This window comes from Lethenteron reissneri, chromosome 43 (assembly GCF_015708825.2).
Source record: "Lethenteron reissneri isolate LAM-NWPU_2019-01 chromosome 43, ASM1570882v1, whole genome shotgun sequence".
NCBI classification, from domain to species: domain Eukaryota; kingdom Metazoa; phylum Chordata; class Hyperoartia; order Petromyzontiformes; family Petromyzontidae; genus Lethenteron; species Lethenteron reissneri.
This window is the reverse complement of record NC_083821.1, coordinates 1,968,065-2,254,217: the sequence shown is the minus strand read 5'-3', so window position 1 is coordinate 2,254,217 and position 286,153 is coordinate 1,968,065. Positions and strand designations below refer to the sequence as shown.

The 286,153-nt window shown below is 52.5% G+C and overlaps 4 protein-coding genes, 1 long non-coding RNA gene and 1 pseudogene across 9 annotated transcripts; 3 read left to right on the top strand and 3 right to left on the bottom strand.

Annotated features, from left to right (window-relative positions):
* Positions 1–12,301: 12,301 nt before the first annotated feature.
* LOC133353204 (syndecan-2-B-like) lies at positions 12,302–49,289 on the top strand. Of its 2 annotated transcripts, none has more exons than XM_061569260.1 (5): positions 12,302–12,702; positions 42,664–42,775; positions 43,256–43,293; positions 43,806–43,959; positions 44,948–49,289. In XM_061569260.1, exons 1-5 carry the CDS (start codon positions 12,634–12,636, stop codon positions 45,109–45,111), a joined length of 537 nt encoding a protein of 178 aa, XP_061425244.1. In that variant the 5' UTR covers positions 12,302–12,633; the 3' UTR covers positions 45,112–49,289. The 2 variants fall into 2 exon arrangements, with proteins under 2 accessions (XP_061425244.1, XP_061425243.1); XM_061569259.1 differs by having other exon boundaries at positions 12,303–12,702; positions 42,664–42,790.
* A 26,827-nt stretch (positions 49,290–76,116) lies between these two features.
* On the bottom strand, positions 76,117–82,632 carry LOC133353312 (transmembrane protein 256 homolog; annotated as a pseudogene).
* Positions 82,633–83,632: 1,000 nt separating this feature from the next.
* Positions 83,633–99,010, top strand: LOC133353189 (uncharacterized). Of its 3 annotated transcripts, none has more exons than XM_061569231.1 (12): positions 83,633–83,696; positions 86,548–86,609; positions 87,738–87,935; positions 88,939–90,660; positions 91,143–91,233; positions 92,433–92,502; positions 93,140–93,368; positions 93,894–94,025; positions 94,895–94,984; positions 95,808–95,951; positions 96,472–96,917; positions 97,280–99,010. In XM_061569231.1, the coding sequence occupies exons 4-12, from the start codon at positions 89,365–89,367 to the stop codon at positions 97,410–97,412; spliced, it is 2,631 nt and encodes an 876-aa protein (XP_061425215.1). In that variant the 5' UTR covers positions 83,633–83,696; positions 86,548–86,609; positions 87,738–87,935; positions 88,939–89,364; the 3' UTR covers positions 97,413–99,010. The 3 variants fall into 3 exon arrangements, with proteins under 3 accessions (XP_061425215.1, XP_061425216.1, XP_061425217.1); XM_061569232.1 differs by lacking the exon at positions 83,633–83,696 and adding an exon at positions 83,709–83,858; XM_061569233.1 differs by lacking the exon at positions 83,633–83,696 and adding an exon at positions 83,917–83,939.
* A 1,922-nt stretch (positions 99,011–100,932) lies between these two features.
* Positions 100,933–165,845, top strand: LOC133353186 (rho-associated protein kinase 2-like). Its single transcript, XM_061569227.1, has 34 exons — positions 100,933–101,478; positions 121,485–121,566; positions 125,660–125,760; positions 126,261–126,398; positions 126,928–127,103; positions 127,621–127,705; positions 128,307–128,451; positions 129,677–129,815; positions 133,153–133,244; positions 133,690–133,852; positions 134,486–134,564; positions 135,633–135,644; positions 136,196–136,284; positions 136,467–136,515; positions 136,873–137,008; positions 138,204–138,295; positions 138,577–138,823; positions 141,081–141,187; positions 141,839–141,989; positions 142,647–142,807; positions 143,127–143,311; positions 143,804–143,873; positions 144,299–144,402; positions 145,940–146,126; positions 147,225–147,318; positions 147,985–148,079; positions 148,798–148,986; positions 150,524–150,695; positions 156,722–156,792; positions 157,068–157,156; positions 158,615–158,693; positions 159,380–159,650; positions 160,057–160,291; positions 161,513–165,845. The coding sequence occupies exons 1-34, from the start codon at positions 101,404–101,406 to the stop codon at positions 161,514–161,516; spliced, it is 4,164 nt and encodes a 1,387-aa protein (XP_061425211.1). The 5' UTR covers positions 100,933–101,403; the 3' UTR covers positions 161,517–165,845.
* Positions 165,846–167,505: 1,660 nt separating this feature from the next.
* Positions 167,506–211,025, bottom strand: LOC133353294 (uncharacterized). Of its 2 annotated transcripts, XM_061569415.1 has the most exons (17): positions 210,973–211,025; positions 207,405–207,456; positions 198,844–199,264; positions 198,441–198,483; positions 193,927–194,010; positions 193,590–193,702; positions 192,743–192,818; positions 192,278–192,486; positions 180,913–181,025; positions 178,773–179,168; positions 178,243–178,381; positions 177,551–177,648; positions 177,127–177,199; positions 176,785–176,836; positions 176,078–176,138; positions 175,538–175,640; positions 167,506–172,668 (listed from the first exon to the last, which is right to left on the bottom strand). In XM_061569415.1, exons 1-17 carry the CDS (start codon positions 211,008–211,010, stop codon positions 172,520–172,522), a joined length of 2,220 nt encoding a protein of 739 aa, XP_061425399.1. In that variant the 5' UTR covers positions 211,011–211,025; the 3' UTR covers positions 167,506–172,519. The 2 variants fall into 2 exon arrangements, with proteins under 2 accessions (XP_061425399.1, XP_061425398.1); XM_061569414.1 differs by lacking the exon at positions 210,973–211,025 and having other exon boundaries at positions 207,405–207,697.
* A 46,126-nt stretch (positions 211,026–257,151) lies between these two features.
* On the bottom strand, positions 257,152–281,610 carry LOC133353314 (uncharacterized). Its single transcript, XR_009756357.1, has 3 exons — positions 281,232–281,610; positions 265,916–266,003; positions 257,152–262,333 (listed from the first exon to the last, which is right to left on the bottom strand). It is a non-coding gene; the product is annotated as an uncharacterized LOC133353314 (long non-coding RNA).
* Positions 281,611–286,153: the final 4,543 nt, after the last annotated feature.

Sequence of the window (286,153 nt, the reverse complement as noted above, 5' to 3'; positions counted from 1 at the left end):
CTGTCTCTGTCTGTCACTCTATCTCTCTCTGTCTCTCTCTCTGTGTCTCTCTGTCTCTGTCTGTCACTCTATCTCTATCTGTCTCTCTCTCTGTGTCTCTCTGTCTCTGTCTGTCTCTCTCTGTCTCTGTCTGTCTCTGTCTCACTCGCTGTGTCTCTCTCTCTCTGTGTATCTCTGTCTCTCTCGCTGTGTCTCTCTGTCTCTCTCTGTCTCTCTCGCTGTGTGTGTCTCTCGCTGTGTCTCTCTGTCTCTATCTGTCCACTCTGTCTCTCTCTGTCTCTGTGTCTCTCTCTGTCTCTCTCGCTGTGTCTATACCGCAACGAGATGCCGCTCTTCACTTAATTTACAGCGATTTGTTTTGCTGTTGATGGAATTTCCAGCAGATCGGAACGATGCCACGCACACGTCTGCAGCAGGATGCTGTGTTTTTTTCGTCTCAATAATTTGCAAATTTTACATCCAATTATCTCTCTAATTGTACATATAGCTCTCTCTCTCGAAATCCCTCTAATCAGCTCTCTACCCCCTCTGATGATCTACGCGAGAGAGAGAAGCTGTTTTCACGAAACGCGAACGAATTATTCGGAGCTGCGCCACTTGTCGATGGCTGATCGTCTCGGCTTCCTCTCCTCCGCTACCTCCTCTGAGCTGCTCGACAAACACACAACTCTTCTGGCTCTCTCCTTTTCTCTGCGCCCCCCACCCCCAACCTCTGCCCCCCCCCCCCTCCTCCCCCCCCCTGCCCCCCTCTCACCCCCCAGACCACCCCTGGCAACTTGTAAGTGGCGCCCTCGTCCGTGCCCAGTGTTGTGAGTTGTTACCGCGGCGATCGTGGAGAGAGGAGGCGGCGGGTGTGTGTGGGTGAGTATGTGTGAGTGTGTATGTGTGTGCGTGAGTGTGTATGTGTGAGTGTGTATGTGTGTGAGTGTGTATGTGTGTGGGTGTGTGGGTGTGAGTGTGTGGGGGTGTGTGTGGGCGTGTGTAAGTCTGGGTGTGTGTGGGTGTGTGGGTGTGTGTGTGTGTGTGGGTATGTGTGAGTGGGTGTGTGTGTGTGGGTGTGTGTGTGGGTGAGTATGTGTGTGGGGGTGTGTGGGTGTGGGTGTGAGTGTGTGTGGGGAGCGGTAGTGTAGCGGTTAGCGCGCTGCGCTATGAACCTGGCGACCCGGGTTCGATTCCCGCTCATGGCTAACACCAGTGACGATTATCTGAACCGGTCCTGGGCCTCCCCTAGGTCAACTCAGCCTTAAATGAGTACCTGGTGCGGTGTGTAAACATCGCCACGAGGGAGACAAAGGCGGTCGGGCGTGGTGCTGGCCACCCACCCCCTCGTGTACCGTTCCGGCCTTCATAGGTGCTCGCTAACAGCACTCGCCCCTACAGTCTGTTCAGGCTATACGGGGGATATTTGTCTTTTTTGTGGGTGTGTGTGGATATGTGTGTGTGAGTGTGTGTATGTGTGTGTGTGAGTGGGTGTGTGTGTGGGTGGGTGTGTGTGAGGGTGTGTGTGGGTGGGTGTGTATGTGTGGGTGTGTGTGTGGGTGTGTATATGAGTGTGTAGGTGTGTGTGGGTGTATGTGTGGGTGTGTGGGTGTGTGTGGGTGTGTGTGTGAGTGTGTGGGTATGTGTGGGTGTGTGGGTGAGTGTGTGGGTGTGTGGGTGTGTGTGTGGGTGAGTGTGTGGGTGTGTATAGGTTGGTGTGTGTGAGTGTGTGTGTATGTGTGGGTGTGTATGTGTGGGTGTGTATGGATGTGTACGTGTGGGTGTGTGTGGGTATGTGTGAGTGTGTGTGCGTGTGGGTGGGTGTGTGTGTGTGTACGTATGGGTGGGTGTCTGTGGGTGTGTGTGTATGTGTGGGTGTGTGTACGTGTGGGTGTGTACGTGTGTGGGTGTGTTTACGTGTGGGCGTGTGTGAGTGTGTACGCGTGTGTGAGTGTATATGTATAGGTGTGTGTAGGTGTGGGTGTGTGTGTGGAGGTGGAAGGAGGTTCAGGGTTAGGGATGTGTGCGACGGTGCGACGTGGAGATGGGGGAGAGTGCACGGAGAAGGATAAGGGAGCAAGGGAGAGGGGAGAGAGAGGGTGAGGGAGTGTGTCAGAGCGAGAAACGCCACGCTTTCACGCGTCATGTTTCACACAGCCTAGCGACGTCGAGTTTGCTGGCCCGGTTTGCTGTTGGTCCTGTGACCTGGAGCGGCTGATTGATTAATTGGACCCCTTGCAAGAACGCATGACATCGAGACACAGAAAGAGGAGCAGCCGCAGCAGTAGCACGCGACTCAGAGTTTTGGAGTGAGCGTGAGTTTTGGTGTACCTGTGTGTAGGTGTGTACATTCTCTCTAAACTATTAACTTTTATTTTACCAGGTAAGCGCCCACTGAGCTGCTTAGCTCTTTTTCAGAAGCGACCCTGGCCACAAGTGATAACCCAGCCAAGTGGCTTATCAAGTGGAAATGTACAGCAGCCAATGACTCTAAACGCGTGTTGCTGATTCTAAATGTGGAGGGGGGAAAAACTGGGGGACCCGGAGAAAAATCCACGCGACCACAGGGAGAGAGACACCGCAAACTTCGAATATACAGCAGGCGTCATGGTCGCGATCGAATCCATGACCTCCTTGACACCGCCCGAGGTAGGTAGCACCTCGCCACCGCAGCGCCCATGGTCCCTGGGTCTATCACGTGACCTCCTGCCAGCAGCGAGACTTCAACACTCCACGTGGCTTCAAGATGCACCCAGCCTGGCACAATCGTCGTGGTGACGTCACCCGTGCTTGGTTGCGAACGGCGGTTGTACATTTTGGTGTCGGTTTTGGTGTGCGTGTGTGTGAGTTTTTGTGTGTGTGAGTTTTGTGTGTGCGTTTTGGTGTGTGTGAGGGTGTGAGTTTTGGTGTAAGTGTGAGTTTTGGTGTGTGTGTGAGTTTGGTGTAAGTGTGAGTTTTGGTGAGTGTGAGTTTTGGTGTGTGTGTGAGTTTGGTGTGAGTGTGAGTTTTGGTGTGTATGAGTTTTGGTGTGTGTGTGAGTTTTGGTGTATGAGTTTTGGTGTGTGTGTGTGTGAGTTTGGGTTGAGTATGTGAGTTTGGTGTGTGTGTGTGTGAGTTTGGTGTGTGTGAGTTTGGTGTGTGTGAGTTTGGTGTGTGTGTGAGTGTGTGAGTTTTGGTGTGTGTAATCTTAATTTTAGAACTTTCGTGACTGCAGGAATTATTATTTGGTTCTTTCGGTTAAGTCACGTCTAAAGATAAAATAATACATTAAATTAAATAATAGAATACGACGTTTCGATTGCAACACAAGCAATCATCATCAGGTACAATGAAATAGCGACATAAATTCTAACCAGAAAACTATAGACAGACATATTAGCAGACAGATATCACCAAGATACATAGCGAGAGCAACACAGGTAACAGAGAGGGGTGATCGTCTCTGTGGGGTGGCCTTGGTGTGTGTGTGTGAGTTTTGTGCGTGTGTGAGTTTGGTGTGTGTGTGAGAGTTTGGTGTGTGTGTGTGAGTATGGTGTGTGTGTGAGTTTTGGTGTATGTGAGTTTTGTGTGTGTGTGAGTTTTGGTATAAGTGTGAAAATGTGAGTGTCGTGAGTTGCTTCAGTGCCTCCTAGAAGATATATCCTCAGTCGCGCCCCTGGCATCCTTTCACTCACCACTCATGGTAATCGGAGGCAGGAATCAACCCCAATTGACGCCGAGTTAACAGCGCGAGTGCGCTAATCACTGCGCCACCGCTCCTCCCCCCGTATATCTCCCCCCCACCCCGCGCGTCGTCTCTACAGCAGACGCCGAGACCTCGGTGGTGAGGTCACAGTTCTCCTGCCCCCAAATGCTATCGCTAAAGTTTAATTGGTGGCCCAAATTGGATGGGTCCGTTTGAGCAAACAAGGCGAACTGTGCCAAGGGGGAATAAAAAAAACTCCGCGGAAACAGCAACAGCAGCAACAGTAGCAGCAACAGCAGCAACAACAGCAGCAACAGCAACAGTAGCAGCAACAGCAGCAACAGCAACAGTAGCAGCAACAGCAGCAGCAAGCAGCATCAAGCAGCATCAACAGCAGCAACAGTAGCAGCAACAGCAGCAGCAAGCAGCATCAACAGCAGCAACAGCATGAACAGCAGCAGTAGCAACAGCAGCAGCAACAGCGGGCCGGGGGTTCGGTGCGAAGGGTCGAGGCCTGGGATCGACATCCCCGCCTGGGTGCGAGTCACGAGAGGGGGACGTGCAGGCGGTTTTTATAGTGGTAGGAACCTCCTGGTTACACCAGCCCACAGGGGATTATTGTGTCCGTCCGTCCGTCGTGCATCCAAAAATGGGAGGGGTGGGGCTGGGTGGAGAGGGGAGGGGCTGGGTGTGGAGGGTGGGGCTGGGTGGGGGGTGGGAGGGGTGGGGCTGGGTGAGGAGTGGAGGGGCTGGTCACCCCGTGATGACCTTATACAACTCAACGTTTAACCTACTCACGCCGGCTTGTGCCCGCCCTCACAGTCGGGCATATTTGCGGAATACACCACGCCGCCGATGACCTACAAATTCACACGCAGAACCACTCACACAGAGACCCATCGACTCACATAGAGATCCATAGAGTTACGCTGAGACCCATAGACTCACACAGACCTTCAGATTCACATGCAGAACCACTCACACAGAGACCCATCGATTCACATAGAGATCTATAGATGCACACACAGAACCACACATTCACAAATATACCCACAGCGCCCTCTATATGACGGAGGCATCATCATCATCACAGCGATTCACCACTCCCGCTACTCCAGACGCGATCGTCTGGCTCATCCATCTCGATGTATAATTGTAGTTCAACATCAATGTTGCACCGTGGCCACGAGATGTCGCAAGCTACCCACAATTTAGCTCAGGCCTGCCCAGCACCAATTTATGCAATCAGTGGCGCTGTCCAGAGCATTGTTTTTTTTACAAGATCGCGAAAATGTGTCGTTAATCCCGCCACCACCCGACACAGACAATTAGTAAGGTTTGTCACGTAAACAGAACGTGGCCAATTCGTCACTAGTACAACAACACCGGTGTGTTGGAGAACAAATCCACCGCATTTACAATCCGAGTACGACGTTTCGCCAGTAATTACAACTAGCATCATCAGGCGACAGCCAGACTTGTCTGCACTGCAGCTACAACTGGTGACGGTTGACACAACGGGGCACGCCCCTCAACCCCCCCCCCCCCCCCCGAGCCGGTCCCCAGCCGCAGTTGGTCGTACGGCAGGCCGCCGCGTGCGGTGGGGTCAAATGTGGGAGTTCCAACCTCCCTCTTCCACGACGCCTCGACCAAACGTGGAAGAATATGACCAAGAATCGGAATCGTTGTTTTTAGACTCGAGGAATCCGATGAGTAGTGAAGCTCTTCGGCTTCCTCCTCGACGGGATTTCTAGAGGCCCTTCCGCAAGCAGTGGCGTGAGCATGCACTTGCAGGGCTGCGCTTTAACCTTTCACCACGCATCAAGTTGCCCGCTACGGTAGGGGTCAGAAGCAAGGAGGCGATGGCGAGGTCAGGTGACACCAACGGCTTCGGGGAGACCTTATTCAGCAGCGGATCGATCGTGGCTGATGATGAATGTGTTGGATGAAAACTGCGATTCCAACATTCAGTTCGAGTTGGTGACCAAAATTACTACAACAGTGAGCTCACCTGTGTGCATTAGTTTTCAGAGGAAAGTGTTAATGAGTCTCAAGAGAATGGGTGGTGGGGTTTTTTTTTGTTTCAGGAACTTGTTGCTGCACTGGGATGGATTCCACCACCGAATGTTTTGTACTTCACGTGGCAGGATAGCGGAGAACGCGGAGAAAGCCCCAGCACACACGAGGGGGTATCCCACGCCATGCATTCGTAAACCCCAGCTGAACAAACACTCCGTGATCATGGAATTGGCCCAAGCATCTCAAACGCAGGACCGTCCGGGGAAGATTTACCGGATAAATAAAAGTTGACGAATCCACCGTTGGACGAGGGCTTCGTTCATGGGGCTTGTTTGACCATACTTCACCGAACTGGTCAGTGCGAGTTTGGTGAACAGTGGGAAGGGGGGGAGGGGATTTGGACCGGTTCAGATTACCACCGCTCGCCACTGATGTTAGCCGCGTTCGGGAATCGAACTCAGTCGAGGAGAACGCGCGACACAGCCACGAACCACCGCGGCAAAGCCTTACCCCGAGTACACCGATGCGTCATTCATCATCGTCAGCCACGATCTCTCCGCTGCTAGATGAAGGCAGGGGACTCGATGAGCCAGAGGGATTCCTGTTGCAGTTTCACACTTCACTGCCCCGTATGAATTCCCCGACTGCTGGTAGAGTTGCCACCTTTTGCCAAATTTCAAAAAAATTCTAATTGACAATTACCCCGCAAATAACTCAACGGGGACGACTTTATACACAGCAATCACCCCCTCCTCCCCTACTGACAGACTCATGCCCCAGGTCACTCTTGCAAATGAGGACTTTATCCTGGTCTCTTTAGACTTCTCACCTGGTTCAACAACAATACGCTTGCAACTTGAGAAACCTGTCCCGGTTTTCCCGGGACGTCCCCTTTGTTAATTGAGCTGTTCTGTGGGGGGGGGGGGCGGGGGGGCGATAATCTTCGCGTCTTGCCGGGACATGACACGTCAACATTACGTCACTCGGGACAATGCGGTCACGTGCGGCGACTGCGAGAGACCGCAGTCAAACGACCAGCAACAAACCGCGCGAGCAACGTTGTTTGATAGCCAGCAGCGGTTCTTCACCTTCACCGCAGCCTTGCACCCCTCGGGTTTCTCAACCGTTAACAAAACAAGTGTACAACGTTATTAAATACACAGGGGCTTGATGAAACAAAGTGCTTTATTTGTGTTTCCGATTATGTAACCATCGACAACAACAACAAAAATCTGGCCACGTCTCGCATCCCTCCCCCGCACTCCAGGTCAAGAAGAAAAGCCGCTGGTCGTAGTCGAACTCGAACCGTGCGTGTGTCCTGTGTGAGCTGAGCGGGCATGAGCGCCACCTTGCACGCTGGCCCCCCCAAATGCAGTCGGACATTCCTCTATAGGTGCAGCACGTGCTCACGGAGCTATGAATAGAGACGTCGTATTTTGGGACAGGTGTTTAAGTACACGCTGCCATGCTGCACATGTTATAGCGCGTGTGGTCTGTCTCGCTGGACGTTGACGCGGCTGTTGACCAGAGAGATGTTTAAGTACAAAGAACTTCTTGCATGCATGCATGCATAACGGAGAGAGATAGATACACATATGGAGAGAGATGGAGACACACGGAGAGGGATACGGACAGACACTGACAATTACAGAGGGACACAGCGAGACAAAGACAAAGATCCCCCTTATAGGCTTATACTATTGGGGCAAGTGCTGTTCGCGAGCACCTATGAAGGCCGGCATAGCACGTCCGCGGGTGGGTGACCGGCACCACGCCCGGCCGCCTTTGTCTCCCCGGTGGCGACGTTTACACACCGCACCAGGTACTCATTTAAGGCTGAGTTTACCTAGGGGAGGCCCAGGACCGGTTCAGATAATCGTCAATGGTGTTGGCCGTGAGCGAGAATCGAACCCGGGTCGCCAGGTGCATAGCCCAGCGCGCTAACAGCTACACCAGCAACATACACACAGCCACACACACCACCATACACACACAATCCCAGACACATACAGGGGACAGACACAGAGCCGTACACTGACGTACACACACACACGCGCGCGCGCACAGACCCAGACACCGAGACACAAAGAGAGAGAGAGACATAGCCCTACACTCGATGGAATGTGACAAATGGGAACGCGGCTCTCGTAAGCTACAGTCATGTTAATGATTAACACACGCGCGCGTTTGCATCGTAACAAATTACACATTTGCTCCCAACATTAAATCTGTTCATATATCCTGGCGCTTGCATTACAAGTGACCTGGAAACGTATGAACGCACCCCGCGCGCGCGTGCCTGTGTGTATGTCAACAGAGGAATTGTCATTGCAACTTTCAGATCGAGACACGCACGCACACACACGAAGCGAATCGAAGAAGGACAACATTTGTTGGTACGGAGCGGTGGCGCTGCGGTTAGCGCTCCGCGCGATCTACCCCGGCCCCGGTTCGTGGCTCGGATCGTCGGCAAAGATCGTCCTCGGGTCCTTCGCCAGAGGATGATGAAGTGTGGTCAGACACTCACAGTGACCGACACGGGGCGGCGATGCCTTCGTCCAGCAGTGGATTGAGATTGGCTGCAATTTATTTACGTATTAATGTGATGCATTCTCCGGAATTACAAGACGCACTTTAGCCCCTGTATTTTAAAACAAACGTTTTGAGGTGCGTCTTATAATCTGGTAGCCGTGTGTATGTGTGTGAACACGTTTGTATAACTTTATTGACACCATGCATAAGTACACTACGAGACCTCCTTTACCAGTGGCAAAATATAGTAATACGTGTTTACCCTTTCAACTGGTATAAAAACTGACACCTTTATACAAGGCATCATGTTTGCAATAACTACAACACAAGCAGTCAAAATGCAAACAAAGAGTTTTTCTTTTGGTTGTTGTTTATTTTTGTTTGCATTTTGACTGCTTGTGTTGTGGTTATTGCAAACATGATGCCTTGTATAAAGGTGTCAGTTTTTGTACCAGTTGAAAGGGTAAAAACCCTATTACCGTGCACAAGTGTTATGTGCGTCTTACTTTCCGGAGTGGCTTTTTAAATCAATCATATTCGGTATTTATGATCGTATCTTTGAAGGTCCTTGCTTCTGACTCGGGACTATCATCGTTTAATAACTGATCGGAAGCCGTTTCAGAGTCTATACCAGTTTAATGGCATCAGATTTTTGTTAGTAATATAAACATACAAGAGACGTGCCTACAGAGGTCGTAATAAAAGCAATGAAGTTTGATTACAATGTCATTAACGTGTCATAAAAAACCCACAATAAACCCATCGCTTTACAGGGACAATCGAGAAAGGCATGAATCCCAAGATGTCATGACGCTCTCCTGTACACGTTGTTTAGAGATTCGTGTGAGTTCCACTGCTGCACGCAGGCCAGCTGCCAACGCCTTTGCCTCGTCTCAATCTAACAAAGACAAAGAAGCCCCTACTACAGTGTAGCCTTAACCGACTGTTGGGGCAAGTGCTGTCAAGCGAGTAAGTGGCAACCTGTAATGGGCGTGCAGGCACGGTGGCACACGAGGGGTGGGTGGGCAGCGTCACGGCCGGGCCGCCTTTGTCTCTCCCCAGTACTGATGTTTTTACACTATGAGACATCTCCTTTACCAGTGGCAAAATATAGTAATAGGTTTTTACCCTTTCAACTGGTACAAAAACTAAACAAAAACAACTGGTACAAAAAAAGGAGGTCTCATAGTGTAAATGCTTACCCCGTGCTCTCAATACTCTGATAGTGCGCTGTTTTTGAGTTGTACGCCTTTTGGCGTCATCTGGTCCAACACCAATGGAGACTAGGCTCTAAGAAAGCTGTCTCAGGTGTGGACGAATCAACTTCAAGGACAGTTTCATATCATTATCATCATCAGAGTTGTGTCTTTTTGTTTGCATTTTGACTGCTTGTGTTGTGGTTATTGGAAACATGATGCCTTGTATAAAGGTGTCAGTTTTTGTACCAGTTGAAAGGGTAAAAACCTATTACTACTGATGTTTTTCTTTAACAACATCGCACCATTCGGGTACAGTCATCATTTATGACTGAGTCGACCCCATGGGAGGGAAGGCCGGGCACCGGTTCAGATATTCGTCCCTGACGGCGGCCGGGAGTGGGACTCGGAACTCGGGCTTGAGGACAATCAGGGAAATCTACTGCGGTTGGAACGCTCCGTTCAGCACGTGTCCACGAGCAGATTTCATCTCCCCGTCTCCTCTGTGAGTCAAGGGCGCGCTTGCTCCGTGTACTCTGGACAAATGTGAACACTGTCACCAGCTACAGACGGCGTAGTCGGCAGCCCGTGAAGTCGGCCGTCTGAGTTCGATTCTGCGCCACGGCTATGGGGCCGTCCATAAATGACGTCACGCGATTTTGGACGATTTTTGACCCCCCCCCCTTCGTCACACGGCGTCACAAAAAGTTAGACCCCCCTCAAATATGATGTCACAAAGCTTTGCCCCCCCCCCCCCGCAATTAAACATGCCTCAAATCGCTTTAAACTATTGTCATTGTAGTGCGTATTTAATGTGACGCTGCACTCTGATGTTGTAGGAGAAAACATTTATTTAAAAAGTCTATTTAATTAAGTAGAATGTGTTGTCTATATTTATTTAAAGTTGCGCATTTTGATGTGATGTCACGTTTCCCAACCCCCCCCTCGTCACACATCGTCACAAATGTCTGACCCCTCCCCCCCCTCTAGGTGCGTGACGTCATTTATGGACGGCCCATCGGACCCCAGTAGAGAATTAGTATCTAAACCACTTCACAAACCTACACTGGCCAGAGTGGTGAAGTATGGTCAAACAAACCAACCATGATCTACATGGCTTTGGGGAGGGGGGGGGGCGTTGATCCATCAGTGGATTGTAAATATTTGTTTTCCAAATAATGATTTAGACAGAAACTTGTTCAACAGTTACCGTCTTTATTCTAGGTTTTGAACTACAATGTAGCGTTAAAGAGGAACGTCGATTGGATAACGTGTTTACAGATGCGAGAAGTTAGATTTCAGTGGGAGATGTTGTGATGAAGAGAAGGGCTGCTGATGATGGCTCGTGGTAGAGGCTGTTGAAGGAGTCACAGCCAAAGAACGGAACGGGTTCGAGGGGACAGCTGTGGAGGAGATGGAGCGATGAATTCAGCTCGCGCAGAGGGTGGCTCCGTTGATCGGCACATCGCAGAGCCATCCACCCAGCAGCGGATTGACCATGGCTGATAATGATGATCATAATTCTCGAACCGATAATCGCGAGGGTAATCGATGACATTGACGATTATCACGACGATAAAGTCCTGCTTCAGTGCCCTACGTTACATTATTTGTTTTTCTTGTGTCAAAATCAGAAAACTTTTTACCCCGGAGGAATCCGATGAGCTATAAAGCTTTTTTCTCCACAGACGTTCAAATGTCAATTAAGTGACCCAGGCCACCCCTTGCAATTGGGAATCGATGATCACCTGGTCTCTGGAGTTCTCAACCTCAAACAAACTCAACTCGACACCCGAACTAAACTGCGTCAATATCGGTGACTGCTGCTGCTGCTGCGTTGTCAGTCACGCACAAACTCAGTACGATTAACAACAAATCTCAAACTCTTAGGTTTTTTCGGTAAAGTCACGTAGGTAAAAAATAAATAATAAAAATAATAGAAATAATAATAGAAATTAAAAAATTATAATTATTTAGCGATTTATTATTTTATTTATATGATTTTTTTTATTATTATTTATTTTTTACATACGTGACTTTACCGAAAAAACCTAAGAGTATGAATCCTTGCAGTCACGAAAGCTTCACATCTAGAACAAATCTCAACGCATTCGTCAATGAAACACCGTGGCTTTAAAATTATTATTTTTAAATATACGCAACAGACGACGTTTCGGGCAATGGCCCTTCTTTATCACCGCGTAAACAGAGAGGCTCAGAGCGATGGGAGGCAATGCGGGGTTGGAGACTGCATGGAGGAGGCTGTTGCTGCTGCTGCTGCTTGACCGTGCCGAGTGGCAGGGAGGGTGACACATCTCTGTCTGCTTCATCTTCTGTGTCGTACGCCGGCTGATGATGTCCACGCAGAGCAAAGTCGACAATGTCGCATTGAGGCGGTTAGCAAGCCAGCAGATCACCGCGTTACGAGTAGCAGAGTGGTGCCTCTTCATCATCATCGTCGCCGCGATGTCTCCATCGTATAGTTGTGCATCGTGTCATTGGCATCGTTCCGACGTTGTTACGGCCTCTGTCCTGGATGACCACACGGTCGCACCACCACCGCCTACTACCGGATACGTGTTGATGTATTCCTAATTTCCCATTATGCGCACCATCAGCCATCGCCCGCGTCTCCCGCTGTCCACGGCTTTGCGCAGCGGGTCGCGGTTGCAACTTGCAAGGGATGAACCGCGAGCTGCGGTGGAAGATCGCGAATCTACGGGGGATCTTCTGCGTTGAGTCGGCAGGGGGGAGGAGGAGGTGGGGTGGGGAGACGCTGCCTCTCGGCGACTCGGGGCGCTGCTGAGCAACTTATTTATGTGTCGCACCGAGTTTGTAGAGTGGTGGGGGGGGGTTAAAGTTCTTTAATTATTTTCTTTCTTTCGCAGTCTTTCTTTTGAGCAGCAGCAGCAGGAAGCACCCAACACCCGGATCTGGTAGAACCGGATCCAACACGAGCGATCGAAGCAGCAGCAGCTTCAGCCGCAGCAGCAGCAGTAGCGAAATAATCATCAGCAGCATCATCATCATCAGCAGCAGAAGTCGCCAGCGAGGAGAGAGGAGAGAGTTGTGGTGAATTTCGCGCGACTCCACGAGTCTCGACTTGAGTAGAGATCGTCCGTACGGACCTCTCCTCCTCGTACTTGGTCATCGACATCATCATCGGCAGCAGCAGCAGAAAGGAGACATCGTCGTAGCGTGAAAGCAGCAGCAGCAGCAACCATGAGGACCTCATCATCTTCACGTAGATTGACGTTCGCTATTGTCGCCTTCTCTCTGCTCTTCCAATCGGTAAGTGTGTGTGTGTCACAGCTGTGTGTGTGTGTGTGTCACGTGTGTGTGTCACACTTTGTGTGTGTCACCTGTATGTGTGTGTCACACTTTGTGTGTGTCACACCTGTGTGTGTGTCACGTGTGTGTGTCACACTTTGTGTGTGTCACACCTGTGTGTGTGTCACGTGTGTGTGTCACACCGGTGTGTGTGTCACACTTTGTGTGTGTGTCAGATCTATGTGTGTGTCACGTGTGTGTGTGTGTCACGTGTGTGTGTGTGTCACAGCTGTGTGTGTGTCACACTTTGTGTGTGTGTCACAGCTGTGTGTGTGTCACGTGTGTGTGTGTCACGTGTGTGTGTGTCACGTGTGTGTGTCACACTTTGTGTGTGTCACCTGTTTGTGTGTGTGTCACCTGTTTGTGTGTGTCACACCTGTGTGTGTGTCACGTGTGTGTGTCACACCGGTGTGTGTGTCACACTTTGTGTGTGTGTCAGATCTATGTGTGTGTCACGTGTGTGTGTGTGTCACAGCTGTGTGTGTGTCACGTGTGTGTGTGACACGTGTGTGTGTGTCACACTTGTGTCTGTGTGTCACACTTGTGTGTGTGTGTCACCTGTGTGTGTGTGTCACAGCTGTGTGTGTGTGCGTCACACTTGTGTGTGTGCGTCACAGCTGTGTGTGTGTCACAGCTGTGTGTGTGTCACACGTGTGTCACACGTGTGTGTGTCACACGTGTGTGTGTGTCACGTGTGTGTGTGTCACCTGTGTGTGTGTCACCTGTGTGTGTGTCACAGCTGTGTGTGTGTGTGTGTCACACCTGTGTGTGGTCATGGTGTGTGTGTCACACTTGTGTGTGATGGTGGTGGTGTATGATGGAGCGTGTGGTGGTGGTGGTGTGTGATGGTGGTGTGTGTGGTGATGGTGTGTATGGTGGTGTGTGTGGTGATGGTGTGTATGGTGGTGTGTATGGTGGTGATGGTGTGTGTGATGGTATGTGTGATAGTGGTGGTGTGTGATGGTGTGTGTGATGGTGTGTGTGTGTGTGGTGGTGATGGTGTATGTGATGGTGTATGCGATGGTGATGATGTGTGTGATGGTGTGTGTGTGTTGGTGTTGGTGGTGTGTGTGGTGGTGTGTGTGATCGTGGTGATGTGTGTGATGGTGGTGGTGTGTGTGATAGTGATGATGTGTGTGATGGTGTGTAAGTGATGGTGGTGTGTGTAAATGATGGTGGTGGTGTATGTGATGGTGTGTGATGATGGTGGTGTGTGTGTCTCTCAAGTATGGCTTCACGTTGTTGTCTTGAGTTGCATTGCGCTGACGCTGAGCGCTGTGGACGGGATTGCTCGGAGCAGTAACACGCTGCTAGACCAGCGGCATTTGTTCAGTGTTGTTGATAAGGTAGTGCCACTGCTGATGATCACCAAGTAGCGCGAAACATCATCAGCATCACCGGCAGCTTCGCCACAATCACCACCACTACTACTACCATCATCACCACGATCGCCACTTTCAAGACAGAATCATACGAATTCCCACAACCGCCCCTATCATTATCCTCATCATTACCACACCACTACCATCACATACCACCACCATCAATCTTCATCATCACTGCCTTCACTGGCGTCATCATCATCATAATCAACTTCACTGTCATCACTACAACTACCATCACCATCACCCCAAACTTGATTTAAACACACTCTGCGTGTTTGTCTTGAGTCGGCGAGACAAATTGGCCTTACGTTCGTTAGCGTGACATGTCTGTTTTGTATTCACAACATGAGATCGAGAACGGAGCGGTGGGCCAGTGGTTAGCGCGCTGTACTGCCTAAAGTTTGCATGTTTGTGTTGTGAAAGGCAGCAGAGGTAGACTTGTTGGCATCGTCAACATTCTGTGTGCGTCTCATGTGGTCACGAAGAAGCGGCGCGAACAGTTTACACATTTATAGAAAGGTGGCAGCTGTTGTTACATTACTGGGATTTCAATTTCGTATTTAGAAGGGACTTTTGGCAATTGTGTATATATATATATAGCTTTGTAGCTAGAGCATGACGTGCATCATCATCATCATATTCAGCTTCATCTCTAGCAGCATCCATATCAGAGCGGCGAACAATCGATGACATCATCATGGTTATAAATCAGCATCACCATCGTCGTCATCTTCACCGCGACATGCATACACATCGGCATCACCACCAGCTTCGCCACAATCACTACTATCATCATCACCATCACCAGCACTTTCAAGACAGGATAATATTAATTTTCACCATCATCTCTCATCATCATTACCACCATCATCAATCTTCATCATCACTACCTTCACTGTCATCATCATAATCAACTTCACTCTGTCACCACCACAACTATGATGATCATCATCATCACTACCTCTCACCATCATCATAATCACCGCAAACCATCACTCCGTACACACTTGCAAGAGTCGGCAAATGGAGTTGAATGGAGACAGTGTTGGTTGGTGGAGGGGTGGTGGGGGGGTAGAGTCGGGTGGGGGTGAGAGGGGTGGGATGAGAGGGGAGGGAGGAGGTAGTTGAGAAGAGAAAAGAGAAAAAAACGCCACAAATTCTTGTTCGTGGGGGAAAAAAGGAGCGCGACCCTGCACCCCACCCCCCTCCCCTCCCCCCTCCCCTCCCCCCTCCCCTCCTCTTCTCTCGCACAAAAAAGCCCTCGGCTGCCACAGGCGCCAGTGGTACAATGGCCCATCGCCGGCCGCGTTCTGCGTTCTGCTCTCGTCTATAGAAGCCGCCGCCTCCTCCTCCTGCTGCTGCTGCTGTGGCTGTGGCGGCCTCACGCACCCCGAGAGAGAGAGAGAGGGAGGGAGGCAGGGCGAGGGAGGAATGTGTTTAGAAGTCTGTGCGAAAATGAGGGTTGGAATGTGACGCTTGGCGGCACTCGAAACGCGTGGCCTTCTTTAACTCGCTGCCTTCATCCCCATGTCGCCATCCAACGCCGTTACCAAGATACACCCAAGCCGCATGGACGTTACCTCTTAAGCCTCGTACTCTTTGGTTATTTTGCTAAAGTCACGTGGGTGGAAAAATAACATAAAACAAAAAAGAAAATGTCACGACGTTTCGATCGCAACACGAGCGGTCGTCCTCGGGTGGAAAAAAATCATCCAGCAGTGGAACTGCTGAGCCAGAGAGAGAGCTGCCGCAACAAGAGGTTATTTACGTGGCGATGTGCAAGCCTCGTTTCAACGTCATCACCATCAATATGATTTTGTTTATTTACACGAAAGGCGCGTTCCACGATTGTCTCAAGGCGCCTTGTAAGAATAAGGATAAGGCCAAGAGAGACAAAGACGCCAAATTTAATGAACTGACTTGAGAAGATGTAGTTTGCAGATGAGACTTAATTGTATCCGCATTCTCGGTTAAACGAGTATCCGACGGTAGGAAAATCCACAACCCAATAAATGTTTCTCACCTTTAACCTAATTCCATCATCACAATTATCAACATCGCCCACGACTTTGGCTTTATCTTGAACCAAACGTCAACGTCATCATTGACATCAACTTCATCATTCACATCAACTTCATAATTAACATCAACTTTATAATTAACATCAACTTCATCATTCACATCAACTTCATCATTGACTCAAATCCCGGCCGTACCTCTAACCCAGTTTCAAACACGTGGTCACAAGCTCTGTGTGGAGTGGTAATATCAGCGACAATAATAGTGACATTGCTAACATCATCAACCCTCCCGACTGACGTGAAAGATCAGCCCTGACAAACCTACAGTGTTGTAACAGGAGCTGTCTCTCGCAATAACAATAATATCGAACTTATTGCCGCTACCATGAATGTCATGGCCACCCTCATCCTATTGCCAACATCCACATCGTAATTTTCATTACCGCCATAATCACCACCGTCGCCATCATAAGTATCCCATTTCTTCACCACCACTATCATCTTCATCGCCAAGATCATCTTCATCGCCATTACTATCACCACATTCAGCACCATCAACAACTGCCATTCACCCCTAACCGACGGTGACGTTACAACGGCGCTTGTGCCAGGCTAGGTGCACACTGAGACCCACGCATCTCTGCCACCGCTATAATACTTACTGGTCCAAACATCATGAGTCCTCCTTTGCTCGTACCAAAATGTACTAATAGGGGTTTTCCCCTTTTTTCTGGCAACAAAACTGACACCTTTTGCAAGGAATCATGTTTACATTAACCACAATACTTGCAGTCAAATGCAAACAAAAAACAAAAACACTGATAATTTATGCATTGTCCTTGAAACTGATTGGTCCACACCAGAGACAGCTTTTCTTAGAGCCTAGTCTCATATGGTACTCGACCAGATGACGCCAAAAGGCTTTGTTGCCAGAAAAAAGGGGGAAAACCCTATTAGTAGTCCTAACATCATAACACTAACCCCAATCACAGCAGTAAATCTGACACTCGCCATATATCGATCACTAACAATATCTCCAACACAACCCACTTTGTACGAACCCTACTCATAAGAATATTCACCTTTACAACCGTAACATTTGCGCCACACACAACCCTGATTCAATTAAGTTAAGAGTCAATATTCCATTCCCGTATGAAACATAACCTGTTCTTATTTCACCAGCTAAGGGCCACTGAAGTTTGTAACTATTTTTCAAATGCGACCTTGCCACAAATGAGAAACATGCAAACTCAAAATATACAGCAGCAGGCGTCAGGGTCGGGATCGAATCCACGACCTTCTGCGTACCAGGCGAGGGAGTTAACATCTCTCTACCCTGGCGTCGTAGATTTGTTTTGCTTAATGACCAAATCACCTGGAATTCATCCCATCTCATTAGATGTTAGAAGCTCAACAATAATATGAGCCTGGATAGCACTTAGAATGGTGGACTGGCAATCACAAACAGGTTGTTACAGTACTGTGCTGTATCGAACTTTGCGGGGCTATAATCTGGACAGCACAGCAAATTTTAATTTGTTGTCCTGTACTTCTATGCTTCTGCGCCTGTGCTCCGCGCTTTCGCTAACCCGCACTGACCGGCACGGTGAAGTATGATCAAATAACCCTCGCGACCGTACGTGTGTGTGGGGGAAGCCTTCATCCAGCAGTGGATCGGTAACACGGCTCTGCATGTGTGTCGCGTGATTGTGTTGTGGGGAGCGGTGATGTAGCGGTTAGCGCGCTGCACCACGAACCTGGCGAGCCGAGTTCGATTCCCGCTCACGGCCAATACCGGTGACGATTATCTCCACCGGCCCTGGGCCTCCCCCAGGTCATCAGCTTCAAATGAGCACCTGGTGCAGTGTGTAAGCATCGCCACTGGGGAGACAAAGGCGGCCGGGCGTGGTGCTGGCCACCCACCGCCTCGTGCCCCACAGTGCCGGCCTTCATAGGCGCTGATACTCGCTCACAGCTTTTGCCCCCAACAGTCTGTGAAGGCTACACGGGGGACCTTTGGCTTTGTGTTGGTTCGTAAGCTTCCTGTGTAAGCTGGTCGTTTTCTTGGTTCTTTCGGTAAAGTCACGTAGAATAGAAATAATAAATAATAAAAATAAAACATAATAAAATAACACATAATAAAATAATTATTTTAGTATGTTTTATTTTTATTAATTTATTATTTCCATTCTACGTGACTTTACCGAAAGAACCAAGAAGATGAATCCCTGCAGTCACGAAAGCTTTAAATCGAAATTTAAGCTGGTCGTTGTTACTCTGACGAACGGGGGGGGGGAGGGGGGGCACGTGCTACTTATTAACAACACCGCGTGCCTTCAAATCAACTGCGGGGGGTGATTCCTCCCACCCGAGTTCGAATCCCGGCCACGGCTAACCTCAGTGGCGCGTGCGATATCCCTACCGGAGCCATGCCTCTCACCCCCACACCACCCACCGCATACCTCTCCAACAACTTTCACTGACCGTTGTGGTGAAGTATGGTCAGGCGACACCCTCGGTCAACAGTGGGTTGACCCGAGGGCAGTGAATCAATCCGACTACGAACCACCGCCACCACAACAACGGGTGGTACGTGTTGGTGTTGTTGTTATTCGCTTGCAGGTCTGTTCACATTCACGGTGTGCGCCTGCGGTCAATAGGAATGCGAGCATATTCAAATGACCATGGGCGTCTGGTAGAAGCCCCATTTGTTACTTGATTTGAATAGAATGCGTCTCAAGAGTTGTTGTTGTTGGGATTGATGGCTCAGGTGACAAGGCCCCCCCCCCCCCCCCCCCACTGAGCTATGGAGCTATTTTTCAGAAGCGGCCTGGCCTATCAGCACGTGGATATGTATAGCAGCCAAATACTCGTAAACGCGCGATCTCGATGCTTCATGTGGAGGGAAAAACCGGAGGACCCTGGAGGAAAAAAATCCACGCGACCACGAGGAGAGAGACACCGCAAACTCCAAATATGCAGGTTTACACGTAGCAGGCTTCTGCGATCAATAGCCATAAGAGTTTTTTGTTAGGTTAGATTGCGTAAATATAAAAGTGTCGTTAAACCCGCGACCACCCGACACAGCCAATTAGTAAGGTTTGCCACGGGAACAAAACAGGCATCAAAATATACAGCAGGCGTCGGGGTCTGGATCGATCCCACGACCTCCTGTATACCAGGCGAGGTAGTCAACATCTCCTAGCCACCGTGATGATGATGAGAGAGACGCAGACTCCAAATATACAGCAGCAGGCGTCAGGGTCGGGATCGAACCCAAGACCTCCTGCACACCAGGCGAGGAAGTTAACGTTTCGCCACCTGGCACCATGAGCTGACTACAGCTGAGATCCTGGATTGAAAACGTGATTCAGCCTCCCCCATGATTAAACCAGGGTCTCAAGGAGCAGAAGGCAGGACAGCAAGTGGGCTGATCGCCATCTGTTTCTATTTGTATGGGGATAGAGCGTTTCCACCTTACACTCGTGGTTTTTTTTTTCTTCAGCTGCGTGACATGTGGTTTCCTCTGATCCTCTCCCACTTGTATAATAATGACTCATTGTAGAGTGGCTGAAAACATCTTAAAATCATTACCCAGTTGCAGGACCCTCCTGAAAAAAGAGTTATGCTGGTTCACTGTGGCTCTCGTGGACAATACAATTTATTATATTTAAGTTTAAAATACTGAATATAGAACTGCTTTTGTGTTTAGTTTATTGTCCTTCCCCTGCACCTCCGATTAGCACGGTTGGCTACGTGCGCTGTGGAAGAAGTTCTCCATACACGCGCACATAGGTCTGGTTCTCACCCTGATGGCCAGTGACTTGCGTTGAGAAGATCCCCCAGGGTCAGGTGGAGACCCGCAGGTCGAGTTCACGGTGTTAATGAGGCCTCTGTCGGAGTGCCACCTGGTCCTCCACGACTCGACAAAGATTTCCATCTTTAGCAAATTTGGGTAAATACCGGCTCTGAGAGTGAACATTACACTGGTCAACACACTTCTTCTGGCATAAGGTATTCCAACGGTTTTAAGGTAATTTAAAATCTGAAATCAGTTTTTGTTTATCACATCAGGTTTTTGAGATGTCAAATATTGCATTTTCAATAAAAATTGCAGAAGAAAAATATTAAATAAATGTGGATATCTACATAAAATGATATTATAAACACACTATCCTAAAAATACAGCACCATATTTAACACTAAATCAGTCACTGACTCGCAACAACTTGCAATCATAAGTGACAGAGTTAATTTCTGGTAAAATCTATGAAAATGGGGTATGCCGATAGCATACAAATGAGATGTGATAGAGCAAATCTGAGATCAGATTTGGAATCGGCACCCTGAAATTAGTCTAAAACAGCTGCAAAAGTGCAGGCCAGAAAAAAAAAGTATTTTTTGTTGACCAGTGTAATCAGTTCGATTCATCGCATGAATTTATTTCTGCTCGTGATTAACGGTGTTAACGCCGCATCGAAACCGAGATCCGTATTTTTGTTTACCACGTTGCTGGATGGACTCGCCACCCTCACAACGCGAATGTGGAATTTCCACAGCTAGCTTCTGCAGGGGCTCTTAATGCCTCGGATGCTCAACTTGAGCAGCAGGACATTTCTTATTTTAGACTTTTTTTTGTTGCCCTTAAGAGTGAGCAGGGTGAGGATTAAACATCGAGTAATAATTAACAATGCTACTAATTGACAACTGTTGGTCAAGACACTGCTGGATAATGGCCTACCCACCCCGTCTGTGTTTGATGAATTTAGTTTGGTGAGATCCAAAGGTGAAAACCAGATGGAATGATCCGTCGCTGCTGCTGGGTTTAGCCGTGACCGGGAATCACACTTGTGTCTCGCCAGGTTCGTGGTGCCATAAGAGCGAACCATCGCATCAAACTCAGCACCCCCCCACCAAACCATTTCAACAAAAATAAAACCTCAGAGAGAGAGAGCGAGAGAGTTTGTTGAAACTTGACAACACGCATAACCGCACTGTACTGTGTATATTTTTGCACTTTTGGGCACAACTGCCGCGTACAGCGCACTTAAAAGTTGTGTAAACGCGATGTGTAAACTTGCACGCTGGCCAGCCAGCCGGCCAGTGAACTTGTAAAAATAATAAATGCAATTTGTGCCCGTGTGGGTTCCTCCGCGTTTACATGAAGCGACTTTGAAGTCCAAGGCTGGTGGTGGTGGTGACGATGAGAGTGCTAGTGGTGATGGTGATGATGGTAGTGATCATGAGAACGATACCAGTGGCGATGATAAGAATTATGTTTTTTTTTTGTGGTGGCGGTGATGATGATGATGGTAGCGTTGATGGTGATGGTGGTGGCTGATGCTGCTGCTGATGATGAAGTAACTGGCAGTGAAGATGGTGTAAAAGTTGAGGGCAGTGGTAATGTGATGAGGTTGTTGGCTGACGGAGGTGGAGGAGGTGCTGATGACGATGGAGCTGTTGCTCATGATGACGGCGATAATGAATGACGGTGTTTGTGGTGGCAGTGATGATTAATTATACAGCTTCTACGAATGATAATGCAATGATGGTGGTGATAATGTTGATATTGTCGGCAAGGATGGCGATGATGGCGGTGACGATGCTAGTACGCAGTGTTTTAGAAGCCACTAGCTTCCTTCAAAATGCCATATCATGCGGACAATCTGTGGTGGCAGATTACATGGCAGTGCTTACAAAATTAGTGACTAATTATCTAACAGCTTAATTATTTCCTAGATTCTTTACTTTTTTGTTTTTACGCACAAAGACTTGCGCGAGGGGGGAGGGGGAGGGTGCTCCAGTAGCTGCTGGCATGCGTGCCTTCTTCTCGGGGCAAACACGACAACAATCACCCTGTCTCCTCGGCCATGCCAAAGAGACCCCTGCCGGAGGGGCAAAGCCCGAGGAAACTGCGGTCCTCCCGTCGTCACGACAACCACGGGGAGGCAGTGATGGTTCCACAGTGCTGCACACTGATGATGCTCAATCACGATGAAACTCGGCGTTTAATCGTCCTCATGATGCTGATGATGCTGCTGCAGCTGCCTGAAACGAATCTGGCCAAAGTGTCGACTACTCAATTTTGTTCATAATCAACGTTTTTGGGTTTAGATCGCGTTATTTATAAATGTGTCGTAACCCTCCACCACCCGACACGGCCAATCAGTAAAAAAGTGTCACGTTGACAAAAGACAAATAGTTCACTGCTTTAGCCCACCGGTGTGTTGAAGCGTGAAACCACAACATTTACAATTTGAGTACGACGTTTCGCTGGTAATTGCATCCAGCATCATCGGGCAATTCGCCTACGTGTTAAACTGACTACTCAATTTTGGTCTAAAACACGCGGTCGGCTCTGCTGCACTGATGAGCCCTAACAATGATGAAACGGGTGTTACACTGTTACTCGCACAGTCGTCGTTTCGTCGTCGTGCTGATGGCGCAGCTGGTGGTGAGATGTTATCTGCCTCGCCTGGTATGCAGAAGATCGCGTGTGGGTTTCAAGCCAGACCGTGGGGGTGTCTGTATACAGTATTTTGAGTTTGCATCTCTTCTCCCCCCCCCCCCCCCCCGTGGTCACGTGGACTTTTCTCCGGGTCCTCCGGTTTTTCCCTTCACGTTCAGAGCCGACATCGCCGTGCGTTTAGAGTTATTTGGCTGCTGTCATGCATTTCCACGCGATGATGACGATGATGATAAGCCACTTCGTTGAGCTGTCATTCGTGATGGCCAGGGGACTTCTGAAAAAACACCTGCCTAGCTCAGTGGGGCCTTACCTGGATAAATAAAATAAAACATGGGACAAAAATAGAGTTGCAATTTTTGTCATAGTTTTTGATGTTGTGGTTTCTGTGACACAGGTCACTCTCGCGAACGAGACTCATCCTGTCCCTCGTCGAGTTCTCTCTCCTTGGTTCCACAAAAGCAACTTGAATCCAAAAAAAACTGCGTTTTTGCATCAATCACGCGGTGTGTGGTGAGGTTACGTGACCACGCCAGGCGGCGTTATGGGGGCAGCATCCCACGATCGCAACCGTGTGGGCTATTACTTTGTAATTCTATTCGGAGGCAGGAGTCGGAATCACAAATCCATTCAGCAGTAGACGATTGTTATTATTTTAACACGAAGGCTTTTGCGACCAATACCATCCGTAATACAGGTTTTTTTTTTGGGTTAGATCGCGTAAATATATAAAAGTGTCATTAAACCCGCCACCACCCGACACAGCCAACTAGTAAGGTTTGTCACGTAAACAGAATATGCCAATTCGTCACTAGTACCGCACACCGGTGTGTTGGAGAGTAAACCCACAACATTTACAATCTGAGTACGACGTTTTTGCCAGTAATCACAACCGGCTTCATCAGGCAACGGCCAGATTTGTGGAGAAATCCTCCTGTAAGTAGAGGGAGAGATGTGATGACGTCACTTGTGTGCCCTTCTTGCGCGAATTATTAATTATTAATCACACTGTGGGTGAATGCAGCGGCCTCTAGTGGCTGGAGGTGTCACATGAACCTGTTACGTGAAGCGCATATGCAGAGAAAATAAGCGATTCTTCCACAACGCGATGCGAGCCCATGTATCATGGTCTCAAAAATCAATGTTTTTCTTAATTCTTTGCGCAGCAGCAGACAGCCAAGTTGATAGCAACATGGTTTACCAGGTTGGGAGCCTGGGTTCAGTCCTGGGTTAGAATGTTTTAGAGTATTTGGCTGCAATACTTTTACATTTCTTGGCCAGATCACTTCTGAAAAAGATCTATATCGTTCAGTGGGCCTTACCTGGGAAAATAAAATCAAACGTAGTTTAGTAGTTAGTTCCGGTTACTAATGAAGAGGCAAAGAGACCCAGAGAACTACATCGAGACCCAGATATTTACATCGGGACCAAACGGCTTACATTGAAAGCCACGGAGTGACATCGGCTGGATTGTGATGAAATAGGATCTCAAGCATAGCGAGTTTGTGTTCCAGCCCAGTCACCAAAACATTAAGATATCGTTCACCACTGATGTCAATCACACTTGGATCGCTGGGCTCACCACCGTGCTAACCACTGCTCACTGCGCCACCTCTCCCCCCCACCTCCTACCTCTGCTCCCACTTAAATCGCAAATCAATAAAAGGTGATGACATCTCAGGAATTCTCTCATCCACAGGTGGTAAAGAGCCACCTGTGCTCGATGTACCGCGTCACCCATGGGGGGCCCCGTGCGGTCGCTGGGGGGGGGGGAGACGGGGGGAGATATTTAGGAGCTGAAGAGAGAGAGAGAGAGGGAGGGAGGTTGTGTTGGGAGGTTGTGTTGAGGGGTTGCGTTGTTTCCATGAGCAGTGGAAACTGGGGCCCTGCCGGCACAGGGAACGGCCTGGTGCCACCGCCCACTCACAGCCAAGGGTGGGCATCCCAGAAGTGAGATTAATATTAAGTTGTCGTGAGTTAACTCATTGCCAAATCTCTGGGGGGGCGGGAGATGACCGCGTGTTAAGCGCCCCTCCCCGAAACGCCCCGGCTAATGGAGTTTGCGGTCAACGATGATGGAACACGCACAACGATGATCGTCGCTCATCGCCCGACTCCGTTCCTGTACTCACGGCGCAGGTCTTGAACAAACTCTTAGGAACGTGCGAGACAGACGCAGCAAGGGACGAGACGGTGCAAGCCGACTCCCGAGTAAATTTCGATTTCCCATAAATATGCAAAATTCCTCTTGATATGCAAATTATTTTGTCAAGGCGCTCTTCGCCCCCTCCATCCCAGCTTAAATAGTCGCTCCAAACCTGGGGCTTGTCATTCAGACTCTTGTCTTCTCGACAGACCTGTTCTCCACCTGAGGACGGCTACTTGCGTTGTGGCCGAAACGTCGTGAGAATTATTTTATTATGTTTTATTTTTATTATTTTATTATTTCCATTCTACGTGACTTTACCGAAAGAACCAAGAAGATGACTCCCGAGTAGTTGACCCCGCGACGTTCTGTGACGAGGAACTGTGTGGACTTTTCTCCGGGTCCTCCGGTTTTTCCCTCCACGTTTAAAAATCAACCAATATTTTGCTGCCGTAAATCTCCGCACGACTCTAGGCCACTTCGTTGAGCTATCATTTGTGATTGCCAGGTCGCTGCTGAAAAAGAGCTATAGTGTGGCTCAGTGGGCCTTACCTGGTAAAATAAAAACATAGTTTAGTTTATTTTTACCGTACGATGATCGTACCAGCGACCGACGCCACTTCAATTCGTCTTCCCAATCTCCCCCTGGGGGGCACCGGGGCTAGGGGCAGTGTTGGGGGGGGGGGCGGCACTGCGCTGTCCACTCGTCGATTTTGTCGCCAGATCATCCGGCGACTCCGTGCGACGCAAGTCAAAGTGACAAATCTCGCGATTTTTTCCCGAGACGCAGATTTAGAAGCGATTCCAAGCGGCGTGCATTATGGATCCGCGTATCAGTTCACGATGGGTAAGACTGGGTACATGTCTCGGGACATCACGATTCCAGGTGTGTTTTAGGTGGTCATGTTATCGGTTCACTTTGCACGACACTTGGTACATTTCACTCCGGTGTGTCCTCGGTTTGTACTTTTGCGTTGTTCGGCACGACGTCCGGCGTTTGCCCCCCCCCCCCCCCCCACGTGCCGGGAGCTTCTTGAGAAGCCGAATTGAGTCCCTGGCACGGTGGGGCGGAACGTCGGACATCGTTCCCAGCGACACGAGGCACGGCCCGACAAACGCACATTGGGGGCGCGTACAACAGCAGCAACCGCGAAAAAACGCTGTGGCGTCATTGGGTGGACATTTTCCACCCTAGCCATGTGGCGGCTGCGGCGACTTTAAAAAAGGGTCTTCTCTTGGGACCCACAGTGAGTTTTTGAACGTCTGTTTGGAGACTTTCGGTGCGGCGATGTGACTCTAAAACTTTTTTTTTGATAAGAAATGAATTTAATTTTACCAGGTAAAGCCCCACTGAGCTGTGTAGCTCTTTTTCAGACGCGGCCCTGGCTTAGCGCAAATGATGGCTCAACGAGGTGGGCTTATCATCATGGGGTGGAAAGTTATAGCAACCAAATACCCTAAACGCGTGACGTTGATTCTTGAATATGGGGGGAAAAATGGAGGACCCGGAGAAAAATCCACACGACCACCATGGGGAGCGAGAGAGAGACGCAAACTCCAAATATACAGCAGCATCAGGCGTCAGGGTTGGGATCGAACCCACGACCTCCTGCACACCAGGCGAGGTAGTTAACATCTCCTAGCCACCGCGATGATGATGAGAGGGACACGCAAACTCCAAATTTACAGCAGCAGCAGACGTCAGGGTCGGGATCGAACCCACGACCTCCTGTATACCAGGCGAGGTAATTAACATCTCCTAGCCACCGCGATGATGATGAGAGAGAGACACGCAAACTCCAAATTTACAGCAGCAGCAGACGTCAGGGTCGGGATCGAACCCACGACTTCCTATACACCAGGCGAGGTAGTTAACATCTCCTAGCCACCGCGATGATGATGAGAGAGAGACGCAAACTCCAAATTTACAGCAGCAGCAGACGTCAGGGTCGGGATCGAACCCACGACCTCCTGTATACCAGGCGAGGTAATTAACATCTCCTCGCCACCGCGGTGATGATGAGAGAGAGACGCGCAAACTCCAAATATACAGCAGCAGGCATCAGGGTCGGGATCGAATCCACGACCTCCTGTATACCAGGCGAGGTAGTTAACATCTCCTCGCCACCGCAGCACAGCGGGTGGATCGGCACTACCGATCACCCGCCACCTCCTCCCCTCTCCTCCCTCCTCCGCCTCCCAACGCCACTCGTGAAACCACAGAGTCATTGTCCCGGATTCCGACCCGGTCAGTCTGGTCTGAACAAAACAAAAAAGTGAAATGGCCCAGCGCACCCCCCCCCTCCCATGCCTCCACCCCCACCCCTCGCCCCCCATCTCCCCACGTCGCCCTCACTGGACGTGAGAGAGGTTTTTTGCCGTGAGACCCCAGGAGTTTATTTTGTCGGCGCAGGCCACCCCGATAAATAATAGCAAATTAATTCCATGTCGGTTGTGGGGGTGGGACGTATGGTCAAGTATGCTTGACCATACTCCGCTCCGTCTGTCGCACTGCGTCACTTTGATGGAATTTGCTCCCCCCCCCCACCTCCGACAGCAACAATAACGTCGCTCAATTCAAGAAACGCGTTACGCTCTTGTCGAGTCCAACAGTGCTGTTTGTTGCTGGCCCCTCGACGTGTTTGGGACTTTGGGGGGCGGGGGGCGGGTGGGGGAGCGGTTGTTGTTGCTGCCCACTGATGTTTGCCGTGGCCGGGAATCGTACTTCAGTCAACCGGGTCCATCGCGCAGTGTGCTAACCGCTGCGCCACCGTTCCCCCCCCCCCCCTTCTATCAATTGGCTCATTAAAAATGTAAATTAAGTGACGCTCGGGGATTCCTTCCTCCCCAGCAGTGGATAGATCACAGCTGCTGTGTCTGCTGCTGCTGCTGCCGACGATGATGGTCGTGGTGACGATGTGTGGGACGCAGTGTGCGTGCCACGGTGCGGCCTTGTGCGGTCGTCTCGCGCTCGGCGTCTCAGTCGGCACCGCTCGGAGGGATTGTCGTCCTCTTGACCGTCGGGGGAGCAACCACCACCGCCACCGCCACCACCGCCACCACTACCACGCTGCGTCGCCAAGGAAACGGGGATCGCTCCGTGCACTCGGAGAGCGTCGAGTGACGGGCAGCCAATCGTGGAATCGGGTGGTGGCCATCGTCGCGAAGCGTGAAGTTCCACCGTGGCGGTGCGGGGGGGGCGTCGCGTGCGTGACGCAAGGCAGAGGGTCGCTTCGGTCGTACGTTTGTGTGTGTGTGTGCGTGTTGAACTTCTTTCACGCCGTACGTAGCCAACCGTGCTAATCGGAGATGCCCGGTGGGGGGGGGGGGGGGGGAAGACAACAAACTAAAACTGGTTCTCAAGAAATGAGATTGTCAGTGTAGACGATTTAAAAGTGCATAGCTCCAGTGGCTTCCTAATATCGGAAGGAAGAGCGTTCCAGACGGCCGCAGAAGCGCACCCGAAAGCGTCGCCTTTGTTCGTCGGTGAGCAGCCAACATCTGCTGCTGCCGCGATGATGACCACCGGAGTTCTAGTGATGATGGTTTCTGCTGCTTGGCAAGATCAGCAAGGTGTGGTGCTGCGGTTCATTTGTGGCGAGCACGTCATGTGCGACGCGTGCCCTGACGACATAACTACGTGTTCGTTCGGCAGCCTGGTGGTGGGGGGGTCCCCACCACTTGGTTCGTGTTGTTTGGCTCCCAGCGTTTTCTGCCTCGGAGTGGGGGGGTGGGGGGGGGGTGCGTGGGTGGCGGAGGTGGGGGGCTTAGCGGCAGTGAAAGAAACGAAACATAAATCCTTTGACCGTTTTTCACTTTATTTTGCAATGTTGGAAGCAAAAAACAAACCCCTCTCTTCCCTGCGCATCACTAAACCAACATCGCACGGCAGAGATGGAAGCCGGAGCCCCCCACCGCAGCCGCCGTCCGCAGCGAGCCTCCGGCGGTATTTACGTGGCCCTAGTGGAGGGTTCCGGGGACCAGCGCCGCTGCGTCGTCCAGCTGTGCGAGGCTGCTGTTGCTGCTGCTGCAGCTGTGTGAAGTTGTTGCTGCCGTATGTTTTTCTTCCGCGGTTGCCCAAGTCTTGAGTGCCGGGCACGCGCGCGACGGGGTGGCGTGGGGGCTCCTCTTTCGGGATCTTCGGGCCCCCCCCCCCGACCCTCGCTCGCTTCTCTGTTCCGAGGCTTTTTTTTCCCATGCGGCTCGGCTGATGTCCGCCAAGAGAAACTCCGCAAAGTCGGTCCGTCCGTCGCGGGGCGAGCGTGAGCGCCGACGGTCGTACGCGGTCGAGCGAGAGAGGGCTCTTGTTCTGACCGAAAGAAATCGCGGCATTGACGGTGAGCTGTGTACGGACCTACGACATTTAACGTACGTCCCAACAACAACAACAAAAAACGTGACCGCGCACCGGCATTTGCGCGTCGATCTCGCTCTACGTTCGATGGCGTGGCTTGCTAAATCTTCGACGCTGAACGACGCCTGCCCGCAAAAACGTGCCGGCCAGAGAGGGTCACGTCGCCCGGAGGCTGCTACGTGGTGGAAGTCGAGCCGGGGGCGAGCGGGCGGGCCGCCAGCCGCCCTCCCGTCACAACCGGACGACGGGGTTCATCACGATGATGCTCGCGATGAACCCCATGTCCACCCCTCACCCGTGTCCACCTGGGAAAGTAAACGCGGCGCTGCTGCCAGCCCAAGCGGAGGTTTCGCGACGGTGGCGAGCAGCGCGCCGCTGCGATGTTGACTCGTCGGATCAGCAGCGCAGGTGGCCGACCGACGGTTTGACTCGAACGCACCGAGTCGGGCAGTCGGCGGCACGTGGTGGTGCCCCCCGCCTCCGCCCCGCGCTCCCCCAGTCTGATTCCCCGTTCGCCATCGGCGGCGTTCCATGACGCAAAGAATCCCTTGGGGAAACTCGCGGACGTTGCGACTTTCCCCCCTACCCCCTCGCTCCTCCATCGCCCCGAGCCCGAGATTTTGACGGATCGTGCGGTGTAGCTCCTGAACAATTCTTCAGGTGGTGATTTTGTCGCTGCGCGACGTGGGGTGCACATTCCGTGGCCGTCTGTCCGAGTCTTGCGTGTCTCCCTCTACGTAAGTCCGCGGACTCTCCACGTGAGTCTGCGGGTTTCTCTGCCGGCCTGCCAGTCTCTGCGTAAGCAATCGGCGATTGGCCTGAGACAACCAACTCGACCACGCCGACAAAGCCGGTCTGAGCGCATTGGTGGCGGCTGAGACCCGGCATTGAACCCGGGACCTCAACAGCTCCGGCTCGGCGCTCTGACCTCCCAGCCACCGGCCCACTTCCACTTTCTTACTTTTCTAGCATCAACCGTATTTCCTTGACGTGGACAGTCACGGAAGACTTTTATTGGCCCTATTTGACTACGTGAGGTGGGCAGGCGAGGGAGGTGCTTTCCCACGGCTGGCCAATGGCATTGTGGGCAGGGTGCCCTTTGACCCCTCGTTATTGGAGCGCCGTGGCGGTGGTATCGGTCGCGGAGCGATCGCGAAACGACCGCGCCTGCTCTCTCTCTCTGTGCAGAGGTTGGCGGTTCGAACCTGGCAGTGTGCCCCGGTAAATACCGCGATCGTAATAACCATGAAGACGTGCGGCGTCGGCTTCACAGTGGATGTAATTGTCCACCCATTTTTTTGCGTTTAGTTGTCCTCCCCCACACCCGATCATCACGGTTGGAGGAGGGCGCTCGCTCACATCGGTGAACTTAAAACAAATTTCGATTAATTTCTTCGACGTGGAATCATCGTCATTGTCAACGGCCTAGGTGAAGCCTTCATCCAGCAGTGGATTAACCATGGCTTATGATGATGATGGTGGTGACGACGACGATGATGGTGGTGGCGGGCAGAGTTATCGAACTTCCCCCACCCATCGCTCGCAACAAACGCTCGCGATCGGCGCCTGCCGCGTGCTCTGGAAGTGTTCTGGAACTGCTGCCTGGCTGCGGTTTAGCACGGCTAATTTAGGCTCCCCTTGAATTTCATTGCCATACTGAGAACGCGGGAGAGCGTGCGGGAGAGCGCGCGGAAGAGCGCGCGGGAGAGCGCGCGGGAGAGCACGTCACGTGCAACCTTTGGCAAAGGTGCGAGCGACGATGATGCTCGCGATGAACCCCGTGTCCACCCCTCACCCGTGTCCACCCCCGATTGTGTAAACCGACAAAGCGCTGGTAATTATTCTAAGGAAACCATCAATGCTCATTATGTTGTTGCTCGCTAAGTGAAACTTCCGCAGGCTGCGTCGTCCGTGAAACACAGCGCCGCATATTTAGAATTTACCCGATTTACCAAATTAATATTTTATTATTACGAGAAAAATTCCAACCGCCCTTCCCAAAGGTCAGCCGCTGCCGCCGCTGCCACCGCTGCGTTGGCACAGTCACCTGCACGGAGCCGATTGGCTTCGTTGATCAGCGCCGTGCGATTACATTCCTGCCCACCCACCGCTCGGATCTAATCGGCGTTGCTCTCTTCCTGCCACGTCCACCGGGGGTGTACCGGCCGCTCCGTGGCGGCAAGCGGTGACCAGAGGTCGCAAACGGGTTTTGATTCATTACCCGTACCCATACCCGGCCGCACCAGGGTCGCAAACGGGTACCCGTACCCGGGTATCGGGTAGGGTACGGGTATCGGGTACCCGGTTGCGACCTCTGGCGATGACGAGGGCGCCCTCCACCCGCCCTCCCCCGTGACTTCTCGGGCCGTACCGCCCCGCGTCCGACGTTTTGCTGCGCGTGCCTCGAGCTCCGTCTCCACGCCGGGGAGCTACGGGCTTCCAGCGCGAACGTTTGATTTGCTTCCTCGGGAAGTGGCTGGCCCTGCCCGTGGCGTCCGTCTCTTTCGGAAGAGATATCGAGCTGGGAGAAGGTTTCATTATCGCCGTGCGTTATACATCGGCAAACTCTGACGCCAATTTATTGGGGCTTATTGTAGACTGGGTACGTGAAGGCTTCAGGATAAGCCAAACGTTAGAGTCCCAGTAAAACGTGGAACGTTGCGCCAAAAGTTGGTCCAGAATTTCCAACCGCACGCCAAAGTTGGGGCCACCTTTGCCATGTTTCTGCGACTTCCGTTTTTTGTAATTTCATTCGCAAAACCTTTGAACCCTCTCTCATATGTAGTAGTAGTAGTCATTATTATTCTTCACGCCCGTTTTTACAAAAGTGATCCCAGCTGCTCTCAGCTCAGTACAACGGTGGCTTATGCGTGTAAATTATTACTATATTGTTGTTATGATTATTATCAACCACCTGTAACACGTAGCAGGCTTTTGCGACCAATATCATGTTTCGTAATTAATGTTTTAAAAGTATGATCGCGCGAGTAAAATGCGTGTCGTAAACCCTCCTCCGCCCGACGCAGGAATTTAATAAAGTTGTTAAATGTGCGAATTCATCTCCGACAACACTTATTGGTGGCAGTGCTGCCGAAGCAGTCTTACTTTGGCACATTTCTCTCGCGTCGGGTGGTGGAGGGTTTACGACACACATTTACTCGCACGACCTGACTCAAAAACGGATTTATGAATCGTATTGTTAACCTCTCTACGTCACCGCTTTGATCCCGGTCCACCTTCGATAACCGGGCCTGGCTACTCAACGCGTACTCCGGTGCGTTCGTACGGCACGACGTCCGAGGTTTCGCACCGCGTGACGTCGCACCGACGTTCCTGCCGCACGTGCCGAGGAGGTGGAGGGGGGGGGGGTGGGAGCCGTTTCAGCTCCTCCCGGCACATGTCGTGAAACGTCGAACACGGTGGCGGACAACGAGCGGCGGCCAAACCCCCGACCGGAGTTTCCTGTCTCTCGTCCGTCCGTTTGGCCGGTGGGCCGCTCTGGCATCTGTGTATTTTCCTTCTCTCCTCGTGCGTGCCCCCTCCCCCCATCACCCCACTCCCCATCGCCGCTGCCCCCCCCCCTCTGTCCGCCCCACGCCGAGGCCTGTCTGTGGCCTCCTGAGGCGGGGGGGGGGGGGGGTGGATCGGGGGGCGGGGGTGCGGAATGTACAGCTCGAGAATATTTACCCGCGACATCCTGAAATTGATCGAGCGAACGTCCTGAAGCGAGGGCGTTTGTTTGGGCGATTGGCTGCGCGATCGCCGCCCACCCCAACGCGTTGGAATATTTGCGTGGGCGTCTCTCTCGCCCCCCTCCCTCCCTCTCTCTCTCATTCTCTCGCTCTCTGTGGGTGTTTGTGGTTATGTTCTTTTTTACGTAACGCGTTTCCCAACCGCGTTGCCCCCCCCCCCCCCCCGGCGGCTCCGGTGTTTTCGGGTTCGCGCCGCGGGCGTTCCCTTCGGCACGATGCCCCGACGTTTCGCCCCCCCCCCCGCACGCTGGGAGGCTTCTTCATGGGGGGGGGGGGGGGGGAACGGGAGCTGCCGCTGCGTGGGAGTCGTTGATTCCGCTCCTCCGAGCTGCCCTCGTCAGCCAGCCACCTCTTCGTGCCGTCTTAGCTGTCCCGGTCCGCCTTCGATAAACTGTCCTGTACACTCGTCGAGATGACGAGTGCTGTTGGGCGTTAGGGAACACGCGGATCAAAAACACGGATGGCGACGATGAGCTGCCAGCGAGCGGTATCATCATCATCATCATCGTCGTCACTAGAAGAGACGATGCCCAGCAGCCAAGACTAACGACAGAGTAGCAGCCAAAGGAGACAAAATCTCGCAGCTGATGGCGGTGACGATGAAGATCCCGCGTTGGATCTGACGCGAGAGGTTTTTCCGCCAACTGCATCGGAAGTGGCCGCGCGTTCGACCGCAAGCGCTCTGCCGCTGAGGTCGGTGTGGGGAGCGATGGCGCACGCGAGATTAGTGGCCTCTCGGGGGGGGGGGGGGGGAAGGCGGGTGGCGGCGTTGGCACGTGGTCGACGCCAACGCTGGGGGGGGGGGGCACTCCGCTTGCTCCGTCACCACCGGCGACGAGAGGACTGTCGGTCGGACCGACAAACTTGATGATAGACAGACGGAAGGACGGAGCGACAAATAGATGGACAGATGAATGGATAAATAGGAGGACGGGAGCGCGGATGGGCCAATGGATCTATGGATGGGTGGACTTGCGGATGGGCAGACAATTGTACCGTCAAGACAAACGGATGAACAGATAGACCGACAGACACGTGGACAAATAGACTCTCGAACGGATTTATCTGATACAGAATCTTTATTTATACAGGAGAAATACAATGAGACATGAAGCTCTTTTTCCTAGAAATGGATGGACGAAAAAAATAGCTGAATAGACAGACGGACGGACAAATGGGTGGACGGACAAATGGGTGGACGGACTGACTGTGGCCGTACTCGACCAGGCGGTGGTCACCCAAGCAGGTGGCACGGGGTCATCGGCGCTGTTTGCCCACACGACCTCACCACGGCGCTTGCGCTCCGTGGTGAGGTCGTTTGGGCCGCCCACCCCCCCCCCGATTCGTTGATAAACGATGACGATGACGAGGGTGGTGGTGCAACATCGAGCTTACGTAGCTCCTACTTGGGGCAAGGCTCCACGCTTTACTATTTCAAAGAAACGTCCGGGTCAGATTTTATTTTTTTGCAAAGGCACAACGGAAAGAAGGTTCCGGAGAATTCCGCTGGAAATTTTTCGATCCGGAAGGCACAGAGGGCCTCTGTGGTTCATGGAAATAGTTTGGCGTGGAGTTTGAAATGAACCCTTTGCCAGCGCCGCCTGATCTGTCTCATCTCCTTCCGGCTGCCGCTCCATCGTCGGTGTTGACCACCAGCCCACCGTTCCTGCGAGCCAGAACCCCTCCCGTCCGGGGCTTCTGGGACCAGTCATGTTCCTTGATGGATCTTCCCACCCCGCCGACGTCCGACGTTTCGCTCCGCGCGCCGTGAGCTGCGACGAGGAGCCGAGGAGAGCTGTGTGCATGCCTCGTGTCAATGCACTGCTGGATGAGGGCGCCATCCTGTGCGGGTCGTGGGGATTCACTTGTAACCGTAACTCCACCACGCCGCGCCGGTCTGGCAGTGTGGGCTGCTCCGGCTGTCGGTCACCCCGTGCGCCACCACTATCAAGTCAAATATTCTTCCACCCCCCTCCGCCCCAAGTGCCACGTGTCAAAACGAGGCAGCCACCTTCGTTTCCAAACGTTTTCGCCTTGTGGCCGGGCCGGTCGCCACGGCAACCAGCGTAGAGATGGGCCCGAGATTAGACGCTTCCGCCACACCGGGCATGGCCAACATTTTTTTATTTTTTTTATTTTTCCCCCCGAGGGAAGGGAAAGACAGGTGACAGGTGACACGCGGGCAACTTGAGCGGCGGAACAAAAACCGGCGCTGTGAATAACGCCGCGGCGGCGGCAGCGGTGACGGTGGCACGGACGTCATTGGCAGCGCCGAGGTCGAAATATCTTTTGTGGCGACGGGAGAGGCGACCGTCGCTCACGGCCGGTGGGACAGGGCTCCCCACCCCCCTCCACCCCTCCCTCGCATGCGCACGCCGGGAATAAACAAAGCGCCCGGCCGGCAGAGGCCCGACCGGGTTGCGGCCCAGATGCTCCCAATGTGTCGCCGGCAGTTGGGGTGCGGTGGTCTCATCACGACCGCTGCAAACCCGAACCTCGTATACCGTCGTCTTCGTGTTCATCGTCATCATCATCGTCGTTGTGATCGCCAGCCATACGTGATTTATCCGCAAGCCGTCATCTCATGGTCTCGCGAACCACGAGCGCGTTTCCCGATTTCGTTGATCCCATCTGTGCAGCGCTTGTGTCCTCCGACGACTGCCGTGGCTCGCCCCGCCCGAGGCAGTCGACGCGACGTCTCTTAACGCGCGTCTAGATCCCGAACACGATCCTTGTTTTGTGTATGTGTACGTACGTTGAACTTCTTCCGCACCATATGTGGCCAACCGCTCTGATCAGAGATGCGTGGGAAGGACAAACTAAACACAGAAAGTAGTTCTGAAGAAATGAGTTTGTCAACCTAGATGATGATTTAAAAGTGCATAGCTCCAGTGGCTTCCTAATATAGGAAGGAAGAGCGTTCCAGACGGCCGCAGAAGCGCATCCGAAAGCGCGCGATGCGGTGACCGTCTTTGTTCGAGGGCTAGTCAAAAGCCGCTGCTGTGAGGGTGGCCAGAGTTTGTGTGATGGTTTAGACTCCTTGAGATCAGCAAAGTGGTATCTTGGTTCATTTGTGTACAGAACTTTGCGTGCGATGAAAACGACCTTATAATTGCTCCGTATCGGCAGCAGCCATCCTCTCGGGCACGCTCCCTCCTCTAACCATCGTCCCAAGCCCACGAGGTCAACGTGAGCAGGTGGGTGAAGTGCGCTGCTGTTGGCGCTCACGCACACGCAGTCTGATTGATAAGCAAAGTGCCTAAACGATTGAAGGGGTAGGGGGGGGGGTTGAATTAATTTAAAACAATTGGAATGAATGAAACAGGAGGGATTATTAATGAGGTTTGAATGAATGAGATGTAATGGCTGAGAAAAGATTAGATGGAACTTTTATGAGCATGAATGTATATATGAATGAGGCTTATTAGGCTGAGAGTGAATGACTCCTAGAATATTAATTATTGAAAAGGAAATGACCGAAGGAGATGAGTTAATGAGAGTAATATAGAAATGAGGATCCGTGAGTGATTGCTGAGCACAGGGCCCAAAGACCCAAGACTCCCAGGGGCCAGCAACAGACAGCACCAGTGAAAAAGGTGCAATGGTGGACAAGATTTGTCGACACGTTTCTTCAAGTGGAGCGGTGTGAGAAGGAGCTGGCAGGGAATGAGGGACGATGGGGGGAGGGGGGGCGGCTGGCATTCCAGAGCCGAGAAAGAAAAAGTGGGGGAACGACACCGAATGAATGGGCGAGCGCGAATGAATGAACGCATGAATAAATTAGCCGTGCGCAGAGCGCTGCGATCGGACGGTGACGGACGGACGGACGGAGTCGCGCGCGGGACAACGGCGGGGGAGAGAGCGCGGCCGCCGTGGATTCCGCTCCCAACTCCCGCGGCCGCCTCGGCGACTGATGTCGCCACCCCCCAGCTCCCCCCAGCCCCCCAGCACCCCCCCTCTCCCCCCCCCACCATCGCCCCCCTTCACCCGGCCCTCGTCCCCTGATTAATGCTAACGAGCCCGCGGTGAATAGGCGACAGGCCGGCCAACGATTGTGGAGGCCTCGGTGAATCACGGAGGAGGGCGGCCACTTCCCCCCTCCCCCCACGGCCCCCACCCCCCCGCGGCCCCCACCACCCCCCCTTCGCACGAGGCATCAGCTGTCGACGGGCCCCGTGGTAACGTCCACGCGTCGCTCGACACGTGGGGTGGGCACAGGGTGAGCGTGGCGGTGCAGCGGTGGATGCTCCCGGCACTGCCCCACCGTGCCGACACCATAGCCTCACCGCAGGCTGTCCCCGCATCGACGCAACCGGCCCGCTCTTGTCGATCCGCTGCTGGATGGGGGGCCGCTCCGCGCCATCCTTGCCGGCTGCGGCGGTGCAGGGGGAGGGTGCTCACTTGGCCGTACTTCCCCACGATTGCCAGCGTGTGCGGGTTGGTGATGGCGGGGGGGGGGGGCGTAGAAGTACGGTACCATCTCGTCTGTGTCTGTTGTTCTTAAACTGCCGCCACTGGCGACGCTCTTGGGCCATGGTCCCTTGGTCTCTGTGGGTCTCTGTGTAACTCTGTGGGACTCTGTGTAACTCTGTGGGACTCTGTGTAACTCTATGATTCTCTATGTAACTCTATGGCTCTCTGTGTAACTCTGTGGGTCTCTATGTAACTCTGTGGGTCTCTATGTAACTCTATGGGTCTCTGTGTAACTGCAATGGTCCTGTAACTGCCCCTACTGCCGATGCTGTCGGTCCGTGGCCATCCCCGTAACAGAGCCGCTTCACTCAATGGGGGCCTCGCCAGCTGAAATAATAAAGTGTGAGTCTACGAGCCTCCACTACAGATCTCCATGTAACCCTGTGAATCTCTATCCCTTCTCGAACATCACGAGAGTTCACGTCAATCAATCACGAGAGTTCACATCGGCAAATCGCGAGAGATCACGTCTGTCAATTACGATCATCTGTAGCAAAGCAAAACAAAAACGAAACTATTCTATTCTTGCGTATGATGGCAGTGTGGTTCTGGCGCTCGATGCCAATGTCGAGGTCTGCAGCTGCTAGCCACGACGAGAGGGCATCGGCAGAGAGAGAGAGTTCGTGTCGTGTCGCTGTTCCTCCTCCTGCGTTGAAGGATCGCATACCACAGCGGGTTTGCTGTGGGGTCCGCCGAGTGGGAGACGCTCGCCCCTGAGCGCGGTGGCCCCACCTGCCGCGTGTTGTCACGTCAATTTAGACGCGACCGTCAGTGGCCTCCGCGGTGGCTAGGAGATGTTAACTCCCTCGCCTGGTGTACAGAAGGTCGTGGGTTCGATCTCGACTCTGGCGCCTGTATATCTGGAGGTTGCACGTTCTCCCCGTGGTTGCGTGGATTTTTCTCCGGGTCCTCCGGTTTTTCCCTCCATGCATTTCGAGTATTTGATTGCTGTACATTTCCACATGACAACCAGCCACTTGGTTGAGCTATCATTTGTGGCTTCTGAAAAAGAGCTACAAAGCTCAGTTGGCCTTACGTGGTAAATAAAAAAAAGTGAATGGTAAATAGTTACCGTCATCTGCGCCAAACGGACGCCCTTAATTTGAGCGAAGTAAAATTACTCCGTCAGATCTGTCGTCTCCACCGGACGCGGCAGCTTTGGCAACGAAGACCCCTTGCAAGCCCGGCCCCACTGCTTCTCCGTTGGCTTTTGTCGACAGAGCCGTGAAATTAAGAAGAGGAGAGACGAACACAAATACAGAGATCTAATAAATACAAAGATCCCCCGTATAGCCTTAACAGACTGTAGGGGCAAGTGCTGTTAGCGAGCACCTAATAAATACACACACCCACCCACATAGCCAAGCACGTTCTAAATGACTCCGGCGAAACAAAATTGAGACTGATGGAGATGTTGCGGCGGTGGCGGTGGCGGTGGCGGGCGCTGTCCGCGGTGACAGCTCGCTGGACGTCGCCGTCTGTGATCGATGCGTCCCCGCTGTGCCACTGACGACTGACGACGGAGCGTCCGTCCCCCCCCCACCCCCCGCTCGCTGTGGTCGCCGTCCGACCGGTGACCGACCGCGGTTTTTTATTTTTCTTCACGTCCCTCTCGTCCAAGGCTGGCGTTCGGTTTTTTTTCTGCTGGAGGTTTTTGTTGGTAAGGGGGGGGGGGTCTGCCCACGGAGATCCTCACTAAGTATTCAGGGTCGAACCGCCGTGTTCTTCTGGCCTGGGTCTCGTTGCAAATAAGTTGTCGTTGTCTTTGCTCCTGCTAGTTTGCACATTCCCTCCACCCTGCCATGTCCTGTAACTGCCGCCACTGCCGACACTTCCCGGGCTGTAGTCCGAGTCTCTTTAAAACTCTGTGGCTCTGTAACTCTACGGGTCCCTCTGTAACCCTCTGGTTCTCGATGTAACTCTACGGGTCCCCATTTAACCCCAACGTCCTGTAACTGCCGCCACTGCCGACAATCCCTGGGCTGTGGATGTCCCTGTAAAAGAGCTGCTTAGCTCAATTGGGCCTTACCCAGCTGAGAGTATCTAAACCGTACAGATATCTATATCACCCTGGGAATCTCTACGTGACATGGCGGATATTTCTTTAACACTGTGAACCTCTGTACAACTGCAGATATCTATGCAGGCCGATGAATCTCCATCTCACCGTGTAGATCTCTGCGTAGCACTGCGGCTCTCTGCGTAACTCTGTTGGGTCTCGGTGTAACTGCTCCACTGCCCTGTGACTGCCACCACTGCCCACGCTCTCGGGCTGTGTTCGCTGCCGTCGTCGTCATTGCGACGGGGCTGCCCGGCCGAGACGAACCCCGGCGTCGTCTTCGCTCCGCGCCGCTGGGAGGATCCGTCGCCGTGGCGAGACGGAGGACGGCAACGACTCGCACTGCGACCGCCGTGGGCTCGCACTGCGACGCGTGTTCATGTCACAGGAACGGGCGGTGGGGGGCGAGGGGGTGGGGGGCGAGGGGGTGGGGGGCCCTGAATGGAAAAACCGCTCCGCTTCGGAACTGCGGTAACGGCATTCCGAGCGGAGAGAGCGATCGGTCGAAGCGTGCTCGCAACGCCCCGGCAGTCCCGCCCCGAGGTCCTTTACGACACCAACTTTACGTTTCCTAAAGCACATAAACGTGTTTTCGTTTGCGCTGTTGACAAGAGTTCAAGAGTGCCTTGCTGCCATTGTGTGTACCGTAGATTCTTACCGCGTGTACCGTACGCACTCACCGCGTGTACCGTGCGTACTGACCTCGTGTACCGTGCGTTCTCATCTCGTGTACCGTGCGTATTCACCACGTGTACCGTGCGTTCTCACCGCGTGTACCGTGCGTTCTCACCGCGTGTACCGTAGATTCTCACCACGTGTACCGTGCGTACTCACCACGTGTACCGTAGATTCTCGCCACGTGTACAGTGCGTACTCACCTCGTGTACCGTACGTTCTCACCACGTGTACCGTACGTTCTCAGCGAGCGCCCCTTATTATTTTTTGAGGGGTAGGCGGGGGGGGGGGCGTGGGGGGGGACTTTGTCCGGCCCAAGCAGCCGGACAGGAAGGGGTTAACGGGGGCCACGGGGAAGGCTCGTTAGACATCTGGCACCAATTTAGGGCGGAAATCAAGTTAGCAGTTGCCTGGGCGACTCTGCCTCGTGTGAGGAGCCAGTCCTGACCACTCTGTGGCCCCCTTCTTCCCAGTCGCCCCCCCCCCCAATTCCTCCTTGCCCTTCCTTCCGATCTTCAATCTTCTGTCCGAAAAAAAGGGGAAAAATAATGAAACAAAGGTCACTAAAATCCCATTGCCCCCCCAGTAGTGGCGGCACGTTTCCACGGACGGTGGGAACCGGGTAGCTCGGCGGTCCAGGAAGGACCCCGGGAAAGGCCACTTGGGGCCCCTGCGTTCTCAGACTCCGCGAGATGCGAGGCCTCCCGTGGGGGCCGCCGTGACGGCCCCCGTGAAGGAAGGCCTCGTGAACTCGTTGGTGCTTCCCACCCCTCACGCTGTGGTGGGTCGTGTGGCGCTTCTCGTTCGTCGCGTTGGGTTTTCGCGCCGTGCGTAGCCAGCCGTGCTAATATCGGAGGTCCGGCAGAGGTTGGAACTTGGCGGCCGCCCCGGTTATTGCTGCGAGCGTGCTAACCCCAGCGATGCAACGCGTCCTCTGCTTCACGGCGCACGTTGGGGACCCCGTGATGTCGTTCTGCGAGAGTCACGGCCCAAACTTGCCAAACTTGAAAATATTTCGCCGCATATTACTCACCGTGATCGCACACCAGCAGGCATCACCGCCCACCGTGACAACTTGGCAGGGAGGCTTTTCCCGGGCAAAACAAGCGGTGGAGGAATTATGATTTGGCTCTTCTGCCCACTCATTTCCCTTGACCTCTGTGGACATTGGGGGACTCGTATATGTATGTAGTAGTAGGCTTTCGCGACCAATATTATCGAGAATAGAGATTTCGTTTGGGGGGTTAGATCGCGTAAATATATAAGTGTCGTTAAACCCGCCACCACCCGGCACAGCCAATTATTAAGGTTTGTCACGTAAACGGAACGTGCCAATTCGTTACTAGTTGAGCTCACCGGCGTGTTGGAGAGTAAAACCCACAACATGTACAATTCGAGTACCGTAACGTTTCGCCAGTAATTACAACGAGCCTCATGTTTTTTTTTTGGTTTGTAATTCCCACGGCCCAATCCTGAAACTCCCGCAGGAGCTGCGCCGCCGACCTCCCGAGTCCGACAAAGGCCCACGGGGAAGTGGATGCCGATCTCAGCGCAAGTGGGGGGGCGGTGGGGGGGGGGGGTCTGTTAGTGGCCGAGCAGGCCCCCCTCGGAGCGTGTTCCTCCTGATCCCCCCCACGGCCTCGGCTGGGCGATGGCTGCGATTGTTTTTTTTATTTCTCCGTCGTGCGCAAAGTAGTTTTTTTTTGCGTCTCTCTCTCTCTCTGTTGTTGTCGTTGTCCTAGTTGTTGTTGTTGTTGAAGAAGAATGAATGAATAAATAACCCGGAAAGAGGAAAGCGCGCGCCACGAGCGCTCGATTGTCGATCGCTCGCGGCTCGATGGGAGCCCCGCGGCCCGCACCCGGAGTCGTGTTTGTTGTGAAACATTTTGTTCATTTGGTGACGCAGGAACGCGAACGAGGCTGAGCGCCAGGCCAAGCGCTTGGTGCCGCTGCTCCAGCCAATTGCGCACGAGGCTCTCGCAACCCCCAGTTGTTGTTGGGTTTTTTTCAGTCACCGGGTGGATCGATTTGCTCCAACCTCTCCCGCGATTCAATTCCTCCACGAACCCAGTCACCCACCCAGCCACCCACCCAGCCACCAAACTAGCAAGTCAGCCACCCACCCAGTCACCCATCCAGTCATCCACCCAGTCACCCACCCAGTCACCCACCCACCCAGCCACCTACCCAGCAAGTCAGCCACCCACCCAGCCACCCACCCAGTCACCTACCTAGCCACTCAGCCAGCCACCCAGCTAGTCACCCAGCCAGCCACCCACCCACCGAGCCACCCAGCCACCCACCCAGTCACCCACCCAGTCACCTACCTAGCCACTCAGCCAGTCACCCACCAAGCCACCTAGTCACCCAGCAAGCTACCCAGCCACCCAGCGACCCGGGCACCAAGCCACCCACCCCCCAGCCACCCATCCACACACCCAGCCATGTGGTGAAGACAGCAAGGATAGATGCGGGTGCATCGTACAGTACAACCATTCGATTTTCCTGCACTGACCACCGTTTTTCTATGTCCCTGGCTCTCTGTCCGTCTCCCCCTGTCCGCGTGTGTGTATCCCGGTACGTCGCAGGTGCTGCCGGCGGAAGATGACGTCTTTCTAGAACCCCAGCAGGAGGGCTCCGGCAACTTCTTGGACGACGAAAACTCCTTCGACGACGACGACACGGAGGGCTCCGCGTCTGGTGAGCAGCGCAACGGTAGGAACAAACGGGGGGTGGGGGGGGGGGTAGAGATAGGGTGCGGTTGGGGTGTGAGGTAGACGAAGGGGTAGAGACGGGGGTAGGGATAGGGGTAGGGACGGGGGTAGGGACGGGGGTAGAGACGGGGGTAGAGACGGGGGTAGGGATAGGGGTAGAGACGGGGTAGGGATAGGGGTAGAGACGATTATCTGTACCGGTCCTGCACCTCCCCTAGGTCGACTCAGCCTCAAATGAGTATCTGGTGTAGTGTGTGAACATCACCTCTAGAGAGACAAGGTTAGACGGGCGTGGTGCTGGCCACCCACCTCCTAGTGTGCCGTGCCAGCCTTCATAGCTGCTACTCGCTAACAGCACTTTCCCCACCAGCCTATCAAGGCTATTCAGGGGATCTTTGCCTTTGTGCGACGTGGACTATCGTGTGAGACCGTGTGTCGTGTAACGTGTGCCGCATGTCACCCGCAGGCTCCATTTCCGTGGTGAGCAAACGTCCAGTGACAGAGGTACGCACCGACACGCACGCACCGACACGCACGCACCGACACGCACGCACACAACGCGTCTGTTTGTTGAAGTTAGTGTTCAAACGCGCCGCACGTTTGTGCGGCATGTGTGCGTGTGTGCGTAAACAAACCCAGCTGCCTTGCTGCGTTTTTTTTCAGTAGTGTCGTGAGCTCATTGGTGGACTGTGCCTGTGTGTGAATCCGTCGGAGCGGTAGTGTAGCGGTTAGCGCACGCTGCGCTACGAACCCGGCGACCCGAGTTCGATTCCCGCCAACACCGGTGACGATTATCTGAACCGCTGCCCCTAGGTCGACTCGGCCTCAAATGAGTACCCGGTGCGGCGTGTAGTTGTAAACATCGCCACTGGGGAGACAAAGGCGGCCGGGCACGGTGCTGGCCACCTTACCCCCCCTTGGCGTGCTGCGTCGGCCTTCGCGAAACCATCGCCTGCCCCGAAGGTCGTCAGCGAAGGCTACACGGGGGACCTTTGTCTCGTGCGATGGTTGCGTAGGCCCCGTCGCGCGTGCGCCTGGACAACAACCTCGGGTACGGCCGCAACGCGGTGGAGATCGCGACGAGCGCCCCGCCCCCGTCCTTGAGCAGCAACATCGAGAAGTCCAACAGCCAGGGCCAAGGCTTCTTCGACAAGACGGAGGTCTTGGCGGGTGAGTGGCCGACGTCCCCCGCCCTGCTGTTCGCGTGCTGTGCGTGGGGAGAGGGGGAGAGAGAGGGAATGGAAAGAAATCTCGCTTAGCCGCGTGGAGTCTGCGACGCTTTCCAACTTGGCGTCGAGGATTCGATACAAGACGTTCGGCCAGCCCGATTGGAAAATCCCAAAGGCGAGCCCCGGAGACCAGGTCACGCGTGACCCTGACGCCCGTAACGCCGGGCCGGCGTGCTTCGTGCAGGAATGTACGACGCGTCGAGAATGCGAATTAAGATGGTCGACAATTAGCGGTGGGAATAATAATAATAATCAGCGTGCTAAGATTAACGTTGTGTTTCAAGCCGCACGATGAGACTCCTCCGCAGGACAATGTCGCGTGCCGTCACGTCACCTGCAAAGGGAAGTTCGTACAGGCGTGTGTGCCTGTGTGCGTGCGTAAGTGCGTGCACTATTTTTCTTTTCAGCGCTGTTTTCACGTCCAGGTTTAGGGCAAAACCCTTCCACGCATTTGGCCGGATTTCATTCGTGGTGTCTTCCTCACGGCAATGCAGGTTTATGCTGCAAGTCTCCTTGTAGTTGGATCGTATTACAATCGTCTCTGCGTGACGTTTTTGCGGTGGTTTCACCTTCCTCATATATTGTGGAATTGCTCCGAAGGCTGCGTGCGTGTGGCACTCGCGTGCACAGATGCGCGTGTGCGTCTGCGTTGTCACGTGCGTGTGTTCGCGGGCGTGACCGGGCACGGTGTTGGCAACCCCCCCCCCCCCTCCCATTCGTGCGCCATGCTTGCACCTTCATAGGAGTTCGCTGACAGCTCTTGCCTCAACAGTCTCTTAAGGCTACGCGGGGGACCTTTGTCTTCGTGTGTCGCTTGTGCGTGTGTCGCTTGTGCATCTGCCTGCAAGCCGTGTTTGCGTGCGCCAATGCGGACGTCCATTTACGCGTCTCACCTCCTCCCTTCCCCTGCTCCCCCCCCCCCCCCACAGCGGTGATTGCCGGCGGCGCGGTCGGCATCTTGCTGGCGGTGCTGCTCGTGGTGCTGCTCGTCCACCGCCTCAAGAAGAAGGACGCCGGCAGCTACGCGCTGGAGCAGAACAAGTCCTACCAGGCCGGATATCAGAAGGCGCCGCCGCAAGAGATCTACGCCTAGGCTCGAGCCTCCCGCACTCCGCGCTCACGCAGCACTCACTCGCACCTCACTCACCAGACTTTCACGTCACTTTCACGTCACTCGCACCTCACTCTCACCTCACTCGCACCTTACTCACACCTCACTCGCATTAGTATCCCACCTGAGGGGAACGGCCCCAGCAGCCTTGGTCTCTAGGCCCAGGCCCTGCGTTCTGAGTACTGCTGTAGAGGCACAGAACTCGCTCATTGTCCGGTCACGTAAAATTCACCTCGTCTATTCACTGCTGGATGAAGGTATCCTCAAACCGTTGTCACGGTCACACGATGCACCATAGCCGATTCCATCGCCCCCATCTCTGCGTGGATGCCCTCTCTGGCCCGTTCCCTCTTTTACCTGCAATTCCTTCTTCCTAGCCCCCGCCGCCGGCCGTCATCCCTTCTCGAGACGCTGCGGTGTCCTTCTCGAGACGTGTCAGGCCACGAGGTTAATAACCTGCGGCAGGGGGATGCGCAATCCGCCGCAACATTATTTTACGCCGCGTCAAATTTGGCTTCAATCGCTGCTCAGTGTTCCCAGTCGGTCGGCGTGCCGCCTTAATCTGTAACGAAGCCAGATTCGTCGCCGTGTCTTTACCTGCACGCCGTGGAGTTGCAATTCAAAGAGGGCCCCCCCCCTACCCTGTTTCACGCGAGAGGCCGCTGGTCCCTCAGAAAGCCGTTGGCTACTCGGCCTCAGCCTCTAAGCATCAGCGAACAGACCTTGGCCTTCGCAATCGGACCTCAGCCTAAGGAACCTTACCCTGGCCGCGGTCTAGCCAGCGACCCGGGCTTTTGACGAGAGAATCGAACGACGCGAGTTTGGTCGGCCGTCACAATCGGACGTCTGGCAATTCCCGTGCACCCTTCCGAAAAGCGTCAGCTCTGGTCGGGGAGGGATCGTACGTCGGCGTGGACGCAGGGAGGAATGGAGGTGGGGGGGGGAAGCTTGTGCCTTCTTTCGTTCTACGCTTGTAAATGCCATCCGCGTCGTATAACTGCTTGGTGTTCGTTCAAAGTCACTAGATGTTCGGTTTGTCCGTGTTCCTCTCTTTCCTGCCTCTCCCCAAGTCGTTATTGGCTACCTTGGCCTCCCTCGTTCGGGGGTCCTGATTAACCAGTCGGCGTCGCTGTCTTCACACCTCCCTAATCCACCTCTCCCGAACTTTAAAGCTACCAAATGTCTGGGAGGCTCAACCAGGACGCACGGTGGGCTGAGAGCCAGGCCCCTCCCTCTGCCAGCAGCCCCGTCCCCCCCTCCTCAGGTAGCCCCGCCCCTTAGCCTGCTGCATTGTGGGTCGCGCGTGAGGCCAGTGTTAAAACCGGCGACTGAATCCCAACTTTCCCCAACGTTGTAGGGGGGACACCAGTAGCACCAGGACTGACCCGGGCAAACCTGGACATTTGGTAGCTTTACTCGGCACACCTTCCTAACTTACCTCGCCACCCTAACTTCCCTAACTAGCCACACCACCCTACCTCACCTCACCTCACTCACCTCGCCTCCCTCACCTCGCCTCCCTAACTCACCACGCCCTCCCCACTGCTTCACCTCAGCCGCTGGTGTTCGGAGGTGCGACGCCGCTCGTACACAAACCGGCCGCCATGGGAGAGCAAAACACTGCTCGCGTCACCGCGACGTTGTCACCGCAATGTCGTTATCGCGTCATCGTTGTAGGCACGACGTCGTCACTGCGATGTCACGGTGACGTCACAGCGACGTCACCGCGTCGTCACGGCGACGTCACCGACGTCACGAGCGGCAGTCGTGCAGCTATGCAAGGAAAAGGGGGAGAGATATACAGTGTGTGTGCGCGCGCGTGTGTTGTTGTGTGTGTGTGTGTGGTTTTAACTCTTGAGGTACACGATCGTGATTAACACGGACAAACAAAGGTACGCTTTCGCCGGACAACTCGAGGTACGAGCGGACGGCCGGGCCCCGTGACGCGTCGTCGCAGTCGTGTCTCCTCCGTCTGCCGCTCTCCGCTCGCCCCTCCTCACCGCGTCGTGTCGCCGGTCCGCTCTGCTGGCCGTGACAACGGCGTGCCGGTCGGTAATCTCCCGGTGTTCGTACGCGGGGTCCGGGCGGTGGGCGATGGGTGGTGGGCGGTGGGCGGTGGGATGGGGAGGGAAAAGATTTCCGCGGAATAATTTCGCCGGCCCGGCTTGGCACTGTGCGCGTACGCACACCGTTCAAACGTCTTACCATCGAAGAGTTCCGGAAAGATTCCGTGCGCGTTGTTCTTCCTTTCGGAAGCCTGCCGACCCGGCGGATGTTTTTTTGGAAATCCAGGTGTTGGGGGTTGTCTCGAAGGCTCACTTTTACTGCCCTCTTTCCATCGCCTCTCCCGACGTTCTTTGCACCGCCCCTGGCAAACTTCCAAGCGGTACGGTTAAAGGGGGTGGACTCTCTTAATCATAGTTAACTCTAGCTGCAATAAGAATATTTTAAGCCGGCAACTATTAAAGAAAGTGGTTAAACGTACGTTTTATTTTTTAATTCATTTACTTAAGCAACAAGATTGATTGTAATTGTATTATTATTGTTTATTATTATTAATCTCGAGGCAAATGTCTCATCTCAACTTCATGGTGTAAAATTCCTGATGATAATAATCTGTAACATTCTGACGATAGCTCTAAGTGTCAGCTCTACATAGGATGATTGTAAAACATTATTTTTGGTGTTTATTTTGTCGATCCCGTTGCATTACATTTTATCGCTCTCTCTCTCTCTCGCGCGTGTCGTCTGGTGCACCACGTACTGTAGTCCCACTCGGTTCCCTCTTCTGATTCTTTTCCACCGGACAATTGCGAGCCGTGCCCGGGCCTAGCTCAGGAGGCCCCCCCTGGGGTTGTTTTTCCACTGCGGGAACCCGAGCTGATGCCACTAACGTGTCACACGCTACGCTTGTCGAATAATTAACCCTGCCCCCTGGCCCTGCTTGGCCCCTCACCGAGCAAAAATTCAGAGTTTTTAAGTTGAGGAGACAGGGGGGTGGTCCCACCTTCGGCAATGCTTAACCACAGATTTCCCTCGCCGTAGTTTTAGGTTGAGTATACATTTGTCACAGGGGTGATCCATTTGCCCAGCTATTTTAACAAGGGAGCAACAGAAACAATATTCTCTTTTTAAAAAAAATGTATTAGAAAAACACGCGAGCCCGACCACACCGCGCCGAAAGGCATGGGGGAACACACAAACAAACAAATCTTCTTGTGAGGCCAGTGTGCCAAGGCTTGGGTTCTGGCTCGGCTCGGAAAAAAAAATCAGCCGCAACCGTGGAGTTGCCTGCGTGTGTAGGTGTGCCGGTGGGAAAATAAATAAAACGGTTGTGAGTGTGACCGCACCCCCCCCCCTGCCCCCCGCAGTACGTGCCCCCCCCCCTCCCACCACTTTGCGGTTGGGACGCAATCATCGCGTCAAGCATGAAGTAACCTTTGACTCTACGTTCTCCCTTTGTTCTTCCTCTTAAGTACGAGGCGGGGAGTAGGAAGTGGTCGCCAGCACATTGATACTCGGCAACGTGGTTCTGGGCGGCACGACCGTTCCAGCCCTTCCTCGAATGTGGGTGGCAGATTTTTAAAATTAATAAATAAACAATTGGCTGTCACAAGACCTCGCACACGAACTGGGCTCTGGCTCATGTTTTAATTCGCCAAAATGCCAGCGGCGGCGAGTTCTGCGTTTTTAATAATTCACGCGGCTCTCGAACCGGTTGAGGAGTCCATGGCCTTGGCGGTCGCGTGCGCAGGCGGTGCAACTGCGCAGGATGGGTTGGTGGTGGTTGTGGGGGCCCAACAGATGCCAGTCTACAAAGAGGAGGCAATTTGAAAGAGGGTGGTGGGGGGGCTCATTTCATTCCTTGTACCAGGGCCCATGCCAACCTCTCGCCTTGTCACGGGTTGGACCGCCACCCCAAGGGACTTGTTGCTACGGGCGCTTTGCCTGCGACGCGCGGGGAAATATTCGCGTGTGGGACGACTCTGGCAGCTGTGTGACGAAGCGTGGTTGGCCAAGAGTTGAACATCGGTACAAGCCTCGTCGCGTTCAACATTTAACAATGGAAATTGTCGACATTAACGCCTTTCATCGTTAAGATGTTGATTAATATCGTTCTTCCCAGTAAATGCATTTTCCTTTTTTTGGTACTATGTATACTTTTGTGGTCTTCCCGACTCCTTTTTTTCTGTGTGAATGTGAAGCGAGTAGCGACTACTAATCGATATCTACGTCGTGAACGCAGCTACCGGCTTCAGAGGATAATGAGGACCCGTGGACAGCGCTCGCATGAGTTCGCATTGAAGTCCATAGACTCGCACACAGAGATCCATCGACTCACACAGAGACTCGTATACTTACACACACATACCTAAAGACTCGCACAGAGAGATCCACAAACTAACGCAGAGACGCATAGACTCACAGAGACCCAAAGACTCGCACAACCCATGTCAGGCAGCTCATGAAATGATTTAGAACTTTTTTTTTACGATTGCAGGTGTAATCTTTGAACATTCATCTATAACGTTTTGTCTCGATTCATTCCGGGTTCTCTTGGTGTAGTTTTGTAAACGATAGATTTGAGGTGACCCCCACTGGAAGAAGAAGACACATCGATATGAATATTGATAATGGCTAAAATATTATCTAAAAGAATAAACACTATGTTAATGCAAGCGTTGAAATAAATTAATGACCGTATGTCTCCTCACTTTGTGGCCACCCTATTGAGCAGTGTTCTTCATTGCATGCCCGCGGGCCCCTGGTGACCTTTATTGCGGCTTTCCGACGATGCACAAATGGTGACCCGCCTCGCTTATCGTGCTGCTGTCAAATCCTCAATGGTTTCAAGTGCGTGGCGGCCCTCACACTGACAATGTTCTATCGGCGAAAGCGGCCCACCCTCTGAAGATTGGCGAAGACCACCGGGCTAGATGGTGGCATCTGGCGTGGAGAGAGGCCTCTTGAAGTGGATTCGGCGTCACTCTCTGCCCACCACGACAAGAGGTCCAGGTGGACATGTCCTCGTCGCAACACACCGTGGCTCCGAAAGCAAAAGTTGGAAGACAACTTGGAGAAACAAAAAATACGGTAAAAAAACATTTAAAACCGAAGGTCAACTGACATCACATTTTTCAGAGCCGGTTTTTAACCTATAGGATAATCAGGCCTCACATTTTGTAGGCCCTCCTCCGTCAGACCCTCCATTCCATAGTTGAGCATTTTTTGGTTTTGAATTACGATGATGCCGTGCTTGACTTTGCCACAACTTGATCTAGGAAAGATTAATTTTGTTTGAAAAAAAAATTAGTGGAGGGAGTGATTTACGTTTGATGAATCTACCTCTAGTCGAATACATTTGTTAATTTTACAAAGGTGAATAAATACATGTTTGAGGACTTAATGTTTTGTTGCAATCATGTAATTCATACTTCAGCCTTCCTTGCTATTAGCCTTAGCCCCCTCGTAACATGAATGCGGCCCTGTCCACCGTGATCGTGAAGAACCCTCCCCTGTGTCATCTCGTGGAACCTGGGGAGACAAAGGCGGCCGAGCGTGATTGTGACCACACCACCCCCTCGTGTACTGTCCCGTAACTTCATGGGTGCTAGTCGCTAACAGCACTCGCCCCGACAGTCTCTGTAGGCGATACGGGGGATCGTGGTGTTGTGTGTTTTTGTGTAAGCCTTGGCTGGTGGTGTCCCTTTTGATCGCCAATATCAATACACAGCACCAACCCGCGTCACGGTCTGTGTATGTGTGTCTGTCGAGTTTGACACGGTCAACATCAGTGGCGAACCTCTGAACCGGTCCTAGGCCTCCCCAAGATCAACTCCGCCTAAGACGAGCACCTGGCGTGGTGTGTAAACATCGCCACGAGGGAGACAAAGGCGGCCGGGCGTGGTTGCTGGCCAACCCACCCCGTCGTGCCGGCCTTCATAGGTGCTGCTATTCGCTAACAGCACTTGCCCCTACAGTCTTTTACAGGCTATACGGGGGTCTTTGTCCTTTGTGTGTATATGTGTGTGTGTGTTGGAAACTCTGTGGCTTTAGATGTGGTATGTGACACTCTGGTATTTGGACCTTTTAATATAAATAAATATATAATGCGCCTCTCCCGTGCGCGTTTCGGCTCTCGCCTCCCTTCACGCGGCCCCTCCGAGATGTGAAGAGGCGATTACGCAGACGGGGTATTCTTCTTCGTTGGCTGTAGATTGCTTATCTTATCCGAGTCGGATCCAGGACCAGCATAAACCAGTCGCCCGGGCGCAGTCTGTTGAGTGTACTTTGCCTGACGAACAGCAGAACAACGAACACGCTCAATTGGCCCCGAAACGTTGACAGAATAAAACATCATCCGCTTTGGGCCACGGCGGCGTTGACGAGAACGCGTTTTTGCGTGTTTGTTATTTGTCTCCGAAGCGCCACTGCCGACGCAGTGTCGCAAACAGAATTAGAAACGCGCACGGGGAGTTGTTGTTGTTGTTGTGGTTGTTGTTGTTGTTGAAGCAAGTCAGTGGCCTGACCGCCTCTTGGGCCACGAGAGACCCAGCGAACTGTGGAATGTGCAGTCCCCCCGCGCCGCGCTCTGAGCGCGACTTTCTCATCACCGAGCCCGGCGCTCGCAAGAGGCCCAGGGACTTGGGACACTGGCCGCAGGAAATAATTGTGCCAACACGTAAGAGGCTGTCACGACCAATATCATCCATACTACAGGTTTTGTTTGGGCGGGTTAGATCGCGTAAATCTATCAATGTGTCGTTAAACCCGCCACCACCCGACGCAGCCAATTGGTAAGGTTTTGACACGGAAGCAGAACGCACCGATTCGTTACTAGTACGGCACGCCGGTTGTGTGTTGTTAAGGCTAAACGGTGGCTCTTTGTCTTTGTTTGGGGGGGGGGGGGTCTGTCCTCTAACCGTGTGGACCACGTTGCACTCCTCGATGGGATAATACTAATAATAATCATTTAAACTCAATAGGCGCATTTTTACGATGTTTCAAAGCGCCGTGCGTGAAAAAGATAAAATATAATCATTTCCAATAATAGCCAGAGAGGAATGTAGCCGATTGGAAGAAATCTGTTGTTAACAAAGAATGGATGGGTTTATTTTAAAAGTGAGAACTTAAAGTTAAAATTTCGATTTAAAGCTTTCGTGACTGCAAGGATTCATCTTCTTGGTTCTTTCGGTAAAGTCAAGTAGAAGGGAAATAATAAAATAATAATACATGTTTTATTTAATTGTTTCCCTTCTACGTGACTTTACCGAAAGAACCAAGAAGATTAAAGTCAGACCTTTAAAAAAAAAATCGACATTGTCCGAGAGGCTGATTTTAACGCGAGCGAGTTCTCCAACCTGGGGTGGCGGGGTTCCAATCGAAAGTTCCACACCTGGGGCACCACCACCACCACCAGCAACTCCGATCGATCACCCCGAGATCTCATAAAGTGAACGCATTATTTGGATGCCTTTGCTGCGTTGGCAGTAGTTGTGCAACAATCACAGATAACAGACAAAACCCGCAACACTTTCGTCAATAACACCGCGTGACCTTCAAAGCGATATAATATCGACATCATAGGGCGATGTGTGCAAAGGCCCTTCTTCATTGGACATGCATCTCATGAGTAGTTCTGCGATGTCCACTTCCGCGGACAGTTCTCGCTCCGCCGCTGCGCGAGATTTCGCGCGACGCCGATATCACAATCGGGTTTAAACCCTGGAGGTTGTACATTATTATTTTGGCTTTAACGCAGAAAACGCCGGGCGTTGTTCGGTTTTGTTTCGCACGCTACCTCGGCTCACCTGGATGGCTGTGAGCTCACGCGGCAGAGCGGTTCCCTAGGAGTAACGGCGAATCTGTGGCGACCGCCCCGGGCCCCGAGCTTTGGGGGATGGGGGGAGGGCACTCTGCGACGTCACAGTTGTATATGTGATACTCCCGGTTTAGTTTGAAGGTGTTGGGGGGGGGGGGCATACAGAGTGGGTTGCCCCGGGCCCCGCAGCCCCCCTTCCCACCCCCCACCCGCTGTGAACGTCCCTGCTCACTGAAACGTGTCGTAGTAGCACGCCTGTCTGGATAAACCCACGTGTGGCAGTGCGCGTGTCTCTAGCGCGGTGTGTTTTGTGTTGCTGCGTTTACAACGACGAAAAATCCCAACAAAATCGGCTGCAGGCTCAAATGTCACACGTCTCACGCGGGCGAACCGATATTTCCCGGCTACAACAGGTGGCTTGGGTTTAGATGAGGGCTATTTATATTGTCCCATTCTACGTTCCATATTGCATCATTATTATTAGGGATTTCTACCAAGCACAGTGCTGCTGCTGGTGGTGGTGGTGGAGCGAGAATGGCGAGCAGGCGCACTGGCCTTGCAGTCCAGAGGTCGCCGGTTCGATTCGACCAAGGCCGTAGCCATGGAGTCAATATTGGGGGGGGGGGGGGACCCAAATCTTCCAGGGGGTCGTGGGGTCCCCCCCCCCCCCAAAAAATCTAAATTTGATAACGAATTTCCTGCCTAAAAGATTAGAAAATTCACTAACGCATGGGATTGACTTTTTATTTCCTTTTAACAATAATATCTAATAGTGTATTGTATTACATAGCTCTGTTTCTTCTTTTTGACCTTTTCTTGTTTCATTGCATGTAATGGCAGAGATTAGGGATTTCTAAAGTACAACCATAACCACAATCATATAAACAGAAATCTATTTTATAGCAATATATTGGGGGGAACATTTTGAGCATATTCGAATATTATATTTGAATATTATAATTACGGCCTTGGATTCGATTATCTCCCGGCACCGCAGTTGAAACAATGGGGAACAGTTTCTTAAATCCGCTGCCCGCCTCTGTTCCACTGAGCGGTAAGAATTGCTTCACTACGCCAGTCGACCGGCAGGGTCGCGTGCGGTGAAGTTAAAGTTCATCTTCTTGGTTCTTTCGGTAAAGTCACGTAGAAGGGAAGTAATAAAATAATAAAAATAAAACATAATAAAATAATTCTCACGACGTTTCGGCCACAACGCAAGCAGCCGTTGTGGCCGAAACGTCGTGAGAAGAATTGTATTATGTTTTATTTTTATTATTTTATTACTTCCCTTCTACGTGACTTTACCGAAAGAACCAAGAAGATGAATCCCTGCAGTCACGAAAGCTTTAAATCGAAATGAAGCTGAAGTTGTTGGGTGCGCTCACCTCTCCCATGGTGTTCGGCCACTGTGGAAGAGTAGGCCAAATACCCTCTCCCACTAGATGAGCTCTGGCTTGAGTTGGTTAGGGGGGCCTTGCGCCAGCAGTGGCGTGAGTGAAAAGCTGCAGGGCTGCGAATTTAGCTCAAATCTACATTCGCTCATTTTGACAGCGTCAATGTTCTGATCGCGTCACGTGGAGCTTGTTTAATAATCATCGGGCGCGCGCAGCGTGAAACGAACCCAGTGGCGACGTTTCCACATAGCACCAGATACTCATTTGCGGCTGAGTCGACCTAGGGGATGCCCAGGACCGGTTCAGATAATCGTCACCGGTGTTGGCCGTGAGCGGTAACCAAACTCAGATCAACGGGTTCGTAGCGCAGCGCGCTAACCGCTACACTGCCGCTCCCCGCTCCACAAAGACTTGCACACACACCACCATGTACAGATGGTCAGCAAAATGTACACGTGGCTTCATCTCCATCCACATGCAGTGGGAGTGAGTGCACGTGTGGGTGTTCACTCTGGTCTCCCCACACGTGTATTTGCGTGTCTGTGTGCCGTTCCGGCCTTCATAGGTGCTCGCAAACAGCACTTACCCCACCAGCCTGTTAAGGCTATATGGGGGATCTTTGTTTTTGTACAGGAGGGGATGGGGCACAGACAGGCCAAAGCGAATGACTGAGCAACGGAATGCCCGTAGGCCAACATTAAGAAAACCAATGTCCATAGAACATAATGTGGAAAACAGAATGGCCGTCGGCTAACGTTGAGAAGCAAATGCCAATAGGGTTACATGGGCAAAACGGAATGTGTTTTGGCGTCGTCGGAACCAATATAAGTGAAGGGAATAAAAAGTGAACGGGGAGACCTGGCAGAAGGCCGGGGTGAGCGGTAGGGGACAGGGTGAGTCGGGGAAGAGTGATCGTAACTTTTGAATCGTCACACTGTTGGTTCAGGGTAGAGTCTCTCTGCACGTACACACATCTGGTCGAGTAGGGGTTGCGCTAGATCTCATCGCTGGTGTGATACAGTTAGTCATGGCTAAGGGTAGAGAGTTAGTAGTGGCTCACTATGATTAGTGCTAGCAAGAAGTATGGATGTTCTGGTTAGGGGTAGAGCTAATACTCGTCGCTGGTTGGCTAGTTTCCTGTGGCTAGCTAACGGCGTGTTGGTTATTTGTTTGGAGCTGGAGTGCAGTGCGCGTTGCGCTACGAAGTTCGATTCCTGGCCACAACTAACATCAATGGCACGTGATACCTGAAATGGTCTGAGGAACTCACACCCTCCCCGCTTTCACCACCTCGCTATGACCAACGTAGTGAAGTATGGACAAACAATCCCCCCCACCCCGCTGAACACGTGGTTTGGTATGCAGTGAAACACGTGGTTTGATATGCAGTGAAACACGTGGTTTGCTACGCAGTGAAACACGTGGTTTGATATGCAGTGAAACACGTGGTTTGATATGCAGTGAAACACGTGGTTTGATATGCAGTGAAACACGTGGTTTGATATGCAGTGAAACACGTGGTTTGATATGCAGTGAAACACGTGGTTTGATATGCAGTGAAACACGTGGTTTGATATGCAGTGAAACACGTGGTTTGATATGCAGTGAAACACGTGGTTTGCTACACAGTGAAACACGTGGTTTGCTACGCAGGGAACACGTGGTTTGCTATGTAGTGAAACACGTGGTTTGCTACGTAGTGAAACACGTGGTTTGATATGCAGTGAAACACGTGGTTTGCTACGCAGTGAAACACGTGGTTTGATATGCAGTGAAACACGTGGTTTGCTACGCAGTGAAACACGTGGTTTGATATGCAGTGAAACACATGGTTTGATATGCAGTGAAACACATGGTTTGATATGCAGTGAAACACATGGTTTGATATGCAGTGAAACACATGGTTTGATATGCAGTGAAACACGTGGTTTGCTATGCAGTGAAACACGTGGTTTGCTACGTAGGGGAACACGTGGTTTGCTACGCAGGGGAACACGTGGTTTGCTATGTAGTGAAACACGTGGTTTGCTACGCAGGGGAACACATGGTTTGCTATGTAGTGAAACACGTGGTTTGCTACGCAGGGGAACACATGGTTTGCTACACAGGGGAACACGTGGTTTGCTATGTAGTGAAACACGTGGTTTGCTATGTAGTGAAACACGTGGTTTGCTACACAGGGGGACACGTGGTTTGCTACGCAGTGAAACACGTGGTTTGCTACGCAGAGAAACACGTGGTTTGATATGCAGTGAAACACGTGGTTTGATATGCAGTGAAACACGTGGTTTGATATGCAGTGAAACACGCGGTTTGCTACGCAGGGGAACACGTGGGTTGCTACGCAGGGGAACACGTGGTTTGATATGCAGTGAAACACGTGGTTTGCTACATAATGAAACACGTGATTTGCTATGCAGTGAAACACGTGGTTTGCTACATAATGAAACACGTGGTTTGCTACACAGGGGAACACGTGGTTTGCTACATAATGAAACACGTGGTTTGCTACGCAGTGAAACACGTGGTTTGCTACGCAGTGAAACACGTGGTTTGCTACGCAGTGAAACACGTGGTTTGCTACGCAGTGAAACACGTGGTTTGAACACGTGGTTTGCGGGCAGCTGTAGTGGCACACGCTGCAGGTGGGACCTGTGGCAGTCACTGGCGCGCGATGATAGAGGTCGCGCTCTGTACGCGACGCGATAAGAACCCGGGTGCCGTGCGGTGTGCGCGGCGAGGGCGGCCTGGGGGGGGGGGGGGGTCACGTGCAAACCATTCCCGGTCACACGCGCGCCGCACAGCAGGAAGAACCTGGGGGGTTCGACTTCCGACTCGGGCGACTTTCTGTATGGTGGATTTTTCCGTAGTTTACGGAATTGAATGTCGGTGTGTAGTTGACATGTTTGTATGGATGTGCTCCCCGTGTTCTGCAGCATGTGAGAGTTCGTCGAGCTGGTATATGGCGAGTGGAAGTGTAGCGGTTATAGCGCTGCGCTACGAAACCGGCAACCCGAGTTCGATTCCCGCTCACGGCCAACACCGGTGACGTATATATGAACCGGTCCTGGGCCTCCCCTAGGTCGACTCAGCCTCAAATGAGTACTGTACCTGATGCAAGGTGCTGCTCGCTAACAGCACTTGCCCCAACATTCAGTTACAGGCTACACGGGGGATCTTTGTCTTGGGTGTTGGCATGTTCTCGCCCAGTTCTGAATGGGTTCCCTCCGGTTTCTCAGATGTCATCCCTACCACAAGCAAACAACCCACAATACTGGTAAGTTACCGACAATTTACCGCAGCAACAGCAGCAGCATTGCCCCCTTGACCGCGAACACGTGGCAGAGATCCTCCTGAAGGTAGTCTCGAGACTCGGTGTGGCTCTGCATGGGTAAACAAGCGAAATAAACACATTCCTGCGGTGGGAGCTGGTAGGAACGTTGGGTTGCTCGGTCAATGGCCAGGGTCAACGGCGGCGTGGTGTATTCCGCAAATATGGCCGACTGTGAGGGCGGGCACAAGCCGGTGTGAGTAGGTTAAACGTTGAGTTTTATAAGGGCACCACGGTGTGACCAGCCCCTCCCCACCCAGCTCCACCCCTCCTACCCCCCACCCAGCCCCACCCTCCCCACCCAGCCCCTCCCCACCCTCCCCTCTCCACCCAGCTCCACCCCTCCCATTTTTGGATGCACCGCGGACGGACGGACACAATAATCCCCTGTGGGCTGGTGTAACCAGGAGGTTCCTACCAGTATAATTCCTGTTCCAGCTCTTCACCACCACCACCACGGTGATGATGTTTAGGCTGCTGCTGCTGTACTTAGACGACGGTGATGTTGCTCATGACGACAACGACGACAACGATGATGATGGTGGTGGTGGTTATTCCAGTCACAACAATGTTGTTGCTGCTGTGCTGCCGGGAATGATGACGACGACGTTTCTCACGACGTTGCCTTTATCGAGGACGGTGACGCATGCAGCAGCTGCTGCTGCTGCTGAGTCTCGTGATTAATATGGCGTGGAGTTGTGGTTATTACTACCGATGATGCAGCAGCAGCAGCTGATGCTAGTGAGGGTTACATCCGTTCCTGTGGGTTATGACGGTGATGCAGCTGCCGACGATGTAGCTGATGCCGCGAACGATGGGAATATTTATTTATTACTGGAGCAATCCGATGAGCTGCAAAGCTCTTTTTCACAGGTGTACAATAGGGACATGGGGGGATCAGAACGTTCCAACAACAAACGAATACAACGACTCGATGGGAGTGCAGAGTAGAGGAAAGGAAAATTAATCGCTGAAACAAAACATGCGAATACAACGAAACTGTTTTCTTTTTGTATCTTACCAGGCAAACCCCACCGAGCCATTGGCCTCTGATTCATAAGTCACCTGGCCACACAATTGACAACCGCTCAACCGTGGTGGCCTGCGTCGTCACGTGGATATTAGCAGCAGCAGTAGCCCCAGCAGCAGCAGTAGTAGCAGCTGCCCCAGCAGCAGCAGCAACAACAGCAGCAGCAACAGCAGCAGCAGCAGCTGCAGCAGCAGCAGCCCCAGCAGCAGCAACAGCAGCAGCAGCAACAACAGCAGCAGCAACAGCAGCAGCAGCAGCAGCAACAGCAGCAGCAACAGCAGCAGCTGCAGCAACAGCAACAACAGCAGCAACAGCAGCAGCTGCAGCAACAGCTGCAGCAGCAGCAACAGCAGCAGCAGCCCCAGCAGCAGCAGCAACAGCAGCAGCAGCCCCAGCAGCAGCAGCAGCCGTGGGGTTACGTCGACGTCAGCCTGAAGGAGCGAGGTACGCCCGCGTCACTGGTTGTTGCGCAATCGTGAGTGACGAACGTCACGGATAACGCGAAACCATAGCCCCCCCCCCGTCACAAGACATCTGGACCACCATGTCCAGGCTGATCCAGTTGTAGATACCCCGCTGATTGCCGTGGTGTCAGGAATAATCTCAGCACATTTGACATTGGGACTTGCGAGCCTAAAGGTCGTCGGTTCGATGCAACCTCCCGGCGCGGCAAGTAGAAGCAACGTTGCATAGGTTGTTTAACCCCCTTCCCCACACTTGACCGCCTTTGTCTCACCCAAGAGTATAAATGGGTTCACCACAGCCAGTCCGATGGTCAGATCGCGTGTGTGGTGGTGGGGTAACGCGTGGGTTGCTTCCACCTTTCCCAAGGCGTCTATCCAGCGTGGAAGAGTAGGCCAAAACACGCTCTCGACGGGTCCCTTCAGAGCTGCCTCGAGTGAAGGCCCCTTCTAGCAGCAGTGGCGTGAGCGAGCAGTTGCGGAGCTGGTGACAGAGAGGCCCCCAACTCGAGGGTGACGTTGGACCATTTCCACGCTGGTTCAGTGCGACTTTGGGGACCATAGACGTGAGAGCAGAGTGCAGTACAACAGTATATTTCGTCGCACTGCTCTCAGCTGCTCGCAACGCAGCCCGTTTGTGCAATGGTGGCCTCCTCATCCGAGGGCTGTGGAGGGTTCAACCCCCTGTTGAGTTCCCTGGACTTGATGAGATCAACGTGCTGGCATACAGAGCGGGTGCGATGCGGGTTAAAAATATGAATTTGTTGAGTCTCAATAGCGGTTTTTTTTTGGGTTAGATCGCGTAAATATATAAATGTGTCGTTGAACTCGTCACTATCCGACACAGCCAACTAGCAGTTTCAGTTTTTTTCAGTTTCATTTATTAGGTATAGCCCTGTGAGCCATTCGGCTCTTGAATCGGGTGCAACCGCAACAAACAAAAACATGAACAAGAAACATCTTAAAGTGACGACGCGCCAACGGAAAAATCCAGGAAAAAACAGCAAAGTCTTCTGGAAAAAGCACCGTCTATCAACGCTGTGTGCAAAAAAATCCCAGTGGGTAACGCGTCTCTCCCACTAGTAAAGTTTGTCACGTCAACAGAACGTGGCCAATTCGTCGCTAGTACAGCGCACCGGTGCGTTGGAGAGCCAAGCCACAACATTTACAATCGATCACTTCCCTGAAGCAGCTTCTCTCCTCTTGGTTTCTCATCCTTGGCCCTCTGGTTAAAATTTTTTTCATTTTCTAACGAATAGCACATTGAGTTCTCAAATGGCGGCCTGGTAAATGTAATATATCATAATCATAATGTATTATGTTTCTGTTATTCGGTTTCAAAACCAGAAGCAACTAGGACATCACAGTTCCTGCATGCCATCATACAACTACCATGCTAATTAATGGCCCTCGAGGTCGACAGACTGACTTCAATTGTACAACATTTTTGTCAATTCAATACTGGATGAAGGCCTCTCTCCCCTGCCACGTTTATCGCGGGGGTTGTTTGACCATACATCACCCCGCCGGTCAGCACAGCTTTAGTGAAATGGTTCGCCCAGGGACCAGTGGCGTAGATAGGATATTTTGCGCCCGGGGACGAACTATAAAATTGGCGCCCCCCCCCCCCCCCGTTTAATCACATACCAAAATGTAATTACATGACATGTAGGCTGTGTGTGGTGGGATATATAAACTTTTAGGTTGAGGTGTAGATTTGTGCAGTAGTTTCAGGCTGCTGCGCCCGCCGCAATAAGTTATAATGTGACGTTGTAAGCCTCATTTTGGCGCCCCTTTACCTTGGCGCCCGGGGACATATGTACCCCCTGCCCCCCCCCCCCTAGCTGCCAGGGACTGCGTTCAAGACATCACTCGCCACTGACGTTCGCCACCGCCCGGAATCGAATTCCAGGCGTCCCCAGTTTGACTGCGGTAACGCGCTACCCGTTACACTGCCACTCCCCGCAGAAGCTGGAGCAAGACGGAGCGTACGAAGGAGCGAACGACAGAGAAGGGACGCACAAAGGAAACGAACAAAGTGTTGATAAAGCTGTGACCATGACTCACCACAACCCATTGAGTCGCGGCGCGGGGTGATTCATACCATGCGTCATATTTCCAATCCATCCGCCACAGTGTGAGCTGTGGATGCCCCGAGTTGTGAGCCGAGTTAAATAACTCATTGTTCCTTTGTTGCCAAGTATGACTTGTCAGATGGCCTGGGTCCCGATGGGGCGACTTCGTGTTGTCTAACCGCACACACGACGACTGCCGGGAAATCAAAAACAGACTTGCCTCTCTGCTCATTACGAGAGCTACAAATGTGGAATTTGTGACCACATGTTCCCATCCCACTCTCTGGCCAAATAATAATGTCAACTTTGTACCGCGGCGCGCCACCGCACTGCGTTCGCTCGCTCTCACACACAGCGAGAGAGAGAGAGACAGCATGACTCGGAGGGTCGAGGAGGAGGAACCACAAACAAGCGGGAAAGGGCAGCTTGTGCAAGAACGGATCAAAACGTGTGGTGCTTGCTGTGCAATCCGTCAAATAAAAATAATAATCAAAGGCACGAGCGCAATTGTGACTGAGCGACTGGCTGATCCGATGGCGTTGATGTGATGATGTCCACGAAGCGCTCGAGAGCAGAGCATTTGTCACAGGCAAAGTGGATTTGTATGGACGTGTGTTGTACTTCTTTCGCACCGTACGTAGCCAACCGTGCTAATCGGAGGTGCGGGGGAAGGACCAGCCAACCAAACGCAGTGCAGGTGAAGCCTGAAGTCTTTCGTTGTGTCACTTCTTGCCTTTAGTATTCGTAAATACGCCGTCGTCGGCGGACCAAGTAATTCGCCTCTCACGGGAGGCTGTGACGCTATATGCAAGAGTTTGCAAGCCCCATGTTTTTTTGGGGGGGGGGGGGCGAGCAGGAGAATGAGGACGCACTTTGAAACACTAAAGGAGACGCTGCGCGCACCCTCGAAATGATGCGCGTGGCGCTGCGTCGGCAGTGCCGCACAAAGGACAACAGCATTCCATAATTTCGTCAATAGCACCGTGGCCCTAAACGGTTTTCGTTTTTTCTTAATAAAACAGACGACGTTTCAAGTCATGTCCCTTCTTCGTAGGCAGAGAGAGGTGAATGCTCTCTCACCTTCGTTGACCGGTCTGCTATGTCTACTGGGCATCTGTGAAAAAGAGCTTTATTGCTCATTGGATTCCTCCAGTATAAATACATATTCTGATTCTGCTGAAGAAAGGGCTTTGACCGAAAGGTCACCGATATGCACTCTGTGGTCTTGACCTTCCAGGGCACGGGTTGAGTTTTAGTGCGCTTACTCTCACGCCGGGAACAATGCACCTGAGCAGATGTATCCACCCTCTTCCTGTCGAGTTTTTAGTGAAGTTGAAAAACTCGTCTGGCACGGAAGGTAGTGAACAATTGCAGGTCACGTGTCGACGTGGACAGGGCTGTCATCATTCACAGCACCTTTGTTACTCCACAATGCCGCGTGTGTGTGGGCCGTAGGGGGGTTATTTTACCATACCTCATAATAATACTTTGCTCATTAATCAAGGAAATCCACACGGAGTCGTACATGGCTCTTTTGCAGCAGGGTCCTGCCGCTACATTGTGTTTTTACTTAACGAAGACGTTTTCAGCCAATGAATGACGCGTGTCTTGTTACGCAAGTGGGGAGGAGAGCAGGAGCACCCGCAGAGAAAAGCCAAGCGCGCGAGGAAGGCAACACTCCGTACCCCGAACAGATGGACACGGGATGGCGATTAGTCCACTCGCTGTACCGCCCTCTGCCGGCGAGCCAGGGTACGGCGCCGCGACTCTCACGGGAGTTTTGGGTGAAGGCCTCCCCCGAGCCGTCACCGTACTCTCACGGTCCTGCGAACCGACCTATCGAGAGCCGGCACGCGAGAGCTGATTTCATCGCTCCATCTCTGCGGTGGACGTACTCTCCTGGCTGCCGCTCCGTCATTGTTATTGCTACTCCTGCGGGGTTTCTCCCCCCGCGCGCGATGCGCCAGTTGTAGTAGATGCGTTCCTAAAACAAGACGAAACCGAACGAGGAGACAGCTGGCTGCCTCGTAGCGCACACCGTACCCACACACAGTACGCACAATGCACACGGTACATATACATTACACACACGCAGTATACACAGTACACATAGGACACACACACCGTACACAAACGACTCATTTCTTTGGAACTACTATTTGTGTTTAGTTTGTTGTCGTTCACCGCGCGCACCTCCAAAGAGCGCCGTTGGCCAACGTACGGTGCGAAAGAAGTTTGACGCACTTGACGTCCCACGTCCGACCGCATGGCCACGCGCGAGCGAATTCGATCCGCGTGTGGCGGTGTTTGTCGCCGCATACGTGCGGACCCGCACAGGATTGCGATTTACGCTTCTCAGAAACTTCGAGAGTCACTCGCTGGGCCCCCCCCCCTCTTCGCCATGCAGAGGAAGTGAAGCTGCCCCCGGTGCCGTACTCTCGAGCGCACGGTACGCACAGACGCACAGGCGAGCCTCCTTCCTCTTCACCACCGCTTCGCCCCAACTCGGATCCAAAAATAATAATTCCACAATTCAAAGGGATAAAAAAAACCCCACTCCTCGTGTGCCGCGTGACCCGAAAGGTGCGTGCCGCTGTGCCTGGGGACCCCTTGCGGCGTCACCCTCTTGAGTTACCAAGCCCAGCCGCTCGACGAGTTACAAGGCCCCTGGAAGGTGATCGTGCAGTGGAACTTGTGCGTCTCCGTTTGTGTGAGCGGTGGTGCAGCGGTTAGCGCGCTGCGCTATGAACCTGTCTACCCTGGGTTCGATTCCCGCTCAAGGCTAACAGCAGTGACTGGTTATCTGAACCGGTCCCGGGTCTCCCCTAGGTCGACTCAGCCTCATATGAGTATTTAGGTGTGGTGTGTAAATATCGCCACTGGGGAGACAAAGGCGGTCGAGCGTGGTGCTGGCCCACCCACCCCCTCGTGTACCGTTGCGGCCTTCATAGGTGCTCGCAAACAGCACTTACCACTACAGTCTGTTAAGCTATACGGGGGATCTTTGCCTTTTTTGTGTACACGTCTCGGTCAACCCATGGCAGCTGCTGGGTCTGCCCCGTGGCCTCCTGCCAGCGAGGCCTTCCTGACACTTCGCGTGCGTCTCAACGTGCACCTAGCCTGGCACAAGTACCGTGGTGGCGCCACCGCCAACTTCGTGGTGAACGGCGGTTGTTGTTGGCTTCTGCTGGTGATGCCACGCGGTCCGGCAGAGCAGTCAATCCGTAAAGGCCCCAATAAGTGGTAGCGCGTTATACAGCCTCGGTGACAACGCGGGGGGTAATTAACCTGCGACCAACGCAGGGAGAGTGAATGGTTATACATTAACCCTAAAGTAGGCGATTGTGGGGAGCGGTGGCGCGGTGGTTAGCAACTCATACCGTGTCAACTCATACGGGTCACTCCCGTGTTCTTGTACAGGGGAATTGAGTTTTCAGGTCCATACGGCGTATAGGCGTTTTAATTTTAATACGGGCACAAAAATGTGTCTATTTGTTTGCGTTTCACCTTTGTGATGGGACTTTGTGGGATGAACGTTGAGATTTGTAAGAGGCACGTGGTGACCAATAAGGTCCGAATGGGTCTGTAATAAGGTAGGGCACTGATAAGGGGTTTACAGCTGTGACAACCCTGCGCTACGAACCCAGCCAACCTGTTCGAATTCCCGCTCAGGGCCAACATCGGTGACGAAGATCTGAGGCTTTGTCTAAATATCAACGTGGGGGGTGGGGGGGGCAGAGGCGGCGAGGCGTGGAGTTAGCCACTCTGCATCGTCCCTCGTGCGATGTAGGCGCCCTTTATAGGCGCAAGCCGACAGCGGCACTCACTCCCAGCAGTCTATTAAAGTCTATTTTGGGGGGCATCTCTTGTCTTTGTTTAGTGTAACGCGTCCCACGCACGATGGAAGGGGGGGGGGTCATGCGCTCAGACGCGACTCGAGCACCCACCCGGCCCCGACTCACCCAAAAGAGAACACCAAGTAACTAAACAACAACGATTCCGAGTCAGTGGGCTAAGAGTCACATAGGTGAGCGACCATAATTCCATCGCGGTGAGCGATGCCGCTCCTGAAGGGCGTAATTGTTTAATGATCGACCCCCCCCAACCACTCCACTGGTCTCTCTCTCTCTGTCTGATGACAGCCAACGAGGCGGACGCCCGTGACTGCAGAGTTCATAATGACTCACCGTCGTCAATAAGTGAGCGTGATGTCCCGGCTCGCACGAGCAACAAGGTGGTGCTTGTCTGCTGCTTACAGCCCTGTGCTTCAGCTCGTTGTCTTCCCCCCGCGGCTCCCATTAGCGCGGCAGGCTACGTACGATGGGAAATAAGTTCAACTAATACATATGTCTCGATTTAAAGCTTTCGTGACTGCAGGGATTCATCTTCTTGGTTCTATCGGCAAAGTCACGTAGAAGGGAAATAATAAAGTAATAAAATAAAACATAATAAAAAAATTATTGTTTTATTTTTATTATTGTATTAAAAAATAATACAATTTTTATTATGTTGAATTTTTATTATTTTATTAATTCCCTTTTATGTGACTTTACCGAAAGAACCAAGAAGATATACATACGTCGGTGGTGGAAATTCCATATTCCCACGATGGGGGTGCGTGTCTACCTGTAGGTTAGCGGCTGTAGACTAATTTATCCAGGGAAGCCTCAAGGCGTCTGATGACTTCCTCTTTCTCCAGGAGGCTCCGACACTGGGATGTTTGCCCACGAATGCTGAGTGTACACTCTTCTGTGAATCCACAGCTTGGACGATGACCTGCAAACGGTTACCACTCACCACTGATCTTAGCCGTGGCCCGGTTTGTAATTCGGGGTCACTGGGTCCAAAATACAGTGTGCTAACGACTGCGCCACCGCTCCAACTCGCTCACACACACACGGGTATTCAGGAAATTATATTACTGATAGGACCTCCTGGTTACACCAGCCCACAGGGGATTCATTGTACCCGTCCGTCGTGCAGGGAGGGGCTGGGTGGGGAGGGTGGGGCTGGGTGGGGGGTGGGAGGGGTGGGTGGGGCTGGGTGGGGAGGGGCTGGTCACCCCGTGGTGCCCTTATAAAACTCAACGTTTAACCTACTCACGCCGGCTAGTGCCCGCCCTCACAGTCGGGCATATTTGCGGAATACACCACGCCGCCGTTGACCCTGGCCACTGACCGAGCAACCCAACGTTCCTACCAGCTCCCTCCGCAGCACAATGTGTTAAATATAACTCCCTCGCATAGTCTATTTTCCCAAAGCTCTTATACAATAATAACATTGCTCAATTCAATAAAGGTGTTATACTCAACACACGTGTTACGTCTATTACAGCTCTCAGTGCTGTTTGTTCCTGGCCGCTTGACAATTTGTGCCGTTGGTGTTAATTAGTTTTTTTTTCAAATAGATACCCCGCAGATTTGTAACGACCGCGTTACTTTCTCAAGAGCTGATTGAATACTAAACTAAACTATAAAACTACACTTTTTATTTTACCATGTAAGGCTCGCTTAGCTATATAGCTCTTTTTCAAAGGTATCTGGCCACAAACGACAGCTCAAATGTATTACAGCCAAATACTCTAAACGCGTGTTTCTAAACGTGGAGGGAAAACCCGGAGGACCCGGAGACAAAAATCCACGTCTTCCACAGGGAGAGAGACACGCAGACTCCAAAGAGACAGCAGCAGGCGTCAGGGTCGGGATCGAACCCACGACCTCCTGTATACCAGGCGAGGTAGCTACTGAGAGAGCGATGGCTCCATGTCTTCCAGAAGAGAGCGTTCCAAGACGCAATAGTGCTATGGCATCGGTGCATGGGAGACGTGTAGAGGCTTGGAGATTTAAAAACAAATCTAGGTTTTTCTTTACATCAATAATACATCATCGTTATTGTGCTTGTTGACCCAGCAAAGACTGCGTCTCACGACATGTTTTTCCAGGAGAATCCTTCCAAGTTTTCGCAGCCCGGTGGTCGACGCTGCTCCGTGTTCCCATTTGAAAACCCATTTCTTTCGAACTGCAGTTTGCGTGTTTGCGCCTGTTGTTCTTCCCCGACCGCACCTCCGAATTAGCACGGCCGTTCACGTACGGTGCGAAAGAAGTTCGACACGTACACACATACATTTATAAGTTTTGAAATTGGACCTTGACGTCGGCACACAGCGGGCTGACTCTTGCGAATGTCGTCACGGGATCTTTAACACCCCCCCCTCCCGTGAAGCAGACCGCTCGTAATATAAGAAGTTATCTTCGTTACTGTGGTGTTTGCAAATGGGTCACCATTACTGTATATCCAGCGAGCCTACGAACAGCTCTGACGAAAGGTCACGCACGCTTGTATACAAAGTACTGTATACGGTAGATATGTTAAACAGTAACACTGATAACCTACCCCTCTGTAAAGGTTATCACGCCCGAATTAACTTTTATTGGCCGCAAAAAGAAATGCGAACCATTAACGTGGTACCAATGTTGTTGTTGTTGTACCTCTGTGGCCAAGGAACTATTAATCACACAGCGTGTTAGTTCGGTATACCGGCCACTGCTCTCTGCCTCTGAGCAAATCGCCGGGAGTGTGTCAAGCCATCTGATATTTGGCCTACTCTTGCACACTGGCCAGATTGAAACTAAACTATGAAAAACAATATGGGTCTACCCCTTTCCAGGCAATAAAACAGGTGTTAAGATGTTCAAACACCTTTTTCAAGGAATCAAGTCTGCATTAACCACAAGTACATGTGATGAACATGCAAACAAACATGCTCTGGTAATATATTTTCTTGCAAAAGGTATTTATTTGGTGTTTGAACATCTTAACACTATAGTTTTATTGCCAGAAAGAGTCAAACGTATTCTTATTTTTCATACTTTGATACTGGCAAAAAAGTCCTATTATAAAACTAAACTACGTTGTATTTTACGGGGTAAGGCCCAATGGGCTATGTAGCCCTTTTTCAGAAGCGACCTAGCCACAAACGACAGCTCAACGATGTGGCTTATCATGTGAACATTTATAGCAGCCGAATACCTAAGCGCATGCTCATTCTAAATATGGAGAGAAAAATCGTAGGACCCGGAGAAAAATCCACACGACCACGGAGAGAGAGAGAGACACACACACAAAACATCCAAATATGCGGGCGTCAGGGTCGTGATCGAACCGACGACCTCCTGTACACCAGGCGAGGTAGTGAATCTTGATTTGAAGCTTTCGTGACTGCAGGAATCCATACTCTTTGGTTCTTTCGGTAAAGTCACGTAGGTAGAAAAATAATAGATCACGACGTTTGGATCGCAACACAAGCCATCGTCATCAGGTGGGACAACCACAGCAAGAAAAAACTGCAGTCCCACCTGATGACGATTGCTTGTGTTGCGATCGAAACGTCGTGATCTATTCTTTTTCTACCTACGTGACTTTTCCGAAAGAACCAAAGAGTATGAAGCAGTTAATCTTTGTAAGAGGTGTGAGCACTCATCCTTTAACTCCTCTAACACTGTGTGGTGTTACCCATTTATATTGCCTGGGTGAACAGAGGCGGCGAAGATAGCATTTAATAAATGTGCCCCCATTGTTTCAGCTGCCGCGCGGGGAGAACGAATCGAGCCGTCGTCCTCATGATTTCAATCTCGGCGTGCTGATTAACCATCACACCGCGTCAGCATATCCCAATACAGTCGTACACAATGGTGTGGTCAACAGACGGAAGAGATTCGACAAAGCCCGCAGCAGACAGAGACTCCACGTGGCATTTACTTCGTCACGATTTCTGCTGATTATTGCCAGCCGGGTGCTATTGGAAGCTTGCGAGTTCATATCCTATAGAATTGAAGCTTTCGTGACCGCAGAAATTACAATACTCATTGGCTTTTTCCACCGGATGATGATGTGTTGCGTTCGAAACGTCGTGATTTATTTAAATTAAATTTTATTTTATTTCTACATACGTGACTTTACCGAAAAAAACAATGAGTATACTTCATATCTTGTTCCGGGGGTCGACTCAGCCCATCATCTCTCCGGGGACGATACAATAAGCACCACTTTGTAGGGAAATCAACAGCTGTGTTATCCTGTGGAGTGATCGATCCGTGCCACGAGAACGTGGAATTTCCACCCATCGGCTCAGGGCTGTAAACGGGAGTTGACCAACCGCATCGATGCTCCATCATGTGAGCAAGAAATCACTTTGATGGCGATTTTTATTTTTTATTTTACTTGGCGGTGAAGAGTTGTGGCGCAATGCGACCTGGGCACACGGTAAACTGACATCGTCTCCCTCCACGTGGCTTGTGTTCTCTGCGCACACCATGCGCCCACAAATAGCTGAGGCAGCTTTGATTTGGCAGATTGCGCTGTTTGTAAGGATGGCAGCCGATAAGCAGAGCCTATTTGATTGCGTTTTTACGTAAGAAGTTGGTACAGAGGGAAAGCAAACAAAACAGCTGACATCCGTAGTGGCGTTTGTTCAAATGCGTTCACGCACGACACAAAACAATCATGCGCGGCCATGTGGATAATATAAGTAACAGAACTGACAAGCAGGCAAATGTGTCTGTCTCTCCACGTAAAATATAAATGCCCTTTTTCTACACAATCCAAAAATAAAAAAGCTATTTTTGTACGCGGAGAGAAGATTGATATATGTTGACAAACGATTTCTCAATCTTTGTGTTATTGACACAAACGTGTGTAGACAACACAGGGTTGCCACCTGTTCTAGTTTTCCCAGGGTCATCCTCTTTGTGTGCTAACAGTTCTGGGAAACGCGTAAGCCTTCCCACACCACGTCGCAGGACGCGCTGTTCTCACCGCTTCTGGCAATGCGAGATATTTTTCGATTTAAAGCTTTCGTGACTGCAGGGATTCATATTCTTGGTTCTTTCGGTAAAGTCACGTAGAAGGGAAATAATAAAAATAAAACATAATAACGTCGTGATAATTTTTGTATGTTTTATTATTTTATTATTTCCTTCTACGTGACTTTACCGAAAGAACCAAGAATACGCGAGATATTCTTCTGACATTTTTATTCTCTCGACGCGTCCCTGGGTTTCCACTGCAACTCAAGAGGCGCCAACCGGAACGAACACACACAGACACCACACTCACGTGTGCGGAGCAAGAGATTTTGCTGAACTGCACCAAGTGGTGATGCAGCGGGAAAGAAAACCCCCTATAACCTATGACAACAACAACAACCTGTTGTGCATAGTGGTCGCCTATCCAAGCGCCGTCGCCGCTCGAATCTGCTGAGCTTCCGAGATCCAACGAGGGCGGGCGAGAGCATTCCGGACGATGTCGTTCACCGGCCCTCCACGCTTCATATCCTACGGCATTTGCTGTGCCTGCGTTTGGTTTTCGACTCTCTTGTCTTCCTCATAAGGGTGTATTTTAGACATATTTTGACACTTAATTTTCTTGTTGAGAAAATAGATTTGTTTTCTCATTTTGCCCCGCGTCCCCTTTTTTTTGACCCGGATCTCCTCCCAATGCATTTTCACACCGTTTGGAAAATAAATGATTAATTGTCCGCCAACGTGTATAGCATAAACGCACATTACTGCCATTGTTACTCTCACAATCACTTGAATACGTATACTGTACGTAGATTGTTTTCGAACGGAAAAAAGACAACGACACAACAAAGCCACGTGGTGGGATTGTATCGGCCGTCTCGCAGCGCCGTGTCTCGTGTTAAACTGATAATTATCTGTGTGTTAGTGTAAAATGTGTAGCGCACCTACAAACTACAGGACCTGATACTGGTAGGAACCTCCTGGTTACACCAGCCCACAGGGGATTGTTGTGTCCGTCGTGCAGGGAGGGGCTGGGTGGGGAGGAAGGGGCTGGGTGGGGAGGGTGGGGCTGGGTGGGGGGTGGGAGGGGTGGGGCTGGGTGGGGAGGGGCTGGTCACCCCGTGGTGCCCTTATAAAACTCAACGTTTAACCTACTCACGCCGGCTTGTGCCCGCCCTCACAGTCGGGCATATTTGCGGAATGCACCACGCCGCCGTTGACCCTGGCCATTGACCGAGCAACCCAACGTTCCTACCAGCTCCCTCCGCAGGAATGTGTTTTATTGTCTGTGAATATCTGTGTTAGTGTAAAATATGTCGCGCAACTACAAACTACAGAACCCCTCTTATCTGCAACTCTCTTGCTCGCAACTCTTTATTATTTTTGTTATCCGCGAAAGCTGCAGAGGCGGTGGAAAGGCCATGCAGTCAGTTATCTGCGCTCCTATACTTACCGATAATACTGCGTCCGATTATTCGCATTTTCTCCTCTCCCGCAGGAGCAACATCCTGTTATCCGCAACATTCCCTCGGATAAATGAAGTTCAATCGATACATTAAAAAAAATATTTTTGTTGATAAGTGGGGTACATTTAATTACAACATCGCAGATATTATCTGCGATGTTTGTACCCCCACCCATACCTCCCGTTTAGCGAAAGTGGCACGGCCCATTCACGAGTGACAGATTCAGCAACCAAACATCTCCCCCCCCCGACAACACAAAGTGGCACATCCCACACATAATAGTCAACACGTGGGTGCCCTTATAGGGCCGGCTGTCTAGGAGGCGTGTGCAAGCGATTAAGGGCGGCTAGGTTTTATCGGGGAGTGTGTTTTAACTTATGGAACAGCCACCCAGATTTGCTCTCGCATAATTGGACAATTACCTTTGCCACGTCCACCTCCCCTCCAGCTGGCTCCACTCACGGGGCTGTGCCGAGGCTCACCCGACCGAGACGCGTAACGCTCGCACATTGTCTGCGGTCCTTCTCGCCGCGGTGAACGTTCAAACAGAAACGTGTTGTTACCAGGTCGAACGGCCTCGAGAGGGGTGGTGGGGGGGTAGGAACGAGCGCTGAGAACAAAAGCGTCGACCAAAACCTGGGTTCCAATCGCCGCGTTCGCCTTCCCCCGACGACGATACAAGCCAGGTCTCGTCAGTGTTACTTGGCGTGCCGACGAACATTTCTCCCGAGCAGAGCGTGTTGGAAAGCACGCTGCCCCCCCCGTGACGTGCACAACAACAAAGGCTACTTCTCTGGTGTCACGGCAGTCATTCGACGAAACATCCTTCCACGGCCCATTCTGCGACACCTGTGATTTTCTCACGACGCAACGCCGGTGTTGGCACAATCGATTTTAGTTTTTTTTACAAACCTCATTCTCCCTCCTCCTCCCCACTTCCACCCCCACCCCACTACCGACTTCCTCCACAAAAACATTCGATCCGCAAACTCCTTGTTAGGTGTTGATCACTTCATTGAAAACGCGTGTCGTCCGCACCTCCTCCACCCGTGGGACGGAGCCAGCGCGAGACGCGTGATTGCGTCGGGGTCCGACGCGGCTTCGTTCTCGTGTGCCGCACAGTTTCTCGCTCCAACCATCTGTGCGGTGGCATTTGATTTCTTTGGCAGGGTTTGTGCCACAGTGGGGAGGACGTTACAAGAATGTGTTGCTCTGCCGGCTCCCACTTGGTGGTCCCCCCCCCCTCGCCCGTTCCTCAAGTGTTGATATCCTGCCAGCCCTAATAAACCTTTGATATACAAACTCCGGCGTTTTCAAGTGAGACACATCACCCGTGATTACATTCCCACATTCATGACTTTGGGGTGGAACTGTGGCGGGTGGTTCGCACATATCGCGATGAAACCTTCGTTTGAATCCTCATCACGTGCTTGTGTGCAGACAATGGGACACTGAAGACACCAATGATCAATATCAACTTTCAGGACAGTTTGGAAACTTACTTTGTAATTATTTTATTTCTTAAATGTTTTGATTCCCTCCCCCCCATAGTTTTATCCTGATTGTGCTATCGGCGTCGTCACAAGACTCAATATCAGTTGGGATCTTGTGCAGAATCATGCAACACTTCTTGTTAGAGAACAGCCCATAGAAGAAGATATCACAAAGCTAACTCTGACAACCCTTCAAGCCACTCGATCCACACAATAAGGGGGATAACTTTTTTCTCCTCGCCCTACACATGGAAGTAGTTTGTGGCATGACAACCCAATATGTTTTTCTCAGAGCTGGAATGTAGCCGAACGTGCAAAACCACATCTAATGACGAGATTACGCATTAATGTGACCGGCGCTAAGACCATCGAACTCATGACACTTGAGAGCCCAAGCTTTATCACAAACAGCTGCATGGATTCGAACCCAGGTTCTCAGGGATGCTGGCTCCGTGCTCTGACCCACCTGCTACTCTTTGGAAAACTTGACGTCCCATGCTGGTAGTTTCTCTAGCCAAGTCTGGCTTTTAAGATTTCAGCTTGCTGCTGCTGCTGTTGTTGTTTTAGCGTTCCACTGGCAGGTGCGGCCTTATAAGAATGGCTTAAGGAATGATTTATGGGTTTTTTTCTTTTCCCATTTCGCTTGCATCATTATCTCGCTCCAACTCAGTTGCGCTCTGCGTAAGAACAGGAGGCAATCGCCATCGCATGTGGGTGAACATGGACGTCACACTTGCCAACGCCACTGATCTTAGAGATAGGCTTGCCAATGTGGAACCTTTCTAACCGCGCACCAATGTTCGAAGCAAAAAGAGCGTTGTAAATAGTTTTGAATATCGATAACTTCCGCATAAAGCGGTTGTGTTCACAAGCACGATAGTATACGCAATGCATAAGTTCGTGTGTGGCTTATGATTGATATTCGAGGGCAGTACTGCAGGTGTCAGGTTGCATATTCATAAGGCTAAGTCGGTGTACATCACTGGTATAATGAATGCATGAATGCATACACACGTGTGTGTAAATGTGTAAGGCTATATGGGGATACTTTCTTTCCTTTCTAAGCGTGAAATGAAATACATGCGTCGGTACATTCATGACTGTACAGAGCGAGTTTGTGTAATTGTATGGGAAGCGGTGCTACAACACATGACGACGTGAGTTTGAGTCCCTGTCATTATCAGTGGCGAGTAGTAACGAAACTGGGCATGGGCCTCACCTAGATCGACTCAGTCTTAAATGAGTATACATCGTGCAGCGTGAAAACATGAACATTGGACAAAGGCGGACAGGCATTGTGTCGGTCACACCACGCCCTCATTCACCAACTCTCAAAGCAATTCAATGGGCACATCACTTCCATCAAACAATGGAATGCTTGCTCTTCAGCCACCAAATATGAGATATTAATCTACTGCCGGATGTCCTCGTCCAAGCCACCTCCAACTCTTACGATCCTGCGATGCAACAATCCATCAATCACCTGCACGTGAGCTAATGTTTATAGCGAGTCTTACGTACGAGTGGAAAGTATGGGTGCGGTTGGATTGGAGGTTGTTGATAAAGCGCTGAGCTTATGAGCTCCCTCCTCTAAAGCGACCGTGATCAATGCTGCTCGACAGAGCGGAAGAGATGACATAATTCCGAGTGAAGTGCTACGAGTGCACAGAATTCTAAAGCATGAGGTGTCCAGGTGACTCAGGGGATCAGCAGAGGGGCAGGGCACCGAGCCGTTGTCTACGGATTGGGGTCCTAGGATGGAAAGCGCATTATAAATTAGTATTATACTGGTAGGAACCACCTGGATCCACCAGCCCACAGGGGATTATTGTGTCCGTCCGTCCGTCGTGCAGAGAGGTGCTGGGTCGGGAGGGTCGGGCTGGGTGGGGAGGGTGGGGCGAGTGGGGAGGGGCTGGTCACCCCGTGGTGCCCTTATAAAACTCAACGTTTAACCTACTCACGCCGGCTTGTGCCCGCCCTCACAGTCGGGCATATTTGCGGAATACACCACGCCGCCGTTGACCCTGGCCATTGACCGAGCAACCCAACGTTCCTTACCAGCTCCCTCCGCAGGACAATGTGTTCACTCTTTTCTCCGAATATTTGCTCTCCCGGGTAATAAATACGATCTCCCCACAGCAACAAATGATCCTGACTATTCATGGCGATTGGTTCCCCTTACATATTTTTTGCACCCCCTTATTTTGGTGTAACAAAGTGGTGTTTTGTTGTTGCACGTCAGTCTATAACCAAGTATTTTCCAAACATTTGTGAAACAGCTGCTCGGTTATCTTTCAGGATAGTTTAAAGTTTCTCATACAATGTTGGGGCCAAACGCCAGTCCTCGATAATCTCGCCCTGGACCTCTAATCCTCATCCCGGGGTACAAATAAGTCGGGAGGCTAAATGTTTGCCGAATATTGGAATCTGTATTTCAGCCGCCAGTTATCACTCCAGGTTCTCAAATTGTAGCCAGCTGACGGTCCTGGCACGATCGCCAATGACTACAAACTAAATAAAACCTCCACATACATTTTGGTTTATCACGTAGTTTGGCAAATTTTTAGCTGTGAAATGAAATAAAAAAACCCATTTAGTTTGCCTGCCACGCAATAGCAAATCTCAGTAGTAGCAGGGCATGTGGGGGTACATCCCCCAGAGTGTGAATAGCTTTTAAAAAAATCTAATATTCATTTCAAAAATTCCTTTCCACTTTTGGAATATTCCAGCATCTCCCTCATTACTCTGTATCAGAACATAAGGGAGATGCACCACCTAGTGTAGACGAAAGGCAATGTCACCCTTCAGAGCTTATTTTGTGTAAAACTTGTAAATAGTAATTCCGGTTGGCCCTCCGATGAGTTGTAAAGTTTTACCGTGTGTTGTTCGGCACGAAGACTACACATGCTGGGAGCTTCCTGAGGAATTGAACATTAGAAAGTAAACATTTTCAGATCCTTTTTTTTTCAGATCCTGAGCAAGCTCCCAGCACGTGCAGAAAAACATCGGACATCACACCGAACAACACACAGCAGAACCCCAATAACATATCGTAGAAATACAGCACAAGCGCGAATATCTACACAGTGAAAATTCATGTCTCATGACTTCAGATTTCAATTCAGATACAATTTTATAAAATATTATTATAAAGGTATACAGGAAGCAAATAATGAGCAGATTGTCTGACTTTATTGTAATGAGTTGTGTGGCGTATCTAGTAGGCATGTAACAATTCACCAACTCAGCGATTTTATTTTCACGATTCAGGATAGCAATTCGAATTTTATTGTCGGAGTTTTAACACCTCTTTTGTATTCCTCATTTCTTAATATCCAATTTGTACAATTTAGTCTGCTCCATTAGCCTAAATGTAACAGCGTATACATTGGTATGGTGTGGTTGGCATGGGCCCTGACAAAACAGGGCCGGATGTCTGCCTTTTTGGCAAGATCGGTGCCGAGGTGAGATGTTAACTACCTCACCTGGTATACAGGTCGTGGATTCCATCCCGACCCTGACACCTGGATATTTGGAGTTTGGATGTTCTCCCCGTGGTCGCGTAGATATTTCTCCGGGCCCTCCGGTTTTATCCTTCTACATTTAGAAACATGCGTTGAAGAGTATTTGGCTGCTATAAATTTCCACACGATAGGCCACTTCGTTGAGCTATCATTTGTGGCCAGTTCGCTTCTGAAAAAGAGCTACATAGCTCAGTGGGTCTTACCTGGTAAATAAAAAAAAATAAGTTAATTTTTCGATTTAAAGCTTTTGTGACTGCAGGGATTCATCTTCTTGGTTCTTTCGGTAAAGTCACGTAGAAGGGAAATAATAAAAATAAAATATTAAATAAAAATTCTCACGAGGTTTCGGCCACAACACAAGCCCTCGTGAGGACGGCTGCTTGTGTTGTGGCCTAAACGTCGTGATAATTTTTATTTTATTATGTTTTATTATTTATTATTTCCATTCTACGTGACTTTACCGAAAGAACCAAGAAGAAGTTTATTTTTTATTTTTGTAGCCCTGTGTCTGGGCTCCTCCAGCCCGTGGTTCCCAGTGCAGTCGCACCAGTTTGCACACTCGAAAGCTATGCAACCTTACTTAGAATACTCGCTGCATAAATCATAAACACATTTAATCACCTCTAAGCGAAATTTATGTGGCAAAGAGGATGAAATTCCCATCAATTCCAGATTACTCTGTTTTCCGCGCAAATGCTCGAATAACAGAATCAAGTAAAAAATAAGTTTGTGCACCTAATCGATTCAGGGTCACATATAGCGGAAACAATGAATAACAGACACGAGGATAAGACGGATTTCACCAGTTACATCTTCTCACACGCAACTTAACGCGTGGATCATGAGGGCAATCGAGCAGTGGTGAGCAGTCGAGTGTGCAGGCAGTCCAACTGCATCAGGGCCCACAGGCCAGAGAGCATCAGTTGCCGGGCTACGAAGGCATCTGTGAAATAAAGCTTCACAGCTCATCGGATTCCTCCAGTCTAAATAAAGATGCTGAACTAATTAAACCACGCTACGCTCCCCCTCCCCCGCCCCGCTTGCGAGAGAATACATTTTAATCACTAGATGGACACATCGTTACATTCCCAGTTTTCACAGCGTAGCAGAGTATTGTTGTGCGTCACCCCGTAGCACCGGTCCCAGTGCAGGCTACAGCGCCATGGCGAGCCACGCAGGCCATGAGGCACAGGCCTCCGAAGGGCGTGACCCGGCCCAAGCGAGCGATGGCCCGTCAGGCTGAGCAGATAGCATGACCCGGAGAAGAGCAACATCCCGGCGGTCATCAGCGACCCCGCCTGTGAGGTCGGCAGAGATGGGTAGGGACACACACGTGGCGAGCGGGTGGGCACACACACAGTTGCTCGGTGAGCAAAGGGCATGCACACTCAGTAATATTACATCATGCCTTAGTAGGCATGGCTCAGCCGTAGATAGTGCGGCTCGCATTGGGAAGGTTGCGAGTTCAAAAGTTGGTTGAGGATTGAGTCAGCCCATCATCACTCCAGGAACGATGCAATAAGTACCACTTTGTGAGGAAATAAACAGTGGCTGTCCGAAGCTGCGATTAACTCCTTCCATTAAAATGTTTAATTTCTACCACTCGCTCGGAAAGGTTTGCGCCTGTCAATTTCTCATTTCAGTATGGAGAAGTTTTTTTGTTGGAGGACCACTCCAACCCTGCCGTACAATACAATACAAAGTGCCAAACCTCTAGACATCATTCACCTACCATCCTTGTCAATGAACCCAAGTGATGTATTCATAAACAGGGGCACACAACGTATCTCGAACAACAGTGCTTAAAATGTATTAAAAGTAGTAAAAGGGTAAGTTTTAAAGGCCGGACCACAAAACGAAAGTCAGAGGGGTGAAATGCAAGATCCAATTGCATTGTACAATACTTGGGTATGTTGAAATAAAAGGGTTTGGTTCCACCATCAAGTGATGTTGCTGTAGGCCTAATTATTCACAATACACATTTTCCCAATTCTTAAACATATATCCCATGCAATGGTTGCCAAATAAGGTCTAGGGCAGACAATACGCCGTGTGCATCAAGATTAATGTCAGTTATTATTAACCTTGGCAAAGTCTATTCTATTTCTGCACGATACTTATTTATACAGGGCTATTAAATACATATCATCTATTAATAAAAACACTAATAATTCACATTGCTGACTAATAATAATAATGCTAACATTACTTTCGTATCACTAAGCATGGGAATTGATCCTCAGACGCACAACCCCATTGAGCAATCGTGGGTTTATTTTCAAGTACAAACAACGGGCATGGTCAAATCAACATCGGTCATTGTCTATCCACTGCTAGATGAAGGCCCCCAAATTCCACCAGCACCCATTAAATCCCGTAATGCCAGCATCCATCTCTCTCCATCTCCGTGGTGCTCCATCCTCTCAAGAACATTTTCTTCTTTGGCTGACATTCCTTCGCCATTCTCGTCCATAAACCAAAATGTATCCTTGTCATGTGGTATCCGGACAAATGCCACACACTCCTCTTACATCTATGTATGCGATCACCCCACTGCTGGATCAGGGGTTCGCCATGCCATGCGGGTTGTGGGAGTTTTAACCATACTTCACCATGCTGGTCAGTGTGGGTTGAGGATTGTGATGGATTGTGCTGCAGTGCCCTCTACTTATCGCTGGAGCCTATAACAACCTGATGTGCATGGTGGTCACCCATTGAAGCACTGTCCAGGCTACAAAATCCCGCTTTTGCTTCCTGATATATGACACAATGAGATGCATTCCGGGTGCATGGCGATTTGGTCACGTTTCCCCGTTACGGTAAATTATCATTCCACTCGGCCTCACGCAACGCTTGAGCACCACGCAGACATTTGTAGACTCACCAGCAAGGGCCGACTGGCCTGCGGGACAGCCAGCATCGCCAGCGTGTGTATGAAGTGGTACCGGTTCGCCGTCTCGAACACCTGCACACGGGCACAGCACATGCGTCGGTGGCCGGGTGGCTCAGACGTCAAATCATTGAGCTGCAAATGAACGAAATCCTGGGTTTGAAACCAGGCAGGTGCCTGTGATTGAACAGGGTTCCCTGGTATGGTTAAGTTATGGTCTCATGCTGGTCAGTAAAGACCGTACAAAAAAACCCCCAGAATTTGTTTCTTGGATAAATTTAGTCTCCAAGAATGAAACATCTGAGTTGTTTCTGTCGAGCGACGGAACGTTGTTACTCCTGGTGGCAGAGTAGGCAAGTGCTGCACCCTAACGTGTTGACGCACCCATCAGGGGGCAGCAAGCACGCATTGAGAGACAGGAAAAAGGAACATGTGGATTGAAGAACGTGCACCACCCATTTCTGTCAACCCATACGGTTTATCCGTATTCTTGTACAGGAAAATTGAGTTTTCAAGTCCATATGGCGTACAGCCGTTTCAATAATGGCAAAAAAATGTGTCTAATTTGTTTGTGTTTCTCCCTTGTGATGGGACTTTGTAGGATGAACGGTGATATTTATAAGGGTCACGGGGTGACCAATAAGGTCTGAATTCGTCTGTAATAAGGTAGGGCACTGATAAGGAGTTGACAGGTATGGTATAGTGTAATGTATAATGTAGTGTATAATGTAGTGTATAATGTAGTGTAGAGGATGAACGGTGAGATTTATAATGGGCACGGGGTGACCAATAAGTTGTGAATTGGTCTGTAATAAGGTAGGGCACTGATAAGAGGTTGACAGGTATGGTATAGTGTAGCGTATAATGTAGTGCATAGTGTAGTGTATAATGTAGTGTATAATGTAGTGTAGAGGATGAACGTTGATATTTATAAGGGGCACGGGGTTGTCCAGTAAGGTCTGAATTGGTCTGTAATAAGGTAGGGCACTGATAATGGGTTGACAGGTTTGTGCACCAGTTTATGGAGTCATCATCACCATGTCGACTGTTAAAAGACACGTTGAGTGGGACTTGGTCAGGACATTTGGCTGAAGGAGGTTTATGGCCGGAGGTGGAAACTTCACGATTCATACGGCCAAGAGGGAACTCACTCTGCATGAGCAACAACATCAACCCACGTGCATTAGATAGAAGTTCAATGGGCTTGTTGGGTAGCAAGACCACGTGATCCGGCGACAGGCGAGGCCTTTATCCAGCAGTGAATAGATTCCGGCTATTGATTGTAAACAATCGCACGACCCCCAGTGATATGGTCTGTGTGTGCGTGTGTAGGAGGTACATACACTTTTGAGGTAAGCATCTGAAGTCGCAGGCTTGAACTCTACACAGGAGAGACAATGTATATTGCATGCATTGATCACGTGGACTAAAACACACACAAAGGTGAGTTTAATGCTGGTGGTTCTACACACTGTGACACAGCACACATAGGCTGAGGCTACTTGGTAAAAATTGAACTTTGGACCAATATAAGCCCGACTTTTGCACGCTGACTGGATGAATGAGCAAATACTGCAGTGTCTACCTTATTCATACCCGTCAACCCCTTATCACCTTATCACAGACCAATTCAGATCTTATTGGTCACCCCGTGCCCTTATAAATCTCAAAGTTCATCCTATCACAAGGGAGAAACACAAACAAATAGACTAAAATCTAAATGCCCCTGTACAAGAATACCGATGAACCGTATGGGTTGACAGCTATGGGTGAAGTATGGTCGAATCGCCACCTGGTCCGCAGGGGATGCCCTCATCCAGCAGTGGATCAACATATATACTGTTTGTGTAAAACCAAACATTAAGAACCGTTACCTCAATGTCTGGATTTCACAAAGAGGGTATTAATTCTAGATGTGAAGCTTTCGTGACTGCAAGGATTCATATTCTTAGGTTTTTTCGGTAAAGTCACGTAGATAAAAAATTAAAATTAATAAAAGTAAAATAAAATATTTCACAAAGAGGTTCCCTCCCCGACTTTAATTGCTTAAGACGATAGCAGCGAGTCAGAGCGCGTCTTATAGAATCTGTCTCAAGAGAGCAAGGAGGAGACGTCTCCTAATGTGGCAACACGTCTGCTGACAGGCGTGCAACTTGGACAGACATCTCGGTTCATGGTGACTGGTAAGTGTATGGGTAAGATGGTAAGTGTATGGTAAGATGGTAAGAGTATGGTAAGTGGTAAGATGGTAGTGTGTGGGAAAGACGTAAGATGGTAAGAGTATGGTAAGTGGTAAGATGGTAGTGTGTGGGTAAGACGTAAGATGGTAAGTGTATGGGTAAGATGGTAAGAGGTAAGTGTATAGTAAGAGTATAGTAAGTAGTAAGATATTAAGAGGTAAGTGTGTGGTAAGAGTATAGTAAGAGTATAGTAAGTAGTAAGATGGTAAGTAGTAAGATGTAAAGAAGTAAGTGTATGGTAAGAGGCAAGTGTGTAGTAAGAGTATAGTAAGTAGTAAGGTATTCTTGGGTTTTTTCGGTAAAGTCACGTAGGTACAAAATTAAAATCACGACGTTTCGGAGGCAACACAAGCCTCTGTCTTCAGGTGGATCATACTTGATCAAGTAACCAAAGCAACTGCTGTGACGGTTCCACCTGAAGACGGAGGCTTGTGTTGCCTACGAAACGTCGTGATTTTTATTTTATTTTTAATTTTTTTACCTACGTGACTTTACCGAAAAAACCCAAGAATATGAATCCTTGCAGTCACGAAAGCTTCAAATCTAGAAGTAGTAAGATGTTAAGAAGTAAGCGTATGGTAAGTAGTAAGATGTTAAGATGTAAGTGTATGGTAAGAGGTAAGTAGTAAGATGTAAAGTAGTACGTGTGTGGTAAGTGTTAAGAAGTGTATAGTAAGTAGTAAGGTGTTAAGAAGTGTGTGTGTGTGCGTAGCCTTCGTGCTGCACTGCACTGTACGCACTGTGCGCTCCGTACGCGCCGAGACCGACCGCCAAGAACCCCGAGATCCCGGCCACCGTCAGGAACACTTTCTCCGCCATCGAGTCCCGATAATCGATTATCGATGTAATGCTTTGAAGTAAAAAGAAGCTAGTTTACTCGGCTCGGGCAGCGACGAGTAGGAAACGTTGCGGCCTATGGGGCCTGCGTCGATTGCGTAACCTAAGCAACGGCAGCTCGCTGTTGCAATAACATAGAGCGGATAGGGCCGGTGCATGCTTGTCCAGTGTAACAAATATAATGCGGAAGTCGGATTTCACCTTGCCACATCAGAGGGTTTTCCTCCAGGTGAAGGCGCAAGCCTCTGCAGTCGCGAAGCGGCCAAATCCAACGTCGCGTTCGCACGCGCTGCTGATGTTTCAACGCTCCGTCTCCGCGGCGGATGTTCCTCTCGCTGTGCAAACACCCCCACCCCCCCACCCCCAAAAATATGCTTTTTCTGGAAGATCTTGCTGTTTTTCCTGGATTTTTTCTGTTTGCGCATTTCTTGTTCGTGTTTTTTTTGTTTGTTGCGGTTGCACCCGATTCAAGAGCCGAATGGCTCACAGGACTATATATATGAAAGGCAAAGTTGTGATCATGTGTGTCTGTTCAAAATGTTTAGCGTACTTCCCGACATGCAACAAACTTGAAATTTGCCATGTGGGTACTTTCCAGACTGTACACCATGCACAAATTATAAAAATACACTTTAAGTTTTTTTTTTGGAGGGGGGCGGGGGAGCTCAATAATGCATCCATTTTATGCACGGCAAGTGAGCTGTGACGTCACATCTGTCACGTGACCCGCGCACGTGGAAGCGTCACGCGTTGTGGTGTAGTGGTCAGCGCGCCGCGCTACGAACCCGGCGACCCGAGTTCGATTCCCGCTCACGGCCACCACCGGTGACGATTATTTCAACCGCTCCTGGGCCTCCCCTAGGTCGACTCAGCCTCAAACAAGTAACTGCTGTGGTGTGTGAACATCACCACTGGGGAGACAAAGGCGGCCGGGCGTGCTATTGCCACCCACCCCCTCGTACCAAATAAATGAAAACAAACTGAAAAAGTTTCCCGCCAAAACTACTAAATTTCCACAGCGCGCGCTCGCTCGCCCGCCCATTGGCTGAGAGCACCGCCTTCATCGCCGTTGCCTCGCAGCCATTGGCCGAAGGGGTTGACGACGCTGGCCAATCAGGTGCGGCGCCCCCCACCCCCCACCCCCACCGCGCGCGCTGTCGAGAATCAGCAGTGGAAGGTTGGCGGAGGCGACTTCTCTGAGCGGTGAGGGTCGTCGTCGTTGGCGGCGTCGTTGGCGGCGTCGTTATCGGCGTCTTTCGCCTTCATTCTTTCGGCGGGGGGATTTGACCTCAACGCCTCCTCTCGAGATACGTTCCCGCCGGCGATTTTGAGGGGAATTCTCCGCTGTCGTTTGGCTCGCCTCAGGTTCGCGAGCGGCGGCGGGCTCCGTTCGCTCAAAATGGCGGCACCTGCTGGCCTCGCTTGGCGTCAAATCGCTGCTGAGAAGTGACTCGTTTTACAATTAAATTGCCGCTGTTTGCAATCGCCGACATGAATTAAGTTGTGTTAATTGGTCTGCGGTTGCGAGCGTGCATTGTTGGGACTGTGTGTGTGTGTGTGTGCGCTGTGGGGTTCGTCGGTGGGGCGAGATGGGTCCATGTGAAGGCCCTCTGTTTGGACCCAGGCCCCTTGAATTCACAACATTTCACTTTATACTTTAAATACTATTACAATAGTATCTAGAATTAACACAAACAGTTGTTGTTGTTGCTGCAATATTGCTTGTGCATTTATTTGATTTATACGTAGCCCACTGAAATAGTTGTTAAATTGTAGATGCGTATGGTTTGTTCCGGGCTTGTCTGACGTGAGTTTATATTCTGCAATAAATAGGGAATAACACTTTAATATTGCGGTCAATAATGTTGTAATGTAATTCTAGCAATGTTTAAAACCACGCTTCGTGCTGTTGTAGCACTGAAATAAGCAGATACACGCCTCCATAGAATTGTTCCCTCTAAAAAAAGATGCAAGTTGCCACTAATTATATTTTCCAGAACGATGCTGATTGCTGTGTTAAGATGTATAATATAGTTTTATATCGAACTAGGACCCATAACTTCGATAAGGGATATGCATATAAACACGTGGACATCTGGCAGTTCACCAGCCTGGCTGCTGATGAGGCACTGAATGTCAAAACCGACGCAAGAGTTGTACTTGTGTTGAACCATTGCTGTTGCTAATGAAATGCGTGAAACCTTGATTTTTCTGTGTGTGCGTAGGGACGTGTGTGACGGAGACGTGTGTGTGTGTGCTTGTTTATTTCATTACATTCTCCACGACCCTGATTACGATGCACAATGCAGTATTATTGGCGTTATATAATCGTGTTTGTCGCCGCGCCAATACGTGATGTTGTTACTCAACGTGTCGTCGGCGAATATCATCTCACTTGTGTCTGAGCAATATTACATGTTTATTTGGGTTGTGTCTTTACGTAACGTGGTCATTCACGAAAAGTACGGAACAAAGACTGAAAAGTGCACGGAGAAGCATGGAGAGATGTTTGAAAGTTACATTGAGACACAGAAAACATGCAGGTTAATGGCATAAACCAAACTTAAGAACAGTCAATTGGTTTGTACATAAGTAATGGTTTAAGATAAAGATGATGAAGAATGGTCAAGAATTAAGACGGAGTGACAGCCAAGAAAAGGTGTTATAGGGGCCGTCCATAAATGACGTCACGCGATATTGGACGATTTTTGACCCCCCCCCCCCTCGTCACACGGCGTCACAAAAAGTCAGACCCCCCCTCAAATATGACGTAACAAAGCTCTGCCCCCCCCCCCAAAAATGCTTCAAATCGCTTTAAACTATTGTCATTGTAGTGCGTATTTAATGTGGCGCTGCAATCTGATGTTGTAGGAGAAACATTTATTGAAAAGTCAATTTAATTAAGTAGAACGTGTTGTCTATATTTAATTAAAGTTGTGAATGTTGATGTGACGTCACATTTCTCAAACCCCTCCTCCCCTCGTTACACATCGTCACAAATGTCTGACCTCCCCCCCTAGGTGCGTGACGTCATTTATGGACGGCCACTTAGTACATTGCAGTATTGTGAGAGGTGGCGGCTGATGGGTTCGACCTTCATCCACTGGTGGCTGGTCGATGATCTTGAATGAAAGTGTATGGTCATGGTTAATTTGATGTTGTGCCACAATGGTAGTTGACATTTTGTCTGTAGATGAGTGACCCTTAGCAATGCGATCTTTGGTCGTGCTGACTTGAGTGCAGTTTGCACTGATCATTATTATTTATGTATCAATTGTTACATTATTACTACACTGATAATCATGACCAATTCCTATGATCTACTGCTTTGGGGAGGCCTTCTAGCAGTGGATTGACAAAACCCTGCAAATTATACAATTTTGGAATATTAAAGTGCTGCCACTGCCTTAATAGCAGTTGCTATTTGTTGACCGAAAGATTGCTTTCTTTTTGTATGTCACTGTGTTGGACTTAGTTCCGCTGTATGCAGTTGTTTTGAGCTGCTTAATTAGCCTGAAGTCATACTAGCTTTTACATTTATTAAATTACTTGCTTGGCTTTTTACAAATCAGATTTCCCTTTTAAGAATTGCCACATTGATTTTTTGATAGCGCCCTGTACGCTGGGGTGTCTCGAGCGCTTTACGTTACATCTCATCTCAAACATTTGAAAGGGCACCCCCCCCCCCCCACTGGCAGCATCTGGCCTGCATAGACATTAATCGGCCATTAGGGGGCGGTGGTTGCTATGCATAATTCCAATTGGAGTTTTTTGCCTCAGCAGATTTCAGTATTGAGAATGCCATTTGAACATAGAAATCAACTTTATACACGTGGTGTGAAAAGTGCGGTGTTTTCTAGAATTGTATGTGATCATACTCCGAAATGTGAAATTATTATGAAATTGCATGTGAGCCCCGGATTGGTTGTAACTTAGCAGTGTAGTTGTGTTAAATGATTATTTCACAATTGGTATAAAACCAATGATTCACTCACCGCATTTCATAACTTGTTTTTATCCTTAACTCATTGTTTTTTTTGTGTTTATTATTTAGGTTTGCGTAATGCACACCAGAAACTTACAGACAGCAGAGCCTAAAGAGCTGGCTGGACACGCGTAAGATTTGCTTGTTTCATGTTTCCCTTGCATGCATATTTTAGACATTTAAATGACACCTCATTTGGGTCATCTATAACAGAACTTGTCTTTACAATGAAATAGTTATATTTGGAAACTGTATCAGTCCAGTGTTGGATGAAGGCCTCGCCACGCTGTCTCGATGAAGAGAGTAGTTGATTTATCAAATCTCATAATTGTAGTCATTGCAGGTTGGTGAACTTGGGAGACCCAGCACCAGTTCATATATCGCTCACCACTGATGTTAGCCGTAGTCAAAAATATAACTGGTTGCCGGATTCAGAGCATAGAACCTGTGTTAGATGTTAGATAATACAGCCGTTTGTCAATCCATGGCTGGATGAGGGCCTTCCAACTGCATGTAGATGAAATCTACATATGGGTGTACATTTTTCATGAATGTAAAATGAGGGATAATTTTATAATTTGCATTTAAGACACCATTGCAATATACAACATTGTTTATTATGTACTACGTTTAATCAAAAGCATTATTAGCTTTGTTATTTTTTCATGCTTTGGTCAAGTATATATGAAGGCTGAACAGGCCAATTAAAAATAACCATTCTCAAATAAATTATTTGAGAGAGTTCATGATCATTTGAGGAGAGATCAGCCACTTTCAAATTTTCTGAGGAACAGTTCTTAAAAAGCATGTCTCGCCAGTGACCGCTGCTTTGACATTAAAACGTCTTAAAACAATGTTCTTTAACTTAATTTTCTGGCAGACCACAAAATAGCATTGTGTTTGCACAGGGCGACTTGATGTCTTGTGTCAGGAGTAGGGATTTTATGCCAGTACAGACGTTCCATATGTACTTGTGACCACAGTTCTGTTTAACTAATTTTCATCTCGCTAATATTCATTGTTCACAATTCTCTCACCACTATCTCCTGTTTATCTCTTTCATCACTCATCTATATGGCAAGCCGTGTCACCCAGTGGATCGTAGCTCGGCGGGTCACTTGCAAGAGCCTTAGCGGGCCACATCTGGCCCATGGCTCACGAGTTTTTAATAACCTTGTCTTAAAGTACAAACCAACAGAATATGTTCTTAAGTGTGGTCTTAAGCGCGCTGTGCAATTGGATGTAAATATTCCCGCTAGATCCGTGAAAGCGGTGGACTTGCAGGCCTAGCAGTCCACACTCGCCCGCCACCAAGAAGCGATGCGCACACGGGGGGACCCCGAACCTCATCGGCCGCGCCTCCCTTGCGGCAGCGTCCCGAGTCTCCGCGGAGCGCGGAGCCGCGCACACCCGCCACTCGCTCGCCGGACAAGCCGCGCTCCCCCGCCAAGCACGGGGTGCGGTTCCCTTCTTCCCATCTTTAAGGCAGGACTCTGCAGAGAGCTCTGAGTTTTGGGGGCGGGGGGACCTGTCTGGATAAATAAAGGACTTACGCAGGCGGATATATCGTGTCAAAACCCAAGAGTCGGGAGAAAAATCTAAATTGCACTCCAGAAATAATGAAAAGCCTGCAAGGAAATGCTGACTATAGCTGCGTCTTCACACTGTGCAGAAACGTCACGTACCAGGCAGTCCTCGGCTAGTACTGCCATGTAATTACTTTTGCATTGGATTGTGCGATTCAGAATTTACTTGGAGATTTTCAGTAGTTTGAATGGAATTTATTTTTTTCCTCTTGTATTTTTATGAACTAAGAAACTGTGTCAACAACGTTACATGTTGTAAATATGTTAAATGGGTGTTGATAGAAATAAAGGTGTTTTTTGAGGAAAGGCATGTATGCCCCAAAATTAGCCTGGTATTTCAAGAACATGCTGGGATTCGATCAGTTTTTATGATTTCCAATAATTTAGTTGACTGATTATTTTATCTAATTTGTAGTCTAGTTTGCATTATTTCTGCTGCAGTCTCCTTTATTATGACCCATTTAATTTGCCTCAAGTTAACATTTCAACATCATTTGTGTGAAATGTAAATAATTCTAATGTTCATTGCATGTACTGTTAGTGTAATAAAATCAATGTAGGCTTTTTATTGGTATTGCATTAAAGATAGAGGCACATTAATACAGGCTTCTCATGAAATAGAAGGGATTACCGCATGCTGTTCTCCCCTTTGCAATGAACAGAAGTTGCATTTAGAAAGTTTCCTATTCGTTTTATTGAATATAGTTATTAATAAAAAAAATGTTCCTGTTTGGCATATGTTGAAGAAAATTGTACTTGAACAAGGACTATCATGTAATGTAAATGCAAGCAATTTAGTTCTGTCTTTCATGAATGACCAGTGCTGTATTAATTGAACTAATGATTTGCATGTCAATTCGCTTCACACTTTTAGAGTCCGACGCAGAAGGTGGCACAGCCTCGCCGTTCGACCAGAGGTAGCAGTGCTTCACCGGCCACGGTTTCAGCCAAACGCACACCGCAAAAATCTCCCGCGCCGAGGACGAGCAAGCAACCATCTGGGCCGGCCTCGATCAAAACTCCCAACTCGTTTGCGGTTTCCTCGCGTCACTCCACCCAGGGGAAGAACTCTACTCTCAGCCGCTCGCCAAAACAGCCACAGTCGCCCGCACTTTCTTCATCCAGAAAACTAACCAAGGTTGTCAGGGTTCCGGTATTGCCTGTGGAATTGGGGCATGCTGTGACACAGAGGTCGCCCGTCACCAGGACGAGGAGGACGCTGCCAGTTCCGTCTTCGTTGCCCAGCTCGAGCCGCCTCTTGCATGCTTTGGAGCGTAACAATCTGTCGCCCACAAAGTGTATGCCTATCGTGAGGCTCACGCCCTTAAAGAAGCTTGAAACAACTTGCGTAAAATTGTCTCCCAGCAGCGTGAAGAACGACAAGGAGATAGAGAGCTCTGTGAGTGGTATGCGGATGCTGAGATCGCAGCGTAAGGGAATTTCTCTTTCCACAACACTCAGTAAAGTTGTGAAGAGTCTCTCCAGCGAACTGCTGACAGTAGACTCCTCAACGAAAGACAAAAAAACCTGCAGCCCTGAGCGAGAGTCTCCACAAAGCTCCCAAAATTCACCGCTTGAAGATACATCTCAAAATAAGCTGACAATAAAGTCATTTTACGGAACTATATTGGACAAAAGTGGAAAAGCTTGTTACAAGACACCACTGGACAGGAAGGCAAGGCGACTCAAAGAGGAGGAGGAGGAGGTACACAAACAAGCAAAGATTGTTTGCGAAAAAATCTCTCATTCTGGAGACATCTCAAAGACAGAAGTAATACAGGTCCAGAGTAAGGCAGCCACAACAGCGGAAGTGAAACCGTCCTCTTCGAAGGGTGAAGGGCATCTCGTAAGCAAGGTCGGTAGTGGTAGTGCTGACAGGAGTCCGACCAGCCCCATGAACCAGCTCTCCGACCTGAGAAAACGATTCGCGGAATTGGGGGAGGAGGCGGAGGAGGAGCTCAAGGAGGCAAAGAGGAAAAAGTGTGAAGCTGAGAATGACGAGACCAGCAATGGTGAACACGTATTTGACGAGGTGCCAGCCGATGAGACTGACGAAGAGGCGGAGAAAAGCGCAGCGAACGACGTTGCTTTAGTGGCAGAGGAGCCCTGGAAGAAGATCTGGAAGAAGACAGAGTCGGACGCAGCCAAACAGAAGCCACGGATTTACGTGGGAGCTGCGTTCTTCAGCCCTAAGCTAATTCGGCCAGGAAAAATGCGCAGTAACGTGGCACGGGTAGGCAATGCGAGCAATGGCATCAGAAAGCTGGCGATTGGGACAGCCTCACCAGCCACCGGCACTAGCAGAGGGACCAGACTCTTTGCTGAGAGCCACGAGTCAAAGATGCTGATTCCCTCTACATCCTTTGTGTATGAAGCATCGGCCGCCGATTGCAAACCCCGAGTGGTTGCACCAGTTGCTGGCGCCGACAGGATCAGTCATTATGACGATGCAGATGATGGCACTGCGGCAGTGGCAGCGGTGGATGAGGGTGGTGAATGTGGGAGTGGACAATCGAGAGGGATGAATTTCAGCGTGAAGAGCTTATGTGAGGACTGGGAGGAGATTGCGGCTGAGAGTGGTACAGCTTTGTCCAAGGTGCTTATCTAACCCCCCCCCCCCCCCCCCACTAATCCATGAGCCTCCACATGTCCCTGGGTGGTGGTCTTACAAATGGTATGGCTTATTATGATGAAAATATTCAATTGTCTATTGTCACATTCATTGCATATCCTGATTTAATGATGGCATAAAAAATTATACTGTACTTTTAATTTGTCTTAAAAAGCCTCACCGAGTACCGAAGTCTATTTTAGGAAGAACCTGCATTGAAGCATTTTTGAAAATTTCTTGTAAATTGCTTAGTGTTCATTCCACTATTTAATGAGTGCATAACATGTGGAATTAGATCGGAGAAAACTCACACTTTGAGGGGATTAATACTTAATTAATTAATACTCTAAAAGTTTGGATATTCTGCTCCCCAAACCGTCTCCCGTCCAGCTCAGCCGATTTCCGCGGTTTCACAAATCTTCACGGCTGCTGATGTAAGCGTGTAATATCCACTTGCTTCATTTCAGGACGCAGAGCTGGCGCCATCGGAGGATGCAGTGTCACTATCGTCATGTAAAAAACATGCCTGCAAAGCAGGGGACGACAGGGAGAGCAATGGTAACACTTGCTGCGACGTCTGTCACAATCACAAGCAGTTTTAATGTTTATATATGTACGAGTACATCGATAGAGCCACAGCTCATGGTTTTGTTCATGCTTTACAACTAAGGTTGAAAATGTTTGGTGCATTAATTGGCTATCCATTCGTAATGGCACACTATAACTTTCAGAAAGATGATCCATTGTGAAAGAACCTGTAGCGTAGAGTGTTGATACTATCGGGGACTTCCTGTATGGAAATGGGCCAAATTGATCAACGTTGGCCAAAACCTAGATGCACAAACTTTCTGAATGAAATAATAATCCATGTATATGCATGATGTTTCCAAACTTGTTACCTTCCATTTACCACTCAGCTGGAAGCACAAATATATTTTCCAGTTTATTGTGTACATTGCAAATGTTGTCCAGGCTGTGTAATCTCATGAATTGCAATTTTTGCTGCTCATGTAGTAGAAACCTTTTGGTGACATTGCATAACCATATTCTGATTGTGATATACTTGTAAATACAATATCTACACGCAGGAAATTTCATTCAACCTCAAAATATAATAGCTCTTGTGCATCATGGAGTGTCTGAAATGACTTTAAAGTTTTATTATTGATAAAATAGACTTTAAAATCATGGGCAGGTGTGTCCATGGCATGGATGACTGTGATGTCACTCCCATATATTTTATTATATCAGTGCTGTGGTTTTACAATAGCACGGCTTAGTCTAGTGCTTGTCTACTACATATCGACATGCCTCAAAAGAACCCTAAGTACGTTTTTTATGCATTCAAGATTATCGAGTGGGGTTTTCTCTCTTCACAAACATTCTTAATATAACCCCTTCACACCAACTGGTTGCTGGTAATTAAGTATTTCATTCGGTATTCAGAGGTGTGTTCATATTTGCTCTTATCCAGTCAAACAGGTTTGTTATGTATCAATTGTGAGTGTCCTCAGCTTAGGCAAGACAAAAGATAATAGCAATCCCACTGTATGCTAAAATATAGAACGTTTTATCACATGATACAACTTTAAATATGCGCCTCCGATTAGCACGTGTTTGGCTTCTGGGCTATTACCCAGTGCTGCGAGGTAAAGCCTCGGCCTGGGTGTTACCGTGTTTATTGCATATCAAATCGCGAACACAATTGTCAGGCATTGACATGTGCTGTAATCGTGGTTGTTTTGTGCTGTGTTCAGAGTCTCCGGTGACGAAAGCCGTGTACCCGATATTCGGCACGGCAGGCCGCCCTGGACCACCTTGTGGGAGGTCAGTCGGGGGTACCTCGCACCAGGCGACATCGGCGTCGAAACGTTTTGGCCCTTTTGTCAGTCCACTGCGGGATGATGAGAGCCTTCCCCCACGCCGTATTGGTTGTGGGCTGGTTTTTTGACCACGTTTCACGCTGGTTAGTACAGGTGGGCTGTGGTCATCCAGACTGGTCATCCAAAGCAGACCGTACAGCGTATAACGACGCAATGCCCGATCCACAAATACAAAAGGAGACAACACAGCGATACACTCCGCGGATGTTCTTGACCCGGTTGTCTGGCTTAATCCACCTGAAAGTGAAATGATTGTAGTTGTTGCTCTGCATTTACATCATCAGCCGTACGAAAGAAGAAGACGTACAGGAAGGTGAAAGCTTGGGAGAGTAGATGGGGGTAAAAATAAGTGCAGTGCAACAATTGATCCTGATGTACTGCTGACACGTAGCATGGCCCTGGAGCTACTTACAATCTGATCTGCAAGCTCAACCCTGGTTTGCATCTGAGATATAAAAGGAGAGTTGGCACCTTCCAGGTTATTTGGTCATAAACATCATTGGATACATTGAACTCTTGATCTATATTGACTTTTTTCAGATGCATGCATCTCTCAAGGCCATTTTGACGTGATTCTGCAGGTTAAAGGGGGGCAAGCATCCACTTTCACCACGGCAGGGCACGCCGGTGCCCCCCACCACACCCGTGCTGCCCCCTCCGTCGCCACCATGTTCCCCGGAAAATGCTGTGGACGTCGCCTCGTCGTCGCCACCACCCGCTGTTACTCCTGCCGTCAAACCGGACCCCGTGTCCACCCACAAACTCCGGAGGCCTCGCAAGCAGACGGATGACGACGAACAGCTCATCATTGTGAGTGTCGAGTGGCAGCGCCGTTCAGCATGTGCCCGTAAATAAAATTGGCGGGTAGATCATCTACATATAATGGGAGTTTTAAAGGAAGATGCATCACAAAAAACAAACAGATCTTTCTTGTTGAAAACCACCGAAAGCTTTGTGTCCTGGGCTCTGGCATGAGTTTGAGGCTTTTAGTAAGAATTTAAGCTTTTAAAATTAACTTTATCTAGTTTTGGTGCCCTCGCAGCATTCAAGTGATATCACTGCAGTGAAAAATAAAAAAATGAAATGGTCACATCAGTGGCAGCACTTGGATATGCCTGAAAATCACTTTAAAAGTCCTCTTTTTTTCATTAAGTTTTAATACTCATTTTGTACAGCCCATAGTAATGGCATTAGACGATTAATGTAGTCTCTACATCTTTCTTGCTTTGTGGGCATGCCATCCAGCAATGGATTGACAAAAGGGTCTGTTGGGTGGAGCAGGCGCTGTGAGAGCCACCACGTGCCGCAGTGTGTGACGGTGCTGTGCGTTGGCAGGATGCGGGGCAGACGCGGGTGGGCGTGCAGACTTGTGACACGTGCGGGATGATGTACTCGGCTGCCAGCCCCGAGGATGAGGCCCAGCACCTGCAATTCCACAAGCGCTTCATCAGCACCATCCGCTTCGTGGTGAGGTGCACGCTCCCGCCTGCCCGCCTGCCTGTTCTTAACTTCACATTTACAGTCATCGTGTCACCATCAATGTTTTTATTAACTTGTATTCCGTCATCCTTGGCGCTTTCATACTTTGTCAGTTTTGTTATTCGTGTAATGAAGTGTTTTTTGGCAAAAAAACACCCCACGACATGTAGCAATTAAAAATGTGGTAATTTGTCAACGTACATTAACGTCTGTCTTTCCTATTCCGAAGAAGGGACATTTCTCAATACTTAGCCTATTGTACAGGGTGCTTCAAAAAAATGTTAGCACTTGTATGGGACTATCGTTTTTAATGGAAAAAGAATGGATAATACACTAACATGATAACATATGTATGTGAATAGCTTCAAAAAGTCAGTCTCCACTTTGTCAACACATGCCTGGAATCTTCTCCAGGTGGACTGCAGAGTGCGGAGGCACACATTTTGTTGTATTATTGCAAATTCTCAGAAGTGTGAACAGTTTTTTGAAGCACCCTGTATGTGTTTGTGTCAGTGTAATGAAGTATATGGTGGGCATAGTTGTTAAAAGAATAAAGACTGGAGTGCATATGAGGGGTTATGTAAGTAGGTATAATGGCAGCTTATGCCAGACAGTGTGACAACTAACATTTAATTATATTGATCTCATTAATATAAGTTGTAATCCATCCTTCAAAGAAGTGGTTTTAGAGTGAGCACAGGTTAGTGTTTAATATGGAAAGTAGAACAAGAATATTGTTGGCAGGTACAGAGGAACATGATGTGCTTTTCCTAGTTGCCAGCATTTATTTCCAAGGGCTGTTGTAAACCGTTGTGCAAGCACTGGCTCTCCTAACACGTGGTGTGTAACGTGTACAGGGCTGGAAGAAAGAGAGGGTGATTGGGGAGTTTCCTGACGGAAAGATCATCCTAGTACTTCCCGGGGACCCCAAATACGCTCTGAAAAAGGTGCTCTAGCGCAAACATTCACACTCCCAATATTGCCTTCTGTGTAAAAAGTTGTGTTTTTAATAGTTTTTTATTAGATGAGGCTGTCAATATCTGAGGGCTCAAGTCTGTTATTTGCATGTAGGTAGTTTATTGTTGTGATATGTGACAGTGAAATATGCATAATTGTCTGCACAGTGTACAATGTGTCCCTAACATGGGGCAAAATACAATTAAAGATATTATGACTTTCATGAGTTTTTCGTCAAAATGATTAATCAGCTATGGATGGGAATTGTTGGGAGGAATAGGTCTTCACCGTTACAATATCAGCACTTTTCAGCATTTTTTGGCAGATATAGAATACGCTTGTGTTGCGCTTGCATGATGAATCGTAACTAATGGCTTTGCCTGTTAAAATAAGTATTTGCTCCTTTTATAGGGAATTTTTGGGTGGATTATGGGTTCGATGTTAAACACTCAACACTGTTCAATGTCAGGTGTGTATTAGTGTGGCACAAAAAAACCCACAAAACATACTACACTCACTGTTCTTTACAAAACTGATGCGTATGAGTTTGCACTTCTCGGCATGTGGTTTGGCATAATGGCATTTTTATTGCATGGGCGGGATGTGTGCGTGAGTGGGCATGTGGTTAGCATGATAGGTGCAATTTGAGATCCGTTAAAGTTTAAGCCACCCAGCGCAATGCGTGTTGTGAGCATCTCTCCTGCACTTTCCTTAGTTGCTGTGTACCTCACTGACTCACGTGCCTTGGTGATATTACCGCCAATTAGTTTGTGAATGACTGTTGTTTTTATTTCTTGGTTTTCATGTTGCCAGGTGGAGGAGGTGCGGGAGCTGGTGGACGCAGATCTCGGCTTCCACGTGACGGGCTTGCGCAATCCATCCCGCACCAAGACTCTACTCTTTGTGTCCAACGACAAAAAGGTGGTGGGCTGTCTCATCGCCGAGCACATCACCAAGGTAAGATGTCCATCCTGTTGATGATTTCACTCATTGCTGTTTGCTCATTGGAACTTCCAAACGTGTGTTGTATATTTAAAGCAGCTGCTGGGAAAGTCGATGGTTTGCTGTTTTTTTTTATTTTGAAGTTTTGTGAGTTCTGCATTCATCTCGAACCATAATGGATGGTTTATTATTGAATGCTGCTAATGAATATTGGCAGTTACATATGATAGCCATTTAATTATTTAATCATTATACATGTTGGCCCTGCCTGTTAATTGCAGTGTGTGTTGGTTTGTCATTTTCCCACCATAGATTTGCTCACTCTTAATGACATTTTATTGATTGTTTATCATCAGCTTTTGGAAGGTTGCGAGCCTTAAATCATAATTAATTAATCATGTCAGGTTATGGTTTTTAGGCTGTGTCTGGCTATTAATGCATAGTCAAACTCCATCTCTCGATCCTTCACCAGGTCCTGGAGACTCATCCAGTTTCTTCCCCCTTTTAATCCATGCTGCAATTATTTACGCTGCAGGGTTACCGAGTTTTGCCAGATAAGCAGCCAAAGCCAGACCAGGATGCCGCCGCCTCGCCACAGACGGCCAGCGCTGGCGACGACACGAAACCCGGAGCGGCTCCACTGCTGGATGGCGAGCCGGCTGACATCAACGGGGCAACCAGATCCCCGCAGCCCACGGCGGCGACGACCAAAGTTGAGGCGTCACCGGAGCAGAGCAGCAGACCCCCCGAGGAAGGGGCCGGGCGAGGAGAGGGTGATGGAGTGGCAGTGGCCGTGGCGGCGGTGCCGGTAGCGGCAGCAGCGCAGGGTCTCGGCGAGCCGCTCGAAGCGCTTCTGGAGAGGCAGCAGGCGTGGTGCTGCTCCTCCGTGGCAGAGCCGGCCATCTGTGGCGTGAGCCGCATCTGGGTGTTCAGCCTCATGCGCCGGCGTGGCATCGCCACTCGCATGGTGGACTGTCTGCGGTGAGCGACGGTTTGTCCTTATGTTTAGGTAACCAGAGGACGATGGCACTAGGTGGTTCACACAGACCAAATCATCTCATTGAATTACAGCAGAAATATATATTCGGTTACGATTGAGTGTTATTTGGAATATGCCTACTGTAAGGCACTTAAGTGGCTTTTTAATGCAAAGTGAAGGATTTTGTAAGGTTTTGGGTAATGGATCTGCAGAAGAGAGATGGAAGCCAGATACATTTTCGGTACTCTGTTTATGAGACCACATTTTACAATGTGTTTAAGTCCCTAACGCAAAGCTTTGACTGCGCTTTATGTCCACACGATGCCCATTCTTACCACTTACTCCTGCTGCATGGGTGTCACAGGAGGAACTTCTCGTACGGAGTGTACCTGAGCAAGAACGAGCTGGCTTTCTCGGACCCCACTCCGGACGGCAAGCTGTTCGCCATGCGCTACTGCCAGACTCCACGCTTCCTCGTCTACAACTTCATCAACTGACGAGACCCGCCCGGGACGGACGGGTCGTGCTGTGAAACCTCCCGACTGCTGCAGCCAAAGATCGATGTCTGGTGTTTGCGGCAAGGATTAATTCAGGATGTTGAGATGATGGTGGAGCCTTGCTGATTACAGGTCGATTTTTCTACATTGGCCACTAGAGAGTGCTATCAAGTGGGTTCCACTGTAAGCGTTGGTTTCCATTTCGTTTTAAATGCCTTCAAAGTTTACCTGTGCTGCGGTTTGTGCGCCGCGCGTGACCTCGGGAGCCCGCAGAGAGCTTTAACTTTGTCTCTTCCACCCGCTCTCGTCCGTGCACCATCAAGCCTGTGCCTCTGCAGCAGCCACATCCATGCTCAATGGCATAGCGTGGTTGCCATGAGCTCTGGTGCAAGGCGTGAAATTGGGGCCCCTGTCAAAAATGTTCCACTCCTTCGTAGCCCGACGCTGGGGCCCATCCAACCTATGGGCCCTGGTGCAGTTTTAACTGCACACTTGATAGCTACGCCACTGCACACTTGTGGCTGCACGACCCTGCCGATTAATCTGTGCTGCAGATCCAACCCTTGTGGGCATTTTCAAGTTAATACACGCCAAGAGTCAGATTTACATCTAAACCAAGTGGCCAACACTCTTTGCTTGCGCAATTTTCGCCATTGTTAGTAAAGAAGACATCGTCACACTTTTGGCCAGAAATGGTACAGAGGGAGAAAATTCTCAAAACACGTGAATCGGAGACCCTGTCAGCGCGTTTGCCGAGACCTGAAAGCTGGCTTGCAAGTTGCCGTAAATATGAATGTACAGTACTAGAGTGGTGGGTGGATTGTGCCCAGATATCCTCACTTTGGGAGAATGTGGCTGTTAAGAGCTGCAGGCCACTACCATGTTGGGCTTTTTACGGAAACTGTTAGCCACGGGTTTGCCCTGATAGCGATCAGAAAATACCCTTTTTGGGATAAATTTGAGCCCGTATCCTAGCAGCTCGTGTAAAAGCCCTTTCCTAGGATGAATGACTAATGGTGCCCATTGCCGTGTGCCCTTCAGTATAAAATAACAATAATGTTCAGCCCCTTGTCAATCCACTGCTGGATGAAGGTCACCACACGCTCTGTTGGTCATGAGGGTTTTTTGGCCATATTTTATGATACTGGTCAGTGCCCTTTCAGTATGGCACAGAGCTGGTATTTAACCAAACCTTTCACGGGGGGGATCTGGAAAGCCCACTGCACTGCATAAGCATTTCCACTCGGACCTTTGCTACCTTGCGTGCCTTCCTGGTATGTGTGGCCATCAGCTGCCCCCCCACCCCCTCCATTCGTCTTGCCCCTGCATCTGTTGATGGCAGGGAGTGTTGAAGTTTTCACAAGTTCAAGACCAAGTGCCAACACTCGACAGTGTTGCTTAATCAAAGTGCGTTTGAGAGTCCGTTTTGCTTTTAATGCCTACGGTAGCAGTTGGGGCATTGGAGTATTTCATCCTGTTCATGAGCGTTGCAGCATTGAGACATTTATTTTGGGATGAAGTTAGTATATGTTGTGATCATTTTTTTAAAACAAAAAGCGTTATTTGAACCTTTAAAAAGGAATAAAACATTGATTGTATTTCCTTGTGCTTTGTTTTTGATGGTCGTGCGTGCTGGTGCTAACAACCGTCTTACAAGCCACGCACACATTTTCTGCAAAGAGGATCTGCAATCAACTTAGAAAATATTCTTTTGGCTAAAAAAATAACCATGTTGTTTGGCTAAAATATTTGAATTTGGACAGCATGGCTAAATCTAGAATACCATACAAGGCAATGTAAAGTCTGCAAAGTACATGTTTGCAGAGTCAGAGTATAATAGTATTTGTGAAGTGAAACCTTTGTCCACTGAGCGTGCCTATACGTAGTCTGCTGCTTGAATTCAAGGCTCAGTGCAATGGAACCCACAGGCCGCAGGGGGCCCAAGGCGCTTGACAATAAAGAGGAAAAGGGATGTACATTTGACGGTGGAGGGAGGCACCGAGGGGGGATACATTTGACGTGGGGGGTGCCCAGGGAGATACATTTGACGGGGGAGTGGGGGCAAGCTTCTGGTTTGTGGGATCGGATGTTGAAGCTGAAGCCTGCGGAACGGATATGGCCAGGAGGTGGCAGTACAGTTGAAATTAGATGTCTCGGTCCAGTTTCCGCCCAAACAAATGTAGCTTAGTATGATGGAAACACGTGAATGGCAGGACGCGCGTGAAAAAATAACTTGAGCTTTAGTGAGGATTTTCACAATTAAAAAAAAATTAACCCGTAAAAACAAAGTTTTTCACTCTAAATCCTTTATATGCGTGGCGGCTAGAGTCCTCTCGTCCTCTGGCTTGAAATGGCTGCCACCTATGGGTCAGATGATTGTCTGCCAGCATTAAGCAATTGGTAATTAAATATTTGTAAAAAATCCCTAAACAGTGTAACATTTTGGAAATGTTTTTTTCACGAAAATTAATTGTCACGCACAACGAGTCTGTGTGGAAAATGTCAGCTCGATTGGATCACAGGAAGTTGGTTAAAAAACGACCGAAAGATTTGCACGATCGTAAGCAAGCAAGCGAACTTAATATAAAGGATTTAAAAACCCCACGCAATAACAGGACGAACTTCAGCACAATTACTGAGCACGTGCCTGAAACGTCAGCAAAAACAACGCGATCACGGTTGTAATAGAAAAGAGCGCTTCTTGAATTAACCACGGTTATAGGAGTTTGGGGAAAACAGACAGTGGAAGGGAATTCCAAGCCGAGCAATGTGAGAGGGAAGAAAGGGAAAGTCGTGTTACGTGGTGACTGAACAGTGAATGAGACGAGACTCTGTGGTACACCCAGCCAACATCGGTCGAGGAATCGATGAGTGAAGTCCATGGGAACACGTCACATTGGTCGTAGCGATAGAAGATCGATAAGGAGGCAACAGGCTTCGATGCCCCGTTGCTACCCCATATCTTACAGCGTTATAATACCACCTATCTGTTTTTACTCTCGAAATATATTTGACAGCATCAACCACAACCTGATTTAAATCTATTCGGTGCGTTCCCCGTTTCACACCGAGAGAAGATTCACACACAAACAGACCACCCCACTACTGCCACCACCACCTCCATCTTAACACACACACAGACCAACTCCACGACTGCCACCATCACCTTCATCTCCCCAACACACACACATACCAACAACCCCACTACTGCCACCACCACCTCCATCTTAACACACACACAGACCAACTCCACGACTGCCACCATCACCTTCATCTCCCCAACACACACACATACCAACAACCCCACTACTGCCACCATCACCTCCATCTCCCCAACACACACACAGCCCACCCCACCACCACCACCTCCTCCTCCCCCGTCTCCCCAAAGTTTGTTTTTACGGACAAATCGCATTGGCTGACAGCGCCGGCTAATCGGAAGGAGTGGAACTCTTCGGCCGAGCCAGGCTCCAACCACGCCTACGTGGCCATGCCGAACCGGTAGGGGGGGGAGGAGAATCATCAGCAGGCAGGCACCACACCACACAGACACAGCAGCAGCAAGTCACGGAGTGGCAAATCAGTTTTTAAGAGCTTCCACGACCACCAATTTGCCGGCCGGTTCGATGTGCTGTGACGAACGCCTTTAGCAGGCAGCGTGAAAGTCCTTTCATAAGCCACGGGGCTGGTTTGAGAAGCTTCGCGTCGCTCGAAACGTCTGAGCGGTCTTCCCACCCTCCTCCCTCCTCCCTCCCCGTGTTTTGGAGGAGAGGTGCAAAAGCTGTTGTCTTTTTTTATATCTCACGAAAGGATTTAGAATTTTTGGAGAGGCTCTTTATGCAAACAGCCCCCCCCCCCGAGGAGGAGGGGGGGCTGCCCCCCACCCCCACCTTAAGTTAGTTTTAAATCGAATTGATTGACGCGAGTGATAGTTTTAGTGTTTGGATCGGCAGCCGCCCGAAGCGGCTGGCTCCATTGCCCCGAGTCCGCGATGGAGGAGCGAATGAAGATTCTGGACAAGTTGGTCCGGGACTGCCACTCGCGTGTGAGCGCCGGGACTCTGCTGGTAAGGAATGGGGTGTGTGTGGTGTGTGTGGTGTGTGGGGTGTGTGGTGTGTGATGTGTGTGTTGTTTGTGGTGTGTGTGGGGCGTAGGTGGTGCTGTGCTGTGAGTGGTGTGTGGTGTGGACGATGTAGTGTGTGTGTGTAGTGTGTGTGTGTGGGTGTGTAGTGTGTGGGTGTGTAGTGTGTGGGTGTGTAGTGTGTGGGTGTGTAGTGTGTGAGTGTGTGGTGTTCTGGGTGTGTGTGGGGGGGGAGCGGTGGTGCAGTGATCAGCGCACAACGCTCCAACCTCGGTGAACAGAGTTCGATTCCCGCTCGGGGTCAACAGCTCCATTGCGGGTGTTTAGTTGTCTGTGAGCGTAATCCGAGCCGGTCCCGGGTCTCGCCTAGGTCGACTCGGCATTGAAATTAAACGTCGGCGCTTGTGTGGGCAAAGGCGGGCGAGCGTGGTGATTTCCACCCGCCCCCTCGTGTGTGCCGACCCTTCATAGGTGCTACTCGCCCATAGCACTTGTCCCAATCGTCTCTTTGAAGCTATATGGGGACCTTTGTTTGGGAGAGGAGCGGTGGGCGCATCGGTTAGCGCACCGCGCTACGAACCTGGTGAACAGAGTTCGAGTCCCCGCCACGGTAAACATGACCGTGTGAGTGGTCTAAACTATATCGTTTCTGGGCATCGCCTAGGTCTACTCAGCCGTAAACGAGTTTGGTGTGTTTAAAACATCAAAGGCGTCCGGGCGTGGTGCCGTTTCGCATGTCCATGTCCTCGTGCACGTGCCTGCCTTAATAGGTGCTCGCTAACAACAGCCTGTGTAAGACTGTAGGGAGAGTCTTTGAGTTTTTGTTGTTGCTGTTGTTGTGTCTAACGGCACGGAGAACCCACCTGGCTTCGATTCCCACCACCGGGTGACCGATTCCGTGCGTGCGAAGGTTTTCGAATGCGTGTTTGAGTGTATTCGTTGGGTGAACGAAACGTTGCTTCTTTGTGCGTGTCCCCTGGGTCACATGCAGAAAGGGGAAGTCGCTCCAAAGATTGGGACATGGGCACACTGTACGCCCCTTGCTTGGATGTCTTGAGGTTGTTTGCAGGGCAGTCCGTGCTGTCGGCTTGGCGAGAGGGCATTGCCAAAGTTCGAACCAATGTCACTCGGCAGAAGTTATCAAAGAGGGCTTCGCTCCACTCCTGACGCTTGGAGAGCTGATTTGGGAGACCGAAAGAACTCACGGGACGGACAGCTCGTTGTGAAATACCCAATGCATGAAGATCTTCCTGGGTTTAGATCTTCCCCCCGATGGCCGTGGTCCACCCTAAAACCGCATCCGCTGCGGCGGCGTTCATCCAGAGCAGACACCGTGACAACGTAAAGCGACGCAATGCCCCGATCCACAAATGCGAAGGAGCCCTCACACGAATGATGATGATGGTGACAGACCACTCCGCTGCTCCTTACGCGGTTATCAGGGCTTGGCCACCTAAAGTTTCAAGTTTCATTTATTAGGTATAGCCCTGTGAGCCATTCGGCTCTTGAATCGGGTGCAACCGCAACAAACAAAAAACAAAAAACATGAACAAGAAAACATCTTAAAGTGACTACGTGCAAACAGAAAATCCAAGAAAAGACAGCAAAATATTGCAGTACGTGAATGCGACATTGTAGAAGTTGCTCTCCATCGACATCGTCGGTCTTACGACGACGGCGGCAAGACGACGAAGACGACGATTCCACTCCTCCTGGCGGAAGGGCTGCCACTGTGGAGCTCCAGGGGGGCTCCAGAGAGCCGAATCTTCCCGACAAGTTGAGGTGTGGTGGGGGTGTTGGTCTCTGGCCCTCCATCACAAAGAGATAGCGAATCTCAGCCGAGTGAGAGGACTGATAAGACGGAGAGAGAGGGCGACCATCACGATTGGTGGCTGTTTCATAATGGCACAGATACAGATCGCCAATTTTGCATTCCGATGCCTGCTTGCGAGAACCTCTCGCGCAGTTTGAGGTTGGAATCGGGTGGCGTGTGACCAGAAACCACGACGCGGCCGCCTTTGTCTCCCTTGGTGCCTCTTCTTTCGTATAGATTAATAGCAGCAGATTAAAGATGCAATTTTAGATGTCATCCGACTCAATTGTCTGTTCAGAGGCGGAGTGGATCTCGTCCCGTTCCTCCTTCAAAGGGATGAAGGTGGCAGCAGCAGCAGCAGCGGCGGCGGCGGAGTGTTTACGATGCGCGAGCCGACGACGATTTGGGATCTGTGGCCGCACCACTCGCAGGCCACCGAGTCTTCGATGGCGCCATCTGTGGCATCGTCGGGTGGCCGCTTCGAGCCACGTGGCCTCGGCTCCCTGATTCGGTTGACGGGTCGACCGCTGGCGGCGTGGAAGGTTGCAACCGGGGAGGTTCGCTGGTCGGGTCTCCGTGCGAGACGTTGGACGTTGACGTGGGCCACGGTCCACACTCGCTTCCGTCTCTCGCCCTCCTTGGTATTTGTCGCGTGGAGTGAGGCTGCAGCTGCTGCTGTGATCCCCAGTGGCGATGTTTGCACACCGACCTTGGCATCTCATTTGAGGATGAAGTTGGCGGACCACTACCTGCAATGGCCACTGCGGTGCGTGGGGTCGGCCTTCATCCGGCAGTGGATTGACCAAAGAGCATGTTCATAACTCGAAGAAGGACCAGGATAGCTTCTTATACCGCAAGACACTGATTTTATTCGTGGGCTCTGCAATACAAATGAATTTGCAAACGTTGATTTGTAATACGTATTGCCATCCCTACAACCACCGTTGTAATTAGCTTGTGGTCATTTTACGTATATGCTGGGCCCCACCAGAGGAATGTGGAATTTCCACCACGGGCTCAGGGACTACGCCCATCGGGCGTGTGAGCACGGAGACACTGTTGACTGACACACGTGAAAGTAACCAAAACAACGACGCTTGATTCATGCAGCGGTGTCGTGATGTAAACAGCCATTATTAAATCCAGCGGTGTGGTTCGGAGTAAGTGGAGTTGAAGTGACCAGTTCACGTGGAATGCGCCCTATCTCATCAGATCTCAGAATTTAAGCAATGCGGAGCGTGGACAGTGCCTCGAAGGGTGACCGCAGTGCGTAACAAGTGCTATAGGCTCTGGGGATGCCTGGTGGATAGAGGGCAGGGCCGAACAAAAATCCATTGTTATACTGTACTTCTATAGCCCCACGCCACATCTGTGCTCTCCACCAACCTGCGCAGACGAGGGTGGTGAAGTATGGTCGACGGAAACCCCATGATCTGCACGGTGTGGAGAGGCCACTCATCCATCAGTGGGTTGACATGTACAGTACAGGCAGTATTTAAACACCTTGGTTCACATGATCAGGGGAAAAATGCGTCCTCTGTTTATCCGGGGAATATTTACTTGTGGAGTGTCAAGACTGCTATTCAAGAGGAGCCATGCTCTTTGGAATGTTTGGCCAGATCCGTTAATGAGTGTTTTAACGGAACACGTGGAGCAGTGAACATACGCATGCTAAGAGACCCCATCCGCCACGGAGATGGAGCGATGAAATCGGATTGTGGGCATGCGCTCGGTGACATCGCAGGGCCGTGAGACAGAATCAGAATCAGAAAGGGTTTTATTCACCATGGAAGTTTGCACAGACAAGGAATTTACTTGGGCCGGAAGGTGCATACAATATAACCATTAGGAATCTTAAATAAGTGGTTTACAAGTCTAACTATACTAAAGGTACAAGTCTAACTAATACTAAGGAGCTAAAGTATGTAAAAATTGAATAAAATAAAATCTAAAATCTACAATAGCTATAAGATACAATATAAAATTACAAAAATGCAAATAGGGTAACATAGTGCAAATATGGTAGGGTGTCATTGTGCAGATATTGTGTTAAAGTCAGTTTGAGCGTTAAATGGCTTTGGGGAGGCCTTCATCCAGCAGTGGAGTGTTGTTATTGGCTTGTGACGACGACGACGATGATGATAATGGATGGGTGTGACTGGTCATCTGCACATAATGTTTAAAACCGAGATGGCACATTGAGTGCAGATGGTGGGAAATGAGTAGTGGACTTAAGAGTTAAATTCTAGATTTGAAGCTTTCGTGACTGCAAGGATTCATACTCTTATTTTTTTCGGTAAAGTTACGTAGTTAAAAAAATGAAATAAAAAATAATTTATTATTTTATTTTATTAATTTTAATTTCATTTTTTTTACTTCAGAGTTAAACTCCGTCGCAACGTATTTGAAGCATCCTCGCTGTGCTTTCATCTTTCCTCCTGCAAAACGTTCCTGTGCACGAGTTGCCTAATTTTTCAACATTTTACCAGCTAAGGCCCCACCACTGAGCTGCGTAGTTCTTTTTCGGAAGCGTCTTGGCCACAAATGATAGCTCAACGAACATGGCTTATCACGTGGACATTTATTAGCAGCCAAACATTCTCAACTGACGTGAGATGTTCACTCTCGTTGTGATTCATTGCCCTCTTGTTTAAGTCTTTTGTGTGGGTGCTAAATGGCCACCATTCCTGTCGTCCAGAGACTTTAAGGATTAAGTAATGTAATATATTGCTGTTTATGTTACTCAGGAAGAGCCTCACTGAGTCTCAAGACTCTCTTTTTAAAGGGGGTCCTGCTGCTTTGGGACGTTTGGCCAATTCCGTGATTGAGAGTTTCTCTTCGCGTTGGGAGGAAACGGCAGAGCCTGAGGAAAATCCACCACGCATACTCGGGTGGGGAGGTGACGCTCAATACTCCGCACAGATAGATTCAGTTAACAGACCGACCCAATACATTCGTTATGTGTTTGCCCACTGGACATGAGTGATGATATCGGTTCATGCGCAGGAGTGAGACGGATTGTAGCACCGTGCAGCAGTGGATAGACAATGGCCGATTAAAATGTGAATTGAAGGCCACTGCCTTACCTGGCCACCTTGCAGCCCGTTGCCTCACTCCTATTGCACCTGGAATGCACTGGCGGTCACCCCAGGCTCAAACCAGCTCAGCTTCCGACTTCAAACGAGGTCGGGAGCATTCCTAGTTCATTTGGTAACTGTATCAAAAATGTACTTTACATAAAATAATGAAATAAAAAGCCTACATCAGTTGGCCTTTGTAGCTAGAATTGGTCCTGGTTTCCATTGTGTGAGATAATGGACCTCGCCGATCAGATAAAAGCGTGGTGGCTTGTCGTCCGTGATGATCCATTCGTGCATATGTTTGCAAGTCTAATGCTACATTTGAACAGAGGGGCCCCGTGACAATTCTAACCATCAGCGATCCTACGATCTGTCACAAGTCAGCGCCGTCCTCATGGTGAAGAGACCTTGTCATGGGGATGGGCGCTGCGGTGGCGAGATGTTAACTGCCTCGCCCGGTATACAGCAGGTCGAGGGTTCGATCCTGACCCTTGACGCCTGCTGCTGTATATTTGGAGTTTTCATGTCTCTCTCCCTGTGGACTCGTGGATTTTTCACCCGGGTCCTCCGGTTTTCCCCTCCACGTTTAGAATAGACGTGCGTTTAGAGGACTTGCCTGCTATAAGTTACCACGTGATAAGCCATTTCGTTGAGCTATCATTTGTGGTTAGGTCACTTCTGAAAAAGAGCTATGTAGCTCAGTGTGGACCTTTACTGGTAAAATAAAATAAAAACTTAGATACAAAAATGTTCAACCCAGTTGTGGGTTCCCTGCACTCACAAATCTCATGGAACTGAAACACCGTTGTTTTGGTTTTGCTTTCAATAAGTCACGCTGGAGAGCGTTTAAACAAATTCTGCTGGGTAACGTAACGCCTCGAAGGCCCATGGGCCGTCATCATCCATGACTTGGCGACTCGCCCGCGAATTTTTATTTCATTCCAATAACTAATCGCCGCAATGACCCCAGAGCATCAAATCAATCCAAGCGGGGTGCTCACACAGGCCTGGCTCTGAGTGAATCCCACATGTATGCATGGGAAGTCACGGCCGTGCGAAAGCAATAGGCGCGTTCCGCCGGGCCGCACTGGACAAGAGTAGGAAACGAAACAAAATCGCGCAGCGATTATCCGCGTCGCTCGCCAAACAGGCCCCGCGTCGAGCGGGAAGTGCGTGCCACCAGGGTCGGTGTTTGTGGCCGGGCAGGAAGCCACCCTCTAGCGATTGGCAATCCCAGGCGTGATGTGTTGCGCGCGCTGCTGATGGTCCTGCTGCGGCTTCTCCTGCTGTGGCTGCTCCTGCTGCTGCTCCTGCTGCTGCTGCTGCTCCTGCTCCTGCTGCTGCTCCTGCTGCGGCTGCTCATGTTGCTGCTGCTACTGCTGCTTTTCCTGATAATACTGCTGTTGCTGCTGCTACTCCTACTGACACTGCTGCTACCGTTCCTGTTATACCAGTTTTCTCTCGGATAACTTCAGTGTCCTTTAAATAGTACTGTAATAATTACTTGATTCAAATTATGTTTAATGTATATATGTTGAACTTCCTCCGCACCGTATGTAGCCAACCGCGCTGATCGGTGGTGCGGGGGAAGGTCAACAAACTAAACACAAAAAGCAGTTCTAAAGAAAGTACTTTTCAATCCAGATTTAAAAGTGCATAGCTACAGTGGCTTGCACTCATCATCAGTAGCCGTGATCTGTCCGCTGCTGAATGAAGTCTTCCAAAAATTGTTAGCCATGTCTCGCTTGCAAACCAACTTGAGTTTGTTGCTTCTCTGCGATGGACCTCCTCTGGGCGCGTGTTCCCTCCTTGGCCTGTGACTCCTTCGTGAGTCACCACGACCACCGACCATCATCCCTTGCGAGCTACGTGGCCTGTCCACTCTCCTTAACAGTTTGAGTGAAGTTTCCCAACTTGCACCTGTTTTCTAATCCACGTGTTCCTCCGTAATTCCAAGCACGCATCTCTGCGGGCACTCCGCACGCACCGCGCGGGCGAAAGACATTCGATTCTTGCAATTGACTAGTGACAAATCGACCCGTGCGTACAATCTGCTGGGCAGTACGTGAGTGGGCGATGGAAGAGAAATCTTCCCTGAACTTTGCATTCGACCCGGCGCTGGTTGTGCGCGTGGCAAACACCGTGGAGGCGAGGGTTGGTGGATCGCACAGATTCGTGAAACGCATCAAGGTCACCGTCTCCCTGGGCTTGCCAGGCCGTTCGAGTTTCACATTTATTTTGTTTAACAAGGTGATGAACCGTGGGACCAGGATGAGTTTCATTTGCAAGAGCCACTGGGCCGATTTGTCTTGTCGGCTGGGGGCGATGATTGCTGCTGTGCATGTAGAATCCCAATTGAGTCATTTGCGATGTCATTTTTGAATTGAGCAAATTTCAACCCCATTCATTATTATTATGATTGTTGCCGATGTTGAATGTGAGGCCGTTCGAGCCACTTGGGGACGGTTATTAGTTTTTATAACGGCCACGTGTTGTACCGTAGTGATGATCTAGAGGTGTAGTACAGCATTTAAGGCTTGGAATTGCAATTAGTAAAAATATATCTACGGTCAATAAAGCATAGTCTCCCAACTTGATTAAAAGGTTATTGATTCATGTGCGTCATGGTTAAACTATTAAACCATAAATACTATTTTTTATTTTAACAGGTCATGCCTACTGAGCTATAGTACAGCTCTTTTTCAGAAGCGACCTGGTCGCAAATGATAGCCCAATGAAGTGGCTTATCACGTCGAAATTTATAGCAGCCAAAAACGCGTAATGTTGATTCGAAATGTGGAGGGAAAAACCGGAGGACCTGGAAAAAATCCACTCGACCACTTGAGAGAACACGCACACTCCAAATATACAGCGGGCCTCAGGGTCGGGATCGAACCCACGACATCCTGTATAGCAGGCGAGGAAGTTAACATCTCGCCACCCATGGCGAACTAAACCCATTGAGACGCATGGCGTGGCAGTGCCTGTCTCGCGAGGGGCGATCTTCGATCCCATCGCCCGGTGGTGTTGCTGCAGGGAGGAGTGGGAATTGCATTGCTCCTTGCGAAACTCTACTTGGCAGAACGGACGGAGGTTCAGGCCTCACGCTATAAAAATAATCGCACTGATTGTGCCAGATGTCCGCGGCTTGAAGTGAACGCGCTATTCCGTCACGGGCAGGCCGGAGCCCCCCCCCCCCCGCAGCTCAAAATACAAACTGGAGCTGCACGAGTGCTGCTTGGTGATGCCTTCATCCAGCAGATACATTGACATCGTCATCATTGTCGTCGTGAGCCATGCTTAATCCACTGCTGAATTAAAGTGTCCCCAAGACACTGCCACCTCTCGCGATCCTGCGATGCAATAATCAACTTGGCCGGTGAGCATGCCGACGCTGGGCCAACGCTGGGCCAACGCTGGGCCAACACTGGGACAATGCTGGGCCAACGCTGGGCCAACGCTGGGCCAACGCTGGGCCAACGCTGGGCCAACGCTGGGCCAACGCTAGGCCAATGCTGGGCCAACGCTGGGCCAACGCTGGGCCAACGCTGGGCCAACGCTGGCACGTGGTTGTACCGACCTTGGCCCAACCACGTTCCACGCTCGCCAGGCGGCACCCGCTGATTTCATCGCTCCATCTCTCCCCCACCCCCCTGACGGACACGTTGCATCCCAAAGGCCGGATCGACATAAAAGGGCCACGATAAAATTCACAAACGTGTTGAGAGCTGCCGTATGCTGCCAGCCAGCCGAGGGGGCACGGTCAGAAACGACCGCAGTCAATTAACATAGCGCACCCACCGACGTGTAAACAAGCGCGCAGCCACAACGGAGATGGGCCGTTGAGAGCCAGGATTCAAACTCGGAGAGAGAAAATAAACAATCGCACTGTACGAGCAGCGCGGGCGGGATGAGAGCAGTGGTGCTTCCCCCCTCCAACCCCCCCCTCTTGCAGATCGTCATCTTGTTACGCTCAGCCGCCTGTCGTCGAACGGAACGGCGGCTGACTGACGGACCGAAATGGCGAGCGGAGTGGCTCTTGTGCGGCGGAGTTGCACGCGACCGATTCCGCTTGTGCGTGGTCGTCCTCTGCAACTAGTTGCTCGTAGTAGAGACAACAGTAAGCATGGAACGTTAAGCATTGGCCCATAAGTTGGAGGATGACTGCCTCCAACTGGCCAGTAGCACTCTTCACGATAATACAGGTTTTTGTTGGGTTAGATCGCGTAAATATATAAATGTGTCGTTGAACCCGTCACCACCCGACACAGCCAAATAGTAAGGGTTATCACGTAAACAGAACGTGGCCAATTCATTACTAGTCCAGCACACCGGTGTGTTGGAGAGCAAAGCCACGACGTTTACAATCTGAAGTACGACGTTTCGCCAGTAATTACAACTAGCTTCATCAGGCGACAGCTAGATTTTGTGGAGAAATCCTCCTGTTTCGTTTCCTAAATAGGCGGGTAGATGTGATGACGTCACTTGTGAGCCCTTCTTGAGCGAAGTTGTTGGGGGGGTGGCGATCAGTGAATGAATATAAATGGAAAAAAGGGAATCCATTGCCGGTTGGGTTCCTTCACGAGCCTCCTCCATCGAGGTCCGATCTTGACGCCGCTGGTACCAGTCTTTGGCAAGTCCACTCAACTCCACATTCTCCTGCACCGCATCGGCCCATCTCTCTCTATAGCTCACGCCATCTGTGCCACCAAACGCAAGCTGCTTGGGCATGCGGTGGCGAGGCATGCGAGCTACGTGACTCAGTCAACGCAGGCCTCGCCTGTCGGAGGAGCAACACACATTTACCCACATACGCACACTCATTCGCACAGTGATTGACATGTACATATTGTCTCACACATACACACTTACACTTATACACATAAGCAGTGCTGCTAGTCAGTACACGCAGAGCCTGTTTAGAGTATCGCACGTGCAGCGCAGCATTTCTCTTCATGAACTCAATAGCAATTACGTCGCAAGGCAAATATTGAGAAAGTCAGGATTGAGAGATGAGTTTGTGAGTTTGCGAGCGAGCGTGTTGCCCTCACTCCACTTTGACAAAGGTGTAGAGGTTAACGGACGGCGATGATAACGACGTTCGTTGTTGTGCCACTGACCCTCCACCACCCGACGAAGAGGTTGCCGCGTCAACGTGCGAAGATGCTGCGGCAGTGTTTGCAATAAGTGTCGGCGGATCGATCGCCCTGTGACCGCTCAAGCTGCAGCTCATCGACGGCGGCAGTGGAACTTCGTGAATATTCAGTGGTTCCCCCCCCACTTTGCTCTCTTCACGTTCAACACAATGGCTGCCTGTGAGACCCCTCGAGCTGTTTATGACAATGGAGTGATTACACTATGGGGACCTCATTTGCCAGTAAAAATATGATAATTGGTTCTTTACCCTTCTATTGGTGCGCCTTTTGGCGTCATCTGGTCCAACCCATATGAGACTAGGCTCGAAGGAAAGCTGTCTCGGGTGTGGACCAATCAACTTCAAGGACAGTGCACATTATCAGAGTTATGTCTTTTGTTTGTATTTAATGACTGCAGGTATTGCGGTCTATGCAAACATGACTCCTTGCAAAAAGATGTCAGTTTTGTTGCCAGATAGAAGGGTAAAGAACCAATTATCAATGGAGTGATTGTTTAGAATTGCGCCCCGTGCAGAAGAGCACTCTCATTGAAGTGGGACCCTCTGCGACACTCCTCCTGCGGCGCGCTGGAGGGGAAGGTGCCCCCCTACAACTCCAGCGGTTCACAGTCCAGCATCTCTCGTAGCACCCACTTATGCCCCCCCCCCCGTTGCCCCGTTCCGTTTCCCCCCAAAAAAGTGCACGCAGAAGCGTGGGGAGGGAGGGAGGGGTGCGTGGTGCCTGTTTTCGAGTGGACATCTGTGAGAAAAGAGCTTTATAGCTCGCCTGGTTCCTCCAATATAAATGAACATTCTGATTTGATTCTGGAATTGCATTGAGGTGGAAGAGGAGCGCGCGGACGAGAGCGCACGCACGCACGCGGCGCGATGACAGAATGTGGACCCTGGTATGGAAAGCAGCGCAGAAAGCACGCAACTCGCGCGTCGCCACCACCGCGCCGGAAGAGAGGTGCACGCTCGTCGACGGGGCAGGACGCGTCACGGCCCGCGGCCAGAGGAGGCGACGTCGCCGAGGGCACGTCGGCTGTGGAGATGGAGCAGCGGGATCGTCTCGTGTGTCCCGCATGCCACCGCAATGTCGTGAGGGATGGCGATGGATTTTGGGAGGCCATTCGTCCTGGGGTGGGATAGGTCGCGTCTGATGGTGATGAAGGATGCCCCAGTCCGTATTTTGGTAAATGTGTCCGGATTGTTTGATGGCAGGAGCCCACCTCCTCCTCCTCCTCCCTCTCCACCATCCCTGCCCTCCCCGCCACCCACCCCCTATCACCTCCTCCATCACGACAATGCCGGACCACCCACGCTGGCCTCACAACATTGTTGCATAATTCGGGTGGACTTTCCACGTTACACATCAGATCTGCTGTGGCACCCTTACATTTCTGTCCATGCGGTCCCCTTTTTGAAAGGGCGTCCCCCTGCACCCGGCTTGTACGGGACGCTGCCTGCGTTTGGTTATGGGCGTCGCTGACGGATCTGCACCGGTGATGGAATGCTGGCAACCGGTGCCGCGTTGGCACAAGGCCTTTGTCTTGAATTGTCATCTTAATAAAGGGGGGGGGGGGGGGGTGGCATTCCCTCCGAGGCTCGAAGCTCCTCTCCGCTGTCGCCAACCCGACAAGCGGCACGATGTGTGGGAGGCCCTCATCCAGCAGTGGATTGACAAAAGAGCTGTGCATGTGCTCAGACTTTTGTCTGTTGCTGACCCCGTGACCCCGTGACCCCGTGACCCGTCGCTGCGATCCATGAGGGAGAGAGTCCGGCTCTCCCTCGTGTTTTCGGGCCGTGCGGCACGATGTCCGACGTTTCGCTCTGACATGCCGGGAGCCTCTTCAGGAACTGCGTAGAGCAGCTGAGTTTGTGTCCAATTTAGTCCCTGCGGCGGCAGCCCCCAGCACGTCGAGACAGAATGCCGAGGTGGTAGCGGGCACGCCTGTAGTCCAGCACTTTGGATGTGGGGGTTGATGGATCACACTCGTGTTGTGAATCTCCCTTCCCGTGGTCATCGAGGTGCCATACCCTGGTTCGCCGGCAGAAAGCAACACAGCAAATGTTGGACCTCGAAAGTGTTCCGTCTCTATGGGATAGAGCGTTGCCCCCTCGCACACACCCGTGGGTTTTCTCCGCTCCCTCCGATTTATTGCCACATGCAAACACTCATTAATTTAGTTAATCCTCTTCATCCCCTATATGGGACATAAAGGCCGCAATGAGTTTCCCTCCACCTCTTCCTGTCCTTAGCAACATGTTGAGCCTCGCCCCAAGAGAGGTCGATCGCTGCCACCAGCTCGTCCTTCACGGTCTCGCGCCACGTTGTTCTCGGCTCTCCCGGGTCTCCTTTTGCCCGGCGGTGTCCATCTGTGGGCAATTTTTGGAATATGTCCCTGGTCCATTGTGAGAACGTGTCCGAGCCATCCGAGTCGCCGTCTCATTCATGACTTGGCTGAAAAGGACTTAATATATAGAGGACCACAGAGCTTGGACATTTGTTGTTGCCAGCTCACCGCCTGGCTGCTGCTGACTTCCCGCTCCTCTGCGGTGCCTCCTCGCGCCTCCCAGTTGTCCTCTCTCTCTGTGTCTCTCTTGACGAGAGCGACGAGCGAATACCGTGCGGCGGCGGCGGTGGCGGCGCAGCGAGTCGAAATCATTGTTACATCGGAGAGCTACACGGGTCAACCGCGAAAAGTTTGCCGTCGTGCAAACCGCTCCGATGCGCTCTCGGGGTCACGCGGCGGTGGCGTCTTGCGACGCGGTCACGGCCACGCGCTCTTCCACTCTGAGTCGTTGTGTCGCTGTAGCCGCTTGGTTCGGGGATTCAAGTGGGGCCAAGTTTGCGATGGCTCCAGACGCGGCCTTGCTTGGCAAGCGTGGCCCGGTGCAGCCCCTGCCAGTGGCCTTGGAGCGGAGTCTGTAGAATCGAGGTGTGTGTGCGTGTGTACGTGTGTGTAGCGGTTAGGGCACTGCGCTACGAACCTGGCGACCCGAGTTCGATTCCCTCTCACGGCCAACACCGGTGGCGATTATCTGAACCGGTCCTATGCCTCCCCTAAGTCGACTCAGCCTCATATGAGTACCTGGTGCGATGTGTGAGCATTGCCACTCGGGAGACAAAGGCGGCTGGGCGTGGCGTTGGCCAGCCCACCCCCTCGTGTGCCGTGCCGGCCTTCATAGGTGCTCACTAACAGCACTTGCCCCTACAGTCTGTTAAGGCTATACGGGGGATCTTTGTATGCACGTTGTACATGTGTAAGTCTGTTGAACTTCTTTCGTACCGTACTGTAGGACAAACGACACGTCGATACACCGAGAGTAAAAACGCCCATTCCTAATGCTCGCAAAAGCAACAATATGGGCGTTAAATTGTGTCCAATGACAAATGAATGTTACACGGCCCAGCCATAGTGCGTTCGTTTCTTGCAGCTTGTCGCGGTGATTTTCGTGGTTCGAATTGGACAGGCAGCCTTGGCTAATGCTGCCGGGTGTATTAACCGCAAAATACGCAGCCTTTTCGCAGCGAGCGTTTGAAGATTCTAGGAGGAGTTGCCCATTGTGTTGCTGGCGCCACAGTCCCAGTTTGATAAATTTTTTAAGTTAACTCGCAAGCGGTGAGCACGCGGTTAAACAGCCCCCTTTCGCCCACAGGGGAAGGGTCGGTGGGGCAGCATGCAGCAGCAGGCGGAGCCATGGCAGAACCGCCCAACAGTTGCCGGTCTTGGCGCTGATTGGAAAAACAAAACACAACGTCCCGCACGTTCAGAGCACGGCTCTGAACTTAATTTGCTTCCTTTTTTTAGCTGCGGTATTTGGCATGTATATATTTTTTTAACAGCGTAGATATTTTTAAACTTTGCCATTAAAAGGCAGTTTATCACAAGATGTGGCTTTTAAATCGGCCTCAACTCCGCCTCTCCGCCAAAAATCTGCCAGGCTCGTTCCTCGCACACAAATTTGGTGTTGCAACGATCCCCGTGGTTTTCTTTTTGTCCTGGGCGAGGGGAGGGGGGTGGGCAGGCTGGGGTTTTTTTTCTTGGGACCGGCAGTGACCCCAAAAGGATCCGCGGTCCGCCAAGGCGAGCACCACGATTCCCGTCGTCTGCTGTCGGCACTTCTGCTGCTCCTCGTCGCCGATTCGGGCTGCCCCCTGCGTGCTGCGCTGAGGATGGGCAAGAGTTTGGAGTTTTTGTGGGAAAAAAATATTTAATTGCATTTCTTAATAAACAAAAATTGGGGGGCTCGTTCCCCCGCGCTGCCCACTTAATTATCGCGGTCACCACACCGCGAGCCCGTGGGTGGTCACGTGGGTGGTCACGTGGGTGGTTAACATGGGAGTTCTAGCCTCTTCTCGCCCACGATGGCAGCAGCGATGCGGTTCGGGAGCTCGATGCCGATGCCGAGGTCCGCTACTGCAGGCCACGAAGCGAGGGCGTCACGGGGAGACAGTTGGTGTGGTTGGAGACGGTGTCCTCGTGTTGATCGCCGCCCCCCTCCCCCACGCGTTGTGAACGCAGCCAACGCCGTCGAGTGGGCACAATGGAATCCTGCGCGACGATCACTTTGGTTGCTGGAGGAGGAGAAGAAGCTGCTGCCGGCGTGTGGTGCGAAACGTCGGGCATCGTGCCCGGCCGACGGCTCTCCCGGCGGTGGTCGCGTTCTCTCCCTGTCCTTCTGGAATGCTCTTCCTAGATTAGGAAGCTGCTGGGACCTATGCACTTTGAAATCATCTAGATCGAAAACGAATTTCTTTGGAACTGATTTTTGCGGTTAGTTTGTTTGTCCTTCACGCACACCTCCGATTAGCACGGTTGGCTTCTTACGGCGCGAAAGAAGTTCAACATGCACGCATACGTAGGCTCACGCAGAGACCCGTAGACTCGCGTAGACCCGTATGCCCGCACAGAGACCCGTAGACTCATGGTTGGCTACGTAGGCAGCGCTCGCTGCCTTTGAGGTGGGGGGAGTCGACCCGACGCGAACATTCTTCTGAAATGAAAACAGCAGAGAGCGAAGAAAAAAACACAAATTCCCCAAAACATTTTTCACAGCTCTCGGTTTGCTTTTTAAATTCCTTGTTTTTTGTCGCGTAAATCTCGCAGCGGCCGGTTTCGGGAATAGTTTAGCCCTCCGCATGCTATCGCGGCCAAGATATTTAATAATTCATTGCTGCTTCATCCCCAAACCCAAAATAGCTTTTCGGTGTCTTAAAAAAACAAACGGCGAGGCGCTTTTGGGTTCCCTGATAATCTTTTTGCAGCAGCAGAAGAAAAAAAAACCTGCAAAGGATTAAAACTGCTTCCTGTTGCTCCACCGGCTTACGGGGTGTCATGAAATATTTACCGAAGGGGAACTCTCAGTTCTTGCCAACGATTATCACCAGTACTTGAAAGGAAAAAAAAACGAAACCCAAAATTTCCACTACCCCCCCCCCACCCCCCCGCGTAACGTTCAGTCGAGTTCTACACCACGCGAGGGTCCCTACTGGACACCTGTGAAAAAGAGCTTCATAGCTTATCGGATTTCTCAGGGCTCGCTCATGAAAACGAGCTCTCACCCGGCTAAAAAAAATGAAAAATCGACTTGAAACTTGAACACACGGCTGGGAGTGCTGCCATCGATTCATCGACTGGAATCGATTCTCACACTCGTGACGCAAGACGCCGGCTCCTGTGTCGTGCGCGTTCGCCCCCTCGTATGCCGTGGGAGATTTCCCCTGCGTTTTCCCGTTGTCTTCCCCGTGAAGATAAACGTCAATGGAATTCGCCCAGCATCACCAATGGAGCAGCACGCTCCCGATAAAGGAATCTCTGAAGTCTCCGAGTAGTGGCTTTCATGGATGATTGACTAGAGGCGCTGTCCTTCGTACGATTAGCACGGCTGGCTACGTACGCTGCAAAAGAAGTTCAGCACGCGTACATGCGTTCCAGGACTTGTGTATGAATGTCTGACTCTTCCGTCGGGTACGTGGGCCGCGTGACCGACCAGTCGACGTGTGGAAGGTGTTTTCTGGTTCAAAGACTGCATCCTCGTTTCTGTTGCCGATCGCGCCATCGCGCGTGGTCACTTGACTCTAGGAATTTGCTGTCCGTGTAGGGTCGGTGAGGTCTTGCAGTCGTTTTAGTGAAATTTTCTGTCCCGCTCCGCAATGTTTATCGCGATTGCGCCGTCAGCGGTCGCGTGGGCACGAGACGAAGAATCCTTTTGGAAATGTCGCGACCCTTCGTGTTCGGAGAGCAACCCATAGACGAGGGTATCGCAGACCTACCTCTGAGGTCTCTTCCAGCGACCTTTGGTCCACAGAGTCAAGGGCGGCACTCTGCCAAGTGCCCTGCTTCAAAGAGCAATGTTCGTCGCGCGACCGTCAAACTTTTATTTTTAAAGCTCCGAGCTGGTATTTGGCTGAATTAAGTGCAGAGCTAATTTTTTTTTTAACATTCGTTGGTGACCTGAATTTAAACCCAGGATCTCACCGCAGCATGATGACCTCTGAGCCGTCCAGCCACTCCCGCCTCTTTGTAAGGCTATGGTTGTCTTTGTAAGGCCATTGGGTCTCTTTGTAAGGATGTGGGTCTCTGTGTGAGTCTGTGGGTCTCTACATGAGCCTGTGTCTTTCTGTGAGTATGTGGGTCTCTGTGAGTCTGTGGGTCTCTCTGAGCCTGTGGCTCTCTGTGTGAGCCTGTGGGTCTGCGCTCTGTGTTCGCTGTGCTTATTTAAACAAAATTTCTCGCCTGTTCATGAAAGTCTTCCCCGTCCGTTTGACTCAACATCGACTTGTACAGAAGAGGAATGCTTTGTTTGGAATCATCACGCGGTGAATGTACAGTCCCACTGCTGGATGGAGGCCTCCCCACGTCCGATTTGTCACAGGGGGTTGTTTGACCATACTTCACCACGCTGGTCAGTGGGGATTGGTGAAGGGGGTGGGGGAGGCATAGCACCGGTTCAGGTGCTGGGTCCGGAACACAGTTATTGCAACAACAACAATATTCTCTTCTTGGTTCTTTCGGTAAAGTCACGTAGAAGGGAAATAATAAAATAAAACATAATAAAAGAAATGTTTTATTTTTATTATTTTCCTTCTACGTGACTTTACCGAAAGAACCAAGAAGATGAATCCCTGCAGCCACGAAAGCTTTAAATCGAAATTTAACAACAACAACAATAATGAAAGAACGAACGAACGATGCCGTCGCTTGCTTCGCCACCGTCTGAGACCCCCCCCTCGCTCCCCCAGCCCCGGCTCGTGTCCCCAACGCCCCTCGACCATCAACGCCAAACATGGAGCTGCCTCTGGGCTTTTGGTCGGCGGGACTCGGTTTCTGACGTCAGTCACTGGGGCGGGGGGGGGGTGAAAGGAGTGGGGGGGGGGGAAGGAGTGGGGGGGGGAAAGGAGTGGGGGGGGGGAAGGAGTGGGGGTGTTGGAAGGAGTTGGGGGGGGGGTGAAGGGAGTGGGGGGGGGGGTTGGAAGGAGTGGGGGGAAGGGAGTGGGGGGGGCCTTGTGGTTGAGCTTCTCTCGTTGGGGCCGGGCCACTGGACCTGTGGGTAGAGATGGGATGGGGAGGGTCAGAGGCGAGAGGGGGAGGGAAGAGGAAAGGATAGAGGAGGAGGAGAGGGGAGTTGTGTATGTGTTTGTTTGTATGTATGTTTGTCTGTGTGTCTGTCTGTATATGTGTGTCTATCTGTTTGTCTGCATGTCTGTGTGTGTGTGTTTGTGGGGAGCGGTGGTGTAGCGGTTAGCGCGCTGCGCTACGAACTTGGCGACCCGGGTTCGATTCCCGCTCACGGCCAACACCAGTGACGATTATCTGAACTGATCCTGGGCCTTCCCTAGGTCGACTCAGCCTCAAATGAGTACCTGGTGTGATGTGTAAACATCGCCACTGGGGAGACAAAGGCGGCCGGGCGTGGTGATGTCCACCCACCCCCTCGTGTGCCATGCTGGCCTTCATAGGTGCTCGCTAGCAGCACTTGCCCCTACAGTCTGTTAAGGCTATATGGGGGATCTTTGATCTTTGTATGTTTGTTTGTGCAAGAATGAGCACTTGGCTAGCAATAAGTAGACTACAAGTCCATATGTCTTGCCGTCATTGTATTCATCATCGGCATTGATTAAACCAACACTGACTTCATTGCCAGTATTTTAGTATCATTGTTATTCCCTTAATTTTTATTGGTAATATCTGGTTATCATCGTAAGCCCCACTTTTGTTATCATCATCATCATCGAGCTTCCGGGATGCAATTTCCGAATTGTTAAAATCTCCAACTTTTGGGATCTTTCCACCCACAACCCCCCACTCGGCAGTTTGCGGGACACGTTCCCTCTCTCCTCCACCACCCCGCGTGCTATCGGGGGCGCGCTGCCCCCCTTCCCCGGGCCAGAGGTTCGCTTTCGTAACGGACCCCAGGAATTCTCATCCGCTTGTGCCACTCCATCTCCCCAGCGGCTGAACGAGACGCCCACCCGGCCCACCCGCCCGCCAGCGTTCAAGCGTCGCCCGCGTTCTGTGTTTTCGGGGCGCCCGTGTTTATCTGCCTTGCTCAGCGCTCGCCCGCGCGCCTCTCCCTTGGCCAAGAGGAAGCGATGACGCGGCGGCTCGCGCATCCTGCCCCCCTCGCCTCCAGGATGCGCCGTTACAGGAGCGCGCCTTCACTGGCCGCTTACTTTATTGACCAAACGCTCGCACTCGGCACTGTACGTGTGTGTCGAGCTTCTTCCGCACCGCAAGTAAACAACCGTGCTCAACACAAAAAGCCGTTTTGAAGAAATGGCTTTTGAAATCTAGATTTAAAAGTGCATAGCTCCAGTGGTTTCCTAATATCGGAAGGAAGTGCGTTCCAGACGGCGACAGAAGCACAACACGAAGTTCTTTACCGCCGCGGGGCCGGCGTTCATTCTGCCCGTGGGAAATGAGCGTCCAGAAATATTTGCCGGCTCTCTCTGAGCCGAGAGTTACGCGTTGATGCGTGGCGTCGGCAGCTCGGAGGAGTTTCTGCCTCCCACGTGCTTCCATTCCGCCGCGCCTCTTCTCTGGGTCACATCGGAATCTCCGTAATTGTGACTGGAGAAATCCGATGAGCTATGAAGCTCTTTTTCAGAGATGTGCGGTTGGGGCAGGTCAGACCGTTACAACAACAAACAGTACGCAAACACGAGTCGCTTAAAAATATACCAATTAAACTATTTTTAAAAATCTTTGCAGGTAAAGGCCCCCCCACTGAGGTTATGAACTTATTTTCCAGAAGCGACCTGGCAACAAATGATGCCCTTGCATGGAGATCCACACACTTGCGTACTCTTACATGGTCCACAGACTTGCGTACAGACCCACAGAGTTGTGTACTCCTACACGATCCATTTCCACGCGATGCCGCGCAGAGGGCAGAGTGCGCAAAGAAGCGTCGGAGAGACGCACACTTGGAATGTACACCGGGAGACACGAAGAGGAGCACTGAGGAGAGTGAGTGGACATAGACAGGGACTCGTCACAAGAAGAGTGAGTGGGCATTGACAGGGACTCGTCACAAGAAGAGTGAGTGGGCATTGACAGGGACTCGTCACAAGAAGAGTGAGTGGGCATTGACAGGGACTCGTCACAAGGAGAGTGAGTGGGCATTGACAGGGACTCGTCACAAGAAGAATGAGTGGGCATTAACAGGAACTCGTCACAAGAACGATCTCATGGCCAGAGACCAAGTCCCGGGCCTTAGTGGCATCACGAGGGCGAAACTACGGCCTGGATCACGCTCGCCGCGGAGACGGAACCGCGAAAAACCGGCTCCGTGAGCGGGCGCTGGGCGGATGCTCTTGTCGTGAGACCGTGAGGGGTGGTGCCAGCTTGGGGAAGCCTTCGTCCAGGAGTGGACAGATCACGTCTGTTCGTGGTGAATAATTGTGATTAGTTTTTAATGACGATTAACAGTGATACGTTTCCTGTCTCTCCCTCAGGACGGCTTTGAGGCCTTGGTGCAGGACCTGGACTTCCCGGCGTTGCGCAAGAACAAGAACATCGAAAGCTTCCTCAACAGATGTAAGTCTCGGGATGCCGGCGCTCCAGAGCTTGACCGCTCACGGCTTGGGAAGGCCTTCATCCAGCAGCGGATTGACCGTGGCTGATTCTGATGGTTGATAACCAACAGACCCTGTGCTCGTTGTTGTCGGTGCTGGCTCGTTGCCTCCGACGTTGCCGTCACGAACCCACCGAGCCCCCTACATCCCACGTGACATTTTCTAGAATGAGTCCGGGTGGCGGTGGCTACGCTGCTGCTGCTGCACGTGGCTGCCCGTAATCCAGCACCGTGGAGACAGCGGCGAGGGTTGGTGGACCACATACGGATGTTGCGAAACTCCCTTCCCGTGGGCGTCGAGGAGGAAGCCCGTACCCTGGCTCGCCGGTAGAAGACAGTACAGCAAATGTGGACTCGTGTCATCCGTGTCTTCTGCGTGGGATAGCTTTGGCCCCCTCGCACGTGTGAGTTTTCTCTGGTTTCCTCCCGCATGTAGTAATCGCTCACGAATTGGCTGGTAACACCTTGATGTATAGAGGACGGCAGAGCTTGGCTCCTCGGAGCTGGGAGTCGTTCTCTTCCTGCGCGGGCGAGTACTGCCAGGGCAGGCGGGGGAGTACCACGGGGAGGGGGCGGGCGGGCTGGCGGCCGAGTACCACGGGGGGGGGGGGGGGCGTGCAAATGAGTACCGCCAGGGCAGGCGTGCGAGTATCGTGCAGTGGCGCCGTGTTACAAGCTGACGTCGCGTGCGCAGCGTCAGCAGTAAAACTCAACGACACTTCCCGTCGCCGCGTCGTCGTTACGACGACGACGCGGCGACGGCTACCACCGCCCCCCCGCTCCCCCCCCCCCCCCCCCAAGGCAACATTTCCTTATACACCGACGCATCCAGGCTGACGCGCGTCACGTGTTTATTGACGCGCTTGGAATATTTAATGATAACCCATGCGAGTAAATAAATGATTAATAAATTGTTGAATTGACAGCCCCCTTTTGCCGTTCCGCCGTTGGACGAAGGGCTCCCCCACGCGGCAGCGCGCCCCGTTCGGTTGTAAGGGTCGTTGGGCCACATCTCGTCGCTGGCCTTCATCCAGCAGTGGATGGGCCATGGCTCAGTCCGGCGTTGAACCCAGTCCCTCGCGAGGTTACGCTGAAAGTCCTCCGCTGGCCGTTGTCCACCCTGGCCAACGTGCGATGACTGCTGCCGCAGTACCGTGCCTGGGATATGACCGCATGCGTGCAGCCCTTTTTACAATCTACTGCTGGATGAGGGCCTCGCCGCGCCGCGTGGGGTTGTGAGGGGGCTATTTGACCGTACTTCACCACGTTCGTCCGTGCCGGTTTGGTGAAAGGCAGGGAGCATCGTTGCTGGAGCGTAGAAATGCAGTACAACAATGGACGTTGCGGGACTGCCCTCTGGTGACAACGTAGCCTGCAACACGCCGCTTTTTAAGCCTGGTGGTGCCACAAATCCAAGCGCTATCCAGGCTCAACCCAGCTTAGCTTCCGAGATCCGATGATTTCGGGCGCATTACGGGTAATGTGATCACATGTGCACGTAGAATACTTGAATTGCGTGTGTGCGTGTGCCGCTGCGAATTCGACAATGCGATCGTCTGCCTGGGCCGACTTTAGTTCGCTTAGATTCATGTCTGTGCAGTAGCCTTGGTAGCTCATGCGGACGCGGTGGTTTCCCCTCCGGTTTATAATCGCAAAATGTTGGTGTACCCTTCATTGTTATTCTTCTTCTTATTATTATTTATTTGTTTTGTCATCGCTTTCATCGCGACCCACGTCAGTCACTCTCGCACACAAAACGAGACTCATCCTGGTTCCCCCGGAGTTGTCGTCAGCTGGCCACGTGACAACATCAACTTGACACTTGACCCGAGTGCTGTTGGAAATCACTTGGTGGGGGTGGGGGGGGGGGAGATGCTAGCGTTGTCGTGGATGTGACGAGCCCCCCCCCCCCCCCTCACCGACACACCGCTGCTTGAATAATTGACGTTGCTCTTCATCGGCGGGGAGCAGCCCTTGAGGTTCCGTCTTGCATCCCGGGAGGTCCCGGCGAGGTGGCAGATTCGTAATGAATGCCACTCGAGACGTACGAACAAGAGCGGCAAGATGAAGAATTACAATCACTGGGCAGTAACACCGCCGCTAAGCGAGGGAGCAAACAGACTTGGCCGTTGCAGCACCGATGCTCTGGGACAACCTCGTTTCCTCTCTTGACATCGTCAGGTCTGCCTTCATAACCAAATATCCTGAGGCAGAAGATTGTTGCCGGATACGGCCCACATTTTGCAAATGTGATTTGTGACTTTATCGATAGTTCAGTGTTAATGTAATTGAGGGACTGTTTGTTTTTGTCTTGGTGTGGTCTGGGTTTATTGTTGTTGTTGTTGTTTTGGTGTGGTTAATAACTTGTTGTCTTGGTGTGATCTGGGAGTTGTTGTTGGTGTCTTGGTGTGGTCTGGGATTGTTGTTGTTGTTGTTGTTGTCTCGATGTGGTCTCGGACTGTTGTTGTTATTGTTGTTTTTCTGCCTTGCCCAAGCTTGCATTTGGTGCTGCTAAATCGGCAAGGATGTATGTACTTGTGCAATTTGCACTACTATGTTTAATTTAAATGTCTTTATTTATTTTGAGTGATTTGCTTACCTTTTCCCCATCTTGCTCTCATATTTATTTATTCATCGTTGTAACTTGCTGAGCCACCCCTACTGGACATCTGTGAAAAAGATTCCTCCAGGATAAATAAACGTTCTGATTCTGATAAAGTCTATGAGAGGAGACATTCCAGGGTGGCTAGGAGATGGTAACTACCTCGCCTGGTATACAGGAGGTCGCGGGTTCGATCCCGACCCTGACACCAGTATATTTGGAGTTTGCGTGTCTCTCTCTCCGTGGTCGCGTGGATTTTCCTTTGTCGTCCTCCGGTATTTCCCTCCACAGTCAGAAATATTCGTTTAGAGTATTTGGCTGCTATACATTTCCACGTTATAAGCCACTTCGTTGAGCTATCATTTGTGGCAGGGTCGCTTTTGAAAGAGAGCTACGCAGCTCGGTGGGCCTTACCTGGTAAAATTAAATATTGTTTTAGTTTATAGTTGAAGTAAGGAGTCCGAGACAGTGATCCGTGACCCATGGGGCTTGTTGCCCTGAACGTTGCCTATCGCATGCGTTGTCCTTCGGGGCGTCGTTAGTGGTGAATCATCGAGTTGTCTTCATTGTGTCTCCTTGTGCAACACTGCCGGTGAAGTGTCACCCACTCGTTGTTGCGTACGAGCAAAATCGGGACCCATAATCCACTCTTAAATGTGCACTCAAGGTATATATGTGATTTCTACACATCTCAAATGCTTTCTTTTTGTTACAGCCATTTGTCAATTAACAGCTGAGTGAAGGCCTCCCTCCCCGCACGATGTTGTCCGTGCCGGACAGCGCTGTGGCACAGGACTAGTTCGGATTTCACTCGCCACTGATGTTAGCCGTGTATCGGAATCGCACTCGGGTTGCCAAATTTATAGCGCAACGCACCCACTGCAACACTACCGCTCCGTAAACACACACACACACGTGCACTCTCGCGGTCTGTCGCTATTCAAATGCCACGGAGAAGACTCGAAGTGCGTGAGTGTAATCCTCCGCTGCTGCCTCCTGCATTATTAATCGCGGGTTGACAGCGCAATAAAGGTTGTCATGGATGGGCATTAACACATTTCTTGCATTGTGCAATGTTATTCATATTATTGTAAGAGCTTGGGGAAAACAGACGGTGAAGATGATGATGGGAGGAGGAGGAGGAGGGGGAATTCCAAGATGGAGCAGTGTGAGGGAAGAAGCTGAACTATAAGCGTTGTGAGGTGTTGTGTGGTGAGCGGGTCGGCGGACGAGCGGGCGGGTGAGCATGCGAGCGGGTGAGTGAGTGAGTGAACGAGCGAGCGGGTGAGTGAGTGAACGAGCGAGTGTAAGTGTGCGCGAGCGAGCGAGTCGTTGTCGACACTGCGGTCGGTGAGGTGAAGCGGGTCGGTGTCTGGTCGACCTTGGTTGAGCGAAATCGAGTTGAAGCGTGCGCTTTGGCCAACGGGACACCGCCCGCGTGTGTCACCGCACAGATGAGAAGGCGGTGGGCAAGGTGCGCGACCTGCGCATGAACGTCCACGACTTCGAGCTCCTCAAGGTCATCGGCAGAGGAGCCTTCGGTGTGGTACAGCTGGTGAGTTTGGTCGCTGTGCCATCCAAAGTCGCTCTTTGATGCAAATTTGTGGATTCTTTACCTTTGATTATGACGATGACGATGATGATGGTCATGGGTCAGAAACCGGAATAACAAGAAGAGATTTTTTTCGAATTCCGTAAAAAAACCTCAATATTTCAATAGCCGCAGTTGCATGTGAAATACAAAACGGTGGCTCCTTAATAAATAACGTCACAAATCAGTCCTTACAGAGCCCCGTTTCGGCTCCGGAGCCACAGGTTGGCGACCCCTGAGCACGATGATATGACGTGCCTCATTATGATGATGATCGTGATGATGATCACGATGATATGACGTGCCTCATTATGATGATGATCGTGATAATGTGACATGCCTCATCATGATGATGATCGTGACGATGATCACAATAATGTGACGTGCCTCATTATGATGATGATGATGACGATCACGATGATGTGCCAGCGCCTCATATCCCGGTGCCCCTTGGCGCGACGCAGGTGCGGCACAAGCAGACGCGGCGCGTCCACGCGATGAAGCGGCTCAACAAGGGCGAGATGCTCAAGCGCTCCGACTCGGCCTTCTTCTGGGAGGAGAGGGACATCATGGCCTTCGCCAACAGCTCCTGGATCATCCAGGTTCGACTCCCGTCTCGTGCCGCCCCCACCGCCACCGCGTGGCCGCCGGTGATCGTGGTGATAATCGCCGTGAGTGGTGGGTGGTGCAGCGGTTAGGCACGCCGCGGTACGATGCCGGCCCCCCTGGGTTCGACTCCCAGTCACGGGTAGCGTCGCTCGCCGCCAGGGGTGGCACCTCTAAGGCACAACATGCCAGGAAACTGTCGTCGTGGGAAGAAAGAATATTTAAGAATACGGGAAGTGCGGTGGGAGTAACAGTGTTTAGTTCTGCATGGAAAGAGAGGAAGAGCTAACAGAGAATGGGTTGACGACGGCATTAAGAGATTGGTGCTAGGAAGATGTGGCCACTACTTGACCCATATTGACACAAGACAGAGAAGAAAGCCGAAACAAATGACGGAATGTGCAGTGGACACCTCCGGGGCGATCTGCCCATGGATCGTGATGATGAATTTTACATCGCGTCGTTCACGAAAATTGCATCTCACAATGGAGCCCACCCCCTCTCCCCCCCACGCTCTTTGCCCAGCTGTTCTCAGCGTTCCAGGATGAGCGCTACCTCTACATGGTGATGGAGTACATGCCGGGGGGCGACCTCGTCAGCCTCATGAGCAACTACGATGTCCCCGAGAAGTGGGCACGCTTCTACACGGCCGAGGTGGTGCTGGCCCTCGACGCCATTCACTCCATGGGCTTCATCCACCGGTGGGCGCCCGCCACGGCCATGGTGCCACCAGGATTGACCCGTAGGCCAATGAGGCCTTAGGCCCTCATATTGTGTAGGCCCTCCGTTCCCTGTTGAAGTAACAGCGGAGTGACGGCAGTGCGGCTAGTCGTTAAAAAAACAAAAAAGCGTCTTCGTTGACGGCGTTCGTGACTTTGCGACCGCTGAAGCTTGGAGAGAGTGAGTGAGTGATGCGTGTGGCACAGTTCGGTGCCAGCTATTGTAGGGTGCGGTCGTGTCGTTACAGTTCTCTGGGGTGAGTACAACAACTTTAAAAACAATGGCGCCGCTACGCCTCTCTAAATACAATTAACCCTGGACCGCTTGCACGTTATGAGATTCGGGGGCGAACGGGACACCACCCACCCTGCAAATTTGCGGACGTCATCGGGACGGGAAAGGGTTAATGGGTGCACGCTAACAGTAAATGCCCCAACGGTGTCCGTTAAAGGCTATGCAGTGGACCTCTTTGTGTGGGCACGTGTGTCTTCGGTGCAGGGACATCAAGCCGGACAACATGCTGCTGGACAAGCTCGGCCACCTCAAGCTCGCCGACTTCGGCACCTGCATGAAGATGGACGCCGTGAGTGACCCGCTTAACCGCCCACCCCCACCCTCACCCCCCACTTGGCCTTCGCCGGCTCGCCTGGCCACCTTTGTCTCCCCAAGTGGTGATCAGGTTTGCTGCTTCGCGTGTAACCAGGGGTGAGGAACTCAGCGGGAGGGCAGGACGAGTCTCGTTCGCAAGAGTGGCGAATCGAATGAAGTACAGCGGTGCAACAATTAGAAATTGGCACGAAAATAAATGTCCCATGCGAACAGCACTTGCCTCAACAGTCTGGTCAGGCTATTGGGGCATCTTTAGCTTTGTTACAAATATGCATGCGTGGATGTTTAAGTGTGCGGGTGCATATTTGTCCATGTGTACCTCTGCGCGTGCCCGTGTATAAGTACACTTACCCGTGCGTCAACGCACTCGCGCACATAAACGTGCACGCGGTCGACTCGGCCTTCAATGAGGACCCGGTGCGGCGCGTCAACATCGCCACTGGGGAGACAACGGAGGCGGCCGGACACGTGACGCTGGCCGCCCCCACCCCCTCGTGTGCCACTCGCTGTGACGGCACTCGCCCCAACGCCCCCCGTTAAAGGCTCCGTGGGGGGGGGCACCTTTGTCTGCGCAGGAGGGCATGGTGCGCTCTAACACGGCGGTGGGCACGCCGGACTACATCTCCCCCGAGGTTCTCAAGTCGCAGGGCGGGGACGGCTACTACGGCCGCGAGTGCGACTGGTGGTCCGTGGGCGTCTTCCTCTTCGAGATGCTCGTCGGTGAGCCGTACGCGACGACGGCCGAGCGACCTTCCCACACCCCCCCCTCCCCCCCACGCCCCCCCCCCACGGGGCTCGCGTCCAGAGGCGGCGGGAAACGCGGCTAGAATTGGCGCCGAAAAAAATCGCCCGAGGCTCTGTGGTCCTTCTGTGGTCCTTCTGTGGTCCTGTTTGGCTACGACGAGCCGCGACCACGTGGCGGCCGTCGGGCTAGGTCAGTGCGGCCGCCCTGGGTTGCGCGATCGATCTCTGGGTCACGTCGTCCACCGACTCGGGTCATGTGATCGCGCCCCCCTTCCCCCCCCCCCCCACGTCACACTACTGCACCGCACCGTACACATGACCACCCCGTGTCGCAAGACTGCTCCATGTTACATGTGACACGGGGAGTGTTGTTGGCGTGGCCGAACCGATACCACCAACACGTTCAGTGACACACATTGGTTACCAAGATGTGTATGTGTGTATGTACGTTGAACTTCTTTCACACCGTAGGAGCCAACCGCACTAATCGGAAGTGCGGACGAAGGACAACAAACTAAACACAAAAATCAGCTCCTAAAGAAATCCGTTTTCAACCTATATTTGAAAGTCCTTAGCTCCAGTTGCTTCCTGACATCGTAAGGAACGTCCCAGATGCTCTTCCACTGTTGTGCAGTTTGTTTGACACGGTCTTCACGAGCCCCCCGAGATAGGGAAAGAGACATGCACAGCCCCAGGGCTTGGACCCAGGATCTTAGCAGTACTGGCTCACTGCACGTGGCCATTATAATCCCCCCTCCCCCCCCCCCCTCTTAGACCAGGGAGTGAATCGGCCCCAGGGATAGCTCCCAAAATCTCAGAATTGCTGGTTACCGCCCAGGCAACCACCAAGTTGCTGATATACACGCACACAAAGTCAAAGATACCCTGTGTAACCTACACAGGCTGTCTTGGCCAAGTGCTGTGTTAGCAAGCATCTGTGAAGGTCAGCACGGCACACGAGGGGGTTGTGTGGCTGGCTCTCATGCCTGGCCGCCTTTGTCTCCCAAGTGCTGATATTTACTCGGTGCACAAAGCCGAGTATACGTAGGGGAGGGCACAGCCCCGGTTCCGACATTCGATGCCGGTGTTGGGCATGAGCGGGAATCGGACTCGGGTCGCCTCGTTCGTAGCGCAGTGCTCTTAACCGCTGTGCCACCGCTGCCTTGCGTGCACGCACGCACACACGCACACACGCACGCAGGCGACACCCCGTTCTACGCGGAGTCGCTCGTGGGGACGTACAGCAAGATCATGGACCACCGCAACTCGCTCTGCTTCCCGGACGATGCCAGCGTCTCCAAGGAGGCGCGCAGCCTCATCTGCGGCTTCCTCACCGACAGGTGCGAGACAGTTGTGGAGCCACGGGGGTTTGAATATATATATACACACGTTGGCCCCAAACAATACGAATAACCCATCCCCTTTTTCGATTTAAAGCTTTTATGACTGCAGGGATTTCTCTTCTTGGTTCTTTCGGTAAAGTCACGTAGAAGGGAAATAAAATAATAAAAATTAAATAATTCAGACGCTGTCTTTCCGACAGACCTGTTCTTCACCTGAGGACGGCTGCTTGCGTTGTGGCCGAAACGTCATAAGAATTGTATTTTATTATGTTTTATTTTTATTATTTTATTATTTTCCTTCTACGTGACTTTACCGAAAGAACCAAGAAGATGAACCCATCCCCTCCCAATGTGCAGCTGTGCAAGGGCGCCCCCATCGTTGGTCACGTCCGCCATCTAGTGGCGACAAAAAAAACATGTTACGCACGAATAGCAAGGTCGCTCGCGCCGTTCGAGATTTACAACGAAATTGTGGCCACGTGCAGCCCTGTTGTTTGTCTAGGCCACTGCTGGATGATGAGCCCTCTCCCCCCGTGCTGTGGGCAGTGGGAGCGTGGCATCGCTGTGCAGCGGTGGATTTGCTGCCACCGGCTTCTGTTGACCACCGCGTGGCTCCACAGCAGCCTGTGGCCTACTTCTCTAATGCGTGGAAGTTGCCCATCAAAGCCGATGAGCAAATCGACTCGGAATTGTGCCCGATCTCATCGATCTCATCGGGTGCATTCCTAATTGACCTTGGTCAATCAAAAACGATGCAGGGCTCTACCCTGCGCCCACACGTGTGGACTTGTATCATCGAGTGCAGGGTAGATTCCTGGATCGTTTTTGGTTTTAATTTCCCTAAATTATGTTCCAGCACGCCGGCACGGCGATTATTTTTGTTGTTGCTGCTGTGGATTACACCTGCAAACCAGCACCGTGGAGGCAGCGACGGATGGTAGATCACAGAAACGTTGCTAAACTCCCTTCCCGTGGGCATCGAGGTGCCATACCCTGGCTCGTCAGAAGGCAGTACAGCAAATGTGGACTCCTAACATATGTCTCTTTGTATGGGATAGCGTTGGCCCCTTTCACACCTGTGGGTTTTTTTTCCGAATTGTCTGAAAACATCTTAATATATAGAGGACCACAGAGCGTGGGTAATTGTTGGTAGCGTCTCGGCTTGTGCGCCACGTCCGCTGCACGTGACTGCGTCTCCGCCCCAGCACGTTGTTGAGGACTCTCCGTTACGGTGGCCAGAATTGGAGTTAGAAGGCTCGAGTAGGAAGCCATCAATCTGGTCGAGTGACTCGGATATTGGCCATCGATGGCAAACTCCGGAAGACGGAAGGAGAGGACCTTGTCGCGACTGCCCTCTGGTGGCGGTGGCGTGAATATTTGTTTTCACTCGGGCCGTGTTTTTGTTTACGTGGGTCAAAGTTCGTAGGTTGTGCGTGGCTCATCATGGTAGATCATGGTACCTGGTCGGCTCTTGCCATGCGAGGATCGTCCCGGTCTCAACGGCGTCAACACATTTCAGACGCTGTCTCCCCGACGGAACTGGTCTTCACCTGATGACGGCTGCTTGCGTTATGGCCGAAATGTCGCGTGAATTATTTTATTATGTTTTATTTTATTATTTTTATTGTTTCCATTCTACGTGACTTTACCGAAAGAACCAAGAAGAAAAAACACAAACCACTTTGAACCTGACGGACGAATGAGCTTCCTTCTCGGACAGACGCACACGGAAGTGTTGGGATACCGCGCTGGCAGTGATGCACCAGCACGGATATCGAATAACACGACACGATCGTGAACACCACCGTGGCCCGAATGAGGAAACGTTGTACAAGGGGTGGCATTTTGCGTCGCGAGGATTTGGGCGGCCTGTGACCGCCTTGTTCTAGTTCCTGCCGAGGGCTTCTCGACACTTCGCGCCTCTCCCGTCGCCCCCACTGATGTCCTCTTCTTCCCCCCCCCACTCCCCCAAAGTGCGCAGACACTACTGACTCGACCGCATGTAGGGCAGAGGTCGCAAACGGGTTTTGATTCCTTACCCATACCCGTACCCGGCCGCACCAGGGTCGCAAATGGGTACCCGTACCCGGCCGGGTACAGGTACCCGTTCCCTACCCGTACCCGTACCCTACCCGAAATGAGTGACAAACGGTTACTCACCAGTGACTCACGGCCTACCCGTACCCGTACCTGGCCGCACCAGGGTCGCAAACGGTATCGGGTAGGGTACGGGTATCGGGTACACGGTTGCGACCTCTGATGTAGGGTGTGTAGGCGCTTCCAGAAGTAATGTATTTTTTATTGGAGGGGGGTGAGGGGGGAGTGAAACTTTTTTTGTGAGGAGGTCGACAATTGTTGTCAACCTGTTGGATCAACTTTTTACACCCACATCTGGTGGGGGGGGGTCCACTTTGTTTAACTTTTAGATTCAGGCCTTCTGAAAGGCTCTCGTCATTTAGTTGACGGACAAACGGAACGCCGGGCTTTCACAACAGATGGTTCTTCTTCGTAACAGAAAGATCTGCCTTGTTGAAGGGCCATTGCTCACGACGTTGCTCAATACATTTTCCTTTCCTCTTCTGGGCGGTCTTATTGATGAACGTTTTGATTTGTCCACGAACACGCGGGTGAAATGTGACTCGTATCGTACTACATTATAAAAAACTGTTTTGCTGGTTAGTGTGCTGGTTAGTGTGCGAGCAGGCGGGCGGGCGGTGTCATCGCCACGTGGATCTACTTGATGGAGTCACTCGCATCCCCACAGCGTCGAACACGCGTTCCCGTGCGTCGCTCTGACGTCACGCTCCCCCGCCCACCACCACTGCCCCTCCCCCGCTGTCCGTAGTTCTTGTGCAAGTGCGTGGCCAGTGCTCGGCTATATACACACGGCTTGTGTTCCCGATGTCGTGTTGTGCGATACAAACAGAGTTTACAGGGACTCCTCTACTTATGAACATTCCACTTACAAACTTTCAGAGATACGAACAAACCTGTCCCGTATCTTTGTTTGGACCGAGAGTTGTAAGGTCAACCCCTGCGCAATAGACGGCGGTGGTGGCATCTGCAGAAAATGAGAAACCAGTGGCAGCTACATCTACAGGAGAGAGCACATGCCGTGCAATATGTTTGGAATCGACAGAAGTGAAGTTGGACTTACGAACAAATTCGACATACGAACAGGCCCCCGGAACCTAACTCATTCCTAAGTAGGCGAGTACCTGTGTAACTCGCAGCGAGCAGTGCACCACCTTGTGTGCTTGACGCTGTGTTGGGTCCCGTGGACTAGCAGCGACCCGCTCGTGTTATTTATTTATTGTTTGTTTGTTTATTCCAGGGAGGTTCGCCTAGGGCGGACCGGCGTGGATGAGATCAAGAGGCACCCGTTTTTCCGCAACGACCAGTGGACGTGGCAGAACATCAGAGAGAGTGCGTGCGCTCGTCGCTGTCGTTTCCCGTTTCTGTGGTCTTCCGCCCGTGTCTCCGTCTGTCCTCGTCGGTTTGTGCCTCTCGCCACGTTCCTTAGCGTGTCCTGATTAGTCGGCGTTCCCATCCATCTGTATCTCTCTTCGTCTACACCTGTCCGTCTTACCATCTGTCCATGTTTCTGCGTCTCTTTCTCCATGTCGCCATCCCCCCATGTCTTCGTGTCCCAATCTGTCCACGTCTCCGTGGTCTTTTGTTCCCGTGTCCCCGTGTCCCCGTGTCTCCGTGCTCACACGTCTCAATGTCCCCGTCTCTCCATGCGCCCAGCTCTCCGTGTCTCCGAGTCGCTTTGACCCTCCACGTCTCCATGTCCCTACATTTCCATAACTCTCTCCGTCTTCCCGTGCCGCCCCTTGTCCCCGTGGTGTCCCCGTGTCTCCCCGCGTAGCCGTGGCCCCCGTGGTGCCCGAGCTGGCGAGCGATGCGGACGCCAGCTGCTTCGACGACATCTCCGAGCAGGAGAAGGCCGAGGAGGAGGCCTTCTCCGTGCCCAAGGCCTTCCTGGGCAACCAGCTTCCCTTCATCGGCTTCACGTACCACAGCACCTACCGGTACGCCGACCGCTTTCTACCGCTCGTCATCACCACCAGCCGTGGTCTATCCGCTGCTAGATGATGGCCTCCCCCAAGCCTCACGATCCTGCGATGTAACAATCCACCCAGCGCCAGACGATATTCGTCGCTCCGTCTCGTCGAAAGTTTGTCTGTTTTTTAAGTCTCCCACTTAAATAGGAAATTCTAGAGCATTCGGGGTAAATATTGGCACGAAGACTTGGGCCGGATAAGACAAAATTGGGGATGATGTAAAACTCGCGTCCGTGAGGATGTAGACCACACGTGAGTTTATCGAGACCGAGCCGGGGCGTAGACGCTGAGTACGCCGTCGGTTTTTATTGCGAGTCAAAGTAATCGGATTGTTTTGTTAAAGTAATCAGATGTTTTATGAAAGTGATCAGATTATTTGTGGTCTTTTGTGGGCGCCGAGTCCGCCGACCCTAGGTGAGGAGCAGCTGATAGTTAAAGCGGCGCGCCTGTGAAGTTACTTTTACCGTTTAGTGCGCAACCCGGATCATCGAGGCTTAAACGAGCATGAGCCAACAGCGGTCGTGTCGCCGGTCGTGTCGGCGGTCGTGTCGTCGAAAGTGTCGGTGGACTTGTCGTTGGTCGTGTCGGCGACGACTGCAGGCTGCTGGAAACTGACGAGGTGGACACGCCGTGTGGACGAGGAGGTGGCACAACGACTCGAGGAGGAGGAGACAACCAGGCGAGTGCTCTGCCCTTGTGCCACCCTGTGCTGATGATTGCTGCCTCGCACGATCCCAATTGAGTAAATTGCAGTGTCATTTATCAGTATGGAGATGTTTTAGCCAATATTAGTTCCGTTGCATGTGTGCTTTTGTTTATCTTTTGGAGGAAACCATGCAGAACAGGGGGGAGAACGTATCAGCTCCACACTCTCACACGCACACACTAACACCTACCAAGATTTGCACGATTTGCTACATACGGTGTGAAAGAAGTTCAACACGTACGTACAAACTGCACTCGCTCACATTGCAGGATAGAGGCAGGTCATACAAACCCTCATGCAACGAAAGTGCCCGAGCCAGAAATCGATCCCAGGCCCAAAATGTGGGGCATGGCACGGTACAACCCGGACTCTCGTGGGAGATCTGTCCGGTGTTGTCGTCGTCGTTGAGCCGGAGTTGGAATGGGGGGACGGCCTTCGCTTCCGTTGACGGGAACGCCGAGCGAAGAGGACGTGATTTCAACAGCGGCGGCGTCGAAACGGACGGGGGTCTGTCCGGGTCGGCCACCCGCAAAAAATATTTCCCTACACGGCCCACCACGTCCAGTATACCGCCCGCTGCGCTGCGGACCCGGTGGCCCGAGTTCGATTCCCGCTCACGGTCAACACCAGTGACCGTTATCTGATCCACGGCTGCTCCTCCCCTAGGTCGACTCGGCCTCAATTGAGTGCCTGGTGCGGTGTGTAAACGTCGCCATTGGGGAGATAAAGGCGGCCGGGCGCGGTGCAGACCACCCACTCCCTCGTGCGCCGTACCGGCCTGCGTAGGTGCTCGCTTAACAGCACTTGGCCCTGCCTCCTGCGCCGCTGACCTTTGCTTGGCATCCGAGATGTGTCGAGGTTGGGCGCGTTCCACGTGATTTGGTCACGGGCCCATGACCGACCCACCCGATTGTGACCGACTCGCGACTCGTCACCACCACCACCACCTCCGTGCTTCCGTGCCATCTAATTATTCTTTCTCCCTGCGTTTGTGTTCCGACGCTGCCGACCCCGTCGCCGCCGCCGTCACGTCGCGCGCAGACCACGGAGAAGGTGAGGGCGGTGCCGTGGCTTTCGTGCCGTCGCAGCGGCAGCGGCAGCAGCAACCACCTTGAATCGCCGAGTCACAACCAGAATGTTGATTTTATTTCTTTACGCTGGAGGGGCCGATGAGCTATACAGCTCTTTTTCACACGTGTCCAGTAGGGGCTGGTCACAAAGTTACAACAACAAACGGTACAAAAACACGATAGGAGTGCAAAGTATAGGAAAGGTAAACACATCACTTGCAAAAAAATATACAAAGAAAACTAAACTACTTATCTTACCAGCTAAAGCCCACTGAGCTGTTTACTTATTTTTCAAAAGAGACCTGGCCACGAATGATAGCTCACCGAAGTGGCTTATCATGTGGACATTTACTGCAGCAAAATACTGAAGAAATTATTTTATTTATTTAGCTAATTTTGCTGAAACACCCACCCTGTGTCTCCTCAACTTGGAGGCGCGATCTACCCCTGTCCTCTTCCCCTCCCTCCCTCCCCTCCCTCCCCTCCCCTCCCTCCCCTCCCTCCCCCCACCATCGTCCATCCTGCACCCACCAGGTGAAGACCCTGGGGCAGGAAGTTCTCCAGCTGAAGGAGCAGCTGCAGGCGGAGGTGCAGGCCAAGGATGAGATGGAGCAGAAATTCAGGTGGGGGGGGGGGGGGGGGGCGCCTGCTACCAGTGTCTGAGAGTGGTTTGATCGCCCGCGAACATTTGTCCAGGATGAATGAGGTGTTTGTTCCCCCGGCAGAACCAATGGTACTGAACTCTGCCGCCGTCGCTGCTGTGCGAGCGACTATCTCTGCCGCTGCTCTGTGCGCCCGTGTGCAGGTCGACCAACGTGCGCCTGGAGAAACTCATCACCGAGTGGGACACGGAGGTGAGGGGTGGGTGCGTTCGTGTGCACGTGTGTGCGTGTAGCGGTTTGCGCGGCGTGCGACGAATCCAGCGACCCGAGTCCGATTCATCGCCAACACCGGGTGACCATTATATGAACCAGTCCTGGGACTCTCCTAGGTCGACTCGGCCTCAAATGAGTACCCGGTGCGATGCGTATAAAACATTGCCACGAGGGTGACGAAGGCTGGCCATGCCTCCCCCCCCCCCCCCTCGTGTACCGCACCGGCCTCCGTAGGTGCTACTCGCCTTCATACGCGCGACACTTTCCCCAACAGCGTGCTAAGGCTGCACGGGGGGGGGGGGGGGGCGGTGGTGGGGGATCTCCGTCTTTGCGCAGGTGGAGGGACGCAAGGCCCTGGAGGCAGCTCTGCGCCAGCTGGAGCGGGACAGGGCGCTGCTGCAGCACCGGGCGGCGGACGGGCAGCGCCGTGCGGAGCAGGAGTCGGAGAGGAGGCGCGCCCAGGAGGCTGAAGGTCCGCGAGCGCCACCTCCACCGCCACGCCCCACCGCCACCACCACGCCCCACCGCCACCACCACGCCCCACCGCCACGCCCCACCACCACGCCCCACCGCCACCGCCACGCCCCACTGTCACGCGCCACGGTGGCACCGCCGCACTTAGGCGGTCACAGTTGACCTTGACGTTGACCCCAGGAGAAACGGACCAGCGGATGGGCGAGCTGACGGGAGACGCGTGAGAGTCGTGCATTCCGGGCCTAGCAATGAGCGACCCACGAGATAAAATAATAAACATGCAATCTACCCATAATAAAGGTTTTTTTTTGGGTTATATTAGCACGGTTGGCTACGTACGGCGCGAAATAAGTTCTACATACATACATAGATCGCGTCAATATAAACCCGTCACCACCCGACGCAGCCAATTAGTAGGGTTTGTCACGTAAACAAAACGTGACAATTACTTTCTACTTCAGCACAACGGTGTGTTGGAGAGTAAACCCACAACATCCACAAGTCGAGTACGACGTACTTATTCTCTCTAACCCAAGAAAAGAAACAAAACTTCATTATGGATAACGTTGGTCGCGAAAGGCCTACGCAATCTACGTTTCGTTTCTTCAACTTCGTATTTGCCATCAAAAATGTACTCGGTGCTCCTCCAGAGGAGTTTGTTCATCGTCTTTCTCGTTTTGGTTCTGATCGCACTGCTGGCGTCGCGTTACGTGACTAAGAATCCCAGTCGGAAATCTCAACGGTTTGGTGCGCGACGCTGCATGCCACACACACCGGCTGCTTGTGCTCGTCCCTGTGTGTGTCTCTGTCTGCCTGTGTTCAGCTCTGTGTGCATCTGTGTGTTTGTCTGTATTTTTGTCTGTCTGTGTGTGTGTGTTCGTCTGTGTGTGACAGGCAGACGCACCACCTGTGCCTCCCTACTGTGCTAACTTGCTGCATTTTAGCCGCCCGGCGCGCCACTCGTTGTTGTGAGCCGGCCATCTCGGTCGGTCAACCTACGGCACTTGGCTCTATCCCGTGACCACCTGCCAGCGAGCCTTACACAATTCACGTGGCCTAAAGCGCACCTAGCCTGGCACAAGGACCGCGGTGACGTCACTGCCACTTAATGGGGAACGGCGGCTGCTGTTTTTTTTCGTCCGTCCGCGGTTGAAGTTTATGACGCTGCTGCTGCTGCTGTGCCGTCCTTGCAGTGTTGACGCTCAAGGAGCAGCTGGAGGAGACTCGCAAGCGGAACCAGAGCTCGCAGGCGTCCAGCGAGAGGGTCGTCCAGCTGCAGAAGCAGGTGGGGTGCTCGTCCTCGCTCACTCTCCCCCCCCTCATCTCCTCTTGTGACCCCTTGACCTCTCTTGCCCGCCCACCGCTGAAGGAGAGAGGTCTTGTCGCTGCTCAGGGCGGGGGTGGAGAGGTCTGCGTGTCTCCGCGTCCCCGCATGTCCCCATGTAGCTGGAGGAGATGTCGTCCCTGCTCAAGCCGGAGGTTGGAGGGGTTAGCTCGTCTCGGTGTCTCCGTGCAATCGTGTCTCCGTGTCCCCGCATCCCCGCGTCCCCGCACGTCTCCCCGCAGCTGGAGGAGGTGACGTCCCTGCTCAAGGCGGAGGGGGAGGGCTCGGCGCGGCACCGCAAGGCGCAGGCCGACTCAGCGCGCTCGCTCGCCGCCCTGGAGGCCGCGCACTCGGAGCTGCAGGAGAAGGCCCGAGGCTTGGAGGGCATCAAGCTGGCGCTGGAGAAGGAGCGCATCTCGCTGCAGTCGGCGCTGGAGGCCGAGCGGAGGGACCGCACCACCGGGCACGAGGCGTTCACAGAGGCACAAGGTGCGGACGGGCGGCGCCAGCCACTCAACCACCCAGCCTCTCAACCACTCAGCCACTCAACCACCCAGCCACTCAACCACCCAGCCAATCAACCACCTATCCACTCAACCACTTAGCCACTCAACCACCCAGCCACGCAAACGCCCAGCCAGTCAACCACTCAACCACTCAGCCACGCAAACGCCCAGCCACTCAACCACTCAGCCACTCAACCGCCCAGCCACTCAACCACTCAGCCACGCAAACGCCCAGCCACTCAAACGCCCAGCCAATCAACCACTCAGCCACTCAACCGCCCAGCCACGCAAACGCCCAGCCACTCAACCACTCAGCCACTCAACCGCCCAGCCACTCAACCACTCAGCCACGCAAACGCCCAGCCACTCAAACGCCCAGCCAATCAACCACTCAGCCACTCAACCGCCCAGCCACGCAAACGCCCAGCCACTCAACCACTCAGCCACGCAAACGCCCAGCCACTCAAACGCCCAGCCACTCAACCACTCAGCCACTCAACCGCCCAGCCACGCAAACGCCCAGCCACTCAACCACTCAGCCACGCAAACGCCCAGCCACTCAAGCGCCCAGCCACTCAGCCACTCAACCACTCAGCCACTCAACTGCCCAGCCACTCAACCACTCAGCCACGCAAACGCCCAGCCACTCAAACGCCCAGCCAATCAACCACTCAGCCACTCAACCACTCAGCCACGCAAACGCCCAGCCACTCAACCACTCAGCCACGCAAACGCCCAGCCACTCAAACGCCCAGCCACTCAACCACTCAGCCACTCAACCGCCTAGCCACGCAAACGCCCAGCCACTCAACCACTCAGCCACGCAAACGCCCAGCCACTCAAACGCCCAGCCACTCAACCACTCAGCCACTCAACCGCCCAGCCACTCAACCACTCAGCCACGCAAACGCCCAGCCACTCAAACGCCCAGCCAATCAACCACTCAGCCACTCAACCGCCCAGCCACGCAAACGCCCAGCCACTCAACCACTCAGCCACGCAAACGCCCAGCCACTCAACCACTCAGCCACGCAAACGCCCAGCCACTCAAACGCCCAGCCAATCAACCACTCAGCCACTCAACCACTCAGCCACGCAAACGCCCAGCCACTCAACCACTCAGCCACGCAAACGCCCAGCCACTCAAACGCCCAGCCACTCAACCACTCAGCCACTCAACCGCCCAGCCACGCAAACGCCCAGCCACTCAACCACTCAGCCACGCAAACGCCCAGCCACTCAAACGCCCAGCCACTCAACCACTCAGCCACTCAACCGCCCAGCCACTCAACCACTCAGCCACGCAAACGCCCAGCCACTCAAACGCCCAGCCAATCAACCACTCAGCCACTCAACCGCCCAGCCACGCAAACGCCCAGCCACTCAACCACTCAGCCACGCAAACGCCCAGCCACTCAAACGCCCAGCCACTCAACCGCCCAGCCACGCAAACGCCCAGCCACTCAACCACTCAGCCACGCAAACGCCCAGCCACTCAAACGCCCAGCCACTCAACCACTCAGCCACTCAACCGCCCAGCCACTCAACCACTCAGCCACGCAAACGCCCAGCCACTCAAACGCCCAGCCAATCAACCACTCAGCCACCCAACCGCCCAGCCACGCAAACGCCCAGCCACTCAACCACTCAGCCACGCAAACGCCCAGCCACTCAAACGCCCAGCCACTCAACCACTCAGCCACTCAACCGCCCAGCCACGCAAACGCCCAGCCACTCAACCACTCAGCCACGCAAACGCCCAGCCACTCAAACGCCCAGCCAATCAACCACTCAGCCACGCAAACGCCCAACCACCCAGCCCTCAACTGCCCAGCCACTGAACCACCCAGCCACGCAAACGCCCAACCACTCAACCACCCAGCCACTCAACCGCTCAACCCACCCAATCACCAAATCACTCAACCACCCAATCACTCAACCGGTCAACCACCCAACAAAACCACTCAATAACCAACGACGGCTCCCATCTCTCTTTGCTTTCAAGTCTCCCCTAAATACCATGCTGCTCAACCATGTGCCTTCAATGCCTTCAGTGCTTCATTTATCTTTTGTGTGAGTGAGTGGGTGGGTGAGTGGTTGGGTGGGTGGGTGGGTGAGTGGGTGGGTGGGTCCATGGACAAGTGAATGCCCCAAGAGTTTGTTGTAGGATATTCGGGGAATTTTTCTATCTGTGTACATGCGTGTGGACATGCGTTTGTGTGTCCGTGTGGTGTCCCCAGGTCGCGTGTCCGCACTGGAGGAGGAGGCTCGGGGCCTGAAGCTCAGCCTGACAAAGGCCGAGACGGAGAGCCGGCATCTCCAGGAGCGACTCATCGACCTGGAGAAGGTCAGCGCACTCCCCGACCTCTCTTAACCCGAGCCGTGCCAGCGCGGGGGCCCTCACGGGGCACGGGTGGTTTTCCACCGGCCGTTACCCGTGCCGAGCCGGAACCAGGCCGTGATGCACCGCTTGCCTTGCAAGACGTCTGTAATCTGGTTCGGGGCCAAGCCAGGGCCAGGGGGCGACACTAATAATGCGTTGACCGCGCGCGTGACGTCTGCGAAGGCGTCGTCACGGCGATCATCATCTGCATGCATCTCTCGCCGCCTGCCGTTGCGCGCGACGTCAGCAGCACGGCTCGGATGTGCAGTGGAAAAAAATAGATATTTCTGTCGGCCCTCTCCATCTATATCGGCTGTATCTTTGGGGGAATGAGGTGCCCGGGTTGTTCTGGGGGTCGGAGTGCTGAACCAGCTCCACCGACTTGAGACCTGGGTTCAAATCTGGAATTCAGCTCGCTCCACATTAGAACGCGGTTTCATCACGCCGCGCTTAACTCGCGAATTGCAACGTTGCAAGCTCAGCCGTCGCGAACTTCCGCCCCCTGAAGCCGGCCAGCCAAATCTGAACGGGGGGGGAGGGGGCGACGAGAGACATGGGGTGAGGGGGCCGCTCTGTAACAACTCGGTGACGCCGTGACCCCTCCCCCCACCGCAGGAGAAGAACGGTGCGGAGATCGAGCTGAGCTACAAGCTGCGCGCCGCCCAGCAGAGCCTGGAGCACGAGGTGGCGGCGCACCGAGCCACGATGGCGCGGCTCGACGACAAGCACACCTCCATCGAGGGTGCCAAGTCACAAGCCGTGCGCGGTGAGTGGCGGCGCTCAGTGAGCAGTGGTGAGTGGTGAGTGTCTGGGGAGTGGTGAGTGGTGAGTGTCTGGTGAGTGGTGAGTGGTGAGTGTCTGGTGAGTGGTGAGTGGTTAGTGGTGAGTGTCTGGGGAGTGGTGAGTGGTGAGTGTCTGGGGAGTGGTGAGTGGTGGTGTCTGGTGAGTGGTGAGTGTCTGGGGAGTGGTGAGTGGTGAGTGTCTGGGGAGTGGTGAGTGGTGAGTGTCTGGTGAGTGGTGGTGTCTGGTGAGTGGTGAGCAGTGAGTGTCTGGGGAGTGGTGAGTGGTGAGTGTCTGGGGAGTGGTGATTGGTGAGTGGTGGTGAGTGTCTGGGGAGTGGTGAGTGTCTGGGGAGTGGTGAGTGTCTGGTGAGTGGTGAGTGTCTGGTGATTGGTGAGTGTCTGGGGAGTGGTGAGTGTCTGGTGAGTGGTGAGTGTCTGGTGATTGGTGAGTGTCTTGGAGTGGTGAGTGTCTGGGGAGTGGTGAGTGGTGAGTGTCTGGGGAGTGGTGAGTGCTGGTGTTTGGCGAGCGGCACGTGCGGCATGAACGCACACGAGGGGCCGGGCTGGAACCGTGACGCCCCACGTTGACGGCAACCCCCGTTGGGCCGCGTCACCGCCCTGCGTGCGCTCGTCGCGAGCAGAGACGGAGAAGATGGTGGCGGAGGAGCGGTCGTGGCGCCAGCGCGCCGAGGCGCACGCCGTGGCGCTGGAGAGGCGCCTGCACGAGGCCGAGTGCGACGTACGGCAGGCACGGCACAAAGCGACGCAGCTCGGCCTCAGCCGCGAGGCGCTGGAGGAGCAGGTGAGCCCCCTCCCCAGCCGGGCCACCCTCCCACTGACCCACCGACCTAACCACTTGCGCAACCAGCCACGCACCGACCCACCAGGTCACAGACCTAGCCACCCACCCACCGACGCACCGACCGACCTACCTACCAGTCCACCCACCCACCGACCCAACCACCCACCCACCGACCCACCCACCCACCCAACCACCCACCCACCCACCCACCCACCGACTCACCCACCCACCGACCCAACCACCCACCGAACCACTGACCCACCCACCCACTGACCCCCCCCCCCCGTCTCTCCCCCCTCACCCCCTGCCGCCCCCCCAGGTGAAGACGCTGTCGCTGAAGGTGGAGCAGGAGGCGCAGCGGAGGCAGCTGACGCAGGGCGACCTGAAGCAGCAGGCGCAGCAGGCGACGGCGCTGCGCACGAGCGAGAAGCAGCTGAAGCAGGAGATGAACGCGCTGCAGGAAGCGCGCATCGCTCTGGAGAAGCAGCTCGCTCACATGCGCAGGTGCATCACTCACGCACGAGCGTGGCGATGGTGACAGTGATGATGATTTGATGATGACAACGATGATAATGTGATGATGATGGTGATGATGACGATGATGTGATGATGACGACGATGATGATGTGATGATGTTGATGACGACGATGATTTGATGATGATGACAACGATGATGATGGTGATGATGATGACGATGATGTGATGATGACGACGATGATAATGTGATGATGGTGATGATGATGACGACGATGTTATGATGACAACGAGGATGATCTGATGATGGTGATGACGACGACGCTGATGTGATGATGACAACGATGATGATGTGATGATGGTGATGATGATGACGCTGATGTGATGATGACAACGATGATGATGATGGTGATAACGACGACGATATGATGACGACGATAATGTGCTGATTTGACGATTGTGCCGCTGATGTGATGATGACGACGCAGCGATGACTGTGTGTCCGTCCGTGCGCGTGCGCAGGGAGAAGCAGGACAACGAGGGGCAGATGCGTGAGCTGCAGGAGCAGCTGGAGGCTGAACACTACTTCTCCGTGAGTCGTCGCCGCCGCCGCCGCCACAGACCTCTAATGTCCGGGTTCGACTCCCTTTCGGGTTGATTTTTTGTTGTTGTTGTATTATCAGTGGTGTTGAGCACAGGGCCCAGCAACAAGTAGCACCTTTGAAATTGCAGTAGAGAAGCGTTTCTTGAATTGAGCTGGGTTGTTGTTGTTGTTGTTGTGAGACCTCGGGGGGTGGCGGGGCGTGTGCAAAGAGACGATGGTGGGAGGGAGTTCCACGATCTATTAGCCCGCTTGAACTTGAACCCCCCTCCCCCCCCCCCGGGTGACCTCCGGTTATTCCGCAAATGAACTCGCCCACCATCACCCCGTTCGCCGCGAGCGCCGTCGAGGGTCCGTCCGGCCGCTGTCCGTCCGGCCGCTGTCCGTCCGCTCTCCGCCCTCCTGTGGGCACGCAGACGCTGTACAAGACGCAGGTGCGGGAGCTGAAGGAGGATGCCGAGGAGAGGCTGAGGGCGTGCAAGGAGCTCCAGACGCAGGAGCAGGAGCTGCGCGACGAGCGGTGAGGCTCGAACTTCACCGTGACCCTCACCGTGAAACTCACCGTCACCGCGAACCTCACCGTGAAACTCACCGTCACCGTGAAACTCACTGTCACCGTGAACCTCACTGTAAACCTCACCGTGAAACTCACCGTCACCGCGAACCTCACCGTGGAACTCACCGTCACTGCGAACCTCACCGTGAACCTCACCGTGAACCTCACCATCACCGTGAACCTCACCGTCACCGTGAACCTCACCGTGAAACTCACCGTCACCGTGAACCTCACCGTGAAACTCACCGTCACCGTGAACCTCACCGTGAAACTCACCGTCACCGTGAACCTCACCCCGGGGATCCGTTCCTCTCTGAAGTATTCTCTCCGGTTTTGCTGGGCGAGTCCGGAGCAAGGGTGGCATGTGACACATGACTCGTAGCCAGCCACAGCGAGAGAGGTGTGTGCTGGACGTGGTGTGCCGGGGTGCGCGGGAATATTTCCCGGGTCGCCTGACACCAGACAGACCCGGCCAGAGTTTGAGCGCTTTGCCGTTACGTCCGCAAGCACGTTGCTCGCACTGCAACGTCGCCATCAACACCGTCACTCGCACCATTTCACCACCATCGCCATTCCTCACTTCACGCCAACAGTTTTAGTTTTTGTGTTAATTGGAGGCTCTCTTTGTAGACTGGCTGGACAGCTTGTTTTTGTACAACTTTGCTACTTTTTGTATTGTTGTTATTCATAATTAACCTTAACTTTCGATTTAAAGCTTTCGTGACTGCAGGGATTCATCTTCTTGGTTCTTTCGGTAAAGTCACGTAGAAGGGAAATGATACAATAATAAAAATTAAACATAATAAAATCATTCTCACCTTAACTTTGCAGTTCGATACGCGACTTGTCGCTTGAAACTGCATTTAAGCATCGTCAGGTCAGGACCCAGAAAGTCGGAACCACCGCGTCACCTGACCCAGCTTCTTTAAGTCGGTGTCATGACCTCCCAGGAACAAGCACTCAGATTGAATCATGATGTTAACCGTTGGAATGAAATGTATGACGATGTTATTCTAGTTCTATGTATGTATGTAGGTTGAACTTCTTTCGCACCGTACGTAGCCCACCGCGCTAATTTGAGGTGCGGGGGAAGGCCAACAAAATGAAACACAAAAATTAACCCGTAAAAAACAAAGTTTTTCACTATAAATCCTTTATATGCGTGGCATCGGTTTTATTTTATTATTCATTTCAGTTTTTCTTGAGTAAGAGTTTCATTTTTATCACATTGGTATTTAAAATGAAATATGATTTTTTTTCCTAAAAAGTGGAAAATTTTGGAAAAAAATTTTCACGAAAATAAATTGTCACGCACAACGAGTCTGTGTGCAAAATGTCAGCTCGATTGGATCACGGGAAGTGGGTTAAAAAACGACCGAAAGATTTGCACGGTCGTAAGCGCGCAAGCAAGCAAGCAAGTGAACTTAATATAAAGGATTTTAAAAAACATTTTTGTGTTGATTGTTGCTGTTTGTCGTTTTGTCGGTGGCGGCGGTGGCAGGGACTCTCTGGCGGCTCAGCTGGAGCTGACGCTGACCAAGGCGGACTCGGAGCAGCTGGCGCGCTCCATCGCGGAGGAGCAGTACTCGGACCTGGAGAAGGAGAAGACCATGAAGGAGCTGGAGATGAAGGAGCTGGTGACGCGGCACCGCACCGACACTGGGGAACTTGAGGCACAGCGTTCCGCCGTGAGTCGAACGCACGCACGGTGACACACACGCACGGTGATACACATGCACGCACAGTGACACGCACGGTGACACACGGTGACACACGCACGGTGATACACAGACACGCACGGATACACACACGCACACACAGTGACACACGGTGACACACGCACGGTGATACACACGCACGGTGATACACACGCACGGTGATACACATGCACGCTACTACACACACACGCACAGTGACACACGGTGATACACACGCACGGTGATACACACGCACGGTGATACACACGCACGGTGATACACACGCACGCTACTACACACGCACGCACAGTGACACACGGTGATACACGCACGGTGATACACACACACGCACAGTGACAAGCACGGTGACACACGGTGATACACACGCACGCTACTACACACGCACGCACAGTGACACACGGTGATACACACACGGTGATACACACGCACGCACAGTGACAAGCACGGTGACACACGGTGATACACACGCACGGTGATACACATGCACGGTGATACACACATGCTACTACACACGCACGCACAGTGACACGCACGGTGACACGTACGCACGGTGACACACCCACGCACACACATGCGATTCCCGCTCACAATTGGCACCAGTGACAATTATCTGAATCGGTCCTGGGCCTGCCCTAGGTCTACTCAGCCTCAAATGAGTACCTGGTGCGGTGTGTAAACATCGCCAACCGGGAAGACAAAGGCGGCCGGGCGTGGTGCTGGCCACCCACCCCCTCGTGTGCTGTGTCAGCCTTCTTAGGAGCCCGCTAACAGCACTTGCCCCAACAGTCTGTTAAGGCTACACGGGAGATCTTTGTGTACAAAAACACACGTTGATGGAGTTGGCCCGACATTTCAATATCGGACCGCAGAACTTGGGTAATTATTGGTGACGATTCTGGGATGGCTGCCACTAGGAAGGTGCCCTTCAAATTATTGAAGACGAGATGCGGTGCAAGGCACTTTGAGTTGTCGATGCGTTTAAGCAAACGCCGTATAAATGAAGAAGATGATTATTAATTAGTCTTAATGTTATAAGCGATATCGATGACCCCTGTGGCTGCTCTGTAGCTCGCAGAGGCCAACAAGAAGCTGACGGACGACATCGCTGCTCTGACGGCCGAGAAGGAGGAACTGACGCAGAAGTTCACCGTGATGCAAGAAGGTGGGGACGTCACCGCAGACAAAACTTTGCTTGCACGCACGCTCGCACGCACACACGCTCGCACGCACACACGCTCGCACGCACGCACGCACACACGCTCACACGCACGCACACACACGTGACCCTTAGCCGGCCTGCGATGGTGGCAACCACGCTGCACATGACTGCTGCGATCCAGCGCTGTGGAGACAGCAGCGAGGGGCTGGCGGATCGCCGCACACACACACACACGGGTGTTCTGAAACTCCCCTTCTTTCAGTGGGAGTCGAGGAGGAGTCCATTACCCTGGCTCGCCAGGAGAAGGCGGTACAGCAACAATATGGACTCCATCTTTTCCGTCTGTATGGGATAGGGTGTTGCCCCCTCGCATGAGTGGGGTTTTCTCTGGGTGCTCTGGTTAAAAATTCTCATGAATTCACCGATAACACCTTAATATGTAGAGGACCGCAGCGCTTGGGCATTTGTTGGCGCCGGCTCAGCGCGTGGCTGTCGTATGTGTACCATGTGCGTCATGTGTGTGTCATGCATGTGTTGGTATGCGCCATGTTGGCACCTCCGATTCGCACGGTTGGCTACTTACGGCGCGAAAAAAGTTCAACATACATTCATACGTACACGTGTATCATTGCGCGTCATGCATGTGTCACCTATGTGTGTGGCAAGCAGAGCTCGACAGCCTGAAGAAGGAGCATGCGACTCTGTCCATCGTCAAGGCTCAGGTGGAGAAGCAGCTGCAGGTGGAGAAAACGCTCAAGACTCAGGTGCGCTGACGTGCGTGTGCGCGCGCGTCCGTGTGTTCATGCGTGTGCGTGTTTGCGTGTCCATGCGTGTGCGTGTTTGTGCACTGACTCGCATAGTTCCCCGTAGACTTACGTAGAAACTTATGGACGTGCACAGGGACCCGTAGACTCTCATAGGTAGGCCTCGGCAAGGTAAGGTAAAAGTGTAAAAACGAGCCTACCTTTACCCTACCTTTTACCTTACCACAATACAATCACTCTACCCTACCTTTTACCCTTTAGCAGGTAAGGTAAAAGGTAAAAAGCAACGAGCCTACCTTTACCCTACCTTTTACCCTACCTTTTACCCTACCTTTTACCCTACCTTTACCCTACCTTTACCCTACCTTTACCCTACCTTTACCCTACCTTTACCCTACCCTTTACCCTACCTTTTACCCTACCTTTTACCCTACCTTTACCCTACCTTTACCCTACCTTTACCCTACCTTTACCCTACCTTTACCCTACCTTTTACCCTACCCTTTACCCTACCTTTTACCCTACCTTTTACCCTACCTTTACCCTACCCTTTACCCTACCCTTTACCCTTACCCCTTGGCATGTCGACACCTTTACCCTTTTACCCGGTAAAAAGGGTAAATTACCTTACCTTGCCGAGGTCTACTCATAGGGACCTACGGACTGACGTTGGGCCCTGTCGTGCCGTTGGATGCGTGCGTGCGGGCACGCCCGGCAGGCCGTGAACAAGCTGGCGGAGGTGATGAACCGCAAGGACATGAAGATGGACCGACGGCAGGCGAGCGCCACCGACCTGAAGCGCAAGGAGAAGGAGAACCGCAAGCTGCAGCTGGAGCTGAACCAGGAGCGCGACAAGTACGGGCAGATGGAGGCCAAGTACCAGCGCGAGGTCAACGACATGCAGAACGTGGGTCTCTCTCCTCACCGCCTCCGCCTGCCTGCGTGTGTGTGGTGTGTGTGTGGTGTGTGTGTGGTGGGTGTGTGTGCGTGTGTGTGGTGTGTGTGTGTGGTGTGTGTGGCGTGTGTGTGGTGTGTGTGTGGTGTGTGTGTGTGTGTGGTGTGTGTGTGGTGTGTGTGTGGTGTGTGGTGTGTGTGTGGTGTGTGTGCGTGTGGTGTGTGTGTGGTGTGTGTGTGGTTGGTGTGTGTGTGGTGTGTGTGTGTGGTGTGTGTGCGTGTGGTGTGTGTGTGGTGTGTGGTGTGTGGGTAGTGTGGGTAGTGTGTGTGTGTGGTGTGTGTGTGTGTGTGGTGTGTGTGCGTGTGTGCGTGTGGTGTGTGGTGGTGTGTGTGTGGAGTGTGTGTGTGTGGTGTGTGTGTGGTGTGTGGGCGTGTGTGTGCGTGGTGTGTGTGTGGTGTGTGTGTGGTTGGTGTGTGTGTGGTGTGTGTGTGTGGTGTGTGTGTGGTGTGTGTGTGTGGTGTGTGTGTGGTTGGTGTGTGTGTGGTTGGTGTGTGTGTGGTGTGTGTGTGTGGTGTGTGTGTGGTTGGTGTGTGTGTGCTGTGTGTGTGTGGTGTGTGTGCGTGTGCCGGTCGTCGTCGCTGCGGTGGCTTGATGGCAAATTTGTGGGAGGCTCGGACGTTTTGGAACCCCTTCCCACCTCCACCACCTCCACCACCTCCACCACCGGATTCCTCCTGCAGTATAAATAGAGATTCTGATTGTGATCATGCCCTAATGTTGGCCGAGTCTCTCTCGCTGTCGCCTTGAAAGCAGCAATGTTTTTTTTCTATGTTTCCCCAATTCTATGCCGATCGAAGTCGCATGGTCACGATGTCGAGGAATCACATTCGGAACGCTCACAGAGCAGCGCCAACTTTGGTGTTCGAGAACGGTCCGCGGAGGCGGATATCACAGAGCTCCATCCGAGAACCCTGCAAGCCACCTCCGGTCAATGCGGTAGAGGGCAGCACTAAGCCGCCCTGCCACAGGGAGTCACTTCCATGGCATTTGAGTCAAACCGAGATTTCGAATTCTCAGCGCTGGAATTGAAGCCGGTACGGTGAGTAAACATCGCCGCTCGGCAAAGGCGGCTGCTGGCCACGCCCACTGCCTCGTGCGCCGTTCCGACCTTCGTAAGTGTTCGCTGACAGCACTTGCCCCAACCGTCTGTTAAGGTTTGCAGGGGGATCTTTGATGTGGAAGTCTGTGAGTCTCTCTGCAATGCCTGCGGATGTCAAGCATTAAGGGCCAGGGAGAGACCGTCAACCCCACTACCCTTGAGTACCCCGTTTAATAATCCCAGGCCCGTGGCTGGATTCGAACCCAGGATCTCAGTGGTAACCAGCTCAACCATCTGACCTCTGAGCCACCCGGCCGCAGTGAGCTATCAGTTGACCTCACGACGGCGATGATAGCGATGATGGCGATGCGCGATTCGTGATGTTTGACCGGTGCCCCCCCCCACTCCCCACGTGCCCCCCCCCCTCCCACGGCATGCTGCCCTGCACAGCAAATGCTGGAGGAGAGCCAGAAGGTGCTGGAGCTGCAGATGGCTCTGGACAGCCGCGACAGCGACATGGAGCAGCTGCGCGCCGCCCAGCAGAGCGCCGGCACAGACGCCACCGGCGCGCTGGTGCCGCACGCCGACCCCGCGTGGACGCTCGTGCACGGCCTCGCCGACGGTGAGGGGCCTTGGGGGGGTCGCTTGTGCCACCACGCGTCATCGTCGTCATCGTCGTCGTCGTCAACGTCATCGTCGTCGTCAACGTCGTCATCGTCGTCAACGTCGCCCTCCATCATCCTGCTCATCTCTCCTCCTTTAGCTCCCCCTCGCCATCCTCCTTCTCCCTGCTCATCCTCCACCATCGAATCCTCCTTCTCATCATCATCATCGCCCTCCCCCTGGCCGGGGTGGGGGGCGGGGTGCGGGAGGGGGGGTCGGGGCGTTGGGGTTCATCGTTCTGCATCGCTTGCAATATCATCACGAACTCGATTCTGCACCAACTCCACCTGGGCTTCTCAACTCCAGTCCCTCGTCGCGACTCGTCGTGATTTACGATCGTACGTAGGCACGCGCCAATCAGGCCGCAGTGCTGTGGGCTAGAGGCAGGCACGTGCAGCGTAGTCACCGCCGCTCGACTGCACGCAGCTGACGGGCGCTGGTCGTGGGACGCCGTGCGGTCGAGAGGGCCGAAGCTGAGCATATAACAATAATCGTAATTCTAGATTTGAAGCTTTCGTGACTGCAAGGAGTCACGTGGGTGAAAAATAAAATAAATGAAAACAACTAAATTAAATCTTCAGGTGGAAGACGTAAGCTTGTGTTGCCTCCGAAACGTCGTGATTAAATTTAGTTGTTTTCATTTATTTTATTTTATTTTTTACCTACGTGACTTTACCGAAAAAACCAAAGAGTAATAATCATCATTTTCAGACCTGCACCTCCAATCAGTACGGTCGCGAAGGAAGTTCAACAAACATACATGACCAGTTTCGGCTTCATGGATTCTCATCGGCATTGTCTCAGGCCTGTTAAACAAACATCGCTGGATTTTTCGGTATTCGTTTGACAAAGCCAGAGGGCTTCCATGAACACTTTCCCCCGGAAACTGAAGCCGCCCTAGATTTTCTCGTTTGCCCACTTTTATTTCATTCCTAATTTTTCTGCTCGTTTAACAACCAAATGGACTCCTGCTGCTGCAGCTGCTGCTGTCTCGCTGTCTTCAGCTGCCATTTAAGACTAAACATTTCTATCCCCGTGACCCTGTGTGTGTGTGCTGGGAATAGATCACACACAGAGACACGCACAGTTGATCTCTAGATTATGCAAAATAACCACTTGAGCTGAATGTGTACACCCTTCTTTCACACGTGGATATGAGGCCTATATGTAAATATAACATTGTTCAGCCCTCGCTCGCTCCACCGCTGCATGAAAAGCCTCCCCACGTCGTCTTGGTCTTGGGTGGTTGTTTGACCATACTTCACCACCTGTGCGGGCGGGTGAATAACAAGAAGACTACGGGGACCGGTTTCAAACATCACTCGCCACCGATGTTAGCCGTGACCAGGAGTAAATACTGGAGGTGTCGGCTGGGTTCATGGCGCAGTGCGCTAACCACTGCACCACCACCACTCTACCCGCAGCTAGCCGCTAACGGTATTCCGCATTGACCCACACGTTGCGTGCAGGGGGAAAATCCCGCCGCCGGCTTCTGGCTAACTCCGGCATTATCTGGTCCCTTATCTCCTCTGCCTCTTCCTCCTCCTTATCATCTCAACCACCCAGTTACCCCCCACACCGCCCTTCCTCCCTCTCACCTTCACCACTCGCCCAGTGGCTGGGAAAGCTTTGGGCAATGTTTGTTTGGTGGAGTCGGAGACGACTCGGGTCCAGTGCCGCCACCACCACCACTGTTGCCTTGCAGAGAGAGAGAGCCCTCTTGAAATATTTACTGAAGGATTTGAAAAGGCCCTGCCGTCTGATAAGCGATAACATTGTGCTTCCTCGTCTGCCTGTTCTTCTCTCTTAAGTGGCGTTTATTGACACAGGCTTTTCACAAAACCTCGGCACGTTGACATAATTTCTAATAACAATAAATTATAGTCCTTTGTCAATCAACTGCTGGATGAAGGCCCCCCCCCCGTGCCATGTCAGTAGTAGGGTTGTGGGTTGTTCGACCACAACCACATAGGCCTGGGGTTAGTACTCTGATGGCCACCCATTCAAGTACGAACCAGGCTCTCAAGCCCGCTTAGCTTTTTGCTATCTGATGAGATCGGAGACCTTCTGAGTGCAACTTTGTTCTGCTCTGTGATGGCCTAGTGCAGGCTGAGTGCTGCGAGATACCAGCAGTGGAAAGCGGGCATCGCAGAACCACTTCTGAAATCTCTTCGAGTGACCTCTCGTTCACCGAGAGTGACGTTTGTCGCTATGGCGGTCGGTCCGATCATTCTCAAGAGTTTGAATTTAGCAACATTGGGGTGCAGCCTGCGGCGACTGGGCTGAGACCATCAACTCGCTGCACTTGAGAATCCGCTTTAACCACGGGCAGCGGCTGACACCGGCGATCCGAACCGAGGATCTGAGTGGTGGGAGAGCGGCGCACTGAACCCTTAGAGCCACTCGGGTCTGTCAGAAGCAGGAGTACGTACGTGGGTGCGTGCGCACGAACGTCGTCGTGTGTGTATGTACAGCCGTCTGTCCGTGATGCTATTGCCAGCAGCAACAGCACTTGCAACTGAGACCGAGTCACACGAGTCGTCAAAAAGACAAAAAAGACAAAGCTCCCCCGTATAGCCTCAGCAGACTGTTGGGGCAAGTGCTGTTAGCGAGCACCTATGAAGGCCGGCACGGCACACGAGGGGGCGGGTGCCCAACACCACGCCCGGCCGCCTTTGTCCTCCTAGCGGCAATGTTTACACATTGCACCAGGTACTCATTTGAGGCTGAGTCGACCTAGGGGAGGCCCGGGACCGGTTCAAATAATCGTCACTGGTGTTGGCCGTGAGCGGGAATCGAACCCGGGTCTTCAGGTTCGTTGCGCAGCGTAGCGTTAACCGCTACACCACCGCTGCCCACAAGACATCACACACACACACACGTGCACGCGCGTGCACGTGTGTAAATATACACCCCTTCAGTGTTTAAAAAGACACGTGGCGCAAAGAGGACAAATATTTAGGCCTTGGTGCACAATGGGGAAAACTGTTGGTCCCGCACAAAGCAAGAAGCGTGGCGGGTCGTCTATCCACTGTCATCATCTACCAGCCATGATCAGTCCGCTGCTGGATGACATCCTTCCCAGGCCATCAACGTCCTTCACAATCCTGCAATGCAGCGATCCACCTGGCACCGGCACACGACCCCCATTTCATCGCTCCATCTCTCGGGTGGACGTACCTTTCCTCTCGGGCAAGTAGCCTCCTAGGGCTGCCATTCCGTCGTTTAGTCTCGGCCACTGGTCATCGTCGGCCGTCTCGCGACCCACCGGCCTTCTCGCGACACGCACTGCCCAAGGCCGCTTAACTTTTCTTAGCAGTCGAATGTGCCGTCCCCTGGCCTGCGTGCGTTCTCCCATGCACGTGCTCCTGTCTCCGTGTCATTCCCAGCATGCACCTCTCCGTGCTGATTTGCATGGAGAGGTGAACGCTTCGGTGGCAGCTTTTGTGTTCACCTCGCGAAGGTCGGCGCTTCCGATCCACACGACTTCCAGCGGACGGTATCCACCGACCCTATTGTTCCATGGATACAGCTGCTGAACCTGAGCTATAAACGTTCCGATACTCCTATTGTCTTTGTGCTGTTCGCCTCTTGGCGTTCTCTGGTCTGACACAGGTGAGGCAAGGCCATAAAGAAGGCTGCTGTCTCTGGTGTAGGCCAATCATTTTCAGAGACAACGCAAATATTACCAGAGCCACGTGTTTACATGCATGCTCACCACAAGTATGTGTGGTTAATGCAGACTTGAGTCTTTGCTAAAAGGTTTCTGTATGGTGTTTGAACATCTTAACACAACTCCTGTTTCATCGCCAGATAGGGTAGAGACTGTTCATATTTTTCATACTACCCACTCGTGTTGCCACATCACATCCTGTGTCTGCGGCCGTCAGAACCCTCCCTGCATCGCTGCTGCAACTCGTTCTCCGCTTGATCTGGTCTGCTGATCGGTTGACCCGCCCGCTCGCCCACTCGCTCGATTCGTTTGAGATGCTTTGTGACGCATAATGCAGCTGCATGTTCTTCACTCTTTATACGTCGGCTCAATCAACCGATATTACGATTCATAATTAATGTGTTTTTGGTCATCTCATCGTGTGGGTGTAATGCCATTTTTGTTTGATACTTTAACCCTAAACCACCCAAAACACGGCCAATGTTGAAGAGCAAGCAACAATTTTTGCACTTTCATCATAAAATTATTCCGAAGTATCGGATTTTATTGTAAGTCCAAGAGTCCGATAAACTGAATTAATATAATTATTTTATGAACAATTACCGCGTAGACTCGCAGGGCGTCCGAATGCGGGTGCGTCTCAGGACGGCGGACGGAGCCAGTGGGACATACCCGTTGATCTGGAACAGAGGTCGATAATTTGATTCCGAGCGACCTTATCGTCTTTTTGTGTTTAATATTCCTTTCAAAAATACGGGTTTCTACGCTTCACGCCAATACCCCCCCCCCCCAAGTGTTCCACTCTTCAAACAAGTTGCCAAACTCGTACTCCTGGATGCACGCTGCCTCCCAGACTCGCTCTCACGCTGCGTTCACAATGGCCAGCGTTGTCCTCGTGATTTATTAGCCAGGTAGGGCGGCCGGCTGCCACAGGACAGGATCGTGGCAGGGGTGGCGGGCGCGCTGGTGGCGGGCGACCCGCTGGAATTTGCCGTGCGTGGGAGTAGCGTGGCGGCGGCGGCTGTGCGCTGTTGACTCTATGGCTGCCTGTGGCCTCTGTGGTTTTTTTGCAGATGACCTCTCCCACACATGTCTATCCAGCAACACACCTACCCGCCTAGCCAAGCTATCCACCCACCTATACACGTAGCCACCTACCCACCCAGCAAACTACCCACCTACCTGCCCAGACAACTACCCACGTGCCCACCTACCCATCCAGCAAACTACCCACCTACCTGCCCAGAAAACTACCCACCTACCCACCCAGCAAACTACTCACCTACCTGCCCAGAAAACTACCCACGTACCCAACTACCCCCCCAGCAAACTACCCACCTACCTGCCCAGAAAACTACCTACGTACCCACCTACCCACCCAGCAAACTACCCACCTACCTGCCCAGAAAACTACCCACCTATTCACCCAGCAAACTACCCACCTACCTGCCCAGAAAACTACCCACGTACCCAACTACCCCCCCAGCAAACTATCCACCTACCTGCCCAGAAAACTACCCACGTACCCACGTACCCACCCAGCAAACTACCCACCAATCCACCCAGAAATTTGCGTACAGTGCTGCTGCGCCCCTTCTTTGTGTGCGGTTAAATCCATCTCTGCATCGTAACCAAATTATTTTCTTTCGCTCTATCTGTACTTGTTATTTTGTTTTCTGTAGAAATGCATTCGCCCCCCCCCCTCCCCGATTCCTGTGTATACATGGGCACGTTTGTCGGTGAGACGCTCTATAACATTTAAAGTTGTTGTGCTTGTAAGCCGATGGAAGTTTACCAGAGCTAGAGAGAAAGATCTGCGTTGAACGCAGTCGATACGAGGCCACGGGGTCGGTGAACGAGGACGTTGGATGGAAGGACGGAGGGGGAAGGGGACGAGTGGTAGGCGGAGGATCGGGATGCTGGAGGAGCTGAAGTGGGGCAGAGGGGGCGTTTGTGGAAAACGCAGAGGAGGATGGAGACGGTGGCAGCCAGAGACCCGTCCGTTAAGACGGAGCGCCAGAGTCGACGCTCTTGCGACTCCGTAAACAAACACGCGGTTTCGTTGTGAATCCCCCCCCCACCCCCCCCAAAATAACGTTGCCTTCATCACCCTCTGGGCTTTCCTCATCCGATGTCTTCCTTATCGTTGTGGTCAGCAGCAGGACAATGATGCGTCTGTACGACGGTGCCCCGGTTTCACCTTCGTTCGAAATCGTCAGCACAGTCGAGCCGTTATTGCCACCCCTGACTCTCCGTGCCGTCTTGCACCCTCCCCCCCGTGTCCCCAACCCATGACGACCTCTGCCCTCCAGACTCGCGCCTCGAAGGGTGGCTCTCGCTGCCAAACAAGAGCAACATCAAGCGCTACGGTTGGAAGAAGCAGGTGACCGCCGTTTACGCCACGCGCCGCTCACACGGCACGCAACCCCAGTGACGGTGGAGGCGACTGCCATTATCTCCCTTGTGATGACCACGTCCGCGTGTCTGCGAGCGATATCCGCGCGTCAGAATCCTTGCGTCTGCACGCGCATTTTGTGCTTCTGCGCAAACGTTTGGGCCTCTGCGCCCGTGTGTGCGGCCGTGTGTGCGTGTCGCCGTGCGTCCCCCCCCGACCCCCGACCCCGCCGCGCGTCACACCACCGTTTGTCTCCGCCGCAGTTTGTGGTGGTCAGCAGCAAGAAGATCCTCTTCTACAACGACGAGCAGGACCGAGTCCACGCCAGTCCCAGCATGGTGATCGACCTCGAGTGAGTCGCTCGCAGACATCCATCTTCCCTCCCTCGCTCGGCAACGCCGCTCCGATAATAAACACAAGCACGAGTTCCGGCTTTGATCGCGAGCGCGCCTTCACAACACATTTGAAAGGGGGCACCCCCAGTGGCAGCTGTCCCTGTGCGGCGCGAGGTGGACTCGGCACCTGAAGCGGGATCTGAACTCGCTCGACCGCCGGGCCACGGGACACGTTTGCGTAATTCCCATTGTGCATTGCTGGTGGTGAGCGCTGAGTGCCGATCGGGCATTGCGTGCGTTCGCGTGATCGTGTCTGTGCGTGCGTTCGTGTGATCGTGTCTGTGCGTGCGTTCGTGTGATGGTGTCTGTGCGTGCGTTCGCGTGATCGTGTCTGTGCGTGCGTTCGCGTGATCGTGTCTGTGCGCGCGTTCGCGTGATCGTGTCTGTGCGTGCGTTCGCGTGATCGTGTCTGTGCGTGCGTTCGCGTGATCGTGTCTGTGCGTGCGTTCGCGTGATCGTGTCTGTGCGTGCGTTCGCGTGATCGTGTCTGTGCGTGCGTTCACGTGATCGTGTCTGTGCGTGCGTTCACGTGATCGTGTCTGTGCGTGTGTTCACGTGATCGTGTCTGTGCGTGCGTTCACGTGATCGTGTCTGTGCGTGCGTTCGCGTGATCGTGTCTGTGCGTGCGTTCGCGTGATCGTGTCTGTGCGTGCGTTCGCGTGTCTGTGCGTGTGTTCACGTGATCGTGTCTGTGCGTGCGTTCACGTGATCGTGTCTGTGCGTGCGTTCGCGTGATCGTGTCTGTGCGTGCGTTCGCGTGATCGTGTCTGTGCGCGCGTTCGCGTGATCGTGTCTGTGCGTGCGTTCGCGTGATCGTGTCTGTGCGTGCGTTCGCGTGATCATGTCTGTGCGTGCGTTCGCGTGATCGTGTCTGTGCGTGCGTTCGCGTGATCGTGTCTGTGCGTGCGTTCGCGTGATCGTGTCTGTGCGTGCGTTCGCGTGATCGTGTCTGTGCGTGCGTTCGCGTGATCGTGTCTGTGCGTGCGTTCGCGTGATCGTGTCTGTGCGTGCGTTCGCGTGATCGTGTCTGTGCGTGCGTTCGCGTGATCGTGTCTGTGCGTGCGTTCGCGTGATCGTGTTTGTGCGTGTGTTCGCGTGATTCTGTCTGTGCGTGCGTTCGCGTGATCGTGTCTGTGCGTGCGTTCGCGTGATCGTGTCTGTGCGTGCGTTCGCGTGATCGTGTCTGTGCGTGCGTTCGCGTGATCGTGTCTGTGCGCGCGTTCGCGTGGTCGTGTCTGTGCGTGCGTTCGCGTGATCGTGTCTGTGCGTGCGTTCGCGTGATCGTGTCTGTGCGTGCGATCGCGTGATCGTGTCTGTGCGTGCGTTCACGTGATCGTGTCTGTGCGTGCGTTCGCGTGATCGTGTCTGTGCGTGCGTTCGCGTGATCGTGTCTGTGCGTGCGTGTGCATTCACAGCAAACTGTTCCATGTGAGGGCGGTCACGCAAGGAGACGTCTACAGGGCTGACGCCAAGGACATCCCGCAGATATTTCAGGTGGTGGTCGTGATGCTGTTGCGCTTTGCCTCTTCGTAAACATTTTGCTCCACCACGTCTTTGGAAAAACCCACGTGCCTCATCGTCATCATAATCAGTCATCCTCAATCCACTGCTGGATGAAGGCCCTCCTATTGCCAGTTCCGGCGATCACAGAGTGGTACGTTGCAGGTTGTGCTTCAACACCGCCGAGAGAGGCAACACCAACACGGTCGATATCACCACCACGCTCTCCCCTCGCTCTCCCCCCATTCGCTCTCCCCTCCCTCTCCCCTCGCTCTCCCCTCCCTCTCCCCCCCTTCGCTCTCCCCTCCCTCTCCCCTCGCTCTCCCCTCGCTCTCCCCTCGCTCTCCCCTCGCTCTCCCCTCGCTCTCCCCTCGCTCTCCCCTCCCTCTCCCCCCCTTCGCTCTCCCCTCCCTCTCCCCTCTCACCTCCCCCTCCCTCTCCCCTCCCTCTCCCCTCGCTCTCCCCTCCCTCTCCCCTCCCTCTCCCCCCCTCTCCCCTCCCTCTCTCCTCGCTCTCCCCTCCCTCTCCCCCCCCTCTCCCCTCCCTCTCCCCCCCCTCTCCCCCTCCCTCTCCCCTCCCCCTCCCTCTCCCCTCGCTCTCCCCTCCCTCTCCCCCCCCTCTCCCCCCCCTCTCCCCTCCCCCTCCCTCTCCCCTCGCTCTCCCCTCGCTCCTGTCCCCAGATCCTGTACGCGAACGAGGGCGAGAGCCGCAAGGACCAGGACCCCGAGTCGACGGGCGCCCCAACGCCGCCGCCGGCGACAGCCTGCCTGCCGCACCGCGGCCACGAGTTCATCCCCACGCTCTACCACTTCCCCACGGGCTGCGAGGCGTGCGCCAAGCCACTGTGGAACGTCTTCAAGCCGCCCGCCGCGCTCGAGTGCCAGCGCTGCCACTTCCGCTGCCACCGCGACCACATGGAGCGCGGCGAGGAGGTCGTGCCGCTCTGCAAGGGTGAGTCTCGGCGCGCGCCCCACCCACGGGGCCGTTCTCCCGGTGATCGCGTACGCCGGTGAATCCCGCTCACCTGGTGATCCCGATCACCGATCATCTCAATCACCGGTCATCCCATTCACCAGCCAATCTTGCTCGCAAGAGGTCTGATTCATGGGGGGGTCCTTTCAAATGTGTGAGATGCGATGTTACGCGACTCGCTTATCGCACGCAAGGCGATCCGAGACGCCCCGGGGTGGTGGTGACCTTGCAGCACTGCATGGCGCACGTTTGGCAGACGGACAGAGCTGGCGCATCGACGCTTTCAACCTTAGCGTTTCAATATCACCACGGACGCGTCTCTCCCCTGTCTCTCTCTCTCCCCACCCGTCCCCCTCCCCACTGTCCGCTCCCTCCCACACCGCAGTGACCTTCGACATGACCAGCGCCAAGGTGCTGCTGCTGCTGGCGTCCACGCCGGACGAGCAGAAGCAGTGGGTGTCCCGTCTGCTCAAGCGTGTGCCCAAGAAGCCGCCGGGCCTCGCCGACCAATTCCTGCGCGGCTCTCCCCGCGCCTCTGGCCGGGCCCAGGCCACCAAGGACTCGTTCCGGCGCCAGGCCCGCCCGCCGCCGCCCAATGCCGCCGCCGCCGCCAAGACCAGGTCAGCATCGCTGGAGCGCGGCGCCTCCGCCATGGCGGCCGCCGCCGCGGCGTGGACCGGATCGGCGGGGGAGCTGGCGTCGGCGTGCACGTACGGTTCGGTGTCGGCGCTGGAGTGCTGGGCCGGGCGCGAGTCCGAGACGGATTCCGGCTCGGACTTGGGGACCCCGTGCACGCCGGCCGGGGAGGCCCGACCCTCGGATCCGGCCGTGGCCGAGCCGGATCCCGAGCCGAATCCCGAGCCGGATCCCGAGCCGGAAGGCGCGACGGCCGCTTCCGTTCCGGCCGCGTCGACGTCTCCGGAACCGCCGTCGTCGCTCTCGGCGACGACGGTTCCGGAGCCGCCGTTGTCGGCGTGGCCGCAGCAGTCGCTTCCGGCCATGTTTGCCGGGCCGGGCTCCGTGCTGGCGTCCGTGCTGGCCTCGTCGGGGTTTGCGACGGGCCAGCCGGCGCCGCACGGCTCCGGGTCGGCCTCCGCGCTCGCCTCCGTGCTGGCATCGGTTTTCTCGTCGGCGATGGTCGCCCGGTCCGCCGTCCCCGCTCATGTCCCGGCACGTGCCGGAACATCGACCGAACCCCTCGCCGGGGCCTCCCCGGAAACGGTCGATGGCGAAGAGGAAAGCGAGTAACGCCGACGGTTCGCGCCGTGCTCGGAGCGGCCCGGGTCTCGACCTATGGCACAAGGGGCCGGGCCTGCGTCCCTCCTCGTGCCGTGAGCCACGAGGTCTCGCCCTCGCGCAGTGCCGCTATTCTCACGAACCGCACGGGATCGGTTCGGTTAGGGGACCGGCTTGCCGTGGGGACGAGGGCTCGTTTTGCGTAGCCTGGTTGTGGCGCTGAGCCGGCGTGCGTGGGTAGCGGGGCATCGGACTGGCCGGCCGTCCGTCGGATAGAAAAGCTGCTCGCTCACAGCTCGAGTTGGGTGCAGGAACGCCAGAGGCTCCAACCGCCACTCCCATCTGTCGTTCTCTGCCAGTCATTCCGTTCTCCACCGTTGTCATTGTCTCTTATTTCACCCCGTGTCCCTCGCACTTTTAAATTGTTTCATTTTTGAGCACACACGCATATTATTTTTTAACTTGAACTTTTACATGTTTTTTGTCTGCACGCCATCTCCTTTCCATTGTCGATTTTGTCCGTTTTAGTTTTGCTGCGATTTATTTTTAACGTTCATTTGATTTGTGTCGTGTGCTACCCCCCTGTCGTCCCCCGTGCCTTTTAGTTAATGTCGGCCATTGTGAAGATCCACCCCGCTGTGTCCCGCCATCATCCCCCCACGCTGTCCCGCTCATTCCCCCGAGACGGAACGCTCGGCGCGACGTTTACCTGGCGTTGAAAACACGAAGACTCTACTTAAAAAAAAAAACGTCCTTCCCCCCCCCCTCGCCATGAAGAATCGCTGCTCGGATCGTTGGGTGCCATCTCGGCCGAGCCGTGCGAACACTGCCACCGGAAAGGAATTACACGTCGGGCACATCTTAAACGCGACGCTGTTTTAATGCCTCCGTTGCTTGTGATGATTGTAATTATGGTTCGTATAATTGTGTTGATGACGGTCTGTGGCCCAGCCTGTCTGTCCCCAGGGAGTTGTGGGCAACGCTGCGGGGAGCCGAGGACACGACGGTGGCGGTGATGATCGCTGTCGTTCTGAGGTCCTTGCCGTCTTACGTTGAAGGCGTCAAGGCAGGATTTTCTGTCGAGCCGGTGGTTGAGGAACCTTTTCCTTGCCTCAAATCGAGTTTTCAGATACCTCCCTTCGAGAGGTCCCTTGAAGTGATGGAAGTGGTCGAGGTGAGCTCAAGTTTTGAACACGGTGGCGTCCCGTTGCCAGGTCCACAATATTCCCCACGCTCGATTGGTGCGGCTTCGACGCTTGCGGCGATGGGGGTAAAGTTTGTTTTGTAGTGGTAGGTCATGATGAAGTTAATTTGTGGGCCGCATCTGGCTCCTTGGACCAAATAAGTTCCCCACCCCCCCCCCCCCCCCAGCTGTCGAGAATACCCCAGCCGGCAGGTATGCGGGTGCGTACGTATACGTGTGTGTGTGCGTGTGCTCAGTATAAACACATGTGTGGGAAGCGGAGGTGCAGTGGCGAGCGCGTTGTGTAATCGAACCCGAGTTGGATTACCGACCAATGCTAGAATTGGTGGCGAGTGGTATGTGAACCGGTTCTGGGCCTCTCCTAGGTCAACTCGGCCTTAAAAACGGTACATTGTGTAAATATTAAGCATTGGGAAGAGAGAGAGGTCGCCTGGAATGTGGTGCTGACGGCACCGCCCGTTAATCAGGTGCTCGCTAAGAGTCGATACGGCGATGTGCGGGGGGGGGGGGGGTTGGATCTGCATCTAGAATAAAAAAACGAATTTCGGCAGTAATACCGCACACGTGAACAAAGACATCGCCGCTTTCGCCATTGCCGCCGCCTTACAATAGAAACGAACAACCTGACGTTTCGGGCAGTGGCCCAGAGCAGAGAGATAGAGAGAGAGAGAGAAGTCGTCTAACCCGAGTCCTACCTAGTCGTAGTCGTCGCTAAAGCTATCCATCGTCGGGCCGTTTGGAATATTTCCTCCAGGTTCCCGCGATCCCATCAATCCCCCAGGGCTTCATGTCCACATGAAGCCCTGGGGGACAACTTTCAGCGGGGAGATTGGCGGCGCAGTGGTTGGCACGCGGCGTGGTAAGACCAAAAACCGCGGTTCCATTTCCAAGCCGCGGGCAACGTGATTGGCGAGCGATATCTCAACCGGTCCTGCGCCGCCCGTTCCCCTTCGCCAGCCCCGCTGTCGCCATTGCGGTGAAGTATGGTGAAGGAACCCCGAAAGCGGACACGGCACACGGAGGGAGGCATTCCTCCAGCAGCGGAATTGACAAAGTCCCGCACCGCCGGTTAGCACGGTTGGCTACGTACGGTGGGAAATAAGTTGAGCATGTACACAAACGAAGGAAGTATTAATGCCGAATGTTGTTTTTGATGTGCTTCTTGTTTACAGGTCACCATATAAAGTGGTCCAGATGTCTTGTGGCCACCCCCCTCCCCTCAATTGACCCCTGACATTTTTTTTTACCTTTGCATATTCATTTATGTTTTAAATAACCCTTTAAGAAAAGATTATGTTTTACAGAATTCAATGGGGGAAAGTCACAAGACATCTGGACCACCCCGTATTTAAATGTACTCGTCTATGTGTGAGTCGGCTCATAACCCGTCACTGTGATTGTGACATGAGTGGAGCAACTCTGGTACACGCATAAACACTGCTGTGAAGATGAATTTGCATGCTGCAGGATGTGCGTGGGAAGAAGGATTGAGAAAACACGAAAGCGGGTTCAAGCCAAGAAGTTGAAAATTCACATTTTTACAAAGTGTCTTTTGTATCGAACGCTGCGGTGTTCTTTGTGATACGCGCACATATCCGAGGTATGTGGTGCCGATTTTCAGATGAACCAAACAAAGATATCTGAAAATCGGGCCGATGTAGAAACGACATTTCGGTTGATCAAGGGAAAAAAAAGGAAAAAGTTCGATTTCCGATTGATCCGAAACTTCTGACGTCACAGGACACGATGTCACTTGTGTCTCGTCGCTTCCAAAGCAACTCCTCCCACCCGAGGTGACGTCACGCTGTTCCCTTGAATTCCCACCACGTCCGCCTCGGCCTTCGTGGTCCCCGTGGTTTCAGTCGCGTTGCCAACCACTCCCGGATTGGCCGGGAGTCTCTCCCGGAATTTGCAACGATCTCCCGGTGACTATTGAGAGCAATCCGGAAGATTTTAAGAGGATATTTTTGTAAAATAAATGGATACTAATTAACATTTGTGCATAATACAGGGGTTTTTTTGGGTTAGATTGCGTAAATATAAATGTGTCGTTAAACCCGCCACCACCCGACACAGCCAACTAGTAAGGGTTGTCACGTAAACAGAACGTGGCCAATTCGTCACTAGTACAGCACTAGTGTAGTGTATAGTGTAGTATACTAGTACAGCACACCGGTGTGTTGGAAAGCCAAGCCACAACATTTACAATCTGAGTACGACGTTTCGCCAGTAATTAAAACTAGTTTCATCAGGCGACAACCAAATCTGGCGAAACGTCGAACTCAGATTGTAAATGTTGTGGCTTTGCTCTGCAACACACCGGCGTTGCTGGACTAGTAACGAATTGGCATGTTGTGTTTACGTGACAACCCTGACTACTGTAATTGGCTGTGTCGGGTGGTGGCGGGTTTAACGACACATTTATATATTTACACGATCTAACAAAAAAAAACCTGTATTATGGATGACATTGGTCGCAAAAGCATACGTGTTAAACCGCATTTTATCCGTAGATCCCAATGACCATGATTTATACAGAAGTTCATTTTTTTTATCAATGACAATCCTTACACCCACGCGATAAGATGGTGGCTCGACATTGATTTTGTCAACGGGGTTGAACAGTACAACATTGCATCATGTTGTAAAAAAATAATAAAAATCCTCCCGGATTAGCTTCAGTCAAGAGTTGGCCACCCACCGTGTGTAACAATGATAGCGGATTGTTGCGGATTGGCGTTCACTGCCTCGCGCCAATAAAAACCCCAGCCGACGAGCACAATTTGCCCTCTTGTGCAAGAACACAAACATAATTTGCCTCTGACGCCTTTCCAAGCTAAATAACAGCTGCCTGTACCAAGCCAAAGTCGCGGTCACGTTGAAGAAAAACAAAAGCACATTCCCAACGTTTCTACTTTACAATTGTCGCTATTACTTTTATGGCCATGGGGAGGGAAAGTCACGTGGTGGTCGATATCCACCAGCACTCGGGCAGACGAATCTTCGTAGAGTGTTCATCAGAGGTCGCAACCGGGTACCCGATACCCGTACCCTACCCGATACCCGGCTACCCGTACCCGGCCGGGTACGGGTACCCGTTTGCGACCCTGGTGCGGCCGGGTACGGGTAGACCGTGAGTCACTGGTGAGTCACCGTTTGTCACTCATTTCCCAACGTCTTGTCTCTTCTCACAATTCAAGTTCCTAGAATCAACCCACCCGCGCCTGCAACATGGCTTCATCCCAGAGGTCGCAATCAGGCACCCGATACCCGTACCTTACCCGGCCGGGTAGGGTACGGGTACGGCCGGATGCGGGTATGGGTACCCGTTTGCGACCCTGGTGCGGCCGGGTACGGGTAAGGAATCAAAACCCGTTTGTGACCTCTGGTGTTTAGAAATTCGTGCTTCTGTTGGGGGGGCGGGGGGGCGGAATAAACCGGCCATGCCCTGCTTCCATGGGCCAGCGCGTTGCAACAATCCGCTGTGTTGCGGGGGGGGGGGGGGGCTCCCAAGTGTCATCGTCATTTTTTTCGCTTCCAATTTCAGTCGGTGACGAGTTCGGTTGAGCGTCTGGGGCGTACGATCTCGACTGTGAAGGGGGCGGAGTTTACTATCGTTTTATTTATAAGGCACGGTAAATATTTTTTATATATATATATAAAAATCTATACGGTATATGTATCGTTACAAGTCGGTCCTGCACGCAATATATAAAACGATGGTCACCTATGAATGTGTGTGTATATGCGTATATGTCTCTGTAGGTGCACCAAGCCTGGCACAGGCGCCGTGGTGACATCGCCACTTAGTGGCGAATGGTGGTTGTGTGGGGGGGAGCAGTGGTGCAGTGGTGGTTAGCGCGCTGCGCCAATAACCCAAAGACCACCCGAGTTCGAGTCCCGCTCACGACCTATAAGCAGTGCCGGATTGTCCCAGTAGCACAAGTTGCTACAGGCCCCGCACTTTCAAGCTGTCAATTCCGGTTCAGTGATTCTGCACTTGCTCTATTACTACAGTACTATACTGCCTTCAATTTTTATGAACGATTGGGTGTTTAAGGTTAGCGATTTTTCGTATTATCTGGCTGTATAGCAAATGAAAAAAATACAATTATTTTACTATGCAAGTACATTTTAAAATATTTGAGTTTATTTATTTATTTAGCGCCCCTTTATAATATATGCTACAAGCCCCGCACTAGCTTCATCCGACACTGCCAAGAAGTGATGCATATTTGAACTGCTCCTGGTCCTCCACTAGGTCGACTCGGCCTCAAATGAGTATCTGCTGTGGTGTGTAAACATCAGTACTGGGGAGACAAAGGCGGCCGGGCGTGGTGTTGGACACCCACCCCCTCGTGTACCGTGCCGGCCTTCGTAGGTGCTAGCAAGCAGCACTTGCCCCAAGTCTGTTACAGGCTACACGGGGGATCTTTGTGTATGAGCTTGACCTTTTCTTGGTAATTTTTTTTTATGTTTTGGTTTAATGTGATTAAGGAGTCACCCCCATCACTGCCACCAACACCAATATAGTGAAACTGCTGTGTGTGATTGTAAAGCCATCGTCTGTATAAATCAAATCAGGTCTGCACGATGCATGAGTGTTACATTTTGAACGTTGTTGTGTCTTCGAACCCTTACCAGGGCCTTCTCGGCTGCCCTAACTGAATCTGGCTCCGTTTCTGACGGCGATGTGAGTCTCCGATCCGGAGAAACCGATGCACGATGCAATCCGGGGGTTTCGCACAGACTTGTGTGCACGGGCTGGGCTCTGACATCGAGTACAACATCCGCGCTTGGGATGTTTGTGAAGCCCCAGGCGGAACGCTTGCAGTCTTTCTGGACCGGAGTCTGGACTTGCACTGCGCCGAGGTATTTGTGACGTGGGCTCATCGTCAATTGCCAACCTGGGACATTGTTTTGGGATTCCTGCGTTTGGCTTTGCGCGCATTTATATTTTGGCTGTCGGCGTGATGTCGGTAAAGGGAAATGGTTGGGCTTCAAAGGTGGCCAGAGAATAGCAGGTCAACAGTGCATCGTTGAATCCCATCCGTGCAGAGATTAGCATGGGTGGTGGTGGTGGGTGTACTCTGGGAACTTTCGTTTCCCACGCACACGAAGCCAAACACTCTTTCGTGGAATTGGGCCAAAACATCGTGGCTCGCGGACTTAAGCATTGGCATTTCAAGCTCCCGAACGCATCGCTGCCACCGTAGCAAGAACAGAATGTAGTCAGGGCTCTCGTGAAAAAAGTCTTAACACTCGGCGAGAGCTTTTCTACATACAAATAAATGGGACAACTGTGACGTCACACGACTGTGACGTCACCACGCATCATCAGTCGAGTTGTAATTTCAACGTAATCTTTATTTCAATATTTTCCGAAACGTGACGATCGAACGAAAATAGGAGTGCGACAGAGATTCAATTTCCCCCGCCCCAACACCCCCCCTCTCCGAGCTAGTTTTACAAATAAAAATAAACAAAATAACGAGCGAGAAAGACATTTAAAAATAGCACCAAGCACGCTGAACGTGCAGGGGGCTACAAGCGGCTGGACCCTAATCTTAGCCAAAGCCTTCATCCGCAAATAAATATCCAGAGACGTGAAGGGGGCACGGCCGCGTCAAAGGCTACGCCAACCAACAAGGTTCCCCTCGGCAATGAGAAGGGGGGGGGGGGGGGGTGGAGGCGAGGCATATATAAACAAGTGGTTTGTAAATTGTGTACATTCAAAACAAGCGGGCCCGGTTCGCTCGAGAGGGGCCGAGCGCAGTGGCCGTCGGCTGTGGAGTGCTCGGGCGTTGTCACTGCCCTCGAGTGGCCCAGGCACCCCACCGGGCTCTCCTCTCCCCTCGCTCCCTTCCCCCGAATGCGGTCACGGTAGGCGGCAATGCCGGGCCACTAATCGGCGGAGCCGGCACTGCTGTGAATCCGTGGTTAAAGGCACGCGGCCGTGGTCTCAGCCCGGCCACCACTGACTGCAAGTAAATACAACTAACTTTTTGTTGATTGTCTTCACCGAAATTTGGCATCTTCATGAGAATGTAAAATGCACGATTTGACCGTCATGCAAAGCAAACGGCGATCTCACAGCAAAGTGTGGAAAAGTGCGCCCCCTACTGTCGTGAAGATTAAAAAAAGGCCTTGTGAAGGCTCCTCCATTCTTGAACACGTGGGGGGCGGGGGTGAGGGGGTCACACAACAGCGCTGTGACACTTTACAAATGGATCCCTCCACTTACGGTCGGCACGACCGCCACGATTGCGCGTCGGAAACAAAGGTGCACACTTTGGGGTAAAAGGACAAAGAAATAAATTGTTGATCGAGAGAGCCGGAGTTGAACTCGCAGTCCGAGCTGTTGATGAGTAACCAAGCTCAATATGAACTGGAATCCAACCGAAGGCTGTTTGATTGAGAGACGCGCCAGGGGTGAGCTCGACTGCACCGTGAACGCCTCCGTTTGACAAGTCGAGAGCTCTCGATCGAATCCCTCTCCGTTTCGGTCGACATGAAGCGCACCTCAAGCATCGCTGCCCTGCTGTCCGGTCGATTAGTAATCGATAACGATGACTCTCGTGATAATTGTATCCACTCGTGTGTCTGTGTGAGAATCGAAAGCTTTCGATTCCTATGCCCTCAATGTGCCCGATCTTGCCGGATTTTGGAAGCTAAGCGGCGGCGAGCCTGTTTAGCGATTGGATGGGCGGGCAACACCATGGGGCTTGCCGGGTGTTTGTCGACCCCTTGTACAAAGCTCGGTGGGTTTTCCCCGGTTATCTCCCACAACGAAAGCCAAACTCTGAGTTTGTGGAAGTGATGGCCAAAGCGTCCCAATTTGGCAGGACACTCCTTAAAAACGGAGCCCTGAGACTCGGTGAGGCTTTCCTGGGCGAGTTCCTGGGTTTAACGACGGATGCTGAGGCAACGACCATGGGTGGCTCGAGAGCTTGAGGTGGAGTTCACGCCTGTATTATTGCGACATTTAAAGCGCCCTCATTTGACGGTTCGGTAAACGACAACCGCTTGGGACGTCTCCCAAATGATATATTTTCGGCCGGAGTGCAACTTCTCACTAACGACATATTTCTCAACCCACAAAACTTTCATGCTTGCTCAAGCTGCACCTGATTGACAGATCTTGGCTGCGGCGTCCAGAATTTGTATTTACAGGCCCATCTTATTCAAATCCCAGGTAAGTTGGGCACACACATTCTGAACGCCGCCAAACCTGTTTTCGGGCCGTGCCACGCTCCGTTCGGCACGACGTCCGCGCTGTTTCGTTCCGCGTGCCCCCCGGATGGCTCCTTCAATCAACTTTGGTCAGGCAACGTGGAGCGAAGCGTCGGGACGTCGCGCCGAACCACGCGTGGTTCGAAAAGCGCGTCGGAGAAGCCGTGCGGCAGTCTCCTCCTGAAGTCGTTTCTTAATCCCAAGTCTGCTCGGGTCGACGGAACACTGGGCGACTGGGCGTAAGCGCCGGACGTCCGAGCGAGTTGTCTTCCCGTCGACGCTTTAAGCCGACGGCATTTCCATTCGTCCGCGCTGGCAAGTCTTTGAATTGCCAGAGTGGTGCCTACGAACCCGTGCTACGAACCCACGCTACGAACCCGCGAAACCTCCGTTCAATTCACAACCACCGCCGCCGTCACCAGCACCAAGCGCCGTCTAAACCGAACCCGCGCTTCCACCACCACCGCGTCGACCGGGCAGGTGAAGTATGGACAACAACACACAACCCCCCCCCCCCCGAAAGACAAAAACATTTGGGAGGCCTTCATCCAGCAGTGGAGTGAGAAAGGTCTGTAAATTAAAAATAAAAATTTCGTACGATTCAACAAGCGGAGAGCGTCTCTTCGCGTGGCTAACTGGCAGTGATGAGCATTCGCTATCGCAGCGCGTGAATCTCACAATTCACGCCTCCATCCCCCCCCTTCCCATCCCATGTGGAATTGTAGCTGCAACGGTTGCACCTCAACATCAGTCTTCATTGTTTTTGTTGTGTCCCAACAGCGGTGCGAGTACGCACCGCGGCCGCGCTTTGGGGTCGGGACGGAGGAAGGGTTACGGCTCGGGCGAGGCTCGTGGTTTTGGGTTTGAACCTAACCCCGGAAGCGTCTGCGGTCATCGCGACATCAAAAACATCGTGCAGTGGCTGACTACGAGCGTCTCAGCGGAGACGTTGACGTTAAACGCTTTACGTAATATATATACATATTTCAAAGTAACACGAGCGAGCCGAGAGTCGGGCCGCGACCAAGCGACTTTGTCGGATGCGTTGACACGGGACGCGAGCAAAGTGACCCCGCGGGAAAGGCTGGCACGGTGGTGACGCTCGGACAGAGAAGGGCAGCAACAACTTGGTACAAGGGCAGGCACCAGCTCACAAGCTTGGTACAAGGGAAGGCACCAGCTCGCACACCCCCAAAGAACCCACTGGGGGTTGATTTTACCTGGGTTGAGAGTTCGACTCCCGCTGTGGTCCCACGGTGCGCGAGTTAAAGTGCACAAACGATGCGATCCTCCGCCCCCCACCCTGTACCACCCCCGTGTGTGTCGCTGCACTACGCACCTGTACCACCCCCGTGTGTATCACTGCACTACACACCTGTACCATCCCGTGTGTCACTGCACTACACACCTGTACCACCCCCGTGCGTGTCGCTGCACTACGCACCTGTACCACCCCCGTGTGTTGCTGCACTACGCACCTGTACCACCCCCGTGTGTATCACTGCACTACACACCTGTACCACCCCCGTGTGTATCACTGCACTACACACCTGTACTACCCTGTGTATCACTGCACTACACACCTGCAATACACACCTGTACCACCCCCGTGTGTGTTGCTGCACTTCGCACTTTTTTAGCGATGGCCAGCGGACGGGGCTTACATTCGTTGGTCTCTCAAAAGGCTGCTTCAGTGGCGGTGGGGGCTACCCGGTACAATATATATTTGTATTTTTTACGCAGCGGTAAATATAACATTCCACATTTCTTTTTCCTATATTCACTTGCCCTAATGGGGCAACAGTCGACTCTACAATTTACCGGGTTCATTCGGAAGCCGGGCATCCCTGGTTAAAACAAAACGCGGTTGATGCCCACCACGACATCCGGAATATACAGACCGCGTTGGCGTCGGGGGTGGGGTTCAGACGTAGAACGTCTCGTCCCATTGTATTGCATCTTCAAAGTCACCGGTGGACTTGCCGCTGCGTTTTGCGGTCACGTGGGCACCGAGATCGGTGGACCCTCGACGAGTGAGGAGTGGCTGACTGATTCAACCCGCACCCGCTCGCATGTAACCACGCGTTATAAAAATGTTTTGCAAGCGCTGGAAATCCGCAACTCCCGGGGGGGGAGGGGGGGGTTACAGTCTACCCACGGGCGATGGAGAGTTCACATCCCCGCTTCACGGCGGAACGCCGCGTAAAGGCGTTCGTTAGTATCGGGGGGGGTTGGGGGGTGGTTTCATTGACCCCTGGGGGCTCTCGTCTCGATTGGCCACTAGCTCAGTTTCCCCGCTCGGCTTTTTGAAGGTTAATCTTTGTTCAAGACGCGTCAAGCGCGGGTGGGAGCGGGCGGGCACAGAATATTTATAAAAACGACGGCAACTTTATTTTTCCGACAACCGGTTCCCCCCCCGCCCCCCGCGGTTAAGTTACAAAACGCGGTTCGAGATCGAGTCCGGAAGATAAAACATAAAACATTCGACGACGACGACGCTGCTCGACTCCGTTGTTCGTGTTTAAAAGGTCACCGCGCGCTCCTCCCAAGGCCGGGGTTCGCTCCCCCCATCGCCCCCACGGCCGCATCGCCCCGGCCTTCACCAGCAGCACGTGAGCCCCCCCCCCCCCCCCCCACCTGCGCCCCCCCCCTTAACTTCTTATTTTGACCTTGGTGTCTAAAAACAATCCAAATGTAAAAGGTGCTTCCCTGCAACTGCTTGCTCACGCTACTGTTGGCGGAGGGGGGGCCCTGAACAACGCTCCAGGGAGCTCTGTGTGGGCCCCCTCCCACCCCCTCCCTCCTAGATTGTATTTGGTCTACTCTTCCACGCTGGCCACCGCCGGTGCCTTCGAAGAGGCGGGCGTTGTACGCGACCGAACGCGGTGCCGTGGCGAACCCTTTTACGCTGCTGGGTGTACAGACGAGATGGCGGGTAGCGGATTTTAAGAAACCTGCGCCGTTGAAATTCAACGGCCGAGCGCACGCACACCGAGAGACCGAAGCTGGGACCCTCTGGATCGCGCACACCGCAGCGTCCGTCTGTCACCGTCGACACAAACTCATGTACACACGGGGGGGGGGGGGGTGGGGGGGGCGGCGCTCTGGTCTAAATGTAGATGTTGGCTTTTTGTCGAGGCTGGCGGTGGGAGAGGGGTCCGGGCCCCCCTCCCTCTCACAGCCGCTTGCCCGGCTTCACCTTGCAGGAGGGCGCGGTCGTTATGAGCCCCCTGTGTCGCATCATCGTGTTGGCTTTCGCGTCCTTCGCCGCCTGAAGCCTTCTGCAAGGCGACTGCTGATTGGACAGCTGCTGCTCCTTGATGACTGCGGTCGAGGGTCAGGTGGGTGGCAACAAGACAAGAGCGACGGTCGTTAACGAAGCGAGAGGGTCGGGCCTGTGACCTCCTGCCCGCGGGCGGGCGTTCGACACTTCACGTGGCTTCAATGTGCACATAGCCTGGCACAAGCGTCGTAGTGACGTCACCGCCACTTAGTGGCGAATGGCCGTTGTTGTGTGTAGCGAGTTGGCACAGTTGGCGCATCTGCCAGTCATCTCAAGTCCGTCAACCCATGCCACACTGGGTCTGTTCCGTGAACTCCTGCAAGCGAGCCCTTGGACGCTTTACGTGGCCTCAAAGTGCACCGAGCATGGCACAACCGCCGTGGTGAAGTCACCGCCACTTCGTGGTGAACCACGGTTGTTCTGGGTAGTGAGTGTGAGATAGCGAGTGTGTAGGTAAGCGAGTGTACGGTAATACGAGTGTGTGGATGAGTGTGTGCGTAAGAGAGTAAATCAGTAAGTGTGTCGGTGTGCGGGTGTGTAACCGAGTGAAGTTAGCTTGAGCGTGGCTATATGAGTGAGTGGCTGTATGAGTGAGTGGCTATATGAGTGAGCATACGAGTGACTATGAGTGTGTGAGTGAGTGTACGAGTGAGTGATTGATTGACTGTATGAGTGAGTGAGCATGAGTGAGTTTGAGAGTGACTGAGTGAGCATGAGTGTGTGAGTGAGCATGAGTGCGACGATAGGAGGAAGCGAGTGAGTGTACGAGTGAGCGAGTGTATGAGTGAGTGAGTGTACGAGTGAGTGGCTATCCGAGTGAGTGTATGAGTGAGTGTACGAGTGTGCGAGTGAATGAGTGAGTGAGTGTACGAGTGAGTGGCTATCCGAGTGAGTGTATGAGTGAGTGTACGAGTGAGCGAGTGTATGAGTGAGTGAGTGTACGAGTGAGTGGCTATCCGAGTGAGTGTATGAGTGAGTGTACGAGTGAGCGAGTGTATGAGTGAGTGAGTGTACGAGTGAGTGGCTATCCGAGTGAGTGTATGAGTGAGTGTACGAGTGAGCGAGTGTATGAGTGAGTGAGTGTACGAGTGAGTGGCTATCCGAGTGAGTGTATGAGTGAGTGTACGAGTGAGCGAGTGTATGAGTGAGTGAGTGTACGAGTGAGTGGCTATCCGAGTGAGTGTATGAGTGAGTGTACGAGTGAGCGAGTGTATGAGTGAGTGAGTGTACGAGTGAGTGGCTATCCGAGTGAGTGTACGAGTGAGTGTACGAGTGAGCGAGTGTATGAGTGAGTGAGTGTACGAGTGAGTGGCTATCCGAGTGAGTGTATGAGTGAGTGTACGAGTGAGCGAGTGTATGAGTGAGTGAGTGTACGAGTGAGTGGCTATCCGAGTGAGTGTATGAGTGAGTGTACGAGTGAGCGAGTGTATGAGTGAGTGAGTGTACGAGTGAGTGGCTATCCGAGTGAGTGTATGAGTGAGTGTACGAGTGAGCGAGTGTATGAGTGAGTGAGTGTACGAGTGAGTGGCTATCCGAGTGAGTGTACGAGTGAGTGTACGAGTGAGCGAGTGTATGAGTGAGTGAGTGTACGAGTGAGTGGCTATCCGAGTGAGTGTATGAGTGAGTGTACGAGTGAGCGAGTGTATGAGTGAGTGAGTGTACGAGTGAGTGGCTATCCGAGTGAGTGTACGAGTGAGTGTACGAGTGAGCGAGTGTATGAGTGAGTGAGTGTACGAGTGAGTGGCTATCCGAGTGAGTGTATGAGTGAGTGTACGAGTGAGCGAGTGTATGAGTGAGTGAGTGTACGAGTGAGTGGCTATCCGAGTGAGTGTATGAGTGAGTGTACGAGTGTGCGAGTGAATGAGTGAGTGAGTGTACGAGTGAGTGGCTATCCGAGTGAGTGTATGAGTGAGTGTACGAGTGAGCGAGTGTATGAGTGAGTGAGTGTACGAGTGAGTGGCTATCCGAGTGAGTGTATGAGTGAGTGTACGAGTGAGCGAGTGTATGAGTGAGTGAGTGTACGAGTGAGTGGCTATCCGAGTGAGTGTACGAGTGAGCGAGTGTATGAGTGAGTGTATGAGTGAGTGTACGAGTGAGCGAGTGTATGAGTGAGTGAGTGTACGAGTGAGTGGCTATCCGAGTGAGTGTATGAGTGAGTGTACGAGTGAGCGAGTGTATGAGTGAGTGAGTGTACGAGTGAGTGGCTATCCGAGTGAGTGTATGAGTGAGTGTACGAGTGAGCGAGTGTATGAGTGAGTGAGTGTACGAGTGAGTGGCTATCCGAGTGAGTGTACGAGTGAGTGTACAAGTGAGCGAGTGTATGAGTGAGTGAGTGTACGAGTGAGTGGCTATCCGAGCGAGTGTACGAGTGAGTGAGTGTACGAGTGAGTGAGTGTACGAGTGAGTGGCTATCTGAGCGAGTGAGTGTACGAGTGAGTGAGTGTACGAGTGAGCGAGTGAGTGAGTGTACGAGTGAGTGAGTGTACGAGTGAGTGTACGAGTGAGTGAGTGTACGAGTGAGTGTACGAGTGAGTGTACAAGTGAGTGAGTGAGTGGCTATCCGAGCGAGTGAGTGAGTGTACGAGTGAGTGAGTGTACGAGTGAGTGTACGAGTGAGTGAGTGAGTGTACGAGTGAGTGAGTGAGTACGAGTGAGTGAGTGTACGAGTGAGTGTACGAGTGTACGAGTGAGTGAGTGTACGAGTGTACGAGTGAGTGAGTGTACGAGTGAGTGAGTGTACGAGTGAGTGTACGAGTGAGTGAGTGTACGAGTGAGTGTACGAGTGTACGAGTGAGTGAGTGTACGAGTGTACGAGTGTACGAGTGAGTGAGTGTACGAGTGAGTGAGTGACTGAGTGAGTGAGTGGCTATCCGAGCGAGTGTGTGAGAGTGGTTGAGACGCTGTCCGCACCACCGTCTCGCCCGTGGATTCCTGTCGCCAGACTCAGATCTTCGGGCAGCTCCTGAGCCTGCGCCACGCGGCTCCTCTTCTCCCCGTCCACGTCGTCGTCGTCCTGCGACGCGCACACACACACACACAGTCATCACCACCACCCACATATTCTCTCTCGTCTCGGCTACATACACACACGTGTACATGCATGCATAGACAAAGATCCCCCGTGCAGCCTTAACAGACTGTTGGGGCAAGTGCTGTTCGCGAGGGGGAGGTGTGGCTGGAACCACGACCTTTGTCTCCACAGTTCTGATGTTTACGCAGCGCGCCAGTTAATAATTTAATGCTGAGTCGACCTAGGGGAGGCCCAGGACCTGTTCAGATATTCGTCATGGGCAATAAAACTTGTGTCGCCAGCTTTGTAGTGCAGTGCGCTAACCTCTGCGCCACCAATCCCCACAGCATGTGTGATATACACATACACACACACTTGTGCATGCACGCACTTTGCAAACGTAACATTTCGTTTTTTTTGTATATAATCGCTTCACTTGCCAGGTTTTGGTCGTCGTCTTCAAGCTCGTTAAACGTTCTCTTGATGTTCGGCGAACAAAATCTGTGAAAGGCGCGCAAAGAAACAGGGAGAGGGTGCACGCTTGCAATTACAGACGATGAGCCCCACGCACAGGAGAACACGACGCGAGTTCACGTTACATATCAGTCTGGCGCCGTGCAGTTCACGTGAGAAACCACAGACGCGCTCGTGGCGGAGGCAGCCAGAAGCGGCGCTACCGACGATTGCCCAAGCTCTGTGGACCTACACATCGGGATGTTCGGGCAACTCCCATTAATGTGGCAGGAAACCGGGGCACGCGGTACGAGGGGGCGACGCCCTAGCCCCTACAGGCGGAACGAGTGGAGTCCGCACTTTGCCGTACCGCCTTCGGACCAGCCAGTGTATGGCACCACCCCCTTGACGTGCACACGGGGAAGGGATTTTCTCGACGTCCTTGTGTGTTCCGTCAACCCCTCGCTGCTGCTACCTCTAGCGCTGGATTACAGGCCACTTGCATAGCCACCACCGTCCAAGCACGTAAGAGACGCAATCACAGTTAACCGTGAGAAATATAAAAGTTGGGCTTGGGCAGGTTGCGTAACACTGGCTAAGAAGGGATGGTGGCCAGTGGCCGAGACCAAGGGGGGAGCGGCAGTCCAAGGATGGAGTGCGTCCAAGAGGATGGTACTGACGGGCTGGGCCTCACCTTTTCAGTGACAAGACGACTCCTCCTTCCATCTCCATCTCGCTGAGCCCCTCTGCAGCGGGGGGGGGGGGGGGGGGGTGGAAAGCAAAACTCAAAAAAAGCGATCGCTGTTTGTCGAGCGCCGAGGCGGCAGGGAATAAGACGGACGGCGTCGCACGCACAAATCCCGTTGCACGTTTCCGCACGCGGTTTCGTCTTTGTAAAGGGTTCATTGAATCGCGCGCATCGACAAATGCGGTCCATTGGATGATTGTCGCGTGACCGATTTGATGAGCGTGTTACGGGTCTACTCTGGACGACCGAGGGGATCGGTGCGTGGAGGGTGTGGGGGGGGGGCGGTACCTGGGTCTCCGTGCCGCCGGTCCACCTCTTCCACCTTGACGAGGAGGCTCCCCTCCAGGTGCGTCACGCCAGCCTGCGTCACACGCACACACGGCCCCCCTCGGTCATGCGCGGCAACCACCACACGCAAGCATCACACAACTGCCACCACCACTACCACCACCGCTACCACCACCACTCAATGGCCGGTGCCTAGGACCGCTGCTACGGTTGCAGCTATCGAACATGGGCGGGGAGACTCGGCACAGGCTACACCTGCGCACGCGTGCACACGGGGATCTTTGACGTACGTGTCATGTGAGAGTGCGTGCGCACACGCATTTGAAATGACACTGGGCACGTGCACTTGTACATGTACATACACACACACATGCACGTGCGGTGACGTCAACGGTGAAATCCAGGTTGCGTGCGTGCATCGCACCAGGGACGTCTCTGCGTTGGCGTCGCCGTTGGTGGCCGCGTGCCGCGCGCCGGCGCTGCTCCTCGCCCGCGCCGCCATGGAAGCCAGGCAGACGATCACTGCACGCGGGGTGCACCGCGGTGGGTCGCAACGCATCACCAAACTATAAACCAGTAGACAATGTTTTTATTTATTTTAACAGTTAAGGCCCGCTGAGCTATATAGATTTTTTCAGAAGAGACCTGGCCATAAATGTTAGTTCAACGAAGTGGCTTATCACGTGGAGATTTACCGCAGCCAAATACTCTGAATGTTTGTTGATTCTAAATTTGGGAAAAACCGGAGGACCCGGAGAAAAATTCATGCGACCATGGGGAGAGAGACACGCTAACTCCAAAAATGCAGGTGTCAGGGTCGGGATCGAACCCACTACCTCCTGTACACCAGGCGAGGTAGTTAAGATGTCGGCACCACGGCGCTACATTGAGAGGGTCCCGCTACTTTGGGATGTTTAGCCAATTCCATTCCAGAGCGTTTGACTGGCAAGTCCCGATGGGCAAGCATCCAAAACACTGACCTGCCTGGATATTAGTACTGAGTATACTTGGCATTCCTTTGATGTCATGCATATGGGAAAACATGAGGTGTCTGGAGATAACACAAGTAAGTGGACATCATCGCTAAAAGTGTGTGTGTGTGTGACATCTGCTTACCATCCTCTTGCTTGATGACCACGGTGGGCTGATGGCAGATACCTTGAATCTTCTTCGACCCTTGAACTATGACATCGTCCATGGTGGACGAGTCGGCCGTGTCATGTGACCTGGGCTTTATGGCCGTGCTGCTGATGACCTGTGGGGTAGTGCAAAGGTCAGAGGTTACGGGACGCCGCCCACGTAACTATTCACTCCTCGATCTGGTCTTGAGCATTGTCCTTCATGTCACCAGCGAACGGAAAACGACAGTAATTAGCCTGTTAAAACGCCTGTATGCATGACGGTTTAAAGAAATACCACTGTGTCGGACTTTCCCAGAAATATTTGCGAGTCAAAGGTGGGAGAACCACGCATTAATGGCATTTTTTTTACGTTAAATTCATGGTAAAATGTATCCCGACAGTTGTGACATTTTTGCCATTGGGAATCGACACCAGGCCAGAGAATCTGGACCGCAGCTGAAGATTCCCACGGTACTCGACCCTGTCGTCCCACGATAACGTGGGAGCGATGAAAAAAAACCTCACCCCGAAGCTCACTGGCTTCTCCACTTGCTTCTCCTCCACCGCGCTCTTCTCCACAGGTCGCACCACCTCCACCCTTTGACCCTGCCCCTGCTCCTGACAGGTCACGACGCTCATGGGCGCCGCAGGCCCCACCACGTGGCTGCCAGTGGTGCTGCCGGTGCCACCGCCGGCGCCAACGCCATGCTCATTCGCATCGCCCCTGCAGTCGGCGGTCGCCCCCGCCTGCTCCTTGACCGCGCAGTCCGAGCTGGTGACCCAACGCTTGCGCTGGGCGAACTCCAGCAGCAGGGCGGCCTCCAGCGGCAGGGTGTCCGTGTCGAGTGATGCCACTGCTCCCGCCGGCGTCTCCTGATTGGCCAGGCTCATGATGATGCTCGCCGGCTCCTGCGCGTGGCTCTGCGTGTGCAGCCACGGATCGCACGCCAACATTAGGCCAACGTTGCCGTGTTTAATGGGGTGATCGATTTCAAATCGGTTGAACGGCCGCCTCGTGCAGCGCCTGCGTGCGGCTGCATCGCCAAGGGCAACGTCTCATGCATGGGGAAACAAAATGGCCGACTGTTTCTATTCGAGCTCTCGTCGTGAGTTATCAATAAAAAAAAACTTGGCACCATTATCTGATTCGGTCATGGGCCTCCCCCTAGGTCGACTTAGCCTCCGATGAGTACTTGGTGGCGGTGTGTAAATATAGCCACAAGGGAGACAAAGGCGGCTGAGCGTGGTGCTGGCCACCCACCCCCTCGTGTGCCGTGCTAGCCTAAAATGGGTGATCGTTATTTCGTAAGTATGTGTGTCTACTGCATGCGAGTGTGTACATCTGTCTCTGACGATGCGAGTGTCTGCATATGTTTGTCACCTACATATTTGTGGTCGTCTATTTCTGAGTATCTGTGAGAATGTGTATGTATGTCTACTACATATTAGTTCTTCTGTATTTCAGAGTATCTGTGTGAATGTATGTGTATATCTACTACATATGTGTATCTGTATCTCTGTATGTGCATATGCGTCTACTGCATATTCGTGTGTCTATATCTCAGAATCTTTGCGAGTGTGTATATGTCTACTACATATTTCTGTATCTCTATCTCGTAGTATCTGCGAGTGCGTATGTGTGTCTACTGCATATTAGTGTATCTCTATCTCGGAGTATCTGTGCGAGTGTCCGTCCATCCGTGCCTCTTCGTGCACGGTTACTCCACCGAGCGTCCAGCGGCACATTCCACCCTCCCCTGTGCTCCCCCTCCTCTTACCCCAACGCGCCGGCCCTGCCGCCCTCCCCCCCCCCCCCCCCCCCGATGCACGGGAGCCTTCCCCCTCCCCCCCCCGCTGAGCCCCCCCTAACGTGCCGTGCGAGGCCAAACAACGACCGCCACCGCCCGCTCTCCCCTCGCGTTCCCAGGCAGGGGGGCGGGAGCGCCCGCGATGTTATCGGCGTGGAGGGGTTGGCGGCGGGGTGGGGAACCAGAAAATGTTGCCGCGATCGCTCGCCGCCGCGTCCCCGCAAACCGGTCCGGTTGGAACACCGATGCGGGAGAGAACCGTTAAATGCATCGCAGAGCGGTTCGGGTTTTTTTTCTTCCCCCTCCCCCATCTGCCCCCCCACACCCTCCCCGGCCCCAACGGTATCGCATGTACAGGAGGGCAGTACATAAAGTCGGTCGCCTGACCCTAAGCACCCCCCCCCCACCCCCGCCGCGTGCCGGTTTTGAGCGTTTGGAATTTCGTCCGGTAACGTTGCGCGGGCCGATTGCACGCACGGCGAAGCTCGGCAGGCAACACGACCACCGGTTAATTCTCGGAGGGTCAAACAACACCGTGGCTTGCCAGGTGTTGTAGGTGGCGAGGAGTAACCAGGAGATAGCATTACCGAGCCTCACACCCCCACCCCCCATCGCATACAAGTGGTGGGTTTCGTCCCAGGCCAAGCCAAGCCACTTATTAATTAATAGAAGAGGCCAAAACGTCCCCTACGCAGGACGGTCCGGATAACGACTCTGCTCACTTTGAGTCCTCCCCGTTGGAATTGCGGACGTGGCTCATCACCCCCCGCTGCGGAACGCTGACAATGGTTCAAGCATAGCGACGCGTTGACCACACGGCCTGACCCGGAGTGACACACCACGGCCCTCTCTCTCACCTCCTTGGCGCTCGGTCGGTCTCGCTCTCCCGCCTGCCCGCCCCCGGGCGCCTTGATCACCAGCGTCATGTGACCCTCCGTGTCGCGAGATTGTGGGGAGTAGCCGGAGCTCTCTGAGATGGGAACATGGAACGGGGGGCGGGGGTGCAAGTGGCACAAGATTGGGGACGAACGTCAGCTATGAGGAACCGTGAATCGCACATCATCGTCATTATTACGGGGTCAAATCATAGCCCATGCTGCCTGCGTTTCTCAGGGATCACAGACACGGAGCCGGCACCGCTGAGAACCTGAACTCGAATCCAGGACTCAGTCGCGTGACCACGGATTAAAGCGGGTTCTCAAGTGTTGCTGGTTGATGGTTTCGATGAAGTCACCATAGGCTCACATGGAGATCTGTAGACTCACGACGTATAACGAGTTGCGGGTAGACCGGAATTGTTGCGAGGTGATGGTTTTCAACACAGCCACCGATGACCACACACCCGGAACCGTCTCATTACAAACCATCTACGAGCCCAAACTGCGGCCAATGTCGTTGGATCGCAGAAGCCGACCCCCGCAAGGACGACGCGAATACCGGACGCGCTCTCACAAGACGAACGGCCCTCTGGACCTGCTCGAACGCTGGAGGTTGGCGGCTGCAGGAGCGCGGGGGGGGGGGGGGCAATACGCGAGCGCCCGTGCGGGGGATGGCGCCTTAAGCAGGGTAGGGGGCACAGCTGGTGCATCATCGGCCAGTCATCTCAGTCAGTCAGCCCATGCCACCTGGGTCTGTCCCGTGACCTCCCGGCTCGGCCCAAGCGCCGTGGTGACGTTAACGCCACTAAGTGGCGAATGTCGACTGGTGTTGTTGGTTTGCGTGTATTAAGGCTGAGTGAGGAGTGAGGACGAGTGGTGCAGTGGTTAGCACGCTGCGCTATGATGTGGATCAGAAACGTGGATATTTACAAGAAAGTATTGAATAAGGAATGGGCACAGCCTTGAAGTTGTATTGAGGCACAGGAAGAGTGGCACGCGGGTTTCAGACTGCGTGCAAGTGAGAGACACTTCATGTGACAGCCTCAAAGTGCACCTGGCCTGGCACAGGCGCCATGGTGTGGTGACCTCACTGGTCACCGAGTGGCGAACGGCAGGTATCGGTATTATCGGTCCAAACATCCGCGCACGGGTACTTAACGTACTGCCCGCGGCGCGCGTGTGACGAGTCGAGCGCGCGGCTTTGTTCCCCGTGTCGGGCGCATCGCTGCACGCCAGTGAATCGCATCGCACCTGACTACCGCCTGCGTTTATAGGGGACGGTGAGGAATGAGAGGGAAGATAAGGGGTGGTCCGCGTGTGCGCGCCCGTCTGTGCGTGTGTGTGTGTGTGTCTGTGCTGATGGGTGTGTGTGCGCGTCTGTGCTTGTGGGTGTGTGTGCGCGTCTGTGTAAATGTGTCTTTATATGTCTGCGTGCTTAGTGGAGTAGTGTAGTGGGGAGCGCGCTGCACTACGAATCCGGCGACCCGAGTTCGATTCCTGCTCATGGCAAACACCAGTGACGATTATTTTAACCGGTTCTGGGACTCCACGAGGTCGACTCGGCGTCAAATGAGTACCTGGCGCGGTGTGTAAACATCGCTACACGGGGACGGGGGGGGGGGTGTGAGGACGGAGGATCTTTGTCAAAATTCATCACTGCGAGCGTCACGCGGACACAGAGGACAAACCACCCGAGGCCAATTAGCGGCAGCTGAATTAAAACTCCAAAAGGTTGAAAGAAAAAAGAGGCCGAAGAGAAAAGAAAGGAGAGGGGGGCGGGAGGGGGGGGGAAGGTGAGCGGGGGGGGGAGAGCTTTGAAGGCACCTGTGCACGCATGCCGATCCCAAGTTCAGGTTTCTTTTTAAATCGCCCGACCCCGACCGACACGCAGACTCGGCGGTAATTTGGTGGCCGGTTCACGCGTCGGGGCACGCTTGGCTTGCAGCGAGAGAGCTCTCCACACCCCCCCCCCCCCTCGCGCGCTTCCGTTCAGCCCATCATCATCACCGGTTGTCCGCCACGGTGGATAAAACTCGTACCGCTTTGTGGGGGCACGTCAACGGAGGTTGTTTTTTTTCCTTCCTCCCGTTAATGGACTCCGGGGGCTCTGTCACAGTAGGAATGTGGAATTTCCTTTTCACCACTGCCTCTAGGTTTGCCAACGGACGCGGGCGGGCGGGCGGGCGGGCAAGCGAGCGACAGCGCACAGTCTGGTGCGTAGTAACCAGCTAGGACGACCGTGACCCATAGACTCGCTTGGACGCAACAACAGGCGAGAGAGACATTTCATTCGTCAGTCCGTGAAGTCGCCGCGCTCACTGGCGGCGCGCTCGTCGTGCACGGCCGGGGGGAGCGAGCGCGCTCGCTGCGACCCACACGGAGCCAGCGAGCCGTCGTGTTGGTTGAGAGTCTCGTCCGAGAATCGGGAGAACCGCTCGAGTAGCATGGTTGGCTACGTGCGGTGCGAAAGAAGTTCAACGTACGTACAACTTTAATGGAGGGTAAGGTGGGAGGGGGGGTGCATCCTTCCTTTCAAATTTGTTTTGAGTGACAGTTGAGAGCAGCTCTTGAAAACTACCCATAAGGAGAGGGGGGGAGAGGGGGGGGGTGGAAGAGGGGCAGGGATGGGGGGGCAGCCCGCGGGGGGGGGGGCAGCCCGCGGGGGGGCAGCGCTGATGGGTTTCATCAGGCCTCCTAAACAGGGCTCCGAAATTGATTTTGAAAACAAGCATTCAATGGATTTTCGGTGGGGTCTAAACATCAATGAATACCGACTGTGGATCCGCCCCAAGACAGTTGTTGGGAAAGGGAGAGAGAAAGTACCCCCCCACCCTCCCGTGTCGCCCCCACACTCCACCTCCCCCTGGAGCCTGGGATCCCGTGACAGCGGCAAAGTGGTCTGAGCAAAGTCACGTAGAAGGGAAATAATAAAATGTTATTTTATTATTATTTTATTATTTCCCTTCTACGTGACTTTACCGAAAGAACCAAGAATATGAATCCCTGCAGTCACCAAAGCTTTAAATCGAAATTTGGTCTGAGCAAGTTCTATATCATTTTGTTCGTACGAGTGTGGATGCGAGCGGGGTACATCAACAACAAAAAACAACAAAAAACAACAAAAAACTACAAAAAACAACAAGATACACAACCCGCAGAAGACACAGGTGGGGGCAAGGGGGGGGGGGTGACAAAGACACGCTCGAGTGAAGCCCACAGATTTCACTTCTCGTCGAACGGTGCGTGGCTTCCCTGTGGCGAGCGAGTGGGCGTGAGACCGCGACATTGAACCCATAACACCTTGGGGTTTGTCCTGTGACCTCCTCCCCCTCCCCCCTCCAGCGAACCTACATTGCACCTAGCCTGGCACAATTGCCGCGATGTAACCTCTACTCAGAGGCGAATGGTTCGTGTTGTTGTTTGCGGTTGTGAGCGTGCTTATTAATCTGTGTGCTTGTTTATCTGTGTGCTTGTTTCTGAAAGTGTGTCTGTGTGCGCGCATGCCCGTAGTTTTGTCGGACTGCGTGATCGTGTGCGTCAGTGTGTATCGGTATGAGTTCGTGCGAGTGACTGCGTCTTTGTATCTGTACGTGTGTGTGTGTAACGGTCTGTGCGTACGTGTGTATGTTTGTATCCGTGTGCGTGTCCTTGCACGCGTCTATCTATACGTCTGTACATCTGCTTATTTCTCTGCAACGCCTCTGAGCTTGTCTGTGTGTGTTCGTGTTTTCCCCTCTGTGCGCATACCTTGATGCACGGTATGCTCCAGTGTGTGCGCGACTTGATATTCGTATGCGGGCGTCTAACGGCATATGCAGTAACGCAGAACCCCCGTGTGGGTGTGGACTACGTGTCCGTGTAAGACTTGTATATTTAGGTAACTTTGTGTAAGACTTTGCGTCAAATTCCACTCGTTTTGAGATTCCATCTTCACCGCGTGCTATGCTTCTGTCTTTCTCTTTAAAGGCGACCCTTTGCGAATTACCAGTCATCAAACTCAGTTCTGCTTCGTCCACCCACTGCCCTCACCGCCACATTCTCTATCGCTTCTCCGTTGGAGTCTCTGGTAAACTTTCCTTGGTCGGCTCCTATCGTTAAAACACGAGCTCTGCGCATTTCGTGAGTCGTGTGTGGATTGTACATCGGCAGTTCGCCAGTATTGATTCAAGCGAGCCTGACTGCTGCTGATGATGATTATGAGACACTGCGTGTCGAAACCGGACCATAGTTTTGCTTGTGCTTAACCAATGCCGCTGGAAATTACGCACATCCAGAAAGCCGTGCGGCTGATGGAAAGTATAAAAAAAAATGTTTTACATAAGTGGATGCTTATTTATTTCGTATATTAAAAAAAAGTGCGCGTTTAATGTTGTGTTCACATCTGCCTCTTTCTCACGAATATCTCCCCTTCCGTAGCAGCACTTCCCCTTTGTGCTGCATCGCAACGAGAGGGCGATTGAGTCAGGGTGCTCTTCGTCTAGCAGTGGATAGATCATGGCTGACGATAACGATGATGAAAACGATGTGAACTCTTGATCCCAGCAGCCCACGCGATGCCAAAGGCAAACATCTCAAACTGGTCCTGGGCTTCACCTAGGTCAACTAAGCCCAAAGCGATGATCCGATATGGTGTGATGCGGTCATACTCGGCGCCGAGGAGACAAAGGCGGTCGGGCACGCCCCTGACAACCTGGGTTCAACACCCGTTCAGCGGCAAACATCTGAACCTGTCCTGGGTCTCCCCTTGGTGGACTCGACCTTTACAATAAAATTGACATGTGCGTGTGTGTGTAAGAGTATCAGCGGCGGATTTAAAACCAATAACAGAAACCTCACGCCACCGTTGAGTTGAAGGTGCCGCGCCGGGAGATTGAACCGGCGACAGCTGTCATCGCGGCCCGTGCCCCTTGCGCCGAACGACTCGGGGCCACATTTGCGAAGACAAAATGTGGCCTTAAAAAAAGTTGCGCGTTTTGTTCTTTCAACAACAACACAAAAAAACAAGTATATAGCAGGAGCAGTGATAGTTTAAAAAACAAGTTAATAAATAACAGTGGCTGAGCCGACGGATGATCTGGCAGCGGCAACAGGAGGGACCGGTTTTGCCGTGGCTGTGAGGAGGGTGTGGGGCAGACGGCGGTGCTGAAACCCAACGCGTTCTGGGAAATGGTCGCGTTACATTCGCTCAAAACCAAACAATTCACAGGCTCCCAGACGCCTCGCCCCCGTCCCACCACCACCACCACCCCCCCGAGTAGAACAAGAATGTACACGCGACACTTCCCACCAGCATCAGCAGCACCCTTCACCGTTTAGCAGCGCACATGGGGGGGGGGGGGGGGGGTGATGGGGTGGGGGGGCTCAGATAGGGCCCAGGTGTTTTCCCCAATTCCACCCCCGACCAACCACCACACCACCCACCACCACACCTGCCACCACCACACCACCCACCACCACACCACCACCGCACCACCCATCCACCACCCACCGCACCACCCACCACCACACGACCACCCACCACCACCACACCACCCACCACCACACCACCACCACACCACCCACCACCACACCACCACCACACCACACCACCCACCACACCACCCACCACCACACCACCCACCACACCACCCACCACCACACCACCACCACCACACCACCACCACCACACCACCCACCACCACACCACCCACCACCACACCACCCACCACCACACCACACGACCACCACACCACCCACCACCACACCACCACCACCACACCACCCACCACACCACCCACCACACCACCACCACACCACCCACCACCACACCACCACCACCACACCACCCACCACACCACACCACCACCACACCACCGCACACCATCGCACCACCCACCACACGACACCACCCACCACACCGCCCACCACACCACCAGGTTGGCTCCGCTACTTTGCCTTCGTTGTTTCGTGTTCCCAGGTGGCGGCCGCGTGGCCGTTCGTTGTTGGCGCATCAAATCCAGAGGCCCGCCAGTAGCCGTATCGAAACTATCTCCCGGCGCGGCATTTGTAAACAACGGGGACACGTTTCTGAAATCTCCACCATCACCCACGCCCCGCGCTCCCTCCGCTGGCGTGGGGCGGTGGCACGGTGGTTAGTGTGGGGCGGTGGTTAGCGTGGAGTGGTGGCACGGTGGTTAGCGTGGAGTGGTGGCACGGTGGTTAGCGCACCACGGCTATGAACTTAACGACCCGAGCTCGATTTGCCGGCCGTGTCCAACGACTACGATGAGCGATGTCTGAACCGGTCCTGGTATTCCCGCCACCTCCTTTGCCAAACTCCCACTGACCGTTGTGGTGAAGTATGGTCAAACAACACAGGCGACCGACACGGCATCGGGAGGTCTTACGCCAGTAGTGAATTGGCAAGGGACTGATGATTACCAATATAAAATCAGATTTTTCTTGATTCTGGTCAATACTAAACTCCAGCCCTAACATCACTCCAACCCCAAACCAGCACCAAATTTGGAGACTTCCGCAAAATGATGGTTTCATCATTATCATCATCAACTTTTGGCATTCTAATAAAAACCCATCCGTACGCCCTTAGCGCTAATTCTATACAACAAAATGTCATCTGGCGATGATGCTGCTGCTGCATTGTCAGTGGTGCACAAGCACAATTAACACTCACATACATCAATAACACCGTGGCCTTGAAATGAAATTGCAGTATATATAAAATAGACGACGTTTCGGGCAATGACTCTTTGTAGTGTGTATATATATAGAGAGAGATGGAGTTAATAAGGGTGGATAATTAAGGATACGAGACCTGCACGTAACTACACACGGACCGCTGCGGGTAGGCTCACCAGCAAAATAAGAATTATCGTGACCTATGGCCACAATGCGGCTGCAATCGGCAACGTGGCCTCGATGGGAAAAAGAGAACAAAAATCCAAGAGAGAGAGAGAGACACACACACGGACGGAGACATCTCAGCTGAAATGTCACCACCCCACCACCCCCTCCGCACATCGCATTCCGCCCACGAGAATGCGTGTCGGCTCATGCGAACCCCAGCGATTCCTAATCCCATTCACTTTCCTGTGAATGTGCGCGCGCGCGTGTCTGTGTGTATGCATGTGTGCGTGCGTGCGTTTGTGCGTGGTGCTGGCCACCCACCCCTCTCGTGTGCCACTGTACTGGTCTTTATAGGTGCTGCTACTCGCTGACAGCACTTGCCCCAACAGTCTGTTAAGGCTATACGGGGATCTTTGTCTTTGGCCATACCACACCTATATGCACCGTGCCGGCCTAAATAGGTGCTCGTTGACAGCACTTGCCTCCTCAGCCGTGTATATGCTACACGGGGGGTCTTTGTGTGTGTGTCTGTGTGTGTGTGTCTTTGCTAAAGCACAGCAAGTTGGCACAGTAGGGGGCACAGGTGGTGCATCAGCCAGTCATCTCGGTCATCTCGGTCAGTCGACCCGTGGCACCTGCTGGGTCTGCCCCGTGACCTCCTGCCAGCGGGCTTTCGACACTTCACGTGGCCTCAAGGTGCACTTGGCCTGGCACAAGCATCGTGGTGACGTCACCGCCACTTAGTGGCGAATGGCGGTTGTTGTTGTTGTTGTGTCTTTGTGTGTGTGTCTTTGTGTGTGTGTGTCTGTGTGTCTTTGTGTGTGTGTGTCTGTGTGTCTTTGTGTGTCTGTGTGTCTTTGTGTGTCTGTGTGTGTGTGTCTGTTGTTGTTGTTGTGTGTCTGTGTGTCTGTGTGTGTGTCAAATTAGGGGGATCTTTGTCTTTGTGTCAATGTTTGCTCGTTGACAGCACTTGAACCTGATGGCGGCACCCCGGCTCTCGCACAATGTCCGTGATGCAGTCACTTTTAGCCTGCTGATGGTCGGCGACGCGGCAATCGACTCATCTCGACGAGCTGTACACGATGCACCACTACGGTGTGTACCGCGAGCGCTCAGGGTTTCGACGCAATCGTCCTCGCTGCGTTTCGACATCGAGGAGTGGCACCGATTCCGGATTGATTGGTACCCCAGTCGCAGCGTTAAGTACACCCCTAGAAAGAATAGTGTCCCAGAAATAACATATCTTATTGCCTCGGGAGTTTTGAATTATTTGGTACCCCGGGGTGCCGCCATAAGGATAATTTGCCCCAAAAAGTCTGTTCAAGGCTATACGGGGGAACTTTGTATGTGTGTGTGTGAGTACCTGGTGCGGTGTGTAAACATCACCACGAGGGAGACAAAGGCGGCCGGGCGTGGTGCTGGCCACACCCCCGTGTGTTATCGTTCTAGCCTTTATTGGTGCTCGCTAACAGTACTTGCCCCAACAGTGTGTTCCAGGCTATACGGGGGATCTTTGTCTTTGTGTGTGGGCATACCTGTGTGCACAGTTAAGCTGTATAGGTGTGAGAGATTTAATCCCGATGGCAATTACCGACCGACTTGTAATTTGGTGAGTTGGTGCTAAGTGTGTGTCTGAATGTTTGAGCGAGTGCATGGGGGGGCCGGGCGTGGTGCTGGCCACCCACCCATCCCCTCGTGTGCCGCAGTGCTGCTGCTCGCTCACGGCCACTTGCCCCAACAGTCTGTAGAGGCTATACGGGGCTCTCAATGTCCGGATAGTGCCATTGCCTTTGTGCTGTTCGCCTTTTGGCGTCCTCTGGTCTAACACTGTTTGAGACGTCGTAGTTTGTTGTAATTTTCTTTGAACCTATCTACGTGACTTTACCGAAAGACCCAAATTATATCAACCGACGGAGTGAGTGGACTGGTGGCCACGGGAGGTAATGGCAGAGGAGTCAGCCTGCAGTACGAATGGACTAGTGGCCACGGGAGGTAATGACAGGGGAGTCAGCCTGCAGTACGGATGGACTGGTGGCCTCGGGAGGTAATGACAGCGGAGTCAGCCTGCAGTACCAATGGACTGGTGACCACGGGAATGATCGAGAATAGGAGCGTGGCCAGGTCTAGAACCAGCGAGAAGGTTCGGGAATGGGGGCGTGGCCTCACATCGTATATCAGGGGTAGATGCGCGGGAGACTCGGGGATGTTGCAGTGGGGGGGGTGGGGGGGTGGGGGGGTGGGGGGGGGGGGTCTCCGCCTGTCCAAGTGTGAGCAACGTGGCTCCTTAATAACATGAACCATTTCAAGGCAAGTGCGTCGGAGTCGTCTTCACACCAATACCCGCCGCCATTCGCCACTAAGCGACCGTGACGTCACCACGGCACCTGTGCCAAGCCAGGTGCACTTTGAGGCCAAGTGAAGCGTCAAAGGCTCACTGACAGGGGGTCTTGGGACAGACCCAGCAGGTGACTGAGAAGACTGGCAGATGCACCAGCCGTGCTCCCTACTGTGCCAACTTTCTGCATCTTAGCCGCCCGGCGCTCCGCTCGTTGTTGTGAGCGTCGCTCCCTCTGCCTTCCGTTGTTGCTGGAGAGCGACTGCCTCCAACTGCCCAGTAGCAGCGTCCTTCACGAGCCTCATTCTCACGCACACACACCCGCACACATACACACATACACACACACGCGCGCACACTGCCCCCCCCGTGCGTTTCCCCTCTGCGGTTTCTGGCCATGGCTCCAGGTGCGGCTCGTGCCGAGCGAGCGAGAGAGCGGAAGGCGGAGTTCGTCTGCTCGTGTGTGTGCATGTCTGCGCGCGTGTCCGTGTGTGTGGGTGGGTACGTGTCTGCGTGTGCGTGTATTTCAGCGTGTGTGTGCCTGTGCGCGCGCGTGTGTGTGTATGTCTCTGCGTGTGTACAGTAAGTGTCCCGCCTTTGTATATGGGTACGTGCCTGCGTGTACGTGTGGGGCTATGCGCACGCGGGAGTGTGTGTGTGTGGGTCCCTTTGTCTTTATCTGTGTGGATTTGTGCGCTCGCTTACTGCACTTGCCCCAATAGTCCAAAAAGACCAGTGCGCCTTGGCGTGCGCGCGTTTGTCCGTGCGTTCTAAACTCATCTGTTCAGCCACGCGCGCGTTCCCTCGGGCGCTTAAAGTGTGGCGACCTCTTAGACCGCACACCACTGATCATCATCACCACCACCGCCGCTTTTCACTTCGTTCTCCCCTCCAACTTTAGATCCAACAATCAAGTCCCCAAGCGTCAAACTCCGCTCGCAACAACAGTCCGGCTGTGCTCGAGTCTGCGCGCCGAGCAATAAACACGCTACTTTATTACTAATCAGCCCGGTAACCCCCGCTAGCGGTCTCAACGACGTCGCGAGTAACAAACCATTTTACCGAACCTCCACTTTTTAGTTGCTACGCGAAATCATCATCGTCACCATCGTCATCTCATCGTCATCCCATCGCTCACTCCACCACCGCCCGTTACGATAACTTGCGACCGAAGCAGCCTTGTCACGCACGAGCTCTCCTCTCGGTTGTTTTTGCTCCCATTTCTATTCGCTTCATCGTTGACATTGTGGGGGGGGGGGGGGGGGGGTGTGAGCCACATCAATTTCCAATCGGAGGGGAAATTTTCTGCAGCGAGGCACCCTCCAGGACCCAACCGACTGAGATTGTCGCGTTGTGCAAAAGCTTCTTCACGAAGCGAACGGTCCTGGTGGTTTTGGCGGCCCACGGGTGACTTGTGAGACTCCACTATACAGGATGTACCACAGTCGGCTCCACAGAGGTCAACGTTAAAAAAACTAAACACGAAACTATTTTATTTTATTGTATCAGGTGTAATGCTCACTGGGCTATGTAGCTCTTATTCACAAGCGACCTGGCTATCACAAATGACAGCTCAACCAAGTGGCTTGTCATCGCGTGCACATTTATAGCAGCCAAATACTCGAAACGCGCGTTTTTAAATGGAGGGAAAATCCGGAGGACCCGGGGAGAAAAATCCACACAACCACGGGGAGAACAAGCAAACTCCAAATATACAGCAGGTATCAGGGGTCGGGATCGAACCCACGGCCTCTTGTACACCAGGCGAGGTAGTCAACACCTCGCCACAGCGGTGAGATGTTGACTACCTCACGCCAAAGTGAACAAAAGGCAGAGACAACGGCGATGCAGCACCGCATGCCGCTCAATCGGAACACGTGCAGTACCTAATCGTGCCGCCGCTGCGAAAACGTCGCACGACCCTCGTGAGAAGGCGTCTTGAGACTCTGCGGCACCTTTCCTGGGCGAAAAAGGGCGACGATACTCACGACAAATCGTGTTCCCGACAGCGGCCGAGGTCCCGACAGCGGCCGAGGTCACAATGACCGTGTGCCGCGCCACGGAGCACGACTCGGGTTGTCCATTACGTCTGGGACACGCTGCGCTACGACGCTCTCGTTATTACTATTATCGTCGTCGTCGATTTCCGCGAGTGGCGCTCACCTCTGGAGTGGTTCGCCGGCGCCTTGAAGCAGGGCGGCGCTCCGGTGCGCCCGCACGACACCACGCACGAGCCTGCCGCGCCACCGCCGCCACCGCCGCCACCACCGCCACCGCTCGTGGCACCGCCGCCACGCTCCGCGCGCAGCGCCGCGCCGTGCGGCTCGCCGCTCCGCTCCAGCACTGCCTCGGCCTGCGGCCCCGGGAGGGCGCTGGGACCACCGCACGTCACAACTCCGCGTTACAACGTGGTGGTGCGGTGGTGGTGTCACGATGGTGCCGTGGTGGTGGTGGTGCCGTGGTGGTGGTGGTGCCGTGGTGGTGGTGCCGTGGTGGTGGTGCCGTGATGGTGCCGTGGTGGTGGTAGTGGTGCCGTGATGGTGCGTTGGTGGTGGTGGCCGTGGTTCTGGTGGTGGCAGCGGTTCCGTGATGGTGCCGTGGTGGTGGTGGCGCCCGTGCCCTGCTCACCTGGGCGAGCGTCTGACTGCCTCAAGCGTGTCCTTCAGCGAGCGGTTCTCCTCCGTGAGGGCGTTCCTCTCATTAACTGTGCACAGCCCAGGCAGAAACGACCAGGAGGCAAACATCACGCACACGCAGGGATCCCCCGAAAGCTTCCTGGGAATGATTTAGTCGTCTCCATAAAATTTATCAACACATTCGGCGACTTCACCGTGCGGTCTTAACAGAAAAAAATCGATAAAGAGACCAACGTACATCAGGCCATGTCTGTGCTATGAGGAAGGGCCAATGGTCAAAACGTCACCGATTACTGACGCTTCATTTTAAGGCCACGTGCACACAGGTGTTGGTGACGGAGTGTGTCGAGTTTGCTTTTCTGAATCATCGGACACAAACCGTCGGAAGCTCGGACGCGAAGCAACAAACGACGACAACGATGACAGCCTGCACAGACATGCATTTGCCAGTAGGGGGGGATGATTGCATCGTGCCTATGGTGGTGATGGTTGTGATGATGGTTATGGTGGTGGTGATGATTATGGTGGTGGCATTAATGGTTTTGGTGGTGGTTGCGATGATGGCTATGGTGGTCGTGATGGCGGCTATGGTAGTGGTGATGATTATGGTTATGGTGGTGGTGGCAGTGATGGTTTTGGTGGTGGTTGTGACGATGGGTATGGTGGTGGTGATTTTATGATGGCTATGGTGATGGTTGTGACGATAGCTATGGTGGTGGTGATGATTATGGTTATGGTAGTGGTGGCAATCATGGTTTTGGTAGTGGTTGTGACGATGGGTATGGTGGTGGTGGCGGTGGAGACGATCGTGGTGGCGGTGTGGTGTGCGCTGCACGCACTGAGCTCCGTGATGAGCTTGAGGTTCTGCTGCCGGACGCTCTCGAACTCCACCTGCTTGCGCCGCATGTGCTCCTCCGTCACGATGCAGCGATCGCACACGCCAGCACGGAGCCTGCCGGAGACGCGGGGTTCAGTGGGGGGCGGTGGGCGGGTCACATCTATGGTGTCACCAGACATATCACGCTAGGCGTGGCTTGTCGGGGGTTTCCCACCTTCGGGAGGCAGGATGTTGGGGGCATCCCATTTTTAAGTAATCGACCAAACCAAAGTATCGATTCCAATTTTTTGTCGATTCGTCGACTTAACGGTAGCCAGCGCTGCTCAAGTCCTCCTCACCTGTCCTCCAGCACCTTGATGTTCTCATTGAGAAGCTTCTGCTGCTCCCTCAGCTGCTGATTGGCAGTGAACACCTTCTCCAGCCTGAGTGAACACGCACGCACGCACGGCACCGTCCGTTGAGTGGACGGGCAAAGACCTCGTAGACCCTCGTTCAGAGAGAGCAAGGCGCTTCGTGCGCCCCGCCGTTATGGTCCAATTTGTTGCCAAATCTGAGATGAAACCACGAAACCACAAACCACTCCACCGGGGATCAGCACGCAGCAGCAGCAACATCGCCCCCGACTGAGAAATTACTGCAGACCGTGCGCCTGCGTGGAACACAGCAGCGCCTTCCTGTACTCCAATTAGCCCTGCGCTATAAGAACAATAGCGCAAGCACCAAATATACTCAATGATAATTATCACCATGACGATTATTTCAATGAACTCTCCATTTTACACAACCTTGGCACGGTTTTGACGCGTAACGGAAACAGACATCGGATGAAATCGGCGCATCTTAGCCAGGCTAAAATCGGGCACCTATAGGGGAGGAGGAATTTATAACAACCTGGCAATAGCACCGCGTTTATGATTTCACTCCGCCACTCGATTCAAAGCGAGAGCCTCGAATTATCCCCCCCCCCCCCGAGTTATTATCGAATAACGCTGAGCGAGGTTTGTGCTGGCGCTAGCTTGTGGTCACTAGCGTGCCGCCGCTAATGTGCAGCGCTAGCGTGCGGCGCTAGCTTGTGGGCACTAACATGCGGGTGCTGGCATGCAGGCGCTAGTGTGTGGGCACTAATGTGCAGCGCTAGCTTGTGGGCGCTAGTGTGTGGGAGCTAGCGTGCCGCCGCTAATGTGCAGCGCTAGCGTGTGGGCTCTAATGCGCACTGTAGCATTCAGTGGTTAGACCCCTGCCCCAGGGTCTAACCATGTAAACCACGGGTGGGTGCCAAGACGCCGGTGGTGTCGGAGACTCTTACTCTCGATCAGCTGCGGGTGTCGCCGCGGCGCGGCGGTTGCTGCACTCATCTCGCTCGGCGTTTCATTCGATTACCGACCACCGCCGAATGAACCGATCGTGGATGCACCCCCCTCACTGCCGTCTGTCCTCACCGACGCGCACGCTGACCGCGCGTGGTGAAGTATGGTCGAACACAACCCTCCTCCCCACCCCCGTTCCCTCCCATGACATGGGCAGGCATCCGCTCTGGCAGTGGATTGCCCGTCCACAGTCGTGAACTTGCTGTCGTGCGTTCACGTTTGCCGCGCGCGGGCGTTGTAGTCAAGGCAAAGGCGCAGCCCCGCAATCCCCCTCGTTCGAGCCACCGCTGGCGGAAGGGGACTCCACCCGAGCCAACTCCGCCAGAGAGAGAGAGAGAAAGAGAGTCTCGCCTCCTCTTCCACACTGGCCAAGGCAGACAGACCGACGCCGATGTCTTGGAACATGGGCACCCACACTTTGCCCCACCCACCCGCGGATCGACTAACCGTGGCGCGCATCACAACACGACGTCGTCACGCTGGCAACATTGCAAATCGTTGCGTCGTTCGTCCACGGGACACTTCACGCGTCGCCCGCCCGCCACGGAATTCCAAAGGGCTGAGCAATGGGCGGAGGAGGAGGGAGGCGGCGGTGATGATGATGATGTGATGTCTGTAGGAGCCTCTAAGCTCAGGGCAATGCCAATGGCATAAGTCACTTCCGACACGCAGCGACTGCAGTGCAACGATTTGAAGCACACAAGACCGACCCCACCCCCCTCACCCTGCGTAGCCTCAGCAGGCTCCTGGGGCAAGTGCTGCGGTGAGCGAGTGGCACTTCTGAAGGCCGGGACGACATACCGGGGGGGGTTGGGGGGTGGACAGCACCACGCCTGGACGCATTTGCCTCTCACCGCACCAGGTACTCATTTAATACTGAGTCGACCAAGGGGAGGCCCAGCACCGGTCCTCATGGATACCGGCCATGCACGAGATTCGAACATGGTTTCGCCGGTTTTCGTAGCGCAGCGCGCTAAACACTACGCCACCGCTCCCCACATACATACATACAAAGATAAAGGTTCCCCGTATAGCCTTAACAAAGACAAACATCCTCCATGTAGCCTTTAATAGACTGCTGGGGGCAAGTGCCGTTTGTCTATGAGGCCAACAACAAGGGGGTCGAGTCCAGATCGCTTCCCCGGTGGTCGTGTGAACGCCGCAGTTGGACTCGCAAACCTGTCAACCCCTTATCAGTGTCTACCTCATTCATACCTGTCAACCCCTTATCAGTGTCTACCTCATTCATACCTGTCAACCCCTTATCAGTGCCCTACCTTATTAGACCAATTCAGACCTCATTGGTCACCTCGTGCTCCTTATAAATCTCAGCGTTCATCCTCTACACTACACTACGCACTACATTATACACTACAATATACCATACCTGTCAACCCCTTATCAGTGCCCTAACTTATTACAGACCAATTCAGACCCCATTGGTCACCTCGTGCTCCTTATACATCTCAGCGTACATCCTACAAAGTCCCATCACAAGGGAGAAACTCAAACAAATAGACACGTTGGATTTTCTTTTCGCCCGTATTGAAACGGCTGTACGCCGTATGGACCTGCTGAAAGCTCAATTTCCCTGCACAAGAAGACGGGGTAATACACCGTGTGGGTTGACAGCTGCGGCCTGACTCTGGAGAGATAAAGTCGACAGCGGCTGCCCAGTGGCTTGCCCGCCCCGCGCTCAGCGAGTGCCACTCGTTGCCGCGTAGAACAAACACGAGACCCCCCCCCCCCCCTAAGAGGGGGGAGACGCAGAGAGGTATGTCCCAGTCGGTCAGAGCCACCAAACAAAGGTTTTCTTTTTTAAGGGCCCCCCCCCGCCAAACACCCCCCCCCCTCTACGGAATGCGATTTGCTGAGAGCTTCGTAAGCCGATCTGAGTGGGGGTGGTGGGGGTTGTTGGAGATGATTAAGAAGAAAGGGGCTTTCTGTGTCCTTTATTGAATGTGCCGAGTCACTTTTTAGATTTGTGGTGGAGTGGGGAAGCTCTCTACCCTAGCCACTCTTACGGCTCGACTCGCGCTCTCTCTCTCTCGGAGCGCGCGTACACGGACGGCCGGACACGCAAGCCACTCAGCTGTAGATACACACACGCACACACCTGTAGACACACATACACCTGTAGACACACGCACACCTGTAGACACACACACCTGTAGATATACACACGCACACCTGTAGACACACACCTGTAGACACACACACCTGTAGACACACACCTGTAGACACACACACACCTGTAGATACACACACGCACACCTATAGATACACACACACCCACACACCTGTAGACACACACACCTGTAGACACATACGCCAACACACACACAGACTGCTGGACACACAAGCCACTCACCTGTGGACACACACAAAGATCCCCGTATAGCCTGAACAGACTGTCGGGGCAAGTGCTGTTAGCGAGCACCTATTAATGCCTGCACAGCACACTAGGAGGTGGGTGGCCAACACCACGCCCGACCGCCTTTGTCTCCCTAGCGGCGATGTTTACACACCTCACCAGGTACTTGTTTGAGGCTAAGTCGACCTAAGGGAGGCCCAGGACCGATTCAGATAATGGTCACTGCTGGTGTTGGCCGTGAGCGGGAATCAAACTCGGGTCGCTGGGTGCGTAGCGCAGCGCGCTAACAGCTGCACCACCCCTCCCCCTAGACACACACCTGTAGACACCCAACTCACCTGGAGACACACACGCAACGGTACACACATGGACACGTGCGCGCCACCACATTTCATTGAGGGATTTTTTTCCCCCTATCATCAAAGGCCCTGAAAGTGCCGCTGCCGACAGCCCGTCGCGGGAACGGTCGCCACCACCCTGCGGGTTATTTTGAAACGCGCGTTCCACGCCGCGACGAGTTGCCAACTCTTGACAAAACACGTGGCCCGGAGCCTTCTTGGCGGCGCATTCGGCTCCGTCAGTCAGCGGCGCTCGGACAAGGGAGGCGCTCGCTCGGAATTGAGAGACGGAAGGAGGAGGAGCAAACGTTGACGAGAGAGAAGATGAGGCAGATCGACAGCGACGTCATTGCAAGGGTTAAGAAACGTGAGCCGGGCTCGGCCCGGAAGCGTCACGGCCAGAAGGGATGATGGACGGTATGTAGATGTGTGTGTGTATGTTGGAACTTCTTTCGCACCGTACGTCGGCAACCGTGCTAAATCTGAGGTGCGGGGGTGGTCGAGGCTAACGACGGAGCGTCAGCCAAAGGAGGCGACGTGCCCTAGGGGACGTTCACAGTGGAGATGGAGCGATGAAAACAGATGGCGTGGAGGTTCTGGGCATTTTCATCGCGTCAGAGAAACGGAGTACGGCTTGTGGAGGGCCTTCATCCAGCAGCAGATTGACCACGGCTGGTGACGATGACGACGAAGATGAATCTACGAACGACTCGTGTGAACCAAGTGGCGCATGTCGAGTTTGTCGGGATGTGGACGGGGTTCGCGCTACTCACATGCAGCGCTCCTGCTTCAGCTTGGACAGCTGCTGCGTCAGCCCTGCACGGCGGAGAGAGAGGGTGATAATCATCATCATCATCCTAGCGTTGACTACGACAACGATGAGGATAGCAGTGACGATGCTATTGATGGTGATGATGATGGCAGTATTGATCATGGCAGTATTGATGACAATGCTAGTATTGATTATGATGATGATGATAATATTGATGATGCGAGTGTTGATGATACCATTGATGATGATGGCGACAATCATGACGACGACGACAGATGACGATAACAGAAGAGACGCCGATTATATGATGGTGACAATAACGACGTCAAACCAGGCGATGACAACGATGACGGTAACCGTGACTACGACAGCACAGCTGGGTAGATGATAACGACGACCCCTACCTTGCACCTCCCTCTCGTGCGCGTCCAGCAGCCGCCGGAGGACCTCGCTGAAGCTCTCCCCCGCCGCCGCAGGGGCGGCCCCCCTCTCCCTGTCGGCCGCGCCGAGGCCCCCCGTCAGCAGGGGGTGGCTCCCCGCCGGGTGGGCCCCGGCGGGCCCCGCCCCGGAGGCCAGCGGCCCGCCGCCCTGGGCCCCGTGCCCGCGCGAGCTCCCATTGAGCGTCCGCGCGCCCACGGGGACGCTGCTGGAGCGCGAGAGGGCGGCGTGCGCCACGGAGGCGCGAGACTCCGACATGACGGTGACGACGGCAACGACGAGCGAGCGAGGAGGGCGAGCGTGCACGTGTCCACCTCCTCCTCCACCTTCTCCACCACCACCTCTACCGCCTCCTCCACCACCACTGCCGCACAGCGCGTGCGTCTGCTGGAAAAAGACAACAACAGCAGCAGCAGACATCATGGGACCTCCTTTGCCAGTACCAAAATATACTAATAGGGTTTTCCGCCTTTTTCTGGCAACAAAACTGAACACCTTTTGCAAGGAATCATGCTTACATTAACCAGATGACGCCAAAAGTGCGCCTTTTAGCGTCATCTGGTCGAGCACCATGAGACTAGGCTCTAAAGAAAGCTGTCTCTGGTGTGGACCAATCAGTTTCAAGGACAATGCATGAATTATCAGAGTATTGTTTTTTGTTTGCATTTGACTGCAAGTATTGTGGTTAATGTAAGCATGATTCCTTGCAAAAGGTCAGTTTTGTTGCCAGAAAAAAAGGGAAAAAACCCTATTAGCAGCAACAGAGTTTGTGAAGTCAGCATAGCGAGACCGCTAGAGATTGCGACGCGTTTGCGGAGGCCTTCATCCAGCAGTGGATAGATCAGAGCTGCTGCTGCTGCTTATGATGTAAGAGGCAGTCATAACGGGACAGGGCTGAGTGGGTATGGGCGCCAGGTGAGTGCCTCCCGACCCCAGTGGAACGAGACGGCAGCCGGGTGCTTCTGAGTTACTACCTGGCGGGCACACATTTCTCCGTGACGTCATCCAAATTAATTCCCCAAATATTTCGCTTGCGGAGAGACACGCGAGTTTCACGTGCGGGCCCGTTTGTCACTCCACAGCTGGATGAAGGCCTCCCCACCCCGTGTAGATCATGGGGGTTTGTTTGACAATACTTCACCACGCTGGTCAGCATAGTATTTGAATTAGAGGCCGGGGTATGGGGTAAAGGGGAGACCTAGGACACAAAGACAAGTTCATATATCACTCGCCACCGATGTTAGCCGTGACGAGAAATTGAACTCGGGATCGATGGGTCCAAAGCGCAGCGTGCTAACCGCTGTACCACCACTCAACCAAATTTCATACTATCACAACATACCAAGCCTCCCCGCAACATGAAGGGAACTGCCAGGTTCTTAATTCGACAGGGGTCAGCGACCAGCAAAAATATCCAGTGACCCGCCACGCGACATCCAGTACTCCTCTCGCTGTATAGGTCGTGGCCACTACGGTCATTTTCTACCGGCGAATTATTCGGTGAGAATTTTTTGCCGGGCGGCGGCGGTGGTGGCTACGCTGCACGTGGCCTGTGGCAGCGAGGGTTGGTGGATAGTCGCACACACGTCGCGAAAAGCCCTTCCCATGGACGTCGAGGAGGTGACCGTACCCTGGCTCGCCAGGAGAAGGCGGCACAGCGAGTGAACTGATCGCCACCGGTTTATTCCATAGAGCATTGCCCCCTCGCGCAAGGCGTGGGTTCTATCCGGTTTGCTCCCCACCTTGCATTATAAACACAACTCATCATTCATCGGCTCGAAAACATCTTCGTAAAATAAAAACACGTTAATAAAATCACAACGCAGCGGCAGGACGCTCCTGAAAATGAGCACCAAAGACTCCGCGTGGCTTTCGTGGATGAATAAGTGAAGCGCGCGTATAATGCCCGATTATCATTATTATTAAATTATTATCTGGTGAGAATTTAAGCCCTGGGCATTCTGCTGCGAAACTGTTATCCGGTAACCTGGGCGCCGCGCGTGTTGTGCCAGGAACCGGTTTCACCCGGCCCGGGCTGGGCCCTGCGCCGTGACGTCACGGCGCACGCTGCGTCCTCACGTCGCATCCCGGTACCGTGACGTCACGACACCTGGGTGGTGGTGCTGCTGCTGCTCGTGGTGGTGGTGGTGGGAGCGGTGGTGCGGCGGTTAGCGCTACGCTGCGAACCCGGCGACCCAAGTTCGATTCCCGCTCGCGGCCGCCAACATTGGTGACGATGATCTGATCCGGTCCTGGGGTCTCCACTAGTTCAGCTCAGCCTCAAATGAGTACCCGGTGCGGTGCAAACATCGCCACTGGGGAGACAAAGGCAGCCTGGCGCGGTGCTGGCCACTCCACCCCCTCGTGCGCTGTGCCGGCCTTCATGAGGCGCTCGCTAACAGCACTTTCCCCAACAGTCTGTTGAGGCTACACGGGGGATTTTTGACTTTGGTGGGCAGAGGCACGCTCCCAGTGCAAGCGAGATGCTATCCCCCATATCTCTACACCCCCCCCCCCCTCCAACACCTAACCAACTAGCCTGCAGCCAGACACTGCAAGCGTGTTACTAGCTATACCTGTAACCCTAACAAACTAGCCCGCAGCCAGAGACAACTTGGAACGCGCTCTACCTGTGTAGTGACATAGAATGGGTCACGTAGCAGCATAGCGCCGGCTGCTGGCAGGGAAGAGGATCTGCAGCTTGCAGCAGCCCCGACTGACAGCAGGTCACGTGACAGACCAGAGAGGGATCGAGGTGAAGGGTCACGGAAGGGGCACGTCGAGAACCCGCTAGTAGGTTCCAGAAGGGGGCGGTGGCTGGGGGCGGAGCCAGGCCACGTGACAGTATAAGAGGGGCCCCGGGAGGGGAGCTCGGGGCTGTCGTGTGGAGTGGGGGGGGGGTCACCGTCGCTTGCTGCTGGAGTCTTCACCGTCTCGGCGTCGCCAGTCAGGCAGTCTACCGGCTGTCCTCACTGGGAACTATAGTTACTAAGTGTTACTGTCAGGCCGTGTTAATAAACAGGGTGCCTCCTACTCTTCGTGTCCGAGTCAGTCACTACACCTGTAGCCCGAACCAACCAGCCTGCAGCCAGACACTGCGAACTTGGTATTAGCAAAATCCCTAACCATAACTAACTAGCCAATCAGCTACTAGTTCTACCCCGAGCCAGCTAGCCAATCGGACGCAAGTGCCAGCTGTACCCCTAACCCTAACCAACGAGGCAGCCACGAGCAACGAGGCGGCTTCCCACCACTCAGGGCTACTCTCACCTGTCCCCCCCCCGCTCCTCACGTCGCCGTCAGCGTTTTGGCGTTCGCGGCGCCCTCTGCTGTTGCCGCCTGCCAAAGAGGCGCGTGACACCGCTGGCAAGAGGCGCGTGCCCCACCACTGAAGTGACGCCACGGTGCCAAATGCAAAATGTAGCTCGTCGAATTTATTGCGACGGACGGGACGTGGGGGGGGGGGGGGCTGTAACCCATCGTCATCACGATCCATGGGGGAAGATAGTCCGTAGCAGGTGTCCACTGCATGCTTCGTCAATTTGTTTCCACTATCCTCTCTGTCCTGTGCCAATGTGCTCAGGTAGTGTGCTTACATCGGCTGTGTTGAAGTTCCACACTGCGCAGGTCGCAACGACACACATATTTCACCCACCGACTCACCCACCTATTCACCTACCCACTCAATCATTCACCTACTCACCCACCTACTCACCCAATCACCCACACACCTACTCACCTACCCACTCAATCACATACTCACCCACTCGACCACACTGCAACCTCATTTCTCTCTCCGCTTCTTAACTCGCACTGCTCAACCTTTTGTGAAATTCCCTCTCCACCACCACCACCATCATCGTCGTCGTCGTCTCTCCCCCCCCAACTCTTCCTATAACAGCATCGCGCTTAGCTCAAGACCACGTGTCCAGGCGTAGTATCTATCAACGTCGCAAGGGTGCTATTTGTTGCTGGTCGCTTTTGGTTGTTGGCATTATTTTAAAAAGAATACGACTCCAGCGAAACTCGATCATTCACATCGGAGCCACGTGAATTGTTCCAAATTTTATCGGGTTCTCCCAATCGGTAACCGGTAAAACAAAACAATCACCCTATCCCCCCCACCCCCAAAGACAAGGTTCCCCCGTGTAGCCTTAACAGACTGGTGGGGCAAGTGGTCTTAGCGAGCACCTACGAAGGCCGGCCCGGCACACGAGGTGGCCAGCACCACGCCCGACCGCCTTCGTCTCCTTCGTGGCGATTTTAACACACCGCACCAGGTACTCATTTGAGGCCGAGTCGACCTAGGGGAGGCCCAGAACCGGTTAAAAAAAATCGTCACCGGTGTTGGCCCCTAAGCGCCCCCCCCCCCATCCCTCCCAAACTCGTTCCTCTTCCCCACAAACTGGCTATGCTAAGCACGCCTATTTGTGTTTGGTGGTGTTGACTATTGTGATTACACTCATCCATGTGCGATTGGAATGGATCTACAACACACACACGCGCACACAAAGGTAGCACCCCTCCCCTCCTCCCCATGTGCACACACATAAAGACAAAGACCTCCACTCCATATAGTCTTTAACAGAATACTCTTAGGTTTTTTCGGTAAAGTCACGTAGGTAAAGAAATAAATAATACAATTTATAGAAATAATAATAGAAATAAAAGAATACATTTTAAAAAATCCCTACGTGACTTTACCGAAAAAAACTTAAGAGTATGAATCCTTGCAGTCACGAAAGCTGCAAATCTAGAATCTTTAACAGAATGTCAGGAAAAGTTCTGTTAGCGAACACCGAAAAGTGTAGCACACGCACGGAGGCATCGGGTGGCCAGCACCACACTCGGCCGCGTTTGTCCCCCCAATGTTCGTAGCGCAGTGCGCTAACCACTGTCACACGACTCGACACTTACACACGCACAATCACATAGTTGCGCGCTCACATACACCACTTGTATCTGTATGGCGAGCGGTGGTGCAATAGTTAGCGCACTGCACTACGAACTCGCGTAACTGGGTTGAATTCCCAGTCACGTCTAACCACAGACGTAGGTTCTATCTGAATCGGTGCTGGGCCCTCCCCTAGGTTGACTCAGCCTCAAATGAGTATCTGGTGCGATGTGTAAACATCAGCACTGGGGAGACAGACAGTTTGGCGTGGTGTTTACCACACCACCCCCTCGAGCGACGTCACGGCACTTGACCCCACCAGTCTGTGTAGGCTACACGGGGGATCTTTGTCTTTGTGTGCCCGTGCGTTCGGTGTATGCGTGAAAGCCACGTGCGCGTGAGATCACAGCATTGAGAATTAAGAAAACAAGACAAAGATGACCCCCGTATCAGTTTTTTATAGATTCTTGGGGCAAGTGCTGTGAGCGAGAACATATATGAAGGCCGGGACGGTACACGAGGGGGTGGATGGCCAGCACCACGCCGGGCCGTCTTTGTCTCCCCAGTGCTGATGTTTACAAACCACACCAGGTACTCATTTAAGGCCGAGTCGACCTATAGGATAGTCCAATACGGTTTCGGATATCGTTCGCCACTGTTGCGAGCCGTGGCTTGGAATCTAACTCGTAACGCGATGCGCTAACCGATGCGCCACCGCTCCCCACACACAGGAATAACAACGAAACACGCACACGAACAACCCGTTTGTCAATCCACTGCTGGATGAGGGCATCTCCGTGCTGTGCAGGCAGTGGAGGGTAGTATGACCACACTTCATACCTGTCAACCCATATTGGTTTACCCCGTATTCTTGTGCAGGTCCATACGGGCAAAAATGTCTTTGTTTGTGTTTCTCCCTTTTGATGAAACTTTGTAGGATGAACGTTGAGATTTATAAGGGTCGCGGGGTGACCAGTGAGGTCTGAATTGTTCGGTCTGTAATGATAAGGGGTTGACAGGTATGAGACCACGCGCTGGTCAGCCGCGGGTTAATGAATGTGTGGGAAGGGCTGGTGTAGAACAATGATACCTCGCAGTATTTTCTGCACTGCCCTCTACTGTCCACACTACCTACTGCACTCGTTTATTTTTTTTGTGCCCAGTGCTCATCCTAACCAGGCACTTATCCAGGCTCAGACCTGCTGAGCTTCTCAGGTCTAACGGGACAGGACTATTTGGTCACAGGCAAGTCACATTGGTACACGTACCGCACAAACACATGGAAAAAAATACAAATACCCCCTGTAACCTTAAACTGTTGGGGCAAGTGCTGTTAGCGAGCACCTATTAAGGCCGAGACGGCACGCCAAGGAAGTTGGGTGGCCAACACCACGCTCGGCCGCCTTTATCTCCCTAGTGGCGATGTTTATACACGGCACCAGGTACCCATTTGAGGCCGAGTCGACCTAGGGGTGGCCCAGGACCGGTTCAGATAATCGTCACTGGTGTTGGCCGTGAGCGTCAATCGAGCCCGGGTCACCGGGTTCATAGCGCAGCGCGCTGACCGCTACACACACACACAGACGAAATCAAAAGTAGATTTCATTAAGACCCCCCCCCAATCCGAGCAAATGTATGGGGGGGGGGGGGCTACATTGAAGCCGTATCGCCTATGCAGCCCCGAGTCGCTGCGTCCTCCCGACTGCCTGAAACGCCGGAGTCGTGAACGTGCCACGGCTCCTGCGAGCGAGGAGGAGATGGAGGTGGTGGTGGAGGAGGAGGAGGAGAAGGTAGTGGTGGAGGAGGAGGTGGTGGTGGAGGTCGTTGTCTCGACACGCGGTCGTGTCGAGACACGCACGCCCGCGTGTTTGTCATAGCTCAGAGCCGCGTCCCTCTCTGCGGCCCACGGTTCCACCCCCCCCCCCCCCCCAAAAACGGAACAAAGCGAGCCGAGCCCCCCCCCCCAACCCCCATTGTGCAGAGAGCCGCACGGATCGTCCCGGGTCAAGTTCTGTTTGCGAGCACTTATTGTTATTATGATCACGACGGCGCACGAGATGGAGGGGGGGGGGGGTACGTCCAGCAACCACGCTCGCTCGCACGATCTCCCCCGCCTTTGTCTTCCCCAGTGCTGATGTGGTTTGCGTCGCATCAAAGGTGCTCCGCATTTAAGGCTGAGTCGACCTAATGGAGCGATATACCTTTTGATTTAGTTTGTGTGTGCGTGTATGATACTATAGCCACCCGCGAACAGCACGTGCTCCAACAGTCTCGGGGTGTGATGTGCCCCTGTGTTGTCTCTGTGGGTGACACGAGCGGTGGGTTGTCTCGGCCTCTTGGGTGTTCACTAACATCGCCACTGGGGAGACAAAGGCGGCCGGGCGTGGTGTTGGCCACCCAACCCCCTCTGTCGTGCCGTCTCGGCCTTAATAGGTGCTCGCTAACAGCACTTGCCCCAACAGTTTAAGGCTATGGGGGGTATTCGTATTTTGTCCACGTGTATGTGCGGTACGTGTACCAATGCGACTTGCACGTGACCAAATCGTCAGGGTCGGCTATCACTCGCCGCTGATGTTAGCCGTGGGCCCGGAATCGAACCGAGGTTGGTTTAGTTCGTAGCGCAGCGCTCACTCGGCCTTTGGCTTCCCTGCCTCGCCGTGAAGACACGCTTAACGAGCCAGATGCTTGCTCATTTAATGCTGAGTCGACGTTTCGGCCGAGGGGCCGGTTCAGACACCACGTGTTGTTACTGTTGTTGTTAGTGGTGTTGTCCGTGGACGAGACTCGATCTTAGACTCCCCATGAGATTGCAGCGGGTGGCCACCGAGCCCCATATTGATGTGTACACACACCACACACGTGTGTGTACACACACCACACACGTGTGTGTACACGTGGGTACGAACCATCATCACACATTGGTTGCATAAACCACCGCGGCACGTGCGTGCCTGTGTGTAGGGGGAGCGGTGGCGTTGCTGTTAGCGCACTGCGTTACGAACCCGGCTAAATAACAGTTTGCGATTATCCGAACCGGTCATAGAACCCCGCAAGGTCGGCTCAGCCTTGAATTTTATTAGTACCTGGTGTGGTGTGCGTGTAAACACCAGCATTGGGAAGGAGAGACAAAAGCGGCCGGGCGTGGTGATGACCACACAAACCGCTCCCTCGTGCTCAGTGCCGGCGTTGATAGGTGCTCGCTAACAGCACCTGCCCCAACACTGTGTTCAAGGCTATACGGGGTATTTTTTATGTTATACATGTGTGTTGTGTGTATCGGTGTTTGTGCGTGCCTGTATGTAATTGTGTTTATGTCTTCGGTATATGCACCAAGTAGAAGTATACGAGCGTGTATTGTGCATAGGCCTACGTGCGTACATGCAAACGATGTACACGTGCGTATGCGCGTGTCATCCTGTGCGCTTCAGCTAAACGCGTGCGCGCGCGCGTTCAGATATGCGTAAACACACACAAACGTACACACACGCAAACGTACACACACACACACAAACGTACACACACAAACGTACACACACACAATCGTACACACACACAATCGTACACACACACAAACGTACACACACAAACGTACACACACACAAACGTACGTACACACACTCGTCGTATATTTACCAGGATGCGAACTGAGGTCCTCCTCCTCCTCGGCTCCCCGTGATCGTCGACTCTTCGTCCCGTGCACGATGTGTGCGGGATGGGGGGGGGGGGCGCAAGGAACAACGTCTCGGTCGGCGAGGAATGAGGACTGTGAGCGATGGGCGAGAGCAATTCTCTATATTTCAGGTCGTGACAAGTCAAGGCTGGTCCGTCTGGAGAGAGGGCGCGCGTGCATCTGTGTTCCTGTGCTGTCGCGCGCGTGTGCGCTCTCGTGTGTGTGTGTAAGTGCGCGCGCGTGTGTATGTGCATGTGCGTGTACGGTTATAACAAGGCATTCACCCAACCCCTCCATCCCCTCCATCCATCCTCCTCCACCTACCACTCACTTCACCCCCCCTCCATCCTCCACCACTCACCTCAGCCAGACCAACCGCCTCCTGTGTAATTGCCACTGTTCCGGATCGTCTGGCATAACCGGTTTGTGAAGGGGCGAGGCAGCGCTTGGCGATGGCGCGTGTGGAGGCGTGCGCGTGTGTGCGCGGCGTGGAGATGCGCGCGTGTGTGTGTGGGAGCGGTGGTGTAGCGGTTAGCGCGAACCCAGCGACCCGAGTTCGATTACAGCTCACGACCGACACCAGTGACGATGATCTGAACTGGTCCTGGGCCTCCTCTAGGTCGACTCAGCCTCAAATGAGTACCTGCTCCGATGTGTAATAACATCGCTACGAGGGAGACAAAGGCGACCGGGCGTGGTGCTGGTCACCCACCCACTCGTGTGCCCAACTGGCCTTCATAGGCACTCGCTAACAGCACTTGTCCCAACAGTCTGTTAAGGCTATACGGGAGATCTTTGTCTTTGTGTGTGTGTGAGCAAGGGAACTGCATCGGCAAGGTGGTGAGTCACAGTTCTCTCAAGCGGTCTGAGCAGAGCCAGAGAGAGTCACAGAGAGAGAGAGAGAGACGAGGATGGAGAAGATGGCTCAACGAACTCTTCCTATCAGCGCCTCCTCGTATAGACAATAACATCAAGCGTCGTGTCTCTGTGCAGGAGCGCAATAACATTGCTAGCTGACGATAAGTCGTGTTCTGTTCACTGCTGGATGAAGGCCTCCCCCACGTACGCCGTCGCTGGCGCGTAATAGATGACGATCACGGGAAGCCAGGGAAGAGTCGAGCATTGACCGGCGTGGTGCAATATGACCAACCATAGGGGTCTGCCCGATGAACCGACTTACTCGTCGACGCAGGGAAGCCAAAAGGCGAGCGAATGCTGCGATACGAACCCGAGCACTGCGCTACCAACTTCAGCCACCTGAGTTGAATTCCCGGCCACGGCTAACATCAGTGGCGAGTGACCTCGGAACCAGTCACCGATCCCATTTCCCCTCGAATGACCAACTTGGCCCGGTGCACGACATCCAGGTGAGATGTCGCGGTGGCGGTGGCGATATCCGCAGTCACCCCCCACGTACTCCCTGCCCTCTACTGCCAGCGACGTGACACTCACACACCCGCCGTGGGGAAGTATGGGCAAATATCCGCCCCGACTGGCAGGGCGGTGGCAAGGAGGCCCTCCATCCGGCAGTAGATTTACAACAACAACAAAGCGCCCTCCGTGCATTTCGTGAAGAAGGGTCGTTGCCCGAAACGTCTGTTATGGCCACACCGTGTTGTTGTTGTTAAGTCGGCGCGTGTTGAGCGTCGTGTTGCTGACTGAGCTTGCGCAGCGATGGCAACGCAGCAGCAGCAGCAACAGGATCAGCAAATAAAGAATTCGTGAAATGTAACATCAAGTTGATTTGCTTAATCAGAACCCCAACTCTCATCCACAGAATCACTACTGTATTAGTGACTCACTCGTAATAATGATTATTTTTATATTGTGTCTGTGTGCTGTCTGTGTGTGCTCCCTGTGTGTGTGCTGTCTGTGTGTGTGTCTGTGTCTCTGTGTGTGTGCTCTCTGTGTGTGTGCTGTCTGTGTGTCTGTGCTGTCTGTGTGTGTGTCTCTGTGTGTGTGCTCCCTGTGTGTGTGTGCTCCCTGTGTCTGTGTGTGTGTGTGCTCCCTGTGTGTGTCTGTGTGTGTGTCTGTGTGTGCTGTCTGTGTGTGCTCCCTGTGTGTGTGTGTGTCTGTGTGCTCCCTGTGTGTGTGTGCTGTGTGTCTGTGTGCTCCCTGTGTGTGTGTGTGCTGTGTGTCTGTGTGCTCCCTGTGTGTCTATGTGCTCCCTGTGTGTGTGTCTGTGTGCCCCCTGTGTGTCTGTGTGTGTGTCTGTGTGTGTGCCCCCTGTGTGTGTGTGTGCCCCCTGTGTGTGTGCCCCCTGTGTGTGTGTGTGGCTGTGTGTCTGTGTGCTCCCTGTGTGTGTGTCTGTGTGTGTGTGCCCCCTGTGTGTGTGCGGGTTGTAACGAGTCCGGTAACGGCGCGTGGCGGTGGCGCTGCGGTTCGTGCCACTGACACGCGATGCCGCCTCGAGCGCAACTCAATTCCTGGCCGCGGATACAATCGGTGGCGAGTGCCACCCCTAGGTCGACTCGGCCTTCAATGTCTGAGCACGATGTGCCAGTGAGCCACATCAGCACTCGTGCAGAGGTGCGACTTGACCAGGTGCTCACTCGCAGCGCTGGCTCCAGCGGTCTGTACGAGGCAACACATGGGATCTGTGTCTGTGTGTGCATATAACACACGTGCGTGTGTGTACGTGTCGATGTATGTGTCTATGTCTATATGTATCTGTGCGTCTGTGTGTGTATGTATGTATGTGTGCGTCTCGGTGTTTGTGTCTATGTCTGTCTATGTGTGTCTATGTGTGTCCATATGTGTCTCTATGTGTGTCTATGTGTCTCTATGTGTGTCTATGTGTCTCTGTGTGTCTCTGTGTGTCTCTATGTGTGTCTCTGTGTGTCTATGTGTGTCTATGTGTGTCTGTGTGGTGTATCTATGTGTCTCTATGTGTGTCTCTATGTGTGCGTGCTGAGAGCTCCATCTGTCCCTGGGCTCTCGCCTTCACACCAGAGGAGTTGATGTGGCCAGACTTTGTGTGTTATGAGTCGAGTTCGGGGGGGTGATGCATGAAACGTCGAATGCACGACCAACACACGACCACCGTTATTAAGCACAGCGCCCAAACTCCACTGAGCGACTGAGCAAGAGACACAAAACACAGCGCTATTAAAGCAAACCCAAATAAACATTCCAAGAAAACAACACATTACACACTGTTACAAACACCGCGTAAAACAAGGGAACACAACGCAAACAAATACAACTAACACACAACACTCAAAACACGTCGATCAACACAGTCCCCCCCTTCGACTGGCACAAGAACACAGATGTAGAAAACCAACACGCAGCAAGGCAACATCGCGGACAGAGACGCGAGACACGACGCGACCGATCTGGAGGGTGTGGGTGGCTGAGCGGGGTTGACAGGTGGGCTGAGCACAGCGGCTCCCGTTAGGAAAGTTCCTTCACGTGATGGTAACGACAAGAGATGGGGAGAGCGCACACGCAGGTAAAGACGAAGATCCCCCCCCGTATAGCCTTAAATGGACTGTTGGGGCAAGTGCTGTTGGGGCGAGTGCTGTTTACCTCTCGTTCCGTGGCAGTGCCTGCATCTGAGCTCTCATCGCGCCGGTGATTAATTTCATCCGAAACAAAATGGAACTCTGTTCCCGAAATTATTCTGACAACGCCGCTCTCATCTCGCTTTGTTTCTTGTGTCCTGTGGCGGGGAGCGGTGGCGCAGCGGTTAGCGCGCTGCGCTACGCACCTGGCGGCCTCAGTTCGATTCACGCCCAACACCAGTGACGATTATCGGAACCGGTTCTGAGCCACCCCCTAGGTCGACTCAGCCTCAAATTAGCGGTGTGTAATCATCGCCATCGGGGAGACAAAGGCGTCCACGACGTGGTGCTCGCCATCCCTCGTGTGCCGTGCCGGCCTTCATAGGTGCTCGCTAACAGCACTTGCCCAAAAATATATACTTCGGCTATACGGGGGGTCTTTGCCTTGTGTGTGGCTTTAAATTAGCCAGCGCTGTCGAGTGTTGGTTAGGAGCAGGGCCGGATTAAGATTGTGTAGGCACCTGGGCTACAGCTACTGTGAGGCCCCCAGTCATGTTTTCAAAAGGAAAACAAAGTTCAAGAAAAATGCAATTGTATTTTTTGACAAGGCTAACAAAAAATATAATTCAGAATTCACAAAATAAAAAAACTTTCACTTCAATCTCTGGAGGACCTCCAGCTGGCGGAGGCCTCTGGGTGCCTAAAGCCCCCACGCCTTGATCCGGCCCTGGCTAGGAGTGTTGGTTGGGAGTGTTGGTTAGCAGTGTTGGTTAGAAGTGTTGGTTTGGAGTGTTGGTTGGGAGTGTTGGTTAGCAGTGTTGGTTGGGAGTGTTGGTTTGGAGTGTTGGTTTGGAGGAGCGTTGGTTGGGAGCGTTGGTTTGTTGTGTAGGAGTGTTGGTGAGGAGGAGTGTTGGGGGAGCATACTTGATGTCGAAATAAAAAGAAAAAGAACTGGAGACGTGAGTCACGGTGTCGCGAGCACCTGGCGTGAGGTCCCTGCCCGCGGGGAGACGGCGGCGCGTGAGCGAGGGGGGGAGCAGGGAGTGTGTGAGTGTGTGCAGACTCACACACACACATACACACACACATACAGACCCACACACACACATACAGATACACACACACACATACAGACTCACACACACACATACAGACTCACACACACATACAGACTCACACACACACACACTCCCTGCTCACACATACACACACACATACATACAGACCCACACACACACATACAGATTCACACACACACACACACTCGCACGGCTAGACACACACACAGACACACACACACATACAGATTCACAAAGACACACACACTCTCGCACGGCGAGACACACACACAGACACACATACAGACCCACACACACTCACTCGCACGGCTAGACACACACACACAAACACACACACACACATACAGACTCACACATACATTCACTCGCACGGTTAGACACACACACAGACACACACATACAGATTCATACACACACACTCGCACGGCTAGACACACACAGAGACACACATACAGACCCACACACTCACTCGCATGGCTAGATACACACACACATATAGACTCTCACACAATAACAACAACAACCGCCATTCGCCACTAAGTGGCGGTGACGTTACCACGACGCTTGTGCCAGGCCATGTGCACCTTGAGGCCACGTGAAGTGTCGAACGCCCGCTGGCAGGAGGTCACGGGGCAGACCCAGGTGCCACGGGTAGACTGACCGAGATGACCGAGATGACTGGCTGATGCACCACCTGTGCCCCCTACTGTGCCAACTTGCTGTGCTTTAGCCACCCGGCGCTCCGCTCGTTGTTGTGAGCGTCGCTCCTCCGCCCTCCGTTATTGTTGGAGGGCGACTGCCTCCAACTGCCCAGCAGCGTCCTTCACGAGCCTCCTCCATAGAGGCCGATCTTGACACCGCTAGTACCAGTCATCGGCAAGTTCACTCAGCTCCACGTCCTCCTGGACCACATCACTCCATCTCTTCTCTAGCCCGTGCCGTGCCCGTTTAGCCCCCTGGATCCGGCCGAACAAAAGCTGTTTCGCCATGCGGTGGCTGGACATGCGGGCTACATGACCCAGCCAACGCAGCCTTGCCTGCCGGAGGAGCTCACTGATGGGACTTTGCCAAGATCTTTCAAGGATTTGGGAGCTCCTCACACAATCCAGCCTGGTCAAACCCAGGATGGATCGTAGGCAAGCCAGCCTAAATGTATCCAACCGGCGTAGATGCTCCATTAGGGACTCACACACACACACATATAGACTCACACAAGTGCTGTTAGCGAGTAGCGCCCGGCGCACGAGAGGGGTGAGGTGGTCAGCACCACGCCCCCGGCCGCCTTTGTCTCCCTAGTGGCGATTTTCACACACCGCACCACGTACTCATTTGAGGCTGAGTCGACCTAGGAGATAAATCATCGTCACTGGTGTTGGACGTGAGCGGGAGTCGGATTGCTCGAAACGTCGCCAATTGAATGTTTCTCCTTTGCATGCCGCAGTGTTGTTGAGTGTTTTGACGATTGTTAACACAGTCCGCTGTAAGTAAGAGGAGTTGTTTTATGTTCTTGGGGGATAAAGGGGGTGGGGAGGGGGGTAGGATCCTGGGTCCCGTCCCTCGTCCGTCATCGTCGCCGCGTGGCAGAGCGAGGCGACATGCAGGCGACTGCGCCTCGCCTCGCACGCGTGCGATTCTATCGCTGCGGGTAACCTCACCACCACCACCACCACTATAACCACCACCACCATAACCACTACCACCATAACCACCACCACCATAACCACCACCAAAGCCACCACCACCAAAACCACCACCTCCATAACCACCACCACCTCCATAACCACCACCATAACCACCATAACCACCACCACCATAACCACCACCAAAACCACCACCACCACCATAACCACCACCACCTCCATAACCACCGCCATAACCACCACCACCATAACCACCACCAAAACTACCATAACCACCACCAAAACTACCATAACCACCACTATAAACACCACCACTACCACCTCCATAACTACCACCACCACCACCACCACCACCAAAACTACCACCAAAACTACCACCGCCACCATAACCACCACCACCTTCATAACCACCACCAAAACTATCACCGCCACCATAACCACCACCTCCATCACCACCACCACCTCCATAACCACCACCGCCTCCATAGTAACCACCATCAGAACCACCACCTCCATAACCACCACCATCATCAGAACCACTACCACTATAAACACCTCCACTATACCACTACCTCCATAACCACCACTGTCACCGCCACCACCACCATCGCCACCACCATGTTAAATTTGAATCACAGTTCCTATGATCACTGCTATATTGCTTTAATAGCCTTATTTTGGTGATTTCGAAAACGTTTGGTTTAGCCATGTTTGTTTGTTGAAGTACAGAGTTAGCCTGACAACTTTAATCTAAATTGTCTTATGGTTGTTATTGTTTGACTTGCATCCCACTGGGATTTTTGCACACAGCGTTGATATTCGGTGCTTTTTTCTGGAAGATTTTCAGTTTTTTCCTGGATGTTTCTGTTGCGCGTCGTCACTTTAAGATGTTTTCTTGTTCATGTTTTTGTTTGTTGCGGTTGCATGCGAGTCAAGAGCCGCATGGCTCACAGGGCTCTACCTAACACACGAAGTGAAAACTGGAACACATCACACGTACATCGACAACGATTCCCACGTGTAGACCTCCGTAGAGGCTGCTGAAGCGAGTGGTTTTTAAAGCCTTTATATTAAGTTCACTTGCTTGCTTGCTTGCGCGCTTGCTTGCTTGCTTACGACCGTGCAAATCTTTCGGTCGTTTTTTAACCCACTTCCCGTGATCCAATCGAGTTGACATTTTGCACACAGACTCGTTGTGCGTGACAATTTATTTTCGTGAAATTTTTTTTCCAAAATTTTCCACTTTTAGGAATTTTTTTTTCATATTTAATTTAAAATACCAATGTGATAAAAATGAAACTCTTACTCAAGAAAAACAGAAATGATGCCACGCATATAAAGAATTAAAAGTGAAAAACTTTGTTTTTACGGGTTAATTTTTTAAAACTTTTATTTTACATTTGAATTTATTTTTTTTACTTTTATTTAATTTATTTTAAATTTTCTATCTACGTGACTTACCGAAAGAACCAAGAATATAAAAACGCCACACGAGTGGGTGGAGGAGGGGCAACGCGACTCCCGACCGCCTTTGTATCCCCACTTGGTTGCCGGTGTTTATTTGCACACCGCGCCAAGTACGGAACTGTGCTCGTTTCGGGCTGAGTCGAGCTAGGGGAGGAGACGCAGGAGCGGTTCTGATCAATAGTCGCCACTTGTGTTGCGTCGCGAACGCGAATTGAACTCGGGGTTTTGCCTGGTGACCTCTGTCCGGGTGCTCCCGATTTCCTCCATACATCCAAACTACTCGATACGTATCATCAGACTACCACTGGAGTAATCTATGTGTCATGTTGGCCGGCTTACCGCTGGCTCGGCTTCTCTCCACCCCAACAACGATCCTATATATAAACGATCTTATTGTTTCTATTTAAAGCTTCTTTCGTGACTGCAGGGATTAATCTTCTTGGTTCTTTCGGTAAAGTCACGTAGAATGGAAATAATAAAATAATAAAAATAAAATAAAAAAATAATAATAATGAGGACGGCTGCTTGCGTTGTGGCCGAAACGTCGTGAGAATTATTTTATTATGTTTTATTTTTATTATCTTATTATTTCCATTCTACGTGACTTTACCAAAAGAACCAAGAAGATGATCCTATTGTTGGTGACTGCAGGCGCGGGCCGTTGCAGCCGAACCTAGCTGGGTAACTGGCTACGCGTGATTTTCCGTGCAACAAATAAACACCGGTGGAGTTTCGGAAGACGTGAAACGATAACGATAATGGAGAGTGACACCGAAAAGGCGAGATAGAAGACCGACCACACGGGTGTTTGTATGCGTGCTGAACTTCTTTCACACCGTCGGTAGCTAACCGTGATAATTAATCGGAGGTGTGGGGGAAAGACAACCAACCACACACAAAACATTTGTTCACTTTTTAATTTGTGCTCCTATTGCATGCAATTGTTTCACCAGAATATTCTCTAAATCTTCGAAAGTAGAGAAAATAGATGAAAATATAACGATACAATCATTTTCTTGGTTCTTTCGGTAAAGTCACGTAGAAGGGAAGTAATAAAATAATAAAAATAAAACATAATAAAATAATTCTCACGACGTTATTATGTTTTATTTTTATTATTTTATTACTTCCCTTCTACGTGACTTTACCGAAAGAACCAAGAAGATGAATCCCTGCAGTCATGAAAGCTTTAAATCGAAAGATACAATCATTATCCCGGCAATTTTATTGCAGGACAAAAGCGTCGCTTCGTTTTCCGTGCTCCGAGTAGAGGGGGGGGGGGCGTCTCGAGAAGAGTGTGATCATGACAACTCTCTCTCTCGTTTAGTCCATCAGCGAGCAACAACGGGAATGTCCACGAGTTGATGTTTCTAAGTGTTATTAACGTCATCATTAAATACATCCTCATCACCACCAATGTAATTGTGATGTCCGTCATCATCATTTTCACCAACTAACATTAGCATCAACAACATTCTAAGTATCCAGTTAGTTCACTCGTATTATATCATCATCATCAACGTCGTCGTTTTCATTGTCATCATGATGACCATCATCATTGCAGTCATAATAACACTACAACCACCACCGTCATCACGGTCGTCAACATCACGATCATTACAACAATTATCGCCACCATCAACGTCGTTTATCTTCCCACGCTCTATATAACAAGAAACACGTGCATCACCACGCGAGTGAAAGTTGAGCAACGTTCGTACCTACGAAGTGACCGCAGCCCGCCGCAGGAATGTGGAATTTCCACCACCGGCTCAGGGGGGGGGGGGGAGGGGGGGTGGTCGTAAACACGAGAAGTGCACATTCACACGCTCGCTCTGAGAGCCGGGGAGAGGGGGAGCGGGCGGGGGGGAGATGTTTGACTCTGACCCCGGGGTTTTATATTGCCTATAAAGTATAAACAATCATACGCCTCGCCCAGACGTGGCCAAGATGAGCCTTACCAACGCCTCGGCCACTCCGTGTTCGATTCCCGCGTGCGCCGAGTGACACTTCGTGTGTCCCTGAGTCCACCCAGGCAAGACCTCACTCATGATCCAGCGCGGTGAAGTATGGTCAAACAACGCCCGCCGCCCTCCACACCATCACCGTGACCAACTTTCATCCAGCAGTGGAATGAACGAGGGTTTTCTACACACTGTATATACGTAGGATGCATACATCCACTTATAACTCTACAATTGTACGTTACGTAGGAATGTTTGTACGCTCAGTAACAGCACTTGCCCCAAAGGTCTGCGCAGGATATACGGGGGGTCTTTGTCTTTGTGTGCCGCTGCGCGCTGTTGTCCACCAACTCCCTCGTGTGCCTTCATAGGTGTCCGCTAGCGGCACTTGCCCCAACAGTTTGTGAAAGGCTGTAGGGGCATCTTTGGCTTTGGTGTCACTGTGCAGTTCTGAGTGCGCCAGGCTACGAACCGGGCCACCCAAGTTCGATTCCTGGCCACGGCTAACATCAGTGGCGAGTTATATTTGAACCGGCCCTGCGCCTCCTCCCCTAGGTCGACTCAGCCAGCATTAAATAAGTACCTGGTGTGGTGTTACCTCACACCACCCTCTCGTGTGCCGTGCCGGTCTCAATAGGCGCTCGCTAACAGCACTTGCCCCAACAGTTTGTATAACTGGAGGGACCTTTATCTTTATCCCTGCCGGATGTATGAGATAGGAGTGGTCAGGTCTGTATAATGCAGGGTGTGTCTTTTAAGCGTGTACCCAAGTAACGCATCAACATACCTGGGTACACTTTGAAAAGAGACACGCACCCTGCACGTAACTACACTTATCAAATTACATTTCATCAGACTTATATTTGAACAAAAAGTTTTGCTGGCTGGCTGGCTGGCTGGCTTGTGGGACAGACGGTCACGTCCAGAGAACGTCAAGCGCTCCTTGTATATATCGCAGGCTCGGGGCACAGCACTTAACGTCAACCCACTACTGGATGTAGACTTCTCCACGCCGTGCGAGTCGCGAGGGTTATTTGACCATACTTCACCACGCTGGTCAGTCAGGTCAGTGAGTACTTGGTGAAGGCAGAGAGAAAGAGAGAGTAGGACAGATTCGGCAGCGTAAAGAGTAAACCGTTAAAACGATTTTATTTATTTTATTTTACCAGGGAAGGTCCACTGAGCTATACAGCTCTTTTTGGAAGCGACCTGGCCACAAATGAAAGCTCAACGAAGTGGCTTATCACGTGTAAATGTACAGCAGCCAAATACTCTAAACGCATGTTGTTGATTCTGAATGTGCAGGGAAAACCCGGAGGACCCGGAGAAAAGTCCACGCGACAACGGAGATAACACGCAAACTCCAAATATACAGCAGTCGTCAGGGTGGGCATCGAACCCACTGCCTCCTGTCTACCTGGCGAGGTAGTTAACATCTCGCTACCGTGGCGCCCAGCACATCAATAGATTTTGCAGCGTTACACCATCACGTAGCCCGCCCGCCCGCCCCGGCTATCGCAGTGCAACGCGTTCGTGAACGGTGGTCGGACATCCAAACGATATCCAGCCCCAACGCCTGCTTAGCTTTTGAGATCTGACGAAATCTGGGTGAATTGCGGGTGACATGGTCATGCACGCTTAGCCACGTGAGATTTCTCACAGTCTTAGGAATTTAATCTCGAGAAGAAGAAGAATAATACATATATTTATGGGGGGGGGGGGGGGGTTTCTCGCCCTAATTTTGGCCCAATTGTGATGACATCAGCGCCAGGTCAGGGGTTGATGACTCCGTTCGGACATCGTGCAGAGCGAAGCGCATCGCACTCGTGCGCTTGAGAACGACCCGCGGAAGGAGGCATCACAGAACATCTTCCTAGATCCTTTCGAGTGGGCTTGTTTAAAACCGATATATATATATAAATTGGCTGAGCTGGAATTTAGCCACAATAATGAACAACTCTGACTTAATGGCATGTATTTTTTCGTGCAGTCATTGGTGACCAGGTTGCGACAATCATCAGGGAACCCGCCTGAATCATTTCCATTCCTTGTGCCAGGACCCGATGCTAATCCCACACCAATCAACTTACACAGAGACTCACATGGAGATACATATACTGCATTTAAATAGACAGCCATAGACACCAGGACGCCCTTATAATTACATAAACAGTGGACCCAACAGCTTACATCTCGTGTACCACACAATTAATATACATAGAGACCCATACACGAATACAACAGCAACTCCCCCATAGATTTACGTAGCGACCCGTAGACTCACATCGACTTAGAAATCCGTAGCTTCCCATAAGATCCTTGGGGCCTAGCACAGTACCCAGAAGCCAGCGGCGTAGTTGTGGGGTGTACAGGCGGTGCAACTGCACCGGACGGTAGGGACCCAGGCGCTGGGTTACGAACATTATGACGTGAAGGGGGGGTGACGGGGAGGGGATGGGTGGGTAGGGGGGGCAATTGGACAGGTAGGAGGACGTTAAATTCCTTCCAGCATGACCCATGCCAACCACGCTCTACGCCACCACCGATGGCTCCCAGTGCGTTCTCTCTCCGTGCGGGTAAAAGCGTGCGCTGTTGGGACAGGTGTTGTGGTCGCGTGTGATGTGGGTCCCAAGGAATGTCCTTTATCACTGAGCACCTTAATAATGCGAGCGATGCCTACAGACACCACATGCATACGCGCGCATGCACGCGTGCGTGCGTGCGTGCGTACAGATAAACACGTTATACTGCACAGACAATGCAACCCTGCACCCGGTGTAGCCTTGACAGACTGTTGGGGCAAGAGGGGGTGGGTGGTCAGCACTACGCTCGACCGCCTTTATATTCCCAGTGGCGATATTTGCACACTGCTGCCAGGCACTCATTTGAGGCTGAGTCGACCTAGGGAAGGTCCAGGACCGGTTAAAATAATCGTCACTGGTGTTGGTGACGCGCGAACGGCTACACTACCGCTCCCCCATTAGAATTCGCACACACAGACACCACAAAGACAAAGATCCCCCGTATAGCCTTAACAGACTGTTGCGGCAAGTGCCGTTAGCGAGCACCGACCGAGGCCGGAATGGCACACGAGGGGGTGGGTGACCAGCACCACGCCCGACCGCCTTTGCCCGCTACCAGTGTCGCTTTTCGCCGATCGCACGCGGTGCACATTCATGTAAGGCCGAGTCTATTCTAGTGGGAAGCTCGGAAGAGGTTCCGATGAATCGCCGGCGGGTATGGAAGTCACCGTGGCGCAGCGCGCTAACCTCTGCGCCGCCGCTCCCCGTTCACAGGGACCCTATCGCGCTTTGTAGGACGTTGTAGGACGTTGTAGGACGTTGTAGGAGGCGCCCCATAGATTTCTTGGGTGCTGAATAAACGGTGGGACGGGGGGGGGGGTGTAGGGGGGGGGAAGTTCTTTGTCTATGTTTATTTAGCGTGATAGTCCATCTGCGAATGATAAATACACGCGTGCACTTTCTCCCGGTCGAGGGCTATTTTTCTCTTTCCTGTTTTCATATCTTCTGCGTTTAGCCTTTTATCTCTGCCGCCTTTGTGCGTGCGAGTTGCGCTGTCGTTTACGCAGCGAGCGAGTCGCGCTTTGTGTTGCCTGAGCATAGATCAAAACCACTAAACCATTACCTCCGCCTCGTAACTCAAACAAAGACAAAGATCCCCCGCGTAGTCCGCTGGGGCAAGTGCTGTTAGCGAGCAGCACCTATGAAGGCCTGGTACGGCACACGAGGGGGTGGGTGGCCAACACCACGTCCGTCCGCCTTTGTCTCCCAAGTGGGAGATGTTTTACACATTGCGCCAGATACTCATTTAAGGCTGAATCTACCTAGGGGAGGCCCAGGATCGGTTAATCGTCATTGGTGTTGGCCGTGAGCGGGAATCGAACTCAGGCCGTCGGATTCGTAGCGCAGCGTGCTAACCACTGCGCCACCGCTCGCCTAACTCAAGCGCGCACACAGACACAAAACAGGTTTTGGGCTATAAGGGCCGTGGTCAGGGCGTGTGAATGGTTGCTCACGCCACTTGGATGTTGTAGCCCCATTCGATCTCCTGGCGCGGCAGTCGACACAGAGGTGGGAGTTTTATTTAAATCCACCCCCCCCCCCGCGCGCCCCCGCCTCTATCCACCCCAGCAGTGTAGCTTGGGTAGACCGGAGTTAGCGTGTGGTGGGGTAAAGTCTGGGCACTCCCACCGCTTCCAAGACGTCTGGCACAGTGTGGAAGAGCAGGCCAAAATCACCCTCTGGATGGGGCCTCTCCAGAGCTCCCTCTCATGGAAGCCCTTCCGCCAGCAGTGTCGTGAACGAGCAATTGTAGGGGCTGCTGCCTTCAGATCTTAAGTAAGAGCCCAACACGTGTGCCGAACAGTCGAAAGTATCAGTGTTGGAGCGAAACAACCCCAAACCACGTCAGTGTGAGCTGGAGTTTATTTTGACATGTTTCCACGGATGATGGTCCCGTTTAGCCAGTTGTTGCCCGGCTAGTTTACACGGGAGATCCGTGCACAAAGGAAGATATAGAGTGAGAGAAACACATCGATAAATCCTGTTTTACAGAGAACGAGTTAGAGCAGGATCATCAAGGAACATTGCACAACTCACAAACGAGGTTTTTTTTGACGGTCGTAAAACTACACTCACGCGAATTTAAAAAAACCAACAGTGCAGATATAATATAACAGTTCTAGTGATCTGTGCCTAGCGCCGAACGATGTTATCATAGCGCCGAACGATGTTCGGCGCTATGATAACGATGAAAAGTGACACGGCAATTAACCCCGAAGATTAAAGTGTGAACTCATCGCGTGCTGTCTGCTGTGATCGACAGGGGTCTGAAACACGGCCACGGCGCAGCTGAGAATGGAACGAGAGCCCAAGAGTGCGCAGAGAATCGTGGAGCGGGGTGCTCGCTTGGAATTACAGAGAGGCAGGAGGAGGAGCACGTGGATTCGAGAACATACTCGCCGTAGAGACGTCATTTGGATTACGAGTCGGGGCTTGGGTAAGGCGCGTCATGGACAGAAGGGAATTATTAAAACTAGCAGCTATTTTTATTTTATTTTATCGGGTAAGGCTCACTAAACTTGATAGCTGTTTGTTGTTGTTCAGAAGCGACTTGGCCACAAATGATAGTTCAACGAAGTGGCTTATCATGTGTAAATGTAAAGCAGTCAAACACTCGAAACGCACGATTCTACATGTGGAGGGGAAAACCCGGAGGCCTCGGAAAAAAATCCACTCGACCACCGGAAGATAGACACGCAAACTCCAAATATACAGCAGCAGCAGCAGGCGTCAGGGTCGGGATCGAACCCACGACCTCCTGCACACCAGGCGAGGTAGTCAACATCTCCTCGCCACCGTGATGATGATGAGAGAGAGAGACACAAACTCCAAATATACAGCAGCAGCAGGCGTCAGGGTCGGGATCGAACCCACGACCCAGGCGAGGTAGTTAACATCTCATAGCCACCGCGGCGCCACAGGAGGGAACACGCCCCAGACGACTTACCCAGTGCAGACGGAGCGATGACATCGGCTCGTGCACAGGTTCTGGGTGGATCGTGACATCGCAGGGCCGTGCCGGATGGCGACCGCTTCGGGGAGGCCTTCATCCAGCAGTGGATAGATCATGGCTGATGATAGTGATGACGATGAAGAAATATCTTCTTGGTTCTTTCGGTAAAGTCACGTAGAATGGAAATGATAAAATAATAAAACATAATAAAATAATTATCACGACGTTTCGGCCACAACGCAAGCAGCCGTCCTCAGGTGGAGAGCAGGTCTGTCGGGGAGACAGCGTCTGAAGCTTTAAATCGAAAGATGAAGAAATAGTTTGCGTTCAAGACTTAACGGTCCTCGTCGGAGTAATGTGGAATCTCCACCACCGTCGTACGGATAGGAGTTGCCACTCCAGCCCAACGTCGACTTGAATGGCGTAGGCGGGGGGGGGGGCACAAACAGGACTGGGGGGCACAGTTTAGATCATTGTAGGGGGGTGGTGCCATACCCCCCATGCCTCCCCCCGCCCCCTAGAGACCACTGGGGCTTGTGGGGGAAGGTTGAGCACAAAGCACGTGGCACCGTTGACAAGGGGGGTGAGTGGGAGAGGGCGAGCACGTGAAGGGTGAGTGGGCGAGTCAGTGAATGGGGTGAGTGGCTGTGCCGGATTATCCCAGTAGCACAAGCAGCTACATATGTAGCTACGGGCCCCGCATTTTCAAGCTATCAATTCCGGTTCAGTGATTCTGCACTTGCTCTATTACTATAGTACTATACCGCCTTCAACTTTTATGAACAATTGGGTGCTTAAGGTAGCGATTTGTAGTATTGTCCAACTTTATAACAAATGAAAAAAATCTAATTACTTTACTATGCAAGTAAAAAAAAATGTGTTTTCATATTTCCGTGTTTTTTTTTATTCGGGCCCCTTGATAATATATGCTGCAGGCTTCGCACTAGCTCCATCCGGCACTGGTGAGTGGGAGAGTCAGTGAGTGAGTGTGGTGAGTCAGTGCGTGAATGGGGGGGGGGGAATGGGCAAGTCAGTGGGCGAGAGGAATACGCGAGCGAGTGAGCGGGCTGATTGAGTGGCGTTGCGAGTGAGAGAGCTTCTCCGACACGTGAGCCGTTCGCGGCCCGCGACTGCATTGCACACGGAGCCGAGGCCACTTACAGCCGTTACCGCTACGAAGCAGCCCACGGACGGTATTCAATGCGTGTCGCTGCAAGCATCGTGGCCGCACTAATCGGGCGCTAGCGGGGGCGATATTTTTCCATCTCCGAACGACGCGTGTCTAATTTTAGCGGCCTCGCTCAGTCGCTTCCGTGGCCGCGGCGTGCGTGTGAACGCGTGCGCTACCCCGCCAAAGGTGTTTTTGAGTTCCTCCTCCAATGGACCCTCGGCAAGAGAAAGCGTTCTTTCGCCCTCGTGCGCATTCTTGCGTGTGGCTGAAAAATAGGTCCGGTTGTGCCGTGCATTGTGTGCAGCATGGGAACGGACGGAGCGGGTTTTCTTTTTGCCTAAAGAGGTGTCGATTGCAGGGGCTGCACGCGTGTGAAACAAAAAAAAACACGATTCGGATCCTTTTCTCCGAGTTCGGGCGGGTGCAACGGGTTCTGGCATTGCGCTGTGCGTGGCGTGTGTGTGTCTGTGTGTGTCTGTGTGTGTGTCTGTGTATGTGTGTCTGTGTGTGTCTCTCTGTGTGTCTCTGTGTATGTGTCTCTCTGTGTGTGTGTCTCTGTGTGTGTGCCTCGTGTGTGTGTCTGTGTGTCTCTGTGTGTATCTCTGTGTGTCTCTGTGTGTGTGTCTGTGTGTGTGCCTCGTGTGTGTGTCTGTGTGTCTCTGTGTGTGTCTCTCTGTGTGTGTGTCTTTGTGTGTCTCTGTGTGTGTCTCTGTGTGTGTGTGTGGGGAGCGGTGGTGTAGCAGTTAGCGCACTGCGCACACGAACCCTGCTTCCCGATTTCGATTCCCGCTCACGGCCAACACCGGTGAAGATGATCTGCACCGGTCCCCGTCCTGGGCCTCCCCTAGGTGGACTCAGCCTCAATTGAGTACCTGGTGCGACGTGTAAATATCGCCACTCGGGAGACAAAGGCGACCGGGCGTGGTGTTAGCCACCCACCCCCTCGTGTGCCGTGCCGGCCTTCATAGCTGCAACTCGCTAACAGCACTTGCCCCAACAGTCTATTCAGGCTACACGGGGGATCTGGCCATCTTTATAGCTAATCGGATGCCTTCGGTATAAATACATATTCTGATTCTGATCGTTGTCTTGTGTATGGGACCGGTATGAACCCCGGTGTAAGCGAGTTCGATTCCCGCTCACGATGGGGAGGATTTGAACTCGGTCACGGGCCTCCCCCAGGTCGACTCGGCCTTAAATGAGTGTCTGGTGCTGTGCCGTACTCGTGCCTTCATAGCTGCTACTTGCGAACAGCACTTGCCCCGACAGTCTGTGCAGGCTACACGGGGCACCGTTGCCTTCGTGCTCTCGTCTCCGTTGTTCGTGGCGCTCGTTGTCCCAATGTCTCCCGGCCCTCCGGTTCGCCGCTCCGTCTCATCCCAGAACGCCTCTTACCTGAGCCTCGAGCTCCGTCTTGTGGCGGATCGGAACGTGATTTCCCAACGGAGTTCAGTGTGGGGATGTCAATAAAACAGTTCTGTTAAGATGTTAAAACACCAAACTGAAACCTTTGCAAGGAATCGTGTCTGCATTAACCACGTGTGCTTGTGGTGAACATGCAAAAACAAACATGTTCTGGCAGTATGTATGTGCATTGTCTAACATCTTAACACAACAGGTTTGTTGCCAGAAAGGGGAAACCTCTATGATCATAATATAATACTGGCAAAGGAGGTCTCATGATGACTCAGTGTGAGTGTGGGAGCGGTGGTGCAGCGGTTAGCGCGCTGAGCTACGAACCTGGCGACCCCACTTCGATTCCTACCCACGGCTAACATCAGTGACAATTATCTGAACCGGTCCTGGGCCTCCCCTAGGTCGACTCAGCATCAAATGCGTATCTGGTGCGGTGTGTAAACATCCCCATTGTGAAGACAAAGGCGGCCGGGCGTGGTGCTGGTCACCCACCCCCTCGTGTACCGTGCCGGCCTTCATAGGTGCTCGCTAACAGCACCTGCCCCTACAGACTGTTAAGGCTACACGGGGGATCTTTGTCTTTGTGTAAGCGATATTGTGGCGGTGAGCGCACTGCGCCATGAACCCTGCGACCCGAGTTCGATTCCCGTTTCACGGCCGAAATCGGTGACAATGACCGGACCTGGGCCTCCCCTTAAATGAGTTCCTCATTTGCGGTGTGTAATTAGCCCGCACCTCCGATTGGCACGGGTAGCTACGTACTGTGCGAAAGAAGTTCAACATTCATTACGCACATGTCGTTGGGTGTTATCGATACACATCTTAATTACAATCCTTAATCGGTGCTCGCAAACAGCACTCGGCCGTAAGCGCGCAACACATTCTGCAAAAACACTCCCTGAAAATGAAAAATATACGAAATTACGCATTAAATGTATACGGTAATGAGTCATTCCGAGCTTCGTGCGTTTTCGCTTAACGCGGAACTTTTCAGGAACGCATCTGCCGCGGTAAACGAGGAACTACTGTACCATTACAGTCTATACAGTGGGCGACGTTTCGGGCACTGGCCCTTCTGCCAATGACCCTATGAAGGTGGCGGGCGGGGAGAGGCGGGGGGGGGAGGAGATATTTGTCTTATATTTGATATTTGGGGATGTTGCGACATTTGTAAGAAAAAGAGCATCATAGTTCATCGGATTCCTCCTGCAGCCTAAATAAAGATTCCTGATGCTGACAAATAAATACTGGGGTTTCGCGAGCGGTAGATGCGACTGCTATGCAGAGTGGTCCCTAGGGTACGGCGAATGGGGGCGACTGCCCCGGGCCCCACGCTTGGGGGGGGGGGTTTGGGGGGGAGGCACAGCTGTGTGATTTGCCCCGGGCCCCCTATGGACGGCATTGCTACGAGGCAAGGTGCGACAGGCAGGGGCGACTCCCCTCTTCGCCACCACCGTTCGCCAGGCATGTGGGCAGACCAGTTGTAATCTCCACGCCACAACTCGCCACAGCCACCAGTAGCGGCAGACGCGTACATTATACAGCGCGCACCCTGCCTCCACTCGTCCACCCGTCAGAGGCGGATCCGAGGAGGGGGAGGGAGGTGGCGATGGGGGCGACAGCTGCATGCACACTTCACACTTGAGAACCATGAAAACAATTTGTTTTTATATTGAGCACAAAACGAGCAACGCGCACGTCCATTGGAAGTGACCGTCTATCACCACCCACTCCCCTTTACCTCCCTCCCGCACGTGACGTCTCGCCAGCCAGCCAAAACTTTTATAAAGTACATATGAAACTATATTTATATATCTTTTTGCGATTAAGGTAGTTCCCTGTTAACAAAACAAATCTTGGAATTCGAATCTATTGTGAGTGACGGTTTAGATTATTTGGAACGATTCGATAATTATTATTTGATTTCGATTATTCGTGACGATTCCATTGTAGACTGGTTTCGATTGTTGTCTCCCGTCTATCCTCACGACCAGAACGCATTGAACGCGTCCGGTGTTTGTAAATCTCGCAAGCCAAGCGAGGTGGGGGCCTGCTCACTGTTTTCAGAACCGGTTACCGATACTTGGATGTGTGCCAGGCGGTGTGTAGTCAACATCGGCACTGGGGAGACAAAGGCGGCCGGGCGTGGTGTTGGCCACCCACCCCCCTCGTGTTACGTGGTGGGCTGTATAGGTGTGCCCGTTAACAGCACTTGCTTCAACAGTCTGTATGTCATATTCTTGGTTCTTTCGGTAAAGTCACGTAGAAGGGAAATATTAAAACAATAAAAATACAACATAATAAAATTAAATTCTCACGACGTTTCGGCCACGACGCAAGCAGCCGTCCTCAGGTGAAGAAACAGAGCTGTCGGAAAGACGCTCTGTTTCTTCACCTGAGGACGGCGTCTTTCCGTGAAACGGCTGCTTGCGTTGTGGCCGAAACGTCGTGAGAATTTAATTTTATTATGTTGTATTTTTATTATTTTATTATTTCCCTTCTACGTGACTTTACCGAAAGAACCAAGAATATGAATCCCTGCAGTCATGAAAGCTTTAAATCGAAAAATTATGTATGTCGTTACAGGAGCTCTTCCTCTGTGTGTGTGTGTGTGTGAGGGCTTTGTCCCTCTGTGGGGTGTGTCTGCGGCTGGGAATTTTGAGCTACAATACCCAGCCAACGCCACCTCGGCTGGCAAGATGATCTCACTGATGGGACTCTGTCCAGATCTTTCAAGGATCTACGCGAACCTCTCGCTCACCTTTATAGCCGGCGGTGGCTGCTGCTGTTCTTGTTTGTGTGTGCGCAGTTGTGTCAGTGTGTACGTGCCTTTTTGTCAGTGTGTGTGTCTTTGTAGCGGAGCGGTGGCGCAGTGGTTAGCGACACGAGGTCTATTCTCGCTCACAGCCAACATCAGTGACGGATATCTGAACCGGCACTGAGCCTCCCTTTGATCGACTCAGCCTTAAATGAGTTCCACCTTGTGTGGCGTGTAAACATTAGCGTTGGAGGAGACAAAGGCGGCCGGGTGTGGTACCGGTCACCCAGCCCCTCGTGTGCCATGCCGGCTTTCTTCTGTGCTGCTACTCGCTAACAGCACTTGTCCCAACAGTCTGTTGAGTCTATGGGGGGGGGATCTCTGATCTTTGTGAAGGATTTCTGGTGCCTCCCCTAGGTCGACTCAGCCTCAAACGAGTACCTGGTGCGACGTGTAAGCATCGCCCACTGGGGAGACAAAGGCGGCCGGGCGTGGTCCTTGCCACCCACCCCGTTGTGTGTGGCGTTCCGGCGCCCATTTGGGTGCTCGCTAACAGCACCCCCCCCCCCACCCGTCTGTTGAAGGCTATACGGGGGTACTTTGTCTGTGTGCTGCGTCAAGTTCACCTCTTTCCCCGCGATTCCGCTGTCTTTGTGGCGCTGGGTGGCGGTGGTGGTGGTGGTGAGAGAGCGGTGGTGGTGGTGGTGGTGAGAGTGGGTGGGGTTGGTGGCGGCGGTGGTGAGAGAGCGGTGGTGGTGGTGAGAGAGCGGTGGTGGCGGCGGTGGTGATGAGAGAGCGGTAGTGGTGGTGATGAGAGAGCGGTGGTGGTGGTGATGAGAGAGCGGTGGTGGTGGTGATGAGAGAGCGGTGGTGGTGGTGGTGAGAGCGGTGGTGGTGGTGAGAGAGCGGTGATGGTGGTGATGAGAGAGCGGTGGTGGTGGTGGGAGAGCGGTGGTGGTGGTGGTGGTGAGAGAGCGGTGGTGGTGGTGGTGATGAGAGAGCGGTGGTGGTGGTGGTGAGAGAGCGGTGGTGGTGGTGATGAGAGAGCGGTGGTGGTGGTGGTGAGAGAGCGGTGGTGGTGGTGATGAGAGAGCGGTGGTGGTGGTGATGAGAGCGGTCGTAGCGGATTCCTTGACGGAGTAGAGGCGTGGTCGCAAACAGCCCCGCGCAGTGCTCCAACTCCGTGCGCCACCACCACCACCATCATCATCATCATGAGCCACGGTCCACTCCACTCCACTGCTGGATGGAGGCCTCCGCCAAGCCGCCGCGGCCGCCACCTCTCACGGTGCGGCGATGTGACAACCCACCGAGCACCCACGCATGAACTGATTTCATCGCTCCATCTCTTCCTCGGTGGTGGTGGTGGGGTCCTCTCGGAAGCGTTTACCACTCCCTGCCTGCTGCCACTCCGCTGTTCTGAACCGTCGGACATGAGTCCCTTGCAGCCGTGACGCGACCCGCCAATACCCACTTTTCCGAATACGTACAGATATTTATACACACAGAATACACACAGGTGTGTGTACACACATAATACACAGATGTGTACACACACATAATACACACACAGAATACCCACAGGTGTGTACACACAGAATACACAGAGATGTGTACAAACATAATACACAGAATACACACAGGTGTGTATACACACATAATACACAGATGTGTACACACACATAATACACACACAGAATACCCACAGGCGTGTACACACAGAATACACAGAGATTTGTACACACATAATACACAGAATACACACAGGTGTGTATACACACAGAATACACACAGTGTGTACACACACAGAATACACACAGTGTGTACACACACAGAATACACACAGTGTGTACACACAGAATACACACAGGTGTACACACACAGAATACACAGAGATGTGTACACACATAATACACAGAATACACACAGGTGTGTATACACACAGAATACACACAGTGTGTACACACACAGAATACACACAGTGTGTACACATACAGAATACACACAGTGTGTACACACACAGAATACACACAGTGTGTACACACACAGAATACACACAGTGTGTACACACACAGAATACACACAGGTGTGTACACACACAGAATACACACAGTGTGTACACACACAGAATACACACAGTGTGTACACACACAGAATACACACAGTGTGTACACACACAGAATACACACAGTGTGTACACACAGAATACACAGAGATGTGTACACACATAATACACAGAATACACACAGGTGTGTATACACACATAATACACAGATGTGCACACACACATAATACACACACAGAATACCCACAGGCGTGTACACACAGAATACACAGAGATGTGTACACACATAATACACAGAATACACACAGGTGTGTATACACACAGAATACACACAGTGTGTACACACACAGAATACACACAGTGTGTACACATACAGAATACACACAGTGTGTACACACACAGAATACACACAGTGTGTACACACACAGAATACACACAGTGTGTACACACACAGAATACACACAGGTGTGTACACACACAGAATACACACAGTGTGTACACACACAGAATACACACAGTGTGTACACACAGAATACACACAGGTGTACACACACAGAATACACACAGTGTGTACACACACAGAATACACACAGTGTGTACACACAGAATACACACAGTGAGTACACACACAGAATACACACAGTGTGTACACACATTGTGTACACACACAGAATACACACAGTGTGTACACACACAGAATACACACAGTGTCTACACACACAGAATACGTACAGGTCTCCCCAGCTCTAGGCGGGTTCGCTTTATGCGGCCAACCGACCGACTCAAAAAGTCGTTCAAAGAATGAACTCTACTGGGTGGTCCGAATGTCTTGTGACCCCCCCCCCCTCCACCAATAAATTATCTAAAACGTAATCTGTTTAAAGGATTATTTAAACATAAATTAATATGCAAAGAAAAAAACGGTAGTGGTCAATTAATTGCGGGTAACAAGACATCTGGACCACCCTGTACATGCCGCTATACGGTCAGGTAAGGCCGTGGGACAACATTGTGTGTGTACTGTGTGTGTACTGTGTGTGTACTGCGTGTGTACTGTGTGTGTACTGTGTGTGTCTGTACTGTGTGTGTACTGTGTGTGTGCACTGTGTGTGTACTGTGTGTGTGTGTACTGTGTGTGTGCACTGTGTGTGTCTGTACTGTGTGTGTACTGTATGTGTGTACTGTGTGTGTGCACTGGGTGCACTGTGTGTACTGTGTGTGTACTGTGTGTGTGCACTGTGTGTACTATATGTGTACTGTGTGTGTACTGTGTGTATTGTGTGTGTGTACTGTGTGTACTGTTCTGTGTGTACTGTGTGTGTGTACTGTGTGTACTATGTGTGTCCAGCAAAACAACCCCCTACCTCCTCGCGGTGCCGGATGGGCAACTCTGTCGTGGACAGTGCTGTGGGGGGAGGGCCAATGCCCATTGGCCTCTCCCCTCATGGCGTCTGTGACCACCACAGTGGCTAAACGGGGGCTCTGGACAGGTGCGAGGGGCTGGTAACCCCTCCACCTTCAATTCATTACCACTAAACCACGACTTAAACAAAAATATGTAACTAATAAACTTGTGCCGGAGGCCCCGGGGGGACAAGCATCTATGACGTCTCCTGACCAAACCCCAAATGGCAGAGCCAGGAGATTGAATCTTCACCCGCGGGGCTCCTCCAGAAACAACGAAAAGCCACTGTGTGTGGCCACGTGGAACGCTTACTGCGGAGGAGAGGCTGCCACTCCTTTGTCGGGAGCTGGACCGGTACCGTCTGGATCTCTGTGGCATTCAGGAGGTCCGGTGGACCGGTTCTGGCTCCTGCCACCATGAGGGGTGGACAGTCCTCTACTCGGGGCAGGAGACTGCCAAACAACAGGGTGTGGCTCTTCTTCTGAACAAAAGAATGAAGGGGGCATGGGAGCGTGGTGGTGAGGTGTGGGAAGCTGTAAGCCCCAGGCTACTTTGGGCTCGCCTTCTCATCAACCGGAGGCGAGGAGTGGTGGTCGTGGTTACTTATGCCCCCACCGAAGACAAACATCCGTGGAGGGATGCAGGGAAAGCCGATGAGTCAAATGCCTTCTATGACCTCCTGTCACAGGTGCTGGCTAAATTGGCCACTCGGGACAGAGTCTTCTTGTTGGGTGACTTCAATGCCCGAGTTGGTCATGATGCTGGCACCTGGTCTGAAGTGATTGGAAGGCATGGGCCAGATCAGCTCAATAACAACGGTAGGAGGCTGCTAGATTTTTGTGCAACCCATTGGCTTGTAATTACCAACACGCTCTTCCGGCATCGGCGCATCCACACAACATCATGGATGTATGCCGGGTCCAAGCAATAACATCTGCTGGACTACATAGTGACGGACCAGCGGATGCGAGCCCATGTCCTTGACACCAGGACCTACCGTGGAGCTGATCTGCCCTCTGACCATCGACTAGTCATCTGTAAGATGCGCCTGCCATTCTTCCACTCCGGTGGTGGGTGTACACCCAGGGCCCCATTCAAACCTACAGTGGCTTGGTCTCAGCTAGCTGATGAAAGTTGCAAGCAAGAATTTCATCAACGCTTGCAGCTGAGGTTGGCATCGTCTCCCACTCCTCCTGATGTCGAGGGTAAATGGGCGAGGTTTAGGACTGTGGCTCAGGCAGCTGCAATGGCTGCTTTGGGTACACGGTCCAGACCTCCCCAGAGACCCTGGCTGACAGAGGAGGTGTTCAGAATAGTTGAGAAAAAGTGACAGACCCACTCTCATCGGCTATAGCATCCCACGTCAGAGAATGAGGAGGCTTACCGCAGCCTTCGCTCGGAGGTTCGGAGAGCCGTAAGGCGCTGCAATGATGGGCGGTGGTGGCGGGTTGCTGAGGAGATGGAGTCTGCCTCAGTGGCTCGCAATCACAAATCACTATTTAATTCCATCAAAAAAGTAACCTGCAGCGCCACACCTATTACCGTCATTAGGGGAAAAAACGGTGATCCAGCTGAGTGGACTTGCCGATGACTGGTACCAGCGGTGTCAAGATCGGCCTCTGTGGAGGAGGCTCGTGAAGGACGCTACTGGGCAGTTGGAGGCAGTCGCCCTCCAGCAACAACGGAAGGCGGAGGAGCGACGCTCACAACAACGAGTGGAGCGCGGGGTGGCTAAAGCAGAGCAAGTTGGCACAGTAGGGGGCACATGTGGTGCATCAGCCAGTCGTCTCAGTCATCTCAGTCAGTCGACCCGTGGCAACTGGGTCTGCCCCGTGACCTCCTGCCAGCGGGCGTTCGACACTTCACGTGGCCTCAAGGTGCACATGGCCTGGCACAAGCGTCGTGGTGACGTCACCGCCACTTAGTGGCGAATGGCGGTTGTTATTGTTGTGTACTATGTGTGTACTGTGCTGTGTGTACTGTGCGCCTAGTGTGTGTGTGCTCATTCTCACGATGGAGTATTGAATGACCAGTCTTTCTCAAATCGCACTTGTATCGGAAGTGAGTGAGCGAATGGCTGAGTTGCAGAGCGAATGAATTTTCCGCGTATAAAAAGCACGTGTGTCGTCCAGTCTTTGTTGCCAATACAACCGCATTACGCGATCAGCTGCTGTGTGTTTTCACAACAAAGGCATTGCCCGGTTCGGCAGCAATGGAGAACCGGTTCTTTCTCATTGCGTTGCAAACATTTAGCCTCTCGAATTTGCAAAGTCCCTTTGGCAAGGATCTATAAATACCCCCCGCCTCAGGCCCACCCGCTGGTTACCAAATGAAGGCAAGAGGCGAGGCGTGAATTTCAGCATTTTCGCTGTGGAGGGGTTCGATGCGGGACTCCCTTGGTAGCCCCGTGAACAAGCGGTGCAAATTCCACAGTCGCGTGTCGGGAACCAGTCTGACAGCAGGGCCATCTGCTGGTTGGGGTTTCCACGCTACATTGGAACAGGTTTTCTCGACCTTGTGGCATCGACCTGACCCACCCGCCCCGATTGGACATCTGTGGAAAAGTAAAGAGCTTCGTAGCTCATCGGATTCATCCAGGATAAAGAAATATTCTGATATGATTCTTATTGATGATGAAGAGGGAGGGGAGGGGGAGGCGAAATAATCAAGGGCTATTGCCTGAAACGTCGCCTATTATATATTTATTTTTAAGGTCACACACTATGATTTGAAGAACGTGTCGAGCTAGCTGTATAATTGTGATCTATGTAGCGCACGAGTGGGAGGTGTAGGGAGCGTTCGTTGGTCGCAAGTCCTGAGAGAGGGGGGGTCGCCCTAACGTCGGGTCGAGGTTCTGCCGTGGGAGGGTCACGCGCCGGTTACTCGGCCACCAGTGAACTCACTCCACGCCTTCGCCAGTAACACCGCGGCCTGGCAACGAAAAGGGGACGTGCTGTGGAGAAGGGTTGCTGCTTGAAACGTCGCCAGTTTTATTTATTTATATATACAATTAAGCCGAGAGGGGGTTAAAGCCCCCCCCCCTGTAAAATGAGGCGGTGGGGTTGGGACACTCACATCCACAGCCCAGCGAGGAGCCTATTGAAGTATTGGATGTTCTTATAACGACACTATATTTACACATCCTAATAATAATGATGATCTTCAGTTTTATATAATCGCGTAGTTGTCCGTAAACATCGCATTTTAACAATCGTCGAGGAACCACGCCGGCGGTGAGCCACGTGCTAACAACACTTGCCCAAGTTCCGCCGTCCTTTATGTATGTTAAGATGTTTACCCGACAATGAATGAGTGTTCATCACACGCTGCGCGGGAGGAAACCCACGCGTGCGAGCGAGGGCGCAACACTCGATCCCACACAGAAGGTGGACACACGGACGTGAGTCGACACTTTGCTGTATGTCAGGTTGAACTTCTTTCGCGCCGTACGTAGCCCACCGTGCTGATCGGAGGTGCGATTTGCTGGACTTGCAATCTGCTGACGGGCAAGGGCACGGTGTGGCTCGTCCTCGAAGCCCACGGGGGGTTCGGCACCGTTCGTGTGATCCATCAACCCTCGCCCCCCCCCCCCCCCCCCCCCGTGGAAGATCACAGGTCGCATGAGTAGTCTGCCGATCCATGTGGCCAGCCCTACGGGCCCAGCGGCCTTTGTTTACCCGCTGCCGAAAGTTTACACACCGCACTGGGTACCAGTCTCTATTTGTTTTAATGCTGAGTCGACCGAGGGTAGGCTCAGAACAGATTCAGATATTTGCCACCGATACCAATCGATGTTGGCCCTGACCGGGTATTCAACCCAGGATTCTGGCTTCGTCGCCCAGTGCGCTAACCACTTTGCCACCACTCCCCTATACACAAAGATTCCCTAATATAAGAATAGGTTGTATCATTTCTGACAATAAAACGGTTGTGTTAAGATGTTAAAACACCAAACTGTACATTTTTGCGAGGAATCATGTCCGGAGTAACCACATAAACTTGTGGTGAACATGCAAACAAAACACATGCTCTGGTAGTGTATGATGGCGCATTGTCTTTGAAACTGATTAGTCCACACCAGAGACGGCTTTCTTTAGAGCCTGGTCTCAAACAGTGTTCGACCAGAGGACGCCAAAAGGCGAACAGCACAAAGACAATGTCACTCTCAGGACATTGAGAGCTCGTGGTGAGCAGCTCCATCATGGGACCTCCCTTGACCGTGTCAAATATAAGAATAAGTTTTACCCTTTCTGGCAATCAAACAGTTATGTTCAGATGTCAAAACAATGCATATACTACCAGAGCATGTGTTTTGTTTGCATGTTATTATTGTGGTTAATGGGGGCAAGATTCCTTGCAAAAGGTTTCAGTTTGGTGTTTGAACATCTTAACCCAACTGTTTTATTGCCAGAAAGGGTCAAACATTATCCTTATATATTAGGGATCTTTGTGTATAGGGGAGTGGTGGCAAAGTGGTTAGCGCACTGGGAGGTCCCATAAGCCACCATCATTGTCATCGTCATCAATAGATATCGCGCGCAGCCTCTATTGTTGTTGCAGCATCGCTCCACTGCTGGTTGACGACGTTCTCGAAGTGGGACGCAGATCGCGGGCGGTTGTCTGGCCACGCTGGTTCAGCGCGGGGTGAAACGCACAGACGGGGGAGCATAGATGTGCAATACAACAAATGGATATTCTTTTTTTTTCGATTTAAAGCTTTCGTGACTGCAGGGATTCATATTCTTGTTTTTTTCGGTAAAGTCACGTAGAAGGGAAATAATACAAATAAAAATTCTCGTGAGAATTTAATTGTTTTATTTTTATTATTTTATTACATCACTTCTACGTGACTTTACCGAAAGAACCAAGAAAATGGATATTCGTTACACTCGCCCTCTGCTAGTTCAGCACGTAGCCCAGTCGTAGAGAGCCCCCCCCCCCCCCCCCATTGTGTAATACGGGCACGGCGATCCATTCATAGATATCCCACGAGAGTGTTAGGGAGATTATAATTGAACTCTCATTATAACTTCAAAGCCTCTCTCTCTCTGTGTCTGCACGACGCCCCAATGACATCGCTTAATAACGCTCTGCGCTGTAAGAGACGGAGCCAAACGCTTTCACCGCAGCATTGAGTCAGCTGTTGAGAATAAAGCTATTGGTGACGGTTCTTTAGAATTCAGCGGGGCGTCTTTAAACGGATCGCCCAGTACATTTGTAACGCGACGATGGCATGTGTTATGCGCTCCGAAAATTACGTTTTTTGTTCTCTCTCTCTCACTGCTAAGGTTTATTGTTAGCTTAGTTCGGGGGGTTGAATCCCCCCCCCCACCTCCCATATCCCTGCACCACCGATTACGACAACAAAGGCTCCCCACCCCCCACCTGTAACCCGGCGTGGTGACCCGGAGCGACGCGACCGGTCCGACCAGAGCCACCGGCTCTGTGCGCCGGTTAGGCAGCCGACCCGGTGCCGGTTGAGTTGTTCGCTGTGCAGTTGGTGGACTTGTTGTTGGTGGACTTCTTGGTGGTGGACTTCTTGGTGGTGGACTTCTTGTTGGTGGACTTGTTGTTGGTGGACTTCTTGGTGGTGGACTTCTTATTGGTGGACTTCTTGGTGGTGGACTTCTTGTTGGTGGACTTCTTGGTGGTGGACTTCTTGGTGGTGGATTTCTTGTTGGTGGACTTATTGTTGGTGGACTTCATGTTGGTGGACTTCTTGTTGGTGGACTTCTTGTTGGTGGACCTCTTGTTGGTGGACTTCTTGTTGGTGGAATTCTTGGTGGTGGACTTTTTGGTGGTGGACTTCTTAGTGGTGGACTTCTTGTTGGTGGACTTCTTCTTGGTGGACTTCTTGTTGACACAATCCACCGCTGGGTGAGGGTCTACCCAGGTAGTGTTGACCATACTTCACCACGTTGGTTGCTAAGTGCGGGTTGGTGAAGCGTGGGCTCCACCCGGGACTCGTTCCCGATGTCACGCGCCACGCGCGCGAGTCGCGGCAGGGAGTCAAACCCAGGCCCGTCGAAATTCGTCACCATGTGCGCCGTTCCATCTCTTGCCTCGGTACATGGAATTCCAGCTCATGATGATGATCATGATGATGATCATGATGATGATGGTGATAATGATGATCATAATAATTGTGGTATTACTAACCGTGTCAGGAGGGTCCTGCTACATCGGGATGTTTGGCGGATTTCCATTCGTGAAGAGTTTGGCTTCACGTTCGGAAGAACCCCGAGACAATCCACCTCGCACACGAAAGAGGTTTACACTCAAAAGCTCCGCACAGATAGATTCAATAACCCATCGCCGCACTGCCACCTCGTAGATCTGTCGTAATAGGACACGTGGTATTCTCATGGATTCTCCCAGTACTAAGCAGGCTCAATATTGCTGAGCTTCCCAGATGTGACGCGGGGGGTGGTGGGGTTACGGGCAAAGCCGTCCCGAGGGCACGGCGAATCGGGGCGACTGCCCCGGGCCCCGTGCTTTGGGGGAGGGGGGGGCTTCAAACTCACGGTGTCAGATGTAATAATATTTCGGGGGGCCCAAACGGCGTGATTTCCCCGGACATCGCCCCCCACCCCACTCCTCGATGGCTGGCCCTGGGTACAGGTGGCAGAGGCGGATTCACGCATCGCGCCCGCTCGCCACCAGCCCGCAGGGAGGAGAAGGGAACCCGACGGCTCAAGGGCAGAGAGAGGTGACGAGAGACGCGGCGGGTGGCGATGGAGAGGAGGAGACGGCAGACGACCACGCGCCGGGCGGGGGCAGAGGAGCAGCAGCAGCCAGACAATCGGAGCCCAACCCAGGGCCATCGCTCTCGCAAGCGGTCTCCATAGCAAGGCCCGCGGGTCACTGGGGGCCCCTGGTGGCCTTTAGTGCGGCCCCTGACGTGCGCCACCCCCCCTCCCACATTACACAAAATAAAGTGATCACACCCCCCCATCATCATCATCGTCGTGCTGATGTTAAACCCTCCAATTGTTTCAAGTGCGTGGCGGCCCTCATACGGATGATGCCTTATCGGCGAAAGTGGCCCCTCTATAAAGATAAAAATTAGTGAAGAACGCGACTCTATAGCCAAGTAGCCACGAGTGATAACTCTACCCCTAACTTACTAGCAAAGTAGCCACGAGGTCTAGGAATGTAAATGCACACACACACACGCGTACACCTGATACGTATGCTGGGTCTTTCCCAGCATACGTATAAAGTCCCATGATTAAAGGTCTCATGATGGCTCTTTTTTGCTATTACACGCTTTCATTTAACTCACTCTGTCTGTTATTGTTGTATCCTCAAATCATGAAACTCTATTTTAACCCACTTCCCAATATGGTATCGACTGCAAACTTGGTATACTTATGTCATACTGATGACAATACTATATTCTATAATAAAAAAATAAAAGTATATATTTTAAAACATTATTTTTTAGATGTTATGTTTCGGCTTGGGTCTAATTGTCCACGCTCAACTCACGTTGGCTGTAATTGGCCACGGTCCCTTACGTCATGGCAAACTTCGGGGCCACTTCCTCGAGTCGTGGAGTTCTTCCATTACTAGTACATTTCATAAAAGCGTGTTTAAAAAGTTTTTTTTTAAACTATTACTTATTTTAACATCTGTATTTATGCGGCTCGATGCGTCTGTGTTGTATAAACACGTGTAGGAAGCAGAGGCGCGTGACGAACCTGGCGACCCCGATTCGATTCCCACTCACGACCAATGACAGTTGGTGAATATCTGAACCGGTCCCGGGCCTCGCCTAGGTCGGCTCAGCCTTAAACAAGTACCTGGTGCGGTCTGTAAAATCGTCAGCACTGGGGGAGACAAAGGCGGTCGGGCGTGGTGTTGCCCCAACAGTCTATACGTGAGATAGTTGTGTTGTGTATACATTAAAGTGGTTGAGAAAATCGGACAAGGTCTCTGGTCGTGGCAATACAGAGATCGTGTTCACAATGAAAGCTGAACCTGTCTGTGCAGTTTCGTGTTCGCCCTGAACCCAGGGCTCCCCCGGAGAACCGGTCGAACCAGAATATCGGCCCCTTCAAAGTCCAGAGGGAGCCGGTCTGGGGGTGTTGAGTGGGGGGTTGTGGTAGTGGTGGTGCTGGTTCAGAGGTTGCTTACACTGAACCAACAATACTTCTTGTATTGTGCACTCCCGTTGGGGTCTGCTCATCGACGTGAAGTAGAAATAAACGCGAAGCAGATTCATGAACGAGACATTTCTAGATTAGAAGTTTTCGTGGCTGCAAGGATCCATACTCTTTGGTTTTTTCGGTAAAGTCACGTAGGTAAAAAAAATTAAATAAATTAAAATGAAAACTAATTAATTAAATCACGTTTCGGAAGCAACACAAGCAACCGTCATCAGGTGTAGACTGCTCCAACAAAAATACTTAATTCGGAAACGTCGTGATTTAATTTATTTGTTTTCATTCAAATTTATTTTATATTTTTTACCTACGTGACTTTACCGAAACAACCAAAGAGTAACGAGACATTTGTTTGCTTATTTATTTTCAAGCGAATAATTGTTTTTGTGGGTGGGCGGTGGATCGGTTTCAGGTTTTCTGGGTCTCATCAGCAGGTTCCAGGCCCAGTTCATCAAACGCTGCTGGCTTGGCAGACGTTCCTGACAAGAGCGCCCCGCCTTCACGAGGGGGCCCTGTTCGGTGCAGAATGGAAGGCTCGATATGAAAAAACACTCGGGGAGTGAACTCAATAACATTGACGACAGCAACAGACAGACGGTGTTCCTGCTGCTGATGGCACTGCCGCTGCTAATGTTACTACTTATTCTTATGTGTTTTCGGTAAAGTCACGTGACTTTACTGAAAACACCTAAGAATATGATTCCTTGCAGTCACGAAAGCTTCAAGTCTAGAATGTTACTACTGCTGCTGTGAATGCTGCTGATATTACAACTGTTGCTGCTAATGCTGCTGCTGCTACTGCTGCTCCTGCTGCTGCTGCTACTACTACTGCTAGTGCTGCTGATATTACTACTGCTGTTGCTAATCCTGCTGATGTTACTACTGCTGCTGCTAATGCTGCCGCTGTTCCTGCTGCTAATGCTGTTGTTATTACTGCTATTACTACTGCTGCTGCTACTGCTGCTGTTCCTGCAGTTGCTGTTTTACTACTGCTGCTGCTACTACTACTGCTGCTACTACTGCTGCTGTTACTGCTGCTGCTACTACTACTACTGCTGCTGTTACTGCTGCTGTTACTGCTGGTGCACTGCTGCTGCTGTTCTGCTGCTGTTCCTGCAGTTGCTGTTTTACTACTGCTGCTGCTACTACTACTGCTGCTACTGCTGTTGTTACTGCTGCTGCTGCTACTCCTACTGCTGCTGTTCTGCTGCTACTGCTGCTGTGTGTGTGAGATGTCAGCCCTTCTCCGAAAGACGGCGCTGTTCGCGCGGATGCACAGGATTGCTCGGGTTGCCGCGATGTGGCCGATACTGCACCCACGATATATCGTACGATGCAATGTGCGATCATCGTGTCGCCAGGTTTGCTAATTATCGCTCGCATCTCTCTTGGGGTTTGCAAGCACCGCACCTCTCTACCGTACACAAATAGTTCTGAAAGATGAAAGGCAATAGTTCAAGTTAAAAACACATCCTGCTGCGGAGGGAGCTGGTAGGAACGTTGGGTTGCTCGGTCAATGGCCAGGGTCAACGGCGGCGTGGTGTATTCCGCAAATATGGCCGACTGTGAGGGCGGGCACAAGCCGGCGTGAGTAGGTTAAACGTTGAGTTTTATAAGGGCACCACGGGGTGACCAGCCCCTCGCCACCCAGCCCCTCCCCACCCAGCCCCTCCCTCCCCACCCAGCCCCTCCCTGCACGACGGACCGACGGACGGACACAACAATCCGCTGTGGGCTCGTGTAACCAGGAGGTTCCTACCAGTACTAGCTCGCTAAGTACTCGCTAAACAACGACGGGTTGGATTTTCTGTTTGCACATAGTCACTTTAAGATGTTTTCTTGTTCATGTTTTTTGTTTGTTGCGGTTGCACCCGATTCAAGAGCCGAATGGCTCACAGGGCGATACCTAATAAATGAACTTTGAACTTTGGGTTTCGTGCCCCGTCACATCGTAAAGTCGGACGACTGGAGCCGTAACTGAGGGCTCGTGCTCCATAGGTCGGAGCGCCGCAGATTGTCGCGTTTCGGTGGCGAGAAAACTCGCGCCTGGCTCTTCGTGTTGAACCAACTGCAAGTGAATGACTGTAGTTTTAGTTCATCTTAATCCGTACCGCAAGTTACGGCCACGCACGACAGCAAATGCCAGCGACAGACAGCGTCGAGTGCGATTACAGAGTTACGGGAATCCGATATCGCGATCATCGTCGCGTCGTTGACAGCTGATGTCACGGAAAACCAAAACAAACAACTACCGTAGACGAAGCAAAACGAGCTGATTGGGACCGAGGGAAGGGTGGGAAGGGCCGTGAAATGTAGTTCTACGAACTCTTCTTCCGCGGCAAATGCTGTGACTAACAACAAGAAACAGACTCAACACGGTCGGCAATAGCGCTGTCTTGAATGAAAAACTAACATTTATAATGGGCGACGTTTCGGTCAATGGCCCTTATTCATAGCACATATATATTTGTTGTCATGGAAATGCCTCAATGTTATGGACGAGAGTGTTGATTTCTGTTCCTTATTGGTGCTTTTGACGCCACTTTCAATGCCGCAGCAGTAACAGCAGTAGCAGCAGTAGCAGCAGTAGCAGCAGTAGCAGCAGTAGCAGCAGTAGCAGCAGCATCATCGTCAATCTGATGTGTTTAACTCTCTGACACGAGGTGGCGACCTCGTGCCAGTCGATACCTCTTAGACCCCGAAGATGGAATTTGTAAACTTATTGAGAAACCACATACTGGTAGGAACCACCTGGTTCCACCAGCCCACAGGGGATTATTGTGTCCGTCCGTCCGTCGTGGATCCAAAAATGGGAGGGGTCGGGTTGGGTGGAAAGGGGAGGGTGGGGAGGGGCTGGGTGGGGAGGGTGGGGAGGGGCTGGGTGGAGAGGGTGGGGCTGGGTGGGGAGGGTGGGGAGGGGCTGGGTGGGAGCGGGGAGGGTGGGAACGGGGCTGGGGGTGGAGGGTGGGGCTGGGTGGGGGGTGGGAGGGGTGGGGCTGGGTGGGGAGGGGCTGGTCACCCCGTGGTGCCCTTATAAAACTCAACGTTTAACCTACTCACGCCGGCTTATGCTCGCCCTCACAGTCGGCCATATTTGCGGAATACACCACGCCGCCGTTGACCCTGGCCATTGACCGAGCAACCCAACGTTCCTACCAGCTCCCTCCGCAGGAATGTGTTTTAAGTTGATCGGTGTGGGTTTTTTTTACGTTGATGCAGTCATTGGTGACCAGGCTGAGACCACCACCACCACCACCTCGCGACGCCTGAGAACGCGGTTTAACCACAACCCAGAAGATGTCGCTCTGTGGTTCTCCGCGTGATTCCATCATCGCTGTGCAAGTCTGAAAGCACGGCGAAGCTGCAGCCCTGCAATTGCTCGCTCACGCCACTGCTTGCAGAAAGAGGCCGTCCATAAATGACGTCACGCACCTAGGGGAGGGGGGGGGTCAGACTTTTGTGACGATTTGTGACGGGGGGGGGGGGTGAGAAATGTGACGTCACATAAAAATGCGCAACTTTAAATAAATATAGACAACACGTTCTAATTAATTAAATATACTTTTTATAAATGTTTTCTCCTACAACATCAGAGTGCAGCGCTACATTAAATACGCACTACAATGACAATAGTTTAAAGCGATTTGAAGCATGTTTTTTTGGGGGGGAGGGGGGGGGGAAAGCTTTGTGACGTCATATTTGAGGGGGGGTCTGACTTTTTGTGACGCCGTGTGACGATAGGGGTGGGGGGGTCAAAAATCGAGGGTGCGTTGGTCTACTCTTCCACAATGGCCAGACGTCTTGGCAGATGTGGTAGTACACACGCGACCAACTGCGATGGACCCATCTACATCACAGGCTGGCTAGGTACGGTGCGAAAGAAGTTCAACATAAATACATGGCGGCGGGGTCGGGGGATTAAGAAGATTGCTCCACTGTCGCAACAACCGCGCTCGGAGATTGAACCGGCGGCCTGGGGGACTTGTACAGTCTTCGTGAATCTAAGCAGCTGCGTGAACATCTATGTCAGACATTGGCCATCATCGGGCTGATGCCACAGACTCGCTACGCGTGAGCTTTCAAAAGTAACCGCGGGCGGCTGAAAACCCGGATTCGAACCCAGGTCCGCCCGGCTGAGTGGCCTCTCCGACTTGTGGAGCAACTCGGCCTCAGCAAAAAAAATCTGAGAATATCCGTGGAATCCAATCGCAATTCGCCCCGTGCGTGGCGATGGCGCGCGGAGTCCCACCGTTGCGTTAAATCGTCAGCTGGTATTTGACTCGAAGTGTCACGCAAAGTCAGCGGGGACTGGGCAGGACGCGCCGTGGGCTCGCGAGGGGCGACCGGCGATGGTGGGGAATGAGAAGGGAATGACAGCCACGGAATGGAACGCGTCCTTCGAGGATGTCCCCCTCCCCCCACACCCGACGATGCACACGAGCTTGGTGGATTCTCACCACGCCGAGGGATCGTGAGAAATGGCGATCGGGTCGGCTAGTCAATTGCCTACGTCCAGCAGTGGACGATGATTACAGAATATTAAATTGTAATATTTTTTATTCTTCAAAGGGGCGTTGATTTGTTACGATTCGAGATCCCCGTTCCTGCTGCCGTTACTCTGCCCCTGCAGTCACTCCACGAAACCACCAATCACGCATTCTTGTAATCCAAGATTGATTGAATCGCACGGTTTTGGGCTGGGCTAATTAGGGACGTACATCATCGGCTGGTCGGTTCAATTAGCGCCCCCCACCCCCGTTATGGCTCCGTCGCGGAGACGAAATTCCATGCGCAGCGCGTGCCACCCGCCCTCAACCACCGGACGAGACTGCCCTGTTACATTCTCATCGCTCGCGGATTGCCGAGGCTCACAAACAAACAGCAGCAGCAGCAGCATCAGCGCAAGCGGCGAATAATTTTGCGGCAGCGGCGAACAAGGGGACGCCATAAATAGCCGCGTGCCTTGTCGAAGCAAAGAGGGGCGCGAGGGTACATTTAGCGAGGAGACGGAGCGATGAATTTAACAGCAGGTGCGAGCTTGGAATGTACCGCGCTCCATTCGCGAGGAAGATGGTGACGGATTAGGGGGAGGGGTGCGGGAGGCGCTCATCTATCCGTCAGTGGATTGATCATGGCTGATAATGAGTTCACTCCTTGCGTGTTTATTTTACACCTCGTCCGAGCTGCGTTGCGTGCGGTGACATCATCATCATCATCATCGACTTCGTCGTCGGTGGGGAGAGGTGGCGCAGTGGTTCGCGCACCGTGACCCGAGTTTAATTCCCGCTCGCGATCACAAAACAGCGGGCGAATATTTTTTGTAACCGGCGCTGGGCCTCCCCTAGGTCGACTCGGCCTTAAATGCGTACCTGGGGCAGTGTGCACATTAGCACTGGGGAGACAAAGGCGGACGGGCGTGGTGTTGGCCACCCACCCCCATCGCGTGCCGTGCCGGCCTTAACAGCTGCTCGCTAGCAGCACTTGCCCCAAGCGACACCGCGGATCTTTGTATATTTATTATTATTATCAAAACCTCATCATCATTATCACCCACGAGCATCATCCAATTACAAACATTTTTTTGCCATCATGAGCAGCTTCTCTCTGGCCACTGTTAACATCTCTGGGCGTGATCATTGTCCCGTCACATCGCCATCCGCAATCATCATTACTCACAGATTAGCAGAACCCCCATCGCTGTCATCAGCCGATTCATGGAAATCATCGACCACCTGACACAGCCATCGGCACGACTCGCCAATTACTACAATCACCACCATTATTCATCTTCACTCACAACCAGACAAAGACACAGATCCCCCCTATAGCCTCGCCGGAGTGTTGGGGCAAGTGCTGTTAGCGAGCACCTATGAAGGCCGGCACGGCACACGAGGGGGTGGGTGGCCAGCACCACGTCCGACCACCTTTGTCTCCCTAGTGGCGATTTTTACACACCGCATCAGGTACTCATTTGGGGCTGAGTCGATCTAGGGGAGGCCCAAATATTGGTCACTAGGTGTTGACCGCGAGCGAAAATCGAACTCAGGTCGCCGGGTTCGCAGCGTAGCGCTAACCGCTGCACCACCGCTCCCCACAGTCACCACCACCACCAATCGCTCACCTCCACCGCCGTCTTTATCTTTCTTTCCTCCGAGCCGCCGCGCGGCTGCGGTGTCTCTGCGCGTGTCGCGCCTAACGTTGAGCACCAATTCGTGGTGAAGTATGGTCAAACAACTCGAGGGACGGGGGATGGGGCTTCATCCAGCAGTAGATCGAGAAAGGGCCTGACGGCACACACACACAGAGGCGTCACGGCCCTTTCCCTCTGCCAGAAAGAGCGGGATGAGGGGTGGCCGCTGTGGTTACGTCTGGGGTGGTGAGGGCGAGGTGAGGGGTGGTGAGCTGAGGCATGGTGAGGTGTGGTGAAATGTGGTGAGCTGAGGTGTGGTGAGGTGTGGTGAGGTGTGGTGAGGTGTGGTGAGGTGAGGCGTGGTGAGGCGTAGTGAGGTGTTGTGTGCCTGCCCCGTGAAATATTTATTGCGCGCTCGCACCGCTCATTATCCGCGCTGCACAATTAAACCGGGCCGGTCAATAACTCGTTAAAGAACCCCCCCACCCCACCTCCCGCTTCCCCCCCCCCCCCCCACACTTTTTAATTATTGTGACGGCAGTGCGTGATGGGGATGCTTGTGGAGACGCGTGCTGCTCGTGTCCGACGGAGCCTGGCTCTGCGAGCCTCGCGTATTGAGCACCGTAAACCCAGGGTCGTAACGGTGCCCTCGGGCTTGGCTCTATGCCCCTTGGTGTGGCTCTGTGATGCTCGCCTGGCTCTGTGACCCTGAGTGTGGCTCTGTGATCCCCAGTCTGGGTCTTTGAATCTCAGTCTGGGTCTCTGAGCTTCAGTATGGCTCTATGACCCTGAGTGTGGCTCCGTGATCCCCAGTCTGGCTCTGATCCTCAGTCTGGCTCTGTAACATTTAGTCTGGCTCTGTGATCCTTTATCTGGGTCTCTGATCCTCAGTATTGGTCTCTAATTCTCAGTCTGGGTCTCTAATCCTCAGTCTGGGTCTCTGATCCTCAGTCTGGCTCTGATCCTCAGTCTGGCTCTGTGACCTTTAGTCTGGCTCTGTGATCCTTTGTCTGGGTCTCTGATCCTCAGTCTGGGTCTCTAATCCTCAGTCTGGGTCTCTAATCCTCAGTCTGGGTCTCTAATCCTCAGTCTGGGTCTCTGATTCTCACCGACTCATTAGATCTCGGATTTCACAACAACAACAACAATCGCCATTCGCCACCAAGTGGCGGTGACGTCACCACGGGGCTTGTGCCAGGCCAGGTGCACATTGAGGCCACGTGAAGTGTCGAAGGCTCGCTGCTGACAGGAGTGCTATGGGTTGACCGACCGTGATGCACCAGCCTTGCTCCCCGCTGCACCACGTCTCACTCACACTTTCCTGGCCACGTCTCTCCAACACCCCACTTACCGTAACCACATAGATATATAATATATAAAATCGTTTGTAGTATTTCTCGGTCTATCGCCAGAAGTGAATATTTTTGTAATGAACCATTCAAACAAATTCAGAGTTTCGTAATGAAACAAACAAACTTTTAATCCGATTGTTAATCATTTGTATTCGCACAACCATAAGAAGGATAATGTTAATTACTCGTCACATCTAGTCATTATTCACCAATTACAAGAATAATCCTCATCCACCAATCACCACAATCATCATCATCATCGACTTTATTTGTTTCACCAGGGTGAGAACTCAAGAGACCAGGAGAGAGTCGAATTTGCGACAGCGACCTGGATCACCAAAATGACAATCAAACAACACCAACAGTGGCAGCAACGAAGCAAACAGACACGGCATCGTCCATAAGCTCTCACGATCGTCAGCTCCGTCTTCCACCAATTGCCACCACCATCATTCTCACAATTAGCCCAATCATCATCATCATCCAACCCTCAATCTCACAACCACCATCAGCGATTAAATTGTCCAGCAGAACGTGTCGACTGCCCACCCTTCTCAGTGAGAGGTGGGGGGAGGGGAAGCCGCTCAGCTTCCTCCCACCCCCGCCCCTGCACTCAGCGTCCCCGACCTCCCTCCCCCTCCTCTCCCTCCCCTCCTTCTCTCCCGTCCCTCCCTCCCCTCCCTCCCCCAGGCTCAGCCCTTGAGTCTCAATCAAAGAGAAGCTCCCGTAAATATTTAACAGAGTTTTCGCAGACACGCAGCACGTGGCCACGAGTGCTGATACGTTCAAATCAATTGTCAGGACTCCCCCGCCCCCCGTTCGACGAAACATTTACCACACAACGCATCATCATCATCATCGGTCGTGCTTGCGTCGAAGGCAGAAGAACGAAATAGTCGCGCCAAATCTGACTCAAAAGAATTACAGCGAGGCTCGGTTATCCTCCCGCGTGGGGCATTGCGGAGTTCCACTAAGATTCTAGATTTGAAGCTTTCGTGACTGCAATTATTCATACTCTTAGGTTTTTTCGGTAAAGTCACGTAGGTAAAAAAGAAAATTTAATTAATAAAAGTAATTTTATTTTATTTTTTACCTACGTGACTTTACTGAAAAAACCTAAGAGTGTTCCACTAAGATCATCGGAAAGAGGAATAGCTGGGGAGGTTTGGAGGTCATCAGCCAATCACGGCAGGAATCATAGTTTAGGAAAGGTTTCTCTACCATTGACAATGAGGTAGGACCACGATCATCATCATCTTCATCATCATCAGTCTTCCATCAATTACCACCACCATCATCCTAACCAATGGGCACCATCATCATCAGACACCAAACATCACCTCCCCTCCACCATCATCCACTTTATATGGTGATATTGCACAGGTAACAACAACAACTCTCTACATTCGTCAACAACAATGTGGCCTTAGAAGAAATGCTATATCATAGGCGACGTTTCAGGCAACGGCAGATGAACCTTTCATATACAGGTCTCACCCATTATATGCGGGTTCGGTTTGTGCGATTTCGCGTATATGCGGCGAACCTATTCAAACCCAAAATTCGCTATATGCGGTTTGAATTCACTCCTACGTGGCTACGCGGTCGGACGTGGGGCAACAGTGCGTGTGTGTTGTGTGTGCGTTGTGTACTGTGTGTGCGTGGCGTACTGTGTGCGCTACTCGGCAGGCAGCTGTCCTTGTGCGCCCACTTTTTTTTGGAACGCATCTACCGCCTGAAGCGATGGAAACGTGTAATCGTTACAGTTGCTACGTAACGAGACCGAGGGAGATGGTGATGGCTTGGGGAAGCTTTCATTCAGCAGTGGATAGATCACGGCTGATGGATGTTGATGCCGATTATGATGATGCCCACCACGTGGACTTGCCGCAGCCTGTATGGGATAGAGCGTTGCACCCTCGCACGAGTGGGTTTACTCCCACGTGTATAACAAACATAAATTTGGCTGAAATCATCTTAAAATAAAATCTCAATGTAGCGGCCGCAGCACCCTCCTGAACAAAAAAAAGTCTCACGACTCGGCGTTGCTTTCGTGGATAAATAAATCATTATCATAATTACGAGCGTCCGAGATCCGGAGGAACCAATTAGGCGCCCGTAAACAACCATCGGCCACGATGGCCATGAGCAGCATCGCTAGCAAATAGTTGGTGGCTCACAAATTTGGGGGAATTTACGCCCCTCGGTTCACGCAGCTCTGTTTAGCCGGCTATCGAGTGAGCAATTTAGCAGTCAACTATTACCGCTGCCCCGAGACTAATTAAGCGGGCAGCGCTAATTGCGCGTTCCTTATCGCCAGTCGATGCGTTGGTGAGCGGCGGTGTAGGTGGGTGGTTTGGGGGGAGGGGTGGGGAATCCGAGCTGTGATCGAGTTGCTAAACGAGGTCAATTGTTTCGACACAAACCCAACAGGAACCCCACCGCCGCCGCCGCCTCCACGCCGCGTTAATTACGCAGCCACCATTAGTGCGGCGGGATTAGCGCATTCGCTTTTCACGCGATGGGGGTAGAGGCGGACGGGGTTGGTGAGTGGGGGGGGGGGGTGCAAAGTGAGATCAGGGATGGAATTATGAGTTTTGTGTCGGGCGTAAGGGTCGGCAAACCCGCAGTGCCGGGTGAAGCTAGTGCGGGACCTGTAGCATGTGTTAGAAAGTGGCCCTAAAAAATATTAAAACACATACATTTTTAACTTGCGTAGTAAAGTAATTGTATTTTTTCATTTGCTATACAGCCAGATAATACGACAAATCGCTAACCTTTAAACACCCAGTCGATCATAAATGTTGAAGGCGGTATAGTACTATCGTAATAGAGCAGAATCACTGAACCGGAATTGATAGCTTGAAAGCATTTAGCGCGGGGCCCTGGAAAGTGCGGGGCCCGTAGCTACATGTGTAGCTACACGTGTAGTTACACAAGTAACTACACATGCTACATGTGTAGCTACTTTTGCTACTGGGATAATCCGGCTCGTTAAGGAACCATTCCGTGACGTTCATCAATGAAGCGACCACCGTCTCGTTATCACCCACAATGCACTGCGGCTCTTTGAATATTGAGGAGTTTTTATTTTTATTTTGGTTTGTCGACCCCTGGATTAGGTGGTGGTGGTGCTCGCTCCCAGCGCTTGCCCCAACAGTCTGTTGAGGCTAAACGGGATGACCTTTCCATCGTCGAGGTTGTTTCTGGGGTTCGATCGCGTAAATATCAACGCGTCGTTTCGCCGGTAAATACAACAACCAGCCACATCAGACGACACCCAGAGTCGTGGAGAAATCCTCCTCCTGTGTTGTTGTTGTTCTTAATTAGAAGAGAGATGCATGTGACGTCACTCGTGAGCCTCAGCAGGCGCGAAGACTATAGAGCGGGGGTTGAGGGGGGGTCAATGTGTTCACATGAATCACAATGGGGGATATCTTTGTCATTCGGGGGTGTGGGTGGGGGAGTGCTACTTGTGCGATGGTGCAGCGGTTAGCGCTGCGCTCACGGCCAACACCACGGTGACGATTATCTGAACCGGTCCTGGGCCTCCCCTAGGTCGACTCGACCTCAATTGAGTATCTGGTGCGGTGTGTAAACATCGCCACTGGAGAGACAACGGCGGTCGCGCGTGGTGCTGGCCACCCACTCGCTCGTGTGCCGTGCCGGCCTTCATAGGTGCTACTCGCTAACAGCACTTGCTCCAACAGTCTGTTCAGGCTATATGGGGGGTCTTTGTCTTTGTTACTTGTGCGATCTGAAAGCACCCCCACACCACACACGCACCCGTCACTCACCCCTGGGGGTCGTATGAACGTGGGCTGCTCTCTAGGGTGCTGTAGCTCAGGGCAGCAGATTATGAGCCCGCCTGAGAGAAGGAGACATCGAGCCGGCTTGAGAATTATAGAAACGAGATGCCGGTCACGCCGTGATGCATTCTGACGGTATCCATGTGTCACTAAAGCCACAGCATCGCTGTGTGTAGTGCCACCAATTATGGCACCGGAGTTCCAATAGTTTTATTCGGTTTACGGCTATATTTGTATATTTAGTTTGGCTCTGCCACATTCGCGTAGGTGTATCTCGTTTAAAACCCGCGGCTGAAATAACCAACGGTGAATGTAGCCGCGGGGAGTTTGGCATCATCGGGTATGGGTGGTGGTAAGGAGGGGTGCTCCCCCTAAAAAAACACCGCCCCCCACCTCACCACTAATCACCCACCACGAACCAACACGGCACGCGTTGTGTTGTAATGTAGTAATAATGATGATGCAATGTAGTGGTAATAATGATGTAATGTTGTAATAATGATGATGTAATGTTGTAATAATGATGATGTAATGTAGCAATAATAATAATAATAACAGCAGCGATGTACTGTGCTCTCTGTCAATCTACTGCTGGATGAAGCCCCCCCCCCCCCCACCGCGGCGTCGATCGCGAGGATCAACTTGACCATACTTCACCGCGATTGAGCACCACGCTAAGCACTCTGCCACCGCTCCGCCAACCCCCCTCTTCGTGTGCGGTCGCGATCAACGACCTTGCGATTGTGAACGCAAGGTGTTAGACCAGAGGACGCCAAAGGCGCCTTTAGACGCCCTCTGGTCTAACACCATTTTGAGACTAGGCTCAAAAGAAAGGTGTCTCTGGTGTGGACCAATCAGTTTCAAAGGCAATGCATTTATTATCAGAGTACGTTTTTTGTTTGCATTCTGACCACAAGTATGGGAAAGAGGTCAAGTGAGGACAGGAGAGTCTGGGTCACCCCGAGAGGGCACGTGACCGGACGAGGTGGCAAGGGGGGCCCAAAAGGAGTGGAGAGGGACACGTGATGTAGGGGCCAGAGCCTTCGGGAAGGATTTGGAAAGGGGCGTGACCACGCCGCGGCCCATAAAGGCCGAGCCCCGAGCCCCGGTCGGGGCTGTTCTCTGGCATCAACCCTCGGCGCTTCGTCTCTCCGATCTTCGGTCTTCGCTCGGCATCGTGGGTCAGTCAGAATGTTACTGATTGACCCGGTTATGTAGTTACCCAGTTGGGTACGTTTAAGTAGTAGCCTTGTTGGGGTCGTGTAATAAAGTGTTGCCTCCAAGTTCAAGTGTGTGCCTCCGTGAAGAACACTACAGTAGTGTATAGTGTAGTGTATAGTGTAGTGTACAAGAATACGGGATAAACCGTATGGGTTGACGCGGTGTGCTAATGGGAGCAACATTCACACGGCTGTGACCACAATGAGAGGAGACGCCCAGCGATTATGCGTCACATTCTCATGATCGTCGGCGTGGCCGCGATTGTCGATGCGACTAGCGGATGGTGAATTCACATTGCTGAGAGAGTGAGAGAAAACAAGCCCAGCTCCCAGGCCTAGGGAGACACGGGACGAACCAAGTGGAGACGGAGCGACGATTGAACGACGGGAGAGGCCCTCATTGTGGTTATGGAGGTGGTGCGATGGTGGTGCATCTGCCAGTCATGTCCAGTGGTCATGGTGATGATGTTGGTGATGATGTTGATGGTGGTAGTGGTGGTGGACGATGGTGGTAATGGTGATATTTATGAAGATCGTGGTGGTGATTATGTTGCTAATCGTGTTAGTCATGATGGTGATGATGGTCGCGTGATGATGTTGATGATGGTGGTGATGATGTTCATGATGGGGGTCATGGTGATGATGGTGGTAACGGTGGTGATGTTGATGAAGATGGTGGTGGTGGTAATTATGTTGATGGTGTTGTTCGTCATCATGGTGATTATGGTCGCGTGATGATGCTGATGATGGGCATCATGGTGCTAATGGTGATGATGATTATGTTACAATATGGGACCTTTCTAGCCAGTATCAAAATATAACAATGGGTTTTACCCTTTCTGGAAATAAAAATATTTGTGTTAAGATGGTAAAACACCAAACCGAATCATTTGTTCAAGGAATCCTGTCTGCATTAGCCACACGTACTTGTGGTGAACATGCAAACAAAAAAAACATGCTCTGATAATACATGATGCATTGTCATTGAAACTGATTGGTCCACACCAGAGACAGATGATGATGTTGTTGATGATGACGATGTTCATCACGATGGTGGTGATGATGATTGCGATGACGATGTTCATCACGATGATGATGATTGCGATGACGACGAGCTATGCCGCTGAGTCAGCCACACGCAACGCTGTCGCGTGGCTCATCCTCAGCGAGGGGCCGAGAGGGAGGCTGCGTTCGCAATGTATGTCTACTCTTCTGGATATCGACGGCGAGCAGCAATATCCGGGAAGATCCCTGCAGGGCCCGGAGAGGGGAAGAAATCTCGAATCGATTGCCACCGCGAGGGGGGCTCCACGCGTAAAGCTCGCGGCCTCCGCTGCTGCTGCTGACGCCTCGACGCACCGCGGACACGGAATGCATGGATTTGGGTGTCCGTACGTGCGTGTATTGTGGTGTGTAAGTGCACCTAGCCTGGCACAAGATGATGCAAATCATTTGGTGGTGGTGTTGCTGCTGCCTTGGCAGTGGTGCACAAGACACAGGCTGTATGGATGGATGGACGTGCGTGTCATACTGTGTGTGGGGAGCGTTAGTTTTGTGGTTAGTACGTGGCGCTCCGAACCCGACGAGACAAAGGCGGCCGGGCGTGGTGCAGGCCACCCACCCCCTCGTGTACCGTGCCGGATTTCATAGGTTGTCGTGAACAGAACTTGCCCCTAAAGTCGGGTAAGGCTACACGGGGGATCTTTGTCTTTGTGTTGGGATAAGTGGGGTGCGGTAGTGCAGGCGGTTGGAGCGCTGCGCTACGAACCCGGCCACCCGAGTTCGCTTCCCACTCACCGCCACCACCAGTGACGATTAACTGAACCGGTCCTGGGCCTCCCGTAGGTCGACTCAGACACTTTCATAGAGAAACACTGTCACAGAGACACAGGCAGAGAAAACATGAACACATCGTTTCCTTGCACAAAACAAAGATCCCCCGTATAGCCTTAGCAGACTGTTGGGGCAAGTGCTGTTAGCGAGCACCTATGAAGGCCGGTCCAGTACATGAGGGGGTGGGTAGCCAGCACCATGCCCGGCCGCTTTTGTCTCCCTAGTGGCGATGTTTCTCATTTTGAGGCTGAGTCGACCTAGAGGACCGGTTCAGATAATATAATCGGGAATCGAACTGGGGTCGCCGGGTTTGTCGCGCAGCGCGCTAACCGCTACACCACCGCTCCCCCCTTGTCGCTCCAGACACAGACACACACACACGCACCAGACAGACAGAAACATTTAGACACACACACCTGAGCTCTGCATCTGGTCACGTGACGGTACATGCAGCTCCTTGGTGTGTGTGAGTGTGTGTGTGGGGTGTGTGTGGGTGTGTGTGGGGTGTGTGTGGGGTGTGGGTATGTGTGTGTGTGTAGCGGTTAGCGCGTACCGCTATGAACATGGCGACCCGGGTTCGATTCCCGCTCACGGCCAACACCAGTGACGATTGTCTGAACCGGTCCCGGACCTCCCCTAGGTCGACTCAGCCTCACATTAGTACCTGCTGCGGTGTGTAAACATCGTCGCTAGGGAGACAAAGGCGGTCGGGCGTGTGCCGTGCCGGCCTTCATAGGTGCTCGCTAACAGCACTTGCCCCTACAGTCTGTTAAGGCTATACGGGAGATCTTTGTCTTTGTGTGTGATGGAGTTTGATGGGGAGCGATAGTGTAGCTGTAGCGGTTATCGCGTAGCGCTTTGCACCTAGCGACAAGAGTTCGATTCCCCCTCACAGCCAACATCAGTGGCGATTATTTGAGCCGGTCCTGGGTCTCTCCTAGGTCGAGTCAGCCTCAAATGAGTACCTGGTGCCGTGTTTAAAAACATCGCCACTGGGGATACTAAGGCGGTCGGGCGTGGCGCTGGCCACCCACCCCCTCGTGTGCTGTTCTGGCCTTCATAGGTGCTCGCTAACAGCACTTGCCTCAACAGTATGCTAAGGCTATACGGGGGATCTTTGGGGGGGGGGGTGTATGGGGGGGTTAGGAGGGGGGATGGGATAAGAAGTGTGGTGGTGGTGGGTGGGGGAGGGGTGTCAGGATATTCTGCTGAATCGGCACACTGGGAGCAGGTGACCACGGCACATATCGAGTCCTGGATTCCGTTCACGACTTCCATCACGCCCCCCCCCCCAGTCTCCCTCCCCTCCCCCAACCCTGCAGCCCCTCCACTCCTCCCGATGCGGCTCCTGGGCACTCTACTCCCCCCCCCCAATTACGTGTTGATCGATATAATGATTGATCAGACTGATTGATTGGCTGACTGATGCTCGTTCTCACTGTGTGGCGCCAAGGACAGAGCAGGGGCGACGCAAAGACAAAGAGCCCCCAGCACGGACTTTCACAGGCGGTTGGGGCAAGTGCGCGTGCGTGTGTTGAACTTCTTTCGCACCGTACGTAGCCAACCGCGCTCGCAGGAGGTTCCAAGTGCTGCCAGCGAGCTCATATGGAGACCACCACCAGGTGTTCATTAAAGGCTGAGTCGACCGAGCGGGAATCGAACTCCCGCTCACCACTTCACTCCACACACAGCTCATCCGTAAAGCCCTCAACAGACTGTTGGGACAAGTGCTGTCAGCAGGCCGGCCGCCTTTGTCTCCCGAAGTGGGGATGACATTTGAGGCTAGGGGAGGACCTAAGAACTTGTTCAAGAAGATATCCGTGGCTGATGTTGACCGCGACGAGCGTAAATCGAACTCGGGTCGCCTGTGTTCGTGGCGCAGCGCAGCGCCCTAACCGCTGCACCACCGCTCTCCCCCCCACACTACACAGGACACCCCCCCACGCCTCCCCACGACACAAAACTGCCGAGTCGGCGTCTCTGGAGTCGACGAGGAATATCTGCTACTGCTGCCGCTGCTACTGCTGATGCTGCTGCCGCTTCTACTGCTGCTGCCACCGCCGACGTGGCTGCAATTAGCGCCGAGACGAGGGAAAGGTCGTCCCAGGATCGTTTGAGATATCGCTCGCCACTGATGTTAGCCGTGACCGGGAATCGAATTCAGGCGGCCCCGGTTGGAGTGCATTGCGGTAACCACTGCGCCACCGCTCTAGACGTGATTGGTGTTTCGCGATGAGCTGTACTCATCTAGCACCAGGGAGTTATTCAACTCCATTCCTCGGGACCCACGAACATGTTACCTGCGCCCGATGATGGGTAAACGCGCCCATCGTGTTGTAGAGATAATTTATCTGTCTTCAAGTAGTACTAATCGCATATCTGCATTTCTCATAAATATGCAAAATTCCTCTTGATATGCAAATTATTTTGTCAAGGCGCTCTTCGCCCCTCCATCCCAGCTTAAATAGTCGCTCCAAGCCTGGGGTGGGTCATTCAGACTCTTGTCTTCTCGACAGACCTGTTCTCCACCTGAGGACGGCTGCTTGCGTTGTGGCCGAAACGTCGTGAGAATTATTTTATTATGTTTTATTTTTATTATTTTATTATTTCCATTCTACGTGACTTTGCCGAAAGAACCAAGAAGATGAATCCCTGCAGTCACGAAAGCTTTGAATCTAAATTTGTGTATCTGTGTTCCATGCGACGTGGAGAGAGCGAATTCTCAACGTCACCTGGGCCGTGTTTAGCAATCATCAGGCTCATCTAGCGCGGAGGTGGGGGGTGGACTATGAGTGGATTGGTTTGAGACTCACATTTAAACACACACACACAAAGACCCCCCATATAGGCTTAACAGACTGTTGGAGCAAGTGCTGTTTGCGAGCACCTATGAAGGCCAGAACGGCACACGAGGTGGTGGGTGTCCAGAACCACGTCCGGCCGCCTTTGTCTCCCGCGTGACGATGCTTACACACCGCGCACCAGGTACTCATTTGAGGCTGAGTCGACCTAGAAGGAGGCTCAGGACCGGTTCAGATATTCGTCACCGATGTTGGCCGTGAGTGGGATTCGAACTCTGGTCGCCGGGTTTGTAGCGCAGCGCGCTAACCGCTACACCACCGCTCCTCACATTTAACACACGCGCACACACAAGCAAAGACGACCACAAAAAAGAGACGGGAAAGAGTTCGGTAATTTTTGTCAACAAAATAAACGTGATTTAATATCAAACCTCACAATTTAGCGTGAACCACAGACGCGAGCTCGTTGGTAGTTACCTGGGTAGTTACCTGGGTACTGAAGTTACATGGGTCCTGAAGTTACCTGGGTACTTTAGTTACCTGGGTACTTTAGTTACCTGGGTACTGAAGTTACCTGGGTACTGAAGTTACCTGGGTAGTTACCTGGGTACTGAAGTTACCTGGGTACTGAAGTTACCTGGGTAGTTACCTGGGTACTGAAGTTACCTGGATACTGTAGTTACCTGGGTAGTTACGTGGGCATCAGTGATCTGGTTCAGGAGCCCGACGCCAATGTCGAGGCCTGTTGCTGCTGGCCACGAGGAGAGGGCTTCATCAGCAGCAGAGAGAGTTCGTGTCGTGTCGCTGTTCCTCCTCCTCCTCCGTTGGAGGAGCGCAGACCCACAGTGGGTCACTCTGTGGTCTGTAGTTTCTATTACATGGCCGCATTCGCACTACTGTGGCTCGCCTTTAATGTATCTCAGTCGCTAAGTATGTATCTGTCTATGCGCCTCTACGAATCTGTCTACGTGCCTTTGGGCTTACTATTGGTCATATTAGAGTCTACGGGTCTCTATGTGGGTCTCTATGCGGGTCTATGGGTCTCTATGCGAGTCTGTGGGTCTCTATGTGAGTCTGTGGGTCTCTATGCGGGCCTATGGGTTTCTATGTGAGTCTACGGGTCTCTATGCGAGTCTGTGGGTCTCTATGCGGGCCTATGCGTCTCTATGTGAGTCTATGGGTCTCTATGCGAGTCTACGAGTCTCTATGTGAGTCTACGGGTCTCAGTGGCCTGGAGTATGCAGGCGGTGCAGTGGCACAGCCTGTACACTCGATAACCACGTCACTTGACTGAACCTTGGAGGAGCCTTCGTCTGGCTCTATGAACCTCTTGATTTGCCGCGGACCCAATCCTTTGTTTTTGTAACCTCAATCTGGCTGGACGAGGCACAGTGATGCACGATGAACACAGTGGCGAAGCGTGGCTCGTATGGGCACGACATCCCCTGCCCCCTGTCCAAATCGAGCCCCTTTAATTGCTTGGCACCTACCCCCCCCCCCCTCCTGGCCCCCTGCCCCACTCTCTCCGGTCCGTTGGCTCATAGCGCAGTTGCACCGCCCGGACACTCGATCATAATAATAATAAACTCGGGTTTCTATGATGCTTATTTTTTACCTACGTGACTTTACCGAAAAAACCTAAGAGTAGGGATTCCTCTACTTACGAACGAGTTGGTCTCCAGAGGTCTGTTCGTAAGTCGATTTGTTCTCAAGTCCAACTTCACTCCTGTCGATTCCAAACGCGTTCCACGGCGTGTACACTAAACCCGAGCAATGGCTTTAAACGTTGTATAATCTCCTGTAGATGTAGATGCCACTGGTTCTTCATGTTTCGCAGATGTAGATGGCACCACCGTCATCTATTGCGCGGCAGTTAAACTTACGACTCTCGGTCCGAACGGGCAGATGTTCGTATCTCTGAAAGTTCGTAGGTCGAATGTTCGTAAAAGTCCCTGTATTGTAAGCTTTTTAAAACGCTTCTAGAATCGCCAGCAAGCGATAGCTACGCGGCTGCTGTGAATGGCACTCGGCGTGGCCGGTCAGGTGGCGTCGTTAGCGGCCACAGGTACGGTGCAAAAGAAGTTCAACATACCTACATACATACATACGTACCAATCCACTGAGTGCTGTTCCCTCCCCGTCTTAATAGGCGCTCATGAACAGCACTCGTCTCGGTAGTCGATACGGTGCAATGAGTTTTCCTTTGCTTTGTTAACAAAAATATCAAATAACAACAATAATACAATTCATGTACCCAAGAAACCGAGTCTCAAGACCCTTTGCAGGAGGGTAGTGCTAATTCTTGGTAATGTTTGGCCGTTACATTTGAATAGTTCAGAGTGATTTGTCCGTGTAAACAATTACCCGCGAGTTTGATTTCGACAACAATAAGACGCGTTGCTTCGTGCGTTTTCTTCATCCGTCGTGCACATGCCATCATCATCATCGTCATCATCATCGTCATCGTCGTCATCGTCGTCGTCGTCATCATCGTCGTCGTTATCATCATCTTCGTCGTCATCATAATCATCATCGTCGTCGTCATCATCATCGTCGTCATCATCATCATCGTCGTCGTCGTCACCACCACCACGTGCACAACACAAACGAGTGAATCCGCGATCGAGCGCTGAGCACCATCGATAAAACACCGCGTTCGACCAAAACATTCCGCTGATCAGCGCTCACCCACTCGACGTCTTCCCCAGTTCGCCAATCTCCCTCCCCTTTAAGTTACAAACTCGTTACGCGCCGCACGCGCGCCTGACGACTGCTAAACGCATTCGCGCGCAGTTGCAATCCACGTGGCGTGGCGATTAAACACTTACACGGTTTACTCGGCGTGATCATCAACCCGCATCATGACATCAGCAGGCCCATGCCCAACACCACAACAACAATGATGATGTTGATGATGACACCCATCGTGGCGTGGCTTGGCTTGGCATGGCGTGGTATATAATGCGTAGCTCAAGCTGGTTGAAGGGGACCAAATCCGTTGGTTAGTTGATCTGGTTCCATTTTACCAGCTCCAGCAAAGCATCGATCCGGTTCCTGGGCCATTCGTTCTGCTCGACCTTCATCCGCTGTGGCGATGACCTCTTGACCCCTGCGCTCACGCCACTAGTACCAGCATCGCGACCGCACTGTCCTTACTATCGACCAACTACAAACTCAGCGCGTTCGTCAATAGCACCGCACGCGGCCTTCCAAGGAAATATATCTGTCACATGCGACGTTTCGGGCAACACGTCTTCATGGCCCAGAGGCCAGAGATATATGGTGTGTTTGTGTGAGATTGTACGCATGTGTATGAGAGTTAGCGTGTGTGTTTGTACGTGTGTATGTCTTTGTCTATGTGAGTGTGCCTGTACTTCAATGCAAGTGTGCACGTGTATACGTGTGTGTGGTAACGTGTGTGTGTGTTCGTATGTGTACGCGTTCATATGCGTGTTTTTGTAAGTAATTATACACATCTGCCACATAATGAGTAGCAATTTGCCGAGTATATACAATTAACGTATATCGCGTCATGCACAGTAATAGGCACGGTGCGTGATCACACCGGACCGAGTTTCCGTTGCACTCAATAACGAATCGGCCAAACATCCCAATGTAGCAGGAACCTCCCGCAAACGAATCTTGAGACTCAGTTCTGACGATCCTTCGTACATAGAATGCGTCAATCAGCGTAACAATCAACACGTCCCTCAACATCACCGTGCCCGAGAAGGGAAACATGCCTAGTAGGTGACATTCCAGGCAAGAGCCCTATCTGCATGTATGTTGAACTTTTTTGCACCGTACGTAGCCAACCGTGCTAATCGGAGCTGTCTGATAGATAATAAAATACATTTGCATATTCAGCACACGTCAATGATAATATAATCATTGTTATCATTATCATCCAGCTTCAGCCAACGATGATGACTGATTATTCCAGGCTCAGGTGATGCCGATGTAGGACTGGTCCCGGGATCACTCGCCACTGATGTCAGCCGTCGCTGGGACTCGAGTCCAGTGCTCCAGGTTCAGTGACGATTCACGACGATGATGATGATGACGATGCAGTCGATGATGATGACGATGATGATGATGACGATGATGACGACGATGATGACGATGATGATGACGATGATGATGATGACGATGATGACGATGATGATGATAACGAAGATGAAGATGATGACGATGTTGCAGTCGATGATGATGATGATGACGACGATGACGACGATGATGATTATGACGATGATGACGACGATGATGATGATGATGACGATGATGATGATGCAGTCGATGATTATGACGATGATGATGACGATGATGATGACGATAATGACGATGATGCAGTCGATGATGACAATTCAGTCTCAGCCATACATCGCCCAACAACCACACGTCACAAACACACGCCATAACACCAAAGACAAAGATTCCCCCCCTCCCCTATAGCCTGCACAGACTGTTGGGGCAAGTGCTGTTAGCGAGTACCTATAAAGGCCGGCACGGTTTATGAGGGGGTGGGTGGCCAGCACCACGCCCTGGCCGCCTTTATCTCCCCAGTGGCGATGTTTACACACCACACCAGGTACTAATTTGAGGCTGAGTCGACCTCGTGGAGTCCCAGGACCGGTTCAGAAAATCGTCACCGCTGTTGGCCGTGAGCGGGAATCGAACTCGGGTCGCCGGTTTCGTAGCGCTAACCACTACACCACCGCTTCCCACCATCACCACCAACATCAACACCAACCACCACTATACCCCTATACCCAACACCCACCACACTCCACAACCTCACAAACCAACTTTACACTTACTCACCTACTCACTCACCCTTCACTCACTCCCCACTCACCCTTCATTCACTCCCCACTCACCCTTCACTCACCCTTCACTTACTCACCTACTCACTCACTCACTCGCCCACGCACCCTTCACTCACCTACTCACTCACCCTTCACTCACTCTCCCTTCACTCACTCATCCTTCACTCACTCAATCACTCTCCCTTCACTCAATCACCTACTCACTCACCCTTCACTCACTCACCCTTCACTCACTCCCCACTCACCCTTCATTCACTCACCTATTCACTCTCCCTTCACTCACTCATCCACTCACTCACTCGCCCACTCACTCACCCCTTACTCACTCACCTACTCACTCACCCTTCACTCACTCACCCTTTACTCACTCACTCTCCCTTCACTCACTCACCCTTCACTCACTCGCCCACGCACCCTTCACTTACTCTCCCTTCACTCACTCATCCACTCACTCACCCACCCACCCACTCGCCCACTCACCCTTCACTCGCTCACCTACTCACTCAACCTTCACTCACTCACTCACTCGCCCACGCACCCACTCGCCCACTCACCTAGTCACTCACACTCTTTACTCACTCACTGAGCCACCTTCACTCAGCCATTCACTCACCACCCACTTACCTCACCCTATATACTCACCCATTCCTCTCTCGTCGCCTGGAGCATCGCTGCGCCGAGGGGACTCTGAGGTCTGGGGTAGGGGTGAGAGGGGCTGGTGGGGGTGGAGGGTGGGGGCATGGGGGTCTAGGGTGGGGGGGCAGACAAGACAGTTTCACAGAAATGTTAGCATTGCGAAATATTCACCACCACTACGACATTCACTCATCCAGCCGGAGACTCGTCCCACATTTACCCACTCACCCACCCCACCCCACCCACCTACCCCAACCACCTACCCCACTCACCTACTCCACTCACCTACCCCACTCACCTACTACCTCTGCCACTAAACCTCCTCCAGTCCACAATCCACGATTGTCCCGTCTGCGTGAGTGTCGCGATGACAAGTTGAGGTTTCGTCAAGGCCGGGTCAAACTGGCACCCAACATCGATACATACACCCTAATACCAACATCGATACATACACCCTGATACCAACATCGATAGACACACCCTGATATCTACATCGATACACACTCCCCGAGGAAGTGACGTGTCAATGCTCATGTGCTATGTGAAGAAGGCTCATTGCCCGAAACGTTGCCTATTAATTATAGAACGATTTGTGTGTTAAGGCCCCCACAGTGTTATTGACGGATGTGTTTCTCCCGTTGTTGCCTGTGCTGGTGCACCACTGCAGCTGCAGTAGCAGCATCGCCAAACAATATTACTTCTGTTACGATGGACATGCTGCTCTACAAGCGTGACCTCCGCCATCATCATCGTCGGTGAACCAAGTACTTCACCCCCCCCCTGTGGAGTGAGACGCTCCAGCCGATAGAAAGTCCCCCCCCCCCGCCCTCCGCCCCCTCATTGATACACCCCGCGCCACGTCACCGATCGTGATATCGAGTCTCGATCGGAAGCGGCACCCTGATACCGCTTCGTGCGAACGTCGCGCGGTTCGGTGGGGCTGACGCTACGGGGGGGGGGGGGGGCTGGGGGTCGGGGTTTAAAAGCCCCGCCCCCTCCCCCCGGGGGTGCAGGGTGGCTGTGACAATGATTGTTGCTGAGTGTGGATGGGGGGGGGGATCTCTCGTAGCCTTGAATAACAACGGCAATGTTATCGGCGGGCAGCACCCACGGTGAAAGCCGACGCGACACACGAGAGAGAGCACGGAGTGGCCAGCGCCACGCCCCCTTACCGCCTTTGTCTCCCCACTGGCGATGTTTAAGGCCGAGTCGATCTAGGGGAGGCCCAGGACCGATGTAGCCGTGACTGGGAATCGATCTCGGGTCGCCGGGTCCGTAGCACTGCGCGCTAACCGCGACACTACCACTCCCCAAACAAGACAAAGATCCCCCGTATAGCCTTCACAGACTGTTGGGGCAAGTGGTGTGAGCGAGCGGCACCGATGAAGACCGGCATGGCCGAGTCGACCTAGGGGAGGCTCAGGACTGGTTCAGATCGATTGCTCGTCCCACCGATGTCTCCGTGACTGCGAATCGAACTCGGGTCGCCGGGTCTGCAACACAGCGCACTAACCACGACACTACCGCTCCCCACGCACACACACACGTGACTCAGCTGCCTGTGACTGCGTCTTGTGAAATAATAACCCAGGCACAGCTCCCCATAATCAACGCCAGAGGCGGCAGGACACACGGCAGTGCAGTACAACACGGCGTGAGCTTGTATTGCGTATAGATGCGAGCGCCACCTCTAGACGCTCTATACAATGAGCATATCGATTTCAGATAGAGGTCATCAACAGACATGTTTCTACGTGAGTCGATGGGTCTCTGTGTAAGTCTATGGGTCTCTGTTGTGAGCCTGGGTCTCTATGTGGAATTACGGCGTTTTATGTGAGTCTAGCGACTTTATCAGTGTCTTGAAAACTGAACTCATGTGGCAGCGCAATTGAAGCGTAGTTTACTGCCACGTCCGGGTTTGGCACCTCCGTGACAATTGGCAACGTGTTGGCTGTTAGCTGTGACCTTGGATTCACTCCCCAGAAAGATCAGACCTAGTCTCCCCACCCACCCACACACCCCTCCACACACCCACCAACCCACTTACCCACTTACCCACCCAATCACCCACCCACTTATCTACTGACCCATCCACTTATACACCCCCCCCCCCCGCCCATTCATTCAACCAACCATTCAAGCTATCACCCACCAAATTACTTACCCACCAATCCGCCTACGAACCTACCCACACACTCACCCACCCACCTAGTCACTCACCAACACACTCACGCGACCACCCACCTATCAACTGACCGATGCCCCCACTCAGCCACCCACCCACCAACTCACCCCACCCACTCACCCATCGACTCAACCATCAAACCACTGACCCACCCACTCATCCACCAACTCGCTCGCCCATCCACTCACCCACCCTCCCACCCACGGACCCAACCAACCACCCACCCATACGGCCAAATGGCTTCTTAAAGAAACAGCATTAACCTTTCATTGAATATCAATGAAATCCCTAACTCGAGTCATCGCCCCGGGGAGCCTTCGTTTGCAAGTTCTACGCTCGCTGGAGCAGGGGACGCTGCGGCCAAATTGGTTTGCAACGCCCTGGCAGACAACGGGGAAATATTGCATCGGTTTGCTGACTGTGTCACTCCCCTTGCAGACAGGGGCTTCTCCGGGGATTCGCAGTGATGGGAGATGCCCGAAGATTCATCAATTAGGAGCTTAGTTGTCTGCCTGTGTGCGCGCGTGTGTTTGCGTGTGTGTGTCTGTGTGCGTGCTTGCGTGCGCCTGTGTGTGTGTTTGTCTTGGGGAGGCGGTAGTGTAGTGGTTAGCGCGCTGCGCTCTAAACCCGGCGGCCCGGGTTTGATTCCCACTCACGGCCAACACCGGTGACAATTTTTTGAACCGGTACTGGGCTTCCATTTGGTCGACTCAGCCTCGCATGGACCAGAATGGCGAAGTATGGTTAATTTCCATGACCAGCAAAGAGCTGTAAATTATATTTTACATTAATGGAACGTTGCTTTGCCCACATGAGGAATACGGGAATCGATGTATTTTAAACGATCCAATGCTCGATTAAACGGGAACAGACCGATTGCTAACGATACAAAGCTTGATCCGTGCTCGAACACATAGGCACCGTGTATTCAACATATCACAGCCATGGCTGATCCTTGTTACCCTGTTACAGCGCGCCGTCGCTAACACGAGGGCGCTGCGTTTCACCGGCGGGTCGAGTCCGCAACGGAATCGCAGCAGGGGGGCTTGCTTGGAGACCCCCCCCCGCCCCCCATTCTCACGTCGCCCCCCTCCCCAATCTGTTCCGCGTCGGCGCGTGACCACGAACACAGTGAACGCCGCCGTCGCGAGACAAATTGGGCGTCGTTAATTCGACATCGGCTACGATCAGTGGAGCTAAATGGCTAAACAAAGGGCCAGAGAGCGATGCGATGAGATATTCGGGCTCCTAATTTGAGGCTAAATGGACCTAGGGCAGGCCCAGACTCAGTTCGGATGTTCGTCACTGATGATGTTGGTCATGAGGCAGGGATTCAAACTCGGGTCATCGGGTTGCTAGCACAATGTGCAACGAAGACAAAGATCCCCCGTATAGCCTTTCACGGACTGTCGGGGCAAGTGCTGTGAGCGGGCACCTCCTGTGAGGGCAGGCACGGCACACGAGGGGGTGGGTGGCCAGCACCACGCACGCACCGGCACAACACTCACCAGAGTTTGTTGGGAAGCTGATAGAGGATGTGGTGGTGGTGGTGGTGGTGATGGTGGGGCACGGTTGTGTCCCGTCTGAAAACCTATCCTGTTCATCGGGAAATACAAAAACGTCATCACATTAATACACAGAGAGCCGTCCAGGGCAAGCCACGTGCGTGTGTGTCTGTGGTGTGCTCGCTAACAGCACTTGCCCCAACAGTCTGTTCAGGCTACACGGGGTATATTTGTCTTTGTGCACGCAACGAGTGTCAAGTGAATCGTAGTCTGCGGACAATGTCACTGATTTATGTTTAGACAACACAACGTGACCGATTCCTGATATCCACATACACGTACTATATCAGCTCGCATACACGTGGCATGTTTGTTGCTGTTGTTGATATTTGTTAGGAACAACGCTCAGAAGTTGCTAAGCGATAACCGCCAACTGTTGTTCAAAATCGGCTACCGGTTCATAGATGTCACGAGCCGGAAATCGTTTCCGAGTGGAATGTTCGAAATGGAAGAGCGTGGCCGATTTGGCACGCGCAGGCGTACAAACGGCACGGCGGGCTAAGTCACGGCGTGGTACATTCATCGCTCTCGTTTCTCCCCGGTGGCGATGTTTCTCAGTGAGAATTCTCTCCCCACTGCTGGCAGAAGAGGTCTCTACTCGAGGGAGCTCGAGGGTTTTTGGCCTACTCTTCCACGCTGATCAGACATATAGGAAGGGGTTGGGAGTACCCACACTTTACCCCACTGCGCCCCCCAAATACATACAGTCTAACAAAGACTAAGACCCCCCTTATAGCTTTAACATACTGTTGGGGCAAGTGCTGTTAGCGAGCACCTATGAAGGCCGGCACGGCACACGAGAGCGTGGTTGGCCAGCGCCACGGCCGGCCGCCTTTGTCTTCCCGGTGGCGATGTTTAGACACCGCACCAGATACTCACTTGAGGCTGAGTCGACCTCGGGGTCGCCCACGACCGGTTCGGATAATCGTCACTGGTGTAGGCCCGCTGCACTACCACTCCCCAAGCATAACAACAACAACGACCGCTATTCACCACTAAGTGGCGGTGACGTGACACCACGACGCTTGTGCCAGGCCATGTGCACGTTGAGGCCACGTCAATTGTGGAACACCCGCCGACAGGAGGTCACGGGGCAGACCCAGGTGCCACGGGTCCACTGACTGAGATGACTGAGATGACTGGCTGATGCACCACCTCCCCCGATGCACCACCTCCCCAAGCACACACACACGCACACACACACAGCACACACACACACAGCGCGGGGGGGGGGGGGGTGGGGGCGACGCGACACACGGAACCGCACGCTGACACACGCACTATGGGCATGATGTTGGAATTATCCCAAGCGCTTATGACACCCGACTCTGCACAAATAAACACGCGTTCGGGCGCTCGCTGGTCCCCCTCTGGCTTTGGTTAAACGTTAATATCGCCCGAGTTAGCGACTGCGCCTCTCGCCTGCGCTCCGCATGCAACGGGTGGGTGGCTCCGCTAGTCCCCCAAGCCAGCACAAAGGACGACTGTAAGAGTTCATTCTCTCCGTGCCGTCTATAAATAATGCCCTGCCATTATACAAGGAATGGTCGGGGGGGGGGGGGGGGCGGGACGCGGTAGCGGCGGCGCGCCCGCGGTTCGAACTAAAACTAAACTATTTTATTTTTACTAGGCGATGCCCACTGAGCTATACTACGGCTCTTTTTCAGAAGCCATCTGGCTATCACAAACGATAGCTCAACGAAGTGGGGTCTCACCAGGTGCAAATTTAAAGCGGCCGAATACTCGAGACGCACGTTTCTTAGATGTGGAAGGGAAACCCGGAGGAACCGGAGACAAATCCATGCGGCCACGGCGCGAGAGACGCGCGCAAACTTCAAATATACAGCAGCAGCAGGCATCGTCAGGGTCGGGATCGAACCGACGACCTCCCGTATACCTGGCGAGGTAGTTAACATCTCCTAGCCACCGCGATGATGATGAGAGAGACACGCAAACTCCAAATATACAGCAGCAGCAGGCATCGTCAGGGTCGGGATCGAACCCACGACCTCCCGTATACCTGGCGAGGTAGTTAACATCTCCTAGCCACCGCGATGATGATGAGAGAGACACGCAAACAGCAAATATACAGCAGCAGCAGGCATCGTCAGGGTCGGGATCGAACCCACGACCTCCCGTATACCTGGCGAGGTAGTTAACATCTCCTAGCCACCGTGATGATGATGAGAGAGACACGCAAACTCCAAATATACAGCAGCAAGCATTGTCAGGGTCGGGATCGAATCCACGACCTCCCGTATACCAGGCGAGGTAGTTAACATCTCCTAGCCACCGACAAGGGACGACCACATTGGAGCAGGAGCGACGATCAAACGACGGCAGAGGCCATCATCGCGGTGATGGAGGCCAGTCATGTCAGTGGTCATGGTGACGATGTTGATGTTGAAGCGACCTGACCACAAATTACAGCTCAACGAAGCGGCTTATCTACGCGGAAATGTATAGCAGCGTCGCAGAGGTTCGCGGTTCGAATCGGGCTGGCCTCCCTGGTGAATGCTGCGGTGTCTGTGGTGTTCGCCGTCAAGAATCTGCTCCTGCTGCGTGCCGTCTGCGTCGCTCGGGTTGGGCTCCGATGGCCCCATTCCCGTGACGCTCATTCGCAAGAGGTCAGAGGCCTTCGTGTGTGGCCAAATATTTGCAAATTTGAAAAATGACACCGCAAATTGCTCAATTGGGATTTTATGTAAGTATGCATAAAATAAATCTTTGCCCCCCCCTCTCCCGCGACTGCGAAAACTTGGCAGGACCCTCCTGAACAGAATCGGAATTTGTATTTATACCGGAGAACTCCGATGAAATATAAATCTTTTTTCACAAATGTCCAGTAGGGGTGGGTACAGGAGTCACGTGACTCAGTGAGGCTTTCATGGATGATCACGCTTGTTGATGATAATAATAATTCATACTTTGTGTGATGTGATGTGTTCGTGACCACTGATGATGATGATGGTTATATGTTTTTTTTTCACACAGATGCTGAGCAAAACCCAAAACGTCAAGCGGTCAGCAGCAAACAGCATCGTCACCAACACATTCTGACAATTGAGCAAGGTTATAATTGTAAGAGCTGGGGAAAAGAGATGATGATGATGGGAAGGTATTCTTGATGGTGATGCTGACGCTGAGGATGTCAGAGATCATGACTGTGATGATGATCACGATGATAAGGGTGAGGGTGATGCTGCTGCTGATGATGATTTTGAGCACGATGTTGCTGCTGATCATTGCCATGCATCTGATGACGATGATCATCAGTTTTATGACTGTGTTGATTCTGCTGCTGATGGTGATGATTATGCTGCTTGCACTGTTGACCATGATATAAACAGATTATGCTGTTGCTGATTATGATGATGCCGACAGTGATGATTTCCACCAAGATCATTCAAGATGACCTTTAATCCCAACTCTCTTCTGGCTATCATTCCACTATACACCCACCCACCCAACTACACCCACCCACCCACTCACCCCCACTCACCCCCCACTCACCCCACTTACTCACCCTACTCCCACTCATTCCCCCACTAGGCCTGTGCTCAGCACGTTTGGCTATGTACGGCGCGAAAGAAGTTCAACTTACATACTTGCATTCATCACGCACCACACACACCCGAATCAATGAACTCACACATTCAGCCACCCACGCCTCCCCACTCACCCCACTCCACCACCCACACTCACCCTTTCTCACCACCCACACTCACCCCCACACCGCCATCTATTCACCCCTTCCGCACCACGCGGACTCAGCAGAGAACCCGCCCATTCTGACACCCCCTGTCTCACCCCACATTCACCCCACACCACCACCACTCACCCCCCTCGTCTCTCATTGCACCATCGTTCATCTATCTCCGCGTGTCGCAAGAGACACGGGCCGGGTAGAGCGCGTGGCGTGAAGGGGGCGACTCGCGCAGCACACACAGAGACACACACACACAGAGACACACACACTCACACACAGAGACACACACACTCACACACAGAGACACACACACTCACACACAGAGACACACACACTCACACACAGAGACACACACAGACACACACTCACACACAGAGACACACACACTCACACACAGAGACACACACAGACACACACTCACACACAGAGACACACACACTCACACAGAGACACACACACAGAGACACACACCTTCACACACAGAGACACACACACTCACACACAGAGACACACACTCTCACACACAGAGACACACACACTCACACACATAGACACACAAACACACACTTATACACAGAGACACACACACTCACACACATAGACACACAGACACACTCTCACACACACAGACACACACTCACACACATAGACACACAAACACACCCTCACACACAGAGACACACACACACAGAGACACACACCCTCACACACAGAGACACACACACTCACACACAGAGACACACACACTAACACACAGAGACACACACTCACACACAGAGACACACACTCACACACAGAGACACACACTCACACAGACACACACAGAGACACACACACTCACACACAGAGACACACACTCTCACATACACTCACACACCGAGACACACACAGACACACACTCTAACACACCGAGAAACACACAGACACACACTCTAACACACCGAGACACACACAGACACACACTTACATACAGAGACACACACTCACAGAGAGACGCACTCACAGAGACACACTCATACACACAGACAAAAAAAGATCCCCATATAACAGACTGTTGGTGCAAGTGGGCTGAACGAGCACCTATGAAGACTAGAACGGCACACGAGGGGGTGGGTGGCCAGCCCCACTCCCGACCGCCTTTGTCTCCCCAGTGGCGATGTTTACACACCGCACCAGGTACTCATGAGGTCGAATCGACCTGGGCGAGGAGGCCCAGGACCGATTCAGATCATCGTCGCTGGTATTGGCCGTGAGCAGAAATCGAACTCGCTTCGCCGGGTTCGTAGTGCGGAGCGCTAACCGCTACACTATCGCGTCTCACTCACACTGGCACGCAAACACACACACACAACAGACATACGCAGAGACAGAGGGACGCGTTACACCTGGAGCGGACAATGCGTCACCGCCACCTGAGGTCAGAGTGACCTGGGAAGGCGCTATGGATGAGAGACACCTCGGGTCAGAGTGAAATGAGAGCATCCATCAGAGCGACCTGGGGTCATGGGCCAGCGAGACGCGGGGTCACCACGACTCCGTGTGGCCGAGGAAAAGGGGTCAGGGGTCAGGGAAACCCCTTGTTTCGGGGTGACGGGCACGCAGGGCCACGTGTGTCAGAGCGACGCCTGGTCGCGGGTGACTTTGTAACACGGGACAGAGAGTCGGTGGGAGTCATCAGTAACCGAGGTGACAAGTCAAGAGTGTCCTGGGGTCACGGGGATTCCTCGTCTGCTCCCTCATACCACGGCTCGGACTCTCCGGGCCTCACCGACGCCGCTGCTCGACGGCACGTGCCAGCCGCTAGCCACTTCCTCGCATTACGCAGCAGCACGGAGCGGGAATTCAACGAAACCGGTTTGATTTCGATTTAAAGCTTTCGTGATTGCAGGGATTCATCTTCTTGGTTCTTTCGGTAAAGTCGCGTAGAAGTGAAGTAATAAAATAATACAAATATAACATAATAAAATAATATTATAAAAAAAATAAAACATAATAAAATTATTATATTACTATGTTTTATTTTTATTATTTTATTATTTCCCTTCTACGTGACTTTACCGAAAGAACCAAGAAGATGAAACGGGTTTGCTCCTAGATTTGAAGCTTTCGTGACTGCAAGGATTCATACTCTTTGGTTTTGTTCGGTAAAGTCACGTAGGTAAAAAATAAAATGAATGAAAACGACTAAATTAAATCACGACGTTTCGGGTGCAACACCTGCGTCCTTCTTCAGGTGGGGACAACGTAGCGAAACGGGTTTGCTCGGTGAGAAGGGTGGCGCACGTTCCCCGTGCCTGTGTCTGTCTGTGAGTCTCGACGCTTGCTCCGACCAATCCAGTCCATCGCCAATGCGCGCCGACCCCGCACAGACTGAGATGCTATTTGGGGTATCGGCAGCACGGGTGTGAGTCTGTTGGAGAGCCGGCTCGCACTCCACGACGGATCTCAAACATCTCTGGGGTCCTCTTGAGCTTGAGATCACCAAACTGTGCGTGGGGCTACAAGCGAAACGTCTGTCAGAGCTCGCAAGCTCAGCAACGTTTTTTGAGCCTGTATAGTAGCGCTTGTATGGGCGACTGGCGCGCATCGCGGTTGTACTTGTATATGTGTCTATCTATGTGTCTCTCTGTCTATCTGTCGGTCTGTCTATGTGTCTATGTGTCTCTGTGTCTCTCTGTCTCTCTGTCTATGTGTCTCTCTGTGTATCTGTCTCTCTGTCTATGTGTCTATGTGTCTCTATGTCGAGGTGTCTATGTGTCTCTGTGTCTTTGTGTCTCTCTGTCTCTCTGTCTATGTGTCTATCTGTCTATCTGTCTGTCTGTCTCTGTGTCTATGTGTCTCTGTCTATCTATTTGTCTATGTGTCTCTGTGTCTCTGTGTCTGTCTCTGTGTCTCTGTGTCTATGTGTCTCTGTGTCTATCTATGTGTCTCTCTGTCTATCTATCTGTCTATGTGTCTCTGTGTCTGTCTGTGTGTCTATGTGTCTCTGTATCTATGTGACTGGGTGTCTATGTCTGTGTATGTCTCTCTCTGTCTGTCTATCTGTCTCTGTGTCTGTGTCTCTGTGTCTACGTGTCTGTCTATGTGCACTCTACAGCTGTCTGTCATACCCATTGCTGAATGAAAGCCCCCACCACCCGCCCCTCCCCGCGCCTTCACGGGCGTGGGAGAGGGGGTTATTTGACCATACTTCACCACGCTGGTCAGAGCGGTTTAGCGAAGGTGGTCATCGCACGCGTGGTGGGGTGGTTGGGGGTGGACATAGAAGTGCGCTACAACAATGGACCGTGCCGCACTGCCCTCTGCTGCTTGCATGCACGTTGAACTTCTTTCTTGCCGTACGTGGCCAACCGCACGAATCAGAAGTGCGGGGGAAGAAAAACAACCTTAAAGCCAAACGGCATATTCATTGGTTCTTTCGGTAAAGTCACGTCGAAGGGAAATAATAAAATAATAAAAATAAAACATAACAAAATAAAATTCTCACGACGTTTCGGCCACAACGCAAGCAGCCGTCCTCAGGTGAAGAACAGAGCTGTCGGAAAGACAGCGTCCAAATGAACACTGCTAAGCTTGGCAGTGTATTTTAACGTCGTGAGAATTTTATTTTATTATGTTTTATTTTTATTGTTTCGGTAAAGTCACGTAGATAGAAACAAAAATCATCAAAAATAATCAAGTGACCAAAAATTAAATAAATAAACGACATTTCGACCACAACACAAGCGGTCGTCATCAGGAAAAAGGGGATTAGCCTCTAAAGGCAAATTGTTTATAAAGGTTTAGAGATTGTGTCAGCAGCATGGGCCCCACCCACCCACCTCATCATGAGCCATGTTTAATCCACTGCTGGATGAACGTCGTGCCCAAGCTTCCACCGCCTCTCATCACGATCCCGTAATTGTATATTAATAATAACAGCAGTTACCTGCATGCTCCAAGCACTTGAGCTAATTTCATCGCTCCATCTCGATGGTCCAATTTCGGACGTGTTCCCCCCCTCTGTCTCCCCGCCCCCCCTCTCTCTCCTCGCCCCCCCTCCCTCCCACCCCGCCCCCCCTCTCTCGCACCCCTCCCCCTCCCCCCATCTCTCCCCCATCTTCACCACAGGCGCGTTATCTTCTCTTCTTCGCGGCGGCAGTGACGGGCGAGCGACGATTCTGCCCCGGAGCCAAACATACATACTTCTTTACATTCCATAGCAGCGAGCTCTCATATGGGCATATAAAGAAGTACGTGAACTTGACTGGGCCAAGAGTTGCGCGCCATCTGGTGACCTCCGTCGATCCCCTTGCAAGGTGACTGCGGTGGAGTCTGCGAGACGCTGCACACCAGGGCCTTGGGGAGACACTGGGTTGCGTATTGATGGAGGGGCGAATTGGACGTTCAATAAACGTCTCGAGCACACTTTCTGGGAGGCTCAACCGGGACACGTGGTGCGCTGGCGGTGCATAGTTCCCCCCTCCCCTCCATCCCCCCCCTCCACCCCCCCCCCTCCCTCCACCCCCCCCCTCCCTCCACCCCCCCCTCCCTCCATCCCCCCCCTCCCTCCATCCCCCCCCTCCCTCCATCCCCCCCCTCCCTCCATCCCCTCCCTCCATCCCCCCCCTCCCTCCATCCCCCCCCTCCCTCCACCCCCCCCCTCCCTCCACCCCCCCCCCCCCCTCCATCCACCCCCCTCCCTCCATCCCCCCACCCCCCTCCCCTCCCCCACCCCCCTCCCCTCCCCCACCCCCCTCCCCTGTGTTTGCAGCACCGGTCACCGGAATAAATAGCGAGAGAGAAAACCGGTTAGTACCGGTTAGTACCGGTTCGCCGCACATGTCGACGCTGCAGCGCGTTACGAGTCTGTCCGCAGCGGCGCGGTGGGGACCATCACACGCGCGGCACTTGAGCCCCGCGTGTGAGTTTCGGCCGGTTGCGATCAACTCCGAAACAAATTTAGAGGACGAATTACCGGTTTGGCGGTTCATGACTTTGGCCAAACCGATCAACCGTTCGTGAAAACGGTTACCGGTTTAGCCGTTTAGTGGCGAACACACTCGTAGGCTTTGGCCCAACGCGAGGCGTGTTCCGTGTTGAGTCAAGGGCGTGGGACGTCACGCGGGGAACATCACTAACCGAATTGGCAAGTACCGATTTGTCTTCAGACAGACCTGGTTGAAACGAAGTCCTGGCCAGCTTCAAATCCTGCTTAGCCTCTTAGGTGAGACGAGATCGGGCCCCAGTCTGGTCGAATTGTTCCAAGGGCACGTCACGCCTGCCATCCGGCCAGCCCTGTGGAGGCAGCAGCGAGGGGGTTGGTGTATCACCGCACACGCACAGATGGCGTGGAACTCCCTTCCCGTGAGCGTGGAAGAGGAGCCGTATTCCCTGGCTCGTTGGCAGATTACCGTCAGGCTAGAAGCGTGGTCTCCATCGGTTACACCTGTGTGGGTTTTCTCCAGGTGCTCCTCCCACTCGTTAATTGGCCGATTACAACCTTAATCGTAGAGAACCGCAGAGCTCGGGGCAATTGTTGGCCGCGTGGCTGCTGCTGCTGCTGCCTCCCCGTTCCTCGTCTGTGGTTCCTCCTTCTGACGCTTCTGAGTCGCCCCCCACTCTCTCTCCATCTCCCTCTACGACTGCGAGCGAATTCAGCGCAGCACTAGTGGCGGCGCGTTACGAATCTAAATTTCGATTTAAAGCTTTCGTGACTGCAGGGATTCATCCTCTTGGTTCTTTCGGTAAAGTCACGTAGAAGGGAAGTAATAAAATAATACAAATAAAACATAATAAAATAATTCTCACGACGTTTCAGCCACAACGCTCCAACCCAGCTTAAATATACGCTCCAAGCTTGGTGGTGTTTCATTCTTCACCTGAGGACGGCTGCTTGCGTTGTGGCCGAAACGTCGTGAGAATTATTTTATTATGTTTTATTTTTATTATTTTATTACTTCCCTTCTACGTGACTTTACCGAAAGAACCAAGAAGATGAATCTAAATGTATTGTTTTATATATATTGTTGTTGTTGTTAATGCCAATATATGACCCTTGAATCACGTGAATTCGTGATAGGGTTGGGGTTGGGGAGCTGTCGGGGGAAACGCGTCGATGTGTGTCAGCACGTGGTTCACAAAACCACGGCTTCTGCCTTCGTCTGGCCCGCGAGCCCTCAGAGCAACGCGAACTCACGAACCAGGAGAGATCGGAGTGGGTGTGGTGGTGGTGGTGGGGTGGGTGGATTTGAGTGAGTGTGGTGGTGGCGGTGGTGATGGAAATAATCATGTGTAGCCCGTTGTCAATCCACTGCTGGATGAAGGCCTCTCCGCACGGTCGCTCGTGGGGGTTGTTTGACCATACTTCACCACGCTGGTCAACACGGGTTGCTGATATGGGGGCGGGGGGGTAGGTGAGTGAACGAGTGAGTATATAGATGGGTGGGTGAGTGGAGTGGGTGAGTTATGGATGGGTGGGCTGGGTTTGAGTGTGTGAGTGAGAGGGTGAATCAATGGGTGGGTGCGTGAGCGACTAGGTGGGTGGGTTTTGAGTATGTGTGTGTATTTGTGAGTGTGTATGTGCGTGTATTTGCGTATGTGTGTGTATTTGTGAGTGTGTATGTATGTATGTGTGTATGTGTGAGTATGTGAGTATGTGTGTGTGTGTATTTGTGAGTATGTGAGTATGTGTGTATATGTGAGTATGTGAGAGTGTGCGTGTATTTGTGAGTGTCTATGTGTGTGTATGTGAGTGTCTGTGTGTGTGTATATTTGTCAGTGTGTATGTATGTGTGTATTTGTGAGTATGTGAGAGTGTGTGTATTTGTGAGTGTCTATGTGTGTGTGTATGTGAGTGTGTATGTATGTGTGTATGTGAGTGTGTATCTGTGTGTGTGTGTATTTGTGAGTATGTGAGAGTGTGTGTGTATGTATGTGAGTGTGTATGTGAGTGTGTATGTATGTGTGCATGTGAGTGTGTATCTGTGTGTGTGTGTATTTGTGAGTGGGGAGGGGTTGTTTGCGCACTGCGCTCCGATGGAGTTCAATTCCTGACCATCTACAGCAGCGCTGGCACGCGCTATCTGAACCTGTACTGGGTCGCCTCTAGGTCTACGCAACCTTAAATTGGCGTAGCTGCTCACTACCCTACCCCATCGGGTGCCGTGTTAGCCTTAATAGGTGATCGCTAACAGCACTTGGCCCACTAGTCTGCCCAGCCTTTCGGGAGGGTTTCAGTCTTTGTATATGTGTGCATCTGTTTGTATGTCTATAATAATTAATAATTTCCAGCCCTGGCAGTCCAAGGCAGTCCAAAATTGGATGAATGAAGGCCTCCCCGCACGTCATGTTAGTCATGGGGGGGGGGGGGGTGGTGGTGGGTTTGACCATACTTCACCACGTTGGTAAGTTGCGAGTTGGTGACGGGAGAGGCCTTGCCGTTGATATGTGAGCTGTGGTCAGGAATAGAACTCAGAACGGCGGGGTTCATAGCGCAGTGTGCTAACCAACGTACCACCGCTCCCCGTGTGCACATATCTGAGTGTGTGTGCGCATCTGAGTGTATGTGTGTGTATCTAGATCATCTGTTTTTCCGACACGTTACATCACGCAGGATAAGCAATTCTGTCTCAAAAACGTATCGGGTATACATAATTATGTAACACGACTTTCGCCTTCTTTGTGTCTTTCGGTTAAGTCACGGAGATAGGTTCAAATTAATAAAAATAAAATAAGCAAAAAACAACGACGTTTCGATCACAACACAAGCGATCGTCACCTGATAATTTGAACCTATCTACGTTACTTTACCGAAAGACCCAAAAAATATGAATTCCTGCAGTCACGAAAGCTTTAAGTCAAGATTTAATGGTGTTTGTCCCGGAAGTAGTAAGTGTTATTTTCTAATAGATTTTCCCTAAAAAGCATAGAAAATGGCTATTATTCCACACAAACTTTGATTTTGTGACCAGGACTTTATGTAAAGGAATGACACAAATGCACACCACGTTTTTTCATTGAAAATATGTACATTTCAAAATATCACTGTCCTGGTCACAAAAGCAAAGTTTGTGGAGTATAATAGCCACTTTCTGTACTTTTGAGGCATAAGCAATAAAAAAAAACACTTACTACCAGGGACAAAAAACTATTTTCGTTACACATTTAATCATTCAAATATTATATTTAAAAACAACATTCAAACTCGTATTCAAATATCTAAGTATATTGCACGTATAGAATGCTCACCGAGGACTTTGTGTGTATCTTCAAGGCTAAACGACAAATATCTTGGGGAGGTGAGAGTTGTGTGTGTGGGGGGGGGGGGGTAGAGATACGCAACCATCGTGGAGATGGAACGGTGGAACGGGCTTGCGGTGCCAGGTGCTCCAGATTCATCGAGATGGATAACTGTCACATCGGGATACCGTGAGAGATTGGAAGCGTTCATCTAGCAGTGGATAGACCATGCTTGATGATGATGATGAAGCGTCGAGATACATTTGCGAAGAGTTAAGTGTGGTGCCCACTGTGCACGTGATTTCGGAAGTCAACTTATTTTGCAGAATCCTGCATTTCAGACATTTTTTGGCGACAAATTTAGCCCATCAGCCAAGAGGCTTTGGTGGTCAGTATCACCCATGGGCAGCGTCACCCATGGCCAGTGTCTCCCATGGGCAGCGTCACCCATGGCCAGTGTCTCCCATGGGCAGTGTCTCCCATGGGCAGTGTCACCCATGGGCAGTGTCACCCATGGGCAGTATCACCCATGGGCAGTATCACCCATGGGCAGTGTCACCCATGGGCAGTGTCACCCATGGGCAGTATCACCCATGGGCAGCGTCACCCATGGGCAGTGTCTCCCATGGGCAGTGTCACCCATGGGCAGTGTCACCCATGGGCAGTATCTCCCATGGGCAGCGTCACCCATGGGCAGTGTCTCCCATGGGCAGTGTCTCCCATGGGCAGTGTCACCCATGGGCAGTGTCACCCATGGGCAGTATCTCCCATGGGCAGTGTCTCCCATGGGCAGTGTCACCCATGGGCAGTGTCACCCATGGGCAGTATCTCCCATGGGCAGTGTCACCCATGGGCAGTGTCACCCATGGGCAGTATCACCCATAGGCAGGAAACCTCGTGTAAGTTCCGTTTGCTGTATAGATACTCTTGCTAATTAATTGTCATCTTCCTGTCAGTTAAATTTGTTTTCCCAAAATGATAGCTACCGCCAATGACCTCTATCTCGTACACAGCAATCACCGTGACCTTGGCATCATATATAGGTATAATTTCCTGATATAATTATTGCAGAACATCATTTGTCGCATTTGCCCCCCTCGGTGATACCTATGCGCATGTGTTACCGTATTATTAGAACTAGAAGACGTTCTGGAAAGTGAGACGCATCCCCAAACGTGTGCCCGGTGTCAATAAAGTTCTTCAAATTCGGTCACACACAAAGACGAAGATCCCCCGTATAGCCTTAGCAGACTGTTGGGGCAAGTGCTTCTAGCGAGCACCTATGAAAGCCGGCACGGCACACGAGGGGGTGGGTGGCCAGCACTACGCCCGGTCGCCTTTGTCTCCCAAGTGGCGATGTTTACACACCGCACCAGGAACTCATTTGAGGCTGAGCGGACCTATAGGAGGCCCACGACCGGTTTATATAATCGTCATTGGTGTTGGCGCGTGATCGGGAATCGAACTCGGGTCGCCGGCTTCGTAGCTCCCCTACACACACACACGGCTACCGGATTATAGGATGCGTTTGGTAATCGGGAGAATACGGCAATCGTATTCCGGGCGGGGACGTGCGCGTTTTGAGTGCGAGTGGGTAGCGGAGTGTGTAGGGGTGAAGTGTTGGGAAGAACACGCAGATTCAATTAATTCACGTGCGTTTCGATATTAATTAACTTTTAAGATTCATAGCCAGAGGCAACACAAACAAATTATTTTAACATCCAAATTGGATCGTCACGGTTAGTTGTAACTTGCACTTTCAATCAGAGAAAGTTGAATAATTCGCAAATTATTATCACGAACGGACAGAGTTTTCCCCCCATTAACTTTTGCAGGTACAGTTATTAGATCTATCTAAACATATGAAATCCCATTAGGGAATGAGATAATTGTTTTTTTTATCTCACAACGTTGGTGAACCGCTCCAATGTTCATCGTGACATCGTTTACGGCCCTCTCTGTTAATCACAGCGGGCGAACGCTGCTGCGGCTGAATGCGCTATACACGACAACAGCAGGTCGCGTTGTTACCCATTCTCTTTCGCTTTTTGTTTCGCGATTATTTCAACGCCGACTCGATAATATTCATCCCCGGCCACCCTCTTGATTCCAGGGCAAGGTCACGACACTTGTTTGGCACCTCGGCACCACACGCTGTGACTTTTATGCACCGCTTTGAATAAAATGTGAAAATTGGCCACGTGGGTGTATTCTTTTTTCCTTCCCGTCTCTCTTCGTTGGTGGACGATGTGATGTGGAGTTTGACAGCTGGGGATTTGAGAGAGAGATGAAGGAATAACTCGTGGCGAGTGCTGGCTAAACATCGAGAGAGTTTATGCACAGACTCATACAGAGACTAAAGACAATTTCAGCCGCGGTGGTATAACGATCGGTAGTAGGTCATGCGATGTGTACGATATTAATTATTGACAGCCCTCTTTGTCAAAATCCACTGCCGGATTGACCTTCCCACACGCCGTGTCGATAATTGGCAGGTTTGTTTGACCATACTTCACCACGCTGGTCAATGCGGCTTGGTGAAGAGGAGGGCAGGTCGTCCCAGGATCGGTTGAGATATTGCTCACCAATGATGTTAGCCGTGGCCGGGTATTGAACTAAGGATTTCGGGTTGTTAGCGCGATGCACTAACCACTGCGCCACCGCTCTACAACATAATACGCGTTTATACATTCACTAAGGTGTGCATTTATTAACAATGAGACGGGTGTAAATTAAGCCTCGGGTGACACGTGTAAGATACAATCGTCCAAAGTTACGCAAACATCAGACGGGAGTTCGGCGTTATAAACATTTCAATCACACGAGAGTGAAGCAGCGGAGCCTGGTGTAGAATCTCGATGCGCTCTGAGCGAGCCTCAGGAGAGTGGCATCTCTCAGCGGGGGCCACACCCTGCTGATGAGAGCCACATAACCAAAAACAAAACCTTCCCATTAAGTGCGTCTGCACCAAAAAAAAAGATGTTTTACGCAACATTCTGCTGGACGACACGTTTGGTTCAGTCGGTTCCAGAGTTGATGTCGTGGAGATTTCCATTTCTTCGTCAAATTGCCACTGATGGCGTGCGGGGGGGTTGCGGGGAGGAGGAGGGGTGGGGGAAGGCTCTCACACAGCAGTGGATTGACAAAGGTCATTGCGTACACGCGCATCATACTTTGTGCCTGCTAGAACGATGACACACCGACCCTTTTGGCTGAATCCCGACAACGACGATGTTAAGTCTGGGGCATGGGGAACACAGTTTTGGCTGCGCGTCGGATCGGCAAGTCCGGACGAGCTTCGTGGGGGTGGGGGGGTGTTGGTGCTTGTACCTCGGGGTTGGCAGCGCGACTCTGCGTGAAGGGTTGCCCGCCCGGGTGGCCGCTTCTTCAAGGCCACTGCGGAGTCGAGCCGCTGGCGAGCTGCTGACCGCCCGACTCGCGTTCCGGGTTTGGTATCCGCATCGTCGCAGCCGTCGCGGCCGCCACTTGCGTGGGGGTCTCGGTTGTGGGGGTCTTCATCAGCAGCAGCAGCAGCGGAGGCAGCAGCATCTTCGAACGGGGAACTTCTTCTTCTTCGTGGAGGGGCGATGCGGCTGTGCCGTGGAGGCTCAACCGAACAGCGGCCAAGTGTTCGGCTCCGTCACTTTGTTTTCGCACGTGTGAGTGTGTGCGAGAGAGCGCGCGCGTGTGAGTGTGCTTCGGACGCTCTCTGGGTTCCACTGTGAAAGCCGCAGTCCGTTTAAACACGTTAAATTGCCTCTTGCACGCACCCTCCCCTCCCACCCAGCCCCTCCACCCCCATCCAAACCTCACCAATCCCACCAACGACTCCTCCCCGTACACACACGCGCACACACACACGCGCGCATCGCACCCGTGGCTCACTTGCCCCCACCTCCCTACCACCACGCCACTCACCCTGCTGCCCCCACCTCTCCTCACTCCACCCACCTCGTACTCACCCGTGATGCTGACCGACAGTATTGCAGGCTACACTCGACAGCAGGCCCACTCACAAAGACAAAGATCCCCAGTATAGCCTTAACAGATTATTGGGGCAAGTGCTGTAAGCGAGTATAAAGGGCTGCAAAGGCACACGAGGGGGTGGGTGGCCAGTTTTACGCCCGGCCGTCTTTGTCTCATCCGTCGCGACGTTTACTCACCGCGCCGTGTACTTATTTGAGGCTGAGTTGACCTAGGGGATACCCGCAACCGGTTCAGATAATCGTCACCGGTGTTGGCCGTGAGTTCGAAACGAACTCGGGTCGCCGGGTTCCTAGGTCAGCGCGCTAATCGCTACACTCCTTCTCCCCACTTACAAATACAAAGATCCCCCATATAGCCTTTGACATATTGTTGGGGCAAGTGCCGTTAGCGACCACCAATGAAGGTCAGCACCACACACAAAGATAAAGACAAAGACCCCCCGTATAGCCTTAACAGACTGTGGGGGCAAGTTCTGTTAGTGAGCACCTATGAAGGCCGGAACGGTACACGAGGGGGTGGGTGGCCAGCACCACGCCCGACCGCCTTTGTCTCCCCAGTGGCGATGTTTACTCACCGCACCAGGTACTCATTTCAGGCTGAGTCGACCTAGGGGAGGCCCAGGACCGGTTAGGATAATCGTCACTGGTGTTGGCCGTGAGCGGGAATCGAACCCGGATCGCCGGGTTCATAGCGCAGCGCGCTAACCGCTACCCCACCGCTCCCCACCACACACACACAATCACACGCACGCGCGCAGTCGCACGCACGCGCACACTCAGCCAATTGCAGGGGTGTTGGAGTGCCTGTAGAGTATCTGTCGCTCAAAATATCGGGCCCGTGAATGCCCCACCTGCTCTCGCCACTCCGTGAGCGGCACCACAGCAGATCCGCGGCGTCTACCTCATCGCCTCTCCATAAATTGCATTTTATTAATTATTATTTTTAATAATTAAAAAATGTGCACGCGTAGTGTCTTTTCATGTCACCCTCTTAATTTATTTATTTTCTGTAACTGTGTTTTTTTGTTTCAATTATTATTTATAGATCATTCCTCCCCTCCCCTCCTGTCTGCCAACTTTATTCTCACTCTTCGCGGTCGTGTTCACGGCAAGGGTTCGTGGTTTGCGGGCCCATCCATGTCCTGCGTGATCGCGGTTTCAATCTCTCGCAAAAAAAAAGAGAGATTCGCTCGCGTCTCTCTCGGTACCGCGGCATCTCCCTCGTTAACCGCGCTCTGTTGTTGTTGTCGTTGTTGTTGTTGTTGTCGTAATGCGGCGTGACACGCAGGCCGTTACCCACTTCACACGCGTCCAACGTTCGAGGTGCGTCTTACTTTCTGGAGCGTCTTAGAATCAGGTCAATAGGTCGTCGTCGTCGTCATTAAAATGTCTCTTTGAGATACTGTCCCTCTCTCTCTCTCCAGTTTTGTAACGGGTTCTCTCTCGCTCCGTCTCCTCCCGCGGCTCCCCTCTGTGCAGAGAGGCGTCCTCACTTCTAAACTTATCCCACCCCCCCCTGCCCCCGTGCGCATCGCAAACAGCTGCCCCTGGCTGTCCGTCTGTCCCACTCACCCCCTGCTGACGAAGCACATCTCTTCGGCTTCGGTTTCACGGCATCTGAAACCACACGCATGCCCTTTGAGCACTGCTCTGAATAGTGGTCGCAGTGGTGATGGTGGTTGGTGGTTGGTGGTGGTGCTGGTCGTGGTGGTCGTGGAGGTGATGGATGATTTTCCCATGATCTCACAGTCACATGGCTCTAGTCTCTCAGCCACCGACCGTGGTGGCGGTGATGGTGGTTGGTGGTGGTGGCAGTGGTGGTGGCAGTGGTGGTGGAAGTAATGCAGCAAATCTGGCTGTGACGGTCCCACCTGATGACGGAGACTTGTGTTGCCTCCGAAACGTCGTGATTTTTATTGTTTTATTTTTATTAATTTATATTTCATGTTTTACCTACGTGACTTTACCGAAAGAACTAAGAGTATGAATCCTTGCAGTCACGAAAGCTTCAAATCTAGAATTAAAGGATGTAATACTACTGGTGCTGGTGGTGATGATGGTGGTGGTGGTTTTCTGCGTGGGGGAGCTGTTGCTGAGGGCTCTGGGCACGAGGCGGCTGAGTGGAGCTGCGTGGATGCGCCGAAGGGATGGGGCACAGGGCGACTGAGCTTAAAACGCGTGGGACATGGGTTCGGAATCCAAGCGCAGATTACGTGGAACCGTTGAAACCACCGCTCGGCTAGAGCGTCTGTGTTTTAGCTTCACTCATTTCGATCACGTTACACATTCAACGAACCGTAGCTTGTACGTTCACAGAACTACATAATATGCGAGCATACTTGTGTTGCGCATAATGTGTAATGTCATATTCCATAGAGGCTGTTTTCAATTGTTGGTCTGGTTGGTTATGGTTAGGTGCACAGCGAATACTATCGTGTCTGGATAGTTGGTTAGGGTTAGGGATGGAGTTAGTACTAGTGACTGGCTATAGTTGGTGAGGGTTTGGGATAGAGTTTGTACTAGTGACTGGCTATAGTTGGTTAGGGTTAGAGATGGAGTTAGTACTAGTGACTGGCTATAGTTGGTGAGGGTTTGGGATGGAGTTAGTACTAATGACTGGCTATAGTTGGTGAGGTTTTGGGATGGAGATAGTACTTGTGACTGGCTATACCTGGTTAGGGTTAGCGGTAGTGTCTGGCTGGCTCATTGTTTGGGGCCAGGGGTGGTGAGAGCAGCATTTGATTGCCGATCGTAGCTGCACCCCCCCCCCCAACAACCCAGTCGCCCCCCCCCCTCGCCCCTCCGTCCCTTCTCGCGATCGCTTCTCGTCGCCTTCCTCATGCGCCTCGGCGTCAGCGCAAATTTCGGCCAAAAACACAGAGAGGAGGAGGAAGAGGAGGAGCAGTTCTTGTCCTCTAAGTGTGAGCACCCAGATGACGCGCACACGTTACAAGTGACCCAGGACACGTGTGTGAATGTTAGCTTGTGTCTATGTGTGCGTGCATGTTTAGGTCGAATCAGCCTAAAATGAGTACCTGGTGCGGTGTATAAACATCGCCACTGGGGAGACAAAGGCGGTCGGGCGTGGTGCTGGCCACTCACCCCCTCGTGTACTGTTCCGGCCTTCATAGCTGCTCGCTAACATCACTTGCCCCTACAGTCTGTTAAGGCTATACGGGGGATCTTTATTTTTGTCTTTGTGCATGTCAGTGTGTATCTATATGTGTGTGCATGTTAGTGTGTGTCTATGTGTGTGTGTATGTCAGTGTGTGTCTATGTGTGTGTGAGTTTGAGTCTATGTGTGTGTGTATGTCAGTGTGTGTCTATGTGTGTGTGTGCATGTCAGTGTGTGTCTATGTGGGTGTGAGTTTGAGTCTATGTGTGTGTGCATGTCAGTGTGTGTATGTCAGTGTGTGTCTATGTGTGTGTGAGTTTGAGTCTATGTGTGTGTGTATGTCAGTGTGTGTCTATGTGTGTGTGCATGTCAGTGTGTGTCTATGTGGGTGTGAGTTTGAGTCTATGTGTGTGTGCATGTCAGTGTGTGTCTATGTGTGTGTGCATGTCAGTATGTGTCTATGTGGGTGTGAGTTTGAGTCTATGTGTGTGTGCATGTCAGTGTGTGTCTATGTGTGTGCATGTCAGTGTGTGTCTATGTGTGTGTGCATGTCAGTGTGTGTCTATGTGGGTGTGAGTTTGAGTCTATGTGTGTGTGCATGTCAGTGTGTGTCTATGTGTGTGTGCATGTCAGTGTGTGTCTATGTGGGTGTGAGTTTGAGTCTATGTGTGTGTGCATGTCAGTGTGTGTCTATGTGTGTGTGCATGTCAGTATGTGTCTATGTGGGTGTGAGTTTGAGTCTATGTGTGTGTGCATGTCAGTGTGTGTCTATGTGTGTGCATGTCAGTGTGTGTCTATGTGTGTGTGCATGTCAGTGTGTGTCTATGTGGGTGTGAGTTTGAGTCTATGTGTGTGTGCATGTCAGTGTGTGTCTATGTGGGTGCGAGTTTATAGTCTATGTGTGTGTCAATGTCTTTCTTATGTGTGTGTGTGGCAGTGCGTGAGTGGTTGTATGTGAATGGGGGAGTGTAGCGGTTAGCGCGCTGCGCTACGAACCCGGCGACCCGAGTTCCAATCCCGTTCACGGCCCAACACCGGTGACGATTATCTGCACCGGTCCTGGGCCTCCCCTAGGTCGATTCAGCCTCAAATGAGTACCTGGTGGTGTGATGTGTAAACATCGCCACTAGGAAGACAAAGGCGGCCGGGAG

Coding starts and splice junctions, on each gene's coding strand:
- LOC133353294 (XM_061569414.1), bottom strand. CDS start 207,695: ATGCACATACACACGCGCGCGCACTTACACACACACACGAGAGCGCAC. Junction 198,484..198,843: donor GCACGAGAGGGAGGTGCAAG/GTAGGGGTCGTC, acceptor TCCGCCGTGCAG/GGCTGACGCAGCAGCTGTCC. Junction 192,487..192,742: donor GCAGTCAGACGCTCGCCCAG/GTGAGCAGGGCA, acceptor CGGTGGTCCCAG/CGCCCTCCCGGGGCCGCAGG.
- LOC133353186 (XM_061569227.1), top strand. CDS start 101,404: ATGGAGGAGCGAATGAAGATTCTGGACAAGTTGGTCCGGGACTGCCAC. Junction 121,567..125,659: donor CGAAAGCTTCCTCAACAGAT/GTAAGTCTCGGG, acceptor GTCACCGCACAG/ATGAGAAGGCGGTGGGCAAG. Junction 127,104..127,620: donor TCCATGGGCTTCATCCACCG/GTGGGCGCCCGC, acceptor TCTTCGGTGCAG/GGACATCAAGCCGGACAACA.
- LOC133353204 (XM_061569259.1), top strand. CDS start 12,634: ATGAGGACCTCATCATCTTCACGTAGATTGACGTTCGCTATTGTCGCC. Junction 12,703..42,663: donor TCTCTCTGCTCTTCCAATCG/GTAAGTGTGTGT, acceptor GGTACGTCGCAG/GTGCTGCCGGCGGAAGATGA. Junction 43,960..44,947: donor CAAGACGGAGGTCTTGGCGG/GTGAGTGGCCGA, acceptor CCCCCCCCACAG/CGGTGATTGCCGGCGGCGCG.
- LOC133353189 (XM_061569231.1), top strand. CDS start 89,365: ATGCCTATCGTGAGGCTCACGCCCTTAAAGAAGCTTGAAACAACTTGC. Junction 93,369..93,893: donor ACGACGAACAGCTCATCATT/GTGAGTGTCGAG, acceptor GTGCGTTGGCAG/GATGCGGGGCAGACGCGGGT. Junction 94,985..95,807: donor CCAAATACGCTCTGAAAAAG/GTGCTCTAGCGC, acceptor TCATGTTGCCAG/GTGGAGGAGGTGCGGGAGCT.